This window comes from Aquarana catesbeiana, linkage group LG08 (assembly GCF_042186555.1).
Source record: "Aquarana catesbeiana isolate 2022-GZ linkage group LG08, ASM4218655v1, whole genome shotgun sequence".
In the NCBI taxonomy this organism is placed as follows: domain Eukaryota; kingdom Metazoa; phylum Chordata; class Amphibia; order Anura; family Ranidae; genus Aquarana; species Aquarana catesbeiana.
The window spans coordinates 256,140,866-256,429,223 of record NC_133331.1 but is presented as its reverse complement, the minus strand read 5'-3'; the positions used below and the strand labels follow the sequence as shown (position 1 = coordinate 256,429,223).

The following is a 288,358-nucleotide window of genomic DNA, read 5'->3' as shown; positions in this document are numbered from 1 at the left end:
TGGGGTGGGGTATTTGTGCTGGAATGAGGAGCTGTGCTGGGATAGGGATTTGTGGGGTGGAAGGAGATTTGTGCTGGAAAGGGGGATTTTTTTTTAGGGAGAGGTTTGTGCTAGATGTGGGATTTCTTTTTTTTGTTGGGGGGTGGGAGGAGGAGAAAGATTTATACTACAAGAGAGATTTTTTTGGGGAGGAGGGGAGGCTGGAATGGGAGGCTGTGCTGGAAGGTAGAATTTGGTGGTGGCAGAGGATTTATTCTGAGAGGGGTATTGGGGGAAGGAGGGCTTGTACTGGTTGGGGAAGAGGATTTCTATTAGGAGGGGGAATTGAGGGGGGCAGGGATAAGTGCTGGGATTGGGAAGAAGGGGGGCTAGGACTGGGGATTTTGGGGATAGTGGAGAAGGACTTGTGCTGAGGAAGGGGGAAGAGGATTTGTTTTGAGGGGGGAATTGTTCTGGGACGGGGATAAATTATTTTTGTTGGTGGGGTGGAGAGTGAGCATAAAGATTAGTGCTGGCTTTTTTATTTTTTTTGCAGGAGAGGAAGTTGGGATATTTGATGAAAGGGTAACATGGAGGAGAGTATTGCTTGCGGGGGGAATTTTGCGCTCTTCTTACCCCTACACTGTGTGTTACACACCCCTGACTGTTGTACTCTTTCTGTTTTGTACTCATGACTCCTACTATGCATTCCACACTCCTGTCCCCTGCATTTTGCAGGGGACAAATATTCCAGACCCCTGTATTCCATGCATAACACTCACAATTCGGCCACACCCACTACGTTACACATTACTGTTCTCCTTGAGGCAACCAAGTGTCCCAGGTCTAGTCTTTTTCTTATAGCATATACTAAAAGAAGAGATGTCGTGCACCACTAAAGTGTTTAGGTTTGGCTTTAACAAAAGGTGGCAACCCTAGTTACAAGGTCTCAGGTGTGAATGGGGAGCAGTTGTGTTAAATTTGGTGTTATCGCTCTCACTCTCTCATACTGGTCACTGGACGTTCAGCATGGTACCTCATGGCTAAGAACTCTCTGAGGATCTGAAAAAAAGAATTGTTGCTCTACATAAAGATGGCCTAGGCCAGCGATGGCGAACTTTGTAACCCCAGATGTTTTGGAACTACATTTCCCATGATGCTCATGCACTCTAAAGTTTAGTTGAGCATCATGGGAAATTTAGTTCCAAAACATCTGGGGTGCCAAGGTTCGCCATCACTGGCCTAGGCTATAAGAAGATTGCCAAGACCCTGAAACTGAGCTGCAGCACGATGGCCAAGACCATACAGCGGTTTAACAGGACAGGTTCCACTCAGAACAGGCCTTGCCATGGTCGACCAAAGAGGTTGAGTGCACATGCTTAGCGTCATATCCAGAGGTTGTCTTTGGGAAATAGACGTATGAGTGCTGCCAGCATTGCTGCAGAGTAGGGATGAGCCAGATGTTCGATTCGAACGTAAGTTCAACTTAAACATCGGGTGTTCGCCGGACAGCGAACCATATGCGGTGTTCGTGGCAAATTCGAAAGCCGCCAGAACACCGTTAAAGTCTATGGGACACTAACATGAAAAACCAAAAGTGCTAATTTTAAAGGCTTATATGCAAGTTATTGTCATAAAAAGTGTTTGGGGACCCGGGTCCTGCCCCAGGGGACATGTATCAATGCAAAAAATTTTTTTAAAAACAGCCGTTTTTTCGGGAGCAGTGATTTTTTAATGTTTAAAGTGAAACAATAAAAATGAAATATTCCTTTAAATATCATGCCTGGGGGGTGTCTATAGTATGCCTGTAAAGTGGCGCATTTTTCCCGTGTTTAGAACAGTACCACAGCAAAATGACATTTCTAAAGGAAAAATTGTCATTTAAAACTGATCGCGGTTGTAATGAATTGTCGGGTCTTGGCCATATAGATAAAACTCATTGAAAAAAAGAGCATAGGATCCCCCCCCCCCCCCCCCATTACCAGGCCCTTTGGGTCTGGTATGAATATTAAGGGGAACCCCGAACCAAAATTTTTTTAAAAAATTGCGTGGGGGTCCCCTAGGATCCATACCAGGCCCTTCAGGTCTGATATGGAAATTAAGGGGAACCCTGCGCTGAAATAAAAAAAAAATGGCGTAGGGGTCCCCCCCAAAAGCCATACCAGACCCTTATCCAAGCACGAAACCTGGCAGGCCGCAGGAAAAGAGCGGGGGACGAGAGAGCGCCCCTCCTGAACCGTACCAGGCCACATGCCCTCAACATGGGGAGGGTGCTTTGAGGTCTGACTTCAAAACACCTTGTCCCCATGTTGATGGGGACAAGGGCCTCATCCTCACAACCCTTGCCCGGTGGTTGTGGGGGTATGCGGGCAGGGGGCTCATCGGAATCTGGAAGCCCTCTTTAACAAGGGAACCCCCAGATCCCGGCCTCCCCCCTTGTGTGAATTGGTAATGGGGTACCCAATCGTACCCCTACCATTTCACAAAAAAAGTGCCAAAATGGTAAAAAAGACAAGAGACAGCTTTGGACAAGTCCTTTATTAAAAAAATAAAAAATAAAAATGTCCCACGATGTAAGTTCACCCTGCTCGACGGCTCCCGCCAAGTGATACTTCTTCTCTGTGACAGTCCTTATATAACTGAGGGTGGGGCCACCCGGTGATGTAACCGGGTGACCCCGCCCTCTCTGACGCCACCGGGACTTCCCCATGGCCTCCCCGTGGCGTCAGAGGGGGCGGGGCAACCCAGTGATGTAAACGGGTGACCCTGCCCCCTCTGACGCCATGGGGAAGCCCCTGTGAAGTCAGAGGGGGCGGGGTATCCCGGTTACGTCACCGGGTGGCCCCGCCCTCAGTTATATAAGAACTGTCAGAGAAAACGCATCAGTTGGCGGGAGCCTCCCATGGGGGCAGATCGGTTGCGGATTTTTTTTCGGTCCGTCGGGCGGCATGAACTTGCATCGTGGGACTTTTTTATTTTTTAATAAAGGACTTGTCCCAAGCTGTGTCTTGTCTTTTTTACCATTTTGACACTTTTTTGTGAAATGGTAGGGGTACGATTGGGTACCCCATTACCAATTCACATAGGGGGGAGGTCAGGATCTGGGGGTCCCCTTGTTAAAGGGGGCTTCCAGATTCCGATAAGCCCCCCCACGCACATACCCCCACAACCACCGGGCAAGGGTTGTGGGGATGATGCCCTTGTCCCCATTAACATAGGGACAAGGTGTTTTGGGGTCAGACCAGGTTGCTGCCAGGTTGCGTGCTTGGGTCTGGTATGGATATTGGAGGGGGACCCCCTACGCCATTTTTTTAAAATTTTGGCGCAGGGTTCCCCTTAAAATCCACACCAGATCTGAAGGGTCTGGTATGGATTGGGGGGGCCCTACGCCATTTTTTAAAAAAAATTGGCGCAGGATTCCCCTTTATTTCCATATCAGACTGGAGGGCCTGGTATGGATTTTAGGGGGGCCCCCACGCAATTTTTTTTTTAAATTTTGGTTCGGGGTTTCCCTTAATATTCATACCACACTTAAAAGGCTTGGTAATGGACTGAGGGGGGATCCCATGCTCTTTTTTTCAATGAGTTTTATCTATATTGCCGAAACCAGACAATTCATTACAGCTGCGATCAGTTTTAAATTACAATTTTTCCTTTAGAAATGTAATTTTGCTGTGGTACTGTTCTAAACACGGAAAAAATGTGCCACTTTGCAGGCATACTATAGACACCCCCCAGGCATGATATTTAAAGGAATATTTCATTTTTATTGTTTCACTTTAAGCATTAAAAAAATCACTGCGCCCAAAAAAATGGTCGTATTTAAAAAAAAAAATTTGCATTGATACATGTCCCCTGGGGCAGGACCCAGGTCCCCAAACACTTTTTATGACAATAACTTGCATATAAGCCTTTAAAATTAGCACTTTTGATTTTTCGTGTTCGTGTCCCATAGGCTTTAACAGTGTTCGTGTGTAATGCCAAATTTTTTGCCTGTTCGCATGTTCTGCTGCGAACCGAGCAGGAGGGTGTTCGGCTCATCCTTACTGCAGAGGTTGAAGGGGGGGGGGTCAGCCTGTCAGTGCTCAGTCCATACGTCGCACACTGCATCAAATTAGTCTGCATGGCTGTCGTCCCACAAGGAAGCCTCTTCTAAAGATAATGCACAAGAAAGCCCGCTAAGTTTGCTGAAAACAAGCAGACTAAGGACATGGATTACTGGAACCATGTCCTGTGGCCTGATGAGACCAAGATAAACTTTTTTGGTTCAGACGGTGTCAAGCGTGTGTGGCAGCAACCAGGTGAGGAGTGCAAAGATAAGTGTGTCTTGCCTACAGTCAAGCATGGTGGTGGGAGTGTCATAGTCTGGGGCTGAATGAGTGCTGCCGGCACTGGGGAGCTACAGTTCATTGAGGGAACCATGAATGCCAACATGTACTGTGACATAGTAGAGCATGATCCCCTGCCTTTGGAGACTGGGCTGCAGGGCAGTATTCCAACATGAGAACGACCCCAAACACACATCCAAAATGACCACTGCCTTGCAAAAGAAGCTGAGGGTAAAGGTGATGGACTGGCCAAGCATTTCTCAAGACCTAAACCCTATTGAGCATCTGTGGGGCATCCTCAAATGGAAAGTGAAGGAGCGCAAGGTCTCTAACACCCACCAACTCCGTGATGTCATCATGGAGGAGTGGAAGATGACTCCAGGGGCAACCTGTGAAGCTCTGGTGAACAGGGTTAGGGCAGTGCTGGAAAAAAACGGTGGCCACACAAAATATCAACACTTTGGGCCCAATTTGGACATTTTCACTTAGGGGTGTACTCACTTTTGTTGCCAGCGGTTTAGACATTAATGGCTGTGGGTTGAGTTATTGTGAGGCGACAGCAAATTTACACTGTTATACAAGCTGTACACTCACTACTTTACATTGTAGCAAAGTGTCATTTCTTCAGTGTTGTCACATGAAAAGATGGAATAAAATATTTACAAAAATGTGAGGGGTGTACTCACTTTTGTGAGATACTGTATCTACACACACACACATTTACATATATTGCTCAGCATAAATGGAGTACACCCAGATTTATCAGAAAACCTTTACTTTACTTTTTTTTCAGAATCAACATTTTCAACAAAATACTCCCACAAATGCGGGCCATTGATTGCAACCAAGATTTGGTAATTTGCACACACAAAAAAGTATTTTTCCTAACAAATTCATTCAAGATCATGTTGCTAAAATGAAAACACCCCAATGAAAGTCTTAGGAGCAATTCATTGAAATGAATGGACAGCACCTAAAAAGCACTTTCAAAGCGCCACAAAACGGGTGCTTTTTGTATTTTTTTTAAGGTCACATTGTCACATGACCTTAAAAAAAACCGCCCCGCTAGCACCCTAAAAGCGCCACAAGCGACCCGCTAAAGCACCACAAAAATGCCCTGTGCTTTAGCGGTGCTTCAGTGTGAAACGGGTCTAATAAAGAAAACACCTTCCCATTTCATGCTGTCAGCATGGCACCACATGGAAGAGAAATCTCATAAGGCCTGAGAAAGAAAATTTCTTTACACAAGAAAGGTGAAGGCTACAAGAAGATCAGCAATGCTTTATTTATCAGTCAGAATACTGTAGCAAAAGTGATACAAAAAAATTAACAGAGATGGAACTGCAGCCATCTCACAGAGACATCCAGGCCATCCATGGAAGTTAACACCTCGACAGGAGCTTCTTCTGATGAGAATGTTGAAGAAAAGGTTGAAGAAAAGTTCACTGCAGTTACCTAAAGCAGTGTTTCTCAACTCCAGTCCTCAAGATGCCCCAACAGGTCATATTTTCAGGATCTCCATTATTTTGCACAGATGATTTTATCAGTTGCACTGCCTTAGTAATTACCACAGCCGTTTCATCTGAGAAAAATCCTGAAAACATGACCTGTTGGGTCGCCTTGAGGACTGGAGTTGAGGAACACTGACCTAAAGTAACGCAATACGGCGTACACGGCAGAGGAATGGCATGTATGGGTGTCGTCCATGAAGGAAGCCTCTCCTAAAGCCCATACACAAAAAAGTCTGCCTAGAATTTGGAGAAGACTACTGGGACTCTGTACTCTGGAGTGATGAGACCAAGTTAAATGTTTTTGGAACTAATGGCTTCAAAACTGTATGGCATCACAAAGGTGAGGAGTACAAAGAAAAATGCATGGTGCCTACAGTGAAACATGATGGTGGCAGTGTCCTTCTGTGGGACTGCATGAGTTCTGCTGGTGTCAGGGAGCTGCATTTCATTGATGGTATCATGAATTCACAGATGCACTGCTCTATATTGAAAGAAGATGCTTAGTGGTCGTGCACTTTTCCAACATGGCAATGATCCAAAACACACATCTAAGGCCACTGTTGGATTCCTGAAGAACAGGGTGAAAGTGATTCAGTGGCCAAGTATGTCTCCTGATTTGAACCCAATCGAGCACCTATGAAAAATTCTGAAGAGACAAGGTGAGCATCACTCCCCATCCAGCATCCAGGCTCCAAAAGAGGTTGCTCTTGAAGAATGGAAAAATATACTGTAGATGTTGTAATATGTCGCCAACTTGTTCATTCCATGCCTAGAAAACTTGCTGCTGTCCTTACAAATCATGGAGGACAAACAAAATTCTAGATGTAGTAGTTTTTGTTGTGGGGTGTATTCGTTTTGGCATCAACTAATTTGAATAAAACTGAAGACTTTGTAATCAGTTATATTTTATATATGTATAAGTTATATTATTAACCTTACTTGTAATGAGATAAATAAAATGTTCTATAAAACTCAGTTTTGTCAAAATTTTGGAGATTGTTCTTGTGTTCATTGAGATATTGAGTAAAGTCTTACTTTTCAAAAGGGGTGTACTCATTTATGCTGATCACTGTAAATACCATAGCTTGTAGACCCTATAACTTTCACACAATAATAAACATTGATTTGGGTTATTTTTACCAAAGAAATTTAGCAGACTACATGTTGGTCTAAATTAATAAAGGAATAAAGGAATTTTATAACAGATACTAAGAAAACCTGTTTTTTTTTCTGTATTTTTCCATTCATATAGCAAAAAATAAAAAAACCTAGTGGTGATTAAATACAAACAAAAGAAAGTTCAATTCATGTTTAAAAATTCTATAAATTTAATTTGCATATAGTGATGCACGATTGCGCAATTTCCAGTTAATGTAGCACAGTGCTTCTCATACATAGCTAGGGCAGAGCTGATGCCCTGCTCTCTTACGGTCAAAATATAATGTTCCATCCCACTATCTATTCAGACACCGGCAGCTTGCTCACGCCTTCAGCAGCCAATTTTCTTTATCAGTCAATACAGCTAAAGAGTTCTGATTTAGAGGCCTTCCTTCGCTCAGACTCACTTAACAAACCAGCCTCAACATTGTACTCTCATCTTCTAATGGTGGCACTTACCCAATTTGACTACCCTCAGACATAAGTGGCTACTTGATATTCCAGATATGGATGATGAGAACTGGATGGATATTTGCTATGCTCCATTCAAACAATTGGTCTGACTCAGAGATCGGCTATTACAATGTAGACAAAGAAAGAATTACTCCTGCGCTTGTGATGGCGTTGTTGGTATAGAGTGGTAGTATTTTCAAAAGAAGAAAAATAGAAGATGATCATGCGTGTCCCGCTGCCTAAACTGACCAGGGGTGGTCCGAAGAAGGACAAGTGGAAGAAAAGAGGTGGAAGGTGCGTGATCAAACGCTTGGATCAAGATATTACAATTTATTCATATACAAAAATAGATAAATGCATATAGAAAAAATTCCTACGTATTCATAAAAGCTGGGTTACAAATTTCTAATGTGTATATTTTGTAACCCAGCTTTTATGAATACGTAGGATTTTTTTTCTATATGCATTTATCTATTTTTGTATATGAATAAACTGTATTATCTTGATCCAAGCGTTTGATCACGCGCCTTCCACCTCTTTTCTTCCAATCGGCTAATACAACCCTTGGCAAAAAAGTATGGAATCATCACTCGTGGAAAATGTTCATTCAATTGTTTAATTTTGTAGAAAAAAAACTAATCACATACATGCCTCAAAACTATTTTCATTTAACGTGCCAACCTTCTGGCTTTCAGAAACACTTAAAAAAAAGAAAGAAACTGTAGTCAATTGCAACTGTTTTTTGCAGATCAAGCAGGGGGAAAAAAAATGGAATCACTCAATTCTGAGGAAAATATTATGGAATCACCATGTACTTTGCAGTTCTCAAATAAACATCTGCATAGGGATGAGCCAAACACCCCTCTGTTCGATTGGCAGCAGAACATGCGAACAGGCAAAAAATTTGTGCAAACACCGCTAAAGTCTATGGGACACGAACGTGAAAAATCAAAAGTGCTACTTTTAAAGGCTTATATGCAAGTTATTGCCATTAAAAGTGTTTGGGAACCTGGGTACTGCCCCAGGGGACATGTATCAATGCAAAAAAAAAATTTTTTTAAACGTCCGTTTTTCGGGATCTGTGATTTTAATAATGCTTAAAGTGAAACAATAAAAATTAAATATTCCTTTAAATATCGTGCCTGGGGGGTGTCCTTAGTATGCCTGTAAAGTAGCGGATCTTTCCCATGTTTATAACAGTGCCACAACAAAATGACATTTCTAAAAGGAAAAAATGTAATTTAAAACTGCGGCTGTAATGTATTGTCAGATTGCGGCAATATAGATAAAAAATACCAAAAATAAAATAAAATAATAAAAATAAATAAAATGGCATGGATGTCACCCTCAAATCCATACCAGTCCCTTCAGGTCTGGTATTGATCTTAAGGGGAACCCTGCACCCAATTTTTTTTTTTAAATGGCGTGGGGGTCCCCCAGGCACTATATACTCTGAACAGCAGTAGATATACACATTATACAGCCTGTCCTAAATACTCTGCAGAAAATTGGGCCTTAGGTGTTGGTGGTACCAGAACACTGTAAGCCCTTACAGTTACTCTTGCTGGGCGCAGGAACGGGCCCTGCTGTGAAAACTTTTATTTCAACAATTGTAATTACATGCCTCTGTTAAACAGGGGCAAAAAAATTGGGTCTTAGGTGGTGGTACCCTAAACCAAAAATATTGTTGGAAGCTAGCATCATTCAAGATGAATGTGCGTTCAGAAAGATGCAGGACAGGCCAGTAGCTCAATTGCATATTGAGCAAGTTCTTGCCAGTGGTCCGTCGTCAAGACCCAGTAACCCAGTGGATGGTCTGTTGGAAAGGTCTCCAAGTGTGCTCTGGCCCTAAGATTTTCCTGCACCATGTAATGCAGACGCTGGCGATGGTTGCCTGAACCGATCAGACCTTGGCGCTGAGGACTGAAAAATTGTTTAAAGGCATCGGTCAGCCAGCCACCTTCTCCGCTCTTCCTTCAGCACCAGGAAATTGTAACCTCCCAGGGTCTGGAAATGCGTTGCACAAACCTTTCTTCAAGGCCTCCTAAAGATGTTTCATCCTCTGCTCCCTCTGCGAATTCAGTATGAGTTCTGCAACCTTACACTTGTACCGTGCATCAAGAAGGGTTGCCAGCCAGTAATGATCCCTCTCCTTGCTAACACGAATCCTAGGGTCCTTTTGCAGGCTTTGCAGAACTAGGGAGGCAATGCAGCGTAAGTTTGCAGTCATTCGATTTCGAGTCCTCTTGGTCACTACGGATCACATGATCCGTAACTACCTCCTCCCAACCACATACAACTCCTTGGGTTTCTGGGGACTGAAAACCATCCCTTGAAGACTGCTGCTGAGTATTATCCTCTACATCAATGCTGACACAATCCTCTGTGTGTTTGGCGGGCCCGCAGGAATGCTATCTGGATAAAGGGGGCCTTGAGAAGTAAGGAAGTCCTCCTCTTCCTCCCGCTGTTCTGCCTCAAGTGCCCTGTTCACGATTCCACAAAGCGTGTGCTCCAACAGGAAGACTAGAGGGACAGTGCCACCGATGCATGCATTGTCGCTGCTCACCATTCTTGTGGCCTTCTCAAATGGTGACAGGACAGTGCATGCATCCTTGATCAGTAGCCACTGGCATGGCGAAAAGAAGCCAAGCTCCCCTGACCTTATCCTGGTGCCATCACACAGGTACTCATTGATGGTCCTCTGCTGTGTGTGCAGCTGCTGCAGCATTGCCAACGTTGAGTTCCACCTGGTGGGGATGTCATGAATAATACGGGTGGTGGGCAGGTTGCATTCCCTTTGAATGTCAGCCAGCTGAGCACTGGCATTGTATGACCGGTGGAAATGACCACAGACTTTTCTAGCCTGCCACAGGAGATCCTGTAAGCCCGGGTACCTGCTCAAGAACTGCTGCACCACCAAATTCAGGACGTGTGCCAAACATGGAACATGGGTCAAGTGTTCCTGTCGGAGGGCGGAGAGAAGGTTGGTGCCATTTTCGCATACAACCATTCCTGGCTGAAGCTGGCGTGGCGTCAACCACCTCTGAGCCTGCCCCTGCAGAGCTGACAGAATCCCTGCCCCAGTGTGGCTCCTGTCCCCTAGGCAGACCAACTCAAGCAGCGCATGGCATCTTTTAGCCTGACTGCTTGCGTAGACCCTTGAACGCTTACGGAGCACTGCTGGTTCAGAGGACAAATCTGCAGAAGAGGCCATAGAGGAAGGAGAGGAGGGGGTGGAGGAGAGGGTTGTGACAGAATCACCACTAGCATTTTGGAGGCATGGTGGCGGAACAAGTGCCAACACTGAACCCTGTCCTGCATCCTTCTTTTTTTTTTTTTTTTTTTTTGGATAGAGTAAGGGAGGGTTATAACCCGTCAGATTTTTTTTTTCTTTTTCTGCCAACTCTGTCCCATTGGAGATTTCGCTTCACTTCCTGTCCCATAGCCAATCAGGAAGTGAGAGGAAATCTCTGCAAATTAAAGGAATTTCTTGGGGACCCCCAGGTCATCAGAACTAGTGTCCCCATTGGCAGATTTCCCATCTGTTACTTTTCTGGGGACAACCCAAAATTTGGGGTTTTCTTTTTTACTTTCAATGATAGTGGTAACCGGGACAGATAGGGAGGGTGAATCTCCTTAATGGGGGCACAGACAGTAAAAATTAATAAGTGTTCTAATCCCACTCCACTCTATGCAAAACTAAACAAAAGTTTTGCCTTTAGGTTACACTTTAAGGTAAAGATAGATTCTGTGATTTATACTGGATGGAGTTAACCTTTTTCACTGCCAGAGCCATTTTTTGCACACAATAAAGTAATCATTTTAGGCCTGAGAATTAGTTAAATCCCCCAATGAGTATATACTGTATTTTATGAAAGCAGGAGACCCTGAAGATTTTTGTCACGCGATAACAGATTTATCAAGTGCAAATTTTCATTAACAATACACTAACATTAATTGCAGTGCACACAAATGCAATTTTTGGTAAAATATAAAAGATTAGGTGGTATTGTATAAATAGATACCCAACATGTCATACCTTAAAATTACATGCCCATAAAACAACAAATGTACTTCTGTACCCAAAATTTTCCACACACCATGTTTTAACCACTTCCCACTTTTTTTTTTCTTTAAGCCAGCGATTCCCTCATATGTAAAAGCAATCACAGCGGCTGTTTAGCCACTTGATTGTTTTTACAGGCGGTGGGATGGGATGACCAGATGGTCCCAGGCCATCCCTATGACCCTCGGAGGTCGGAAAGCAATGTCATGAGGCAATTTCCAGCTCTGGCAAATGTAAACACTGCCATTTCTTTTGTTGGAAAGCCTGAGATCGATTTTTATTTTTTTCCCTCAGGCTTTTCCAGCATAGACGAGAGATTAAATTTAAAAAAAAAAAAAAATATGATTTTAAAGTGCCCCCATCCCCTCATGCTCGCACGCAGAAACAAATGCATACGTAGGTAGCGCATAGCATATGTAAACAGAGCTTAAACCACACATGCGAGTTATCGCCGTGAATGGTAGAGCGAGAGAAATAATTCTAGCACAAGACCTCTAACTCTAAACTGGTAACCTGTAAACACTTTTAAAGCGTAGCCTGTGGAGATTTTTAAGTACAGAAGTTTGGCCCCATTTCACGAGTGTGCGCAATTTTAAAGCATGTAATGCTGGGTATCTATTTACTTGCCGTAACATCTTTCACATCGTACAAAAAAAAAAAAAAAATTGGGGTAAATATTTTTTTTTTTTTTTAATTCATGAATGGTTCCCCCCCCCCCCCCCCCAAAAAAAAATTGCATTTGAAAAATTGCTGCGCAAATACGGTGTGACACAAAAAAAAATTGCAACGACCACCATTTTATTACCTATATATAATGTTTCGGGGTCCTGAGTAATTTTCTAGGAAAAAAAAATGATTTTTACAGGAATGCTAGAATTGGCCCAGTAAGGAAGTGGTTAAAAGTTCTTCCAGGTCATCAGTTGCGAGTTAACCATAAATGATGCCCCTAGATTTATTGCTCTCACTACAGTGAGTTTGGCGATATGTAACATTTGTAATGCAATCTATGTTTCCATACATAGGCACCCCCGGAGGTTTTGCTATGAAAGATTTGCTTTAATGAAACATCAGGGATCTTTTTGATGTCTCCCCTGCACGTCACTAAAGCCGATCAGTTTGCACTTCATTATCTTCCTTGACCACAGCGGCCAGGGAAAGTGACAGCAGAAACCAGAAGTGAAAAATTCCTGGTCACTTACAGGTTCTTACTAGCGAAGCTGTAGGCAGCTATATAAAAACACCTTTTAGGTATCAGACTTCCTTGATATCAGTCACCCCTAATCCGCTGCACAGCAGTACCCGGAGTTCAGCTTTAATGGATGTATATACCATGTTTCTTGGCATAGTACAAATGCAAATGGGAATGGGAATCATACTTTATATTTCAAAAAAGCAATCACTAAAAAGGTTTTCCGCTATACACATATTTATCAAGCAACTAAAAGAATCAGTCAGTCAACTCCTGCAGCATTCATGTTAGAATGCTTCATAAAAGCTCCTGTTTATGTTGGCCATGAATGGGTAAATTAAGCCAGATACATATATCCTGGACATTAGGAGACCTCCAACCTCCTACCTTGTGGTATGCTGCAACACATCACTGGCCAGTAATTTATCAAAGTAAGCAGCTATAGAACATCCAGGTTCCAGCCACAGAAGAGGCGGGGACAGTAACAAGGCTGCAGACAAACATCAAACAAGTTCCTGGTATGTAATTCATTGTATATTTCCTTACAGTTTCACTTAGCAAAAAACATACAAACTAAAATGTGCCAGGCGAGGTACTATAATATGGTTTTAAAACATCACAGAACATGGAATTCCGCTTTAGGAGTTCTTCCTCTCCAATGCAGAGAAGTGAAGACTGTGAACCGGTCTTGGATTTATCCGCATCTGTGATCATGATGAGTCAGCATGTGACCATTTTAAGGCTTTTAAAGGATTTAGAGTGCAGTCTATTGAAGTCTCTCTCAGCTGGTAGTAGACATATTTTTTCCTGCAGCCTTTGTAGGTGCCGTCTTTTTCTGTGACAGCTTCTTTCCAGCCTGGGACATCATAAGTGTGTCTCTCTTCTCGATATTCCGTAACTGCTTCTTGCGGGCTCGCTTCAGCTTAGCTGGGTTGCGTATCTGAGTGGTAAGGAAGAAAAATCGATTGAATTTAATAAACATTAGTTAAAAGCAGACAAAAAAACAAAACAAAACAAAACAAAAAAAAAAAAAAAAAAAAAACACAAACACACCTACACACAAACACAAAATGTACCCATGTTCAGTACAACAAAAATGGGATTTGTGGTTTACCTGTAGAATCCTTTTCTTGGAGTACATCACAGGACATCTTTACATCATTATGATAGGTTATGCTGCAACCAGCTAGCACTGGCAAAATTAAAAAGACAGGAAATCCCCACCCAGGCATAACCCCCCCCCAGCTAGGCTTCAGTTTTCGTATCACGCCATGAACACAAGGAAAAGGGGTGGGGTCTTTGGGTCCTGTGATTTATCTGTAAAATCTTCTTTTTTTAAGTACACTATTCTCTTTATCGTACATCCCAGGGCATCTTCATACCTTTATGATGGGGATGTCCCAAATCACTGAATATGAGGGGAGAGCAACTAACCAAAAGACCCTAAACAATCAAAACTAGAACAGGTGTCAAACACAAGGCCTGCAGGGGGGAAGGGGGGGGGTAAGATGTGAACAGCCAGCAAAAGAGCAGATTCCTGCACACTATGCATAGCAAACCCCTAAACCCTGCACTCTGTACGTAGCACCCCTCTGAACTCTGCCCCTAGCGCACCCCTGAGCTCCACACATAATGCACTCCTAGTATTTATTGCCCATTTAGGATCCTCCCACTGTTCGTGCAATTGGGCCATGCCCATCATTCGAAGCAGTTCAGTCTGGGGCGTGGTTGAGCTCCTGCACCTATTTTTCTGAGAAAGAAAGCGCCCTGCATTAATTTAGTCTCTGTACAACCAGCCCTTTGACAACAACCATAATGCTGATGTGGCCTGCAATGAAACGGAATTTACACCTGAGTTAGATTCTCACAGCAGGTTGAAAAACATGCCAAGCAAAGGCTGTGTCTGTAGAGGCCCAAAGGTCAACTTGCCAGCCTTTCAAACTCAAGCTATTGAAGCTTGATGTTGAACAGCCCAGGAGCACCAACACTCCTGGTGGAATGAACCATCACCAAGAACAGTGGAACTTTGCTTTTCAGACTGCATGTTTGAGAAATAAGTTGACTGATCCAATAGAAATGGTAGATTGCGACGCTGCAGGGCTTATTCCATGCCACTTCAGGGAGCAAAAAGATGGGAGTCAGACTGATGAATTGCAGCAGTTGCCTTCAAGGCAAACCTTGACTGCATGAACCTCATCCAGTTCATAAATAGCCCTGTTCCCCTTATGTCTGAGGATTAGGGCAGAAAGAAGTCAACAAAACATCCTGGTTAAGATGAACGAGGAAACCACCTTCGGTAGAGAGGACAGTGGAGTCCACAAGACCACCTTGTCAAGATGGATTACCAGGAACAGTTCCTTACAGGCAAGAGCAGCCAGTCCTGATGAGAGCTGTAGCGGGAACCAGAAACAACCTTCCTTGTCAGGATAGGTTCAAACAGATTTCTGTAATACAGAAAGCACCCAGTTCCCAGGGAGTGAACAGACTCTTGCCTACGGGAACAATTTGCATGACTCCTTGTACAAAAGGCATGCACCAAAGAATGCAAAGCAATGGTCTCCAAGAACCTCCAAGGCCGACATCCGATTCTTGATTGTACTCAAGTCCCTAGTCAACTCCAGATAGGACATATGCCAGGATGTGGCCCACTATATAGTTAAAAGGGATGAAGTCCCCAGGCCTTCAACCAGGCAAAATAATATTTTCAAGTCTGATGGTAAATCTTGTGAATTGGATAGGCCCCTGTTCCTTAAGACCCTAGATTTAAAAACAGTCGTGCTGTTAAAGTCAGCAACTGCAAAAAGGGATAGATGATCCAATGTGGATGACAGAATGACATCCATCTCCTCTTAAGTGGCCCGACTCCTGGTGTCTCTCTGATGAATTATGTACACCATTGTCGTGGCACTGTCTGACTGTACCCATACAGGGAGGCCCTTCAATTGCACCAACCAATACAATGGGGCTAGACGAATCACCCTGAATTCCAGGATGTGGATGGGCAACAACCTCTTCTGCGGTTGGGGGTATATACCAAACTTCACCCATCTTGGAGGGCTAATGCCACTAAGGACCTATATAGGACTCTGCTGGTTTGCAAGGAAAACCCTAGTTAGACTTACCGGTAACGGTATTTCTACGAGTCTTTCAGGACAGCACCTGGAGAGAGCGCAGCTCCACCCACTTTCCCAGGAAACACTGCAGTCAGTTTCTTTAAAGACCGGACACTTCCACCATGGCCTCAGTTGTTCATAGAGTACCTCCAGCCATGCTGAAATTAGATAAGCAGAACACAGCAATAACACATCTTACAACCTCAAAACTTAGGGCGGGTCATCGGCGCTGTCCTGAAAGACTCGTAGAAATACCGTTACCGGTAAGTCTAACTAGGGTTTTCTCCCTTCGTCTTTCAGGACAGCACCTGGAGATGATAAAAGAGTACTTACTCTAGGGTGGGACCACCGCCTGCAGGACCTTCCTGCCAAACGACTGTTCCGCTGCTGATAGCAAGTCCAACCTGTAGTGGCGGGTGAAGGTGGAGAAACTTGTCCACGTGGCCGCTTTACAGATCCGACCCGGGGAAGCCCCTGCCCTCTCTGCCCAGGACGTTGCTACTGCCCTTGTTGAATGGGCTACTACCCCCTTAGGGGGCTCTGCTCCTGAAGCTTTATAAGCTTCGCTGATGGCCATTCTGAGCCATCTACCTATGGTGCTTTTGGATGCTCTATACCCCTTCCGTGGACCAGAGAAGAGAACAAAGAGCGAATCTGATCTTCTAAAATCTTTCGTTATCTCTATATAATGTAATAAACACCTTCTCACGTCCAGGGAATGGAAAGACCTCTCCTTAGCACTGGACGGGTTAGGACAAAAGGTAGGGAGAATTATCTCTTGTTCCCTATGAAATGCTGATGCCACCTTTGGCAAGAAACCCGGGTCAGTTTTTAGCACTACCCGGTCTGGAAAAATATAACAAAAGGGTTCTCTTATGGAAAGAGCTTGTAACTCGCTTACTCTCCTAGCTGAAGTTACTGCTACTAACAGGACTATTTTTAACGACCATAGCCTGATTGACGCTTCCTCTGGAGGTTCAAAAGGCCCTTTGATTAGACCCCGCAGAACCACAGACAGGTCCCATCTAGGAAAAAACTTAAAAGGTATTGGCCTAGCTCTGGCCAATGCCTTGAAAAACCTAATAATAAGCGGCTCCCTTGATAACTGCCTCTCAAGAAAAACCGATAATGCAGCTACCTGCACTTTTAGGGTGCTAGCTGCCAACCCCATCTCCATTCCCTCATGGAGAAACTCTAGCACTGGAGCGATTTCCTGTGGCGAAAGTATCCTAATCGCACACCAGCTATTAAATCGTTTCCACGTTTTGAAGTAGATGGCCCTGGTAACCTCCTTACGACTGTTCAGCAGGGTAGAGACCAGTTTATCTGAAAGGCCCTTATTTTTTAACATCTGCTCCTCAGTAACCAACCTGTCAACCTGAGATGCTGGGTATTTGGGTGATGAAGGGGGCCCTGCGTTAGGAGGTCCTTCCGAAGCGGAAGCTCCCAATAAGGTTCCACCGCCATCCCCTGTATTGTTGCGAACCAAGCCCGTTTGGGCCAGAAAGGAGCCACCAGAATCATAGTCGTGTTCTCTTTCTGTAGCTTTCTTAAGACCAAGGGGATCATCTGAAAGGGGGGAAAGGCGTAGCACAACTGGAATTTCCATGGCTGCGCTAATGCATCCAATCCCTCTGCCTGATCCTGCCTGTTCAGTGAGAAGAAGGCCTCTACTTTTGCATTCTTTTGGGATGCGAAAAGATCTATTTGGGGCATTCCCCATCTTTCTGTTAGTTGTTGGAAAGTCTCTACATTCAGACTCCATTCTGCTTCCAGTACTCTTTCTCTGCTCAGAAAGTCTGCCATAAGGTTTAAATCTCCCTTCAGATGTATCGCTGTTATGGAGTTTAGCCTGTCTTCTGCCCAGGCTAGAATCTGGAGTGCCAAGGATAGCAGAGCCCTGCTCCTTGTTCCTCCCTGCCTTGATATATAGGCCACCGCTGTGGCATTGTCCGATAGGACCTGAACATGATGGCCCCGGACTGTTCTTTCGAAGGCCCATAGACCCAAGAGAATAGCCCTCAGCTCTCTCCAATTGGAGGACTTTCTGGCTTCCCAGTCTGTCCAACTCCCCTGAGCCATCTGCTCGTCCAGGTGGGCGCCCCAACCCCAGGAACTTGCGTCTGTTGTTAATCTTTTCTGCAAAGGAAAACTCCAGAGCAGACCCCTGTTCAGGTTTGAGTGATTTCTCCACCACCAAAGCTTCCTCTGAACCCGCGCAGGTATCCTTATTAATTTTTCTAGGGACTCTCCATAGGACCAACTCGTTAAAATTGTCTGCTGGAGCTCCCTTCCATGTAGACGTGCCCACTGCACCGCTGGAATAGTCGCAGTGAGTAGCCCTAAGACCGACATAGCTGCTCTTATGGAGATTGGCATATTTGTCTGCGTCTTCTTCACTGCCTCCTGAAGCTTCTCCCTCTTCCCTTCGGGGAGAAAAATTTTCTCCTGGATGGAATCTATCGTGTAACCCAAGAATAGTATGGTCTGAGATGGAATCAAGTTTGATTTCTCCTCGTTGATTATCCATCCTAGACCTACCAGGTGTCTCATTGTCTTTTCCAGATCTCTCACTAACAGGTCCCTTGTTTTGGCAAAAATTAGTAGATCGTCCAGATAGGGCAGGACTGATACCCCCTCTACTCTGAGTGGGGCCAAGGCCTCCGCCAGGACTTTTGTAAAAATCCTCGGAGAAGATGACAGCCCGAAAGGGAGAGCTCTGAACTGGAGATGAAGGGTAGATTCCCCCAGTTTTATCGCAAACCTTAGGTGTTTCTGAGATGTTGACGCTACTGGTACATGCAAGTATGCATCTCTCAGGTCTATGGAAGCCATAAAACATCCCGGGGTCAGGAGATTCTTCACTGAGAATATTGTGTCCATCCTGAACTTCTTGTACCTGATAGACTTGTTTAGAATCTTCAGGTTCAGGATGAGCCTGAATTTTCCCGACGGTTTCTTCACAAGAAATATGTGTGAATAGCACCCCTGTTCTAATTCCCCAGGGGGTACGTTCACTATCACCTTTTGTAGCATCAAGTCCTTCAGGATAGCTGTCATTGCTAGTGACTTTTCTGAGTCTCGGGGAGCCTGGGTTATGTAAAAACGCACAGGAGGAGGTTGAGAAAATTCCAGCCTGTAACCCTCCAAGATGGTCTTGAGGATAAACTGGCTGCTTGTTATAGTCTTCCACTGTAAAAAGAAGGTCTGTAACCTTGCTCCCACAGTTGGGTGACCGTCACTGGGTTTTTGGGCTTGTGGTTGGGGGGCGAAAAAGTACTCCTGACTTACCCCTCCCTCTTTGAGACTTCCAAGGCCTTTTGTAGCCTGCCTCTTTGGTATCTGGGGTCTTTCGAAAAGCACGAAAATTTTTGTTGCCTTGCGGAAGTACCTTCTTCTTTATAGGGAAAGCCTTCTTTTTGTCAGCTGTTCTGTCAAGAATAGCTTCCAGCCCAGGGCCAAACACTAGATCACCTTCAAAGGGTAAACCGCATAATTTTGTCTTTGAAGCAGTATCCCCTGTCCATGTCTTGACCCATAACGCCCTGCGAGCTGAGTTTATCAGAGCTGTGGATCTGGCTGACATCCTGATTGACTCCGCTGAGGCATCTGCTATATACCCTACCGCCTTTGATAACACCGGTAGCGTATCTAGCAGATCCTTACGAGGCGTCCCTGCCTCAATGTGGATTTTCAGCTGCTCCAGCCAGTGTTCCAGATTTCTGGCTACCACAGTTGAGGCCATGGCAGGCTTCAAATTTGCTAAAGAAGAATCCCATGCCTTCCTTAATAGGGAGTCTGCCTTTTTGTCCATGGTATCTTTAAGGATACCCATGTCCTCAAAGGCCAGGTCAGTATTCCTAGATACCTGGGAAAAGGCTGCGTCTAGTCTTGGCTTTTTATTCCAAATATGCGAGCTATCCTCATCAAACGGAAACCTTCGCTTGAGGGATTTAGAAAAGAAGGGGGCTCTCTCTGGATCCTTCCACTCCCTCTTAATGGTCTCTGATAGGAATTTATGTACAGGAAAAACCCTGTGTTTTTCCTCCCCGAGGCCTTGGAACATCTTATCGTGTAGGGATAGCTGAGCCTTATCCTCTGTGATGTTAAGGGTAGTATGAATTGTTCTTAGTAGATCATCTACCTCCTCAAGGGATAACTTGTACCTAGAAGAAGGAGAAGAAGCTTCATTTACTTCTTCTGCTTCCTCCTCCGAATTTAGTAAAATGTTACTTTCCTCCTCCTCTGAGTCGCTGCCCCCTCTGGATGCTGAAACAGAGGATTGAGAATGTGGCACCACACTGCTATGCGCCGTTGGACGCCTATCTAGGTAGGACCTGAAGGACTCAAAGGTGTCTGCCAGTTCCTTCCTGAAAGAGCTTAGCAATTCGCTTTGTTGAGCTGCAGGACTAGCAGGAGCTGTCTCCTCCTTAACTATGTCCGTAATGCAAGATTTGCATAATACTTTGGGCCAGGAATCCCTCAGTAACCCCTTACAAGAGGGACACTTCCTTTTAACAATAGGGGAGACATGCTTGGTCTTTTCTTTAGCCTTCTGCAATATCCCAAGGGAAAAAAGACAATAGCTGAACCATATTTCACAAACAACAGCTTACATGCTGTATAAGGAACACAGAAAAAAACACCACCAAGGAAGTTAACCCTTTAACACCTATGATCTGTTCCACAGCCGGTGAATCACCCCACAGATCCACCTTAAAACATAATTAATCACTTATCCCTCCTTTAGTACTCAGGACCAAGTGATCTGCAGGCTCCCCACTTTTTTTTTTTTTTTTTTTAGGGAAGGGATAATATATAAACATTATAAATGCCCATAGAGTAAAGACAGAGACCAGTATCCCTGCTTACCTGAGCCTGGCTGATTGTTGTGGCTCCTGCTCCTGCCACCGCCGTCTGATCGTCCTCCATTATTGACAGGACACACAGCGGCGTTTGTGCTCTTTTATTTGATTTTCCCGGGCCGCTCACCGCTGTGAGGGCCGGAAATGAAATCAGCCATGGAGACCGCCCCCCCCTCCTGCGTTCCAGCGGCCGGAACCGGAAGCCGCGTCGCGCCGCTCGAGGCCCCGCCCCCGGTCGGAAATGACGCGCTTGCCATCCGAACCCGGAAGGCGTGCGGCCCGTGGAATAGACGCCGCTCTACTCCACAGCCCTGCCACCGGTCTGTAGGAGCGGAACCCTCGCAGCCTGGCTCTCGCCGAGCATGAAGAGGAGGAGGCACCGGAGAATCCCCCACACGTCAGGGAGGATGCTGGGCTGTCTTGGAAAAGAAGAAAAACGATCCGGTATGCCCTAACTTTCACCACCTGGAGAAAGCGCAGCACACCCCTGGTTCCCTGCAGCGCTTCCACCATGGCGGAGGAAACACTACAACTGAGGCCATGGTGGAAGTGTCCGGTCTTTAAAGAAACTGACTGCAGTGTTTCCTGGGAAAGTGGGTGGAGCTGCGCTCTCTCCAGGTGCTGTCCTGAAAGACGAAGGGAGAAATATATCATTTCACAGGGTCCCGTTATGCAGAGGCCAGTGCCGAATGGCAATGTTATAGGCGGTTGACGCGTTCCAGAACATGGTCTGGATACCATTCCTCTTGGTGGCTAGCCATAGCCAACAGATCCAGATTAAGCCAGACTCCTACTCACAGATGGAAATCCTAAAGACACTAACTAAACATTTTTTACAGAAACTGCACAGAAATGACCACCACCTAAGACACTAGAAAAAAAAAAAAACAACAAAAAAACACCTGAAGCTATTCCTAGCTGGGAGGGGTCATGCCTGGGCAGTGAATGCTTGTCTTTTTTGTGTCTAATCACCTGAATGTGGCAGCATAATTTATCATATTGTATGGGAAGACACCCTGTGTCCTGGGAAGTATGATAAAGAAAACATAACTAAGTGCTGTTTTCAATCACTCAATTAACCCCATTACCAGAGGTTATTGAAATCTAGAGGACAAGACCCAACTTTAGCATCGTTCAATAATTATGCATTCGCTTTGCCTATTTAAAGTATCTAAATCCAAGGACAAAATCGGAATATATTGCATGTTACCAGTAATTGGATGCGGTAGCTGTATTATAGCTTTTCTTTCAGGCTTTTTTTTGTTCTTTTTCACCTGATGATTCTGCAATGAATACACTTTCTGTCCTGGAGTGACAACACTCTCTTTGTACTTGTCATGGTTATGCAATAGAGTTTTGTTTGTCAGCTTACCTGTCTCCATGTGTTCATCTCTAAAGACCAGCTGACTCTCACCTGACTGCTTTTATTAACTCTCCTCTAGCATGGCTCCACCCCAGCTCCTATCAGAGAACTCTATATTAACCTCTGCACTGCAGGCCAGGCCCTGCTGATCAACCTTTGTGTGTTTTGGCTTCCTGTTGCTGCCTGCCGTGTGCTCTACGTTTGTTTCTGTTACCGACCTTGGCGTGTTCTCTACTATTCCTGTCTGCTCGTGACCCTGACCTTTGGCGTGTCCCCGACCATCCCTGTTTGCTTGTGACTCTGAACCTTGGCGTGAACTCTGTTGTCCTTGTCTGCTTGTGGCCCTGACCTTGGCTTATTCCTTTACTATCCCTATCCTTCTGTTGCCTACTGTGGATGTGAGCAGGGGGACCCTGGGGGGGGGGGGGGGTCGCAACCTGGAGCCAGTTGCAGACCAGTCCATCCTCACCACTAGAGGCTCTGGTGAACAACTGCTGGCTCTTAGACTCCGCGCCCCAGGGAATCTGCCTTCCTTACCACCCGGACTGCCATCCGCAGCAGTCAGCCGTAGGGTCCACTGCCTTGCGGTGCACTACTGATCCCAACGGTGTGCATCTATCACCTAGCCTCAAGGTGACCTGACAGTACTGTATCTTTGGAGGAGCAGCGTTGCCACCCAAGGACAGAAAATGTGTTATGACTACAGAACTTTCCCCTATACTTATTTCCAGAGGAGGGGGTATTCTGCAGAGAACTAGGAACAATGCCAACTTAATGGTCAGCGAGTACAAGATTTTACAAACTAAAAACTTACAAACTTTAAAAACAATGGTGAGCAGTGTTGGGGGTAAAGTGGCACCGAACCAGCTAAGTGCAGCAGACCTGGGGGGCAGGGAGGGTTTTTAAGCTAGTTCATCTTTTAATTTTATTTTATGCGAGGTGAATGTACCCCTTCACATGATTATATCGCTCACGGTAATTAGATGATCAGGAACCATGAGTTGTTAGTTTGAAACCTGTGGCTGTCAAACATTTCAATCTCAGAATGAGGACCCTGAACAAAATGTGTTGACATTTCCCAAATGCAGTACAGGTTAATGGTTTTCCAATATGGGGAACTCTGCCTCGAGAATATTCTTCTAAGTGTTTGAAGTATAAATGGGGTTAAAAAAAAGAAATCCCAGCACATATAATATATTCAGGGGACTGTCAATACTATCCAAATGTTCAAATACAAAAAGATATGACTCTGGTCCCCCCTCCTGAATTACTGGAAACAGTTTTAAACAATCCTCTTCCACCTGCAAAGGCTATCAATGGTAGGCGCAGACACAGTCTGGCAATCTGATAAATATTGTCCTCCCATCTTCAAAAATTAAAGGATAAGTCCACCCTAACGCTAAAATCGCTACATCTACAGACATCCATGATATAAGCCTAACCTATCTAGCCCTGTAAAGAGGAAATCAGTAAACATACCTTTTCTGAAGCCGATCCGATCTCCAGTGGCAGAAGCTCTGCAGAAGACACAGCAAACAACAGCTGTGAAATGAATGGGGAGTGATGTCACCCACAGACTTACTACGGGGCTTCTGTTGTTGGCTGTGTCCTCTGCACCCGCCTCCACAGCTAAGCCGAGGATGACAGCTCAGCGTGGGATTGAGTCGGATTGGCTTCAAAAAAGGTATGTGTACCATTTTCTTCTTTACAGGGTTAGATAGGTTAGTGTTAGATCGTGGATGTCTGTAGATGTAGAGATTTTAGTGTTAGGGTCCACCTATCCTTTAAGACATCTCAGGGAAGAGGTCTTGTTGGACAAAACACGCAGGGTGGAGCTGAGGGGGGTGATCATCACTCCTGTCCTAAGAATCTGTGAGTGTCCATTTTATGCCTTTATCTTGTCTTTGCTTTTGAGTATATATGCCTTAACCATTAATAAATCATATTGGAACATACTTCACTATTGGTATTCCTCTTTTGCTCTTCTCTTTTTGTGAGAGTGACACTGTCCGATAAATGTATGAGGTATTTACTGTGGATCTGAGCAGTGCTATATGGAAGCAGAGTGCTATGCCATTTTTGCTATCCTGGATTCAGTGTGGTTACCATCCATCCAGTTGGGATTTGTCCCTAAAGCGTTGTTAGTCCTCTCTACATTCAAAGTCAGAATTTCTAGTAAGTAGCTGTGTGGATCTGTGGTGGCAGATGGATAACCTCTCTCACAAAAGATTCCTGACAAATTTGGGACTCACACACTTTAATTTTATTGGCACATTATTTGAAAGATTTATTAATTTAAATACGACAGCCCAAAACATTTTGGTTATTCTATTAAGATATATTTTATTGTGTTTGAACCTGGGCGATTGCTGCTGGCAGTTCCAGGTTTTATTGTTTTCTTTTCTGATTTCTGGAGCACTTTAAGGGCGGGATAACATTTGTCTAACTGTTAATAGATAACATTTGAACAGCCAGGCCATTAAAAGCAACAGAAAAAAAGCTTTAGAGTTTGGAGCCATTCCCTAAATTGAATACTTCAGGAGGACTTATTTTGTTGCTGCTCATTTCTGCTATCATGTACACAGGGCCAGCTTCAGTCAATATGAAGACCACAGCCTGAAACCCTCTTATGTTCTGTTTTTGCCCCTTTCTCTATATCATTCTGACTGGGAGAGCAGCTAAAAAGTGTCAAACGATTAAAACTATTTCTTTTTTTGGTTCAGTCCTGCTCAGCCATCACATGCACCTGTTAGCTACAAGAGTGTTATGTAAGTGCAGCTTTCCACCAAAAAGAGAAAAAAAAAAAAAAAAAAAAAAAACTTACCACTTGCACAATTTCCGCTTTGCGCTCATTTTCCTGGCGGCGTCTCAAATTCTCCTCTCGCCTCTTCCTTTTTTCCTGCACACAAACAAGAGAAGTGTCAAAACCATCCAATAACTGAACTCCAGGCAAACCACTAAATACACACGTCAAATACATATATGGGAGCTGTTTAACCTGCCAACAGAATGTATTTTTGTTTATCCAGTTTTCAGATAAACACAGCAAAGCCCTGTCTAGCAGAGAAGAGACTTGATAATTCTCTGCTGCTGTCTCTTCCTGGTTCTTGCAGAACCCCCCCCCACATCCTCAATGAAGCGCATGCGCTGTGTCATTGTGGGCCAACTGCAAGTAACATTTAGAGACAGCCAGACCCTGAAGACATTCATGGGAGCATCCCAGGAGACTGGGATGGCTGGGTGGTGTCTCGTCTGGTAGAGAATAGTGGAAGAGAGGGGCAGCGGACATCAAAAGTATAAAAATAAAGCTACCTATAGAAGAATTAGATGCCGGGATAAAAACATACAACTGCTGTCTTTTAATCTTAAAGTCCCTTGAATTTTCTATGCTAATGCAAGCTTACAAAATGCACCCCCTGTCCCCACAGTACAACACAAGACACCCATTTTTCCCTACAGTATAGCACAGACACCCCAAATACAAAAAACAGACATTTTCTTCTACGTATTAGAACACAGACACCTCACCACAGTTACCCCTTTTATAACAAAGGCACCCCAGATATAATACAGATATTCTCTTCCCTGTATTAGAACACAGACACCCTGTCCACAGTGCTGAAGTCAACCCAAAGAAAGGCAGGAGATGCCTCTTCTCAGGCTTTCATAAAGTCTGTATTTACATAGAAAGTTCAGTGCATGCTTTTCCTCTAAAACCCCAATTTTTCTTGTAAGAAATGTATTAATCAGAAGGGACGGACTTACTTCTTTTTCTTGTTTTTTCTCATCTTTTAACTGTTGGGCAAAACTTTTGAGCAACTTCTTTTCCTGACGATCTTTCATTTTCAGCTCCCAGGATGTGCGGAGCGGGCGGTCTTTTACCATTTCAGAGAACCTAGGTAATAACAAAGAAACGCTTTACAACAAATGACAAAAAAGGAATATAATTGCTTCAGGTTAAAGCTAAAACTTTTTTTTTTTGGGGGGAGGTGGGTGGTAGTATGAGAGTTAACAGCCGCTGATGCCAGTCTGAGGCCGGGTTCACATATGTGCGAATTGGATGCAGTTTTCAAAGCATCCAATTCGCATGACATACAAGTGTGACCAGCTCTCAATTGAGCCATTTTACACATGTACGGGGCAAATTCCAAAAGGGTCCTGTTCAGGTGCGAATTCAGGACCCGAATCACACCTGAACCGGTGAACAGAAATGCACCAGATCCCATGCTGGAAACCGTGGCCACACATATGTGAACCCGGCCTCAGAAGCCGAGCCGCTCGCCTGCCCCTCTGCAAAACTCCATTCTCCCACAATGCAGCACATTCTGTGAATGGGTTGTGGAGATCCCGTTGTTTAAATGCTTCTCCTCCAGTCACATAAAGCAATGCATTGAGGGAGAAAAGTAACACAAGTGGTGTGAATAGTGGAGAGCAAGCAGTACAACTTTTCAGACTAGCAGTGGTGACAGTCAACTCTCACAGCGCTGGTAGATAGCTACTCCAGAGGCTATGATGGAGGCACTGAAATGAAGACTAACAAAAAGCAGCCATCTGCATTTAATGCAGGGCTTGACAAGTTTGCTTTGAGCCCAGGTTCACACTGACAGCGGGATTGAAATCGTGCGAGTTCAGCTGAACTTGTGCGATTTCATACCTGCATATCAGTTCGACTTTGGAGGCGATTTCAGACAGGTTGCTGCACAGATGTCTATACAAATCGCACCCCGAAGTTGCGAAAAGTAGTACAGAAACTACTTTTTGGAATCAGTGCAGCACAGCAAATGCGCCGTCTTACCGATTCGGACGGTACCATTGCCGACAATTGCCGCCGATTTGGCATGTCAAGTCGTATCAACGTGAACCTAGGCTAAATCTAGGAGCCAGCTAAAAAAGTTAGGAGACAGTTTTTAACGAACAAATCTTGTTCTTTAATGACAAAACCCCTTCTCTTATGTAGCCAGAAAGTTGAGGACTGAAAAGGGTCTGCCGATTGGCATTTGATCAGCGCTCTCAGCCAATGGCAGAGACCAAAACCCAAAACCAAAAATGTATTATATTGCAGCTTATCATTCATTAGATGTGGTGGCTGCATTTGTTTTCTTTTCTATGCATTTTTCCCCTCTGTTTTTACCTGGTGATCTGACCACTAACACATCCCCTGTATTAGTGAGACACAACTCTGGATGAAAGAGTACATGAGGTACTGCAAACAGCAGCAATGTCTGGGGGGGGGGGATGTTATATATATTAGTAGATTTAAATACACTAAAACTGAAGCTCACAATTTATAAACAGCAAACACTTTTTTCCCCTTTTAGGATAAAGGGTTTACATTAATAAAAGATGATCATTTTAATCACCCCTGCCAGTGTTAAATGGTTCCCATCCATGTAAACAGATAAATTCTGCTGGAGAGCTTGTGCTTTTGAAAAAAAAAAAAAAAAAAAAGGATTTGATGGATCACTAGATGAAAATAGAAGAAAGCAAGCCTAAAAAAAGAAAACTAATGCAGCCATCACCTGCCACCATCTAAGAATTGGTAAGCCGCAATATACTAAATGTTTTGGGTTTATTACTGCTTTAATTGGAAAGAAGCAATCCATGACAATACTGCAACTATCTGCAGAAAGTCCACTTGATTTACCTTCAGTTTTATAGAATTTAGATGGAACCAAGGTGATAAATCTTCAACCTATGGGCACAGGATTCCATGCTGCACAATCTCTAAAGATTAGGATCACCTTGACTGCATAGCATAAAATTGCAGATGTCAGAACACCGGAACATTGTAACAGAGCAAGCGGATTGGACTGCTCGGCAGGGAATCTGTCCACTGATCCCCGCTGAGCAGGCAGGTGACAGGTCCATGTCTGCTCTGCATATGCAGAGCGGACACAGCCCACTTACTTCTATAGGCGGTCGGATGTAAAGGGACCGCCTGTCCATTTACATCAGACTGCACCCGATCCGACTGACATATGGGAAAAGGATCCCCATCCGTCTGTTTTTAGCAGATTGGATGTCGGCAGGTGTGAGCGGACACGTGTCCGCTCTATAGAGGGCAATGGATGGTCCGATCGAGTCCACCTAAAAAACTGACAGGCAGATCCGATCGCCCCCCCCCCTGTGTGAAAGGGGCCTTATGGATAAAGTTGGTGGCAGTTGTCCACAGAGACTTGAGACATTGTGGCTATAACATCCAGCCAAAATCCCGAATGTATATCTGACCCTAAATTAATCCTATTTAGATTGTTAGAGCACTGTGCATCATAAACAATTGCCATTTTTTTTTCCATAAAATATTGTTTTCATCCTCAGCACTGCTAACCTCCTGTAGTAGCTTCCTATGTAAAAACTCACTCCAGCATCCACTACACATGGTTGCTCTGAACCGGCTTCTTGTTAGTGAAAACGGTGGAACATGCTTGTGCAATGTGTGTCAGTATTGCTGCTTGCAGCCTCCACCAGGGTTGCATGTGACAGGGTGACAAAGGAGCACAACGGAAAAAACAGAGTGCTGTCACCCCATAACAGGAAATGCCTGAACAGAGGCCTTCATGGCAGGCTCATTGGGTTTTTTTTACTGAAAACTGCAGATTTAAAGATGAACTCCATTAATTTAACCACCTCCTGCCTGCTCTATAGCCAAAAGACGGCTACAGCATGGACTTACATTGTTGGGAGAGCGTCTTCCTGTGATCGCACTGCCTGTGTGCCCCCTTTGGCACTCATTGGCAGACATCTGATCACAGATTGGGGTAAAGAGCCTCTGTGATTGGCTCTTTACCATGTGCCCAGCTGTGTCCAATCACAGCTGACTACAGTGTAAACAGTATTTGCTGGTTTTCAGCTGTCCTCTCCTCACGCGCTGTCAGCGAGAGACGATAACCGGCAATTCCACACAAAAGATATCTACACTGATTATCAGTGCAGCCCGTCAGAGTAGGGGAGATGCAGAAGCAAGTACTAGGTTCAGTGCACAGAGGGGGGAGTCAATTGAGCACCCACCAGAAGATGTCACTAACTGCAGGGGTCCCCAACCCCCAGGCTGTGGCCCGGTGCCGTTCCCTCTCTGCAGCCAGACCGCAAAGGCTGTACTGTCAGATGTGCGTCAGGGAGCAGAACGATGACATCTCTCACCGCCTGCCCTGCATCACAATTCTCCTGCCCTCACTTGGAACTCACCACTGCATGGAGGCCTTCCTCTGTGCTCAATGGACCAGTGCTGCCACCAATGCAGTGACCATTCACATCTGGCGGCAGGCAGCGTGGCAAGTGACAAGCTGCATTTAAAGGCAGGTGACAAGGCAAGTGACAAGCTGCATCTGGCGGCAGGCGACGTGGCAAGTGACAAGCTGCATTTAAAGGCAGGTGATGTGACAAGTGACAATCCGCATCTGGTGGTGCTGCTGACACCCCCTTTTCAGGCGCCCAAAAAGGTGAACAGCGGGCGCAATGCTGTGCGGTCACTGTTCACTCAGCTGTGCGTTAGCAAAGCGAAGGAATTCGCTTTGCTAACACTGAACAGCCAATCAGGTGCTCGGGTCTGTTACCTGTCACCTGATTGGCTGAAACGTCAGGCGCTGTGATTGGACACCTGATAGAGAGGAAGGAACAAGACATCGAGGAGTGTGCAGGACACCGCCGCTGAGGGACCTGGAGGGGGACTTAGGCGATTACATCTAGCTTCAAAGGGGGAAAACTCTGAGGATGGGTTAGAGGGAGATAAGCAGGAGGGGGTGGGAAATAATAGTTTTATCCCAGAGTGTGGGTTTAATAATAGCAGACATCGCTCTCACCTCTTCTTGCTTTCCTTCCACACACGGCCAGATTTCGGCTTGCCCCGGGGGATAGGCTTTGCGATACTCTTCTTTTTGGGGGCGCCCTTCTCCTTGTCTTGTCCAGTCTGGACCTGTACTGGTCTCTCTACCTCTCTCTTACCCCCAGTGAGGATTGTGTGACAACAGGACGCCCCCTTCTGGTCATCTGATGTCTTGTCATCTATCCCTTCCTTCAGCTCTTCCTCCATCTCCTCTACATTCTCCACCTTGTCCTTCTTCTCCACTCCCTCCTGAGACTCTTCCCTCATCTTCTCTACCTTGTCCTCCCCTTCTATCCCCTCTGCCCCGCCGTGGTCTTCTGCTTTGTCCTCCTCCTCCTCCTCCTGGGTTCCTCGCCTTCTACTTCTCCTCGAAGGAGTAGCTGTAGCTTTACACGTCCCCTCCATTGCAGTACAGACTTGTCTGCTCACTTGTCCCTCTGCGCTCGCCGTAAACCACAGCAGCTACACGTGGTTAATAGACATGCGCCTCCAGCGGCGCGAAGTGATGACGCCCAGACACGTATTAACGGGACAGAGCGTCGCCTCCTAGGAAACGGCGGACGCTTTCTGAGCGCCATATTGGTACACTTGATGTTCTGTCATAATCTCCAACCTATCAAAAATTCCAATCGCTTGTACTGCGCATGCGCGGGCTCTAGAAGGGCTTTCTTCTGCACGTCGGATTGCGACGTAAAAGACATCAACTGCACCAACTCCTCTTGCTGCCGCACCGCGCCTGCGCGGTCTTCGTGTAACACACGAAAGTTCTCAAACTGTTATGGCAGCAGTGCGCATGAGCGGGAACACTAACATCCCTGTCACATCTTCCGACTGTCTCACACACATAAACCAAAGGAGATGGACGGTTAAGCAAATATACAGAGTTTTATCATACGAGATTCAAAGCAATGAACATGATGAACTGGGAAGATAATGTACTGAACAACTTGCATACATATCCACACATTGTTCATAGTTGCCAACATTGTAAAAAAAAAATTCGGGACACTTTTTTTGGCTGTAGGCGGAGTAACCTTATAATTAGGGGGTGTGGCATAGGGAAAGAGAAAAATGCAGCGTGCGGAGCGTGCCTTGCCAAAAAATGGGCGTGGTTCAGTGAAATAGTGGTTGTGGCTTAAAGGGGCGTGGCTCAAATGGGGCGTGGTTAGAGTCTGAGATAAACAAGGAATGAAGGGAGAAAGAAAGGTATGGAGGGCCAGCAGGCCCAGATCCTATACCACAATAGAAATATGTGTATTTTAGAAAGTTTAACAAGGGAGAAAGAAAGGTATGGAGGGCCAGCAGGCCCAGATCCTACACCCCAATAGAAATATATAGTTTAAGTTTAACAATCAGCAAATAAAGATACACCAAACACCTGGTGCTAGTGCTTCAATCATCCACCATGGTTGTTATGGTGTCAGGGTGATTGAAGCGCATTATTACATTGTAATCAGGGCAGCCATCAGAAATTTTGGGGCCCCTTACACAGCTTTAGACCTCGACCTCCCTGGGCCTGACCACCAACATTCCCCAGGGCCCACCCACTGGCTGTCCCACTGAATCCACCCACTGGCCGCCCCACCAAATCTCATCCTATATCCTCCTCCAGTCCCATCCCCCATCCCATGTCCTAGTCCTCCTCCTCCTCCATCCCATGGCCTTCTACTCTTCCTGTCCCATTTCCCCCATCCCATGTGCTTCTTCTCCTCATTCCCATGTCCTCTTCCTCCTCCAGTCTCATCCCCCATCCCATGTCTTCCTCCTCCTTCTGTCCCATCCCCCATTCCATGTCCTCCTCCTCCTCATCATCATCTTCTGTCTCATCCCCCATCCCATGTCCTCCTCCTCCATCCCATGTCCTCCTCCTCTAGTCTCATCCCATGTCCTCCTCCTCCAGTCCAATCCCATGCCCTCCTCCTCCAGTCCCATCCCATGTTCTCCTCCTCCTCCATCCCATGTCTTCCTCCTCATCCAGTCCTGCCCCATGTCCTCCTCCATCCCATGTCCTCATCTAGTCCCGTCCCATGTCCTCCTCCTCTATCCCATGTCCTCCTCCAGTCCCATCCCATGTCCTACAGCTTTTCCATCCCATGTCCTCCTCCTCCAGTCCCATCCCATGTTTTCCTCCATCCCATGTCCTCCACCTCCTTCATCTCATGTCCTCATTCTCCAGTCCCATCCCATGTTCTCCTCCTTCATCCCATGTCCTCCTCCTCTAGTCCCTTTCCATGTCCTCCTCCATTCCATGTCATCCTCCAGTCCTATCCAATGTTCTCCTCCTCCTCCATCCCATGTCCTCCTCCTCCAGTCCCTACCCATGTCCTCCTCCATCCCACGTCCTCCTCCTCCAGTCACACCCCCCCCCCCCATCCAATGTCCTCCTCCCCCATCCTTGGTGACACCAAGACAGGAAGTGAGGGAAATCTCAGTGGGGACATAGCCAGCAATATACCCTCAATTTCCCCTCAATTCCAGTCTATCCAGTATATTAAATATAATGTATAATATGGACATACTTTTGACATTCGAAGGCAACAATCACTCCCTGCTTGTGGGTCAGCACTGGAGAAGCTCTGCCCAGCACATATCCTGCTGAAAGCGGCCAGCATGATGCCATAGGTGAAGGCGTTCAGCCTACCCTGGGGGCCAGAACAGACCAAAATGATCAGGAAGCAAGGCATCCTTCTCTCAAAGACATCCTCTACTTAGCCAGCTGCTTCTCCCCCACATGCTCGTTATCCTCCCGCGAGACCCCAGCTCTGCACTCTGCTGACAGGAGCTTAGGGGAGGTTGAGAGCACTTTGCTGGGCTGAGCATGCAGCAAGCGTCCCAGAGTGACCAGTTCCGGCTCCTTCCCCTAACATTGCAGAGCCCACACACTCCTGTTGCCTGCAGTTACTTTCCCATCTGGAGCTTCACCGTTATCCTGCAGGGGTCGCCTGTCCAGAGATTAAGGAGGAACAAGAGGGCAGTCTGTCTCCTGCCGGGGATTACGAGCTGCTGTCTGCTGACATGGTCCAGGTTCAGGCACGGTGCACACAGGCGAATGGGCATTTGTACCGCCCCCTCCTGGAGCTGGGCCCCTCAGAACTTCCAGGCCCCTTACATGTGTATGGGCTGTACCCCCCTGATGGCGGCCCTGATTGTAATATAAAATTAAATAGTTCAACTCACCATAATGTAGAACCAGTGGGAGCCCCGAGTCTGTCACTTGTCACGTCGCATGCCACCAGATGCCATCAGGTGTCCCCAATAGAGTCCCTCCTTACATCTCAGGTGTCCCCAGCGGAGTGCCTCCTTACATTTCAGGTCGGTCAGTATGCAGTGTAGGGGTCCCTCTATGATCGGGGGTAGGTGAGTATGGGGGTCCCTCTGACAGGGGGTAGGTCAGTGTGGAGTGTGGGGGTCTCTATGACAGAGGGTAGGTCAGTGTGGAGTGTAGGGGTCCCTCTATGACAGGGGGTAGGTCAGTGTGGAGTGTAGGGGTCCCTCTATGACAGGGGGTAGGTCAGTGTGGAGTGTAGGGGTCCCTCTATGACAGGGGGTAGGTCAGTGTGGAGTGTAGGGGTCTCTCTATGACAGAGGGTAGGTCAGTGTGGAGTGTAGGGGTCCCTCTATGACAGGGGGTAGGTCAGTGTGGAGTGTAGACCCCTACACTCCACACTGACCTACCCCCTCTAATAGAAGGGTCCCTACACTCCACACTGACCTACCCCCTCTAATAGAAGGACCCCTACACTCCACACTGACCTACCCCCTGTCATAGAGGCAGTAGTGAGAGAAAGGGGGGAGGAGGGGAGAGAGGTGAAAGAGGGAGGTCTGACAGAGAGGAGGGGGGGTCTGACAGAGAGGAGGGGGGTCTGGTGCACTCACTCACAGGGCTGCTGTTAGGCTGTACGTGTAAAAAACGTGTAAATAGCAGCCAACACAGCTATAGACCAAAGCAATAAGTATAAATAGTGAAAGTGTAGCGCTATAAATCATAAATTAACCATTAGATTAATAATGGAGTGATATAAGATCACACAAGAGAATTATAAACGTTCCACATTTACCCAATAACGGGGGGGTCTAGGATACAAAAACAATCTTTTTTTAAAGGTAGAATTAAACCCACTGATTTAAAGTGGAAGTAAACCCCCCCTATCGTTTTCAGCCAAGGAAGCTGCCATCATTGCCTCTGTTTAACCGCTTCCGGACCAGGCGCCGCAGTTTTACTGTGGCAGGTTGGCTCCCCTGCGCGAAACCACGTTACTGTCTGGTGTCATAACTGATCACATGTGCAACATCATGGCAGTTCCAGAACAAACAGAGGCGAAGATGGCAGCTTACTTGGCTGAAAACGATAGAAGGGTTTAGTTCCACTTTGAATCAATCAGTTTAGTTCCACTTTTAAAAAAAGATTGTTTTTGTATCCCATACCTTATATATATATATATATATATATATATATATATATATATAGCTATCTATATATATATATATATATATATATAGATATAGATATAGATATAGATATACAAATATATCTATATCTATATCTATATCTATATATATATATATCTATATATATATATATATATATATATATATAGATATATATATACACACACACACACACACACACACACACATAATAAAATACTGTTGAACGTTCTACATGTCTCGGGCCCCTTGTAAAATTCAAAGCTCGCTTTTATCAGCCTGGTCCATCTCCGATCAACTAATCCCAGGATTAGAATTAGGATTCCATGCCGGACATGTAACTGTTTTTTGAAACTGTTAAATTAATGGGTTTACTCATGATTTAAAACAGTTATATTTCTGACATGCCAGGAATATAAGGGCTCATTTACACTTGCTTCGGCTTCAACACACATTAATGGCTAGTTTACAATTGCTTCAAAACAAGGCTTCTGACAGGCTTTATTAAAGCTCTCGGAATGTCAGTCAAAGCTCCTGTCACTAAATAAAATGGTTAGCTTACAGTCCTGTTTACACCTTGCTTTTGCTTTGCTTCGGCTTCTCTTCAAAAATTATACCCCTTGTAAATTCAGTGGTGCTTCAAAGCGTCTTCAAAGCCTCCATAGAAGTCTATGGCAAATCTCGCTTGAAGCCCCACCGAAGCTCCACCAAAGCCTCATCGAAGCACCAAGGAAATGCAAGGTGTAAACAGGACTGTAAGCTAACCATTTTATTTAGTGACAGGAGCTTTGACTGGCATATAGTGTCCGAAGCCACGTTTTGAAGCAAGTGTAAACTAGCCTTAACTGTCACATTGGTTGTGCACTCAACCAAACTGTCAAACCATCAAATGGCTGAAGCCATTACTGCATGTCCTTGGCTGTAAGGATAGGAGGGTTTAATCCTGCACTTAAGGACCAGGCCTATTTTTTACACTCAGTGTTTACAAGTTAAAATAATTTTTTTTTTGCTAGAAAGATACTTAGAACCCCCAAAGATTATATATATTTTTTTCAGACACCCTAGAGAATAAAATGGCAGTCGTTGCAATACTTTATGTCACACCGTATTTGCGCGGCGGTCTTACAAACACATTTTTTTTGGAAATAATACACTTTTTTGAATAAAAAAAAAAGAAAACAGCAAAGTTAGCCCAATTTTTTTTTATATTGTGAAAGATAATGTTACGCCGAGTAAATTGATACCCAACATGTCACGCTTCAAAATTGCACCCGCTCGTGGAATGGCGAAAAACTTTGACACTTAAAAATCTCCATAGGCGACATTTAAAAGTTTTTTGCAGGTTACCAGTTTAGAGTTAAAGAGGAGGTCCAGTGCTAGAATTATTGCTCTCGCTCTAACGATCGCGGTGATACCTAACATGTGTGGTTCGAACACCGTTTACCTATGCGTTCGTTTCTACGCGTGAGCATGGTGGGATGGGGCGCTTTAATTTTTTTTTTTTCTTATTTATTTTACTTTTTATTTTTACACGGTCACAATTGGATCACTTTTATTCCTATTACAAGGAATGTAAACATCCTTGTAATAGAAAACAAGCATGACGGTGTAACGATATCAAGTACGGGACATGACAAGCTGTAGCTAGCTGCCATCTTGTGTGGAAGTAGCCATGACAGTTTTTGCTAACCATGTAACCTCACAGAGAACTCTGAACTCCGTCTTTCCCACCTTAGGAATTCAAAGCTTTTTAAGTTCAACAGAAAAGGTTATCTCAACAGAGAAAACAGTTCAGGCCTGTCGTAAAACTGTCACCCTCCCCATTCAGAGACCTAACAGGCCTCGGTCGTAAAAATGTCTGAATACACCTCAGTGGAATAAGTATGAAATTTCAGCATGTTTCATAACTTCTGACTTAGTAATAGCACAGACATAATCTGGACATATTTAGCTTCCTCAGATAATATGGAACGTTTCAAGTCCAGACACCCCTATGTCAGGTCATATGGGAAACCCCTGGGACCACTTATTCCTCCAAAGCAGGCTATACGTTATAGATATGGCATGTTTAGACTTGTTTTGAAGGAAATCTCAAGTTGAATAATAATATGGATATTTGGAGTCTGTCAACACTACAGATGCAGATATATGAATATGTATTAAAGAAATCTACCTGGGACATGGTCATGAGTGTAGACACCTCCCAGCAACCAACCCCTAAAACCAGCTGGCCAGATGATTGGTTACTGGTCGCTGTCAACACCCCCTTTGATTTGACAGAAAAGAGGAGATGTCAAGACAATGTTGAGTTCTCCTTTTACCATCCAAGAAGAAACATCTGCCAAGTCGAGAACCGATTACCTAGCTCATCGATTGAACTCTGATCAACCCTCGGACATTAATTGCAAGTATTCTCTCTTCCCAATTCTACCTTATTGCTTTGTGGCTGTATATTGTCTTTATATTTTGAAACATCTTTTTTCTGTAAATATTTTATTTGCATCAACCTTGACCTTTTCATAATAAACCCTTATGTTGAAAAGTGTTAACCTTGTCTCTAAAGCTCTTAATGCAAGCTATAAACGAACCTGCCTCTTGAAGGGCGCTACTGTTGTAGAGTAAGACTCTGAGCAGACCTGTCTGTAGTGGCAGTGTGTGTGTGTCAGACGCTTATTCTAAAATTATAATTGGTATTGCAAAATTACGAGTCTCCCCCGGCTCGGTCTTGTAAATGGGGGTGGTGGCAGTTAAAGGGTTAATTGTGTAATTAGCCCAGTGACAATCACTCTCAGGCTGCTCGCACCTAGATTGTGGTCCCGCAAGCTGGAAAATCTTTGTGCTGGGCGCAGCTGAGAGTGGCATTGTTACGTAAGTGACAGCGTGGTGTGAGGTTGGCCGGTCCTTTGTCGCGAGTTAGCGAGGAGGGCAGGGATCTGACACCCGCGTTCGTCACATATTGGCTGGCAGCGTAGCGGGATAGTTTCGCATTAAGAGCATTCAGTGCATTGTTAGGAATTAGCTCTGCACTGAAGGATTGTAACCTTTGTGGAAACAGTCCTTAGAGACAAGCTGGTGCATATTTTTTTTTTATTTTTATTTTTTCAAGAGAGACATACAGCAACAGCTCCTTCCTACACCTTCTTCCTATTTCTTCTTTCTGTTCTATCCTTTCTGCTTGCAACATGTCTGGGTTATCAGCATATAAAAAGATGAGCAAGAATGAACTGACTGCTGAGTGCGCAGAAAGAGGAATTGATGTCGGTGGCAAAAATCGTGAAGGCTTGATACATGCCTTACAGGAGTTTGATATCCGTGCAGACCAGAACCTGGGGGAAACTGGACCAGAAAGGGTTTCCGCTACTCCAGAGCCCAGTGGTTCAGAGGCAGCCTCACCAGATGGGCAAGCAGAGACTGACACTGGAATACCACGGATGGTTACCTCCAAGCCACCACAAGAGCAGGCCAGCATCAGATTGCCTGAAAACATCATAGACTCTCTTCAAATGCAAGAAACTCTACAAAACCTCAGGGAGACAGATCCTGTGGTGTACCTGCAGTTTCTGGAACGCCAGGCTGAGAGAGAGGAACGCAGGGCTGAGCGAGAGGAACGCCAGGCTGAGAGGGAGGCTGATCGTCGGCACGAATTGGAGATGGCTAGGCTCCAGCAGCAGCGACAGGCTCAGAACCTCGGATCCCTAGAGCACAGGGATGCCTCTCTGCCAGTGATCCCGGCAGCCAAATTTCCAGTTATGGAAAAGGACAGTGACATTGACGTGTATCTACTGTCGTTTGAAAAAACTTGCCGTCAGTACCATCTGCCCCCAGCACAATGGGCCCGGTACCTGACGCCAGGGCTACGAGGCAAGGCCCTGGATGCTTATGTCGAACTGTCAGAAGAACAGTGCGACGATTATGCGGCCCTAAAAGCTGCAATCATCCAAAAGTTTCAGCTAACCCCGGAAGTGTACCGGAAGCGTTTTAGGTCCTTGCAAAAGGGGCCTGGGGACTCATACATGGATGTGGTAGGTCGCTTACGTACCACATTCCGGCAGTGGACTAAAGGCTTGGAAGCCGATTCTTTTGAATCCCTGGAAGATCTTATGATTGCAGATCAGCTTTTGCACATCTGTCCTACAGACGTCAGACAGTTTGTGCTGGAGCGAAAGCCAGCCTCTGCCAAAGCAGCAGCAGAACTGGCAGATACCTATATCCACTCTCGGGTATCTGACCATCGCAAGGCTCCTCTGAATGGCTGGAAAGGAGGGAAATCGCACACGGCAACCCCTCCTTTGCTTACCAAACAAGTTCCTCAGCAGCCGGAACCTGCAACTCCTGGAGCCAAGGCCTTCCTAACTGACAAACGCAAATGCTACAACTGTGGGGGAGCCGGACATCTCAGGGCGCAGTGCCCTGAGCAGAAGAAGACGACATCACCTGGCCATCCGGCTAGCAACCCTTCCGCTGTGCTGCTCGTCAGTGGGAAACCTCCCGGAACCAATGCCAACTTGCAGCCAGTCATCGTAGGCCACCGGACTGTAACAGGCTTTCGTGACACCGGAGCCGAAGTCACATTGGTCAGACCAGAGGTTATAGAAGAAACAGACATCATCCCAGAGAAGTTCCTTACCCTCACCGGAGTTGGGGGGACCCGTTCCTGTGTACCCCGTGCCTATGTTTTTATTGATTGGGGTGCCGGAAGTGGGATGAGAGAGGTGGGTGTCTCGGAGGAGATCCCCACTGCAGTGTTGTTGGGTTCTGATTTAGGTACCCTTGTTTCATACTATGCCCCTGCTAAAAGCACCCCAGATGCTCCCACGGATCTCTCTGGACCTCCCAAGGTACTGTTTACAGATGTTGGGGTAATATCTGGGCAACCTGTAGATGGACAGAGGGAGGGGGAGGGTGGAGTGGAAGTGCAAGGTCCTCCTTCTTCAGAGACAGGAGAGGAGGCCCCCTTGCCAGTGAAGGTAACTGATGTATGTTCCAATGATGCTGAACTGATAAAGGTTAAATGTGATGATAATGATGATGAGGATGATGATCATGATGATGATAATGATGATAATGCATTGCCAGTACTGGTGGTCACTCGCAGTGCTGCAAAGGCAGCCGAGGTGCAGGCCCTGGTCGCAGAACAGCAGGAGGAGGTCTCTGGGCCCTCTCCCTGTTCTGACCCAGTGGACTCCACCTCTGTTGAGCCTCAGCAGCCGTCCATGTTTGCCACAGGACTGCTGGCTGGGACCTGTTGTTCCACCTTTGAAACAGCACTGCAGACAGACCAAACACTAGCACAGATCAGGAGTCTAGCTGATCGCCCCCCTGCAGAGAATGACAAACAAAAGGTCTATTGGGACAAAGGTAAACTGTACAGAGAAAATATGCCTGCAGAGGGGAATGAGGCTGACCTAGGTAACAGGCAGCTGGTTGTACCCAGTCAATTTAGGGGACCGCTGCTAAAAGTGGCTCATGAGATTCCCCTCGCAGGGCACTTGGGGATCACTAAGACCCGAGGGCGGTTGATACATAACTTTTATTGGCCTACCATGCTCGCTGACATAGCTGACTACTGTCGGTCCTGTGTTACCTGCCAGCGAGTTGGCAAGGCAGGGGATGTACACAGGGCTCCGCTAAAACCTTTGCCTGTGATTGACGAACCTTTTAAGAGGGTGGCAGTGGATATCATTGGGCCTTTGGCCATCCCTAGCAGTTCAGGCAAACGTTTTATCCTTACAGTTGTCGACTATGCCACGCGTTATCCAGAGGCGGTGGCTCTCTCCTGCGTCCGGGCAGACAAGGTCGCTGATGCTCTGCTGGGAATCTTCACAAGAGTGGGATTCCCGGCTGAGCTCATTAGCGATCAAGGCCCTCAGTTTGTGTCCGACTTGATGCAAGCTCTCTGTCGGAAAATACAGATGACGCATATCATGGCCAGTCCTTATCACCCACAAACGAACGGTTTGTGCGAGCGTTTCAATGGAACTTTGAAACAAATGTTGTGCACCTTTGTGCACTCCCAGGGTAAGGACTGGGAACGATATCTGCCTCATCTGCTGTTTGCTTACCGAGAGGTGCCTCAGGAATCCACAGGCTTTTCGCCATTTGAACTTTTGTACGGACGGAGGGTAAGAGGACCCCTGGACCTAATCCGTGAGACCTGGGAGGGCAAGATTGCCGACTCAAAGGTCTCTGTTGTGGATTATGTCCTAAAATTCAGAGATAAAATGGAGACGCTGGTGGAAATTGTGCGGGAGAACATGACCCAGGCCCAGACTAGGCAGAAAGAGTGGTATGACCGTAATGCTAGGGAGCGGACCTATGACATTGGTCAGAAGGTGTATGTTCTGCTTCCCCTGCGGCAGAACAAACTCCAAGCAGCATGGGAAGGCCCGTACACCATCACCCAGCGTCTGAATGATGTCACCTACTTGGTCAGGTTGGGGGAAGGGCGTAGACGGCAGAAGGCCATTCATGTTAACATGATCAAAGCCCATCATGAGCGCACGGCCTATGTCATGCCGGTCTGCAGCAGGCCAGAGCCCGAGGAGGCTGATCCACTTCTGGACCTGCTAGCAGACACCAGGGAGGTAGACTCAGAACTCCTGGTAAACTCCAATCTTACCCCCACCCAGGTACCTGGACTGAAGCGAGTGCTGGCAGTACATGGTAGCAGGTTTACGGGAAAGCCTGGGAGGACACACCTCGCTATCCACCAGGTGGACACCGGGGCACATCCCCCCATTAAACAGTCGGCCTATCGCGTCTCCCTGGAGGTGCTGGCCGACATGAAAAGGGAAGTGGAGGAAATGCTGCAGCTGGGGGTGATTCAGAAGTCCCACAGTGCCTGGGCGTCCCCAGTAGTCTTGGTCCCCAAAAAGGACCAGACGACCAGGTTCTGTGTGGACTACCGGAAGCTGAATGCCATCACTACTGCAGATGCCTACCCTATGCCCCGGATTGATGAGTTGTTAGATAGGCTGGCGGCCGCCCGTTATATAACAATCATGGATCTGAGCAGGGGGTACTGGCAAATTCCTCTGGCCCCTGAGGCTCGGGAAAAGTCGGCCTTCATCACCCCATTCGGATTGTTCGAGTTTACCGTCATGCCGTTTGGGATGAAGAATGCCCCAGCTACCTTCCAGAGAGTCATGAATGACTTACTGGAGGGGCTGGAAACCTTTGCCGTAGCCTACTTGGATGACATCGCCGTGTTCAGCCCTACCTGGGAAGAACACCTGGTGCACCTGTCACAGGTCCTAGACCAACTGACAGCTGCCAATCTGACTGTAAAACCCAGTAAGTGTCAGATTGGCATGACTGATGTGCAGTACTTGGGACACCAGGTAGGAGGAGGTACCCTGAAACCCGAGACAGGGAAGGTTGAGGCCATCCTGGCCTGGCCTACCCCTCAAACCAAAAAGCAGGTTATGTCTTTCTTGGGGACCGCTGGCTACTATAGGAAATTTGTATGTAACTATAGTAGCCTGGCCAAACCTCTGACTGACCTAACCAAAAAGAAACTGCCCAAGGTGGTGTCTTGGACACCAGAATGTGAGCAGGCATTTCAGGCCTTGAAGGGGGCGCTGGCCAGCGCACCTGTGCTGCAGGCTCCAGACTTCACCCGCCGTTTCCTTGTGCAGACGGATGCCTCTGCCTTTGGATTGGGTGCAGTCCTGAGCCAGGTGGACGAGGCCGGAGAGGAGCATCCCATCCTCTACCTGAGCAGGAAGCTGCTTCCCAGGGAAGTAGCATATGCCACGATCGAAAAGGAGTGTCTTGCGATCGTGTGGGCTCTCCAGAAGTTACAAACGTACCTTTATGGACGGCACTTCACTGTGATCACAGATCACAATCCCTTGAGCTGGCTAAATCGTGTTGCTGGGGAGAATGGCAAACTACTTCGGTGGAGCCTAATTCTTCAGCAATACGATTTCACCATCCAGCATAAGAAAGGCAGCGCCCATGGCAATGCTGATGGGCTGTCACGACAAGCCGAGCCCGCAGGAGTCGGTTGCGTCAGGAGGGAAATTGTAGTTCCCTCCCATGCAACCACCTAAGGGGGGAGGTGTAACGATATCAAGTACGGGACATGACAAGCTGTAGCTAGCTGCCATCTTGTGTGGAAGTAGCCATGACAGTTTTTGCTAACCATGTAACCTCACAGAGAACTCTGAACTCCGTCTTTCCCACCTTAGGAATTCAAAGCTTTTTAAGTTCAACAGAAAAGGTTATCTCAACAGAGAAAACAGTTCAGGCCTGTCGTAAAACTGTCACCCTCCCCATTCAGAGACCTAACAGGCCTCGGTCGTAAAAATGTCTGAATACACCTCAGTGGAATAAGTATGAAATTTCAGCATGTTTCATAACTTCTGACTTAGTAATAGCACAGACATAATCTGGACATATTTAGCTTCCTCAGATAATATGGAACGTTTCAAGTCCAGACACCCCTATGTCAGGTCATATGGGAAACCCCTGGGACCACTTATTCCTCCAAAGCAGGCTATACGTTATAGATATGGCATGTTTAGACTTGTTTTGAAGGAAATCTCAAGTTGAATAATAATATGGATATTTGGAGTCTGTCAACACTACAGATGCAGATATATGAATATGTATTAAAGAAATCTACCTGGGACATGGTCATGAGTGTAGACACCTCCCAGCAACCAACCCCTAAAACCAGCTGGCCAGATGATTGGTTACTGGTCGCTGTCAACACCCCCTTTGATTTGACAGAAAAGAGGAGATGTCAAGACAATGTTGAGTTCTCCTTTTACCATCCAAGAAGAAACATCTGCCAAGTCGAGAACCGATTACCTAGCTCATCGATTGAACTCTGATCAACCCTCGGACATTAATTGCAAGTATTCTCTCTTCCCAATTCTACCTTATTGCTTTGTGGCTGTATATTGTCTTTATATTTTGAAACATCTTTTTTCTGTAAATATTTTATTTGCATCAACCTTGACCTTTTCATAATAAACCCTTATGTTGAAAAGTGTTAACCTTGTCTCTAAAGCTCTTAATGCAAGCTATAAACGAACCTGCCTCTTGAAGGGCGCTACTGTTGTAGAGTAAGACTCTGAGCAGACCTGTCTGTAGTGGCAGTGTGTGTGTGTCAGACGCTTATTCTAAAATTATAATTGGTATTGCAAAATTACGAGTCTCCCCCGGCTCGGTCTTGTAAACGGGGGTGGTGGCAGTTAAAGGGTTAATTGTGTAATTAGCCCAGTGACAATCACTCTCAGGCTGCTCGCACCTAGATTGTGGTCCCGCAAGCTGGAAAATCTTTGTGCTGGGCGCAGCTGAGAGTGGCATTGTTACGTAAGTGACAGCGTGGTGTGAGGTTGGCCGGTCCTTTGTCGCGAGTTAGCGAGGAGGGCAGGGATCTGACACCCGCGTTCGTCACAGACGGGACCTCTTTAATGTGAGATCTGGGGTCAAAAAGATTTCAAGTGAAGTCACACGATTTCAAACCTGCATTCAGTGTGAACCTAGACTTCAGGTCAGTGTCTAGACCTGGATCTGTAGTTTTCCTTCAGCAGTGTCAGTATGCCCCTTCTTGGTGTTGCATGTGCTTGTAAGACCCCTTTCACACTTTCACACTGGGGCGCTTTGCAGGCGCTACAGCGCTAAAAATAGTGCCTGCAAAGCGCCTGAAAAAGCCGCTGCTGTCTCTCCAGTGTGAAAGCCCCGAGGGCTTTCACACTGGAGCGGTGCGCTGGCAGGACAGTAAAAAAAGTCCTGCTAGCAGCATCTTTGGAGAGGAGCGGTGTATACACTTCTCCTTCACCGCTCATTGAAATCAATGGGGCAGCGCGGCTATACCGCCGGCATATCGCTTTGCTGTGTTTTTAACCCTTTCTCGGCCGCTAGCAGGGGGCTAAAACTACGGTAAAGCGGCGCTCAAAATTGCGCCGTTTTACCGCCGACGCTGCCCCCCGCCCCAGTGTGAAAGGGGCCTAAGTATGTTTCAGGTAAACTGCTGTGAAGATATGAAATATATGAACCATATCTTTTTATGTATCCAGAGTTCCTCTTCAACATAAAGTTGTATTTCTGATAATTCTTATTATACTTGTTTTTCTGTAAAATGTTTCTGAATTTTTTTGGTATTGCAACACATGTGGCTGACCAGTTGACATTAAAATGTTCTGCCAATGACCTGACACAATTCTCGGAAGATGTGATATGGAAAGATGTTGACATAGAAAGTCCCCATCTAAATGTCAACATAACTTCTTTCCAAGTAATTATTCCTACAATTATTTCTCCCTTCTGTCAAAACAACTTGTCATATTGAAATATTTTGGGTTAAAGTGACCCCTAAAGTTAGCCAAACCTGTGTTGAAATACTAAGTAAAATGCGTACTTGTGACGTATAATTTTGGGCTTTTGCCCCTCTAATGTAATGTAACAAGTTCCTATAAATATTTTACCCGCATTGTAATCTGGATCACTCTCCTGATGTAAAGGAGAGGGATCCTTCGTATGTACGGAGCATATTCTGAAGTAAACATACATGAGACGAATGCAGCTCTTCTGGCGTTGATGTCTTTTATTCCAAGGCTATATTTCACACTACAGACTATAGATTATTGATTTAAACACTGTTTTCATTGTATGATAATGCGCTGCTTGACTTTTATATGTGCAGATATAGAACTTTTTGGTAAGCTGCAGTTGCTTCACAATGATTATAGTGCACTTAAAGTGATTGTAAAGGCTTGTTTTTTAATTTTTTTTAAAATAACAAACATATCATACTTACCTCCACTGTGTAGCTTGTTTTGCACAGAGTGGCCTGGAACCTCCTCTTCTGGGGTCCCCCGGCGGCTCCTCCCCGCATCACATAACCCCCTAGGAGAAGCGCTCTCCCGGGGGGGGGGGGGGTCATCTTGCGGGCACGCTCCCGAGTCCAGCATTTGCATCAATAGACAGGAATGGCGGACTTGGCCCCGCCCCCCTGGCGCCCACGTCGTTGGATTTGATTGACTGCAGCGGGAGCCAATGGCTGCGCAATCAATCTATCCAAAAATGTATAGGTATCCTGAGTGCTACTCCTCCCTTCAATCAAAAATACCTCCACTGCGCCACCAAATAATGTGAAAAAATATTAATAGTAAGATTAAATATTGGGTTTATCAATCTATCCAATCAAGAGCCAGGACCTGTGGAGAGAGGGAGAGTGCGTCTCCGCTGACAGGAATACGGGGCTCAGGTAAATAAATGGGGGGGGGGCGGTCACTGCCAGGTGTTTTGCACCTTAATGCATAGGATGCATTAAGGTGAAAAAACAATAGACTTGTGCACAATGGGAAATTTCGTTTAGTTTCGGTTTGTTGTCATTCGTAAAATACATAATTTCGTTCTGTTATTTTCGTTACATTACGTTAATTCGTTTTCGGATAATTCGTTATTATTCGTAGAGTGTCGATATTCGTTATACTGAATCTCGAATCATGTCGAATTCATTCATTATATGCGCTATAATTTCGTTCGTATTGGTTGAAATTCGATATTTATGTATGTATATATATATATTCGTGATAATGATTCGTAGTTTGGAAAGTCGTTTGTTTATTGAATCTATTAACACACGCAATGACAATATCTCTTCTCCTCTGCTCAAATACAATACAACACCCTTCTCACTCAGTTCTCAGGAATACACTTTGCCAGTAATCCAACCTCCAGCACAAAATTAATCAGCTGATTGGACTGTAAGATTTACTTTGAGTTGACCTCTTTGTTTCATTAGATCTTTAACGAATTACCGAATCATGTTGAATTCATTCGTTTTATTCGCTATAATTTCTTTCGTATTAGTTGAAATTCGGCATTTTTTTATTCGGATGCATCCGAATGTGCGAAAGATGCAAAATTCGGCCGAATTTTGATTTGTTATAAAACGAATTGCACATATCTAAAAAACAACCCCTTTAAGAGATAGCACAGATTCTAATATAAATGTGAAAAAACTTTCCGCGCTATCCCTGTGTATAAACCATCTATTACTCAACTATTACTCAACTCTATATACTATAGGAAGCAGCTAGCACCACAATGCATCCAGCCACCTGTACAAAATGCAATAAATATATATAGTCACAAAAAAGTGCAGCGCTCTCCTTCAGTAAAGTGCATTCAAATTATAGTGCATGAATAAATATCTGAAAACAATGTAAAAATCATCTATATATAATACATTACCGTGAGTCCATCTTTTCTTTTAAATATATAAACAATCCATCAATAAATGATTCAATGTCCGTGACGAAAAGTGCAGTCCCATAGACCAGAAGCTCTTCAGTAATTGTCTCTGATCATCACAGTGCCCTTCACCCCACCTGCTTGAAAGGACCTCACTAAAGGGGTTGTAAACTCTCAAGGTTTTTCACCTTAATGCATTCTATGCATTAAGGTGAAAAACCTTCTGTAGTGCAGCTGCCCCCCAGAGCCCCCCTTTTTTCTTACCTGAACCCGATCTTTCCAGCAACGAGAACAAGCCCAGCAGTTCCAGACGCTATCTCGGGTCCTTATTGGATAGATTGTCAATCAAATCCAGTGACATGGGAGCCGGGGGGGCGGGGCCGAGTTCTGCTGTCTGTGTCAATGGATGCAGCAGCAGGACTCGGGAGCGCGACCGCACGCTTTTTTTTTTTATTACCACCAGCCGCCACTGATAAAAAGGGGACTGCACTGTAAAGGGGCACTGTAATGTTTACAGTGTCCCTTTACAGTGCAGTCCTCTTTATTTTACAGTCCCGCATTACATTACGGTGCCCGAAACAACCACAGCCCCCCATCAGAGTGCCCATTGCACTCTACAGACACACACACACACATAGTGCCTTGAAAAAGTATTCATACCCCTTGAAATTTTCCACACTTTGTCATTTTACAACCAAAAACGTAAATTATTAGAGCTTACAATTTAAAAAAGGAGGGTCAATTGATACAAAAGTTAATAGCTGTGGGGGATGAGCTGATGGAGGAAGTAAAACAGTGTATTAGTTAGAAGCGGGATAGGCTTCTTTAAAGAGAAGGGTTTTCATAGATCATCTAAAGATGGATAGATTAGGGGACAGTCGGACAGATTGGAGTAGGGAGTTCCAAAGGATGGGAGAAGCTCTGGAGAAATCCTGGAGGCGAGCATGGGAGGAGGTGACAAGGGAGCTAGAGAGCAGGAGGTCTTGGGAGGACCAAAGAGAGTGGTTTGGTTGGTATTTTGGAACTAGGTTAGTGATGTAGCTGGGGGCAGAGTTATGGATGGCTTTGTAAATTATTGTTAGTACTTTGAATTTTATTCATTGGATGAGTAGAAGCCAGTGGAGGAATTGGCAGAGAGGGGTGGAGGACATTGAATGGTTGGTACGGTGGATGAGTCTTGCAGTGGCATTCATTATGGACTGAAGGAGGGATAGTCTATGTTAAGGTAATCCAATGAGGAGGGAGTTGCAGTAGTCGAGGCGAGAGATAACCAGGGAGTGAATTGGAAGCTTGGTGGAAAAAGGGCGTATTCTGGAAATGTTGCGGAGGCATGATTTGGACAGGGATTGGATGTGAGCCTGAAATAACAGTTCAGAGTCTAAGGTTACCCCTAGCACCCTGGCATGTGGGGACAAACTGATAGATGTGCCACTGATCTTGACAGAAATATTAAGAGCTCGGTTTTAGATAGATTCAGTGTGAGGAAGTGGTTTGACATCCAGGCTGATATGTCTGTTAGTAAATCAGTGATGCATGAGGAGATTGATGGGGTGAGCTGAGGGGCAGAGAGATAGATTTGGGTGTCATCAGCATATAAATGGTAGTGGAAGCCATGGGAGGCTGACCAGGGAGGACGTGTAGATCGAGAATAGTAGAGGTCCAAGGACAGAACCTTGGGGGACCCCAACAGTAAGAGGAGTTGGAGAGGAAGTGGAGTTGTAAGTGACACTGAAGGTGCAATGAGATAATTCGATCCAACGGAGAGCGCAGCCATGGAGACCAAGCAAATTGAGTTTTTTGAGGAAGAGGGGGTGGTCAACTGTATCAAAGGCCAAGTCCAAGAGTAAGAGTACGGAATAATGACCGTTTGTTTTGGCTGTTAGTAAGTCGTTTGTGAGTTTTAGGACAGTTTCTGTGGAGTGCGGTGGGCAAAATCCAGATTAAAGGGGATCAAGAAGGTTATTCTCAATGAGGTGGTCGCTCAGTCTGTTGTAGACTAAACGTTCAAGGAGTTTGGAGGCAAAAGGGAGTAAAGAGATGGGTCTTAGGTTGTTAAGATTGGATGGGTCTAGTGAGGCTTTTTTTGGTATGGGAGTGACTAGCGCAGGTTTTAGAGGGTTGGGGAAGATGCCAGTAGAAAGTGAGAGGTTGAAAATATGTGTTAAAGAGTGTAGGATAGAGCCAGATGGTGACCGTATTATTTGAGAGGGAATAGGGTCCAGGAAGCAGGAGGTTAGGTGGGCGTTAGAAAAAAGTTTAGTGACTTGGTAAATGTTTTTCATTGGGATTTTATGTGATAGACCCACACAAAGTGGAACATAATTGTAAAGTGAATGAAAAATGATAAATAGTTTTCCAAATTTTTTTACAAACAAATATCTGAAAAGTGTGGCGTGCATTTGTATTCAGCCCCTTTACTCTGATACCCCTAACTAAATTCTAGTGGAACCAATTGCCTTCAGAAGTCACCTAATTAGTAAATAGTGTCCACCTGTGTCTAATTTAATCTCAGTACAAATACAGCTGTTCTGTGAAGCCCTCAGAGGTTTGTTAGAGAACCTTAGTAAACAAACAGCATCATGAAGGCCAAGGGACACACCAGACAGGTCAGGGATAAAGTTGTGGTGAAGTTTAAAGCAGGGTTAGGTTATAAAAAAATATCCCAAGCTTTAAACATCTCACAGAGCACTGTTCAATCCATCATCCAAAAATGGAAAGCGTATGGCACAACTGCAAACCTACCAAGACATGGCTGTCCACCTAAACTGACAAGCCGGGCAAGGAGAGCATTATTCAGAGAAGCAGCCAAGAGGCCCATGGTAACTCTGGTGGAGCTGCAGCGATCCACAGCTCAGGTGGGAGAATCTGTCCACAGGACAACTATTGCGCACTCCACAAATCTGGGTTTTATGGAAGAGTGGCAAGAAGAAAGCCATTGTTGAAAGTAAGTCATAAGAATCCAGATTGTGAGAAACCATGTGGGGGACACAGCAAACATGTGGAAGAAGGTGCTCTGGTCAGATGAGACCAAAATTGAACTTTTTGGCCTAAAAGCAAAACGCTGTGTGTGACGGTAAACTAACACTGCACATCACCCTGAACACACCATCCCCACCATGAGACATGTTGGTGGCAGCATCATGTTGTGGGGATGCTTTTCTTCAGCAGGGACAGGGAAACTGGTCAGAGTTGATCTATAACACCTTGATGGGAAGAATGGAATATTATGTGCACACAAAGTCTCTGCACTGGTAATAAGGTTGCCAATTGTTTAGGGAGAATATACCAACCTTATGACCTCTTTCCTAACAATGACATAAGCAACAAGTGCCATTTTTACCAGCCAATGCAAGACTGACAAAGTGGAAACCCTAAATGAAAAAAACACAAGAATGTACCTGTGGCGTTATTGAAAGCATGAATAGCGAAAAGTGATATGTGTACAGAATAATAAGCCACAGCAACCAATCAAAATAAACTTTACTGACATCAAACCAGTACAAGATGGCTCCAAATTGGTTGCTCTGGGGTTTGCATTTGGCTTTGTGTGAACAAGCTCTTATTGTACATGGATGGCAATGACATGGATGACACTTTGTGTTTGAATAGCATTTTAAATTAGTAGACAATATACAACTTTGGTATAAGGCCTTTATACAAGATATTTATATAACAAATCCAATGTAAAAGTACAATAATATACATTCATTTCTTCAGTGTAAATGTTCTTACAAATTTACCTAAAGGTTGGTGTGTATAGTGAGCATAATGCTGACGCCAAACAGGAACTTTAACTTCGCTCCTCCACAGTTTAATGTAACTAAAATAGCATCAAAGCCCAGCACCAGCCAAAACTTTTTAATATAGCTTTGGATAGAGTGGGAAAAGGGCAGAGCCATTGAAATGTTTTACCATTTTTTATTACCCTAATTGGGACATTTACCCTTACTTCCTGTCCTGATGACTGTTAGTCAGTGGGACAGGAAGTGATTGTAGATTTCTCCAATAAGAACACAGTAAAAAAAAAATGTTGGTATTTAGCGTGGGGAAGGGTTAGAAGATCTGTCAGCTTTCTTTTTTTGTCTTAACAGTAAACAGGGATAGCCACAGGAATTACACGTGAGGGGAAAATCGGTTCACAGACAGCGATATAAGCTGACAGAACCTCAAACCCTGCCCCACTCTAGGGGTGTTTCTAGATCCCTGCATGTAGAGTATGTGCCCCAGGTCTCAAGATAGGTGCTATGGGTTAGTGACCCCCAGTTTGCTGCCAGTACTGTTCCACAGGCTGTTGTCCCCCCTGACTAATAATGTTAGGGGAGTTCCTCCATCTAGTGACTACTAATGCTGGGGCATTCTTCTACCAACTGCTGAGGAAGTCCCCGCCCACTGGGACGCAACGCGTCCAGAACGTGACGTTGTGACGTCATCCGCGGCTACTGCGCATGCTCCACCGCTCGCATTCACTCTGCTGTGTGCTTTCATTGTCAGCGTCCTGGCACTTGTGAAGTGCCTGCTATGTAAGTGTGTTTTCATATTCTTTCAATAAAGTATGCTATACGGAGAGCACTATGTATGTCCCCTTTTTGTTTATATGAATCACGCTGACCCCCTGCTACGTGGTTATCTGGAGGAGTCTCTTGCCATTGGACCCTACCTTCACTTTGTTGATCCCTATGGGAATGCTCGCTTGACTCTTCTTTGAAGGGTCCTGGTTATCAGGTGAGAGGCCATTCGGTTTATGGTGAAGGGTCCTCCTATCAGTCCCACATCATTGCTGTGAATATCACGTTTGCCTGGTGGATTCATGTTTAATATCTGGACATTTTTTGTGCTCTGCAAAATTCCAAGGACATTACCCTAGTGTTATTTTCCTCATCCCTGGATTATACTATATATTTTTTTGGTTTTTGTTTTAGCTCTGCACCTATTTTATTTATTCTTCTACCAACTGACCAACGCCATAAGGGACATTCTTCCCACTGGTCACCAATGTGAGGGGCAGTACATTAAATACTGCTGCCCACTGTGTTGTGCGATACATACTCCTAACTGCTGCACTCTGTATGCTGTGATGCATATAATCCTGACCCCTCACACTCTGTAAGCTGTTCATTAGGTAACATACTTCTGACCCCTGTACTCTATATAAAGTACTATATTGAATGTTACATGTATCTGACCATATACATATATATATATATATATATTTGCCTCCTTCTGACCCCTGCACTCTATATACTATGTTATAGTGCTTAGATTGTAAGCTCCAACAAGCCCTCTGATTCCTACCGTATTAAATTGTATTATAATTATAATTGTACTGTCTGCTCTTATGCTGTAAAGCACTTCGTAAATTGTTGGCCCTATATAAATGCTATATAATAATGTTACATACTCCTGACCTGTGCACTTTACAGACCAACAGTGCAGGACTCTACATGCAGCATCTAAGGCAGTGAAATCTTTACACTCCTGTGAATTTATCAAAACTGGAGAAGCTGTGCATGGCAACCAATCAGCTTCTATCATTCATTTTTAAAGCTTAACAGAAAAAGCTAAAGATAGAATTCTGATTGGTTGCCATGTGCAGCTGCTCGAAATACTGGCTGCTCCAATTTTAATTAATGTTCACACTGACACACCTGTAGTTCTTACAGCCACTTTCACACATGGGGCCCAGCTTGATATGAAACATATTGTATTCCAATAAAAAAAATATATAGAAAATATTATGTAGAAAGTGATAAAAAAATTGATTGACTTGTATATTAATTTTTTCAAGTTACATATGTCTATCTTGGCATGGTAAGCAATCATGCAAAGTAGTTAGGTATAATTGCATGCTGTTTGCAAAAACACGAGTTAAAGTGAACCTGTCAAGGTAGAAATACAGTGGAACCTTGGATTACGAGCATAATCCGTTCCAGGAGAATGCTTGTAATCCAAAGCATTCGCATATCAAAGCGAGTTTCCCCATAGAAGTCAATGGAAACAAAGATAATTCGTTCCACATTGACTTCTATTGCATGCAATACCGCATGTGGCCAGAGGTGTGTGTGGGGGTGGAGAACCTCGGAAATACTCGGAGACCGCTCTGATGCACTAGGAAACCCTCTGAAAGGCTCAGAAACAGAGTATTTCCGAGTATTTCCGAACGGCTCCGAGTGTCACCGGTGCCCCCGCACCTCTGGCGAAATGCGGTACTGCACACCCCAGAGGCTTGAATCCTGCTAGTTTTGCAAGACAACTCTCGCAAACCGAGTCAGCTCGTATTGCGAAACGCTCGCAATCCAAGGTTCCACTGTATAGGCGATAACACTGCTGAGTTCATTTTAAAAGGGCTGGCCCATCATCCTTATCAAGTCATAGATCTCAAAGCATGTAGCCAGTAAAAGTAGATTCCCACCAACTGTGCATACTTGGTATGGGACAGTGTTTCACTAAGTATGACAAGGTTAAAAAACAAAACAAAAGCATGCCCCCCTTGAAAGCAATGGTAGGTGCCAGAATTCTATCTGCATTCTTAAACTAAAAGTGTGGAAGTCACAGTTTGTTTGGAAGTAATAGGGTGCAAAAGTTGCCTTTATATGTAAGTATAAGCATTGTGACAGGGCCCCCAAAAGAACAACAGTTCACTATGCTTCAGTTATGAATGAACACAATGAGTGATCGATACAGATCTCTCATTGTTTTCGTTCATGAAAGGAAGAGGCTGGTAATTGTGACATTTACCGGACCCTTCGCCCTCTCTTCACCCTGAGGGATCCTACTGTGTGTCTGCAACTGCCAGTGGGAAGGAAAGGACAGAAACCAGCAGCACTGTGGGGGTGGGGGCACACAGGGGGGCATGAGCAGCAGGGGGAAACGTATGGTGCACACGGAGGCAATTACTGGAACTAATCCCCTGTATGGCTCTCTGCAGCAACTGAAAGCCAGCAGGAGGGAGAGGAGAAAAAGGAGAAGAAGTAATACAGGGGATTGGTTCCATTAATTGCTCCCTCGCTGAATGTTAGCTCCCTGGCTGTCAAGCTGGTAACTTTTTCTGAAGTCAATGACCTAGAACAAACATGGAGGTAAGGCATGCCAACACTTTTCTACAAATCATTTAAGGCTAGATTCACATATGTGCATACGTTGCAAGTACAGCAGTCCCAGGAGAGTCCAGGGTCCATCATCCACAGGTAATCGCTGCATATCTGATTACATGCAAAAAAGCTGTACACGGTCAGCCTCAGTGCTTTGTATGGGGCTTCCTGCCCGCAGCTGTTTGCAGGAAACCCCATTGAGTCTCCCACAGGAAATTGTAGTTGGCCCCAAATGCAGTGTGAATGAGGCTTATATAAAAAATATAATGTGGCTTACCAGTCTTTGAATTTGGTGTTTTTTTGTTTTTCCAATTTTACCTTCATTGTTACCTGGTAAGCCTACCAGTAACACCCTTCCTGTGTAGAGTGACAACACTTACTGTACTACAACTATGGAGTCTCGTTGTTGTCACCCTGCAATATGACTGCAGATCGCCTCCCCCTTTTCTTCTACATAACTATATAACATAAAGGGGGGGGGGTAACTGATCGGAATGCAGAAAGCAGGAAGTGGTCAGCTCATTGGGTTTCTGGCAGGAACCACAGACACTTATTTGCACTTATCAAATAGATATAATAAAAATGGTATATTTACAAAAGCAGAAGGGAGAAAATAGGAGAAGTTCATTGTAAGGTTTTACATACATTTTAAGGACAATTGCACACCTCCCAACCTTTTGAGATGGGAGCAAGGGACACCTATTAGCAAAAGTATGTGGGCATAGGACACACCTTCTGCCACGCCCCTTAGAGGAAAATTAAACAAAAAAAAAAGATTAGTTAAACCCACAAGTGTTTTATTTTACCACTATTAATACTTTATACTGGCTTTTGAAATTTACAAATGCAGCAATTTAGACATTGGATGAACGGTTCAACAATGTGACACACTTATAAGATAAGTAGTGCATTTTATATACAACTATTTAGATCAGACCAAAATGAGCGACAAATGAGGAGGAAAGAGGGACAGAGGGACATTGCTCCAAATCAGGAACTGTTGGGAGCTATGCAATTGCAATATTTACAGAACACTCTTTATTGATTGCTTGTCAGGAGCCTCACCTGAAAGCACATTCATGTCTGTTTGGACCCAGCAGCTGCATGGATATAGCCGCAGTGTTCCAATATGACATCTGCGTGGGTGCCGACGCGTTCAGGACTGCAACTTTAAGGGATCACACATTCAAAGCAGCGTCTGTGTATGTGCAGCTACTGCATCCCAATAGTTAGCAATGGGACTGCCAACATGGGGATGCACGGAAAACACCTGCGCATCCCAGTGCCGGAAAACACAGCCATGCGCAAGCCCCGTGTAATTGCTCTGTGCGAACAAGGCCAATCAATGGAGCCAGTGAGTCATTTGACCTTTGAGAATTCACCCATAACACAAATATGTTTTAGAAGACTTATGTCCCGTACACACGATCGGACTTTCCGACAACAAAACCGTGGAATTTTGTTCGAAGGTTGTTGGCTCCAACTTGTCTTGCATACACACGGTCACACAAATGTTGGCCAACACGTACGAACGTAGTGACGTACAAGACGTACCTGATGTCTCCATTACGAACGCTTCCGGTTCGTACTTGATTCCGAGCATGCGTGGACTTTTGTGCGACAGACTTGTGTAGACACGATCGGAAAGTCTGACAACAAAACATTTGTTGGCGGAAAATTTGAGAACCTGCTAGCCAACATTTATTGGCGGAAAGTCCGACAACAAATGTTCGATGGAGCATACACACGGTCAGACTTTCCGCCAACAAGCTCACATCCAACATTTGCTGTCGGAAAATCCGATCGTGTGTATGGGGCATTACTCTTTAAAGAAAAACTTTAAATAAAAAAGGGATTTTGCATTTGGACCCAACAGATTGGGAACGTCTCCTTGTCTAGTTTTTAGAGAGGTAACTCCTCAGTGCAGACACATGTGACAGTAGGGTGAAGTACCATGAATAAGCACTGTGAATCAGCGCATAGAATGTGGTTACAGTGATTGAAATCCAACTCCATCTAAAATTTCCTTGAGTGGGGTTGGGTTAGGACCTCTGTCAGGTTTTTTTATTTTTGGCTGTCTCCGCCATATTGGGGGGATTCCTGCCCCTTTCTTGTTCCAGTAAAACTCTGCCACTCGGAGAGAAAGTGAAGGGAAATAATTGGAAACAGGGGCACAAACAGCAGTAAAACCTGAATTCATTTCTGATCCTGTGTTTCTGTTGCTGTCTATTCAATGAAGGCATTTGCCCTCACTTCCTGTACAAGTGATGATGGGACAGGAAGTAAGAGTAATCTCCCCAATGAGCAGACAGCAGTAATACCTGACAAAGGCTCTAGCCCTTTCCCACTCAAATTAAAATGAAACAAAACAAATTTTGGCTGAGGGTGAGATCTAGTATAAAGGCCAACTGTCCCTGTTTTCGAGGGACTGTCCCTGATTTGGAGCAATGTCCCTCTGTCCATCTTTCCCCCTCATTTGTCCCTCATTTTGATCTGATCTATATAGTTGTATATAAAATGCACTTTTTATCCTTCAAAAAGTGATTCCCAGTGCTAAACCTTTCATCCAAATTCTAACTTGTTGCATTTGTACATTTTAAAAGCCAATATAAAGGAATAGTAGTGGGAAAAAAAAGCCCTTGTGGATTTTATTAACCTTTTTCTTGGGTTAATTCTCCTTTAAGGGGGTGTGTCAGGGGGGCGTGTCCCATGCCTACATATGTTTGCTGGTAGGTGTCCCTCATTCCCATGTCAAAAATGTTGGGAGGTATGTAAAGGTCACATTGAAGCTGAACTCCAAGCAGATATAAAAGAACAAATTATTCTGTTAAGTTTTTATTTTAAAAATAGTAATATATTTTTTAAGGAAACTAGATTTCTTGCCTAGCAGCACTCAGATTGAGAGGAAAGGACAGCGATAGGAGCCGCTCAGGTGTGTTGTGGTATACATGTACTAACAAGGAACATGCTGAATGAGAGAGATGACCTTCACCAGATGAGAGGACAACCAACACCCAGTCAAGCCCAATGGTAAGTCTGGCCCTGACCATAGATGTATGTATTTAGCTGTCTGTGTGGAGTTCAGCTTCAAAGTTAAAGTATAACTAAAGGCATAACTTTTATTTTTAGTTTCGGATAGAGTGGAGAGGGATTAGAATGCTTGTCCATTTTTATTGCTCTCTGTGTCCCCGTTAAGGAGATTCACCCTCTCTATTTGTCCTGTTTACCATTATCATTGAAAGTAAAAGTAAAAGAAAATCCCAAATTTTTGTGTTGTCCCCAGTAAAGTAATAGAGTGGAAATGTTCCTAAGGGGACACTAGTTCTGGTGACCCGGGGGGTCCCCAATGAATGCCTTTAATTTGCAGGGATTTCCTCTCACTTCCTGTTTAGCTATGAGACAGGAAGTGAAGGAAAATCTCCCCAATGGGACATGGTGGGGGGAAAAAAAATGATGGGGGTTATAACCCTCCCTTACTCTATTCAAAATGGAAAAAAAAGTTTTGCCTATAGTTCTCCTTGGACCCTCTGATTTTACCACAATTGCATTATTTCCTGGACAGCATTATCAGTTCAATGAGTGGTTTCACTTGTTTCTGCGAGTTGCTTTTAACATAGAGTGCAGGATAATATGAGTGGCTTCTTTTCAATGTGCTTCCTGGAGTTATTCTTCTATTCCTCATCAGGTGAAATTCATCTCTATGGAGAAACAAACAAAACATTGACATTTATTATAACAATTATGTCTCAAATCCATCTCCTTACAGGTCTAAATTCTGCAGATTGCTTCATTTTTGGGCTGCACCCAACATCAACACATGACGTAAAATTAGATTAGCAAATATTTGCCAATTATGACTTCTCTTCCTCTTTGGGGTCACCGGGTACCGCACAGCCTTCCCACAGAAAGTCTATTGGCTGGTATGCACATACATAATACATTTTCTATTCATTCCTATTGATTGATGAGCTTAAATTTCACATAAGAATGAATAGGAATTGTACTGCACATACTGTATGTGGATTTGCTAGAAGAGTTTCCACAAGGAGAGGGATTAAAAATAAGGAAACGTAAAAATAAAAACAAAAACAACAAAAAAAAAAAGGTATAGCATGCACGCCTCTGGGGCAGTCCATGTATAAAACCTCTTGTTTTTTAGAGAGTGTTAATTATGATTTTTAATTCCTCCTGGTGGAGTCTATTTAACTGGAAGATTTGGATAAACTACATATCGGTATTCATTATTGTTTTATTTTAACACTTTATTGCGTATGTGAAATCATATATAAAAATAATTTCACAAATGTTGCGGAATACATGTAGACACTGTTTTCCCATAAAAGTCTGTCTACTTCCTCTTATGCCGCGTACACACGACCGGTTTTGCCGTCGGAATAAACTCCGAAGGTTTCTCCGACGGAATTCCGCTCAAGCGGTCTTGCCTACACACGGTCACACCAAAGTCCGACCCTCCAGAACGTGGTGACGTACAACACGTACGAAGGGACTAGAAAAAGGAAGTTCAATAGTGAGCAGCCAATAGCTTCCGTCTCGTACTTGCTTCAGAGCATGCATCGTTTTTGGTCCGTCGGAACAGCATACAGACGAGCGGGTTTTCCGATAGGAATTGGTTCCGTTGGAAATATTTAGAACATGTTTCATTTCTAGGTCCGTCAGAATTTTCGAAAAAAAAAAGTCAGATGAGGCCTACACACGATCGGAATAGACGATGAAAAGCTTCCGTCTGACTTTTTCTGTCGGACATTCCGCTTGTGTGTACACGGCAATAGGGCCCATTCACACTATGTGATTGCAGTAACAGCACCTGAACAAAGAACTAACATGAGTTTTAGTGCAATGTTCTGCTAAAAATGCTGCGTTGATTATTTTTGGTCCATGGTTTAAATAAATGGATTGCCTTAATGCAAAGCACATTGATGCATGACACAATGCTTGTTACCACGTGTGCATTTAACACACTGCAGTGGACCAGGCTGCTGTGAATGGACTCTAAAGCCTCGTACACACGATCGGACTTTCTATCAACAAAACCGTGGAATTTTGTTTGAAGGGTGTTGGCTCAAACTTGTCTTGCATACACACGGTAACACAAAAGTTGTCCAACAATTACGAACGTAGTGACTTACTAGAAGTACGACGTGTTTTTTCAACTCTTTAGCACCACACTTTGGGCTCCTTCTGCTAATTTCATGTTAGTAGAAGTTTGGTGAGTGTTGATTCGTGCTTTTCAGTTTGTTTCTGAATGGCCGTTCGTCAACCAGACATGTTGCGGAATCGGAGGAGATAACGTGTTATTTATTATTGGCCTTGGAGTTATTGCTTTGACATTATTTTTTTGGTTGAATAATGATTTTATTTGGTATATTTTTGGATGCATAGAATGCACTTTTTGGTTAAGTTCTATTGGCAGATAGCATGTCTATTTTTTTTGTTTAATTTTTTTAATGCACAATAAAAAAAATTGTGCAGAATAATACTTGGCTATGTGTTTTACTTCAAATGACAGTTTGGGAGTAGGCAGTTACATTTAAAAAAATACAATGTAAAATTGACAAGGGACACCAACATAGTTGTATCTTTGATCTTAAAAACTACGGGATAATGGTGTTGTGGTAACTTGCACAAATAAAAAAAAAAAACAAAAAACATAATATTATTCTTGATATCACTAGAAAGAAAAGCCTTTGAAAATTTGTTTGCAATAACTCCATCAGTATCACCAGCAAAGCAGCTTCATTATTATCCCATTAAAGAAGAAGAGAATTGTGTGCTGCATTTGGAGATTTCATAATTTGCCACGTCACGAATGTTAATTCTCCATTACAAACGCTAGTTTGAAAGACCGACCGCTTCTGCTTCCGAGCAATGATGTTTGTACTTTGGACTTTTGTCCAACGGACTTGTGTACACACGATCGGAAAGTCCGACAACACACATTTGTTGGCAGAAAATTTGAGTGCATGCTAGCCAACATTTGTTGGCGGAAAGTCCGACAACAAAAGTCCAAAGGAGCATACACACGGTCGGACTTACCGCCAACAAGCTCACATCCAACATTTCCCGTCGGAAAATCCGGTCGTGTGTACGGGGCATTACACTTAGATGCACAGCAGTAAAAGGGATCCTGTAGTTTAGTATCCCACTAAAGGCATAGTTTGCTCCCCATCCTGGATATTACCTTTCCTCACTCACTCATCTCCCATTCATTCTCTGGAGCCACAAAAAGAAGCCCAGTCTACGTTTTGGGTTGGAGCTTACACAGGGCCAAGAACTCTCCATATGCAGCCAGGCTCGGGCTTGGTGATTGGTCGCTCAGGTACCAATCACTTTGGAAAAAGGTTAGAGAGAGTCACATGCTCCCCCATACATGGAAGTACTGGGTACCTCACAGAGCTCTGACAGGTTAACAGGGCAGATGAGGGGAGAGATGATCCAGGTAAGCGTTTACTTAGCTCAATTTGCTTTAGGGGATTTGTGCATGGTACTGATGTATTAACATCAAATATTTCTAGCATAAAAAACGTGGGGATGGGCTGCATAGCATATTTGCGCATAGACACGCATAAAAATTCTTCTAGCTTTCTTTAAATCAAAGGAGTGTTGCGTATATGCATGTAGTATACATGTGTAAAAATACTGACCAGCAATGCAGATTTTGTCTTTTTTTTTTTTTTTTTTTTTTACTGATCTATACGCAGTGCAAGTTTATGTGCCTGTGTGTACAGGCCTATTAGGCTAGGTTCACACTGCTGCGAATTTTATTGCGAATTTGAGCCGCTGCGATCGCTCAAATTCGCAAGTCATTTTAATAACATTGTTTTCCATGAGTGCTGTTCACATCAATGCGTTGCGAATTTAACCTGCGTAAAAAAAGGGTCCTGTCCGAGTTTGATCCGTGTGCAATGCGAATTCAGCTCCATAGATTGCAAAATTTGCAGTAGAATCGCAAGAACACACAAAGAATTCGCAATGCAAATTTGCAACGCAATCGGATCAAAATCGCGCTAAATTCGCACTGCAGCAGTGTGAACCTAGCCTTAAAAACAATTAGCTGCATTTAGATTAGTAAGAAAAAACACTTGAATGCCTAAAAACGTGTTGTGCATCCTATAAGCGTATTTAGATGTACAGTAAGAGTTTTATTTTACCAGCAAGCTGTATCCAGTGGATTTCAGCACTTTGTCAGACACTCTTGTCATGAAGCAAGAGAGGACCAGTCCAAGCAGAGAGAAGAGCATTACTATAATGTTCAATGACACCCTCAGTCTCTGTCGACAAAACAGACAAGCATTAAATGGATATTAAAAAGACAAAGATAAAGTAAATCTTAATCAATATTTAGAGGAAAGAGTAGAAGAAAAGGGAAATAGCCAAAAAACAAAAAGGCCAAGGGAAGTGAAATGGCTGAAGAAGACATCCTGGCAATAAACAGGTGGGATGGTAAAATCTTCTATTTACATGAACAGTAAGGCCTCTCTAACATGAGTGGACTGATCAGGTCCGCCTGCCCGTTTTTCAGGTGGACCAGATCAGACCACTCATTGCTCTCTATGGGGAGGCGCCTGCATCCGACCAGCCAAAAAAACCGAATGGGGATCCATCCATTCCCCATCCGTCTGGCGGACCCTTTCTGTTTACATCCGACCACCCCATAGAGAACAGTGGGCTGTGTCCGTGTCTACTCTGCATAGTGTACCGGACATGGACCTGTTATCCACCTGCTCAGCGGGGATCAGAGGACACATACCACGCTGAGCAGGTGGAACTGCTTCACGGAGTCCGTCTTGTGTGAAAGGGGCCTTAGTCCAACCATAAGTGACATTCCCATCAAAGGTGGTGTCCTCTGTCTTCCTATTTCTCTTGGGAACTTCAGATGTGAGATCTAACGGTCTTGTGTAATGGGGATGTTGGGAAAGTTTCATTCAACCAGCAGCTGCGGGTGATCGGCTGCAGAGCTGATTCTGGCAGCAGAGGAGTCCCTGCTGTCAGAATGCAATAACATAGCAGGGAGGATTCTTCCATCCACCTTGCATGTATGAATTGGGAAATCTGCCTTTTGGCTGATAGAAAAAAAATGAATCATCTGTGACCAGCCTAACGCTACCCTCTCCCTAGGCTGAGAATGCTGCTGTCCAAGGCTGTAAGCTTTACTATTCCATTCAGAATGTAGACCGGAAGTGTGTTACTGGCTGAATTACCAGATGAATCAAAGAAAAGAAGGCAAAAAAGAACATTTAAAAATTGGTAAACTACAATATATTACATATTTGTTTTTGGGTTTAGCCTAGGTCCACCCCTATGCGGTGCGGGAAACGCAGCAATCCCTGCGTGTTTCCCACACTGCATTGCAATCGCACTATGTTTGCAATCCGCTGCGGGTGTCAACACAAAGTTAACAACACTCTAAACCCATCGCAAATGCAGAGAGATTTGCCTGCACTGGATCACATGGTAAAAAAAGAACATGTCTTCCGGTTGCGGTGCAGTTCCAAAAAGAAGTGCCTGCAGTTCTTTGGTGCTTTGCGGTGCGATTTGAGCCCATAAAAGAATGGGCTTAAATCACACTGCACTGAATCGCATGTGAATGCAGTGCGGTTCCTGTGCAATTTACATGTGAACTGGAGCTAAATTCTGCTTTAATTCCTCAATATCCACCAGACACTGAGCGGACATTTTTAGTGGACCCGTTTTTAAACATGTTTAAAATCAGAGTGACAGGCATTTTCATTACCTTAAGAACTTCAGGTTACATAGACACAATATTTGCTCATACCTAGCTATAAGGTCCAAAGATCTAAATCAGTGGAGGTTTACTTATGCCTCGTTTCCACTGAGCGGATCGGTTCTGTTCGGTACGGTACGCTATTTTGAGTGTTTCCATTATAAAAGCAGCCCATACAACCGAACCGCACCGCACCATTCTGGGTCCTGCTTCAGATGTGGGGCCATAGAAAATGGTACGGTTCGGTTAGGGCGGAGCTACGATACATTCCACTGATTGGCGGACGTGTGACGCCATGCTAGGCATTTTTTCTAAACCCACGTATGGCCCCTGGCGGTCCCACTTGCAGTGCAAACGCTCACCTGAATAGGCCGAACCATTCTAGGCCTTCCAAACTGTACCGACCCGAACCAATCCGCTCAGTGGAAACGAGGCATAAGTAGCTATGAGGGACCTCAAATAAAGTCCCCGACATCCTATATACAGCATCTCTACAGACTTATAAATAAAAGAAAAAACATTTAAAGCTCACAATACACATTGCAATCTCACTGCACAATTTTTGTTCAATTTCCAAGAGAGTTCCTAAACTATGTAATAAGAGCACCTGACTAAACTATCAAGTCAATTTGTATCCAGTCAGGTATGTCCTTGCACTATAAAGTACATTTTAAAAGCACTTCCTGACACTCACTGGAACTGAGCAAGTGGCTTGAATAAGCTATGAAACATCTTCAACATTACAGAATAAGTTCAGCAGAATGTGACTAACTACGGTATTAGCGATATCCCTGAAAGGCTCCAAAGGAGGTTTCTGAAGAACTGACAGAACCAAGATGTTCCACAGAATCATAGGGGAGTGTACCAGGAAAGCAATGTTAGCAACAACCCCACAAAGGTTTTCACTAATAGTAAGATGCAATTGCACTTGGTCTTGGTCTCTGGATCCACTTGTTACACCTGGTCCGCTTGGTCTCTGGAACAGAATGGCTTGGGCTGAAATTTGACCTTTGAAGGTACTTAAGGCCAGGTGCCGATCCATTGGAATAACTAGGTTCAAGAGACACGTGTCTTTTGGGACCTGGGAGGTAGCCAAGCTGTTCAAGCCAGTGAAAGAGAAACATAACGATGAACTGTCTGCCTGTCAATTTTCCATGCCTGGAAGATACACTGCAGACAAGGCCAAAACATGGGGTTCTGCCCAAGTTAAAATAAGATCTGCTTCTCTTTGAGCTGAGCAATTTGTTGTGACCCTTTGATGGTCATTCTAAACCACAGCCATTGTCTGATTGAATCCTGGAAGAAAGAACCTTTGTGATTCAAGCAATGGACTGGAGTTCCACCAACCATGGTTCTACTGGTCAGGCAAATGGGATGATGCAAAGAATGACCGACTAAGCCAAAATGTTGAATTATAACAGTCTGGAGTGAAACTGGGTGTGTAGTACTAAGCTATCATCAAGCCAAATGCCCTAATGTAAAAGCGAATGGTGGGGCATCTCCTGGACTGTAAGGTTAGAACTTGGGTGTGAACAGTCAAGAACTTGTCCATAAGGATGAAAACCTTGGTCTGGGCTGTGTCTAGAACTAGGCCCAGATACTCCCAGCAGTGGGTCAGTTTTACCTCTGACTTCTTGAGCTTTATGATCCATCCAAACCTTTGAAAAGTCTACAATGCCCAACGCACATTGGCTAAAAAGCCCTGGACAAACTGTTCCTTCATAAGGAGGTCATCCAGGTATCCCATGATAGGGATACCCTGAGAGCATAGCAGAACTAGGACAGGAGTTAACACCTTGTTGAAGATTTGAGGTGCTGTAGACAGGCTGAACAAATGAACCACAAACTGGAAATGTTGTGTGTCCACAGGAAAACCGTTGCGTTGATGCAGAGGAAAAATGGGGGTGTGCAACATGACTTTATGGAGGGCTTCTAACCGTTTATCTATAGGAACCTTCGAACACTGGAACACCCTGAACAGAACCATAAGGGTTTTGTTAAGGCAGGAAATGGCTGAGTTTACAACAGTGTTGGCCAGTTCTTCAGGAACCCCTCCTCAATAGGGAACTACAAAGCAAAGAGTTGTGGAGAGACAAAGATCTTTTCAAGAGCAGGTGAGTCACCATACAAGCAGACTCCAAGAGCTAGTGTACAGGTCATTTCTAAAGAACCTGGACTGGTGACCTTTGGCCAGTTTGATGTAGGCTGCTCCAGGGCAAGACATGAGTGTACTGCATCAATAAAGCTAGCCATATATTTTACAATTTTCTTATTCAATTTCATTTAGATTTACCTTCAACTATGTAGTGAAAGGGCCTGCCTGATTGCATACAAATATAAATTGTTTAGGTTTGACCTCATATTATATGGTTTTGGTAAACCTAAAGGAAAATTGTACAAAAATTGTATATTGTATGGCCAACTTAAGGGCAGAGATAGCATCCTGTCCTTTTTTGATGCAATACACTCATATCAGCGGACTGGGTATCTTTTTTAGCAGTGTCCTCAGAGCCCTCCTCCTCTGCTTAAGGGAGCAGCTGCAAGAAGAAAATCAGAAATGTCCTCTGAAGGAGAGAGACAGAGGAGGCTCACTTAAGGACCTCAAGGAGGCCCCTATGATCTAAGGCATATACTGTACTATAACAGGGCAGAAAGCTGTCCCATAAAATTATACGTGGGCTGAGAATTTCTCTCTGGATAGACAGAAGAAAGGGGGAGAGCCAGAGGGAGCTAAGGAGGCTTCTGAGGAGATTTATCAGATTCATGACCATTGGGGAAGATTCTGCAGACCCCTCTTAGCTATTAGTCAAGCGTGAGCTGGTAAGGTTTGCTAATCCATTCCACCTGCACCTATGATCTGCCACTGAAGTGAGGAAAAAATATCCCAAAGAGATACTCATGATGACAGGAAGAGGATAGGCCTTTTGTGAAAAGTCACTGTAGCAGAGGGAGCTCAAACTGTTCAAAGATCACTGTGTTCTGTCACCAGGGCGAGGCAGGGAGTAGAGGAGAACCTACCCATGTCAGCATGCATGGCAAGAGACTAAAATAGGTACACCTGCAAAGCACCTCTTTTTGCTACATAAATATCGTACTGGTGACCTCACAATAGGGATAAAACTTTTTTGCGGAAGGGAATTTAACAAGACACGTGGCCACTCATTAAAATTAGAAGAAAAGAGGTTTACCTTAAACTACATAGAGGGTTCTTTACTGTAGGAGCGGCAAGGATGTGGAATTCCCTTCCACAGGCGGTGGTCTCAGCGGGGAGCATCGATAGTTTTAAAAAACTATTAGATAAGCACCTGAACAACCACAACATACAGGGATATACAATGTAATACTGACATATAATCAAACACATAGGTTGGACTTGATGGACTTGTGTCTTTTTTCACCTCACCTACTATGTAGCTATGTAACACGCAGCTCCAGCTTCATAAACAAATGCTCATTTGCCCAGCAACAGTACCTGTGTGAATGAGCCCTTAGGGCTCGTTTCTCATGTGAGGTTGGGGGGAGGTAAAAAACCACAGTTGAGCTGCTCTTTTTCTGGCCCCCAACCGCTACCTCTTTTTGCTGCAGCGGCTAGGGGTGTATACATGCCAAGGCCGAAATGCTTTGCCGGTACAGGAATTATATCCCCTGTCGAACATGGCCTATTCAAGTGAATGGCGCTGCTCTGTGGTGAGTTATTGTGGGGTTGAATGGGTTAAAGCAGGCGGTGAGGAGGCAATTCCACACTTCCTCACTGTCAAATACTCTCTGATCCAAACCGTAAATCCCTTTCCGTGCAGTCTTGGCTGCCCTGGAGATGAATGAAGAGGAAGAAGTCTACACATTTTTACTATGTTTCAGTTATGAATGAGCACAGTGAGTGAGTGGTAGCGATTGCACACTGTGTTCATAAAGGAAAGGAAGGGGCCAGTAAATATGACATGCTCCCCCCCATTCACCATTCTGTACCCAATCTTCCTGTGCCCTGCAACTGCTGCAGCAGGTAGAGAGTAGGAGAAGCCGGCAGCCTGCAGGGAAGGGGCACCCAGGGGGATCGGAGCACTAGGAAAGGGGGTGAGGTGTACGGGGCAGTGGAAGTGGTGGGGGGGGGCACAGGTACTTGAAAAGGTCTCCCATGGCTCCCCCTGCAGCAGATCAAAGCTGACGGGAGGGAGAGGTGGGAAAGCTGCAGCGGGAGCCACGGGGCACTGCACAGGCCCAGGCCAGCTTCACAGTGTACTATGGATCATTCCACCTGTCTTACAGCTTCACTGTTCCTGAGCAGCAACTGCAGCAGCAGATACACAGGGATGCTCTGGAGGGGTGGATTCAGACCCCCATAACGCCCCTTATCTACACCCCTACAGCTCCTAGATATGCATTTTGCCAAGTGTGTATGGTTAAATGTTACACTGACAATCAGTGGACCATTTTTTTAACCAGGGATAAATATAACAAGTTATTTAGTTTGAATGAAGCCAGTCACATCTCCATCAGCCACTCTACCATACTTACCACAATAGTATCTGTGGAAGCACCGTAATAATAATTATTGTAATTGTAAGTATTGTAATTCCCATATTCATCTTCTTTGGTGACTTGACATCCATTATATTCTTTTTCATCTGGTCTAAGCCAGCAACCCTGAGACTCGTAGTATGTCTGAATGGCGAATAGAATCAGCCCAACTGCTGCAACCACAATATTGATGATGTTGCAGCTCATGCACACCTTTATCTGCAACAAAAGACAACATTTTGTTATTAAAGCAACTCTGTGTTCAGAATAGGAATGTAAAGAACACCAAAAGAAGAGCATTCATTCTTATCAGGCAGGCAGTGACTCCGCTCTTTTCTCCCTTGAAGAGCTACACTCACTGAAGATTCTTCAGCATCTGACACACTGCAGTTCTGTAATGCCCCATACACACGGTCAGATTTTCCGATGGAAAATGTGTGATAGGACTTGTTGTCGGAAATTCCAACCGTGTGTAGGCTCCATCACACATTTTCCATCGGATTTTCCGACACACAAAGTTTGAGAGCAGGATATAAAATTTTCCGACAACAAAATCCGTTGTCCGAAATTCCGATCGTGTGTACACAAATCCGATGGACAAAGTGCCACGCATGCTCAGAATAAATAAAGAGATGAAAGCTATTGGCCACTGCCCCGTTTATAGTCCTGACCGTGTGTATGAAAGACAAGTTTGAGCCAACATCCGTCGGAAAAAATCCTAGGATTTTGTTGTCGGAATGTCCGAACAAAGTCCGACCGTGTGTACGGGGCATTAGTCATACTAATCTTGTGGGTCACAAGATTGCATTTACTTCTGCTCTCCTGTGACCCAGAAACAGCTTATAGCGGGCTAATACCCTCTATCAGCTGATGCCAAAGTTGCTCCAGGCTCTGGGAAGATCCCAACCATATTGTTGGGATCCACCCAGCAGCCAAACTGAAAGCTGGCTCTAGCTCTCAAATGTGGGATTGAGAGCCGAAGCCAGCTGCCCCTGCCCCCTCCTCAGCCCAGCACTCAGTGAGCCCTGGAGGGGCAAAGCGGAGAGCAGTGACTGACAATCACTGCTCTCTGCTCTAAGCAGACAGATAACTGAGCGATCAGCCTTCATGTGAGTTCTCCGGCTTAGGGTTTATGTGGGACAGCTGCATCAGACCGATGCTGCAGCACAGAGATGAGTAAGAATGTTTGTGTTTTTTTTATAACCCCAAATTTCTCCTTTAATGATTTCTTATTAAAACAGCTGTGAGCTGGTGGTGGAAAGTACAGTGGGAGCCATACCTCTGGGTCCCTGCTGCATAGGAATAGGGTCTATGATATATACCAACTCTGATGTTGTGCCTCTGCACCCTGCCTTTAAAATAGAACTATAGGCAAAACTTTTTTTTCATTTTGGATAGAGAAAGGGAGGGTTATAACCCCTGTAAGGTTTATTTTTGCCATCTTTGTCCAATTGTGGTGACTTACCTTCACTTCCTGTCCCATAGCCAAACAGGAAGTGAGAGGAAATCCCTGCAAATGAAGGGAATCTCTCGTGGACCCCCAGGTCACCAGACCTAATGTCCCCAGTGGTAGATTTCCCCTCTATTACTTTTCTGGGGACAAACTAAAGTTTGGGATTGTCTTTTACTTTTACTTTTAAGGATGTGCGATCCGCAGCACGTTATAGTGTGAACCCGAGCTGAGTCCTTGAAGTCAGTTGGTGAGTACTTGAAAAAAGTCATATTTTTACCGCCAATGGACAGTCTAGCTGCTTTCAGGAATCTGAGGGCTGGCAGATTCCTAAACACAAATCACAGTTTTTTTCTCCAGGGCTGGCACTACAGACACCTCTAATGCCGGCATCAGGAGGAAAACAAGAATAGGAAAACAGGATGATTACAGTAATGCATAGTGCATGATAATTGTATAGTAAGAGGTTAGTAAAGATTGAAGAGACAAAGCACACCAAAGGGTTAATTAACAATGACAGTGGAACCTCGGATTGAAAAAAAAAACACAGTTTACGAGCGTTTCGCAATACGAGTTGTTTTTTTTTTTTTATCCTGACTCGCTTTGCGAGCATTGTCTCGCAAGACGAGCAGGAGTCAAAGCCTCTGGGGTGTGCAGTATCGTATTTGGCCAGAGGTGCGGGGGCGCCAGTGAAGCTCGGAGACATTCGGAGCCGCTTAGAAACACTTCATTCCTGAGTGTCTCCGAGTGGTCTCCAAGCATTTCCTGGTGTCTCCGGCGCCCCTGCACCTCTGGCCACATGCGGTACTGCATAGACAAGCAGTGGCTGTGGAACAGATTATCTCAGTTTCCATTTTTTCCTATGGGGAAACTCGCTTTGATATACGAGTGCTTTGGATTACAACCATTCTTTTGGAACAAATTATGCTTGCAATCCAAGGTATTACTGTATTGTGAAGTTCAGGGTATGGTGTATGCCAACTCTTCAGTAAAATGTAAGTGAACAAAGAAATGTTATTAAGCATGGAGAATACAGTGAGGGGAAAATATATTTTATCCCCTGCTGAATTTGTACGTTTGCTTTGATGGAACATGGCCCCGTCCATCGTCCCTTTGACGCGGGGAAGTTGTCCTGTCCCCATAGCAGAAAAACAGCCCCAAAGCACAATGTTTCCACCTCCATATTTGACGGTGGGGATGGTGTTATTGGGGTCATAGGCAGCATTCCTCCTCCTCCAGACACGGCGAGTTGAGTTTATGCCAAAGAGCTTTATTTTGGTCTCATCTGACCACAACACTTTCACCCAGTTCTCCAGTGAATCATTCAGATGTTCATTAGAAAACTTCAGACAGGCCTGTACATGTGCTTTCTTGAGCAGGGGGACCTTGCGGGTGCTGCAGGATTTCAGTCCTTCACGGCGTAGTGTGTTACCAATTGTTTTCTTGGTGACTATGGTCCCAGCTGCCTTGAGATCAGTGTAGATATGGGCTGATTCCTCACAATTCTCATGATCACTGAAACTTCACAAGGTGAGATCTTGCATGGAGCCCCAGACCGAGGGAGATTGACAGTAATTTTGTGTTTCTTCCATTTGCGAATAATCGCACAAACTGTGGTCACCCTTTCACCAAGCTGCTTGGCTATGGTCTTGTAGCCCATTCCAGCCTTGTGTAGGTCTACAATCTTGTCCCTGACATCCTTGGACAGCTCTTTGGTCTTGGCCATGGTGAAGAGATTGGAATCTGATTGATTGATTGCTTCTGTGGACAGGTGTCTTTTATAGAGGTAACAAGCTGAGATTAGGAGCACTCCCTTTAAGAGAGTGCTTCTAATCTCAGCTCGTTACCTGTATAGAAGACACCTGGGAGCCAGAAATTTTGCTGATTGATAGGGGATCAAAAACTTATTTCACTCATTAAATGCAAATCAATTTATAACTTTTTTTTAATGCTTATTTCTAGATATTTTTGTTGTTATTCTGTCTCTCACTGTTTAAATAAACCTACCATTTAAAATTATAGACTGATCAGAGGGCAAACGTACAAAATCAGCAGGGGTTCAAATACTTTTTCTCCTCACTGTATAAATAAGACTGGTCATAGGTGGATCGTTTTTTCTTAATCAACCAGCTGACTGATAAACGAAAAAACAATGGATTCCCTCATCCACACAGTCAAGGTGGATGAAGGAATCCTCCCCAATGTGCTATTCTATTCTGACAGCAGGCCTCCTCTACTGTCAGAATACACGGATCAGTGCTGCAGCCAATTGGTTGCATGTGTTGATCGAGTGAAAATTTTCCAGCAATCCTGTTCAAGAGAATCTTATCATTAGATTGACTTCTCTTGAGAGGAAACAGCCATAGATGGATCAAAATTTGTCCGACCCCTGCTAAAGAAAAGTAAAAGTAAATGATTGAATATGTAATACAAATTTTATCGGAAAAAGGTAAACTTTGGAATTGATGTTAATACATGAGATAGCCAAGCTAACTTTTGTAGAGTTGCAGCAATAATTCCTTCAATCTGCATTAAACATTTTACTAGAGGCCATTAGGTGGGTTTGTCAGCTGAAATATTGGATTAGGCTCAAGGAAGAGTATTGAACTTGTGTGAGCATTATGACAGTTTGGTGAGGGTACAGCTTACAAGTCTCCCTCGGTAACTCTAAGATCTACATATTTGTATTATAGGTATTATTTTTTGTAGAGTGATTAGAGTTTTTGTGTTTTTTTTTATGCAGCTAACAATGTCATACTTACCATAGGGATTGTGTCCTTTAATATAGCATTTAAACAGGCAGCTCCTGCTACAAACACCTGGAAAGAAAGCAGACGTTACAAGAAATAAATAACATATACTTCGGGATGGCAAAAATGTATCACCACTGTTTGGGTTATGGTCCCTTTAAGGCAGTGTTTCTCAAACTATGTACCGCGGCACACTAATTGCAGGTGTGCCATGGGATATTTCGGGGAGCCGTCAGCAAAGACTGGATATTTCGGGGAGCCGTCAGCATAGATGGCAGTCTGAAAATCTGCAATGGTTGGAGCGCAGTGAGGCACGCAGCGCCCGCTGGAAAGTGGATCACCAGGAGGAAATGATGCCTTTTCAGAGCATGCGCGATAGTAGTCTATACTAGAGAGGCCCCAATGCTCCTTTCCCAAGAGAGAGCAAGTCCTGTACCTGTGTACCAACCTCTGTCTGTACCAACTTCACCAGCACCAACAGCACCACCAAAGCACCTTCTAGAGTATGTATGTCTGTATCTTTAACAAACTGCGCAACATTAGGCCCAAGACAGAATCCTGGCAATAAAATGAATTGACTATTGTAGCAAGATCCCGAGGCCCCAGAGGTTTAATGGTGACCTCCAGGGTTAGGGAGAGTTGACATCCTTCCTTGTAGAGTGGGTTACCAGGCATGGTGGGAGTGATGCAAGAAGAAATGATGGGTGCCAGTCACTTTTGGATTCGAACAAGAGATTTATTGTCTCCTAACAGAACTGTGGGAGAGAGGGTTAGGGCCAGGACACCCTTGAGTAGATGCAATGGTAATTGGCAGACTTCGAGACTTCTATAGGTAAACAGTTATACAGTGGAAGGCCTCCAGACGGATAACACTTCTATATAGGTAGGACTGCTGTCTCCTATGGCAACTAATCTTGTAACAGTCACTAACAGTAGTTGTACATAACTCTTGGTAACACAGAACAGTCCTTTACTTATCTCACAGTATCCCACTGTAGATCTTCACTCACTGTGCCTATGCACACAGACACGTAAACAAGCGCCGTGCATTCTTCAATAGAATTTTTTTTTTCGAAAAATCTGCATTTTTGGTAAGTAATTTACGCCTCATGCACACAAATATCAATTTTCATATTGTGCAGAATGAGAACGCAAGAATAAATTTGCATGAAATTGCGCGAAAGTGTGCATGTGCACGTGGAATTGTGCAAACGCATATACGTGAAAATGCATACCTAAAAACCGCCTGAAATTACGTCTGAAAAAGTAGATACTAAACAGGAGTATCATGTGCAAGAGGTCTTACAATGTTGTGGGGCCTGGGACCCTGATGGGAGAGGACAAAGCAGGTGCAATTGCCAACTTAATGCATCTAAGGCAGTGTTAATTTTGACGGCAAATTTTGATTCAGTTTTAGGCTTTTGACTAAAATGCCATTTTAGTTTTAGTCGTATCTTAGTCATCTGAACTGTTTTAGTCATATTTTAGTTTAGTTAAATTACGACACACGGTCGTAATTTCCGTCAGAAAAAGTCCGATTGGAGCTTTTCATCATATATTACGACCGTGCGCATGCCCCATCTGACTTTTTCCGTCGAAAATTCAGATAGAGAACATGTTCTATATTTTTCCGACGGAACAAATTACTATCAGAAAAACCGCTCGTCTGTATGCTGTTCCGACGAGATTAGCAGAAGGAGCCCAAAGGGTGGCGCACTGGCTATTGAACTTCCTTTTTCTAGTGCTGTCGTATGAGTTGTATGTCACCGCGTTCTTGATGGTCGAAATTTGGTGTGACCATGTGTATGCAAGACAGCTTAAGCGGAATTCCGTCGGCAAAACTGCTCGTGTGTACAGGGCATACGTTTCGTTGAGGAAAATATTTTATTCACTGATCTAGGGGCAGTTTATTTAGGTCTCCTTTTTCCTCTTTATTTTTTTCCTGAAGTATAGGCCCTTTTTAAGGTGACAAACTCCCACTGTGTACAGTCCCAGTGGGCGCTGGCAGAGGCGTGCATGTGCATGCCCTAAACCCGGAAAAAGGCAGCAATGTACTGTATCGCTGTGCCTGTACGAGCCGCTCATCCACAGTACATTGCGGGCGAGTGGTCCACAAGTACTGCATTTATTGGCTTATAACAGGCACCGGCGTATAACATGCACCCCAATTTAAGAGGGAAGTTTCAGGAAAAAAAATGTATTTTTTAAATAAACCACTTTGAAGCAAAATAATGGTCAGTGAGCATCAATGCAGCCTGATTAGTGCCCATCTGCAGCCTCAATGCAGCCTAATCTGTGCCCATCTGCAGCCTGACCTGTGCCCATCTGCAGCCTGACCTGTGCCCATCTGCAGCCTGATCTTTGCGCATCTGCAGCTTCAGTGCAGCCTGATCTGTGTGCATCTGTAGTCCTGATCTGTGCCCATCTGCAGCCTGATCTGTGACCATTTCCCCCATCAATGCAGCTCACAATCTCTCATCTCCCGCAGGAAATCACCGAGCCGTCATCTGTTTACTCGGCAGTCCCATACACAGTCCCGCCTCCGCCATTGGCTTTGGACCAGCTCCTGTGATAGACAGAACACTGGTCCGATGCCGGTGGCAGAGGCGGGACTGCGTGTGTGACGTGCGAGCCAAGTGAGAACCGAGTTAGAGCCGAGTGAGAGCCGAGCGGAGAGCCGAGTGGAGAGAGATGACGGCTTGGTGAATTCCAGTGCCATTTGTCCCCCTCCTTCCCCTCCGAGGTACGCTGTCGGCGTATAACACGCACCCCCAGTTTTCCCCCCATTTTCAGGGGAAAAAAGTGCATGTTATACGCCGATAAATACGGTAGTTAATAAAGAAGTTTATTGTTTAGATTGTCCACAGTTCTTATAGTTACATAGTAGGCGAGGTTGAAAAAAGACACAAGTCCATCAAGTCCAACCCATGTCTGTGATTTTCTTGTTTTGGCAATTCAAGGGATGGCTGCAAGGAGCCTGATATAGTAAAGGCTGCAACACTGGTTCTGAGCTTTTTTTGGTTGGTTGGCTTTTGGTTGAGCGCGATAGTGGGATTGATAAATTATAAAAAAAATTGATTTTTGGGATTATGATTAAACAATGGGTAAACATCCAACCGGGATTGGTTCCACAGAAAATGATGATCCTGATTGTTGTTTAAAATGTTCATTATGCTATTCAAAAAAAAAAAATTCTAAATTCTGAACCATTTGATTTCATTGTGGCCCGCGACCAGTTACCAAATCACTTAAGTGGCCCGCACTCTTCAAAAGGTTGAGCACCCCTGCTTTAAAGTGTATGTCTGGGTAACACAGTATATTTAATTTAAAAAAACATATTCCCTACATCTCTGCAGTACAAACACATTTTTCATGCTTTGCCTCCCTAATAAGACACTGTCACTGTGACAGACCTAGCCGGGAGAGAGACTTTTGGAGGGGACTGTATGCTAGCCTCTTGCCGATCGATCGTGGGCCCTGGCATTTGGGGGAACGGTGCTCTTTGTGAGCTGTATGCCTGGGGACCCTTGAGGCGTTATTACTGTGGATTCGGCTCCTGGTCCCCCAGGACACACAGACTCTGGGGACCCTGGATTTGCCATATTGGAATAGTGACTGATTCATACCGTTGGGACTACTACTGTTAAATGCTAATGTCATCAATTCCAGCTACCTGTCTGTTGTCTGCTAAAATGTGTATTGTAAATAAGTCTCTAGTATGGGATCTAAGAGTCATTAGATCCCCATTGTTGTTTGTTTTTAATTAACTCTGCTATTGTGATAATGTTGATTGGATTTTCTGAACTACAAGACGGCCAGTCTGGCCTAAAGGTCATGTCTGAGTCATCTAGACTGTCTAAAGGGATTAGTTAATTAGCTCATGTTAATTAGGTTAATTAGGTTACAGCTGTATTGTTAGAGTAATATGAGCAGGAGGTCTGCACCTCCTCTTTTAGTGTATAAAAGAGCCTGTATATTGCAATAAAAGAGATTCCTGGTTGAACTTACATACAGCCTGCCTGGTGTTTGTTCTGAGCTATCACAACTGGGTTAGAACGGCACATAGCTGTAGTTCTAATCCCGGAGCATTGGATGACCGAGCAATCAGATGTTGCGATCTGCAGTCTGATTCTATAGCCGCAGAGGAGTGTCGGGAAAGTGGAACCGAGCGAGCAAGGGGCTCATTACAGTCACATTCTCATAGCAACTTCCTCCTCTGGGGCTGACACCGATAACAGCAGTGTCAGCAACCCTGGACAGCGGCAATGCTACTTCCTCAGTCATGTGACAGTGCTTGGGTCTAGTGACTGGCAATCTCGCAGAGGAGCAGGTCACATGTTCCTTCGTACGCTGAAGTGTTGGGTATTCTCACTGGCTGAAGAGGAGGAAAGAGATGTGGGGAAGTGGAGGTAAAGTTTAAATAAAGTAAACAATTTTAACAAAAAACTTACTCCTTTTCATGCAAAAAGTAAAAGCCACTTTTTTTTCAAAAATGAAAAACAATCATCTTGTGCAAATTAAACAAAACAATTTTAATTTTGCTACTGTACTACTGTACCACTACAAGAAAATGAGCGTTAGCACTTACTATTTTGGACTGGCCCAAGATGACGATTGTGCAGAGATCGATGATACAAATTTAAAATGGTAAACATGGGCAAACAATGAGTCAAGAGACGCTTAGCAGTCAGCGGTATAAACAGTGGCAGGGTGTGTTTTCTTTCATTTCTTTTAATGGGAAACCACTGATTGGCGCAAGAGGGAGGGCTGTATAGTGAATGCAAATCTTATTTTTTTATCTGACTCTAACAGACTACTCTGAAACACATCAATGGACCACTTAGGGGTCCATGGGCCCCAGGTTAAGAACCCCTGACACACCTAAAATATCAAGGCCTTCAACTGAGGATTACACAAATGTATATAAAAAAAAAAATATGTATCATGTTCAGCAGTTTTTTTGTCATGATCAGTGTAAATCCCTTAGTATCTTACCACCACTCCTCCCCATATGTAGATTCCAATTTTGAGTGTCAGAGACATTAAATTCGTTTCTGATGCATACAATACAACTCCTATAAGTATCTGCAAAATTCCAATAAGCATCAGCACTGCCTGCAAAAGATAAATAAAAAAAAAAACAGATCAGTAAAGTGTGGTGGCAAATCCACAAGGAACTTTTTCATAAATCTGTGTTATGTAACAGCATTTCAGTTTTAGCTAGTAGTAGTTATTCACATTTAAAAGAGAAATTTGGCCATACTTCTCCCGCCATGGGGGTGCACTTACTTTTGCTCTCCTGTGACCCGTAGTCAGCTGATAGCTGGCTATTGCCCACCATCAGCTGAGGTGGCAGAGCTGCTACTCGCTCTAGCAGTCCCGCCAAAACATCAATTTGTAAGCTCATCTTTGTATCAGAACGTCCCTAAAAATTATTTAAAATGGCCTTTCTACCCAGAATGTAAAGTACAAGTAATTTATGAGTGCCCAGCTGGTAAGTCACCAACCCCCCGGGCACTCGTATCTCTAGGCAACGCAAACAGCAAGATTCTCTCTCTTCCTGGCTGTGGTTCTTTCCTTTTGCATCACTTCATTGCCTGGTAACATGGCTAATTTTGGAGAATTAAACATGTGGACTCTTGGCCTCTACCAAAAGGGGAGATTGTTGTTTTAGGTCCCACACTTGAGTGTTTTGTAGCTTGTAGCGCAAAGCTCAAAAATGCTCAGCAAGCAAAAACCTATTCTTTTCAATAGCCCTTGTTCACATCTGAGCATCCTGATGCTTGTAACAAAACGCCTGTCACTCAAAACAGTACATGAACTACTTTTCAGGCAGAACTGAGTGTTTTTATTCCCATAAAAAACAGCAGCTTTCTGAACCTTTTTCAGCAGCACTCCACACCCTTTATTTAAAAAACGCCTGACAAAAGCTGACAAAACATGCAACCTCTGCTCCAAAAAATGTTAAACACTTGGAAAAAAAAGAAAACATTTGAAAACCTGACGCTTAGATGAATGTAGCCTTAGGCAGAACCAGCCAATCAGCGGATCTGCCTAAACATTCTTTCTGAGGTCCATCCACAATAACTAAATAACTTTTACAGGAAAAGCATGCTTGTTTGGGGTTCCTTAATTCATTTTTTTGTAATGAAATAGGCAATACAAACATACATTGGTATATCCACACCAAAAAAACAAAAAAAAACAAAAAAAAATCTTATAATAACATTTTGCAGACTATCATAACTATAGCATCAAACAAACAAAAGGATGGCCAGGGGGTACAACATGAAGACATCTCCTACGCATACCCCAATTTTTTTTTTAGATTAAGGTTCCATTTGCCCCCTAATTTCCAGGCGATTCCCTAAATGTTCTCCAGGGAGCCCATATCTGACAACATTTTTCATAAGTGTCCAATTCGTGTGACAGGAGGGTCTCCATCCTCTCAATTAGGTCCATTTCTGCTATCCATTCGTTAACTGAAGGGGCTTGTGTAGTTCGCCAATATCGCGGAATAACCAGTCTGGCTGCTATTAACCAATGTCTTAGCAAACCTTGTAATTATTTTTTTATGTGTAACACTGGGTGTTACTGGAAATGCAAAAACTTCATTTGCCTGCAATTTTGCTGTTTTGGTCTGAGCATAGTACTAATACAAGTGCCCAGAGCATTCTGCGAACCGTAGTCCCAAGGGGGAGCCATACAATCAAGCTGGGTCTGCCACTACAAGCCCCATATCGACCATCAATAAAAGGGAGAAGTGAGGGGGATAAAACGAAAACCCCGAGAATAAGCAGGGCAGCGATATGCCAAGAGCTGGGCTGCACTGCTTACAAGAGAGAGAGAGAGAGAGAGAGAGAGAGAGAGAGAGAGAGAGAGAGAGAGAGAGAGAGAGAGAGAGAGAGAGAGAGAGATGCCACCCGTACGGGATTGACCCGGACAGTACGGGTTTGGCAACTTGTGCCCGGGTTTCTGTCCCCTGGAAACCCGGGCACAACTAATATCCAGTGGTATGATCGCAGCGGCAGCCCCCTCCTCTCTGTCAACCCCCCCTCCTCTCTGTCAGCCCCCCCTTCTCTCTGTCAGCCCCCCTCCTCTCTGTCAGCCCCCCCTCCTCTCTGTCAGCCCCCCTCTCCTCTCTGTCAGCCCCCCCTCCTCCCTGTCAGCCCCCCTCCTCTCTGTCAGCCCCCTCCTCTCTGTCAGCCCCCCTCCTCTCTGTCAGCCCCCCCCTCCTCTCTGTCAGCCCCCCCTTCTCTCTGTCAGCCCCCCTCCTCTCTGTCAGCCCCCCCTCCTCTCTATCAGCCCCCCCTCCTCTCTGTCAGCCCCCCCTCCTCCCTGTCAGCCCCCCTCCTCTCTGTCAGCCCCCTCCTCTCTGTCAGCCCCCCTCTCCTCTCTGTCATCCCCCCCTCCTCCCTGTCAGCCCCCCTCTTCCTCTCTGTCAGCCCCCTCCTCTCTGTCAGCCCCCTCCTCTCTGTCAGCCCCCCTCCTCTCTGACAGCCCCCCCTCCTCTCTGTCAGCCCCCCTCCTCTGTCAGCCCCCCTCCTCCCTGTCAGCCCCCCTCTCCTCTCTGTCAGCCCCCCCTCTCCTCTCTGTCAGCCCCCCCTCCTCTCTGTCAGCCCCCATCTCCTCTCTGTCAGCCCCCCTCTCCTATCTGTCAGCCCCCCTCTTCTCTGTCAGCCCCCCTCTCCTCTCTGTCAGCCCCCCTCTCCTATCTGTCAGCCCCCCTCTCCTCTCTGTCAGCCCCCATCTCCTCTCTGTCAGCCCACCCTCTCCTATCTGTCAGCCCCCCCTCTCCTATCTGTCAGCCCCCCCTCTCCTATCTGTCAGCCCCCCTCTCTTCTCTGTCAGCCCCCCTCTCTTCTCTGTCAGCCCCCCTCTCTTCTCTGTCAGCCCCCCTCTCCTCTCTGTCAGCCCCCTCCTCTCTGTCAGCCCCCCCTCTCCTCTCTGTCAGCCCCCCTCCTCCCTGTCAGCCCCCCTCCTCCCTGTCAGCCCCCCTCCTCTCTGTCAGCCCCCCTCCTCCCTGTCAGCCCCCCTCTCCTCTCTGTCAGCCCCCCTCTCCTCTCTGTCAGCCCCCCCTCTCCTCTCTGTCAGCCCCCCTCCTCTCTGTCAGCCCCCCCTCTCCTCTCTGTCAGCCCCCCTCCTCCCTGTCAGCCCCCCTCCTCCTTGTCAGCCCCCCTCCTCTCTGTCAGCCCCCCTCCTTTCTGTCAGCCCCCCTCCTCTCTGTCAGCCCCCCTCCTCTCTGTCAGCCCCCTCTCCTCTCTGTCAGCCCCCCTCTCCTCTCTGTCAGCCCCCCTCTCCTCTCTGTCAGCCCCCCTCTCCTCTCTGTCAGCCCCCCTCTCCTCTCTGTCAACCCCCCCCTCCTCTCTGTCAGCCCCCCCTCTCCTCTCTGTCAGCCCCCCTCCTCTCTGTCAGCCCCCCCTCCTCTCTGTCAGCCCCCCCTCCTCTCTGTCAGCCCCCATCTCCTCTCTGTCAGCCCCCCCTCTCCTATCTGTCAGCCCCCCCTCTCCTATCTGTCAGCCCCCCCTCCTCTCTGTCAGCCCCCCTCTCCTCTCTGTCAGCCCCCCTCTCCTCTCTGTCAGCCCCCCCTCCTCTCTGTCAGCCCCCATCTCCTCTCTGTCAGCCCCCCCTCCTCTCTGTCAGCCCCCCCTCTCCTATCTGTCAGCCCCCCCTCTTCTATCTGTCAGCCCCCCCTCTCTTCTCTGTCAGCCCCCCTCTCTTCTCTGTCAGCCCCCCTCTCTTCTCTGTCAGCCCCCTCTCCTCTCTGTCAGCCCCCCTCCTCTCTGTCAGCCCCCCTCTCCTCTCTGTCAGCCCCCCTCTCCTCTCTGTCAGCCCCCCCTCCTCCCTGTCAGCCCCCCTCCTCCCTGTCAGCCCCCCCTCTCCTCTCTGTCAGCCCCCCCTCCTCTCTGTCAGCCCCCCTCCTCTCTGTCAGCCCCCCCTCTCCTCTCTGTCAGCCCCCCTCTCCTCTCTGTCAGCCCCCCTCCTCCCCCTCTCCTCTCTGTCAGCCCCCCCTCTCCTCTCTGTCAGCCCCCTCTCCTCTCTGTCAGCCCCCCCTCCTCTCTGTCAGCCCCCTCTTCCTCTCTGTCAGCCCCCCTCTTCCCCTCTGTCAGCCCCCCTCTTCCCCTCTGTCAGCCCCCCTCTTCCTCTCTGTCAGCCCCCCTTTCCTCTCTGTCAGCCCCCCTTTCCTCTCTGTCAGCCCCCTCCTCTCTGTCAGCCCCCCCTCCTCTCTGTCAGCCCCCCCTCTCCTATCTGTCAGCCCCCCCTCCTCTCTGTCAGCCCCCCTCCTCCCTGTCAGCCCCCTCTCCTCTCTGTCAGCCCCCCTCCTCCCTGTCAGCCCCCCTCCTCCCTGTCAGCCCCCTCTTCCTCTCTGTCAGCCCCCTCTTCCTCTCTGTCAGCCCCCCTCTTCCCCTCTGTCAGCCCCCCTCTTCCCCTCTGTCAGCCCCCCTCTTCCTCTCTGTCAGCCCCCCTCTTCCTCTCTGTCAGCCCCCCTTTCCTCTCTGTCAGCCCCCCTCCTCTCTGTCAGCCCCCCTCCTCTCTGTCAGCCCCCCCTCCTCCCTGTCAGCCCCCCTCCTCCCTGTCAGCCCCCCTTCTCCCTGTCAGCCCCCTCTCCTCTCTGTCAGCCCCCCCTCTCCTCTCTGTCAGCCCCCCCTCCTCTCTGTCAGCCCCCTCCTCTCTGTCAGCCCCCCCTCTCCTCTCTGTCAGCCCCCCTCCTCCCCCTCTCCTCTCTGTCAGCCCCCCCTCTCCTCTCTGTCAGCCCCCCCTCCTTTCTGTCAGGCCCCTCTTCCTCTCTGTCAGCCCCCTCTTCCTCTCTGTCAGCCCCCCTCTTCCTCTCTGTCAGCCCCCCTCTTCCTCTCTGTCAGCCCCCTCTTCCTCTCTGTCAGCCCCCCTTCCCCTCTGTCAGCCCCCCTTCCCCTCTGTCAGCCCCCCCTTCCCCTCTGTCAGCCCCCCTCCTCCTCTCCCCTGTCCCCCCATACTACACCAGGAGACCTCCCCCACCCCCCAAAATTACACTGGGAGGCTCCCCACCAAACATTACACACTACATATACACTATATTGTACATTACACACGCCTGCACTATATACACTATATTGTACTTTACACACACCTACACTATATTGTACATTACACACGCCTGCACTATATACACTATATTGTACATTACACACGCCTGCACTAAATACACTATATTGTACATTACACACTCTGCACTATATACACTATATTGCACATTACACACGCCTGCACTATATACACACTATATTGTACATTACACACCTGCACTATATACACACTATATTGTACATTACACACCTGCACTATATACACGCTATATTGTACATTACACACCTGCACTATATACACACTATATTGTACATTACACACCTGCACTATATACACTATATTGCACATTACACACGCCTGCACTATATACACACTATATTGTACTTTACACACCTGCACTATATACACACTATATTGTACATTACACACTCTGCACTATATACACACTATATTGTACATTACACACCTGCACTATATACACACTATATTGTACATTACACACCTGCACTATATACACTATATTGCACATTACACACGCCTGCACTATATACACACTATATTGTACATTACACACTCTGCACTATATACACACTATATTGTACATTACACACCTGCACTATATACACTATATTGTACATTACACACGCCTGCACTATATACACACTATATTGTACATTACACACGCCTGCACTAAATACACTATATTGCACATTACACACCTGCACTATATGCAATTGGCTACACCCACTGTTCACCGCTGCGCGTGCCACATTAATACTCCCCTAGGGCACACAGAGGTGTCCCAGGTATTTTACAATCTCATTGTGTATGCTACAAAAAAAATGCCAAGCCCCGCTGAAGTGTTCGGGTTTGGCTCGAAGAAAAGGTGGCAACCCTAGGTCTGGGACTTATTTAACCACTTCAGCCCCGGAAGGATTTACCCCCTTCCTGACCAGAGCACTTTTTACAAATTGGCACTGCGTCGCTTTAACTGCTAATTGCGCGGTCATGCAATGCTGTAACCAAACGAAATTTGCGTCCTTTTCTTCCCACAAATAGAGCTTTCTTTTGATGGTATTTGATCACCTCTGCCATTTTTATTTTTTGCGCTATACACGGAAAAAGACCGAAAATTTTGAAAAAAAATGATATTTTCTACTTTTTGTTCTAAAAAAAATCCAATAAACTCAATTTTAGTCATACATTTAGGCCAAAATGTATTTGGCCACATGTCTTTGGTAAAAAAAATGTCAATAAGTGTATATTTATTGGTTTGCGCAAAAGTTATAGCGCCTACAATCTAGGGTACATTTTCTGGAATTTACACAGCCTTTAATTTATGACTGCCTATGTCGTTTCTTGAGGTGCTAAAATGGCAGGGCAGTACAAAACCCCCACAAATGACCCCATTTTGGAAAGTAGACACCCCAAGGAAATTGCTGATAGGCATGTTGAGCCCATTGAATATTCATTTTTTTTGTCCCAAGTGATTGAATAATGACAAAAAAAAAAAAAAAAAAAAAAAATTACAAAAAGTTGTCACTAAATGATATATTGCTCACACAGGCCATGGGCATATGTGGAATTGCACCCCAAAATACATTTAGCTGCTTCTCCTGAGTATGGGGATACCACATGTGTGGGACTTTTTGGGAGCCTAGCCGCATACGGGGCCCCGAAAACCAATCACCGCCTTCAGGATTTCTAAGGGCGTACATTTTTGATTTTACTCCTCACTACCTATCACAGTTTTGAAGGCCATAAAATGCCCAGATGGCACAAACCCCCCCCAAATGACCCCATTTTGGAAAGTAGACACCCCAAGCTATTTGCTGAGAGGCATGTTGAGTCCATGGAATATTTTATATTTTGACACAAGTTGCGGGAAAGTGACAATTTATTTATTTATTTTTTTTTTTTTGCACAAAGTTGTCACTAAATGATATATTGCTCACACAGGTCATGGGCATATGTGGAATTGCACCCCAAAATACATTCTGCTGCTTCTCCTGAGTACGGGGATACCACATGTGTGGGACTTTTTAGGAGCCTAGCCGCGTACGGGACCCCGAAAACCAATCACCGCCTTCAGGATTTCTAAGGGTGTACATTTTTGATTTCACTCTTCACTGCCTATCACAGTTTCGGAGGTCATGGAATGCCCAGGTGGCAAACCACCCCCCCAAATGACCCCATTTTGGAAAGTAGACACCCCAAGCTATTTGCTGAGAGGCATGGTGAGTATTTTGCAGCTCTCATTTGTTTTTGAAAATGAAGAAAGACAAAAAAAAAAATTTTTTTTTTCTTTTTTTAATTTTCAAAACTTTGTGACAAAAAGTGAGGTCTGCAAAATACTCACTATACCGCTCAGCAAATAGCTTTGGGTGTCTACTTTCCAAAATGGGGTCATTTGGGGGGGGTTTGTGCCACCTGGGCATTCCATGGCCTCCGAGACTGTGATAGGCAGTGAAGAGTGAAATCAAAAATTTACGCCCTTAGAAAGCCTGAAGGTGGTGCTTGGTTTTCGGGGTCCCATACGCGGCTAGGCTCCCAAAAAGTCTCACACATGGGGTATCCCCGTACTCAGGAGAAGCAGCAGAATGTATTTTGGGGTGTAATTTCACATATTCCCATGGCATGTTTGAGCAATATATAATTTAGTGACAACTTTGTGCAAAAAAAAAAAAAAAAAAAAAAAATTTGTCTCTTTCCCGCAACTTGTGTCACAATATAAAATATTCCATGGACTCGACATGCCTCTCAGCAAATAGCTTGGGGTGTCTACTTTCCAAAATGGGGTCATTTGGGGGGGGTTTGAACTGTCCTGGCATTTTATGCACAACATTTAGAAGCTTATGTCACACATCACCCACTCTTCTAACCACTTGAAGACAATGCCCTTTCTGACACTTTTTGATTACATGAAAAAATTATTTTTTTTTGCAAGAAAATTACTTTGAACCCCCACACATTATATATTTTTTTAAAGCAAATGCCCTACAGATTAAAATGGTGGGTGTTTAATTTTTTTTTTTCACACAGTATTTGCGCAGCGATTTTTCAAACGCATTTTTTGGGGAAAAAACACACTTTTTTACATTTTAATGCACTAAAACACACTATATTGCCCAAATGTTTGATGAAATAAAAAAGATGATCTTAGGCCGAGTACATGGATACCAAACATGACATGCTTTACAATTGCGCACAAACGTGCAGTGGCAACAAAATAAATACATTTTTAAAAGCCTTTAAAAGCCTTTACAGGTTACCACTTTAGATTTACAGAGGAGGTCTACTGCTAAAATTACTGCCCTCGATCTAACCGTCGCGGTGATACCTCACATGCATGGTGCAATTGCTGTTTACATTTGACGCCAGACCGACGCTTGCGTTCGCCTTAGCGCGAGAGCAGGGGGGACAGGGGTGCTTTTTTTTTTTTTTTTTTTTTTTCTTTATTATTTTTTTGCTTTTTTATCTTATTTTAAAACTGTTCCTTTCATTTTTTTTTTTTTTAATCATTTTTACTGTTATCTCAGGGAATGTAAATATCCCCTATGATAGCAATAGGTAGTGACAGGTACTCTTTTTTGAAAAAATTGGGGTCTATTAGACCCTAGATTTCTCCTCTGCCCTCAAAGCATCTGACCACACCAAGATCGGTGTGATAAAATGCTTCCCCAATTTCCCAATGGCGCTATTTACATCCGGCGAAATCTAAGTCATAAAATGCTCGTAGCTTCCGGTTTCTTAGGCCATAGAGATGTTTGGAGCCACTCTGGTCTCTGATCAGCTCTATGGTCAGCTGGCTGAATCACCGGCTGCATTCTCAGGTTCCCTGTTGAGACAGGAGAGCCAGAGAAAAACACGGAAGACGATGGGGGGGGGGGGGGGGCATTCTCTCCCACTGCTTGTAAAAGCAGTCTAGAGGCTAATTAGCCGCTAGGATTGCTTTTACATGAAAGCCGACCGCTGGCTGAAAAGAATGATACCAAGATGATACCTAAACCTGCAAGCATCATTTTGGTATAACCACTCAAAGTCGTGAATGCTGTACCTGAAGACAAAAATATGGCTAACAATAAAGCACAGTAAATGGTAAAGTATAAAAAATTGCATACCTGAAAAGCAAACATGATAAAACACAATAACAATAAAACATTGCAGAATAGAATACAGTAAAAAAGAGCAGAACAATAGAGAGAATAGAGAGAGAGAGAATAGAGAGAGAACAATAAAACGACAACTATTACTTTTTATTTTATATTTTTGTTTGTGTTTTTTTTTTTTTTTTTTACACTTTTTTTGTAACTGTAACTTTTATAACTGTAACCGGTTCCAGGTTCGGGTCTCTCAAAATGCGATGGCATCTTGGGAGACCCTGTGAAAGTGTGTCCTAGTCTGTGCAATGCTGTACCCTACGCTAATACTCAGCTAGTGAATGGTAGCGTTCAAAACATTCACCAATGCAAAGACCAGGATTTTCAGGACAGGAGGGACAATAATAGCGGGTGTCACGCCTATATCCGCGCTTACTGCAGACACGACATCTTTTTTGGGGGGGTTCGTTGGGTAGGGGTACTCGGGAGGACATAAAGAAAATGCCTCTCATGCAGCCGACTGCATTTGGTTGGGGATGTGAATGGGGGAAGTACGGGCGCTGCAGAAGCGGTGGGTTCCCAATTAGGATTGGCGAATGCAGCAGGAAGGGCACTATGGGCACGACGGGCCTGTGTTTGTCTTCTTTGTGGCAGCGGGACACTACTTGTGCTTGCCACCTCACCAGCTTGAACTGCACTTATGGGACTCGCCACGTCACCAAGTGTTACTGCAGTGCTGGTTTGACTATGACCGGGGTGTACTAGGCCGCTGGCGCTTGCCAGTTCACCAAAACGCTACCAAAAAAACTGTTAACGATCGCAGGGATCAGGCCTGACTCTGTGAACGCTGCAGTTATGCGTTTAGTGTTTTGTAAGTGACAGTGATCGATCGATACTGCACTTGGGTGGGCTGGGCTGGGCCGGGCGGAGGGGCAAAACGCAGGTGCTAGCAGGTATCTGGGCTGATCCCGCTAACACTGCGTTTTTGGGAATCCTAAACTGTTGGGGACGCTAGTATAGATCTGATCGGATCAGATATTGATGCGTTCAGATACTATACCACTAAGGGAGCTGTACGGTGCATGCGTGGGTGTTAGCGCTACTGGCACTAACCTGACGCTGCCTGGGGCTGGTGCTTGCCATTTCACCAAAACGCTACCAAAAAAACTGTTAGCGATCACAGGGATCAGGCCTGACTCTGCGAACGCTGCAGTTATGCGTTTAGTGTTTTGTAAGTGACCGTGATCGATCGATACTGCACTTGGGTGGGCTGGGCCGAGCCGGGCGGAGGGGCAAAACGCAGGTGCTAGCAGGTATCTGGGCTGATCCCGCTAACACTGTGTTTTTGGGAACCCTAAACTGCTGGGGACGCTAGTATAGATCTGATCAGATCAGATATTGATGCGATCAGATACTATACCACTAAGGGAGGCGTATGCTGCGTGCGTGGGTGTTAGCGGTACTGGCGCTAATCTGACGCTGCCTGGGGCGACGCATATCACCGCCGGGCGATTAGGGGGCTAAATCTTTATTCGGCGGGTGCCCTGACACTATAAAAAATAAACAAACTAACCAGCGTCACCCGTAACAGTTATACGGTGATCAGTGGTGAAAGGGTTAACTAGGGGGCAATCAAGGGGTTAAAACATTTATTAGGTAGTATATGGGGGTCCCTGTCGCTATAAAACGCTGACGGCGAACCTAAATATTTACCTCACTAACTAGCGTCACCAGCGACACTAATACAGCGATCAGAAAAATGATCGCTTAGCGACACTGGTGACAGGGGGTGATCAAGGGGTTAAAACTTTATTAGGGGGGGTTAGGGGGGTACCCTAGACCTAAAGGGGGGTAATACTAACTGTCCCAACACTGTAAATGTCACAAACTGACACCAATACAGTAATCAGAAAAAAAAAAAAAAAAAAAAAAAAAAAACCTGCTGGTGTCAGTTTGTGACAGGGGGGGGGGGGGGTGATTGGGGGGGGATCGGGGGGCGATCGGGGGGGGGGATCGGGGTGTTTTGTGTGCCTGGCATGTTCTACTGTGTGTGTGTGTGTGTTGTGCACTCACATTGATGTCTTCTCTCCTCGGCCCGGAACGGAAAATACCGAGCCGAGGAGAGATGACATCATTTCCTCTGCCTCTGTGTACAATACAGAGGCAGGGAAATGATCCCATTGGCTGAGAGCGATCGCGAGGGGGGGGCCACGAATGGATGGCCTCCCCCTCACCTCCGATCGCCGGGGGAGATTTGCCGACCGCCGCTGGCACCGGGGGGGGGTCCGATCGGACCCCCCACCCGCGGGCAGGCAAGGACGTACATGTAAGTCCTTTTGCCTGCCCGTGCCATTCTGCCGACGTATATAGTCGTGCGGCGGTCGGCAAGTGGTTAACCGCTTTAAGTAGTTAATGACTACTCCTTACTTGCAAATCAAACTTAAAGGTACGTCAACTAGACTTGTGCACAACGGAAAATTTTGTTTAGTTTCGGATCGCTGTCATTCGTAAAATACATAATTTTGTTCTGTTACGTTAATTCATTTCCAGATAATTCGTTATTTCTGTAGAGTGTCGATATTCGTTATACTGAATCTCGAATCATGTCGAATTCATTCGTTATATCCGCTATAATTTCTTTCGTATTCGCTGAAATTCGATATTTATGTATGTATATATATATATTCGTGACAATGATTCGTAGTTTGGAAAGTCGTTTGTTTATTGAATCTATTAACACACACAATGACAATATCTCTTCTCCTCTGCTCAAATACAATACAACACCCTTCTCACTCAGTTCTCAGGAATACACTTTGCCAGTAATCCAACCTCCAGCACAAAATTAATCAGCCGATTGGACTGTAAGATTTACTTTGAGTTGACCTCTTTGTTTCATTAGATCTTTAACGAATTACCGAGTCATGACGAATTCATTCGTTATATTCGCTATAATTTCTTTCGTATTCGATGAAATGTGTTATTTTTTTATTCGGACATTCGGATGTATCCGAAAGGTCAGAAAGATGCAAAATTCGGCCGAATTTCGATTAGTTACGAAATGGATTGCATATGTCTAATGTCAACCTCTACATCGTCTGGTTCCCCTAAACGGAAACAAAGTACTTTGTTGCTGCCCATCCTCACTGACAGCAGGAATACCTCCCCAGGTCAAAGACAATTTCCACAGTAATTATCAGTTTGCTGACTTTGTCTACACAAAGAGGAAAGGAGGGAGGCGCACCTAAGTGTAGCATTAGAATTGTATGTTTAATGCGCAAAGTAATGCACTTACATAAAAGCAGAAATCAAAGGCATATCTGTGTAGTAAACATCCTCCTGGCCAGTAGAAGGAGCTGTATGCTCCGAGCGCATAGCCTTGCTTCCTGTCCTACCTGTCCTCCCTACACCGAGGTCCCCCCTCCGGGTGACGTCATTTCCCACCGTGTGATCCACGCTAGGCTGCCTGGATCCTCTCCGTTTCCTGGTTTGAAAACAGCATCTTATACAGTCATTAATACCATCTGGAAACCAGGTTGCTGGCACCCCTCGAAGAGGATGTTTACTACACAGATATGCCTTTGATCTCTGCTTTTATGTAAGTGTATTACTTTGCGCATTAAACATACAATTCTAATACTACACTTGGGTGCGCGTCCCTCTTTTTGCATTCTCACAGAGTTCTTCTGGATACGCTCTGGGGATGGTTGGCACCTGAACAATTTGTTACACACCCAAGTTGGCATGGACTACTTCCAGCATACTAAGGACTAATATCGCCCATATATACAAATATATATATTTTTTGAACTAACTGTGCAGACCCAGCATTGTTGTGCGCTGGGTGACTTTCTTCTTTTAAATACGCTGACTTTGTCTACACCCCTTCCCCATCCTCTCCACACTGCAAGGGCTGCACAGAGATTTAAACTTAATTTATCTATATCCCCTGTTCACAGTGTGTTACTCTTTTCATGCATGTACCTGCCTCACCTGTCACTCTTATTGGGGTATACTCACTGCTGAGGATCACTTGTCAGCTACATGTCCTTGAATTTTTTGTTCCCCAGAACACCACAGTTTACGCGCACCAATGTTAAAGGGCCCCATCTGAGCCAGCAGAAGTCAACACTTAGAACTGTCCATGTTTTGCTGCTTTCCTGGAGGCAGTAGTGGGTTGAGAGTAGTGTGTCAAATTCTCAAGCCTAGGCCTAGTCCTCCTGCCCTGAGAGTTCTCAAGTGAGACAGTCTGTTTCATAGTGTGTTAGCCTTTCTCTTCACTTGAGGCTTCATCTCTCTGGCAGAGTACTATTGTTTATGCTATGTACTGCAGTACACACGGAGCTCACCCCTAGGGGTACATGGGTTACTGCATGGTACCGGTTATTGCATTGACTCTTTCTGTGTTGATACTGAATCACTTTTTTACTGTTTTGCTTTTCTACTTTGGTTTACCAATACAGAAAGTTTATCTTACAACAACCTGTTCTCACTGTGTGACTGCTGGGAGTTCCTAGCTAAAGTAATTTGGTGGTGTCAGTAAAAGAGAGGTTATGGCCAGGGCCAGAGTACAAGCAGGGGACCCAGTAACAACAGCAGCTTCAGGGGTAGCGCTACACATGATACACAGCCTTAAGTGTTAATAAAATAATGTGTTTATTTTACATTAAAGGCCTATTTTAACGCTGGGAGGTACGAACAGCCATACATGTTGAAAGCTATTTGTACAATCCCTTTATCCAAACTATGTAGTGTGAGGGCCTCGCCAAACAATACATTCAGCTTAGATCCAATCAAGCAGGCCCTTTCCCTACATACAGTATCTCACAAAAGTGAGTACACCCCTCACATTTTTGTAAAAATTTTATTATATCTTTTCATGTGACAACACTGAAGAAATTACACTTTGCTACAATGTAAAGTATTGAGTGTACAGCTTGTATAACAGTGAAAATTTGCTTTCCCCTCAAAATAACTCAACACACAGCCATTAATGTCTAAACCGCTGGCAACAAAAGTGAGTACACCCCTAAGTGAAAATGTCCAAATTGGGCGCAAAGTGTCAATATTTTGTGTGGCCACAAATATTTTCCAGCACTGCCTTAACCCTCTTGGGCATGGAGTTCACCAGAGCTTCACAGGTTGCCACTGAAGTTTTCTTCCACTTTTCCATGACGACATCACGAAGCTGGTGGATGTTAGAGACCTTGCGGTCCTCCACCTTCTGTTTGAGGATGTCCCACAGATGCTCAATAGGGTTTAGGTCTGGAGATATGCTTGGTCAGTCCATCACCTTTACCCTCGGCTTATTTAGCAAGGCAGTGGTCGTCTTGGAGGTGTGTTTGGGGTTGTTATGTTGGAATACTGCGCTGTGGCCCAGTCTCCAAAGGGAGGGGATCATGCTCTGCTTCAATATGTCACAGTACATGTTGGCATTCATGGTTTCCTCAATGAACTGTAGCTCCCCAGTGGCGGCAGAACTCATGCAGCTCCAGACCATGACACTCCCACCACCATGCTTGACTGTAGGCAAGACACACTTGTCTTTGTACTGATCACCTGGTTGCCATCACACAAGTTTGAAACCATCTGAACTAAATAAGTTTATCTTGGCCTCATCAGACCACAGGACATGGTTCCAGTAATCCATGTCCTTAGTCTGCTTGTCTTTGCGGGCTTTCTTGTGCATCATCTTTAGAAGAGGCTTCTTTCTGGGGCGACTGCCATACAGACCAATTTGATGCAGCGTGCGGCGTATTGTCTGAGCGCTGACAGGCTGCCCCCCACCCCTTCAACCTCTGCAGCAATGCTGGCAGCACTCATATGTTTATTTCCCAAAGACAATCTCTGGATATGACGCTGAGCATGTGCACAACTTCTTTGGTCGACCATGACGAAGCCTATTCTGAGTGGAACTTGTCCTGTTAAACTGCTATATGGTCTTGGCCACCGTGCTGCAGCTCAGTTTCAGGGTCTTGGCAACCTTCTTCTAGCCTAGGCCATCTTTATGTAGAGCAACAATTTTTTTTTTCAGATCCTCGGAGAGTTCTTTGCCATGAGGTGCCATGTTGAACTTCCAGGGACCAGTATGAAAGAGTGAGAGCGATAACACCAAATTTAACACACTTGCTCCCCATTCATACCTGAGACCTTGTAATACTAACGAGTCACCTGACATCGGGGAGGGAAAATGGCTAATTGGGCCCAATTTGAACATTTTCACTTAGGGTTGTACTCACTTTTGTTGCCAGCAGTTTAGACATTAATCGCTGTGTGTTGAGTTATTTTGAGGGGACAGCAAATTTACACTGTTATACAAGCTGTACACTCACTACTTTACATTGTAGCAAAGTGTCATTTCTTCAGTGTTGTCACATGAAAAGATATAATAAAATGTTTACAAAAATGTGAGGGATGTACTCACTTTTGTGAGATACTGTAATTATTGGTGGATACAGAGAAGATTTTGATAAAGCAGACTGATGTGTATGGTCAGCTTGAGAAATTAGACAAACTTTTTCTACCTCAAGATATAATCCCCATACAGTCCAATAACTCACACTTAAAGACTTGACAGGTATCTTCTTGAAGTATTTGCTGGTCACAGGAGTCAAAGTGGTGGTGGATGGGAATACATCTGAGCCATGGGGATCTGGAGCAGGAATCACCTGTGTCCGAATAAGAAGGTTCCCAACCTGGGATGTGGTGTAGGACATCTTCTAAGGCTGTAAAGACATAAGAGAAAGATTAGGGGATGGTGTGAGCATATTCAGTCTTTATTTCTTTTAACATTTGAGAGAGTGAGATAGGGTAATTCTTTGCCAAATTTTTACCGTTGTCTGTGAAATTTTGGAAATTTTTGAACATTTCTGTTCCGTTTTTTGATGTTTCAGAGGTTTTAGACAGAACAGAAAGAGGGGGCAAAATCTGTCTATTTGACAGGTCACACCATAGGCGTGCGCACAGGGTGTGCCAGGTGTGCCTGGGCACACCCTAATCGCCTTGTGTGGTGCATATTCCCCCCTGTTTAGACCACTGATATTTCATCCCCAAAAAAAATTTTACAAAATAAAATAATTTTTTTAAAAATAAAATAAAGAAAATGACACTGTCCACTGCCCTACTGACACCATCCGTACATATACACATGCATATGTATTTGAGCTTTGGGGTGCACATCCTAATGCAAGAGGCTGCGCACACCTATGGGTCACACATATAAAAGGAAGTGTGAGACCCCCTTTCCCCCTCCTTCCCCCAACAGCAGCATTGACCACAATCAAAACACAATGTATACTAAAGTATAGAAGGTTAGAACCTCCTTTACGATTAATTGCTGTGTTTGCCCCGTTGAGGAAACATTACATAACAGGGTGGATAAAAATCAATGATTTAAAAAAAAAATCTGATTTTTTTTTATTGAAATCAAATTTGATTTTTATCAAATTTATTTTATTAAAATGTTTTTGGAGTAAAAATCTATCTAAAGATAGTTTTCTATTTAAGATACATTAATAATTTAGTTTATTCAGCATGAAATGGAGCTTAGTTATGTAGCACAAGGCTGTATATTCTGCAATATTTACATTTTTGGTAAACTCCTTCAATGAATCCAAGCTCTGCAAGCTGAGATAACATGCACTGCATTGATGCATTCACACAATTTCACAGTAACCATGAGATAAAACAAACTTCAGGAATATTCCTTTATCCCATTGTTTTGCAAATATAGGTACACTAATATTTTGTATGATTGAATCGGTTCTGATATCGCTGTTTTACTAACCTGACAGCTTATTATTCTAAATAGGAAACCCCTCCCCTGACACGTTTTGTCACACGTCCTGCACACATAGTAGCGCAGGGGATCAGGCACCTTTCTTTTCTACATAAAGTACCTGCCAAAGGAACAGCAACTTGGGAATGTTGTAACCATTAATGTGACACTTAACCCTGATTTAAAAAAATATGTTCTATAGAAATCCCCTCAATTGCTCTCAGCCTCCACCAAGTTCCTTTTTTTGATAAAAAGGAAGGAAGGTGGGACTTTATATGAAGCATACATCCCTGGAGATATCACAATATAAATGAATAATGAATGAATGAACAACAATTGTTGTTTTGCAATGCTGTCATGGAATGTCCATAGTTCTAATATACTTAGTACCACCCATCTTCATTTATATCGTGATATCTCCAGGGGTGTATGCTTGATATAAAGTCCCACCCTCCTTCCTTTTTATCAAATTAATAGGGATGGAGGCGCTTGGCGGTGTTAGCCTTGCGTTCTCATACAAAGTTCCTTTTTTTATTGCTGATTTAAACCTCTAATTGCCATACTACTGTGTCGCAATCATGTGCATTGCACAGCAAACATGGGTTTAAATGACGTGGTGAGGAAGCAACATATCACCTCCTCACCATCTGTCAAACACACTCTAATCGAGTTTAGAGAAGCAGCAGTGCCTGCTGCACTTGTGATAGAGCCCTTATAGTTGCATTCGGCAGAGGCACCTTTAGGGCACGTTCACGTGTAAAGTTGGGGGAGGGTAAAACACTGCGGATGAGTTGGGGTTTTACAGCCCAATATCCCTACCCCATTTAGCTGCTGAGGCAGCAGCCAAAGGTGTACACATGCCGCAGCAGGAATTAAGCCCCCTCTTGCTTTTGGCGGGTGCTACTGTCTGCCAATCATGACACATTCAAGTAAATGGGGCCACTCTGTAAGTGCCCTGAAACTGCATGCTTCTGCAGGGTCCAAGGGGTTAAAGCAGGTGGTGAGAAAGCAACACAATGCTTTAACCCCTTGTTTGCAGTGCTGTACAAGGTTGCAGGGCACTTTCAGAGTGGCCTCATTCACTTGAATGGGTCATGCTTGGCAGCTGCTACACCCACCAACCATGACAGGGTGTATAACTCCTGCTGTGGCTGCGACATGTGTACACCCCTGGCCACTGCAGCTAAAGGGGGTGCGGTTGGGGTGGGATGATAAAAAAACTTCTTAACTATGGTGTTTTACCACCCCCCAAATTGCAAATGTAAATGAACCCTTACTGTTCTGAGCACCCTATAAGGCTTTGCCCATCGACTTCTAGTATATCTTGCGGGTGTGGTGCGCTTTCAGAAAGTGCACCAAACCCACAGGATATAATAGAGATCTTTGGCTAAAAGCAGAAAACCTGCAGGACAGCTGCAGGTACACTGTACTGCACTCGCGGTGTGGGAAAACCGCAGCACTTCAATGTGAAAGTAGCCCCATACCATTATGCCCAGTGTATTTCTTCACACTGACTTGAAGATCTCTTCTTTCCTGCTGCTGGCACCACTCTGGAGACCACTAGCCGGGATAAGAGGTGGAGTGCAGTTGGTATCACTCCGCATGGGACAGGAGCCAGCACTACAGAGGAGGTATCGGCTTATGCGGCTCTTGCTCCCTACTACAGCTCCAACTTTACAAGTAGTCCTGTTGCATTGCACTCTGATGCTCTGGAATGGTGGGTGAGCAAGCCCAGACCGCGATCTACCAGTCACCCGTCAGCGATCAATTGGCAGACCGCAATCTACAGGTTGCTGACCCCCGAGTTAGAGTAACATGGACTTTTACTGGCTTTGCATAATTGTTTTGATATTAATATTGTGGAATTGCTGCATTATATTGAAGGCTGATGTATGGTGGATTAATATATCAATCCTGAATTCCAGGGGCTGAAATCTAGTTTGTTTAGATGTTATCAGCATGGTCTTCCTTTGTTTTAAATTGTTAAATAATTTACACTTTTTCAAAACGTGGCCCAATGCTACATCAGGATATTTCTCTATTTATTTGAAAAAACTTCAAATAACCCAATTGGATCATATAAATACTGTACACAGCTGCAGAGTAATATTGTAACATAAAATGTGTCATGTAATATAAAATAGTTTATTATATGTGTAACTATTTTAAATGTAGTGTCATGCCCCGTACACACGGTCGGACTTTGTTCGGACATTCCGACAACAAAATCCTAGGATTTTTTCCGACGGATGTTGGCTCAAACTTGTCTTGCATACACACGGTCGCACAAAGTTGTCGAAAAATCCGATCGTTCTAAACGCGGTGACATAAAACACGTACGTCGGGACTATAAACGGGGCAGTGGCCAATAGCTTTCATCTCTTTATTTATTCTGAGCATGCGTGGCACTTTGTCCGTCGGATTTGTGTACACACGATCGGAATTTCCGGCAACGGATTTTGTTGTCGGAAAATTTTATAGCCTGCTCTCAAACTTTGTGTGTCGGAAAATCCGATGGAAAATGTGTGATGGAGCCTACACACGGTCGGAATTTCCGACAACAAGGTCCTATCACACATTTTCCGTCGGAAATTCCGACCGTGTGTACGGGGCATAACTGTACATATAATACTATAAACCTTTTCTTAGATTCACATCACCACTGCAACATCAATTGATTATCTAAATGTCTACTCATGTTTTTCACATTGCCGTTTTTCCTTTTTGTTTTGAAACTTCTTTGTAGGGGTCTTTCTAAAGGAAATAAGTAGAAATTTACATATCCGAGAAAGAGAGAGAGTCAGAGAGGAAACATTGATTCCACCCCCTCCCTCTGTATGGCTCTATCCAAGGTTTCAATAAGAAACAGAATGTCGGAAAGCAAACATTTGGTGCTCTATCTTCAGAAAACGCACAGTGCTTTGAGAATCTTTTCTCTTCTATTAAAACCCATGTCTAGACTATTTTTTTCACATTGTCCCCTAGTCAGGTGACTGTGCAACTGAGGGGACCGGCGTTGAAGAAACCATTGATTTGCCCTGATCTCCAGGGTGTTGGTGGGAAGACGAGTTTCCTCTGACTACCAAGTCCCCTGCACCAAGAGGGCTTCCAGGACTCCTCCTCAGCCCGACAGGCTGGCACCCATCATCAGGGAAAGGGTTTCCAGCGATAGATTGAAAACCCATTATACCAGGGAGAGTCTTTCTTTGCATGTCAGACGCATTGGGCAGTCCACGAACTGAGACTTTGTCTATTGTTTGTTCTATACTGCCACTGCCAGAATGTTTAGTTGCAACAGTCTGCAGTGATACTGGGCATACAGCACTGCTTCCTAGGAGACTACCATTATGCCCAACACCCTCCAGCAGGCATAAATTAAAAGCTGTTCTTGGAACCAAAGGACTGAGAGGCGAGGGACAGAAAGATCCTGGACAGGGCTGTATCCAATGTCAGGCCCAGGTACTGCAATCAGTGAGTCGGTTGGAGCAATGACATCCAAAGGTTGAGGATTCAACCAAATCTTTGCAAAGTCTGAACTATCCGCTGGACACTGGCTTCCAGGGAAAGGAGAACTGATCCTTTAGCAGCAGCTTGTTCAGGTAACTTACAACATATGTCCCCTAAGAATAGAGCAGAGCTTGGATTAGGACATACGTCTTGGTGACAACCCAGGGGTCCATGAACAGGCCAAAGGGAAGGGCGAGAAATTGGTAACTGAGTGCCCACAGCAAAATGCAGATAGCTTTGGTGAGGAGGAGAAATGGAAATGTGCAAGTAAGCATCCTGAATATCCACTGAGACTAGCAAATCCTCCAGAAGGAGGGAGGCAGTGATTGACCTGGCCAATTCTAGGCAGAACTTTTGGACCCAGAGGAATAAGTTGAGGGTCCTCAGATACAAAATTCGCCAAAGGCCTCTATTTGGCTTGGGAACTGTGAACCGGTTTGAGTAGAAACTCTGAAGTGCCATTTAGGACTAGGGAAATGACCCAAGAAGATAAGCCCGTCTTATGGGGGGGAGGCAAATTTGAGAGAATGAAGCTGGGAGAGAACAGAGTCCAAAACTCCAGTTTGTAGCCTCTGAAAATGGCACTCTAGTTGCTGGAGGCCTAAGAGGGACCAAAGGACAAAAAGTACCAGCCGAGAGATATACACCACACTGTAAAGCCAATGAAGTTGAGGCTATGCAACAGACTTGCGACAGATGACAAGGGAATAATGGCACCAATTTTAAATGGCCACTGTTCCTACTTCATGCCTGTGACATACCATTTGAAGTGTTGCATCCTGCACACCTCTGCAGCCTAAGGCATAGAAGCGCCAGCACCCTGGGACAGAAAAGGGTAGAAGCCCTGTACTTACTGCGGCAGATGTCTTTGCCTTTCAGACAGGTTTCAAGGCACCCTCCAGAAAGGGCATACCCCGAAAGGGTCTTCAGGGACAGGACTCTACAGCTGGCAGACCAAGGTCATGTAACTGTATAGCACCTTGTAGCTATCCCAATATAATGCACCACATGTCGAGGATCCAGGGCCTGAAGCAGCATTACAGGCCAGCCTCATATCTTCTCCAAGGCTTGGATACGGTACCCCAAGGCTAAGCCAATGAGTCATCCAATCCATAAGCTGCAGAAAGGAGCCCCAGTGCCTATGCTACAGCCAGGAATCTTGATAGAAGAATCTTTTAAAGAAAAAAATCTCCACATAAAGGTAGGTAATCTTCTCTAGGAAAACTTCCATCACCAGCATAAAAATTAGGCTAGCTGGGAGTAGGAGGGGTAATATAGGGGATGACCCTGTAATTGTCATTTTGTTACCAATGTCAAAACACCTGAAGGTAGCTGCATATAACCCATGGTAAAAGAACCTACATCCTGTACCGTATGACTACGTAAATAGGTTTTCCCATTAGTATACAGCCTCTGCACATTCCAGTGAATTAAGGGCATACCCACTGGAGGATTGTTATCAAGCTGTCCTGGACTCATAGGAAAATGTTGCAGAGAACAGTTCCGATATGCAAAAAGGAGGAGACCTACCAAGAAGGTCACATTAGTGGAACACCACAGCTGAAAAATGTTTTTTGTAGAAAAAAGCACCATTAGAATAACACACAACAAGAATTTAGTGAATGACCTTCCAAAACAATATTAAAAGGACAACGTTGTCATGTTTGGGGAAATCGCAGCTGCGTACGCACCAATACATTCAATCAATCACGCTTGTTAACGGTCACCCACACTAGGCTTGATTCTCAGGAGAAAATTACAGATGGACTTCCTCCTGATAATCAAGCCTAGTGTGGGTGACTTCCCCCAGACTGATCTTAGACACAAAATAAGTCTGCAATCAGCCAGCAATTTATCACGCCTCAGTGAGCATAGGCCAGTACATTATAGTTGAGTATCAAATGATGTATTGTGACTAAATACTTTCAATTGGGTTGCTCAAAGAACATCAAACCTGCAAATCAGCGCCCGCAACTAAAAACACGCCCATTTTGGTCTTGAGGGAACTTTGGACTGTTTTGTTATTCATCAAAGCTTAAAGGGTTTGTAAACCCTTGTGTTCCTATGCATTAAGGTGAAAAAACACCTTGCAGTGACCGGCCCCCTAGCCCCCCCCCCCCCGTTTTACTTACCTGAACCCTATAACTTGACCCATGGGGACGCGCTGTCTCTCTGCCTAGGGTTCTTGGCTCCTGATTGGATAGATTGATAGCAGCGCAGCTATTGACTCCCACTGCTGTCAATCAAATCCAATGACCTGGGAGCCGAGGGGCGGGGCTGAGTCCTGCATTCGGCCTCTATGGACGCCGAATGCTGGACTCAGGAGTGTGCCGCAAGGTAACCCACGGGAGAACGCTTCTCCCAGGGGGTTATCTGATGTGGGGAGGAGCCGCGAGAGCTGCCAAAGGGACCCCAAAAGAACAGGTTCGGGGCCACTCTGTGCCAAACGAGCTGCACAGTGGAGGGTAGTATGATATGTTTGTTATTTTTTTTTTTAAACAAACCCTTACAATCACTTTAAGAAGTCCAAATATCTATATTCCTAGATATTAGACCATTAAGAAGCGTGATTGATTGAATGTATAGGTACGTGCGCAGCTGCGATTTCCCCAAACATGACAACGTTGTCTTTTTAATATTGTTTTGGAAGGTCATTCACTGAATTCTTGTTGTGTGTTATTCCAATGGTGCTTTTTTTCTACAATAAACTATTTTTTTCAGCCGTGGTGTCCTTTTTGCATATGCGTGATATGGTCATGTGGACTGCACCATATATGCTTTGACTATATGGTGAATGGTTGAGTTAATTTAATTTATTTCGTGAATTTATACTGCATGCCAGTTTTAAGCAGTGGATCCAGGCTATGCAGCTGCAATTTTTTTTCCAAGAGAACAGTTCTGATGTCATTACATTGCACAATTCCCTGCAGCATACAAAAGGATGAGTGTGTATATCCCACCCACATTCAGGTGCCAGTGTAACAATATAATCCATGTTATTCCCTTTACTTTTCAGTGGTCATATATTGTTATGGGTGATTGGTGTAAAGTGGAACTCCAGGCAAGCAACATATACCATATAAGTAGCAGCCAGCATGCCCAGTATCCATTTTATGCTGAATTTATTTACAACTACATAGTACAGAGCAGGCTACCTAGGGGCAGTGTTCTGACAATGCAAAGACCTTTCTAGCCACTGAGAATCACAAATACGCTTGCAAGTAAACACAAAACTAAGCAATCTACCGTGCACCATGTGCGACGTAGCTTTATAATTCAGCTAATTGGTCAAAACCAGGCAAAAAACAAACAGCTTTAATATAATTTACGGAAAAATGGAATAGCAAATGGTATGGATTCTGGATACAATTACAGCTTATTTGCCGAAATTGTTGAGATTTTTTTCACTGCCTAGAATTGGGACCATGTCTATCCCATCTGCTTGTAATCAGTTAAAAGCTCCATTTTATTTCATTGCATTGCAATTTTGTGTCACTAAACCCACATCATAAAAAACTATCAATAAATGGTGTATTACATGCTGTTCATACTCAGTATGGTATTTATTTTCTGTATTCTGCAAAAAAAACCTGGTTGATCCTGCTGTTCTCTATCTCCACCTTCTGTCCAAGTCCCCCATTCAGCTAGGGATTTTGCAGAGCAGTGTTGGCAACTCTGCACATGCTCAGTTGTCAGTGAGTTTTATGCTGAGCATTTCCTCCCTATCAAATCTGAGCAGCCCATTTGACTGTAGAGTCATACATGTGGGCGTATACATGGTGATAAAGGACAGTCTACTCCCTTCCTCCTCCTCCATGCCCACTAACCGGCTAAACACAATAGGGGCAGGATATTAAATGTAGATTGACAGAGGATTCACCTCCCTCTTATTCTAAGACACAGGCTGGAGGGATGACACAGCCTGTGACTGGCAGAAATCAGCCCACACCATGTTATTGCCACAAAATAATAAAGATTTGATTGCAAATATAGTAAAACATTGGATTGCGGGCATAATTTGTTCCGGAAGCATGCTTGTAATCCAAGGCACCTGTACATCAAAGCAAATTTCCCCATAAGAAATAATGGAAACTCAGATGATTCGTTCCACGACCATTTATTCATAAGTCCTTCAATTTATAGTCCATATAAAAAGATTCTAGCAATGTGATAGGTAGGGATGAGCTTTATGTTCGGGTTGAACATGAGTCCGATTTGAACATTGGCTGTTCGCCCGTTCGCCGAATAGTGAACAATTTAGGGTGTTCTCGGCAAATTCGAAAGCCGCGGAACCCCCTTTAGAAGTCTATGGGAGAAATCAAAAGTGCTAATTTTAAAGGCTTATCTGCATGGTATTGTCATAAAAAGTGTTTGGGGACCTGGCGTCCTGCCCCAGGGGACATGTATCAATGCAAAAAAAAAGTTTTAAAAACGGTCGTTTTTTCGGGAGCAGTGATTTTAATAATGCTTAAAGTGAGACAATAAAAGTGAAATATTCCTTTAAATTTCATACCTGGGGGGTGTCTATAGTATGCCTGTAAAGTGGCGCATGTTTCCCATGTTTAGAACAGTCCGAGAGCAAACTGACATTTCTAAAGGAAAAAAAGTCATTTAAAACTACTCGCCGCTATAATGAATTGTGTCGGTCCCGGCGATACACATAAAAGTTCATTGATAAAAACGGCATGGAATTCGCCCACAGTCCATTACCAGGCCCTTTGGGTCTGGTATGAATATTAAGGGGAACCCCAAACCAAAATTAAAAAAAAAAAAGCGTAGGGGTCCCCCCAAATTCCATACCAGGCCCTTCAGGTCTAGTATGGATATTAAGGGGAACCCCGCACCAAAATTAAAAATAAAATGGTATGGGGGTCCCCCCAAAAATCCATACCAGACCCTTATCCGAGCACGCAACCTGGCAGGCCGCAGGAAAAGAGGGGGGACGAGAGAGCGCCCCCCCTCCTGAACCGTACCAGGCCACATGCCCTCAACATGAGGAGGATGTCCACATGTTGATGGGGACAAGGGCCTCATCCCCACAACCCTTGCCCGGTGGTTGTGGGGGTCTGCAGGTGGGGGGCTTATCGGAATCCGGAAGCCCCCTTTAACAAGGGGACCCCCAGATCCCGCTTCCCCCTGTGTGAATTGGTAACACCCCTACCATTACACAAAAAAAGTGTCAAAAGTGTTAAAAAAGACAATAGCCGGTTTTTGACAATTCGTTTTTTAATGTCTTCTTCTTTTCCTGCTTCTTCTGGTCCTCCTTCAGTTTTCTTCTTCTTCCTCCATCTTGTTCTTCCCCCGCTTCTTCCTCTATCTTCCTCTGCTTTTTCCTCCAGTCTTCTCCTCCGGCATCTTCCTCCGGTCTTCTCCTCCGGCATCTTCCTCCGGCTTCTTCTTCCCCGTTTTGTCCTCCGGACAATCCGCCTCAATGGGAGTCTCCCGCTGTGTGACGCTTCTGTTCTTGTGACAGCTCTTATATAACTGAGGGTGGGATCACCGGGTAAGAGGGGGCGGGGTCAGCCAGTTACGCAAACGGGTGACCCCGCCCCCTCTGACACGGGGGAAGCCATAGGGAAGTCCCCGTGTGTCAGAGGGGGCGGGGTCACCGGGTGGAAGATAGAGGAAGAAGCGGGGTAAGAACAAGATGGAGGAAGAAGAAGAAAACCGAAGGAGGAACAGAAGAAGCGGGGAAAGAAGAAGGCATTAATAAAGGAATTGTCAAAAACCAGCTATTGTCTTTTTTAACATTTTTGACACTTTTTTGTGAAATGGTAGGGGTACTTGTACCCCATTACCAATTCACACAAGGGGGGCGGGATCTGGGGGTCCCCTTGTTAAAGGGGGCTTCCAAATTCCGATAAGCCCCCCGCCCACAGACCTCCACAACTACCAGGCAAGGGTTGTGGGGAGATGGACATCCTCCCCATGTTGAGGGCATGTGGCCTGGTACGGTTCAGGAGGGGGGGCATTCTCTCATCCTCCCTCTTTTCCTGCAGCCTGCCAGGTTGCGTGCTCGGATAAGGGCCTGGTATGGATTTTGAGGGGGACCCCCACGCCATTTTTTTAAAAAATTTTGCCGCGGGGTTCCCCTTAACCACTTCAGCCCCGGAAGAATATACCCCCTTCCTGACCAGAGCACTTTTTGCGATTTGGCACTGTGTCGCTTTAACTGACAATTGCGCGGTCGTGCAACGTGGCTTCCAAACAAAATTGACGTCCTTTTTTTCCCACAAATAGAACTTTCTTTTGGTGGTATTTGATCGCCTCTGCGGTTTTATTTTTTGCGCTATAAACAAAAAAATAGCGACAATTTTGAAAAAACCGCATTTTTTACTTTTTGCTATAATAAATATCCCCCAAAAAAATTTTTAAAAACATTTTTTTTCCTCAGTTTAGGCCGATATGTATTCTTCTACATATTTTTGGGAAAAAAAAAATCGCAATAAGCGTTTATTGATTGGTTTGCGCAAAAGTTATAGCGTTTACAAAATAGGGGATAGTTTTATGGCATTTTTATTATATATTTTTTTTTTTACTAGTAATGGCAGCGATCAGCGATTTTTATCGTGACTGCGACATTATGGCGGACACATTGGACATTTTTTACACATTTTTGGGACCATTGTCATTTATACAGCAATCAGTGCTATACAAATGCAGTGATTCCTGTGTAAATTACCTAGCAGTGAAGGGGTTAACCACTAGGGGGCTAGGGAGGGGTTAAGTATGTCCTGGGGAGTGTTACTAACTGTGGGGGGTGTGGCTACGTGTGATACGTCACTGATCTCTGCTCCCGATCACAGGGAGCAGAGATCAGTGATACTGTCACTAGGCAGAACGGCGAGATGCTTGTTTACATTAGCATTTTCCCGTTCGTCCTCTCCGTGAGGCGATCGCGGGTATCCACGCGGTGATCGAGTCTGCGGGACCCGCGACCCGATTCACGGAGCTCCCGGCCTGTCCGCGCGCATGCCCCTGGCGACATGCACGCAATGGCACAGCGGCAAATTTAAAGGGACATACAGGTACGCCCATTTGCCCAGCCATGCCATTCTGCCCACGTACATCGGTGTGCGCCGGTTGGGAACCGGTTAATAATAATACCAGACCTGAAGGGCCTGGTAATGGACTGTGGGGGAATCCCATACCGTTTTTATCAATTAACTTTTATGTGTATCGCCGGGAGCGACACAATTCATTATAGCGGCGAGTACTTTTAAATGACTTTTTTTCCTTTAGAAATGTCATTTTGCTCTTGAACTGTTGTGAACACGGGAAACATGCGCCACTTTACAGGCATACTATAGACACCCCCCAGGTACGAAATTTAAAGGAATATTTCACTTTTATTGTTTCACTTTAAGCATTATTAAAATCACTGCTCCCGAAAAAACGGCTGTTTTTGAAACTTTTTTTTGCATTGATACATGTCCCCTGGGGCAGGACCCAGGTCCCCAAACCCTTTTTATGACAATAACTTGCATATAAGCCTTTAAAATTAGCACTTTTGATTATTCATGTTCATGTCCCATAGACTTTAACAGTGTTCGCACAAATTTTTTGCCTGTTCGCATGTTCGGGGGGTGTTCGGCTCATCCCTAGTGATAGATTGTATAACCATAAAATGTCCATCCACAAATGGAAGCCTCCACAAGGGGATTAGAAGCAAAATCCAGCAGGAGCTACAGAGTATAAAAGAGAAGAGAGGTGTGTGTAGCAAACGAAGTGTAGCAGTGTAGCAATATGGTTACATTTAATGAAGGTACAACATTTAGCATTTGGTTGATGATTAAAAGAGGCACATCTAAGTATGCAGGCATCCGGGGTAAAGCTGTCCACATAGACCATCCCCCGCACCGCCGGCTCTCACAGCTGTCAGTGGTCAAGCATGACCGGGAAGACTACCCTGCAGTAGAGCAATCTGAAAGCGAGGCTTGAACCGCTCGCGGAGCGCAACGTGGAAGGGACGACGTCAATGGCGTTGTGGAGGACGGTCTATGTGAACAGCTTTACCCCAGATGCCTGCATAATTAGATGTGCCTGTCTTAACCATCAACCATATGAGTTTCTAAATGTTGTACCTTCATTAAATGTAACTGTATTGCTACACTTAGAGGCGCCTCTCTTCTCTTTTATACTCAGTTGTGACATGACGCTACTTGTATATCAAGACATTACTTGTATATAAAGTCAAAATTTATTAAAAAATATTGCTTGTATACCTTAAGGCGGTGCTGGAGGCTTGGGGACTAGGCCCTCATATGCTTAGATGGATCATGGCACTTTACGCGACCCCCAGTGCGAAGGTCAAGGTAAATGGCCACTTATCCCAGGGGTTCCCCATTCGGAATGGCACGAGGCAGGGGTGCCCCCTCTCCCCCCTCTTGTTCGCTCTGGCTATGGAGCCACTGCTTCGAACAATACGGGCGAGTGCTGACATCAGAGGGGTGACGGTGGGGTCAACGGAACACAAACTGTCAGCCTATGCAGATGACGTGCTCTTTCATTTGACCCAGCCCTTGGTGTCGCTGCCAAACCTTATGAGGGAACTAAAAACTTTTGGTCAGGTGTCCAATTTTAAAATAAATTTTTCGAAATCCGAAATCCTGCCCATCACCATCCCTGCGAAGATGGCTAATGACTTACAACAAGCTTTCCCATTTAGTTGGGCTACAACATCGATTAAGTACCTGGGTATACAACTTACCAATAGATTTGATAATATTTACTCGGCTAATTTTCCCACCCTTTTGAGCATGGTGCGTAGAGACTTACAGAATTGGGCCAAGACCTCCTTCACGTGGCTGGGCAAACTTAGCATACTCAAGATGAACATCCTTCCACGGGTGCTCTTTTATTTACAAATGCTGCCGGTCCCTCTCCCCAGGAGCTTCTTTACACAGCTTCAAAGCCTAATGATTAATTTCATCTGGCATGGTAAAAGGCCAAGACTGGCCGCGTCTTTACTACAGAAGGCCAAGGAAATGGGAGGCCTGGGCCTCCCGGATATAAGACGATACTACAGAGCCATTGCGATCCAACATATCCTCAACTGGCGGCATCATGGGGGTTCAAAAATATGGGTCTCCTTGGAAAAGAGCTTGGCAGGTCGTGACTTGTCCTACGCGCCTTGGCTGCCTCGTGAATATAGAGGACTCTCACAGACGTCCTCCCCGCTAACTACCCATACCCTGCGGGTCTGGGATCGCACGAATGCTTTGTACGCTTTGGTGCCCCCGGGCTCCCCACTGGCACCGCTGGGGGGGTTCAGGTGGTTCCCTCCTGGGGAGCAAAGGACCTTTTTTGGTACATGGGTTACAGATGGTAATTATAGCTGTGGCAAATTTGTAGATAAGGGTAGTCTGATACCCCTAGATGCCTTGAGGACTAGCCATGGCAGATTCCCCATGGATTGGTGGAGACACCAGCAACTCCAACACTTCATTGCAACAGAGGGGGCTTCGATGAGAGGGCTAGACACCATTACCACACTAGAAAGATTTTTCATAGAAGAAGAACCAACTCCCCACCTGATCTCTGAGTTATATAGGCTACTGGGTTCAGTTTCCGCTGCTTGCAAGCCGGCTTTCATAAGAGAATGGGAGCGGGACCTAGGGATAGAGTTCTCACCAGAACAGCGCCTACACATGTATAAATTAGCACATTCTAGCTCCATAGAGTCCAGAACGCAGGAAACTAACTACAAGCTCCTAACTCGTTGGTACCGGGTACCAGCCGTCATAACACGTATTTACCCCTCGGTTTCTGACCGCTGCTGGCGTGACTGCGGTCAGAAAGGCACCCTCCTTCATGTGTGGTGGGAATGCCCAGTAATTAGGCCGTTCTGGACGGAGGTACAGGCTACCATTAAAAATGCTCTGCAGATTGAGATCCCGTTCTCCCCAGAGCATTTTCTCTTGCACCTCCCCACCCTCCCTCTGAGCCACTACAAAAAAAGCGCCCTTCCTCATCTATTAAACGCTGCTAAAAGGCTGGTTCCTCTCCACTGGAAGAGTCCACGGATCCCTACCTTAAAAGAATGGTTACAGAAGGTGGAGGATATCAGAGAGGCGGAGGAGTGGGTGGCGAGGTGCAGGAATAGGAGTGAGCGCTTTGATAGTATCTGGGCCCAGTGGCGGAGATTCACCATTGACACAAATCCTGTATCCTCTAGCCTGGAAGTCGCGCTGTTGGAGTTAGCGGAGCCCTCCTTGAAGCTAAGGAGGCCTGTATGTGGTGACGTGCGTACCTGAATGGCATGTCTCACCACCCTATTGATTGCACCGGATGTAGACCTTTTCTTTCCTTATGCATGGTTCACAAGGTCCACAGTTGAAGGCTCATACGAAACGCTAGGCGTCTTTGGAGTTTTTTTTTTTTTTTCCCTTTAAGAAAGGCAAGTTTTGTATCTCCCTTATTAAATGTTATAGAGTTATTACCAGAGCAGACTTATGGGAAAGGGGCTCCGCCTGGCGACACAGGCACCTTTCAAAGGCATTGACCCCAGGGGATGCCCGTGGGGCGCCTCCCTTTCGGTGGAGGTTAGTTGGAGGCTTATGGCCCCCCTCCCGAGGGACCCGCCCGGTGGGCATCTCGGGGACCTTAAAGCAGGGACGAAACCCCCCCTCCAATACAGAATGGAGGGCTTTTGTGACGGGTCCGGCCAAGAAGTTGCCATGGCGGGACCCCCCCCTGGGAATCATTTTGACTGTTCCACAGTGCAATACAGTTAGAAGAAGACTTGATCCCTCATCCCCTTCCCCCTCCTTCCCTCACCCCTCCGGTTTTTACCTTGTCTTGTGATTGGTTTGACAACTTGTTATTGTCTGGAACGTCTATGTTTGCACTGTAAGAATTGCACTGTATTGTGGTAAGAATGACCATAGACTATATGTCTGTATGTTCCTTTTAATACATAAAATAAAAATAAAGATTATATAAAAAAAAAAAAAAATATTGCTTGTCTTGTAAAACGCTCTCAAGCCAAATTTTTACTGTGTATACAGTATCTCACAAAAGTAAGTACACGCCTCACATTTTTGTAAATATTTTATTCTATCTTTTCATGTGACAGCACTGAAGAAATGACACTTTGCTACAATGTAAAGTAGTGAGTGTACAGCTTGTATAACAGTGTAAATTGGCTGTCCCTCAAAATAACTCAACACACAGCCCTTAATGTCTAAACTGCTGGCAACAAAAGTGAGTACACCCTTAAGTGAAAATGTCCAAATTGTCCCAATTAGCCATTTTCTCTCCCCATTGTCAAGTGACTCATTAGTGTTACAAGGTCTCAGGTGTGAATGAGGAGCAGGTGTGTTAAAGTTGGTGTTATCGCTCTCACTCTTTTATACTGGTCACTGGAAGTTCAACATGGCACCTCATGGCAAAAAACTCTCTGAGGATCTGAAAAAAAGAATTGTTGCTCTACATAAAGATGGTCCAGGCTATAAAAAGATTTCCAAGACCCTGAAACTGAGCTGCAGCATGGTGGCCAAGACCATACAGCAGTTTAACAGGATAGGTTCCACTCAGAACAGGCCTCGCCATGGTCGACCAAAGAAGTTGAGTGGACATGCTCAGCGTCATATCCAGAGGTTGTCTTTGGGAAATAGACGTATGAGTGCTGCCAGCATTGCTGCAGAGATTGAAAGGGTGGGGGGTCAGTCTGTCAGTGCTCAGACCATACGCCGCACACTGTATCCAATTGGTCTGCATGGCTGTCGTCCCAGAAGGAAGCCACTTCTAAAGATGATGCACAAGAAAGCCCACAAACAGTTTGCTGAAGACAAGCAGACTAAGGACATGGATTACTGGAACCATGTCCTGTGGTCTGATGAGACCAAGATAAACTTATTGGTTCAGATGGTGTCAAGCGTGTGTGGCGGCAACCAGGTGAGAAGTACAAAGACAAGTGTGTCTTGCCTACAGTCAAGCATGGTGGTGGGAGTGTCATGGTCTGGGGCCGCATGAGTGCTGCACTTGGGAGCTACAGTTCATTGAGGGAACCATGAATGCCAACATGTACTGTGACATACTGAAGCAGAGCATGATCCCCTCCCTTCAGAGACTGGGCCGCAGGGCAGTATTCCAACATGATAACGAAGAAGAAGCTGGGGGTAAATGTGATGGACTGGCCAAGCATGTCTCCAGACCTAAACCCTATTGAGCATCTGTGGGGCATCCTCAAATGGAAAGTGAAGGAGCGCAAGGTCTCTAACATCACAGGGGTACCCCATACTCATTCACATGGGGGGGGATCCGGGAGCCCCCTTTCTTAAAGGGGGCTTCCAGATTCTGATAAGCCACCAGCCAGCAGACCCCCACAACCACTGGCCAGGGTTGTAGGGAAGAGGCCTTTGTCTCCATCAACATGGGAAGCCCCCCTGCCCCAAAGCACCCCCCCATGTTGATGGCATGTGGCCAGTTATGGTTCAGGAGGGGGGGCACTCGCTCGCCTCCTCCCTTTCCTAACCTGCTGCGCTGCATGCTCAGATAAGGGTCTGGTATGAATTTGGGGGACCCCACGTCATTTGTTTTTTATTTTGGCGTGACGGTCCTCTCCAAATCAATTCCAGACCCGAAGAGGCTTGTATGCATTTGGGGGCACCCCACACCATTTTTTTCTCAAATTTTTTAGCTGGCAACTTTTTTTTTACATTCAGCTGTCAGTGGGGAACCCCGCCCCTAGCTGGGCGCCTCTAGGCAGCAGTGCGCCCTAGGCGGTTGCCTAGTGGTAGCACCCGCCCTGCTGGCCACATCACCAGATTAAAATAGAAGAAAGAAAAAAGACTAAAAAAGCAAAAGAATGTAGCCATCACATCTAAGAAAGAGTAAGCTGCAATATAATAAATGTTTGTTTTTTTGTGTTTAATTCGTTTAGTTTTCTAGCGTGATGTCCTTTTTATGGTCTGTTATGGGTCTGAATATCACTACAACCATCCTACTCAGGCGGAAATGTACCACGGCAAAAATACTGCCGGGGAGTGGTCACAGTTTATAGACATATCTGGAGTTCCAGAAATTGTGAAAAGCAAAAAAAAACTTTTTTTTTTTACAGTACAATCCTATCAATAATAAAATGATTGTACGGCTTCTATATTATACTTTAACCACTTGCCGACCGCCTCCTGTACATATACGTCGGCACTTTGAAAATGGATATCTCGGTAACGGCAGCAGCTGCTGCCACAACCAAGGTATCCATCTCTTCAGGAGCCGGTCGCGTTTACAATAATGGTGGTCTCTGTGGCAGATTCGCAGCGAGATCACCATTATCGGCGGTGGGAGAGGGGCCCCCCCTTCCGCGCCCTCTGCCGCTTACCGGAGCCGTCGGCAGCGTCAGAGGTAATCGGGTCCTTGTCGTGGCTGGGTATGGAGATGAGTGAGAGGAAGATGGCCCTCACCTGTCTCCATACCATAGCAGGGCGGAAGCGACGTCAAAACGTCACTTCCACACATTTTTTCAATGTCATTTTTTCAAATGACAAAATTTTTTTTTTTATTGCATTTTAGTCCAGATATGAGATCTGAGGACTTTTTGACCCCAAATCTCATATTTAAGAGGACCTGTCATGCTTTTTCTCTTACAAGGGAGGTTTACATTCCTTATAATAGGAATAAAAGTAACCCAAAGTTTTTTTTTTAAAAAAACAGTGAAAAATAAATAAAATCAAGTAAAATAAATAAGAAAAAATAAAAAAATTTTTGTAAAGCGCCCCGTCCCGACGAGCTCAGAAGCGACCGCATACGTGAGTAGCGCCCGCATATGAAAACGGTGGTCAAACCACACATGTGAGGTATCGCCGCAATCGGTAGAGCGAGAGCAATAATTCTAGCCCTAGACCTCCTCTGTAACTCAAAACATGCAACCTGTAGAATTTTTTCAAACGTCGCCTGTGGAGATTTTTAAGGGTAAAAGTTTGACGCCATTCCACAAGCGGGCGCAATTTTGAAGCGTGACATGTTGGGTATCAATTTACTCAGCGTAACATTATCTTTCACAATATAAAAAAAAAATTGAGCTAACTTTACTGTTGTCTTATTTTTTTTTATTCAAAAAAGTGAATTTTTTCCAAAAAAAGTGCGCTTGTAAGACCGCTGCACAAATACGGTGTGAAAAAAAGTATTGCAATGACCGCCATTTTATTCTCTAGGGTGTTAGAAAAAAAACAATATATAATGTTTGGGGGTTCTAAATAATTTTCTAGCAAAAGAAAACTTGTAAACACCAAAATTTCAAAACGAGGCTGGTCCTTAAGTGGTTAAAGCAACACAAAGGCTATATATATATATACACATGCTGTATGATCAATAGATGAGGGTACGTAAGTAAAAGCTTTAAGGGTGAGGAGGACAAAATGAAACTACATACCTCCTAATGTTCTTTCTGCATAATCTGCTTCTTCCTTTCCTGCGCCACTCTTCTACAAGCATACCAAATATTATGTACACAGCCAGAGGGAGACCATGTGGGTGGGGCTACTGAATAGGCGTAGCAGCCTGTAAACCAAGGGACATCTCCATAAACATTGCACAAGTTTATTTAAAGAGGAACTGCGTCGTTATAGCCCAGGAAATAAAAAAGGAGCAGAAAGGTGTTTTTTTTGTTCAGTTATAAATACAGTTTTGAGCCTGTATAAAAACAATTCACATCGTATTTCCTCCGTAACCCTTTCATTGCCAGAGCTGTTTTTTGTGGGTTGTTCTTTTTTTTTTTGCACACAGGTGAAAATAATAATTTTAAGCTTGAAGATTAGTTATAACCCCCAATTAGTATATATTTTTTTTGAAGGCAGAGACCCTGAAGAATAAAATGGTAGTAGCTCCAATCCTTTATGTCCTTCGATGTTAGCGCAACAATTTATCAAACACACACTTTCATTTCCAAATACACTAAAGTCATACCTCCCAACATTATGAGATGGGAATGAGGGACACCTACTAGCAAACGTATGTAGGCATAGGACATGCCCCCCGGCCACACCCTCTTAAAGGAGAATTAACCAAAAAAAAAAAAAAAAAGGTTAATTAAATCCGCAAGTGCTTTTTTTACCACTACTATTCCTTTATATTGGCTTTTAACGTTTACAAATGCAGCCATTTAGAATTTGAATGAAAGGTTTAGCGCTGGAAAACACTTTTTGAAAGATGAAGGGAAATTGGGTGTGGGTGCGGCGCTGTTTTTTATTTGTGTTGCGGCAAAGTGTGATAGCACTGTGATAACATACTATTATCACCCCTAATAAGTGGGAGAGGGTGTGAAAAATAAAATGACTACATTTCCTAAACACTTTATCCCAAAAGACAGTTTTTAAACAAAAAGTGGTTTTACGTAAAGAGTGATATGTTTGTCATTTTCCTCAGGTAGCTGCTGCATATCACTCATTACCTGCCATATGGTGTTATTATACAGAATATATCCATGCATTCATGACAGGCATTTTTAAAGTGCTAAAGTGAATGGAAGAAGGGGGGGAGGGGAGGTGGAAGGAAAGGGGGAAAGAGAATGGGACTCCAATCAATAGTAAAGTGACTTGTGCTCAAAGTGACGAGTGTTATTCAAGAAAAACAATATTGTTTTCAATAGTCTTATTTGCAAAGCACAGGTGATACTGTGCTTGAAAATTGGTTCTTCTTGGTAAAACAATACTGTTCGGTACAATCTTCCTGTTCCAGTGTTCCTAAGGGCCCTTTCACACTGGGGCGGTGGCAGCGTCGGCGGTAAAACGCCACTATTATTAGCTGCGTTTTACCGTTGGTATTCGGCCACTAGCGGGGCGGTTTTACCCCCTGCTGGCGGCCGAGAAAGGGTTAAATACCACCGCAAAGTGCCTCTGCTGGCGCTTTGCTGGTGGTATAGCCGCGCCGTCCCACTGATTTCAATGGGCAGGAGCGGTGAAGGAGCGGTATATACTCTGCTCCTTCACCGCTCTGAAGATGCTGCTAGCAGAACTTTTTTTCCCGTCCTGCTAGCGCACCGCTCCCGAGGGCTTTCACACTGGATACAAAGCAGCGGCACTTTCGGGTCGGTTTGCAGGCGCTATTATTAGCGCAATTTGCGCCTGCAAACCGCCCCAGTGTGAATGGGCCCTTAGTGGCAGTGCTTTTAATCGTGCTTTTACTGTGAAAACACTCACCGGATACTGTCACCCCTGCAGGGGTATTGCGCGATCACAGTTTGTGCTACTGTTTCTGGCAATTTCGGATCGTGTTATGTTAACACGACTTCACTAATAATCTTAGTATATAAGTATTGCAATAAAAATCTTTTCAGGGGTTTATGAATATATCACATCTGATCTAAATAACATAAGGCAGTACATTTTATAGACGCTTACCATACGTCTTTGGTTTTAAAACTTATACACCACCTAATCATTAAGTTTTACCCTTATAACTCTTTCCTTTTTATTAGAATACCCTACAAAACTCTAACACCACCAGTTAACTCCGGAGATTACTCCAACTGGAATATAAATAGGGGTACATACTATAGAAGTTGGATTGACGATGTTAACAATACATTACATTCGACCCACTTTTATGACAAACTCATTAACATCCAATATCTTCGACCCACCTTATTGATAAATCCATTAACATCAGGTCTTGAATATATACCCTTATTGCGGGGGCCACACATACATATCTTCTATATATTAGGGATTTGGGCAAACAAGTACCCGAGTAATGCCAGCCTAACATCCAAGGACACAACCCCAGCATGCTTTTTGGCTACTCAGAATTTAAAAGACAAACGCCAACACTGGGAGATTCTGTTATACACATAAATACAAAAAAATGTAGCGCTAATGATGATGACCAATGGTGGAAAACACATCAGTGATGGTGGCCATTAGAGAGGGCCCATGAATGAAGCACATATGACGTGATATCAATAAGTATGTGATGGGAAAAATACAGAAAAGTCCCGATATGTAACCATAAACCAGACAATGAAAAAGTCCCAGAATCAACTGTATATGAAATGTTGTACTGGTGCAGGAATCTTCTCCTCTGTATGTCATGGATTATATGATCATATAATGGGAATAGCTGAAATACTCTTACCAGAGGGAGTGGATTCGGATGCCGGTGACACCGAATCGAACAGGCTCCGAGATCCTTAATGGACGATGGTTGGTCCCAGAAACCCCGGATCTCAAGGGGAATCTTTCCTCTGCACTAAGATACAAGTCAAATTTCAGGCGTCTCTTTTTAAGTTCTCTAAGGAGTGATGGCGATAGATTGCAAAAAGGTCTTTCGCAATCTATCGCCATCACTCCTTAGAGAACTTAAAAAGAGACGCCTGAAATCTGACTTGTATCTTAGTGCAGACTTCTGGGAAAATTAGTGAGGCAATCCTACAAGCAGGAAATTATGTTCCTAGGGGGGGCATATTGCATTGCATTTTGAGAAAATGACAGAGCTGCAGATTGAAAAGGAAAGACTCTCCTGTGGCCGTGACCCTTCCTTGGCCCTCTGAACTGGCAGTCGAGACTTGGATTACAGAGGAAAGATTCCCCTTGAGATCCGGGGGTTCCTGGGACCAACCATCGTCCATTAAGGATCTCGGAGCCTGTTCGATTCGGTGTCACCGGCATCCGAATCCACTCCCTCTGGTAAGCGTATTTCAGCTATTCCCATTATATGATCATATAATCCATGACATACAGAGGAGAAGATTCCTGCACCACTGCAACATTTCATATACAGTTGGTTCTGGGACTTTTTCATTGTCTGGTTTATGGTTACATATCGGGACTTTTCTGTATTTTTCCCATCACATACTTATTGATATCACATCATATGTGCTTCATTCATGGGCCCTCTCTAATGGCCACCATCACTGATGTGTTTTCCACCATTGGTCATCATCATTAGTGCTACATTTTTTTGTATTTGTGTTTATAATATTGGTCATATTCTATGTAGCTGCTTTTTGTATATTGGGTTAGCACAGTGTTATTTATATACATCCTTCTGTTATACACATACAAGTTAAAATAACCTTTTTAATTTATTTTATTTTTATCTCTTATTTTTAATTTTATATTTTTTTATTTTCATTTGTATTTTTTCCTATGCGACATCCCCCCCTCTCTCCTGCAGAGAATCCCTATGGATTCCAAATCTCCCAAACCCAGTATTCAATCCCCTATTAGAGGTAATTCATCCACATATCATATAAGCAGTATATACTTTATGCATAAATAACTGTAATACTTCATTTCTAATAATATGAAAATACCCATCAACTAAGGTTTTGTTTTATATGTAAATGTGATTCAAAAAAATGTTTTAATCTGATATTATTTTTTGTGTCTTCTAAACCCGTTTTTTTATATAAAACATTTTTTTTGGTTTCAAATATGATTTTTTATATGTTGTTGTGTTTAACCGTTAAATATAATAGACCCTGGTGATGATATGCGGGATTTTATTTCAATCTGCCTTGCACAAATAATTGTACCACTATATGACCAACTGAAGCACCAAACGAGCGGTGTCGCTAACCCGGATATCAGGAATAAGGTAGCGCTGTTACCAATTCGAACAAAAGCCTAAAACATACAAAGTTGCATAATCAAAGGAGATAGGGAACTGGCACGGACTTCGGTCTGCAACAATCACAGGCAAAATGCCTGCTGCCAAATTAAGTGCGCGAGTGCAGTCCGAATACCGCACACTATATAAGGGTAGGAGGTGTAGCCAGCGGCACGCTCCCGTGGACGTCCAATGACGAAACGCGTAGGGCGTGGCCTGTACAACGTCTTGCATCATCTCCTAACAAAACGAGCACAGGATTTTTTGACGGCTCAAATACAGATCTTTCATGCTTAACTCAAACTTTTATCATGTGAGTACCATTCTGTTTATCTTTGGAATAAAGTTTTAAACGTTTTTACGCTATGGGCACGCCTTCTCTTTTATGTTAACATAACACGATCCGGAATTGCCAGAAACTGCTGCACAGTAGCGCAAACTGTGATCGCGCAATACCCCTGCAGGGGTGACAGTATCCGGTGAGTGTTTGCACAGTAAGAGCACGATTAAAAGCACTGCCATTAAGGAACACTGGAACAGGAAGATTCAGGGACAGTCCCCAAAATTAGGGACAGTTAGGAGCTATGCTAAAGTTACGTTTATTGCACATCAATTGTAATATATTAACAACATTTTTTGGGGGGTAAAATATAAAAGATGAGGTTGTGTCGAGTAAATAGATACCAAACACGCCAAGCCTTAAATTATCGTGTGCCCTTGACAAACTTCGGCACCCAATGTTTTCCATAAGCGACACTCTAAAAGCCCCTACAGGTCATCAGTTTAGCGTTAACTGGGAATAATGGTACAAAAAAGTGGCGAGTGGTAAGTAGCCTTTGCAGCAAGGTGCACATGGAAGGGTATCGCACATCACGAACATACAAAAGATTTCCCAGCACACTTACCAGCTAGCCCGCAAAACAACCAAAGCGACCCTGTCTAACAATTTATGTTAAAAACAGTTTTTCTTTTTTTTTTTCACACATCTGCAAATATATGTGTAAGCTGGTACCTGTCAAAACTAGGTACCTGCCCCCCCCCCCCAAAAAAAAAATGACATGCCAAATGTGGCATGTAAGGAGGTGAGGAATCCTTAAAGCGGAAGTTCTGCTTTTGGGTGGAACTTCACTTTAAAGCCCAATTCACACTTGGCAATCCGGGATTGCAGGTGGAATTACCGTTATTCTACCCACGGTTCCAAATCGCCTGGCAACTGCTGCAGAACGGCCGAGACGCGTTTAACCACTTCCCGCCCACCATATAGCAAAATGACAGCCGGAAAGTGGTTCTGTTATCCTTACTGGGGAGTCATATGACATCCAGCAGGACAAGCCACCATTGCGCGCCCGCGGGGGCATGCAGCGCGGCGATGTGTGATGTGTCAGTCTGACACACCGCATCTTCGATCGAGCTAAAGAGCCTCTGACGGAGGCTCTTTACCACATGATCAGCTGTGTCCAATCACAGCTGATCACAGTGTAAACAGGAAGAGCCGTGTATCGGCTTTTATTCTACAGCCCTCCCAAGGATCCCCACCGAGGACCACCAGGGATGCCCACCCATGGCCACCAGGGATGCCCACCCAGGACCCCAAGGTAAGCCCACTAGAGCCCACCAGGGATGTCAATCATTGCTCATTAGGGGTGGCACTCTGTGCCCATCAGTGATGCCTGCCAGTGCCTCCTGATCAGTGCTGCCTATCAGTGCACATTTGTGCCACCTATCCGTGCCCATCTGTGCCACCTACAAGTGCCCATCAGTGCCACCTATAAGTGCCCATCAGTGCCGCCTATCAGTGCCACCTATCAGTGCCCATCAGTGTTGTTTATCAGTGCCGCCTTTGAGTGTCCATCAGTGCTTTATATCAGTGCCACCTATCAGTGCCCATCAGTGCTGCATATAAGTACATCATAAGTGCCCATCAGTGAAGGAGGAAACTCACTTATTTTATTTACAAAGTTTTGTAACAGAAACAAAGAAAACTTTAATTATTTTTTTCTAAATCTTCGGTATTTTATTATTTGTGGCGCAAAAAATAAAAAGCCCAGTGGTGATCAGATACCACCAAAAGCAAGCTCTATTTGTGGGGAAAAAATTATAAAAATTTTGTTTGGGTACAGCGCCGCAGGACCGCGCAATTGTCATTCAAAGTGTGACAGGACAGCGCTGAAAGCTGAAAACTGGCCTGTGCAGGAAGGGGTATCAGTGCCGGTATTGAAGGGGTTAAGTGCCATTATCCTTCGATGGCACCCCAAACATGGTGCAATTCTCCGCACAATGGCGGCAAACCACTCCTTTACAAATCGTGTGAAGCGCATCGTCCAAAAAAAAAAAGCGTAGGGGTCTCCTTTTCAAATGTGCTGGCCCTCTGCGACACGCAGAATCGCGATTGTCACAATTGTGCTTTGAAAATGGCGTGTTCCCACGGGGTCTGGGATTTGTTTTACCTTCGTCGCGATTGGGTTTACGTTTTGCTTTAAGAATGAATGGCACTCTAATGCATCTGGAAAGGAGCAGCGTGTTTTGCCTGCGGGAAATGCGCTAGGCTAACACGGGTCAGCGTTGCAGAATATAAATTTGGGCGTTCTGGCTTGTTTTGCCTCGGGTAGAGGTTAACCCATTATTTACAGGAACCTTCACCAGAAACCCATCCCCCTCTAACTAAATTGCAGTCCAAGGGAAGTTCCTGGCAGGGGTGCTGTTGGGAGGGGTGAAAATTCTCGTCTCACGCTCCCTAGGAGACACGAACACAACATTTACCTCAGAAGCCTCTTGCCCTCACTAAAGATGGCCGCCCCGACACCTTCACCAGCAGCACGTGCTCGTGACATCACCGCCAGGCGCTTTCTACCCTGCCGTGTCACGTGGTTCGTGCTCTCTCACCTTCGGATAGTCTAATTGGGTTTGGGGGTGCGGAGTTCCTAGAGCAGCGGGGAACTGCCACCAATCACTGAGCGTACACCGGCTGACGTCACAGGGGCTCGTCTTTTCCTACCTCTGCAGCAGTTCTAAAGATCACGTGGGACTGGATATACAGGGTAAGGAGATGGGGCACCTCCAACCCTAGGGGAAGAGTTTGTAACCAGAGAATGGGGCTCATGATTCTGGGTAGGACTGTAAGCAAGGGGGGTAGCCATCGTGTTTTTTGAGCTTTCTGATGACCTGAGCTGGCACACTCTGGTTTATATATGATCATATGAAATTAATTGCAAACACAGGATCAGTCCCTGTAATATGTTTATTTCCTATGATCATTAGCGCCATCTAGTGTCCATAATGTTGTATTTAGCTGATTAAAGTCTTTCAGGAAAATCCCTCAGTGTGGCAACTAAATGGAGAGTATATATAGGGGATCCACTGCCAGCCGGCTCAGCCAGGGATGTCAGGAGCCTCGGGCAATGTGAAAGCCGGTGAATGATGATGTCACACGCCAGGGGGGCAGAGCTTCGTGTTTTGAGGCCGCCCTGCCTCTTTATCAAGCCGATAACTACTGTGGAAATACCAATCTTAAATATTCTATGTCCTATTTAAGTTCGGTATCTGCAAAGCCAATGAATGACGATGTCACATGCTGGGGGGGAGGGGGCGTGGCTACGCGTTTTGAGGCCACCCTGCCTCTTTATCAAGCCAATAACTACTGTGGAAATACCCATCTTAAATATCCTATGTCCTATTTAAGTTCGGTATCTCCAAAGCCAATGAATGACGATGTCACACGCTGGGCGGGAGGGGGGCGTGGCTACGCGTTTTGAGGCCACCCTGCCTTTTTATAGAGCCGATAACTACTCTGGATATACCGGTCTTAAATATCCCATATCCTATTTAAGATTGGTATTTCCAAAGCTGATGAACGATGATGTCACACGTAGGGGGTGTGGCTATTCGTTTTGTGACCTCCTTGCCTTTTTATCAAGCCAATAACTACTGTGGAAATACCAATCTTAAATATCCTATGTCCTATTTAAGTTCGGTATCTCCAAAGCCAATGAATGACAATGTCACACGCTGGGGGGGAGGGGGTGTGGCTACGCGTTTTGAGGCCACCCTGCCTCTTTATAGAGCCGATAACTACTCTGGATATACCGGTCTTAAATATCCCATATCCTATTTAAGATTGGTATTTCCAAAGCTGATGAACGATGATGTCACACATAGGGGGTGTGGCTACTCGTTTTGTGACCGCCCTGCCTCTTTATCAAGCCGATAACTACTGTGGAAATACTGACCTTAATTATGCTGTGTCCTATAAAGGGGAAGCTGGGAAGGAAGTATCACGGTGCTTACAGATAATATGAAAATGATTAAAAACTAAACATAACAGTTTGTTGCGTTTTGTTCAACATTTCCATTATGGTGGTCATGTAAGAAGGGCTCCGGTTGAGCAGAGATCTGATATTCATATGCTATCCCACTTTAAGTTTCAGACCCTTTCTGTAATTCTACAATGTTATGTGTACTCCCTTTCCCTCCTTGTATCTGTTCTTGCAGTGGTTTACTTAGCCAAATCCCCCCCCCCCCATTCTTTCTTTTCCCTCCCCTTTTACTGCATTTTGTAATTTTCCTATTATTATTCATTTTGACAATTACATCATCTTTTGTGTGTTTTTTTATTTATATTGTTCTGGTTCAAAATTTGATTATAAGTAGTGTATTGTTTGCTTATTGTATAAAATCCTGAAGATATTTATATATCTATGTCTACATTGGGAATTCATTTGCCTTGTCCACCACTTCCTGTGGGCTACCGGCAGGGGCGTTGCTAGGTCTACAAAAGATCTGGGGCTAGAGCCCATAGCAGCATAGCAAAGAAAGTTATAAGCTTGGGCGGGCATACACATGTATATACAGTAATATACGTGTGTGTGTGTGTGTGTATATCCCCAGAGAGCCCCCCACTTACATCAGGGTCCCCAGAGAGCCCCCCTTACATCAGGGTCCCTAGAGAGCCCCTCCTTACATCAGAGTCCTCAGAGAGCCTCCCCCTTTCATCAGGGTACCCAGAGGGCCCCCCATTTACATCAGGGTTCCCAGAGAGCCCCCCTTACATTAGGGTCCCCTGAGAGCCTCTCCCTTAAATCTGGGTCCTTAGAGAGCCTCTGCTTTAAAATCAGGGTCCCCAGAGAGCCTCTCCCTTGCATCAGGGTCCCCAGAGAGCCTCCCCTCCCCTTTGGGGACCCCTGCAGAGACTCGGGGCTATTGGCCCTAGATTCGGGGCTATAGCCCCAAAAGCCACCCCCTAGCAACGCCCCTGGCTACCGGTATGTGGTCATCGGTCCCACATTTCTTTCAGGACTGTGCCATCACTTGCCCCCATTTGGTCTCTGCTGTGTGGGACCCTTTGAGGCGGTGGACGCATTTGCGACACCCAGGGTGATGAGGGGGTTCCCCAGTCAGCGCCCGTTCTGCTGCGCCTGTTCCCTCTTTCCCTCGAGATGTTCACATCTCTTGGTGTCCATCTGATCCCCAGCACACCGATTCCTTTTCAATGGTGTTGCTCCTCTCCTCTTGACCAATCAGCCGCCCGGTGGGCTTGTGGGATGGGCGGCCTTCCGGCGTTGTGATTGGTTGAGTCCCCCCCCCCCCCTGCTGCCTACCGCTTGGCCCTCTGGTCAATGTAGTTTGGAGTGTGATCTGAAACCCTCGCGTATGCGCGGTGGTGCTATCACGTTTGGTGACCACGTCGGTGACGTCAGACGCTGACCGAATGGAAGACACATATAAGCCGGATTCTCAGGCAACGCCACTGCCAGAGATTGAGGGCGACCTGTGAAGCACATCTGCTTGTTTGTTAGGTAAGGCCTGCTGTTACATACATTTTTTTTTTTGTTGTAACTCCATGCTTAGCTGATCTAATACTAATTTGGACATTGCTGGTTTAAGCCTATTATGATTTATTTATTTTCATATATGCCCCTCAAACTCTGCTGGACAGTTGAGTGTCTACATTACAAGTCCCAGACCTATTGGCGTATTTATTATTCACCCAATATACCACACTCTTCCCTCTATTATCTCCCAATATATTTTCCACTTTTGGTATCTGTCATATTAGTTTTTTTATAATAGAGACAATAGTCCTGTGTACCATGTGGTACCGACTTATTAAATCTAATTACCAGATGGCTGCTTGTTTAATGAACTTTGTTTACTTTATCATATGTAATATAATTAACTACTATATGATATTCCCTCTATGTCATACAACAAATAATCATAGAGTTCTCATTGAATGATCCCTACCAATTCAAATGTTAGGATCTCAAATCTACTAAAAATTATTATATTTTTTCCATGTCCCTTCTCTTGTTTCTTTTTCCCTATTTCAGCGTCATTTATTTAATCTCTATTGGACACATGATGTTCTACATATAGGCGCCCTTCATTATATGCTCTGAATAAATTTTCTTTTAAGCAAGTAATTTGCTTGGGATCTTTCCCACTGGCAAATAAGGTTTATCCTTCATGCGCCTTTTTGCTATTTTCATTTCGGTGCGATTCTTTCCAAGTGATTTAAATTACACACATTTAGGACTTATTCCTTTTTTTTCTTTGTTAGCCTGGTCGTTGTGTGTTCTCTGTTGCCGCATAATGCCTCCTCCTCTTGGTGGTCCTTCCTCCGGTGGTGACCGTCCTGGGGGCTTTGAGGTGGTAAGCTCTTGCATGGATGGACATTGGCAAATAGATTGTTTCTCTCTTTTTTTGTAATGTGTATCTATGCATTTTTTGGTGTATTTTCTTATGCAGTATTTTTTATTTTCCTTTATAGTTTCTCGTAGTCATTGGTTGATTCATATATCCCCTGATGAAGCCATAAGGAGAAACATGCCGAAGGGATAGCATACGAATATCAGATCTCTGTTCAACCGGAACCCTTCTTACATGACCACCATAATGGAAATGTTAAAACTCAACGAACTGTTATGTTTGTTTTTTTAATCATGTTCATATCAAATTTATATAATTTTATATATGTATGGTTTCCATTATAAGCACCGTGATAATCCCTTCCCGACTTCCCCTTTTCTGAATTTTGAATTTCTTGGGATGAGGTGCTAGATACCAGGTGTCTACCTTAGTTGGATACAACTTTACAAACAATATCCTATGTCCTATTTAAGATCTGTATTTCCAAAGTTGATGAACAATGATATCACATGCCAGGGATGTGTAGGGGTGTGGCTGCTATTTCAGATCAGTAGTTCCACAGTAGTTATCGGCTTGAGAAAGAGGCAAGGCGGCCACGAAGCCTGTAGCCACAGACCCTACGTGTGACGTCATTGTTCACCAACTTTGGAAATACCAATCTTAACTAGGACATGGGATATTTAAGACTAGTATATGCAGAGTAGTTATTGGCCTCAAAACACATAGCCATGCTCCCCGGCATGCAATGAAGACATGGTTGTACAGCCCTGACCCCATCAAGGCATGGACTCGACCAGACCTGGTCCCTAAAGCAGATTCAACAGCACAGTGCTTGTGCTGTGTAATCTGCTTCTCTTTAAACTGTAAAAAAAAGCCTGGCTGAACCTGCCACTTCCCCCCTCTCTGTACTGACCACGAAAATCATAGCTGCTGAGTCCTGACCACCGTGGTCAGTGTACATCCCTTTGTCATCCGCAGCCCTGCTCTCAGCTCTCCTTTCTCCCCCTCACTCCCTCCTCCCTGCCTGTCAGCTCCGTGTCTGTGTCTCTGCCCCCCTCCCCCCCCATCCCCATCCCTGCTGCTATTTGTATAAATAAAATTATATATATGGTCAGTGCCAGCCCCTCTATTATAGTTAGGCATAGCACACTGTATTAGTTTTTTAGTTTTTATGCTTTAGTTTTTTAGTTTTTATGCTTTAGCGCGATCTTTAGGCTGGTCACGTGACTCTCGGCCGGTTTCCAGGGCTACTGCAGGAAGGCCTGAGCGGCCATGTGATCTCCGCAGCTGACGTCAGAGGGAGAACTTGGCCCCTCCTGCAGAAGCCATCCATTGGAGATGTACAGTGGCCACGATCCATGTGACCGGCCTGAAGATCATTCTAAATCTGTATTTACAAGTCTCGTTTTTATAAAAGACATTTTACAGTGTGCTATGCCTGCCTATAATAGAGGGGCCGGCACAGCTTTATACTTTTGGGTTAACAAACACTGTCCTGTAAATTGTGAGGTGGGGCCTCTATAGATCGGACTTGTATTTTCCAGCACATCCCACAGATGCTCGATTGGATTGCGATATGAAGGTCAAGTCAACACCTCAAATTCGTTGTGTTCCTCAAACCATTTTTGAGTTCATCAGACCAGGCTACCTTCTACTCACCCTGCCAGAAGAGAGACAAGGGCAGGACACACCATGTAACCTGAGAGAAGACAACGGGTAAAAATAAAAAAGATATGTATACTAAAAAAAAATTTAAAAATGGAAAATTGGAGGTGGGACTGGGGGAGGCCTGACCAGAAGTTTGGATTTGAAGTCAAATTTCTTGTTTTGGAATGTGTGCATGTGTGTATCCTTTCCACAAATAATCGGAAACAAGAAAAGTTTGACTTTAATGCCAAACTCCTGGTTAGGCTCCCCCCAGTCCTCCCAAATTTAAATTTTTTTTTTTTAGTATACTCATCTTTTTTTTTTTACCCGTTGTCTTCTGTGGTGGTCAACTCTCCTGATATACGGGGGCTCAAGTGTGGCCCCTTTGGTTTTCAATCATTGACATTTTGGTTCCTATCAGATAATTTCACATTTTATATGGATTCTAGAGGATTGTATTTTTTCATTATATAAGACTGATAAAAAAGGAAAAGGTATTCTTGAAATGGATTGAGTTCTCCAATATATGTTACAGTTATGGAAACTTTTATGGTTTGAGGTCATTTTTTCTCATCACTCCTCCAGTGGTGGGCAGTTCTGATGCTGCAGAGAACAGGTTCAGGGAAAGTGAGCTGAATGACTCTGGGCATCATTCAGACTGGAAGATGATTGGTGGAGGGCGTCTGATGTTAAAAAGCAATACATTTCTTTCAAAGTTCAATTCCATTGCCATTTGAACAAACAAATCTCTCAAAATCTTTGTCTAACCATTTAAAGACCGCACGCCCACAATGTGCTTTGGACGGGTGGCCCGTGCAGGCAAAGTGGTGTACTGGTACGTTGCTGCCTGCTTCTGGATTTAGGAGGCTTGCATGTGCACCCCCCCCCCCCCCCCCCTTTGCTGACACCCAATGTGATTGTACACAACGGGAGTCTGTCAGCAAGACCAGGCCAATGATTCATGACCGGGACCTTCTGATCAACTGTGTTCAATCACAGCCCAGAGCTCTGTGTTGACAATCAACACAGGGCTCCCTACAGAGGAAAACATCTCTTTTTCTTATCCCTGCAAAGCAGGGATATGAAACAAAGAGGTCTGTAGTAAAAGCAGCACACATTACACAATGTTAGGCACACATTTAACCCCTTCCCAGCATCATTGGTACAGTGACAGTGTATAGTCATATCACTGTATTAGTGTCACTGGTGATGTCTGTCAATTAGTTAGTCCCCCCAGCATTAGTTAGTTTTAGATTATCCGCTGCACTATCGCAGTCCCATTAGAAGTCGCTGATCACCTTCATTAGTAGTATAAAAAAAAAAAAACAATACATACCACATAGTTTGTAGGCGCCTTAACATTCATACAAACCAATCAATATACACTTATTGGTATTTTTTTTTACCAAAGACATGTAGCAGAATACATTTTGGCCAAAATTATTTGAAGACATTTTTTTATTGGATATGTTTTATAGCAGAAAGTAAAAAATATTGTTTTTTTTCCCAAATTTTTTGTTTATATCACAAAACAAAAAAAAATTCAGAAAGCTCCATTTGTGTGAAAAAAATAATATAAATTTAATTTGGGTACAGTGTTGCATGACCGCGCAATTACTAGTTAAAGTAGTGTAGTGCTGAATAGCAAAAAATGGCCTGGTCATGAAAACAAGGCCAGTTCAAGGTGCGCGTTACTAACTAATTTTCTTTTATTACAGATTCTTGCTACTTCCATGGCCCCATCTGCAGATGAAAATGCCCTTTGTTCTCCATGGTCACTTACTCCAGTCCTTTCACCAGAAGAAGAACAAGAACTTCAGGAGTACGAGTCAGGAAACATCAGTGCGCCACTGTGCCCGTATTTTGCTGCTCAAATTATAGAAAAAAGGCAAATTTCTCGGTTATCCCAGGTTCTTTCTTTGAAATACCCTTTTCCAGATGGCATGAAGCACTTAAAGAGGGTTCGAGCTCATCAGCCTCATCTTGAAATTCTGCTTCGTCCTGTCACAGCTGAGGAGAAAATTAACCTTTCAAAAGATAGAGCTACCAGCTGTGCTGTAAACAGTGCAGTTTTCAGCTCGGAAAATAATGTGAAGGATGGTGACACAACTCAGGTTCCTTTACTCACACAAATTTTCAAAGAAGACCCCATTGACTTAACTGGTTTGGGAGAACCATTTGTGGTTTCAGTCCCATTGCGTGCAGCAAGGAACTGTAAGGAGCAGCAAGTGTGGGCAGGAATTTGGCCTAGCACCTACCATGCCAAGCCTAAGACAGTGAACCTAGAGGAAGCCAGTCATGGAGGAGGAGTGTCTGATGAGGAGAAGTTAAGAATTGGCAGTTACATGTGCAGGGCTGTGGAAGCTGCACAGAAGAACCAGGATAGAGGAGGAAAAGGTATCGGCGCTGTTGTGGTAGACCGAGAAAGTGGGAACGTTTTGGCAGTGGGGACTGATCAAACCGGAGAAAAGGGAGGGCCACTGCTTCATGCTTGTATGGTAGCAATAGACATTGTGGCACGCCAACAAGGAGGAGGTGCATATGCATGCCTCGTTGGACTGGAAACTGAGCAACAACCCAAAAAGCACAGTGTAACCAAAAAGGATGGGGAACAAAAAGGGTTTGAGAGGGAGAGACAGAAACGTACAAAAGAGAACAGTGGACAGTGTACTGGAGAGCTGCCATACCTATGTACTGGGTATGACGTATACGTGACACACGAACCTTGTATCATGTGTTCCATGGCGCTTCTCCATTCCCGTGTGTCCTGTGTGTACTATGGATGTCCCTCACCTGGAGGTGCACTAGGAACTTTCTACAGACTTCACTGCCACCCAGGCCTTAATCACAAGTTCCTCGTATTCCGAGGAGTGATGGAAAAGGAGTGCCAAGCCCTGGTTTCTGGGGCAGAAGTGTGATCCTTATCTTCTCACCATAAGGACCTTTTTAAGGGATTGTCCACTTAGGCGTGGTTCACATTGGTGCGATGCGAGAACCCTGCGAATCCACTGTGGGTTCCCACTGCCATATGCAAACTGCTGGGAGTGTCAATAGAAAGTTAATGACACCCCCAAATCAGTTTGCATATCGCAGTGCGAACTGTCAATTCGGACAGGAATCAGATCTCATGGGTGTGAACATCCATGCGATCGGATTCTGGTGCGGACCAAAAAAAGGGTCCTGTGCGAGTGTGGTCCGAATGCGATGCAAATTCAGCCATACAATCTGTATGGCTGAGTTTGCATCCCACAGAGATCGCATGTCGGACAGCGCACCAGTGTGAACCGAGCGTTAAAACTGGTAGCTCAGTTATGAGTAAATGTATGTGGATTGAACATCCAACTATATTCTTCTATCTTGTGTGAGATGTTCCAATAAGATCTCCTCAACAAAGTTCTGGGTTGCATCTTCTCACAGTGTTAAATCTAATGCCAATTTTTCTTGCTGCTTTCTACATAAAATAACTGCAATGTCATAAGGACTACAGTAGCAGAAGGGTCCTCTGGTACAGAAATGTATGCTGACCGAATCCCAGTGATATACAGGAAGCCCATGGATTATTGACCTAATCACCATCACTATAAACAGCTTTGGGTGGACTAGCCTCAAAGGGCAATTGTCTCAGAGCTGTTTGGTGGGACAATGATAAAGTTGAAGGTATTGTGTATATAACACCTACATACTGTCATAAAAACTTCTGACATGGGCCAGAGAATTTCCATAGACTGATAGACTTATATGTACATCTATCTTACGAACATTACTCATCTTCTAAAGTCCATCAGGCAGCTTCGAGTGGACTTGTCCTGACCTGTTTACAACTTTTAGTACTTGTTCTTTTAAAAAAATTTTATTTTTGTTATTAAACCTCAAATCTTTTACATTGTCTTTAGAGTTTTATTACTGAACACTGATCCCCATCTTCTCTGGTCTCCTGCTGGCACTCCTGGTTCCTCCTCTTCTTGGTGTCGCACAATAGGAAACCACTAGGTGGCTTGGCCCCACCCCCCACATCACAGGATTTGATTGACGGCAGCAGGAGCCAATGGCTCCCACTGCTATCAGTCTGCCCTGTGAAGAGAGAGACAGCCGCTGCTCTTGAGCACCACACTGGATCGAGAATGGGCTCAGGTAAGTATGAGGAGGGGTTGCAGGGACTGCACACAGAAGGTTTTTTTTACCCCAAATGCATAGAATGCATTAAAGTAAAAAACCTTTACAACCACTTTAAACTAGTACTTGCTTGAGTCAGGTTTAGGCCAGGTTCACATTATTGCAGATTTGCAGGCCACATTTGCTCGGGCACGGCACCCCATTCATTTAAATGGACTGCTGTGCCTGCGTTTCACGCAGGAAAAAGGTTCCTGCAGCATTTTGAAAAAGCAATGGCCAAGAAATTGCTTGGAGCTTTTGCCAGACCCGCAAACACACTGCCTTTTTTAGATATGCGGGGGTGCCATCAAGAATGAATGGCAGCCCTACATGTTTTTAAACAGCAGTATGTTTTGGTTGCGGGTACAAGAACAAGTGTGATTCCTGCAGCTGAAACCAAATAGTGTGAACCAGGCCATATAATCTAACCAAAAATTTTCAAGCAGATACACAGGAGTCATTTTATTGTAAACCATTTGACCTAGCAGTGTAAACTGGAAATGTGATAGGAAACTAAGGGATTCAAATGAAAAACCATATACCATAAATATGTAAACAGAAAAACTCCCCTACTGGAACGCTAACTCAGGTTCCTGGAACTTCATAACCACAGAACCTTCAAGCTTCTTATTATTTAGTACAAGCTAATAACTGCTTCCTTATTCTTGTCTCTACTGTCATGTTAAACGGTTTGTCACAAAATGTTAAGGAGCAAAAATAGTGTTTTTCAGAGAGTAAATAGAGTCGGGTATCATGACCACTGCCTAATGATGTTGACCTCAGCATCAAAAAACTGGGAGCTAGAGAAATGACCCTGCGCACACTGGGACATAAGTAACAATGTATATACAGTTAATTGGTCCTACCTTTGTCACATTAAAAATAGTTATAGATGATGGCCACTCACAAGATCTTCGAGTCCTTCTTACACCTGTCAGTCATTATAGTAGTGGTCCCTCTCTGGCTGTATTGGTGTTGATGTTGAGGTCATTTCTACTCTGTAGCTGAATAGAGCGATTATTCCCTGCATATTGTGAGCTGTAGCTATGATCAGGCAGTGAAAAAAATGAGAGAAGGTGCAGTGGCCAGGTATAACTTGAGGTTGGTTTCTAGACCAGCAGTTCTCAACCACTGAACCGTGGCCCTCTGCTGGGGTGCAACCTCCCACCTACCTGATCTTTCATCCTCCCAGAGTACCTCCAAGCTCAAATAGTGCCCCCAAACCTTTCAACATAGACTGCAGTGCCTCTCAACTTCTCACAGTGCCTTCCAGCCTAATGCAAAGCCTCAACCCCCCCCCCATAGTTCTTCCAACAGTGTCCCAGACTGATCCTCAACCTCCCACAGTGTCCCCCTAGCCCCTGCAGTCTCCCACAGTATTCTGCAAAGTCCCAAGCCTCCTGGAGAGGCCCCCTGACCCCTTCAGGAACTCATCCCCTAGGGCCACTAAGTCTGCTACGGAGTCCCTTAACCTTATCCAACAACTGCACCCGGCCTTCACAGGGACACCTAACCCTATCCAGAGCTTTTCAGCAACTCAAGACATATTTTACATTCCTGTACATTTAGAGTATAAACCAGGTTGAGAATCACTGGTCTAAACATAAAGTCATTTTTTACTCACTGTATTTCCCAGGCTCCTATAACATCTATGATCTAGTCCAGGGGTCTCCAAAGCCTGGTCTGCTTGTATGTTTTCTCCGTCCCGCAGCTCACTCAGATACACAGATGTGGGGGAGACTCTGATGGGAACACAGATGTGTGGGGGGCTCTTATGGGGGCATAGATGTGCAAGAAGGCTCTGGTGGAAACCTAGATGTGTGGGGAGGTACATTCATTCATGTATAAATGATTTTTTGGCCTGCGAATATGTGTAAAATTTGCGATGTGGCCCTCCTATTGAAAAGTTTGAAGACCCCTGATTTAGACTAAAGACCAGAGCTACCCTCCCACCAAATGCTAACCCTCTGATGGCTACAATATACCTTTAGCACTGCTTCCCCACCATTCCCATTCTGTACCATGAGCTGTCAACTCTCATGGCAGACACTCATATTTGAGTGTGATATCTCATATCACATCTGAAATTTCAGAGGAATCTGCAAGGGACATACAGTAGATCCCACTGACACCAAAAGGAAGGGGGGGACATTCTTCATTCCAATGACGAAAATGAAGGAGGCATTCTTCACCCCATATACACCTATAGGGGGCATCCTTTATCCACTGACACCAATGAGGAAGGGGGGAGGTCTTTATCCCACCGACACCAATGGAAATCCATTCTCAATCCAACTGATACCAATGAGAAGTTCACTTCATCCCACTGACACCAATGAGGGGGCAATCTTAAGCCCACTAACACCAAGGAAGGGGGCATTCTTCATCCCACTGACAATAAAAAGGGGGACATTCTTCATCCAACTGACAATAAAAAGGGGGAAATTCTTCATCCAACTGACACCAGTGTAGGGGAGTTCTTTTCATAGGCGTTTTTTGGTAAAGGTCTTTAACTACCAGTGGCACACAAAGGACATTGCAACAATGACCACAAATATTTTCTCTACATCAGTTCCCTGATCCCTCCTGTTACTAATGACCCCGAAAGCAGTGTCACTTCTGGGGTCTCATCTTTTATTGCTTGGCTTGTGTAGCCAAGGATGAAACTATTCCAGCATGTTCTTTACTGGAATAGCTGCTTTGGAGGGCAGGTGAGACATAGGCTCCCAGCGTCTCCATAAAGAGGACCTGTCACCTGCTCATGCTATCACATAGAGGGCTTGTTAGCCTACTTGTGATAGCAATAAAATAATACATAAATAAATAAAAAAAAGTGTAAAAAATAAAGAATTTAAAAAACAAATGGGAATAATAGAAAAAAAAAAAAAATATAGCACCACTGTCACCCTGTACACATTCCATATAAAAAGTGCAGCGTAGGGTGAGAATGTGTATGTAAACATCAAGTGTGCCACACATATGAGGTGTAAGAGCAATAACTTTAGGGCCGTCATTCATGGTTAACTCTAAACTGATGGGTACTAGGATTGCACTGATACCTATACCGGTATTGGTGCTGATACAGAGTCTGTTCAAGAAAATGCTCCGATACCCAAAACAGATTGCTTTGTGGTGCAATTTGAGCCCATACAAAATGAATGGGCTCGAATTGCACTGCAAAGATTCGCATGTGATTTGACCAGAAAGGCAGTGTAATTCCTGTCCCAATCGCAAGCAGTTTCCCGCACTGCTCCTATGTAAACCCAGGCTTGTCATAGGTATTGGTTTCCTGCACCGCATCAGTGTGAATCCAGGCTAAATAGGTTCACACCGATGCAGTGCAGGAAACCACGTATGATTTGGACAGGTATCACACCGCATTCCTGTTCAAATCTTATGCAGTTCTGAAGATGTCCCCGTTTAATGACGAAACGCGTTAAGCGATTGTTCCTGTGCCTTACTTCCAGTTGGAATGCACGTCAGGCTATGGGCGGCATCCATCTTTTCTGACTGTAATAGTGGCCATTTTTGGATGAAAAAAGTTGTGGCGCTTTTTAAATAATTTAAAAAACGTATCAAGAGATTTTATACTATGAGAGGCTCCTTCTCCGTTTTTTATTCTTACCCTATTGCCTGTTCATTAATCTCATCGGAGCAATACGAGGATCATACTGAGGAGGAGAAAGGATCTGTACCAGAAAACCACCAGGAATATCGGGACAGGTCTGGCTAATGACATACTGACTTCCCTTGCTGTAAAAGTAAGGGGGTCACCGACATCTGGTGAGTGCGGTGTGTAATATTCAGCACAAGATGGAATATTCACCATAGGGGGCACCCTGGGAATCCGGCATTCAAGCACTCAAGATTGCACAATCTGCAAAGACTTTTGCACTAGTTCACTTTTTCCACATTTATGTATTTGTATTTTTATACTTGCATTGCATTTATATTGACATTCTATAGTTTGGCATCCGTGAAAAATGTATTATGGTACACTTTTGATTTTTTGCACGTTAATGCAAGCGCTGCCTAGGGAAAATTTTACATTCGACTCTTTGCTGTGCGATTTGAGTCCATTAATTTTGTATGGGTTCAAATCTCACCACAAAGGTATCGGTACTCAGTATCGGCGAGTACTTGACCGAAAGTATTGGTATTGGCCGGTAAAAAAAAAACAAAACTATATCAATGCAACCCTATTGGGTACCATTGTTTTTTGGGATTTCATGGCCATTTACAATTTTAATGCAGTAGTAAAGTTTGGAATGTCAAAACAATAAAAATTCCCTCTGCAAGGCAATGTTATAATGTGCTAGTATGCATCGCATACTAGCACATTATGAGAGATTTCCCTTAAAAACGAAGCCCTTCAGCGGCGTGGTGATACCGCTGACAGGGCTTCCAACTTCACCCGTTCTTCCAGGTTGGTGGGCTCCAGGCCCTTGATTGGACGAGCCGCGATGACCTCACTCGCTCCTCACCGGAGCTGCTGTTCACAGCACAGGGCTTTGAGGGAACGGCACGGGTATACCACTCCCGGTGAGTGGTAACGGCGCAAGTTTAGGAGATATTTACTATACCTAGAGGTAAGCGTTATTATAGGCTCACCTATAGGTAAAAATCGTCCATGGAAGTTTACTCCCAACTTTAAGACTTGACATGTTTGGTATCTATTTACTCAACGCAACCCCGTCTTTTTTATATTTTACTAAAAAAATGGTTTATTATGGCATTTGTTTGCACTAAGATTCATTTTAGTGTATTTTTTTCTGAAAATATGTGTTGGATAAATAACTGCACAAATATTGACATAAAAAAACAACTACCAACGATTTATCCACCAGGGTCACTGCTTTCAAAAAATATATACTTTTATGAGGTGTTTAACCACTTGCCGACCGCCGCTAACACATATACTTCGGCAGAATGGCTCGTACAGGCAAATGGGTGTACCTGTACGTCCCTTTGATTTTGCTGCCTTGTAGGTGCGCGTGCGCCCACCGCGGGTCCCGCATACTTGATGTTCGCCAGCCGCCCGCAAATGTGAGTCGGAGAGGCAGAACGGGGAGATGCCTATGTAAACAAGGCATTTCCCTGTTCTGCCTTGTGACATGACAGAGATCTACTGCTCCCTGTCATCGGGAACAGTGATCGCTGTCATGTGAGTTGAAGCCCACCCCCCCACAGTTAGAACCACTCCCTAGGACACACTTAACCGTCTTGATCACCCCCTAGTGTTAACCCCTTCACTGCCAGTGACATTTATACAGTAATCAGTGGCTATTTATAGCACTGATCACTGTATAAATGACAATGGTCCCAAAATAGTGTCAAAAGTGTCCGATGTGTCCGCCATAATGTCGCAGTCCCGATAAAAAATCACAGATCGCCGTCATTATTCGTAAAAAAAAAATTTATAAAAATGCCATAAATCTATCCCCTATTTTGTAGACGCTATAACTTTTGCGCAAACCAATCAATATACACTTATTGGGATTTTTTTTTTACCAAAAATATATAGAATACATATCGGCCTAAACTGAGGAAAAAAATAGTTTTTCTATATATTTTTTGGGGATATTTATTATAGCAAAAAGTACAAAATATGTTTTTTTTCATGATTGTCGCTCTTTTTTTGTTTATAGCGCAAAAAATAAAAACCGCAGAGGTGATCAAATACCACCAAAAGAAAGCTCTATTTGTGGGAAAAAAAGGATGTCAATTTTGTTTTTGGTACAACGTCGCATGACTGCGCAATTGTCAGTTAAAGTAACGCAGTGCCGAATCGCAAAAAATGCTCTGGTCAGGAAAGGGGTAAAGCCTTCCGGGGCTGAAGTGGTTAAAGTAATTTCTAGCAAAAAAAATTTAGATTTTAACATTTGTTCAAAAAAAATAAAAAACAAAAAAGTTTAAAAAAAAAAACACCTGCCCCTATAGACAAGTAGTTGTATTATAAACAGTATAGTGCTTTGTTTCGCTTTGTACAGCTGGCCAAGTCCCTACTTTTGACAACATAGACGTCTTCCCTTACTCAAGATGGCCGCCGTGACCTCAAAACGCCATTCCACAGGAAAGCAAGGGGCATTGTACGTAGGCCACGCCCCGGTGACACGTCATTTAAGCAAGTCGTCAAGCTGCAAGAGTGGAGAACGCCGAGGCCCTCAAGCTGCGGACCCCACTCTTAAAAGGGCGATGCAGGTGAGGTCGGCGCTGGGACTGGAGACATTAGTAAAAGACGCCTCTTTTTATTTCCTGGGCACTGTGAACCCCTGATGGGTGACGTCACTGCCTGGCTTGGAGCAGTCACGTGGTTTAGGCTGGACTTTGGCTCTCCTGAGTATTGGGGGTCTCTGTGTCTCACATGGAGGTCCAGAATGGTTGGGGGGTTCAGCTTCGTGGATGAGATTAGCCCATAGCATGCAGTCTTAGGCTCTGAAGTTTTGGTATCAGGGATTTTTATATCTCTGGTTTTCAATACTGGTATAAAGACTTTGTCTATATCCACATTATCAGTGCCTAGCACATTTTATTGCAAGGGATTGGTAAAAATAAAGCCCTGTCTGTGTTATGGTCACCTGTGTCCCCACTGGGGAGATTTCTCTTTACTTCCTATTCTGTAGACACAACAGGAAGTGAGGGGAAAAAACTACACCGACCAGCCATAACATTATGACCCCTGACAGGTAAAGTGAATAACATGGATTATCTCGCTACAATGGCACCTGAAAGTGGGTGGGATATATTAGGCAGCAAGTGAACATGTTGCCCCTGAAGTTTATGTCAGTAGCGTCGCTATGGGGGTGCAGGGGGTGTGGATCGCACCCAAATGACACCTGCCAGAGGGGCGACACCATCACAGGGGCAGACTCACCATTCGGACACTGCCCGAGGGTTCATGGCCAGTAGGGGGCCCCATGAGAGGCTCCTGTCATAAAGAAGACCAGGGCTCTGTGCCTAGCAGGGGGGGCACTGGCATCTGGCTGAGACAGTGCAGCTCCACCCCACCACCTTCCTGGAAGAATGGAGGAGGAAAGAGATTGAATATGCTCCACCCCCCACCCATATTCCTCTGTGTCCGCCCACATTGCAACCCCCGAGGTACAGCCAGTGCTGTTGTGCCTGTGAAGTGGACCGGGTGCCTGTGAAGTGGACCGGGTGCCTGTGAAGTGGACCGGGTGCCTGTGAAGTGGATCGTGTCCCTGTAAAGGGGATCGTGTGCCTGTGAAGGGTCCGGGTGCCTGTGATGTGGACCGGGTGCCTGTGATGTGGACCGGGTGCCTGTGAAGTGGACCGGGTGCCTGTGAAGGGGATCGTGTGCCTGTGAAGTGGATGGGGTGCCTGTGAAGTGGACCGGGTGCCTGTGAAGTGGATCGGGTGCCTGTGAAGTGGATCGGGTGCCTGTGAAGTGGACCGGGTGCCTGTGAAGTGGATCGTGTGCCTGTGAAGTGGACCGGGTGCCTGTGAAGTGGATCGGGTGCCTGTGAAGTGGATCGGGTGCCTGTGAAGTGGATCGGGTGCCTGTGAAGGGGATCGGGTGCCTGTGAAGTGGACCGGGTGCCTGTGAAGTGGACCGGGTGCCTGTGAAGTGGATCGGGTGCCTGTGAAGTGGACCGGGTGCCTGTGAAGTGGACCGGGTGCCTGTGAAGGGGATCGGGTGCCTGTGAAGTGGATCGGGTGCCTGTGAAGTGGACCGGGTGCCTGTGAAGTGGACCGGGTGCCTGTGAAGTGGACCGGGTGCCTGTGAAGTGGATCGGGTGCCTGTGAAGTGGATCGGGTGCCTGTGAAGTGGACCGGGTGCCTGTGAAGTGGACCGGGTGCCTGTGAAGTGGACCGGGTGCCTGTGAAGTGGACCGGGTGCCTGTGAAGTGGACCGGGTGCCTGTGAAGTGGACCGGGTGCCTGTGAAGTGGATCGGGTGCCTGTGAAGTGGACCGGGTGCCTGTGAAGTGGACCGGGTGCCTGTGAAGTGGATCGGGTGCCTGTGAAGTGGATCGGGTGCCTGTGAAGTGGATCGGGTGCCTGTGAAGGGGATCGGGTGCCTGTGAAGGGGATCGGGTGCCTGTGAAGGGGATCGGGTGCCTGTGAAGTGGATCGGGTGCCTGTGAAGTGGATCGGGTGCCTGTGAAGTGGATCGGGTGCCTGTGAAGTGGACCGGGTGCCTGTGAAGTGGACCGGGTGCCTGTGAAGTGGACCGGGTGCCTGTGAAGTGGATCGGGTGCCTGTGAAGTGGACCGGGTGCCTGTGAAGTGGACCGGGTGCCTGTGAAGGGGACCGGGTGCCTGTGAAGGGGATCGGGTGCCTGTGAAGTGGATCGGGTGCCTGTGAAGTGGACCGGGTGCCTGTGAAGTGGACCGGGTGCCTGTGAAGTGGATCGGGTGCCTGTGAAGTGGACCGGGTGCCTGTGAAGTGGATCGGGTGCCTGTGAAGTGGACCGGGTGCCTGTGAAGTGGACCGGGTGCCTGTGAAGTGGATCGGGTGCCTGTGAAGTGGATCGTGTGCCTGTGAAGTGGACCGGGTGCCTGTGAAGTGGACCGGGTGCCTGTGAAGTGGATCGGGTGCCTGTGAAGTGGATCGGGTGCCTGTGAAGTGGATCGGGTGCCTGTGAAGTGGATCGGGTGCCTGTGAAGTGGATCGGGTGCCTGTGAAGTGGACCGGGTGCCTGTGAAGTGGACCGGGTGCCTGTGAAGTGGACCGGGTGCCTGGTGCCTGTAAAGTGGATCGGGTGCCTGTAAAGTGGATTGATTGCCTGTGAAGGGGATTGGGTGGGCGGGGAATTTGAAACCAGTAGCAGCGTTACATTGAGAACCCAGAGAGCAGTCTTGTGAATGAGAACTAGGTGTGAGGGATGTGGGTGCCGCAGAGTTTAGGACCGCCTTCTGCCTACATGTCATAGTACATAGGGGAGTCCTTATCAGTGCTGGAGGGGAGCACATTACCAAAACTTCACATCACTGTATCTGTATTAGTAAAGGGGGTATTGTGTGTATTTATAGGATAACAGTGCTGGGGATATCTGGAGTGTATGGGGGGGATTTGAGTAGAGGGGTTTGACTGACAGCAGTAGGAGCCTATGGCTCTTCTAACCGTAGTTACTCCTGTGAAAGCAAAAAGGGGAGTGGTGCTGGAGGTGGTGACAGGAACCAGGTAAGTATTTAGGGACAGGGGGGCTAGGAAAGATAGTGGGGTGTTTTTAACCTTAATAGGGAGAATGTATTAAGGTAAAACATTTTTGGACTTTAGAACCCCTTTAAAGCATATCTGTCATGTAGACTAAAGACCAGACCTACCCTCCCACCATTTGCTTGCCCTCTGATTTCTAAAATATACCTTTAGCACTGCTTCCCCACCATTCCCATCCTGTCCCCTGAGCTGTCAACTCTTATGGCAGAAAACTGATATTTCAGAGGAATCTGCAAGGAACATACAGTAAGGAGGGGGTGGACATTCTTTATTCCAATGACACCAATCACGGGGGCTTTCTTCATCCCATCTACACCTATAGGGGGCATTCTTTATCCACTGACACCAGTGGGGAAGGTGGGAGGTCATTATCCCACTGACACCAATGGAAGGCCATTCTTAAATCAACTGATACCAATGAGAGGAAGTTCACTTAATTCTACTGACACCAATGAGGGGGCATTCTCCATCCCACTGATACCAATGAGGGGGCATTCTCCATCCCACTGATACCAATGAGGGGGCATTCTCCATCCCACTGATACCAATGAGGGGGCATTCTCCATCCCACTGATACCAATGGGGGGGCATTCTCCATCCCACTGATACCAATGAGGGGGCATTCTCCATCCCACTGATACCAATGAGGGGGCATTCTCCATCCCACTGATACCAATGAGGGGGCATTCTCCATCCCACTGATACCAATGAGGGGGCATTCTCCATCCCACTGATACCAATGAGGGGGCATTCTCCATCCCACTGATACCAATGAGGGGGCATTCTCCATCCCACTGATACCAATGAGGGTGCATTCTCCATCCCACTGATACCAATGAGGGGGCATTCTCCATCCCACTGATACCAATGAGGGGGCATTCTCCATCCCACTGATACCAATGAGGGGGCATTCTCCATCCCACTGATACCAATGAGGGGGCATTCTCCATCCCATTGATACCAATGAGGGGGCATTTTCCATCCCACTGATACCAATGTGGAGGAATTTTCCATCCCACTGATACCAATGAGGGGGCATTTTCCATCCCACTGATACCAATGAGGGGGCATTTTCCATCCCACTGATACCAATGAGGAGGAATTTTCCATCCCACTGATACCAATGAAGGGGTTATTCTTCATCCCATTGACACCAATGAGGGGGCGTTCTTCATCATGGAGGGTGACACCATGATTTACTGCACCAGGTGACACCAACCCTAGTGACACCACTGGTTGATGTGTTAAAAGCAGAAAAATTGGGCAAGTGTAAGGATTTGAGTGACTTTGACAAGAGCCAAAGTGTATTGGATAGACGACTGGATCAGAGCAACTCCAAAACTGCAGCTCTTGTGGGATAATCCCGGTCTGCAGTAATCAGGACCAACCAAAAGTGGTCCAAGGAAGGTAAACTGGAGAACCCGGCAACAGGGTGATGGGTGGCCAAAGCTCATAGATGTATGTGGGGAGCAAAAGCTGAACCATGTAGTCCGATCCAATAGAAGAGGTACTGTAGATCAAATTGCTGGAAAAAATGAATGCTGGTTCTGATAGAAAAGTGTCAGAACGCACACCGTGCATCGCAGTTTGTTGTGTATGGGGCTGTGTAGCCACAGACCGGTCAGGGTGCCCATGCTGACCCAGTGCCTAAAATAAGCACATGAGCTTAAGAACGACCACAGAGCAATGGAAGAAGGTGGCCTGGGCTGATGAATTCAAGAATGGTTTGAGGAACACAGCAATGAGTTTGAGATGTTGGGGGGGCCTCCAAATTCTCCAGATCTCCATTCAATCGAACATCTGTGGGATGTGCTGTAAAAACAAATTCGATCCATGGAGAGCCCACCTCAAAACTTATAAAGGATCTGCTACTGACGGCTTGGTGCCAGATACTACAGAACACCTTAACAGTCATTGCCTCAACGGGGAATGGTGGGTATTCAGAATGTTATGGCTGATCGGTGTCGAGGGAAACGCCCTCTTGGAGAGTTATGAGTGGTGACAACTGTAAGGTTTTGCATTTCCCCTCAATTTCTGCCCTAAAGACAGTGGTCACCAGGACAAATAGGTGAACTCCACAGCGGGGACAGGGACATGAAAATCCTGACATTCAATAAATATGATTATAGGTGGGGCCATGAATGACTCGGCCCACAGCTGATTGGGCTACAAAAGAGAGTGACTTTCAAGTTCGGACAGAAGTGAATTCAGAGGATGCCTGAGCGTATCTCTGAGGACCACAGATGGCCGCATGCTTGGCACTGCTGCCATTTATAGAATTCTATTTTTTTTTTTCCCAATAAATACAATGTGTACTCTGACAATACGTGGTGGAGATGTGGGGCAGTGACACTTCAATTTTTATCTGTTCCAATCAGAAAATGCAATTTAGCTGCTTATCTACTGGGCCGTTTTTACATTTTTTCACATTCATGTAAAACCAGCATTTTTTTTTTTTGCTTGAAAAGTACCTAGAACTCCACGCACTAATATATTTTCTGAAAGCAGAGGCCCTAGAGAATAAAATGGTGGAATGCTTGGAATTTTTTTTCGATTTGTCACACAATATTCGCACAGACGTTTATCAAATGCATATTTATAGGAAACAATACACCTAAATGATTTTTAATGCACACAAATACAATGTAATACCCAATTTTTTGGAAAAGTATGGTATTGCGTCGAGTAAATAGATACCTAACCATTAAAATTGGGCATATCTTAAAAAAGGTGTTAAACTACGTTACCTAAAATTGTCCATAGGTGACGCTTTAAAAGCCTTTGCAAGTTATCAGTTTAGAGTTATATGTAGACTATGGCACTAGAATTATTGCTCTCACTCCGACGTTCGCAGCGTTACCTCACTTGTGGTGCAATCATTGTTTACATACGCCTGCCGGACCTACATGCGTGTTTGCAGATGCTCCTCCTCTGTTTGCAGCTGACCCGACCGCTTGTAGTGGTCCCAGTCTCCCCGGTGGAACCGAAAAGCCCGGGAAACAGAAAGCCCGGGAAATATGGCGGGAGTGGTACCCCCTTCCAAGCACTGTAAAAGTGATCGGGTGGCTCTATAGCCACTCGGATCGCTTTTACTGGAAAGCTGATCACTGGCATTGCTGCGGCCATAATCCTAGTATAGCCCGCTTTCTGCTGAGCCCGTATATATATATGGCCTGTGGGCAGCAAGTGGTTAAAGGACATGGTGTGAATGAGCCCAAGAAATGGCAGAATCAGAATCAATTGTTGATTTGTTGGTGAAATTTATGTGAATTTTCACTAAAGAAACGACTGCATTGTCAGGCAAAAGGTGTCTGTAAGAGCTGCTTATTTACTAAGGACCCCTAATAACAAAATGCTGTAGTGAGATTAACCCATTCATGATGAGTGTCACAACAAACCTTAACACGGAAGCCCAATTTTTCAACTTTGACGTTTTAGTAATACTGTAAATATATCAAAACAACAGTGATTTAAATACCACCAAAAGAAAGCTCTATTTGTGTGAAGAAAATGATAAAAATTTTATCTGGGTACAGTGTAGCATGACCGCGCAATTGTCATTCAAATTGCGACAGCACTGAAAGCTGAAAAATGGCCTGGGCAGGAAGGGGGTTTACGGTAAGTGCCCTGTAGGCAAGTGGTTAATCAGTCCAGTTTTCGTCCGAAAAAGATCGGAAGCCCAAGACCACACATGCTCAGAAATGAAAGAATACAATACAACATATTACATCACTTCCGAAGTTGTATTTTGTCGTATGAGAATTTTCTTAAGTTTTCATTTTCAGTATGAGTCTAGCATGCAAAAAAAAAACAGACGATCAGTGACAGTTATACTGCCACTAACCGACACTTATACTGTACTACCACTAACTGACACACTGTCGCTAACTGCCACTAAGGCTACTTTCACACTGAGGCGCTTTACAGGCGCTACAGCACTAAAAATAGCGCCTGTAAAGAGCCTCTTCTGTGTTTTCAGTGTGATTTCACACCCGAGGGCTTTCACACTGGAGCGGTGCGCTTGCAGGACAGTCAAAAAAGTCCTGCAAGCCGCATCTTTGCAGCGCTGTAGGAGCTGTGTATTCACCACTCCTGAAGCGCCCCTACTCATTGAAAATGGGGCAGCACCGCCGCTACAGCGGCGATTTGCTGGCGGTTTTAACCCTTTTTCGGCCGCTAGCGGAGGGGGGGTTAAAACCCCCCCCGCTAGCTGCGAATAGCGCCGCTAAAAGGACAGTAAAGTGGCGCTAAAAAAAAGCGCCGCTTTTTTTTTTGAAAGTAGCCTTACACTGACACCTACACTCACTGAGCAGGGTAAAGCATTGAATAATATCGAAAAATTAATTTTGGTGTGGGCAAGAGAGTCCCCAGAAAGCAAAAAGGGAAGGGTCAACCACGGCTTAGGGTACAAAAATGTGTAAATACATTATACATTTTTGTACCCTAAGCCGTGGTTGACTCTTCCCTTTTTGCTTTCTGGGGACTCTCTTGCCCACACCAAAATTTCTTTCTCCATATAGCTCCCTTTGCTACATCGGGCAGGTATCCCATCTCATTATGACGAACCGGCTGGTACTGTACCTACCTGGTGAGGTTGGATTCTTGGACTGTTTTACCCCGCTTTTTTTTGCAAAGCATTGAATTAGAATCCATTCACATAGGGCACTTTAATTTGGGCTCCACTAACTGTCACTTATACTGCCACTCATAGGCGTGCGCACGGGGTGTGCCGGGTGTGCCTGGGCACACCCTAATCACCCCATGCTGTCTCCAGAGATTTGCCCCAAAATGCTGCATCCAAGAGAGTGTGTGGCCCGCGCTGCCTGTGAAACTGTTTCACAGTCAGCAGATCATGAGAATTGCCAGAGCTGATCAGTGTATGAAGCTGACAGATAATGACACTGCATGCAGGAAGTGAGACCAGCTGTCTTAATGTCAGGGTGATGTCGGGGGTGGGCGGGACTGAACGGCCATCAAACACAAGCCAATGGGATGGGGTCTGGGCAGGCCGCTACATTTATGTGGCCCCGCCCCCTCTCTAAAGCAGCTCAAACATTGGCTGGTGTTTATAGCACTTGGTCCCGCCCACCCCCGACATCGCGGTTCAGTTGTAAGTCATCACAACTCAGCCGTGATGTCGGGGGTGGGCGGGACCAAGCGCCACCACCAGCCAATGATTGGGCTGCTTCAGAGAGAGGGCGGAGCCAGAGAAATGTAGTGGCCCGCCCAGACCCATCCTATTGGCTGCTGTTTGGTAACTGTTCAGTCCCGCCCACCACCAACATCACCGCTGACTTTTAACAGCTGGTATCTCTCCATGCATGCAGTGTCATCATCTGATAGTTTCATACACTGAACAGCTCTGGCAATTCTCACAATCTCCTGAATGTGAAACTCCCCCTCTCTCCTATCAGTGCCAACCAATGCTGCCAATCAGTGCCAACCAATGCTGCCAGTGCCAACCAATGCTGCCAATCAGTGCCAACCAGTACTGCCTATCCATGCCAGTGCTGCTTATCAGTGCCAACTAATTCTGCCTATCAGTGCCAACCAGTGCTGTCTATCAGTGCAAACCAGTGCTGCCTATCAGTGCCAACCAATGCTGCCAATCAGTGCCAACCAATGCTGCCAATCAGTGCCAACCAATGCTGCCAATCAGTGCCAACCAGTACTGCCTATCCATGCCAGTGCTGCTTATCAGTGCCAACCAATTCTGCCTTTCAGTGCCAACCAGTGCAAACCAGTGCTGCTTATCAGTGCAAATCAGTGCTGATTATTAGTGCCGACCAATGCTGTCTATTAGTGCCAGTGTTGCTTATCAGTGCCAGTGCCAACCAATGCTGCCTATCAGTGCCAGTGCTGCTTATCAGTGCCAACCAATGCTGCCTATCCGTGCCAACCAGTGCTGCCTATCCGTGCCAGAGCTGCTTATCAGTGCCAACCAATTCTGCCTATCAGTGCCAACCAATGCTGCTTATCAGTGCCAACCAATGCTGCCTATTAGTGCCAACCAATGCTGCCTATCAGTGGCAACCAGTCCCAGTCAGTGCACCCTATCAGTGCCAACCAATGCTGTAAATCAGTGCCAACCAATGCTGCCAATCAGTGCCAAGCAATGCTGCCTATCAGTGCAGCGAATCAGAGCCTATCAGTGCCCATAAGTGCTACCAATCAGTGCCCATCAGTGCCAATCAGTGCTGACAATAAGCGCCCATCAGTGCCGCCCATCATGGCCACCTATCAGTGCTGCCTATCATTGCCACCTATCAGTGCACATCAGTGCTACCAATTAGTGCCCATCAATGCTGCCAATCAGTGCAGCCTATCAGTGCCCATCAGTGCTGCCTTAGCAGGGATGGTGGAAACCCCTCTACAGATAATTGCAAAACAAATTACCTTAAAGTGCAACAACTTTTTAGTTGGGAGGTTCACACCATTATAGGACTTTGGAATTTTTATTTTTTAGAGTGTTACACTTAATTGTATATGTTTTAGTTACGGTTATAATGTGAATGATTGCACTTTAAGTTAATTTTCCACCACCCCTGCTAAGTCCATGTCTTTATGGACCTTGTTTGTGCACTGGTGGGCAGTCATGTTGGAACAGGAAGGGGAGATCCCCAAACTGTTCTCACAAAGTTGGGAGCATGAAATTGTCCAAAATGACTTGGTATGCTGATGACAGAAGAGTTCCCTTTACTGGCACTAAGGTGCCAAGCCCAACCCCTAAATAACAACCCTACACCATAATTCCTCCTCCACCAAATGATTTGGACCAGTGCACAAAGCAAGATCTGTAAAGACATGGATGTGCGAGTTTGGGGTAGAGGAACTTGACTGGCCTGCACAGAGTCCTGACCTCAAAAAATGCCCTTCTGGAAGAATGGTCAAACATTCCCATAGACACACTCCTAAACCTTGTGGACGGCCTTCCCAGAAGAGTTGAAGCTGTTATAGCTGCAAAGGGTGGGCCAACTCAATATTGAACCCTACGGACTAAGACTGGGATGTCATTAAAGGTCATGTGTGCGTAAAGGCAGGCATCCCAATACTTTTGAATATATATACATATATATATATATATATATACACACACACACACGTATGTGTGCTTGAGCTTTCGGTGCACACCCTAATGTAATAGGCTGCGCACGCCTATGCTGCCACTAAGGCCACTTTCACACTGAGGCACTTTTACAGGCGCTATAGCACTAAAAATAGTACCTGTAAAGCGCCTCTCCTGTCACTCCAGTGTTTAAGCACGAGTGCTTTCTCACTGGAGCGGTGAGCTTGCGGGACGTTAAAAAAAAGTCCTGCAAGCAGCATCTTTGAGGCGCTTTAGGAGCGGTGTATACACTCTTTGCAAGAATCCAAAAAAACAAACAAAAGAGGGAGCATCAGCCCAGTGCATTATCCCACACCATTTATTTAAGATCTACAAGAGTAATAGAGTAATACAAACTAGGGTTGAACTGATACCGAGTATTTGCTTGACCCGATACCTGGACATTCAGGGGTGATGGGTGATCGGTGCTGCGGTGGGGGAGTTACAAGCACCGTTCGCCCTGTATAGATTTCAATAAAGCATCTGACAGCCGCTTCTCCTCCTCTCCCTCCCACGGCTTTCAGCTGCTTTATGGAAATCTATACAGGGGGATCGGTGCTTGTAACTCCCCCCCACTGCCGCACCGATCACCCCTGACTGTCCCTGTATCCTCCTCCAGTTCTCCTGTGTCCTCCTCAGTGCTCCTCTGGGCCGCTCCATGCACCTCCGGTCCCCCTCCATGCTCCCCCGCCCCCTTTGTCCTTGATCTGTCAGGATTTGGAGAGCGGAGGAAGGAGTCGGTAAATCTGTCATTTACCGGCTCCTTCCTTTTCCGAATGAATAGAGTCAGTGATCACTGGCTGTCCATTCATAACTGAGCATTGTAAACTGTATTTACGATGCTTCAGTTTATGAATGGAGAATAGCCATTAGGGTTGATTTACTAAAGGCAGGTAGACTGTGCACTCTGCAAGTGCAGTTTCTCTAGAGCTTCGTAAATGAGGTAAAGCTTCACTTTGCAAAGCATACCCAATCATATGCAAGGAAAATAAAAAAAATGCATTTTTACCTGCAGGTGATTGGATGATGGAAGTCATCAGAGCTTCTGCTCATTTACTAAGCTCTGGAGCAACTGCTCCTGCAGAGCGCAACTTTGCAAAGTGCACAGTTTTTTTGCCTTTAGTACACTATCCCCGCTGTCTGTGCATTCATCTTCGGTGCAGATGAGGCTGCAGAGAAAGAGACTGAGGAATCTGTGTCCTCAGTCCCTTTCCCTGTCTCAAAAGGGAGATGTCAGGGGTCTGTTAAGATATCGTAACTGATATCTCACCAAAGCCCCCAACAGGGCTGACTGATAAAAAATAAATAAATAAATAAAGAATTGTAATAAATAAATATTTAAAAGGTTCAATTGTAAAAATAATGAAAAATAAAATAAAAAACACACTTACACCCCCCCCCCCAAAAAAGAAAGTATTGTAAAAAATAAAACAAAAAAAAAATAAATTGCAAAAAAAACAATAAAAAATTGTAAAAAATAGAACTGTTAAAAAAAAAAAAAAAAAAAAAACTACTGACACAGTCACATGACATTGAAAAAAAAAACTATCAGTAATCTGTATCGGCGAGTACTTGAAAAAAAAGTATCAGTACTTGTACTCAGTCTTAAAAAAGTGGTATGGGTGCAACTAGGGTTGCCACCTGTTCGGGATTCACCCGGAGAGTCCGGGTTTTGAATCATGTGTCCTGTTTTCAGGTGGACTGAAGCCTGGACACATGATTCAAAACTTGGACTGCCCTACATTATTCAGACAGGAATGTGACTTGGAGCAGGGCCTGACAGGAGGGTAAGGGGGCACAATGTGCGCCACATTACTATTCTTTTTGGAGCACCCAAAGGTGTCCCAGGTCTGTTACAATCCTATTGTAGAGTGTATACTAAAAAAAAAAAAATAATTGCTGTGCGCCACTAAAGTGTTCAGGTTTGGCTTAAAGAAAAAGTGGCAACCCTAGGTGCAACCCTAATACAAACGTGAATTAAAATCACTCATCGAGCTACTCATCTATAGCCTAGTAGTCCTAAACTTGGCACATTCCAGAGTGCAGGGGAACCTGACCAGGATCCTTTATGGCTAACGTGTTTTGAAAGTAACCCATTCTTCACATGTTTATGAGAGTTATTCTTGTAGATCCTAACCACTAGCCGACTAGCGCATGACGATGTCGTAGGCACAATGGCATGGCTGGGCAAATGGGCGTACAGGTACATCCCCTTTAATTGTGGGCGCGCGCGTGCCCGCAGCGCACTCCAGGCCCGCGGACTCGATGTCCGCCGGGGGCCCGCGATCATATCACGGAGCGGAAGAACGGGGAGATGCCTTTGTAAACAAGGCATTTCCCCGTTCTGCCTAGTGACATGACAGAGATCTACTGCTCCCTGTGATCGGGAGCAGTGATGGCTGTCATGCCAGTGGTAGCCCATCCCCCCACAGTTAGAACACCTCCCTAGGACACACTTAACCCCTATGGTGGCAGTCGCTGCTGAACTCTCAGATGATGGCTTTGCATTAACCTTATATCAGGAGAGAAATTGCAACTAGCCAAATCCAGCTCAGTCAATTGACTTTCACTGCAAGATCAGTCAGCCTGGCTCATCCTGCAGTCACATGATCAGGGCTTTTTTTCTCAGAGAATAGGTGCAGGAACCCCCATCCCCTTCTGAGTCACTCCTTGTCTCCGCCCCCCTAACATTAGACCCACCCCAGCAATAATAAATCCCCCAGCAACAATATACTCCACCAGCAACAATAGATCCCCCAGCAATAATATACCCCACCCCAGCAACAATAGATCCCCCAGCAAAAATATACCCCACCCCAGCAACAATAGATCCCCAGTAACAATAGACCTCCCAGCAACAGTAGATCCCCACACAAAAATAGATTCCTGCCAGCATCAATAGACCCTCCAGCACATCCCAGTACCCCTTGCCATTACTTACATTCCATGCTGGAGATGCCGGAACGGCGCTCCCCCATGTTCCCACTAAAAAAAGCCCTGCACGTGATAATTCCAGAAATGCCATAGTTGCCCAGTCTTTCCATTTTCGGCACCACAAAATGAATTTGTTGAACAATTTTGGCAGTCATAAACCTAGAAGGTTCATCCAATTTATCTTACAACCTATTTTTCTTTTATTTTGGATAGCGTAGGTGGGTTAGATGTCAGATTTTGTATTGCTGTCTGTGTCTCCACATAGAACTGTCTATTCTCTTTTAGGCAACAGCTCGGCGGGAGAAGAGGCGTCTTCTAGATGCACAGCGTGGGAAGTGCCGCGTGCGGCTGGGCTCCCACCTTGATGAGTGGTGTGCACTAAAGGATCATTTGGGTTTTGCACAGCATGCACAGTTGGCCAAATTCCTTCTGGACAGGTAAGAACAAACCAAGAAAATAAGGTTACAATTCTCCCATGCAGCGAGAAAGAACTCGGCTAACGCCGGAACTCAAATGTGCGACAGATTAGCTCCTGTAAAGCAGCATTTTTTATTCTTTTTTTGTAAATGGTATACATTATCTAATTTGTATCTCTCATTTCCTTCCAACAAACTTTGTTGGATTGCATTGGGGTGGGTTTCCAACTATTGAAAGTCAACTCTATAGTGTTCAGTAGATGGTCCGGCTGAGATTCAAATCATCTATGAGCAGATTAACCAGCCTGTCGGATTTTTCATACAATTATTACCAGTGACTATTGCTGTTAATAATAATCACTGTGTTCTCCTGGCAGGGATTGCTCACCCACCGTGCAGAGAACACAATAGCAGAACAATTTTTGTTTAATCGGTACAGTATTCTTCTGTAAAAAATTAAGTGACCAAGACAGACGATCATTCGTCCTATATTCTCATTGTGTGTACAAGGCTTTACATGCTTGTATATTACGCTATGGAACATCATCACACTAAACTGAAAAGGCATGGTACCAGTTTTTCCCAGCAGGTGGTGCTAGAGGTAAAATTAGAAGATACCAATGCCGATGGACATGATGGGGGTTTGATGGTGGAGGGGTTCCCCTCTGTATTCATCTCTACTACAGTCTACTTACCTCCCACCTGGGGTCAGGCTGCGCCCTCATTAGAATTACCTACCTCTGTGGTGCAGGTCCATGTTTTGCTGCAGCTGTCTTCAGTGAATCCTAAAATCACTTGTAGTTCAGGTTTTTCTCAGGACAGCAGTTGTCAAGCAATGAATGCTGAGCAATGTACCACCAATATAATCAATATTTTATACACTCCTTTTATTCACTTGTTTTTGTATTTTCCTTATGTATCCCCACCATTGACATCTGATGTTCTGCCACCAGTGGCATCTACTTATGCCAAGTTATAGCATGTGTGATGGTTCTTGGTAAAGCATTGTTGGCTAAGGCACCATTCGCAAAGTAGGCGTTTTGCCATGATGCAGATCCCAGCAGAAAGAAACGACTGATTCCTGCTGCTGGGATTGACCGCTGTGTGCAGATAGCAGCGTCTATCCGCACACTGTAATGACAGGCTGTTGGTGGTCGCAGTTATTCGCGCCTGTTTGCACAGCCGGCGATTACCTGATTGTGGATTTGGAGTGTGGTAAACCACTCGTGTGAATGGTACCTAAGAATGTGTTACTGAGACTGGCCAAAGGCATTGCATCAAGTGCCTGTAAGGACAAGCGTCATATGTAGTCCCTGGGGGTCCTAGTAGATGACAGGCTCAGGAATGGCATGCAATGCCAAGCTGCTGCAAGCAAAGCCAACAGAATATACAGGGAATATATACAAGATTTTAGTAATGAGAACGGTATTATTAGCAGTAATCAGCATGGATTCATGAAGAATCGTTCTTGCCAAACCAATCTGTTAACCTTCTATGAGGAGATGAGTTACCATCTAGATAAAATAAGGCCCGTAGATGTGGTGTATCTGGATTTTGCAAAAGCATTTGACACAGTTCCCCATAAACGTTTACTGTACAAAATAAGGTCCGTTGGCATGGACCATAGGGTGAGTACATGGATTGAAAACTGGCTACAAGGGCGAGTTCAGAGGGTGGTGATAAATGGGGAGTACTCGGAATGGTCAGGGGTGGGTAGTGGGGTCCCCCAGGGTTCTGTGCTGGGACCAATCCTATTTAATTTGTTCATAAATGACCTGGAGGATGGGATAAACAGTTCAATCCCTGTATTTGCAGACGATACTAAGCTAATCAGGGCAATAACTTCTCCGCAGGATGTGGAAACCTTGCAAAAAGATCTGAACAAATTAATGGGGTGGGCAGCTACATGGCAAATGAGGTTCAATGTAGAAAAATGTAAAATAATGCATTTGGGTGGCAAAAATATGAATGCAATCTATACACTGGGGGGAGAACCTCTGGGGGAATCTAGGATGGAAAAGGACCTGGGGGTCTTAGTAGATGATGCAATGCCAAGCTGCTGCTAACAAAGCAAACAGAATATTGGCAGGCATTAAAAGGGGGATCAACTCCAGAGATAAAACGAGAATTCTCCCGCTCTACAAGACTCTGGTCCAGTCGCACCTAGAGTATGCTGTCCAGTTCTGGGCACCAGTCCTCAGGAAGGATGTACTGGAAATGGAGCGAGTACAAAGAAGGGCAACAAAGCTAATAAAGGGTCTGGAGGATATTAGTTATGAGAAAAGGTTGTGAGCACTGAACTTATTCTCTCTGGAGAAGAGACGCTTGAGAGGGGATATGATTTCAATTTATAAATACCGTACTGGTGACCCCACAATAGGGATAAAACTTTTCCGCGGAAGGGGGTTTAACAAGACTCATGGCCACTCATTAAAATGAGAAGAAAAGATTTTGAACTTTAAACTACGTAAAGGGTTCTTTACTGTAAGAGCGGCAAGGATGTGGGATTCCCTTCCACAGGCGGTGGTCTCAGCGGGGGGCATTGATAGTTTAAAGAAACTATTAGATAAGCACCTGAACGACCACAACATACAGGGATATACAATGTAATACTGACACATAATCACACACATAGGTTGGACTTGATGGACTTGTGTCTTTTTTCAACCTCACCTACTATGTAACTATGTAATATTGGCATGCATTAAAATGGGGATTAACGCTAGAGATAGAACAATAATTCTACCACTCTACAAGACTCTGCTCCGGGTGCACCTGGAGTATGCCGTACAGTTCTGGTCTGGAGGATATTCGTTATAAAGAAAGATTACGAACACTGAACATATTCTTGCTGGAGAAGAGACACTTGAGAGGGGATATGATTTTAATATATAAATACCGTACTGGTGACCCCACAATAGGGATAAAACTTTTTCGCACAAGGGAACATAAAAAGACACACCGCCATTCACTAAAATTAGAAGAAAAGCGGTTTAACCTTAAACTGCGTAGAGGGTTCTTTACGGTAAGAGCGGTAAGGATGTGAAATTCTTTTCCACAGGCGGTGGTTTCAGCGGGGATATACAATGTCATACAGGGATATACAATGTAATATTGGCATAAAACCACACAAGGGTTGGACTTGATGGACTTTGTCTTTTTTTAACCTCACCAACTATAACTATAAACTATATAATTCTGCTGATACATTACTTGTTATATGTACACATTTATTACCAACTAATAATAATCTTTGTTTTGCAGCTATATATCAACTACCAGCTCAGGGCCTTCTGGTAAGGGGCACTCCATTGTTCTCTATCCTATTTAGAACTGGTAAATACTTAAGCTGGCCATTAATGGATCAAAATTTGGTCGGTTCAGAAAGGACCAGACACATTTCGATCTATGGCCCTTCCCCCTAAACAGAAGCCGACCTAACAATCAGCTTCTCTCGAACAGGAATGTTGTAAATTTTCCATTTGATCAGCGCATGCAGCCAATTGGCTGCTATGCTGATCAGTGTATTCTGACAGCAGCAGAATCCCCAGTGTCAGAATACAATAGCGCAGCGTGGAGAATTTCTTCATCATCCACTTTAAATATGTGGATGGGGGAGTCCATTTGTTTTTTTTGATCAGCTGGCTGGCTGATCAATAAAAAAAAAAAAAGATCCATCTATGGCCAGTTTAAGCAGTGTGCACTGTCTGTGTTGCCTATAGTGACCAGCCAGCATGTCTCTTTCATGTTCATATAAAATACCATGTGGTCTTTAAAAACAAAAACAATAGCCTTTGTCTGTATTGTTGTCTAGATGTGCTTGGCCCATAATATTTTTTTTACAAAGTACATTGGAGGGAATAATGAATCAGAGGGGCGTCTGTAGATAAACGGTGCAGTTTTGAAAGTTGATGATTTTTGCTATTGGTGTAGGCCATTTACGTACATCATGAAGCCTGCCTGGAAAACTTCTAAAGTGTTTCTAAGGATATTGCTAAGAGACGCCTACTGTTTACCTTCACCATCACAGAAATGAGCTCTTGAACGCTGAGCTCTGAGCTACTGCATCAGTGGAGAGAATGTGAGGAGGTTTGAATCAGAGCTCAGTCCTGTGATGGTGAAGGTGAACACTTCTAGTAGTTTTCCAGTCAGGCTTCATGAGATACATAAATGGCCTACACCAAGGGCATTATTCAACGTTGGTCAAAGCTGCACAGCTTGCTTTTTATCTACAGACACTTATCTACATAGGTTGTTTTTTTTGGTAAAGGTGAACTCTGCCCTTAAGGGCCCTGTCTGTTGAGATCTAAGAAATGCTTGATTGCTTTATTTTATATAAACATTTTATGAAGCTTGCAGATAGCTTCAGGAGCCACCATATTTTGTTGATCCTTGGGGACAGCAGAAGGTGAAAGATTTTATTTGCAAACTTGCTTGACAGGGCAAATATTTATTTTTGGAGCAACGCTGTGTTAAAATTAACAACGGTTACTTAACCACTTGCTGACCGCGGTACAGCCGTCAGACAGCTACAGCGCAGTCATCCAGTGCTGGGAGGGCGTCTATTGATGTCCTCCCGGAACCCCGCCCCCCGGTGCACAGATTGAGGCCATTCACAGCGGCCTTTACAATGTGACCAGCTGTGTCCAATCACAGCTGATCCCATGTAAACAAATGCCGATTATCAGCATTTCCTTTCCTTAGCGCTGTCACTGTGTGAGAAAAGGAAAGCCGATAACCAGCAATCCTGTGACAGCACACATTTACACTGATAATCAGGGATCTGATCATCAGTGCCCTGGTTATCAGTGCAGCTCCATCAGTGTTAATCAGTGCCCATCAATGCAGCTTGTTAGTGGCCATCAGTGCAGCCTCATCAGTGCCTCCTCATCAGTGTCTCCTCATTAGTGCCCATCAATGCAGCCTCATCAGTGTCTCCTCATCAGTGCCCATCAGTGCAGCCTCATCAGTGCAGCCTCATCAGTGCCCATCAGTGCAGCCTCATTAGTGTCTCCTCATCAGTGCAGCCTCATCAGTGCCTCCTCATCAGTGCCCATCAGTGCAGCCTCATCAGTGTCTCCTCATCAGTGCAGCCTCATCAGTGCCTCCTCATCAGTGCCCATCAGTGCAGCCTCATCAGTGCCTCCTCATCAGTGCAGCCTCATCAGTGCCTCCTCATCAGTGCCCATCAGTGCAGCCTCATCAGTGTCTCCTCATCAGTGCAGCCTCATCAGTGCCTCCTCATCAGTGCCCATCAGTGCAGCCTCATCAGTGTCTCCTCATCAGTGCAGCCTCATCAGTGCCTCCTCATCAGTGCCCATCAGTGCAGCCTCATCAGTGTCTCCTCATCAGTGCCCATCAGTGCAGCCTCATCAGGGCCTCCTCATCAGTAGGGATGGGCAAATGGTTCGGCCCGAGCAAAAGTTCGGGCTGAACTTTGGTTGTTTCGGGATGTTCGGCGAACACCAAACAATATGCGGTGTTTGGGGCAAATTTGAAAGCCGCCGGAACACTGTTAAAGTCTATGGGACACTAACATGAAAAATCAAAAGTGCTCATTTTAAAGGTTTATATGCAAGTTATTGTCATAAAAAGTGTTTGGGGACCTGGGTCCTTCCCCAGGGGACATGTATCAATGCAAAACTTTTTTTTAAAAATGGCCATTTATTCGGGAGCAGTGATTATTTTAATGCTTAAAGTGAAACAATAAAAATGAAATATTCCTTTAGATATTGTGCCTGGGGGTGTCTAAAGTATGCCTGTAAAGTGGCACAGTTTTCCCGTGTTTAGAACAGTACCACAGCAAAATGACATTTCTAAAGGGAAAAATTGTCATTTAAAACTGATCGCGGCTGTAAGTGCTCTCTCGTCCCCCCCCCCTCTTTTCCTGCGGCCTGCCAGGTTGCGTGCTTGGATAAGGGTCTGCTATGGATTTTGGGGGGGACCCCTACATCATTTTTTTTTTTTTGGCACAGGTTTCCCCTTAAAATCCATACTAGGCCTGAAGGGTCTGGTATGGATTTTGGGGGGGAACCCTACGCCATTTTTTCCTTTTTTAATTTTTGGTTTGTGGTTCCCCTTAATATTCATACCAGACCCAAAGGGCCTGGTAGTGGACGGGGGGGGGAACCCATGCCCTTTTTTTAAATGAGTTTAATCTATATTGCTGAGACCCAACAAATATTACAGCCGCGATCAGTTTTAAATGACAATTTTTCCTTTAGAAATGACATTTTGCTGTGGTACTGTTCTAAACATTGGAAAACTGTGCCACTTTACAGGCATACTATAGACACTCCCCAGGCATGATATTTAAAGGAATATTTCATTTTTATTGTTTCACTTTAAGCATTAAAAAAAATCACTGCTCCCGAAAAAACGTCAGTTTAAAAAAAAAAAACATTTCCATTGATACATATCCCATGGGGTAGGACCCAGGTCCTCAAACACTTTTTATGACAATAACTTGCATATAAGTCTTTAAAATGAGCACTTTTGATTTTTCATGTTCGTGTCCCATAGACTTTAACGGTGTTCGTGTGTTCTGCCGAATTTTTTTCCTGTTCGGTTGTTCTGGTGCGAACCGAACCGGGGGGGGGTGTTCGGCTCATCCTTACTCAACAGTGCCCATTAGTGCAGCCTGATCAGTGCCTCCTCATCAATGCCCATTAGTGCAGCCTGATCAGTGCCTCCTCATCAATGCCCATTAGTGCAGCCTCATCAGTGCCTCCTCATCAATGCCCATTAGTGCAGCCTCATCAGTGCCTCCTCATCAATGCCCATTAGTGCAGCCTCATCAGTGCCTCCTCATCAATGCCCATTAGTGCAGCCTCATCAGTACCTCATCATCAATGCCCATTAGTGCAGCCTCATCAGTGCCTCCTCATCAATGCCCATTAGTGCAGCCTCATCAGTGCCTCCTCATCAATGCCCATTAGTGCAGCTTCATCATTGCCTCCTCATCAATGCCCATTAGTGCAGCCTCATCAGTGCCTCCTCATCAATACCCATTAGTGCAGCCTCATCAGTGCCTCCTCATCAATGCCCATTAGTGCAGCTTCATCAGTGCCTCCTCATCAATGCCCATTAGTGCAGCCTCATCAGTGCCTCCTCATCAATACCCATTAGTGCAGCCTCATCAGTGCCTCCTCATCAATGCCCATTAGTGCAGCCTCATCAGTGCCTCCTCATCAATGCCCATTAGTGCAGCCTCATCAGTGCCTCCTCATCAATACCCATTAGTGCAGCCTCATCAGTGCCTATCAGTGCAGCCTCATCAGCACACATCAGTGATGAAGAAACATTTTATAACAGAAACAAAACGTTTTTTTTTTTCAAGATTTCCAGTCTTCTTTTGTTTGTTTAGCACAAAAATAAAAACCCAGTGGTGATTAAATATCACCAAGTTCTATTTGTGTGAAAAAAATGATAAAAATTTCATATGGGTGCACGACCAAGGATCCAAGGATGGATCCCACACATCAATGCAGACCCACTGGTATTGGAATGAATGGCAGTCTCAGCCTGGGCTCCCCCCCAGGCCATCCTTTGCTTTACAGTTGTTTGGAGCCGAGATGAGCTCCTTCCCTGGCCTGACCTCACAGTGGTGGACACAGGATTGCTTTCCCTTGTTGCCTGAGCGGTGCACATATTCCCTTACTAGGTTACACGACTGCATGACTGGCGCAATTGTCATTCAAAGTGCGACAGCACTGAAAGCTGAAAATTACCTGGGTAAGAAGGGGTTGAAAGTGCCCAGTAGGCAAGTGGTTAAAGTGAAAACTAGAAGCTAAGGGCACAGGTCTCACATAGGTTGGTCTTTTTTTGACCTCACCTACTATGTAACTATGTAGGTCTTATTTCATTGACAAAGTTCATTATCTGTGATCTTTATGTATTCCTAATATTCTCCTTTTTTTCCCCAGTTCCAAAAGCAGTCGCACTCCTTTCTGTATCTCTCTCATCACTGAAACGTCTGGCTTTCCTGTGTCACCAACATGGCAGAGACTGTCCAATTCCCCCCACCATCTTGTCACCATCACATTCTACTGAGGCCCCGGAGACGCCGGTTTTACTATGGGGTTGCAATGAGCACCAGTTCCATTGGAATCCAAGTGATGGTTTCAAAGAGATGGAAGCCCACTTAGCTGTTGGCAAAAAGAAACTGAAGACCACAGAAGGCTTGTCCGGAGAGACAGATACACAACAGAAGGATTCTGAGTTAGTTTGTATGCTGGGGAAGCAAACAAGGGAGTCACAAAGGGAAGAAGAGGACCAGTGCGGGTCTGGGACATGCTCTCAGGGAACTGACACCGAGCCCAGCAGTGTAGTGAGTTTATCGGAGAGTGACACTACTTTGGACAGAAGTGAAGAGAATATTGTAGAACAAGCTAATGGTGAGAAAAGACTAGAGGTCCTGGCGGAGAGCGTAGCCAAAGAGCAGGTAACAATTTCAAATGAGAAGGAGCCAAAGACTACTGAAAGAAGGCTGGGGCAGACACCAGGGATAGGTGTGGAAGAAGAGCAAACCACGGTGCCAGCACCTACCATTGAGGAGAGTGAAAAGAGGCAATGTGAGAGGCTAAGATCAGTCACTCAGGACATTGTGGTTCCTGATGTGGCAGAGAACTGTTCCATAAACTCTTCAAGGAAGGGAACCCCAGACACTCCCTCAGGTAAGTGCAATCCTAAATAGGTGTCAGAAATTTAAGGCTACTTTCACTGCTACATGTGAACCCTCCAGTGCTACTTAAATACAACCTATATAGCTGCCAAAACTCCACTTTATATCTCATATATAGGCTTAGAAATTGGGATTTAAAGATATATCTATATAATGGTGTGGCGCTTTAGGTACTACGATACACCCCTTCTTTTTAGTGTTAAAAATTCCTTAAAATGTAAATACATTTAAAAAATATATAATAAATGTGTGTGTATATGTGCAACAATCCTGATTACAGAAAAACTTTAAAGAAGTATGGCCGAAGCTTTTTTGGCTATACTTCTCCTATGGATCACAGGGGGGCAGTTCATTCTGCAATCCTGTGACCTGTTTTCAGCCGACAGCGGGCTAAAGCCCGCTGTCAGCTGATATTACTCAGTCAGTCCAAGCTCAGGAAATATCCCGACCATATGCATTTCTGTGACCTGTTTTCAGCCGACAGCAGGCTAAAGCCCGCTGTCAGCTGATATTACTCAGTCAGTCCAAGGTCAGGAAAGATCCCAACTATATGTTGGGGATCTACTCAGATGTCTGGACCAGAGATCCGCCGACAGCCTGAGCCAGCCCCTCCCACCCCCTCCACAGCCCAGTGCACCAGTAAGTGCTAGAGGGCGAAGCAGAGAGCCGCTGACTGACAGTCAATGATCTCTGGTCAGAGCGGAGGAGAGAACTGAGTGATCAGCGGTGTTTGATCGCTCAGTTCTCGCTGAGATGGTGGGGGATAGATGCAGAGACACTGCCCCTCCTGACAGTGCTCACATTCCTTTCTGGCTATGCTGTCTGGCAGCACTTTCTGGATCACATGACTAGTTGAAGAGAATTGCAAAACCTCTGACAGGTAAGTACAAAATGTTATTATGTAGGTGCAGCTCAGGTACAGCATATGTAATAAAGGGTCACACCAGCAGCTTCTTTTTTTTCTACAAACTTTATTGATAGTTATTAAGTTTATTTATTACACAGTGACAAAAAGGTTCTTCAGTCACTTTTTTCAAATTAAAAATCATCAGCTACAAATACTGTATCTGCTGACTTTTAATAAAGAGACACTTATCAGTCCTGGAATCCAGAGTTGTCCTCATCCGGGCCAGTTCTTTGCCAGTCCTCGGGTCCCTGGCACCACCATGTTGACTGTGGGAAGCTGGCTGTAATTTCCTGCCGCTCCCCGCTGCACATGCATGAGCCACGCTGCACTCTATGACTGGTCCCGTAGCCTCCTGGGACCTGAGACAAGTCCCAGGATGTTGTGGTCAGGGGAGGGGGTCGAATTTCCTCTGGGATCACTTAGGTACCTGCCAGAAACAGGTACACCCCCCCCCCCAAAAAAAAAGTTAATTATTGGCAAAGCAGGGAGGGAAGAGGAGGAAGACTGGAACTTCAGTTTTTCAGTGAATTTCCACTTTAAAGTGGTTGTGAACCTTTACATATACCCAGCGAAGTGACTGGATACATGGATGAAACAAATCCCCCTACATAACTTGTACTTGTTTAGCTGCACTCTTCCTTACATCATTCAAAGTGCAGAATTTACACAGGATCTCCGAGCTGCAGAAAGCGGGGCGGGAAGCTGAAGTTACACTCTACAGAGTTCAGTGGCGGAGCTCTGAGAGCTGATTGGAGGAAAGGGACACACCTCTCTTCACCCACAAGCAGAGCTGAGGCTGTCAATCACAGGCGGTGTGCTGGAGAACCCTCCCTGTCACCTTTTTTCTCTTGGTCAGGCAGTGGAGTGAATCGGCCAGGTAGGAGACGAGGCATTTTGCCTTGTCTTGCATTGGCACTGCTCTGGAATAGCCACCCAACACCGTTCTACCACACCTAGTATGAACGTACACTTAAATAAAAACAGTGTCTTATTTCCTTATTGGATATTCAGTGCTTGTGGTGTTAATAGGTAGAACTAAGCACACTTTTTAGTTCAGGAGTGCATGTGTTCCGGCATTTGCACTTACTAATTTTTCACCTCCCCTTAGGTCGGAGCAGCAAACGTCAGCGTACCAATGTCCAGCAGTCAGAATCCTGCCACAAAGCCACAACTTCTCCGCCACAGGCAGCTTTACCCGTTGTGTGTAGACGATCCCCTCGTGGTAGCAAAGGATTCCACAGGAAAGCAGAAAGCAAGGAGCAGGTATCTCAGTCTGGAGCGCAGTGTACAATGGCCTGCAAGCCTGTTACTGAGGAAAAAGGTAAGATCCAGCACACGTAGTGATAGGCTTATTGAATAAACCAAACTACATTAACCTGGAAGATTTTACCCCCTTCCTGACCAGAGCACTTTTTGCGATTCGGCACTGCGTCGCTTTAACTGACAATTGCACAGTCGTGCGACGTTGCACCCAAACAAAATTGACGTCCTTTTTTTCCCACAAATAGAGATTTCTTTTGGTGGTATTTGATCACCTCTGCGGTTTTTATTTTTTGTGCTATAAACAAAAAAAGAGCGACAATTTTGAAAAAAACGCAATATTATTTTACTTTTTGTAAAAGTAAAACAGTAACTCCTGCGCTGTCAGAAAAAAACTATACTAAAGGACACTGCTGCAACACCTATGTGACTGATCCAGAACAGACAAAATTAGCATAAATGGAAATAGGTGGTGGTTGCGCTGTGACAAAGGGAAAGAGGGGGGGGTGGGAGTGGAAGGGACTAAATAAAGTACATAGACAGGTGAAATGGATGGCTAAAATAAATAAGCCATACTAGATGAATAAAAGTGCTGCCATGAGTGGAAATAGCTGCAACAATGTGACCCAAAGTAAATATATATAACAATAATAAATCAATGAATAAGTCCAAGTGAGTATGGGCTAGTATCGCACTAGCACGAGCTGTGAGTGATATATCCAATGGGTGATAAATCCACAGGGGTAAATAGAAAACAGTCCCACCACCAAATAATAACAAACTCCCAAAAAATAAAAATAAAAAACTCTCAAATAACAATAGTTCCAAAAATAGGGAGACCTCTTTAGTGGGGACACCTCCGTGTTTGCAAGCCGCTTACCTTACTGCTGTAAGGTATACAGATTGTGTTGCGAGTAGCTAGCAGGCACGGAAATCCCATCCAATTATAGATAATGGCGGTGGTGGATATGCAAGGCGGAAAATAAAAGACAAAAATAGACTATATATAGCGTGACTCCGTGACCGCCAGAGAGGAGGGGAAGCTAGACACAGAAGGGGGGGGTGCACTCACTTTTTTAAAATGGGTGTGGGCATCAACCCACGAGCGCCGAGCTTGTATGCCTCAATAGGTGTCTTCAATAGGGGTCTTCAGTCTATCCCCGCTCCCAGCTCCTCAAAGCTCGTCAGGTAGAATGAGTATACAGGATGTATGAGGAGAAAGCGCACAAAGCGTGATCCCATATAAGAAGTCAATTTATTAAATAAAACAATAAAAAACTTACATTTAACACCGGCTATAGTACAAAACATCCACGAGCGCCAAGCTTGTCTCCTGCTGTTAGTCTGTAACAGCTTCCCGTGCTCCAATCCTAACGCGTATCGTCACGTCACGTGACTTCTTTTTGCTATGATAAATATCCCCCAAAAAAAATAAAAAAACGATTTTTTTCCTCAGTTTAGGCCAATATGTATTCTACATATTTTTGGTAAAAAAAAAATCGCAATAAGCGTATATTGATTGGTTTGCGCAAAAGTTATAGCATCTACAAAATAGGGGATAGTTTTTTATGGCATTTTTATTATTAATTTTTTTTTTTACTAGTAATGGCGGCGATCTGCGATTTTTATTGTGACATTATGGCGGACATGTCGGACAATTTTGACACATTTTTGGGACTATTCGCATTTTTACAACGATCAGTGTTATAAAAATTGATTACTGTAAAAATGTCACTGGCAGGGAAAGGGTAGAGGGCGATCAAGGGGTTAATGTGTTCCCTAGTGTGTGTTCTAACTGAAGGGGGGAGGGTACTGTGTAGGGGAGATGACAGAGCACTGTTTATACTCTGTATGAACAGACGATCTGTCACTTCTCCCCTCAGAGAACTGGAAACTGTGTGTTTACACACACAGATCCGGATTCTCCGCATGCCCTGAGCGATCGCGGGAGCCCGGCAGTGATCGCGACAGGCGGGCACTCGCATCGGCTCCGTGGGTGAGCAGGAGCGTGCACGCACCCCTAGTGGCCACAGGGCGAAGCGACGTTACATAACATCGTTTTGCCCAGCCGTGCCATTCTGCCGAAGTACAACTGTGGCGGCTGGTTGGCAAGTGGTTAGAGCAAAACTCTATTGAAAACATTGTCTGGCATGTCAAAACATTAAAAACAAGCTCTTGATGCAATACTCACCTCCTTTATGGTGATGTCCCTCAAAGACTTATTGGTCTGAGGTCCAGTGCAGCTCTTCCTCCTGACTGAATGATGCCCAATACCATTCAACCCATTTCCTGTGAGCCCAGGGCATCAAGAACACCCTGGTGGGGATGCGTCATCAAGTCAACCTGGGCTAACAGGACAATACTATGCAACGCTGCACTACATCATTACAAGGCACCACCCTCTGCAGCATTCAGGACCTGCACGCTGCTAAAGGAAGCTGAAGAAGAAGACTGGACCGAAGACCACAATAGAAAATGTTTTGTATACTGATTTTCTTTAATTTCAGACAGGTGGAGGGGAGGTGCTTTAAAAGGGGGGGGGGTGACAACATCCAGGGGTGAGTGGCCAGCTTGACGTTGAACTTTAATAGATGTAAACCCCAAATTAAGGATATTTTGTCTGCTAAAACACTGTATCATAGACAATTGGCAGTTTTTCTTTTAGTGTTGCTGATCTCCTGCAAACTCTTTGTAGATACTTCATGCCTAAATGCCATCCGGGGATGACTGCATTGCAATTTGTGCCACTGCAGGATAAAAATATATAGAGATGGCTTCCACCCTGGAGGTCCCTCTGAAACTGCTCTGCCACTTGCAGTGATGAAGATGAAAAGAAAACAAGTACCAAGGAAGAGTAGAGTCTTTAAAATAACTTTTGTTCTTTCTTCTACAGAACACACAGTTGGCATAGCTCCTGAGACAGAAGCAAACGAGGAGATGTGTCCTATAGAAGAGTCTATTGTAGAAGAAGTTATTGGACCAAATGTGTCAGCAGATGAATTGGACAGGTAAGATACCCAAGGAAGTAACTTTAAGGGTCTGTCCACCCAAACTACACTACTGTGCAAAAGTTTTAGGCAGGTGTGAAAAATTGCTGTAAATTGAGAATACTTTCAGAAATTGAAGTGCTAATAGTTTATTTTTTATCAATTAACAACATGGAAAGTAAATGAGGAAATCCAAATCAAATCAATATTTGGTGTGACCACCCTTTGCTTTCAAAATAGCATAAGTTCTTCTAAGTACACTTGCACACAGTTTTTTAAAGGAAGGTAGGTTGTTCCAAAATCTTGGAGAACTAACCACAGATCTTCTGTGGATATCCGCTGCCTCAAATCCTTCTGTTTCTTCATGTCATCCCAGACAGACTCGATGTTGAGTTCAAGGTTCTATAGGGGTCAAACCATCACTTTCAGGACTCCTTGTTCGTCTTTACACTGAAGATAGTTCTTAATGACATTGGCTGTATGTTTGGGGTCGTAGTCCTGCTGCAGAATACATTTGAGGCCAATCACATGCCTACCTGATGGTATAATGGATAAGTATCTGCTTGTATTTCTCGCCATTGAGGACATTGCTCCTGACCAAATCTCCAACTCCATTTGCAGAAATGCAGCCCCAAACATGCAAGGAACCTCCATCATGCTTCACAGTTGCCTGCAGACACTCATTATTGTACACTCATCAGGCCTTTGGCAAACAAACTGCCTCCTGATACAACCAAATATGTAAAATTTTCATTCATCAGTCCAGAGCACCTGCTGCCATATTTCTGCACCCCAGGTCCTAGGCTTTTGTGCATAGTTGAGTCACTTAGCCTTGTTTCCTCATTGGATGTATGGCTTTTTGGCCACACTTCTTCCATGAAGAACACTTCTGGTTAGACTTCTGTGGATAGTAGATGGGTGTACCTGAGTTCCACTGGTTTCCACCAGTTCTGTGCTGATGGCACTGCTGGACATCTTCCGATGTCGAAAGGAAGTAAGCACGATGTGTCTTTCATCTGCTGCATTAAAGAGGAGCTCCAGTCGTTTCTATGTTTCTTAAAAGTCAGCAGCTACAAAAATTGTAGCTGCTGACTTTAAATAAATGCACACTCACCTGTTCCACGATCCACCACCTGAACCATCGCTTGTCTCCCTCTTCTCTCCCTGGCGCCGGCATTTCAGCTGTGGGCACCCAGCTGTGGCAACTTGAGGCCTCACAGCTGGGTGCACACTGCGCATGCTCGAGTCACGCAACATGTCCCAGATGGCTGCAGGGAGGGAGGGGGAGATGAGAACTTCTAGCCGATCCGAGCGGAAGTGGGAGTGGGTACCTGTCAGTACTAGGTACCCCCCCCCCCCAAAATAATTACATGCCAGAAGTGGCAGGGGAGGGAGGAGTACTTAAAGCGGTACTTCCCCTTTTGGGTGGAACTTCGCTTTAAGTTTCCTTTGCCGACCACTGCGTTTACAGTCCTTAACCTTGCCCGTTTGTTTGTGCTTCTTCAAAAGAGCTTGAACAGCATATCCTGAAACCCTCGTCTTTTGAAATCGTTGCCTGGGTAGACCTTGATGAAGCAGTATAACTACCTTGTGTCTTGTTGCTGTGCTCAGTCTTGCCATGGTGTATGACCTGTGACATGAAACTGTCTTCCACAACCTCACCTTAGTAGCAGAGTTTGGCCGTTCCTCACCCAGTTTTAGGCTCCTACACAGCTGTTTCTGTTTCAGTCAATGACTGTGCTTCAACCTACATATGAAATTGATGATCATTGGCCTCTGCTTGGTATAATTGGTTAATCATACACCTGACTCTGATCCTACAAAATCCCTGACTTTGTACAAGTGTACAATGTGTGCAGGTGTAAAAATTGATGCTGGCTTGAAGCCAAAGGTTAGTCACACCAAATACTGATTTAATTTAGATTTTCTTTCTGTTCGCTCACTTTGTATTTTGTAAATTGATAAAAATAAACAATTACGATATATATTTTTTAAAGCCTTTTTACTTTACAGCATTTCTTCACAACTGCCTAAAACTTTTGCACAGTTCTGTAAATAATACTAATAATAATACTGTAAAAAAAAAAATAGAAAATGCAGGACCATTTTGTAGTGACTGCAACACTTATGGATATTGAGAAAAACAACTGTAGAGACTTGACTGTCGAAGTCCCCAGGAAACATAAAACCCATTAGGAGATTAAAAGGATAAGTTCACCTATAGGGGAAAAAAATAATAAATGTGCATATTTTTGCAGAAAAAACTGTGCATTTATTATTTTTTCCCCAGGAGCCTGCAAAGTACTGCACCAGCAATCAGTGGATCGACTGTGCAATGTCAGGCTCCTGCCGACGCTTCCTCCATCTTTCTTGCCCATACCCCTCTACGGGCTTTCTGTTTGAAGGCTGGAGGAAATGCCAATGGATTACGAAGGTGCTCATTGGCGCCCTCAGAGTATGTTGAGAACTACAAGCCATCTGCAAGAAGTTTCTTTATTCATCGATTGTTGTGAATGAATGATGTGGCTGTGTGGGCGAAGCCAAGGCTATATACAGTGCCTTGCAAAAGTATTCACCCCCCTTGGTATTTTTTGTGTTTTGTTGCCTCATAACCTGGAATTAACATGGATTGTTTAAGGATTTGAATTATTTAATTTACAGAACATGTCCACAACTTTGAAGATTTTTTTTTTTTTTTATTGTGAAGCAAACAACAAATATGCACATTGATTTTTCTGTTATTTTGTCCTAACTATTTACCTCCCTAAAGTCAATACTTTGTAGAGCCACCTTTTGCGGCTATCACAGCTACAAATCATTTTGGATAAGTCTCTATGAGCTTGCCACATCTTACCACTGGGATTTTTGCCCATTCCTCCTTGCAAAACTGCTCCAGCTCCTTCAAGTTGGATGATTTGCGCTTGTAAACAGCAATCTTTAAGTCTGACCACAGATTTTCTATTGGATTGAGGTCTGGGCTTTGACTAGGCCATTCCAACACATTTACATGTTTCCCCTTAAACCACTCAAGTGTTGCTTTAGCAGTGTTTGGGGTCATTGTCCTGCTGGAAGGTGAACCTCTGTCCTAGCCTCAAATCACACACACAGAGTGGTACAGGTTTTGCACAAGAATATCCCTGTATTTAGCACCATTCATCTTTCCCTCACTCTGACCAGTTTCCCAGTCCCGACTGCTGAAAAACATCCCCACAGCATGATGCTGCCACCACCATGTTTCACGGTGGGGATGGTGTTCTTTGGGTGATGTGATGTGTTGGGTTTGCTCCAGACATAGCGTTTTCTTTGATGGATTACATTTTAGTCTCATCAGACCAGAGCACCTTCCTCCATACATTTTGAGAGTCTCCCACATGCCTTTTCGCAAACTCAAAACGTTCCATTTTGTTTTTTGCTGAAAGTAATGGCTTTTTTATGGCCACTCTGCCATGAAGCCCAACTCTGGAACGTGCGGCTTATTGTCATCCTATGTACAAATACTCCAGTCTCTGCTGTGGAACTCTGCAGCTCCTCCAGGGTTACCTTAGGTCTCTGTGCTCCTCTCTGATTAATGCCCTCCTTGCCCGGTCCGTGAGTTTTGGTGTGCGGCCGTCTCTTGGAAGGTTTGCTGTTGTGCCATGTTCTTTCCATTTGGTTATGATAGATTTGATGGTGCTCCTAGGGATCATCAAAGATTTGGATATTTTTTTATAACCTAACCCTGACTTGTACTTCTCAACAACATTGTCCCTTACTTGTTTGGAGAGTTCCTTGGTCTTCATGGCAGTGTTTGGTTAGTTTAGGTGTTGAAGCCTCTGGGGCCTTTCAAAAAGGTGTGTATATATAATGACAGATCATGTGACACTTGGATTGCACACAGGTGGACATCATTTCACTAATTATGTGACTTCTGAAGGTAATTGGTTGCACCAGAGCTTTTTATGGGCTTCATAACAAAGGGGGTGAATACATACGCACATGCCAATTATCAGTTTTTTATTCCTGAAAAATAGTTTTATGTATATATTTTTTTAAAAATATTGAAATAATGTAACAAAATAGGTAAAAAGCCAAGGAGGGTGAATACTTTTGCAAGGCACTGTAGTTTTACATAACGCAGCGACATCCACACAAGTAAAACACCCATCGTTAGAGGCGATTTATTCCTCCAAAGCAAATACACCTTTGCACACTGGTCCTGACTAGTATTCCTGTGTTTCTCTTTTCTGTTTCTCTCCATCACTCAGCTAACGTGACCCCAGTGCTGATGGATGGGGGCAGGGGAAGGGCAAACAAGGATCCTAGGTATGCAACCAACATCCTCCTTATCAGCTGATGGCATCTTTGTTTGTTAGGATGTCAGTGGCTGGAAGGTTGCAATGGTGAACAATGAAGACCTGTGACTTTGTGTAACTATAAGGCAAGCTTCATCCACCCGCTGGCTTTTATACAATTTTTGGGCAATTTTTAAGGCATTTTCTCAAAGCACCCTTGAAGGAATCTAAAGGCACCCTGGTTGAAAAAGGCTAGTTTTGTACTTGAGGCACCCCATTCTTAAATGTAAAAACAATTCTAATAGTTTTACATAATGCAACTACATTCACACAGGTAGGACCCAATGTTAGAGGCCATTTATTCTTCCAAAGCAAATAGACTTTTGCAAACTGGTACTGACTAGTATTATTATTATTATTATTGTTATATTATTATGCTTGTTAGAACTTACAGTCTAGTATTCCAATGTTTCTCTATCACTCAGCTAATGTGACCCCACAGCTGATGGAGAGGGGCAGGGGAGGGTCAAACAAGGATGCTATGCAGGCAACTGACATCCTACTTATCAACTGATGACACCATTGGTCGGCAACTAGAAGGTTGTAATGGTGCATAATGAAAACCTGTGTCTTAGTGTAACTAAAAGGCGGCCTTCATCCACATACTGGCTTGTATACAATTTTTGGGCGATTTTTAGACATTTTTCCAAGGCACCCCTGAAGAAACCTCAAGGCACCCCGGTTGAAAAAGGCTGCTCTATCCAAACGAAAAAAAAAAGTTTTGGGTTTGGATGTACAGTACCTGAAGTAATGAATATCAGAAAAGGTTAGAACTTCTTGCTGTGCCTTCCTGTCAGGGTGGGCAAATTATGCACCAAAAAAAAAAAATGTGTTGCCGTGGGAAACTGAGCCAGTTCTTTTGTAGAGCCCTTCATTCTTTAACCACTTCAGCTCCGGAAGGTTTTACCCCCTTCATGACCAGGCCATTTTTTGCGATACGGCACTGCGTTACTTTAACTGACAATTGCGCGGTCGTGCGATGCTGTACCAAAATAAAATGTATGTCCTTTTTTCCCACAAACCTCGGTTTTTATTGTTTGCGCGATAAACAAAACTAAAGCGACAATTTTGAAAAAAAACAAACAAACAATATTTTTAACTTTCTGCTATAAAACATATTCAATAAAAAAATAAATAAAAAAAATCTAATTTCTTCATCAGTTTAGGCCAATATGTATTCTGCTACATATTTTTGTCAAAAAAATCCCAATAAGCGTATATTGATAGCGTCTACAAAGTTGGGCATATATTTATGTCATTTTTATTGATTTATTTTATTTTTACTTGAAATGGCAGCAATCAGCTTTTTTTTTTTTCTATTTTTTTTTTTTAGCGGGACTGTGACATTGCAGCATACAAATTGGACACCTAACTGACGATTTTGACACTTTTTTGGCAACCAGTGACATTATTGCATTGATTAGTGCTAAAAATATGCAATGAGACAGTATAAATGACACTGGCAGGGAAGGGGTTAACATCAGGGGCGCTCAAAGGGTTTAGTGTGTTCCTTGTTTGTGCTTTCTTACTGTGGGGGGATGGGCTCACTGCATGGACACAGCAATCCTTGTTCCTGATTAACAGGAATACTAGATCACAGTGTCCATGCCTGACAGAACAACGGTCTGCCTTGTTTACATCGGGAAACAGCCATTCTATCTCTGTGGGGAACGATCGTGGGTGGCCGGCAGGCATCGCTCCTGCTGGACCCACTGATTGGCTCCCCCTGTGGCCAATCAGCATGCGATCGTGGCTCTGGCAGCACGCGCGCACCCCCCCAGTGGCTATTATACAAATTCATGTTCTTTTGCGTGATTTCTCGCAAAAGAGCCAACCTGTCTCAGTAAATATGCGGTAGGCAACTGGTTAAAGTGATTGTAAACGATCGCCTTGTAAAACAACCTATTCAGGTTAAAATAAAAATGAAATGAAATAAAAATGAAATGCAAAACATTTTTGTTTTAGATATAAAAAAAATATATAAATACATTTTTCCCTTTTTTTTTTCTTTTTTTTTAAAGTTATCACATATCTCTGTTCTCAGCTGCATAAGAGCTGGGGGAGTAGAAGCAGCAGCACCTTGAGCTTCCCAGTGAATGGACAAGTCTGGTCATTGGAGGAGAGTACACTGAGTTCCCAGCACAGCTAGAGAACTGACCACAGTGTGCTCTCATGCTCAGTGTGGTCAGTATTTAACAGGAAAGCAAGGGCACTAGCAGGAGCACCAGGGATTTCACACAAAGGAAGCAATACAAAGAGAGTGGGATACTTTCTCTTACAAGTACATGGTACAGCAGGCACGTATCAGGGATATGAAGTGTTGGGGTAAGTGTCATGTTTGGACTTGCTTCTTACAGTTTGGCTACTACTGAGGAGCCGCCGATGCTGGAGGAAGAAGATTCAAGCCCATCAGATAAAATGATATGGAAGGCAGACAATGGGAGTCTGTCAGTGCTGGCGCCTGTAAAAGAACCCCCTTCATCTGAGAGTGGAGATCAGCAGGGCAGCCATAGCAAGACACACAAGGTGACCCGGTGAGTAAACATTTCCACAAGTTCATAATCGACTGTACCAATAGAGCACTTGTAGCTGTGAACCCAAGCTGAATGGCATTCAGTTTATTAAAGCACTGTGTATCATAAACCACTGCCATTTTTGAAAGCCTAATGGCCAGTACATACGATCTGAAAATCGGACGAAAATCGATGCAATCGTACGATAATCGGATCGTTAGTACAGAGCTTTCGAGAGCCGATCACGACAGTTCATCTGATATTATTAGATCGGACAAGCACAAAAATTTTCCTTGTACGATACCAGATCGTACGACTTTCGTTTAGTCAGTACAGTTGTCGTCTGAAAATACAATACAAATACATTACAACACATTACATCACTCCCGATTTTATTTTTTTCTGTCGTATGATAATTTTTGTGCCTTTAGTAACCTATTCAATCTCTACTTGCAACCAGTAAGCGAAAAAAGACGGACAATCCGTCGTGCGATTTTCGGATCGTGTGTACGGGGCATTAGGCTCCATTCACACTTGGTGGCACTGGAAATGCAGACAGATTTGTACGTTTCTGCATGAGTTTTCAGAAACGCTGCAATATGCGCAACACAAGGGCAAAGGCATATTGCAATTGAAAAAAAAAAATGATAGTGGAATGGAAAATACTGCTAGTAAGCATTTAGGATACTTGATTTTCCTGTGCTTTTACCTGCAATTTGTGAAGTCGGTGACGTTTTTTTTAACCTTGTTACTGAGTTTTTTATGTATAATTAAATGTGCTAATTATAAAAGGGATTTTGCAATTAGAATAAATCCTCATGTGTATTTTTGGTGATCTGGAGTGTTTCCTCTTCTGCAGGATTTCCTAAACTTGGAGGCTGCATTTTTAAAATTCCCCCACAACATGGCCTGCTGGTGTAATGCTATAATACAATGTGCATTTAGAAGAAATGGCCGCACACCACTGTAGATCAAAATCAATGGATGACGCATTGATAGGGAGATGTATACATCAATAGTGTGCGATCAGCATAGAAGCGGTCTATGGCTACACATTGTTGATATTTACAGTACATGTTGGTCCTGAGCAGTGGCAGTGGCCAATAGGGTCTATGTATGCTGTATGCATGTAAATATTCACGCAAAAGTTACATGCATACAGTGTCCAGATACATTTTTACACCCACGAGCCCCTTCAGACGGGGTCCTTTCATGTTGCTCTGCTTGTAAAGCCTGCTGGACTGTCTAATATTAAAGCCCTGTAGTAGCTCAGTGGTTGCGTGTTCCTGCAGTTAGAAAATCTATCGTGATCATACAGTATAGGACAGGCTTATGCATACCCCATGTGTTATAGGCTTGTACCTTCAAGTAATTGGACACTGGCAAGCTTTTGAGGACATGTCATAAACCGGTAAGACTGACTGTCTACAGTATTGTGCTGCTATGGCGGAGAGACCAGGCGAAAGAGCAACAACTCTAAACAGCAGGTGAACATTCGCTATGCCGAAGGCCCTCAGAAAACTCAGTCTCAGAGTTATGACATGTTCCCTGCACTAAAATAGGATCCGGCCTTAACACCTGGTTCTAGCTTTATTTCAGGCATGCAATAACAGCCTATTTCACAAAATTAGATATTTCTGCATCTATATCACAATTTCTCAGACAGATTACGACCTTCAATCAGTCATCTTTGTCCAGAGCTCAAAAATGCTCAGCATCTTCTTCTACTTCAGTTTTTCCACCAGAGTCGGACCCTGATATACCGGTCCTAGAGGGCACTGAATTAGAGGGGAATGAAGTGAACATAGAAGCAGCGTTGGAGGAAGATGCACAACATTTCTCCCCCCCACACTGTTGCTTAATTGAGGAGAGAGCTTCCTGCAATATGCTTACTGATGTTGAAAAGCTCATTGCCTCTTTCCAAAAAAGCCTTGGCATTGTACAAGTCCCTTTGGGTACAAAGAGACCTACTAATGCCGCGTACACACAAGCGGACTTTCCGGCGGACTAGGTCCGATAGTGTGTGGGCTAGTCCGATAGCTTTTCGGGATAAAAATCCAACGGACGTAGAAATAGAACATGTTTCAAATCTGTCCGACGGACTCAAAGTCCGACGGACTAAAATTGGGAAAACTGTTCGTCTGTGTGCTGGTCCGACGGACCAAATACAACGCAAGGGAAGCTACTGGCTATTGAACTTCCTTTTTTAGTCCCGTTTACGTCATCACGTTCAAACCGAACTGACTTATGAACGGACCTAGTCCTATCGTGTGTGGCTAAGCCCATTGGTTCGGACGGAAAGTCCGTCGGACCTAGTCAGAAAGTCTGTTGGAAAGACCGTTGGACCTAGTCCGCCGGAAAGTCCGCTCGTGTGTACGCGGCATTAGCCTTACAAAACATTCCCTGTTCATGAATTGGTAGAATGAACAGTTTATGATGATTGGGTCACTCTTGAAAGGATTTTCACTCCCCCAAAGATCTTTTTTGAACTCTATCCAATTGAAAAAGCGTTTACAAAAAGTGGATTGTTCTTGTGGTTGACCCTACCATCTCTGTTCTAAACAAACATTGGTTGACCCTACCATCTCTGTTCTAACCAATCATTTCACTCTTACTGCTATTCTTGAACAATGAACAATCCAACATGACCATGTCTTTTTAGTGTGGTGCACTGAACAACTTCCATCTGCTCTTGTTTGCTGTGTAGATGCCCTGGAACATATCAAAAGACAAATATCCAGTATAGCTGTTATCTCTGTTCATATGTGTAGGATTCTCTGGCTAAAGGCTTGGACAGCAGAAACTTCCTGTGGGGGGCACCATACTCTTATGCTTTTTCAAGGAAGACATCTATTCGGTGAGGCACTCGACCAGTTCATTAACCACTTGCCTACTGGGCACTTTTACCCATTTCCTGCCCAGGCCAATTTTTAGTTTTCAGCGCTATCACAATCTGAATAACATTTGCGCGGTCATGCAACTCTGTACCCATATGAAATTTTTTTTTCACAAAAATACAGCTTTCTTTTGGTAGTTTGCATTCACCACTGTGTTTTTTTTAAACAAAAGATAAAAGACCCTAAATTTTTAGTTTAGTTTGTTATAAATTTTTGCAAACAACTCTCAGGTAATGTCTAAAAGACAATTCAACTGCTTCTGGCCTTTGGCTGGGTGATCAACTTAAAAAAAATCTGTGCTCCAGCATTCCATGCGCCTAGAGCATCTGGGTATAAATCTAGATAAGTCTCAGGCAAAGATCTTTCTTCCAGAAAAGTAAAGTCTTTCTCTAATGCCGCGTACACACGGTCGGAATTTCAGACAACCAGACGTAGATTTATTTCCAATGGCTGTTGGCTCAAACTTGTCTTGCATATACACGGTCGCACAAATGTCGGAAATTCCGAATATCAAGAACGCGGTGACGTACAACACGTACGACGAGCCGAGAAAAATTAAGTTCAATAGCCAGTGCGACTCTTCTGCTTAATCCCAAGCATGGGTGGAATTTTCTGCGTCGGAATTGTCTACACACGCTCGGAATTTCCGACAACGGATTTTGTGTTGTCGGAAAATTTGAGATCCTGCTCTCAAATTTTTGTTGTCGGAAATTCCGACAGCAAATGTCCAAAGAAGCCTACACATGGTCGGAATTTCCGACAACAAGCTCACATCGAACATTTGTTGTCGGAAATTCCGAACATGTGTACCATGTTAGAGTTCATGCTCGACAACTGAGATCCAAAAGTAATCCCATAGTTATGTTCGCCATGTGATTTCTGGGCCTAATGGCTGCCTCCTTTGCACAATTCCATTCAAGAACTCACCATCTAAACATTCTGTCAGCATGCAAAAAAGCAAGCTTTTCCCCTGAATCTACCCATGCTTCTACCCCCAACAACAAAAAATTCCTTGTCCTGGTGGATAACCACTTCAACTCTGACAGTGGGAAAATTCTTCCTTCCTTACAATTGGAAGGTTCTTACAACATATGCAAGTATGTCAGGTTGGGGAGGAGTAGTCCAATCCTTGAAGGTTGAAGGAACAACAGTGGAGGCCAAACTCCACATCAACATTTAGGAGCTTAGAACTGTCCCTCCAGAACAGGAACCCCCTTTCTGAAAGGATACCCAGTCCAAGTGTAGTGTAGTCAGACAATGCCACCACAGTTGCATATATCAACAATCAAGGGGAACCTGGCTGCCTTGAAGGAAGCAAACAAGTTTCTCTCGTGAACAGAAAATTACTGTCCAATAATTTCTGCAATCCACATCCCATGAGTGGACAATTAGGCAGATTATCTCAACATCTGGACCAAGGGGAATGGTCTCTATATCCCAATGTATGTACTCTGATATGCAAAAAATGGGAGACTCTGAATGTGGGTATCCTAGTCTCCAGATACAACAAGATACCTCTGCTTGTATCCTGAATTAGGGTTTTTCTAGCTCTGGCCTCGGAAGCTCTAGTTAGCTGTCAATTCCATATCTTGCAGTACGGGACACAGACAACCTTCCATAACTCTCCTTGTTACTCTGCATTGCTTGCTACAAAACTGGGGACTTACGGAATAAGGTAGGGTTATAGGAGGTGTGCCTTGAGGGGGTGTGTCCTCAAAAGCTTGCCATTATCCAATCACCTGAAGATATGAGCCTATAACCCACAATATATGAATAAGTTGACTGTCTCCTATACTGTACCCCACAATATGGAATTTTACAGGTAAGTTCAAATCCCTCTTTTTTCAATAGAAGAGCTTTTCAAGTCACTAACTACATCCAGTTAATCGTAAACTTTGCAGCGACAGAGCCCCGGCTATGCATACCCAGTTCTGGACGCCCTCACACATTTCGTGTCAATGCCCTGCCCTGTGTTCATTAATAATAATTTTAGCTTGTTCTTTACAGACTCAAGCCTGATGTGGATGAAGAACTGGCTCAGATAAGTAAAAAGAGGATCAGGCAAGTAATCAGTATTGCATTTATCCAATTATTATTACTGTAACAAATACTTAGTAAATATAAGTGTGTGTTCAATACTTCAAATTTTTAGATAGCTACTGTGTATGTTTACATACTGTATTTAATTATTTGGTTGAAGTTTACCTTTGGAGATGCACAATTTCAGAATTGAGGTTCCAACTTTTTGCTAGTGGATTTTTTTCTATTTTTCACCAGTTTTCCCTTCCTTTTTCGACTGACATTTGTATCAAGATCTGGTTGCTTATTGCTTTATGCTTTTTCACTAGCAGTTTCTGGATCAGTTACCGTCGGTGTATTCCTTGGGACACCATGGCTGTAATGTTTGCTTTGGGCATTGTATCCTGCATTTGCCACTTACTTTGGCATGTGGTGGAATGAGTTAGTCATAGGATGATATATACTGTACATAGGTCCAGGACTGTGCTCCATTCCTATGGGACCCAGCCCCTGAGGACCCCTTCTGGGGTGTGCCTACCCTGACAGACAAAGCCTGGACCCTGAACAGGACCACAAGGTAAAACAGGGTTTCCTTGTACATTTACATACTGGTTCTTGGCTATACATGTCCTGCTGGATTATTACTTGAATCGGGGGGGGGGGGTACTATAGTAACATGTTACATGTTACACTCTAAATACGGGTGTAATAGGTTATTAAAGGTGAACTTCGCCTTTAATTACATAGTTAAAAAGGTTGAAAAGAGACACTAGTCAATCCAGTTCAATAGTTCATTTAATAAAGGTAATGTGATCCTATAATAAAAAACAAACAGGTGTTCTGCTTTAGGGTACTGTAAATTGGATGAACTCTATGATTTTAGCACTCTTGCAGTGTTCACTGGATAACACATTAGAAGTTGACTGAATGGTCTCACTTGATGCCTGAAACTGCTCTTTTAAGCGGTATTAAACCCAAAACCAAAAGTGTATTATATTGCAGCTTACCAGTCATAAGATGTTTTCACCTGGTGATCTGACCAGTAACACACCTCCTGTATTAGTGAGACACATCTCTGGAGGAATGAGCACAGAAGGCACAGCAGACAGCAACGTTCTCTGGTGGGAGGGTAGAGTTAAATGTATTAGCAGATTTAGATGCACTAACAAATTGAAGCCAAACTCCAGCTAATACTTTATAATCCGTTACAGCAAACATATTTTCCTTTTGGTATAAAGGTTTTATATGAATAAATAAAAGCTGATCATTTTAACCACTTCCCGCCCGGCCTATAGCAGAATGATGTCCGGGCGGTGGTTCAGTTATCCTGACTGGGCTTCATATGATGTCCAGCAGGATAACATGCCATCCCGCACCCTCTGACACACTGCATTTCCATTCGTAGTAAGGAGCCTCTGACAGAGGCTTCTTACCACGTGATCAGCTGTGACCAATCACAGCATGAACCAGGAAGTGCCGGTAAATGACTTTCTCGGTTCGCACTGACAGGGAAAGCCGATCGGCTACTCTCCCTGTCAGAGGGGGGGTCTGTGCTTATAAACAGCACATTGATTATAAGCACAGCCCCATCAGATGTGCCCATCAGCTGCCAGTCAGAAACGCCTGTCAGTGCCCACAACAGTGCCAATCAGTGCTTGCCACAGTGACGATCAGTGCCCATCACAGTGCCCATCAGGAAAACCTGTCAGTGTCTCATAATCAGTGCTGCCCATCAGTGCCATCTATTAGTGTCCATCAGTGCCCATCAGTTCCGTCTGTCAGTGCCCATCTATTCTGCCTGTCAGTGCCCATCAGTGCCACCTTTCAGTGCCCATCATTCCTACCTATCAGTACCCATCAGTGCCCATTAATTCTACATATCAGTGCCCATCAATTCTACATATCAGTGCCCCCTCATCAGTGCCCATCAATGCCACCTTATCAGTGCCAACTTATCAGTGCTGCCTCATCAGTGCCCATCAATGCCACCTTATCAGTGCCAACTTATCAGTGCTGCCTCATCAGTGCCCATCAGCATCGCCTCATCAGTGCCCGTCAGTGAAGGAGAAAACTAAATTTTATAACAGAAACAAAGAAAAACTTATTTTTTTAGTTTAGCAAAAAAATAAAAACCCCAGTGGTGATCAAATACCACCAAAAGAAAGCTCTATTTGTGGGAAGAAAATGATAAAAATGTAGTTTAGGTACAGTGTTGCATGACTGCGCAATTGTCATTGAGGTCGGGTTCACACTATTGCGAATTGGATGCGGGCAGGAGAATGTGACCGGCTCTCTATGGAGTCGGTTCACATATCTCCGATGCGGCTCTGGTGCAAATTTGCACAGGAGCCCTGTGCGTCTTTTGGTCCATTGCAGGTCTGAATTCAGCCCAAAATTCAGGCTGAAATCGGACCTGAAATGGTGAACCAGGATGCACAGGACCCCTGTGGGGAGCAGCATTGGCACCCATTGTCAACCGAGCCTCAAAGTGCGACAATGCTGAAAGCTGAAAATTGTCCTGGGCAGGAAGGGGGGAAAGTGCCCGATATTGAAGTGGTTAAGCACCCCTGCCATTGGTAAATGGTTTGTCCCATCCAGGTAAATTGATACATTCTGCTGGAGAATTTGTGCCTTTGAAAAACAACAGACTTGCTGGCTGGATCACCAGATGAAAATAGAAGCACGAAAGCCTAAAAAAAAAAAATGAATGCAGCCATCACACCTAAGAATTTGTAAGTTGAATCAAGACATTACGTAATATTATTCCAAGGGGTGTCCTGTTGTTGTTCCACGACCTCTCTCTTAGGTACGGTTTACCCCGTTGGATGCACTTCTGCTACTGCCAGTTGCGTCACGCAGCTCAACCACAGTTTGCTGGCTCTCTCACCCTAGAGACTGAGGATCTTCTCTCCCAAGAGCAGCTCTCTAAACCCCTTTCGACACTTTACCTAGCATTATAAAGTGTAGAGTCTCCTAAGATAGAAAAATTATGGGAGCTGTGGAGACATACCTACTCTAGATAGCGAAATGTGGGGGGGGGGTGCTTTGAAGATAACTCCAGATTGGGTGACTTTTATTCTTATATAGGGAAAGAGACACAGAACAGACTAATAAAAGCAGTTAGAAAACCCATAATGGCTGGAAGGTTCCACACGGAGAGAGCAGGTGGACAAGCGTGAGTCCCTGGATAAGCCACCAGCAGATATCCACAAGAAGCGTCCTGATGGCTGCACCAGAAAAAAAGGTAGTAATGTCTTTCAACAAACTGGTTAAGACAGTCTCATCACAGCAGCAGTGCTAAGCACCGCCGCTACTCTCTCCATGTGGAACCTTCCAGCCATTATGGGTTTTCTCACTGCTTTTATTATAAGGCTTAATGTACACGGGACGTTTTTACAACCTCTCCTGAACGATTTATCTTGACAGATAGTAACCCACGTTTAAAACATCCATTTTGCTGTGTTTATATGCCGCGTTTGCGTTTAGAAGTGTTTAAAAAAAAAAATATTTTATTTTTTTCAAAATAGCCAAAAATGAAAAATGCCTGTAAACAAGAGTTACCACGTTTAGCCGCATTTGGCTTATGAAACGTCGGAAACTTCGGCGTCTGAACTCATTTTTTTTTCAAAGAAAAGCCTATAAACACAACTGCTTAAAAACAACATTAAACGAACATGTGTACATGTACACATAAGATAACATTGGATGAGTTCAGGGGCAGTTGAAAAAAGCAGCCAACAGCCTCTGAACGTCTGTTTACCAGCAGCAGTGTACATGAGGCCTTAGGCCTCATGCATACGAGACGCCGGTGCAAACTCTGCTGAACACGTGATTTTAAAAGCTGAAACCAGCGTTTAGAAACGCCTGTTTTGCCACGTTTGCATGCCGCGTTTAGCCGCGTTTGCGTCTAGAGCAGAAAATGACATTTTGCGACCCAAATTTGGGGCCCCGTATCTCGGGGCCACTTAGTGCTAGGAACCCCAAATTTGGTGTGCTAACACAGTGGAACTAGTACTACAAGATTTTCAAATTTGGGGTTCCTAGCACCAAGTGACCCTGAGATACGTGGCCCTAAATTTGGGTTGCAAAATGTCAAGCACTTCTGCAGCAGAGAATGACATTTTGTGACCCGAATTTGGGGCCCCATATCTCAGGGCCACTTGGTGCTAGGAACCCTAAATTTGGATATGTTATAGTGTTAGACCCACTGTGTTAGCACACCAAATTTGGGGTTCCTAGCACCAAGTCACCCAGAGATATGGGGCCCCAAATTCGGGTTGGAAAATGTCAAGCACTTTTCTGCAGCAGAGAATGACATTTTGTGACCCCGACTTTGGGGCCCCGTATCTCGGGGCCACTTAGTGCTAGGAACCCCAAATTTGGGTATGCTGTAGTGCTAGCTCCACTGTGTTTGCATACCAAATTTGGGGTTCCTAGCACCAAGTCACCCAGAGATATGGGGCCCCAAATTCGGGTTGGAAAATGTCAAGCACTTTTCTGCAGCAGAGAATGACATTTTGTGACCCCGACTTTGGGGCCCCGTATCTAAGTGGCCCTGAGATATGGGGCCCCAAAGTTGGGTCATAAAATGTTACTTTATAACTTTGCAAACGCGGCTAAATGCCGGTACCGGCATTTAGCCGCATTTGGCGTCTGAAACGTGGAAAACTTTTGCGTCTGAACCCATTTTTTTGCTTCTGGAAAAACGAGGTTAAACACAACTGCCTAAAAACGCCAAAAAACGAGACTGTGTACATGGACACATAGGATAACATTGAATGGGTTCAGGGGCAGTTGAAAAAAGTGTCCAACTGCCTCTGAACGCGCGTTTAAAAGCGTCTCGTGTGCATGAGGCCTTAGTCTGTTCTGTGTCTCTTTCCCTATATAAGAATAAAAGTCACCCAAAATGTAAATCTCCCCTGAAGAAGGAATATATACAGACAATTCCAAAACATGTTGGGACACATGCAAGAAATCTCCATGGACTGACCACAGCTTGACTCTGGCAGTACCTGGATAGAATTGCTTTCTTGGGTTTCTGTACATTTACAATTTTGTTTCACGTGTATATTTTGTATATTTTACTATAATTGCCTGTATGGCTATGTTTACATTTTTTTAGTATATTGTATACTCAACAGATAAAAAGTACTGTGCTGCTTTTTATCTACCTCTTCCAACAGATTTTTTTTCTGCCTTAAAAGACCAAGGGGGCTGCCCCTATTGCATTCCGATGCATGTCCTCTTCCTGTATATATGGGATGTTGGCAATTTGATACACTCAATTCCCAATAATATTTTTTTTTCAGTATACCAAACTATTAATTTCCTTTCTATTATATTATTCTAAGAAAAAAAATATTTTGTAAGTAATCCTCTCCCTCTCCCCCAGCTCTAGCCTCATGGGAGTCTGCAATTAACGCGGTGTTACCTATATATAAGCTGACCTATATCAGCAGGAACTGTCCTAAGAAATATTAAAAGATTTGTTGTTATGAGCGTTACCTGTTTATTTACCGTAGGTGATCCGTACTATTATTACATTTTTGGGATCCTCTTATGCTGCTTATGTCTGTCTTGATCTCCGTCTGACATACCTTTGTATGTGCTCTACGCATCCTCTGTACGGTGACATTTTGTTATTATGATGTCTTTTGTCATGTTTTTCCTTTGTTATAATTGTACCACATATCTGTTCAATAAAAGCAATCCTGGTTAAAAAAAAAAAAAAGAATTTGTAAGTTGCAATATAATAAATGTTTGGTTTTGGGTTTAATATCACCCTCCCTCCTAGATTGTAAGCTCTAACGAGCAGGGCCCTCTGATTCCTTCTGTATTGAATTGTATTGTAATTGTACTGTCTGCCCTAATGTTGTAAAGCACTGTCGGCGCTATATAAATCCTGTATAATAATAATAATAATAATATCGCTTCAAATGAGGAATAAGTCCCTTGTTGGATTTGTAAAGACTATACTTTCTTTTTATGTTGGACATGTTGTATTTTGCTGTAGTACATACAAATTGCCCCTAGGTGGTACTTCAGTGCCTGCAAATTTCCCCAGGCACTGCATCTGTAGGCCACTCAATGTAATCATTTTATTTTTTATTATATACCATTGACAAGTTCAGTTGTGCTTTCCAGAGTTCATAGACTATACACGTTGATTGCTGTCCCCACAGGAGTTTACAATCTGTTGTCACTTCAGCGGTCATGCAGACACACACATTAGTTCCAATTTGGGTTATGGAGTAGGTCCCTGATTTCGAGGGACTGTCCCTGATTTGGAGCAATGTCCCTCTGTCCCTCTTTCCTCCTCATTTATCCCTCATTTTGGTCTGATCCAAATAGTTGTATATAAAATGCACTTTTTATCTTTAAAAAAGTGTTTTCCAGTGCTAAACCTTTCATCCAATTTCATAAAATTTGTACATTTTAAGAGCCAATATAAAGGAATAGTAGTGGTAGAAAAAAAGTCCTTGTGGATTTAATTAACCTTTTTTTGTTAATTCTCCTTTAAGGGGGTGTGGCAGGGGGCGTGTCCTATGCCTACATACATTTGTTAGTAGGTGTCCCTCATTCCCATCTCAAAATGTTGGGAGGTATGGAGTAGGGAATAGATAGAACCAATTGTAGGTTTTTTATTGTTTGTGTGCCCAATGCAGAGAGTTGCCCTCTTTGTGTCTTGGTAGAATGAAAACAAGGAAAATACAAAATTCCAAGTCGCTGGGACAGGAAATCTTCCAGCAGAGACGCTTGTTCTGTCGACAAATGTCTAAAAAGGGGTTCTCCCTAAATTGGGAGATTTCCTCTTACTTCCTGTTGTATGTATGGGAAAGGAAGTAAAGTTAATTCTCTCCAACGGGATGCAGACAGTATATAAATTGTGTGCCTCTAATTAAGGTAAGGACAAAGACAGTAAAAAAAAAAAAAAAAAAAACAGGGCTTTTAGCCATTTTGTATTCTATCCAAAAGTAAAATAAAATGCTGGCATTAGTGGGTGAGGGTGGAGAGTATCCTGGGGACATTTTTTGCATTGGATAATGTACGGCTCTGCCCATGTGCACCTTTCCGTTTGTTAGTTATAAATTGAACTGATGAGATGTCATTTTATCTTTGCTGCATGGGCAGGCCCGGACTGGGACAAAAAATAGGCCCGGGCATTTTAGGCGGAGCAGCCCATTTTGTATTTTTTTTAATACAGATCAGGGAAGCATGAAATGTTTGTTATTTAACCAACAATGAATCTATCTATCTATGGTCACCGCTGCCACCCCCTACTCAGGTGCCTAACCCCTTTTCGGGCGCCGGGCACCTAAATTACAGCGGCGGAGGTGTTTTTTGAAAGCACCTGATTAGAGCCATAGGCTCTAATATATTAGAGCCTATTAGAGCCATAGTCTCTAATAGGCGTCCAAAAAGTTGAACAGCGAGGCGCCATGCTGGGCGTTTGCTGTTCACTCAGCGTTGTGTCATTTGATATCCTAACACTGAACCGCTTCTTAGCCAATCAGGTGCTCGGGTCTGTTATCTGTCTGTCACCTGATTGGCTGCCATGACAGGTGCTGTGATTGGACGGCGCCTATCAGGCGTCCAATCATAGCAGAGGATGGGAGAAGACATCATGCGTGGAGGACATCGCCACCGTGACCCGCTGCCCCACCGAGACAGGTAAGTGGCGGGCGGGGGGTGCACACTGGCAGAAATTGGTGGGCACAGTAGCAGCAGTTGATGGGCTCGTAGCAGCAGTTGATGGGCTCGTAGCGGCAGTTGATGGGCACACTGGCAGCAGTTGATGGGCACACTGGCAGCAGTTGATGGGTACAGTGGCTGCGTTTGATGGCACAGTGGCGGCAATTGATGGGCACAGTGGCGGCAATTGATGGGCACAGTGGCGGCAATTGATGGGCACAGTGGCTGTGTTTGATGGGCACAGTGGCTGCGTTTGATGGGCATAGAGGCTGCGTTTGATGGCACAGTGGCGGCGTTGATTTGATGTTTTTTTTTTTCAGTTTGTTTGCGCCCCCCCAAAATTTTGAGCACCAGCTGCCACTGGTTCAGATTAGGATCCAAACACACCTAAGCTCACCCCTGCCAAGGGGAATGCTGCAGCTGGCTTTAAGGCTTCAGCCCGGGTTCACACTACTGCGGTGTGAGACGCCACGTGTAATTCGCACAGGAATCACAGCACGTTCCTGTGTGAATTACATGTGGTGTCTCTGGGGTGTGATTTGAGCCATGGATTTGTATGGCTCAAATTGCACTGCATTCACATCAAACTGGTACAGAACCCTTTATTGTCCACACCAGAATCAGAATGCATGGGTGTTCACACCCATGCGATCTGATTTGGCAAACTGCGCTGCGTTTTGCAAATCGATTGCCGGGTGTTTTTAACTTGACATACACTTTGCAATTGGTTCACATGGACAGGTTGCGATTTTAGATGCAGTGCTGAAACCACAGCAAATTTGCTGTGAATTCGCACCACATCTAGCGTGAACCCAGGCTAAGAGATAACAGTGAATTTTAGGGCACATTAAAAATATATTACCCACAATTCTATATAATATAATCTAAAAGGTGTCCTGAATTTAAAGTGTATGTATGATTTTATCTAACACTGAACTTACCCAGCCAGCTAGTACTAAATATATCACAATTACAAACACAAAAGAAAAAAAAAAGCATATATACACTTTAAATTCAGGACACCTTTTGGGCCCAAGAACTGTCCCTCTCTCACACAATGTTTTACACCTGCATTTACACACAGCATGATGAGAGCATGATTTGGTCTGGTTAGTGGTCTCTTTTACACAGTAAGAGTGATGCTGAACTACCTACTACTACTACATGAGTGCTCTCATCATGCTGTGTGTAAAACAAATTTTTTTTGCAAAGAGGCAGGCTGGCATCACTTACTTTCTAGCAGTCTTGTCCAGGCCCTGATATCTGTGGCTGCAGATACACCTTTCCGACATCAGGCAGAAGGGGATTCCTCCAGGCAGCTCCTCCCCCTTCATGGTCACCTGACCCCTTCATTTCCGCCCCCTGCACTGAATAGTAGGACGGCCGCGGAGCTGACCGTGGTGAGGCCGGGTGAGCGGCTCCGACCCACTGAGCAGCCCAGATGCCTTGGGAGTGGGCGGTGGGGACTGGTGACCCCGGCCAGATAGACATGGATGCGGCCCTCTCCGCGGAGCCGGCCGCGGAGAGGCCGGCAGTGCGTGAGCAGGGCCGGCTCAAGCAGCTGCCCAGGAAGTCAGTCAGGCCCGATATTGACATGTGGCCCGGCAGCCCCGGCCCACCGGGCATATGCCCGGTGTGCCCTATGGCCAGTCCGGGCCTGTGCATGGGAATTGAACCCAGGGCCCCGCTGAATCAAGGCAAAAATACTAGCCACAGATTCGATCTGACTTCTCATTTTTCTTTACTCACTTTACCAATGCTTTCATTTTAAAACAACAGAAGGTGTTGGTACCCGTGGCATAATTTTAATACAGCGGTAGTTGCAGGTGTCCCAGAACTTAGCGTGCTAAAACGTTTGACAAGTATTGATAACGGAGTCTAAGCTATCATTCGAGAAGTTGACTTGATGGGCTCCTGGGCTTCCAATCTTGCTACAGAGTGATCTGTTATGCCGTGTACACACGACCGGACTTTCCAGCAGAAAAGGCCCGACAGAATCATTCCGTCGGACATTCCGATCATGTGTGGGCTTCATCTGACTTTTTATTTCTAAAATTCTGACAGACCTAGAAATAGAACATGTTTCAAATCTTTCCGACGGACTCAATACCTATCGGGAAAACCGTTCATCTGTATGCTAGTCCGACGGACCAAAAACGACGCAAGGGCAAATATTGGCTACTGGCTATTGAACTTCCTTTTTCTAGTCCTGTCATACGCAGTAGTGTATTTAGGTTGTGTGCTGCCCTAGGCCTGACTAAACTCATGCACCCCCTAATTTAAATATGACCCAGCCCTTCCTGTCAAGGCCACACCCCTTGCTGTTTAAGACCTTCCCTGAAAATTTTCGAGTGGGGACACTAGTTCTGAGGGCCTTAATTTGCATAGATTTCCTCTCACTTCCTATTTGGCTATGGGGCAGGAAGTGGAGGGAAATCTCTACAATGGGACAGGGATTGTAAGAAATAAACTGATGGGCTATAACCCTCCCTTACTCTATCCAAAATGAAAAGTAAAAAAAAAAAGTGTTGCCTATAGTTCTACTTTCAGCACAAATTTCTGATAATTTTATGGAGAGGACTAAGAAGATATAACCATGCCAATGGTGCAGCAGAAAACGTATAGCACAGTGAGGAAGGTTTGTGGTCCAGGATGAGAGGACAGTCAAAAGTAGAAGCGGCGCCCCCACAGTTGCGGAATGCCGGCCGCCCACATACCGGAAGCAGTACGGCCGCTTTATGAGGGCGCTAGACTAATTTGCCTCTCAGCCCAATGCACCCCATAAGTCTGGCGCTACACTAACAGTGTGGGCGTAAGCCGGCGGGGACTCTTTCCGTGCTGCCCCCCTGCAAAGTGCTGCCCTAGGCCTGGGCCTTGTCGGCCTAGGCCAGGATACAGCATTGGTCATACGTCATTGCGTTCTAAACCATCGGACTTTGGTGGGATCGTGTGTAGGTAAGTCTGTTTCAGCAGAACTCCGTCGGAAAGACCGGCGGAGTCTATTCTGACGGAGAGTCTGGTCGTGTGTACACGGCATAAGAGGTTCTGAAAGAGAAATGCTGTGAGCTTTGGTGGCTGTACATGAGTGGTTTAGTGTTAATCCAGCTCTGCCCTGTCTTTCCAGGAAAATTGCAAATGGTACCAATCAAGATGGGCTTGTGGCTTCACCACACTGACTGTGGGTGTTGTGGCTGTACAATTTCCTTCCTCCATCAGGGAATTTTAGTTTGCAAGGCAAAAAAAGGGGCATGTCTGCCAAATCCTTTTTTTTTTTTTTTGCAATAAACTTTATTCCACACGCACAGTGCATAACACGATAGCTCCTGCCTGACCCTTCACTCTAAAAGGGAAGGGCTTAATCATAGTGTTTATATTTAAGTGGGTATAATTAAAGGGGTTGTAAAGGCAGAAGATTTTTTTATCTTAATGGATTCTATCCATTAAAGTGGTGTGTTCCGCCCACAAAAAAAAAAAATTAAAAGCCAACAGCTACACATACTGCAGCTGCTGGCTTTTAACAATAGGACACTTACCTGTCCTGGAGTCCAGCGATGTCGGCATCGCAGCTGTTGTTTCCATCAGCTGTCGGGTGCTGCCGCCGCCATTGTGGGTAAGGGTACCCTGCAGTGTAGCCTTACGGCTTCACGCTGGGAACCCTACTGCGCATGCGCGAGGCCCCGCTCCTCTCTCCTACTTGCCCGGCGACAGGGAGAGCAGGAGGAGGAGGGGGGAACCCCGCGGTGATGTCACGGGCAGCGGTCCGGACTCCCAGAAGTGGGAACAGGATACCTGACAAAGAAAGGTATCCTGTCTCCCCTCCCCCCGAAAAGTACCAATTGTGGCACCGGAGGGGGAGAGGAGACAAGTGATCGGAAGTTCCACTTTTGGGTGGAACTCCGCTTTAAGATAAAAAGCCTTCTGTGTGCAGCAGCCCCCCTAATCTTCACCTGAGGTCCCTCTCTGTCGAGCGATGTCCACAAGTGTCTCAGCCGTCCGAGACTCTCCTTCTTGATTGGCTGAGACACAGCAGCAGCACCATTGGCACCCACTGCTGTCAATCAGTCAGCTAGCCAATCAGGGGAGAGAGGGGAACGGGCCAGGCTGGGTCAGGGCTCTGTGTCTGAATGGACACAGGGAGCTGTGACTCAGCTCTGGTGCCCCCATAGCAAACTGGTTCCTGTGGGGGCACTGAACAGGAGGGAGGGGCGAGGAGCACCGAAGAGGGACCTGAGTAGAGGAGGATCTGGGCTGCCCTGTGCAAATCCACTGCAACAGAGCAGATAAGTATAACATGTTTGTTATTTTTATAGGGGAAAAAAAGAGACTTTACAATCACTTTAAGTGGTTTAACAATTAAATGTTTGAAGGGAGGAACAGGGTTTCTGGGAGGTGTCATAGTATTCATTGTACACATGGAATGAAGTTTCTTCAAAGAAAAAGAAGGATTTGGTAGAGGTGCAGCTTTCTTGCAAATCTGCCCTGTACTCCAATGCATCAATCAGTTTTTAGCGTCCTAACAAAATGAACATAGTTTTGCACAAAATTTTAAAATTTGCAGTTATATATGTTGACGGGAGTAACTACATCTGCTTATTACCCATGCATGCTCTGCTTCCTGCTTAATAGCATAGCACATTGACTGAGCTTTCACTACTCCCGTCTCTCAGGGCAAGTGTATTAGTCAGGTCTGGCAGCTGTACGACAATGCACTTTCTGTGTGTCTGAGATTTTATAACAGCAGATTTTAATCATGGAACTTGATCATCTTTGTGTGATATACAGATATCCACAAGAACTACTCAAAAAACTTGCACAATGAAAACAACGTTGTAGCTTCCCTTTTGAGGTGTCTTCTCTTTCCCGTTATATTAGTATGTAACCGAGAGCTTTTGTATTTGCAGAAAGGACACAATGACGGAGCTACTAATGTGTGAATATGAGAACTGCGGGAAGATTTTTTCTAAGCGTCAATATCTGAATGTGAGTATGATCAGGAGCAGCAGCAGAATGGGCACTGTCTGTAGGCAGAAGAACACTGGGTGTTGCTGACAGCAATCAATGACAGCAACCAGCTGCTCCAGCAAAAATCCCAGCATAGCCCTAGCACAGTGAGTATTAGAAATCATGTTGCGGAGTGGCCATTCCCATATTAGGGTTACAGGTCAGGCCTATTAACCCTTAGCAAGCCACAGTGTTACGCAGGCAGAGAGGTTGGGGAAGGATGATGAGCTCTCTCAGGTAGGGGGGACCCTCTGCATAGTGTGCCCCATAATGACTCCACTAGGGGTCAGCTTAGCTCAGAATCCCTGCCCTTATCTGGCATTTTCATTGTTTCAAGCACACAATACACCAGTTCATTTGTGTCTAGGTTGTAATTTTCTGCAGCCATATCTGGTTTGCAGGACCTGCTCATAAGGGCCTCATTGGTTTGAAATGCTTAGAATGCAAACATGAGTGCCCTCCTTCCCCTGCTCCCACTATTAGGAGGGGATGAGTTATTGTAAGAACTTCCTTGGGAAAAGAAGGAGGAAGCCATTGAGGATTGGGAATCTTCTTTGGATGAGTTCTCTCAGGAGGAGGTAAAAAAACGAAAACTAATGACCAAGAGTATGGATTCACACAACCTGCTAAATTTAAAAAAAAACTGTCCGTATTGTATAACAAACCATGAACTGCATAGACAGAGAGAAAAGATTAACAAAAATTACAAGAATGTATTAGTGATATGAAATATGATCCAACACCCAATTAAAACACCATGCTATTGGGCCAGTCATGCTGTTACTCGTTAGTGAAGTCCATGTTGCCAGTGATTCGGCAATGCTTTTTCAGGTTTTGCCTTTGGAATTGTGGGCTATTCTTACAAGCCTTTGAATGGAACCCAGGATCGTTTGGATATACCATTTATTGAATTCATGTTTAAACATCTGTGGAACTTCACTATATACAGTATATACAGCATTGGAGGATTTACCTTGAGATACTGTATATCTTGGACATTTACTTTTTCTGTGTGGAGGGTCTGCCATCTTGAAGCCATCCTTGGCGATCATTGATGCTAGCAGTCATTTGAAGAATTTGTTTTTGGAGTCATTATGAGGATTAGTAATGCTTATACACTTTTACCTTGACTATTGAATGGGATGCTGACCTACTGTATATACAGTATCTCACAAAAGTGAGTACACCCCTCACATTTTTGTAAATATTTTATTATATCTTTTCATGTGACAACACTGAAGAAATGACACTTTGCTACAATGTAAAGTAGCGAGTGTACAACTTGTATAAGGCTCGGTTCACACAGGGGCAACCCGACTTACAGCGTGACTTTGCAAGGCGATTTGGAGGTGACTTCAGCGCAACTTTGCGCAACTTACAATGCGACTTAAAGTTGCCTCCAGGACAGGCGACTTTGACTGTGACCAATCACAGAATAATCAGCTCTGTGGGAGGGAGGGGGTTGCCTGGGTAAACGTGGGAAGTACCTGTGTAAATTATTTTCTTTTTCCTGTAAAGTTGCTTCAATATAGATGGAGATCCGACTTGGAGGCAACTTCCATTGAAATCTATGGTTACAAGTTGCCTAGAAGTCACCTTGAAGTAGTACAGGAATCTTTTCTGAAGTCAGAGCAACTTCAGTAGTGTACATTAAGACGGCTCTCGTTCACTTCAATGGAATTTCTTATGTCCAGCGACTTGGGGCAACTTAAGGTCTGACAAGTTGGATCCCAAGTCATTGTAGTGTGAACCGGCACTAACAGTGTAAATTTGCTGTCCCCTCAAAATAACTCAACACACATCCATTAATGTCTAAACTGCTGGCAACAAAAGTGAGTACACCCCTAAAGTGAAAATGTCCAAATTGGGCCCAATTAGCCATTTTCCCTCCCAGGTGTCATGTGACTCGTTAGTGTTACAAGGTCTCAGGTGTGAATGGGGGGCAGGTGTGCTAAATTTGGTGTTATCGCTCTCACTCTCTCATACTGGTCACTGGAAGTTCAACATGGCAGCTCGTGGCAAAGAACTCTCTGAGGATCTGAAAAAAATAATTGTTGCTCTACATAAAGATCGCCTAGGCTATAAGAAGATTGCCAAAACCCTGAAACTGAGCTGCAGCACAATGGCCAAGACCATACAGCGGCTTTACAGGACAGGTTCCACTCAGAACAGGCCTCGCCATGGTCAACCAAAGAAGTTGATTGCACGTGCACAGCGTCATATCCAGAGGTTGTTTTTGGGAAATGGACGTATGAGTGCTGCAAGCATTGCTGCAGAATTTAAAGGGGTGGGGGGTCAGCCTGTCAGTGCTCAGACCATATGCCGCACACTGCATCAAATTGGATAGTTGGGTTTTGAAGCAGCTATTATAGAGATTAGGTTTAGGAGACTCAAGGTTCAGGACTGTCTCAGACACAGAAGACCACAGTGGGTTTCCTGGCAGACGCAGTGCACACAAATTTGAAGTTGACACCTCCAGAGTCCTCTTTTCACAAAGTCACTGGATTTGGGTTCTGGCAGCTGAATAAAAGTCAGTATGCGGATTAGGTTCACCTGGAGAAGGTGTTCTCTTTACCAAAGCATTTTGCTCAGCAGTGCATCATGCAAGAGGAATTCTACAAGAAGTGGGGTTTGTCAGCCATCGCCCAGTTTTTCCTTACTTGAATAAGACCTTAATGGTCGAGGTGGATGAGGTTCCTTCTCTTTGCTGGGTGTAGATCTGCAGCCTGCACTGGCAATGGCTGGAGCAAGATTTGAAGCATATGCTTTGTTCCAGAAAATCGAACCCCGGGGATCCATTTGGCATTTGCTGGAACATTTTCCAAGAGCCTGATGTTTCTCTGTGGATGCCTTGAAAGATTCCATCTGGCAGCTTTCCAAGTTGGGTGCCATGTCAGTCCATATGAGAAGGGTCCCATGCCTCAAGTGCTGGCCGGTGCAACTTCTCTGCATAAAGTAAACAGGCTGCAATATGAGGGCAAATGGTTGTTTGGATGCTTTCACATAAAGATGACTGTGGGTAAAAGCACACTCTTACTTCTAAAGTAGTAAGTGAAGGTGACAGGTCAGAAACCAGTGCGGTGGTGGCGGGCGTCGTGATTGACAGTGAATCTCCACTAGTGGACATTTTTTTTTTTTTTTTAATAAAGGGATTGTCAAAAACATATTTTTTTCACTTTTTACATTTTTCTGGTGAATAGGTAGGGGTACTATGTACCCCATACTCATTCATATAGGGGAGGGGCCGGCATCTGGTTAAAGGGGGCTTCCAGATTCCGATAAGCTCCCGGCCCGGAGGCTTGTGGGGACAAGTTGCTTTGGGGTGTTAAGGGTATGTGGCCTGGTATGGTTCAGGAGGGAAGGGGGGGGTCGCTCGCTCGTTCCCCCTCCCCTTTCCTGGCTGCATGCTCAGATAAGGGTCTGGTATTGATTTTGGTGGGGACCTCACACCATTTTTTTTCCTTTTGGTGTAGGGTTCCCCTTTAAATCCATACCAGACCCGAAGGCCTGTTTTTTTCAGAATTTTATATTGCCGCCATTCTTTTGTTTACACTTCAGCTCTCAGCGGGGAAGCCTGCTGACAGCTAATGAGTCATCGGCTGTTAAGGATGTGGCGGCCGGACAGCTATTCTTCACACAGAATTCGACCCGGTCGATAGTTTTTCAACCGTTCCAAATTCAAATCGTTCTGAAAATGTGGAAATCGTTATAACACGAATAAACTACATTAAACCAATTTCAACGAAATTCTGTACTATTTCATTTGGAGATTCGGATACAAAATTTGTCTTGAGTTTACATTCGGACCGAAAAAAATTGCCCATGTCAATCAAGGATGAATATTTGCACATCCCGAATTTTCCAGTCTCGCCAATAGTTTCTGCGTAGTGGAAGATCGCCACTGACAGTTTGTGACGTTGCGATTCATTCTTTGCATGACTTCCAGAATGTTTACCAAGGTGTAGTCTCCTATTCTGGGTTTGATGAGGGCTTGAGGTATTCCAATTGTGGGGTACTTGGAAGGCCTGCATATTCAAGAACAATCGGCTCAGCCCTTGACATTGCATTTTCATCAGATGGTACAGGTCCTAGAAAGGTTCTGTTGGGTGCTGAACCTTCATAAGTTATCTCTGGTTCAACACATGTCCTGGAGTTTTTGGGCTTAATCCTAGATATATCAGAAAAAAAGTGTTGCTTTCGCAAGCAAATGCCTGCCTCTTCAATCCATGGTTTAGCCTCTGAGGTGGCTAGAAAATCCCTCGATATGTGTCTGTATGAGGTAGCTGGGAAGATGGTAGCCAACTTTTGATGCTGTCCCAGTTTCACTCCAGTAAAATTGGCAGGCATAATTTTTCAGCCCTTAACAGCTGAACCCAAGGGATTGGACCTGTCATCCAGGGGTGTTTACAGCTATGTGTCTGTGGTAGAGGATCCTAGATGTGGATCTAGGTTCAAAAACAAGTTGTACAGGTTTGTGTCCCAAGCTAAGGATCCTTTGGTTTCTATGGGGGATGCCCTGGTGACTACTTTTCCCTTCCCTGTAATCTTGCTGTCACAGGGTTTGATCCTCAGTCTTGATTTATGGTCGCTGGTTTTGGGGACATGGCTATTCAAGTCCTGGGGGATAGGGGGGTTTCTGACTTTGTGATTCCTACCCCTCTCAGGGCAAAAAAAGTTGACTTTCAAGAAGATGTACCATTGTATATGGAAGGCTTATTTCACCTGGTGCGAGGTTCCCAAGGTTCACAATTTGGCTTTTCTCCAGTCTGGTGTGGAGATGTCTGTTGCCTTAAGTACCATCAAGAGGCAGATCTCGGCCTTGGCAGTTTTGTTTAGAGATCTATTGTGTTTCATTCCTTGGTAAGAGCCCGCTTGCAGGGTGTCACATGGGATTGTTCCACTCACGTGGCCCACTTTGTCTCCAGGGGGGACTTTAATTTGGTGTTGTGGGGCCTTGATTTGGTGTTTTACAGATTGCTCTGTTTGAACCTCTCCGGGAGATTCCTTTGCCACTCCTTGTTTTTTAGGTTGCCATTACTGCAGCTTGGAGGGTCTTAGGGTTATCAGCACTCTCCTGCAAGGAACCTTTCCTGTTTTTTGCCCAGGATAAGGTTTTGTTGAGACCTCAGCACTTTATACCTAAGGTAGTTTCCTCGTTCTACCTGAATAAGGATGTTGCATTGCTGTCCTTTTGTCCTAGTCTTAAGCATCCTAAGAAGAAGGTGTTTCACTCTATAGATGTTGTTCAAACAGTTTTGAATTTATCCAAAGTCTACAGCTTTGTTTCAGCAGTCTGAGTCCCTGTTTGCTCTACCTCAGGTCCTCACAAGGGTCAGGCTGCTTCTTGATCTGCCATTTCCAGGTGGAATCGTCAGCTCATTTCTCAGGCCTATGGTATCAATGACTTGGTTCCTTCTTTCCCAGTCAAGGCCCATTCCACCAGGAGTGACAGTGCCTCCTGGGTGACTCGGCATCAGTATTCTGGTGGGCGGGGATCTGACGTCACACACTGCCCAGAATAGAGAAGAGAGCTCAGTGTCATCTAAGACCTGAATGGAGAAAATCGGCACACCCTCCTCTACATACACCCATAGGGAAACATGGACAGATGATGCTGTCAATAACCTGCTGTGTGCTGGAAGTGGGGCCGTCTCCCGGAGATAGCAGAATAAGGAAACAGCAGAGATAAATGACACTCAATGCTTTAGATAGGAGCAAGTACACAGTATATATACTGCTGCATATGCTCTGTTCATTTTTAATTTAATTTACAGTCAGTTTGTATCTTTTTACCATGGCACTGTGCCAGTGGGAGATATGCCCAACTACTATGTCTAAGATATGCATGTGTTTGAAATGCGAAAAAAAATATATCTTAATTGTGCAGTACAGAACACACATTTTATTCATTAAAGCTTTCCAGATATTAAAAACACAAATAAATGCAGTTATGTATTTAATAAAAAAATCATTACATGTTCTGTAAAGGCCACTAGTTTAAGTACTTAAATTTGACTTGATTTCAACGTCTTGTAATCTTCTGTTTAGCATCACAAAGACTAGGAGAGAGAGTATTTGGCACCAATCAGGTGTCCTGTAATTACATGCACTGATGGGGAGAGAGCAGAGAGATGACCTCATCACTCTGTTGTTGTTCAATGTACAATTATAGGTTGGGAGTGGGGACATGACCTAATAGAGATGCTTACCTGAAGCACAGAAAAGTAATGTCACCAGGCTGGCTGTGCAGTCCTGCAAGACCTTTTTAAAGGTTTGGCCTGGATAGACATACATACAAACCCTTTGGCCGGTAAAACCGTTCCCTTATATGCATTTCATCTGTGTATTTAGCTGTTTGCCTGGAGTTCAGCATTAAACACATGCAAATGGTTTTCCATTAGTTACCTATTTACTCTGCCCTGGTGTTCGTAAACTCTATGATCTATGTTCTGTGATGCTGAGTTGCTTTTCTCCATTGTTTCCTTTCAGTATCACCAGAAGTATCAGCACATGAATCAGCGCACCTTCCGCTGCTCTGTATCTGACTGTGGGAAGAGCTTCAACTTTAAAAAGCACCTTAAAGAGCATGAAAAGAGACACAGTGGTAATCTTGCATTTTCATCATCATGCATGTATGTTATGAAAACTGGACTTACCGTGAGAGCAACATGGAGGCACAATTGCTTACCTGTTCTAAAAATGATATTTGCCTGGCTGTTATGGTGACTGTTATGGCATCAAAGTTTGCAAAGTAGCTGGCCTGGAGCAATTATGCAGATAAGGACTTCAAACTTCTTTCTGAATGTCTTGATCTATACACTTGTTAATGTCAGTGACTCAGAAAGCATCAGCAAAACACCTGCCACTTTTAGAAGGAACTCCGCAATGGCAGTCATTGCTTTTCTCTCATAATTACCCTGGGAAATTATGAAAAATGCATAAGCAGAGGTTAACGCTAACCTCTGTGTTTCCTGTTAGTTTAAATCATTTGTTTGGACCAAGCTGGTCCAAACAAACTATTTTTTTCAGTAAGTGCTGCATTGGCTCTAAGCACTGTATGTAACTTCCCATCTCACACCTGGAACAAAATAAGACTTCGACTCGAGCGGCGCTCAGCCATTCATAGGCAGCTTTGTATTCTGTGAATGAATACAAAGCCTCCTCTGATTGGCCGAGTCTGAAAGCGTGATATCATCAGCCCGCCTCTCTGCCCCAGAGGGCAAAACATTTAGCAGCGCTACTGATGTAGGCAGCTGGGAGAGACTCATGCACAAAGCTGTTACGTTGTAGTTTACACAAAGCTATGGACCCCCAGTGTGACTTTGCTGAATGGCCTTGCAATGTTACATGCCATAATCAGAAATACCACATATTTCCTTCAACTGTCAGAGCTGAACAGAGCAGTGGGGGAGTTAAGGAAAAGTTAATTGGAATGTGCTGCTGGGAAGAAGAGAACTAAAGCAGCACAACAGTGAGGAATGTTAATTCTTCTTTTTGAAATAATGTGCATTTAAAAGCCCTTTAAAGGCTAACACCTTTAAGACAATGTTACACCAATTTTTAGGGTGTAACATTGGGCCTCGCCCTACTGGGGGGTTCGTCAGGTTTGAAATCGGCGCAGCTGCACACAGATCTATGAATAACTAAATTACAACTCCCATCTGCGACCGTGGCAGAGAGACTTGTAGTTCTTAATGGAACACAAATGTGGTACTCATTGTACTCATAGTCCATTGACATTTCCTCCAGCTCTCTAACTAAAAGTCCATACCTCGGTATGGACAAGAAGCTGATGGAAAAGTATGCAGGGGCCTAGCACTGCACCTGGGATACCCTGATCAGGGTTGCAACGCTTATCAGGTTCCTATGCAAAAAAAAAAAAAATAACAAATGCACAGTTTTTTTTAAAAAACATTATTACCTACAAGAATATATATAATAGAGATAAAAAGTAGAGCTAAGGAATCATAAAAATACTCAAAAAGAGAGAAAAGACCCCTCAGTAAAAGGGTGCAAAGAGATGCAAATAAATAATTGCTAGTCCATTAATAGTCCATAATTAACTTCACATTCAGACTTTATGTTGTCGAGTATCCAGCTGTCACCACACCGTGTGAATGTATGTGGTCCCACTTCCCCAGTCAGATGTACACTCACCAGCTAGTATTGCCTCACGCTCTCGTGTTTTGGCAAAAAGAGCAGTCAGCAAATCAAATTACAGCGATATCCCCATAGATGATAATCCAAAGATAATCTTAATATGCACAGAAGATAAACTCCAAATAGTGTGATACCGTTTAAAAAGTTTTATTACACAAACATATCTTACATCACCGGCCTAATGGTTGTGCACTTACCAGAAGGTGGTGAATAGATTGCATTGGTATCATGTAGGATGCCAGAGATATCAAAGATTAGCCACGAGCATATCAAATTTTAAAATTCCGCTTGTATTTCCTTATACAAACACTCGGAACGTCACTTCCGGTGCTCCATGATCCTCACTTCCGGTTGCCATACAGCCAGGTCCCGACGCGTTTCGTTATACCGACTTCTTCGAGAGATTGGACAACATTTTTTTTGTTGCATAAATGTTTTATTCAACATTTAAAGAAATGCAGAAAGAGAATTCCAAGTTCTAATTTTGGTACACAGTCCTGTAAATAGACAATGACAAAGAAAGGAAAACATGTTGTAACATCAACAATTCCTACAAAGAAGTAGAGGTAACTAACTGTAAACCCCCAAAAGAGGGTACAACAAAACAAAAAACTATTATCATTAATGACCCATGAAGCTGGAAGTACATCATGAGATAACCATTTTAGTAACCAACATTTGAATATGGAGAGCATAAAGGTCATTTATAGAGGGGTTGGTAAGTAGGTTGTAAATATTATAAGAATAGCAGGCAGCTATCTCAAGGCACTCCCAGCCCTTCTATCCACATCAACCCATAATAGCCTGAGGGTATGTAGACTTCCCTGACGTCAGAAGCCTCAAAGAGAAAATATGGAGGAAAAAAAAGGGGGGGAATACGGGGGGGAGGGAGGATCAACACAGGGTGAAGTAAGAAGAGGGGGTGTGAGTACCACCAACTGGCATCTCCATTCCTCTGATAAATATGTTTAAAGGCATCATGCTAATGGCATGATATGAGTTTGTCATCTGAGATCGAAAATCATTTTCTTCCTACAAGATTTCAACTTGCATCCTGCAAGAGCTCCTGATATAACCGAGAGCCTTAATAGGTTGTCCAGGCCTCCCATGTGTCACAAAATTTGGAGATTTTTTCTAGAGTGGTATAAATCGGCTCCTCCATCTCTGCTATGCAATTGATATGACAAAACCATTCTTTCATCGAGGGGGGGAGAGGTAGACTCGATGAAAGAATGGTTATGTACGGCACGCACGGCCTAGCAGTGTTGCAAATGCACTTTTTTTCTGCACATATATGTACATTTAGGATTTTTTGCAAAAGGTGGATATGGCTTTCAATAGCAAAGTACTATATTAGGTGCAGCATAATAAAGTGTCATAATAAGATTTAAAAATGCTAATACAGTCTACAAACAATTCATTTGGACATAATCTAAAAAATGTCTGACAGTCACGAGCATTTGTTTATATGATTTCCTTTACTGGGTTACAACTGGAAATAGGCCAACCATTATTTGTGTTGTAGTGGTTTACGGGCCAGATTTAAGGTCATAGAATTTCAAGCAGCTGGAGGCTGTAGCTCACTCCTTTTCTAGCAACTTAGTTTTTGCTTTCATTGTATTTATTTTCTAAGATGTATTTTTTCTCCATAACAGAACTATGGGAGCCAGGATTTTACTATATATTAACACATATAAATATGTCCTTATCCTAAATATTGGATGAGTCCCTTATGAGTTGGACTAATGGTTCAACTGCTAGGGAAAACAAGAGCGGAGATAACAGACAACCCTGTCCAGTGCCTTGCAAGATTGAGCATGATTGATTTAAAGCCTACATACTTCACAAAAGCTAATGGGGAATAATAAAGATTTTGGATCCAAAAGAAAAATTTAGGACAGAAGCCCCATTTTTCTAAAACATAAAAGAGAGGGCCAGGATACAGAGTTGAAGGTTTTTGTATGTCCGATGAGAGAAGCATTGGCAAGTTATTTTGTCTTTTGAAGGAGTCAGTGAGTAGGGCCAGTTTGCATATGTTGTCACTAGCTTGTCTGGTGGACATCAAGCCATCCTGGTTTTGATTAATTAGTCCCCCCTTTGTTTAATCTACTTTCACCCATTTTTGATGAAATCTATGAGAGGCAGTTCTGGAGGATCCTGAAACCTTAAAGAATCCCCAATGCTCAAGCAACTAATCATTAAAGGCTTTGGTTCTCCTTTTTTCCAGGGTTTTTCTTCTATTTTGGCTATGCAGTATGGCAGGCATGCCCAATTAACAGGACCAGTTGAACAGAATTACAAATCATTTGGTAGGTAAAATAGTTTAGGAAAACCCTTGCTGTTCATGTAATACAAAGCCTATGAAACAAGACAAACTTAGTTGTTACTTTCCAGGTGAGATGCTGATTGCTCTACCTGACTTACAGACATACATTAGGTTAAGCAGCTAAATTGTGCCAATAATATGGAAATATGCATAAGCAAGCTTGAAAATGTAAAAGTCACAAAAGACATTACTTCCAAGTAAATGTTACAATAGCAGCATATAAACAGTGAACTAAAAATACTTAGTAGGTTCCTTGCTTGTGTCTTCATGTCAGATCGGAGAGATTTCATCTGTGAATTCTGCGCCCGGGCCTTCCGCAGCAGCAGTAACCTCATCATCCACCGGCGTATTCATACTGGGGAAAAACCACTTCAGTGAGTATTTACTATTTCTTTATTACCAGCAGACCACCATACACACAGGCAGAACGTCGGCTGCTTTTTTTTGAACCGGCAAACGTCTCCCGAAATTCTCACAGCACAGGTACATTTTTAGATATAAGAGGGTGTCCTACATTGTAATTGCAGATATAATTTGGAAGAGAGAGCATGTAAATGCTGCCAGAGCAATTCTTCTTTAACCACTAGAGTCCCAGCTGCCATTTTAAAAGTGGCTTTGAAATAGCGACTACTAATCCCAGTGCCGTTTTAAAACAATGCCAGGATTCCATTTCTTCTATGGGTCCTGTTGGGGGTTCCATCTGGAACTGCCAACTGGCTGCTGAAATGATCAACTTCTGGGTTTCCAATACGTCTACAGATCACTTCCTAGGAGCACAATGTAGAAGGGCATGTAAATGCTGTGCTTACATCAGGCGTGTAGTGATGTCATGAGTGATGGCACCACACTTCCTGTCAGTACGGAGGATTGAAAAGAGCTGTTTCAGCCCTGTCTGACCTCTCTGTACAGCTATAGATCACTGCTAGTGATCTATTTGCTGCAGTTTGGGGGATTGGATCTGATTTTGATCCCTCATGAATAAAGTTGTGAAGTAAAAAAAAAGTGTAAGAACGGCTTTCAAGCCTTTTATTACAGAGATTGAAAACACCCAAACAAGAGGATCATTCCTTCTAAGTACTTTTTAGCCTTGCACCCATTTGAGGACTTTATTTTTTTTTTTTTTTAATGGTCTGCCCCCTCTGTGGACTCGGGAGTGTCTCACAACCACCATCCTGATGGAAGGTGCACCTGTCTTCATAAACTCCACCAATGATTGGTTGGAGGGCCCTCTCTAGAGCTCTGTTACCACTTGGGGCTCATACTCTTCACTCTCTTCTAGCTGTGACCTTGATTTGCTAAACACTGACTGACTAGTCTAATTATTGCAGCTGATCCCTTGATCATAGAATGTGTGGAACAAATGGCTGTAGCCCTTAGTTGAATGTTTCTGTTATCATTTAGTCTCCACATATGGAGGACACTATGTTCAAAGAATTGGAGTGTGGAACCTGCATCCAAGAAATGCTTACTTTGCATGGCCTTCAGGAGACAATGTCTATTGGGCGCTACCTTGGATGCCATAGATTGGAAGAGCACCCATCCTCAGCCAAATTAGCCTAGTGCTCCATATGAGATGGTTCACCCCTCACTGGAGGTTTAAAAAAGTCCTTTTTGTTACTCCAAGTTTGCAAACTCCAAGTCTATACCCAAGCCTGACACCCAGTCTACCTGCAATGCTTTGAAAGTCAAGTCTACTGAGCCCTCAAGCAAATTTTCGTTGGTATGAAGGTGTGCCCCTACTTTCCAAAGTGGGGAGACATCTGTTAGCCTTTGTGGACACTTGATCATAGCCACCTTTTGAGACAGTCCCATTTGCTTAGTTTACCTCCAGACCCATATAACACAATATTCTGCTTTCATGGGACAAGTTAGTCCAGTCCTTGGACAGACCAAATCATCTGTTATGAAGGAGCTTGGTGGTTCCAAAATCTAGCTCTGGAATCTGGGAAATCCTTCCTTCACGTCTTTTTTGGCGAAGATCCTTACAATAGATGCCAGCCTGTTGGAACTGGGGAGGAGTCCTGGGCACCTTATCATGTCCCGATCAAACTCCTAGAACTTTGTTCACTTTGGCTGCTCCTGCTGCTCTGGACCACCCAGCTGGAGGATCATCTAATTTGGATTCAGTCAAACAACTCCTCAGCAGTGGCATACATCAACAATCAAGGGGGAACCAGAAGTCTTGCTGTGGCAATAGAGGTAGAATGGATCCTGTCAGGAATAGAAATTCATGTTCCAGCCTTGTCCACCTTTTACATGTGGCGTGGACAATTAGCATTTGGGCCTAGGGGAGTTGTCCCTACCCCATAGATGTTACAGGTGGGGGACATCTAATGTCAAAATCCTAGCCTCCAGGTTCAATCACAAGCTGGACAAGTGTAAGTTCAGGTACTGAGATCTTCTCGTGAATGCAGTGTCTTCTTGGGGTCAGTAAAACCTAATCGATGTATTTCCGCCCCCGAAACTCTGTCCTTGTCTGCTATTGCAGGTTCGAGATGGAGGGCATTCTGTTGATCCTATTAGATCTGTATTGGCCCAGGTAGAGTTTGTACTCTGACCTGATAAGACTCCTGGCAGATGCTTAATGGGCTTTTCCAGATCATCTAGAGCTTCTGTCTCAGGACTGATTTACCATCCTGCTTTGCGGGCACTGGCTTTAACTGTTGAAGCCCAGGTTCTAATGGACAGGAGCAGCTCTGAATTCTGTCCTTCCCATAATAGTAAGAGCTAGAAAATCTACCTTTTGCAATGTCTATCTCATACATAGAAAATTGAGTACTGTTCGTGATACTTTTATTATTTGCACTAACATACAATTTTTCAGGACAAGCTTTCGGGGTATGTCCCCTTCTACAAGGTCCAAGCAGTACTGATTCACAATTTTTTAAGCAGAATGTTAAAGAAAAAAAAAAAGAAAGAAAAACAAACACATACAAATCAATGGTAATAAAGATAGCAGCAGAGTTAGTGAGATAAGACAGAGGGAGAGTTATAGAATGGAGGGGGGGGGGGATACTGGTCACAGAGGGGGTCGTGAGACTTTAGCATAATGTGTAAGGAAACCAATATCTAAATTCAGGCCATTATTTTTCGTGTCAAAAAGAAGTATCATTCTTAGTTCAAACGTTTTCCTTTCCTGGATAGTTCTGAAATTCCCTTTAAGAACTAAAACATTGAGGTCTTCTATAGTGTGGTCGGGTTGTGAGAAATGATGTCCCACAGGTGTGCATAAACTGTCTTCTTTATGTTCTTTGATGGTATGTCTGTGCAAATTCATCCTCGCTTGCAACTTCTGTCCTGTTTCACCAACATAAGATCCTTTGCTGCACCTTTTGCATTGGATGAGGTACACAACATTACTGGAGGTACAGTTGTAAGATCCCATGATATTGAAGATCCCATTTGTGTGTGTAATACCTTTTGGATAGATTGATCTGGTTGCATAGTTTGCAGCGTTTTTTATTGCAGGGTTTGCTTCCATTATTTGTGACTTCATAATCAGAGTGAAGTTTCCTGCTGATTAGTTTGTGTCTGAGGTTGGGTGGTTGTCTGAAAGCCAATAATGGGGGTTGTTGGAATATTTCTTTCATACATAGAAGGCATACTTTGCTTGGTGTGAGGCTTTGACGCCATAAATTACCTAGTGAGACAAATTCTCTCCTTTCTACAAGGTTGGTTTGGACCAGCATTTGGTCTTTAGCACTATTAAGAGTCTGGTCTATGCTTTTGCTACTTTGTTCCAAAGACCATTATTTTCCCATTAGTCCTACTAATATACAGTATCTCAGAAACGTGAGTACACCCCTCACATTTTTGTAAATATTTTATTATATCTTTTCATGTGACAACACTAAAGAAATGACACTTTGCTATAATGTAAAGTAGTGAGTGTACCACTTGTATAACAGTGTAAATTTGCTGTCCCCTCAAAATAACTCAACACACAACCATTAGTGTCTAAACCTCTGGCAACAAAAGTGAGTACACCCCTAAGTGAAAATGTCCAAATTGGGCCCAAAGTGTCAAAATTTTGTGTGGCCACCATTATTTTCCAGCACTGCCTTAACCCTCTTGAGCATGGAGTTCACCAGAGCTTCACAGGTTGCCACTGGAGTCCTCCTTCCCCTCCTCTCTGACGACATCATGGATCTGGTGGATGTTAGAGACCTTGTGCTCCTCCACCTTCCGTTTGAGGATGCCCCACAGATGCTCAATAGGTTTTAGGTCTAGAGACATACTTGGCCAGTCCATCACCTTTACCCTCAGCTTCTTTAGCAAGGCAGTGGTCGTCTTGGAGGTGTGTTTGGGGTCGTTATTATGTTGGAATACTGTCCTGGAGGGGATCATGCTCTGCTTCAGTATGTCACAGTACATGTTGGCATTCATGGTTCCCTCAATGAACTGTAGCTCCCCAGTGCCAGCAGCACCCATGCAGCCCCAGACCATGACACTCCCACCACCATGCTTGACTGTAGGCAAGACAAGACACACTTGTCTTTGTACTCCTCACCTGGTTGCTGCCACACACGCTTGACACCATCTGAACCAAATAGGTTTATCTTGGTCTCATCAGACCACAGGACATGGTTCCAGTAATCCATGTCCTTAGTCTGCTTGTCTTCAGAAAACTGTTTGCAGGCTTTCTTGTGCATCATCTTTAGAAGAGGCTTCCTACTGGGACGGCAGCCATGCAGACCAATTTGATGCAGTGTGCGGTGTAGGGTTTGAGCACTGACAGGCTGACCCCCCCACCCCTTTAACCTCTGCAGAAATGCTGGCAGCACTCATATGTCTATTTCCCAAAGACAACCTCTGGATATGACGCTGAGCAGGTGCACTCAAACACACCTGCTCCCCATTCACACCTGAGACCTTGTAACACTAATGAGTCACATGACACAGGGGAGGGAAAATGGCTAATAGGGCCCAATTTTGACATTTTCACTTAGGGGTGTACTCACTTTTGTTGCTAGCGGTTTGGACGTTAATGGCTGTGTGTTGAGTAATTTTGAGGGGACAGGAAACTTACACTGTTATACAAGCTGTACACTCACTACTTTACATTGAAGTAAAGTGACATTTCTTCAGTGTTGTCACATGAAAAGATATAATAAAATATTTACAAAAATGTAAGGGATGTACTCAATTTTGTGAGATACTGTATATACAGATGTGTAAACTTTCACCCATTGGCCTTCTTTTCTATTAATTAATGAATTCCCCTTGATAACAAATGTTGAGGTAATGGTGTTGATTAACTAAAGACAAGGGAGGATACACTTTGCATGGAAATTTTCATCATAACCTAGCAAATAAGGTGAAGCTCTGCTGGCTTCCATAATCCACTCATGCAAGTAAAAATGCTATTTGGTTTTTTGAAATTCCTTGCAAGTGATTGGGTATTCTTTGCAAAGTGAAACTTCACATTTACTAAGCTCTGGGGAAGATTCCCATGCAAATTGAACAGTCTATTTGCCTTTAGTAAATCAACCCCAAAATCTCAGACTCAAGGATATTAGTCCATCATGAATGCTGCTGCCAGACTCATCCACCTTGCAAACAGCTCAGTGTCTGCTACCCCTCTCTGCCAATCCCTCCATTGGCTGCCACTCACCCAACAAATTTAATTCAAAATACTAACAATAAGTTACAAAGCCATCCACAACTCTGCCCCCAGCTATATCACTAGCCTAGACTCAAAATACCAACCTAATCGCCTTCTTTGTTCCTCCCAAGTCCTCCTGCTCTCTAGCTCCCTCATCACCTCCTCCCATATCCGCCTCTAGGACTTCTCCCGAGCCTCGCCCATTCTCTGGAATTCCCTACCCCAATCTGTCAGACTGTCTCCAAATGTATCCACTTTAAGGCGATCCCTGAAAACTTTCCTCTTCAGAGAAGCCTATCCTGCCTCCATTCAACAACTGCACTATTTTCTCCATTAGCTCATCCTCCACAGCTATTACCCTTTTGTAAGGGCAGCACAGTGGTGTAGTGGTTAGCACTTTCACCTAGCAGAAATAGGGTCACTGGTTCAAATCCCGATCACGACACCATCTGCCTGGAGTTTGCATGTTCTCCCTGTACCTGCGTGGGATTTCTCCAGGTACTCCGGTTTCCTCCCACACTCCAAAGACATGCTGGTAGGTTAATTAGATCCTGTCGAAAAAATTGGCCAAATATGTGCATGTTGTATGTGTTTGTAAGCGCGTCGGGACCCCACGGGGTAAAAGGACTGCGCTATACCGCAGACGGACACCGGCGGCAAAAGCGCCCTGAGGCGATTTAGTTCACATAGGTAGCGCTATACAAGTCATTCATTCATTCATTGATGTATAACTTGACCCTCCCTCCTAGATTGTAAGCTCTAACGAGCAGGGCTCTCTGATTCCCCCCTGTATTGAATTGTATTGTAACTGTACTGTCTGCCCTAATGTTGTAAAGCGCTGCACAAACTGTCGCTATATAAATCCTGTATAATAATAATATTAGAGACTGTATAGTTTTCAGAATGGTAAACTTACTTTGAAAGGGGAACAGGCTGAACTATCGTGCAGCACTACTAAGAAATGGAAACCTTTATATGTAATGAGCAAACATGGCCATTTGTGCATATATTATTAAAACTGTACATAGAAACATGTTTTTTTTATTACATTAACACAAATTGATGAGTATATTTTTGTGTTTAGTTGATCACTTTCAAATGTGTTTTTTAATACAAAAAAAGACACTTTTAGACATTCCTTTGACCGGCTGTTAAAGTCCATCTTATGATGGCAAAAGCACTCAGTCTTGCCATACTGTACGTACAGGTAGAGTTCCCACCTCATCCCTTTAAACCCAAACACGTATGAATTACACAGGTTCCATGGCTAACTGAATGCAGGTAAGGCACTAAGTGAGTTTAATTACCACCTTAATCAGCCACTGAACCTGTGTAATATATATGTGTTTGGGTTTAAAGGGATGAGGTGGCAACCCTACGTAAATGTGATATAAAGAGGTCCTGTACTGTAATACCTATACCAAGTAAATTGTGGCTCCAGGCTCCTAGAGTAGCTAGTCATTCTGCATTTGGTCACATGATCCCATCTAGAACTCATTTATATGTTCTCAGAGCCAGCCAAATAGCATCTCTGTCTGAATCCTGCTCTTCTCTTTGTGTTCATAATCCCTCTCTAAATAAATGTTCCTCCTCCTGTCTTCAAGGTGTGAGTTCTGTGGGTTCACCTGCAGACAGAAGGCCTCCCTGAACTGGCACATGAAGAAGCATGATGCTGCCGCTTTGTACCAACATCCCTGTGACATCTGCGGGCAGCGCTTTGAGAAGAAAGACAATCTTGCTGCTCACAAGAGTCGTAAGCATCCTGAACCACGTGAAGGCGCCTCACAGCCCTCCTTCGAGGGTGACGCTACCTCTGCTGAATATTCCAATCAGACTGAACTGGCCTTTAAAGCGGATTGCCAGGAGACTCTGACCGAGCTGACAGCTGTCTCTGAGGAGAGCATAAAAGAGACCGTCTTCCCTGAGTACCTAGAACTAACAGAGAGTGTACAGGAAGCCCAAGTGACAACGCAGGCTGCAGGCAGCACTGAAGTATCAATGGTGATTGTCTTATAAGGGCTTCTGCACCCTGTATTGTCCATAGTAACTAATCATGATGCATAGAAGAAAGGTATATTGAATAAGCTAACCACACCTGCCAATCAGATTTTAGCAGTTTTTACCCTGCATATGATGGAAAGTAGTCCATTACTTCCACTCTTGGTTTATCCAATTATATGGAGTCTCGAATAGAACTGGGTTGCCCAACATATTTTCATATTAACAATGTTCTTTAAAAATGCAGCTTTCTTTTTCTGAGAAAATAGTACATACGGAAACTTTACATGCAAGATCATATTAAAACTGCTTCCACATAATGTAATCATAAATGTGTGTATGATTGCCTTCAGATGATAAAAAAAAGCCATGTGAAAAGATTATTCTGACAGCTTAAAGCGGAACTTTACCCGTAACAACTTGATTTAAATAATGTTCTTTAACTGCTTCAGCCCCTTCCTGACTAGAGCACTTTTTGCGATTTGGCACTACGTCGCTTTAACTGACAATTGCGCAGTCGTGCGACATTGCACCCAAACAAAATTGACGTCCTTTTTTTCCCCACAAATAGAGTTTCTTTTGGTGGTATTTGAGCACCTCTGCAGTGTTTATTTTTTGCGCTATAAACAAAAAAAGAGTGTCAATTTTGAAAAAGAAAGCAATATTTTTTACTTTTTCATATATAATAAATATCCCCCAAAAATATATAAAAAAAACAATTTTTTCCTGAGTTTAGGCTGATACGTATTCTTCTACGTATTTTTGGTAAAAAAAATTGCAATAAGCGTATATTGATTGGTTTGCGCAAAAGTTATAGTGTCTACAAAATAGGGGATAGTTTTATGGCATTTTTATTATTAATGGGTTTTTTTTATTAGTAATGGCGGCGATCTGCGATTTTTATCGTGACTGTGACATTATGGCGGACACATCGGACACTTTTGACACTATTTTGTGACCCTTGTCATTTACACAGCGATTAGCGCTATAAAAATGCACTGATTACTGTGTAAATGACATTGGCAGGGAAGGGGTTAAACACTAGGGGGCGATGAAGGGGTTAAGTATGTCCTAGGGAGTGATTCTAACTGGGGGGGGGCTACCACTCACATGACAGCAATCACTACTCCTGATGACAGAGAGCAGTGATCTCTGTCATGTCACAAGGCAGAACGGGGAAATCCCTTGTTTACAAAGGCATCTCCCCGTTCTGCGGCTCCGGTCAGCGTGCGCCCGCTAGCCCCCCGCCAAATAAAGGTACACCCATTTGCCCACCGCTGCCATTGTGCCGACGTATATATTGGCGTGCAGCGGTCAGCAAGTGGTAAGCAAGGAACATATATTCCACATTAATAATTATGCTACCAAAATTAGTGGGTGCTGTAAATTGCCTCCAGTATTGTTCCTGTTTCTTCTTGCCAGACGCTGCCATTTTGCTGAAGCCCAGAGCTCCTGAACAGCAGTAAATCATAAAGCAGAACTAAACCCATTGATTTAATGGTTTCACAAAACAGTTACATTCCTGGAATGCTGGGAATGTAATTGTCACATTTCCTTGTGTCCTTAACCAAACTGTCAAACCATAAAATGGCTGGAGTCATAACTGATCATATGTGCAGCACCATGATAGTTGCAGATCAAACAGAAGCAGCTTCCAAGTAAAAAATAGGAGGGTTTAATTCCACTTTAAGGCTGTCAGCAGATTGGCCTCTACAAATTAGTCACAATGACTAAAAATAGAGAGCAACTGGGCATGTGCAGAGCAGGGTGAGACAGTGTATTACTGGATTTTAAACAGTACAGACAGTCAGACACTTATTTTTTAATGTTTTCCATAGCTATACCTGCAAAAGCGGCCAGCCTAAAGTGATCTGGCAGGACTTAAAGTGGTGTTCCGGCCGAAATTATACTTTTTAAATAAAAATACCCATATAATACACAAGCTTAATGTATTCTAGTAAAGTTAGTCCCTAAACTAAGGTCTGTTTTGTTAGTTTATAGCAGTAGTTTGTTATTTTATAAACTTACAGCAGGCCGTGGCCATCTTAAGTTTGGGCATCTGAAGCCAGACTGTATTTCTTCCTGGATCTCATCCTTGCAGATCTCGCACATGCTCAGTGCAGCACAAGCAGTGTAATAGGTTTCAAGTTAGGTTTCCATAGCAACAGCAGTGTCAGAGGAAGTTGCCGCCCCTTCCCAGAAGGCATTGCAAACAGGAAATGATGCGATGGGCCACGGCCAGGGAGGAGGAAGTGAAAAATGAATACAGTAGGTGCTGAGAAAAAAAAAAAATAAATATCCAATTAGTTTACAGTGCACAGTTTATTGAGGGATGCTGAAGAGTTGTAAAAGTGGGTGGAACTCCACTTTAATTTTCTGACTAATGTTCCACTTTAAAATAACAGCTTTCGATGCACTTAAAGCGTAACTAAACCCATCGATTCAACAATTTAAAAAAAACAGTTACATTCCCTGTTCTCAACCAAACTGTCAAACCATCAAATAGCTGGTGTCATAACTGATCATCATGGCAGTTGAATATCAGAGGCAACAGATGGCAACCTCCTTGGCTGAAAATGATAGAAGGGCCAGTTCAAATCATAGAAACGCAGTCCGGATGCATTCCGGATGCTTTTCTGCAAGTGTGTTTTTGGTGCGTTCCAGTGCATTTTTTCCCCCTCTTTTTTTCTTCTGTCTAAGGATGTGTGTGTGTTGCAGTGCATTTTTGTTGCGCTTTTGATGCGTTTTACCACGTTCCAGTACAGTTCAGTGCAGAAAAAATGCAGCATGTTCTACTTTTTTTTCTGGAACTGACCGCACTAGTGTGATCTATGCCATTGAAAACCATAAAACCTACAATCCATGCATTTTTGATGCCGAAAAAAACGCACAGGACTGCATGTGATGTCAACTGGCCCGAAGTGTTTAGTTAAGCTTTAAATTTTGTAAGATTTTTCCCAGACAGACTAACTGTGACTTTAAATTACAAGTTTCTTAAACCCCACATTCACCTTTTATTAAAATATGTTAAACATGTCCCCCCCTGTGTGAGAACGACGTCCAGTGTCATTGAACTACTTTCTGTAAACTGGGGGTGTCATAACGCTGACTTGGGCATTAAAGAAGGAATTGTGTTTTTTGACAAGACAAGATTATAAATGAGTGTAGATGTAATTTTTGTATTTATTTGTATAAAGTCTTTATTTTTGAAATAACATTGTAGAGTGCATCGATGACCCTGTATAAAAGGCATAGTGGGTTATTTAATAAGAAATGAAACATGTACAGTGGTTTTGCATGTAATTTCTTTTATAATTGCCAAGACTAAAATAACATTTTAGAAAATATTTTTTTGTCTGATAAATGTGAAGTATGGCATAGGAGTACATTCTGTTTATATGTGCATCCAGCAGATAGAGATTAACTAACTTATACTAGGCTTTCCTTATCGGCTTTGTTGATTAAAAGCCTGTTGTGTATAGACCTCAATAACTCAAGATAAAAATGTATACACAGACCTAAATGTGCCAATGGGGTTGATTTTACTTAAAGCGGTAGTAAAGCGCTGAACCCCCCCCAATCAGTACTGTTAATCAGTGACACCTATCAGTGACACCTATCAGTGCCCATCAGGGCAGCCTCACATCAGTAAAGGAGAAAAATTACCTGTTTGCAAAATTTTATAACAAACAATAAAAACATTTTTGTTTTTTCAAAATTTTCTGTCTTTTTTTTGTTTGTTTAGCAAAGAATAAATTAAATACCACCAAAAGAATACTCTATTTGTGTGGAAAAAGTGATAAACATATATAGTTACAAATAGTAGGCGAGGTTGAAAAAAGAAACAAGTCCATCAAGTCCAACCTATGTGTGTGATTATATGTCAGTATTACATTGTATATCCCTGTATGTTGTGGTCGTTCGGGTGCTTATCTAATAGTTTCTTGAAACTATCAATGCTCCCCGCTGAGACCACCACCTGTGGAAGGGAATTACACATCCTTGCCGCTCTTACAGTAAAGAACCCTCTACGTAGTTTAAGGTTAAACCTCTTTTCTTCCAATTTTAATGAGTGGCCATGAGTCTTGTTAAACTCCCTTCTGCGAAAAAGTTTTATCCCTATTGTGGGGTCACCAGTACGGTATTTGTATATTGAAATCATATCCCCTCTCAAGCGTCTCTTCTGCAGAGAGAATAAGTTCAGTGCTTGCAACCTTTCTTCATAACTAATATCCTCCAGACCCTTTATTAGTTTTGTTGCCGTTCTTTGTATTCGCTCCATTTCCAGTACATCCCTCCTGAGGACTGGTGCCCAGAACTGAACAGCATACTCTAGGTGCGGCCGGACCAGAGTCTTGTAGAGCGGGAGAATTATCGTTTTATCTCTGGAGTTGATCCCCTTTTTGATGCATGCCAATATTCTGTTTGCTTTGTTAGCAGCAGCTTGGCATTGCATGCCATTGCTGAGCCTATCATCCACTAGGACCCCCAGGTCCTTTTCCATCCTACATTCCATCAAACATTTCATTTGAGTACAGTATTGGATGACCGCGCAATTGTCATTCAATCTTTACAGCGCTGAAAACTGAAAATTGTCCTGTGCAGTAGGCAAATGGTAAAAGTATTTTTATTACTTTCTCAGTCCTCATTTCAGAGATTTCCTCCTGCTCCCTATCTCTGACACCTTGTTATCCAGAAAATAAGCAAAGGAAAATTTTGCCAACAGGAACAAAGTCAGCAATAAAAACCTGACAGATCTCTCTCTCTCTACAACGTATATAAAAAACAGAGTTTTGGCTAGAGTTGGGCTTTAACGCCACAGCATCTACCAAATAATGAAATATCCGTTTTAGCTGGAGGAACCTTTTAACGGTATGTTACAGGTCAGAGCAGTGTAATGTGAAGGACAGTGAGATGTTAGACCCCCCCTCTCCAGTAGGGTACAGCTTGATATAGATCCATAAAAGATGGATTAAGATAGAATGAGGCCAGAGGCAGGCAACAAAAATGGGATAGAGTTCTGAGGGATAAAACATGTCAGGAGAGACTTCAGGAAGTCTGGAGGAAAGAAGGGATTCTGGAGGGGTTCTGCCCTCCAGAACCCCTGAGGTTCTTGGAGGGCAGATCACGATCAACAACACATGGACATGACCTCAAACCAGCTGGAGGAAAGTGCACAATTAATCTCAGAAAGTACTGTTTTCCTTAAAGAGTAGTTGATGCATGGAATAGGTTTCCAGCAGAGATTGCGAGTCAGACAACAGTAAGTGGATCTAAACTTGCTTGGGACAAACATAGATCTATACTAAAGCTAAAAAAAAAACAGCAAAAATGGCAATAAAAAAAACCCAAAAACATACATAAATAAAAAAGTGGAGCAGACTCGATTGACCACTTGGTCTTTTTTCTGCTGTCACTCTTCTATGTTTCTAGCTAAAATTGGGATATATGAGCACAAGAAACATCTACTGTAGATGCTCATTCGAATCCCAGCTGGTGATATAACATCTTCCATCCTGTTCAGCTGCATATGTCCAGATTTTCTTTCCCTATCTACCACTAAGCCTGGCAGGACACTGTTTACTGTACACTGTCAGCACATGGAAGGACACTATAAACAACCCCTAAGAGTCATGATCATGGAAGACAGATGGACTTCCCACTGGGATACCACACTGACCTCAATGACCAACCACAATCCACAAAACATAAATAAACACAGGAAGAAAAGATAGCAAGACGCAGCTGGGGGGGATAATGGGTTTGTTCTCCCTGGAGGAGAAAGTTCTGGTGCAAGGGACTTCATTGTCTCTGAAGCTGGCCATAGACTAGTGATTGACAACTCAACTGCACCTAATTGACATCACAAAATGGTCACACATAATGTTCAGTATATATAATGCTAGAGCATAATATCAGAGAGTAGAAACATACTAGAAAAAAGGATGGCCAAAGACTGTGGACATTGCACAGGTTCTACAGATTTGTTGAACATGTGAAACACGCTGCAGAAAATGGTGAGACTGGGGACATGTTACATGAGGCTAGTAGAGATCGTTTACTGTATAAAAACAAAAAAGAAGAGGCCGCAAACACCTTGTGCTTTAGCCCAACACTTTATTAAAGGGTGACAGACAACATATTATACTCACCAGTGGGGGCTGGTGCTCAAAATTTTTGGGGGGATGCAAATGAACTGAAAAATTCTGAGATATACTGAAACAAGTACATCAATTGCAGCCACTGTGCCATCAAATGCAGCTGCTGTGCCCATCATATGCAGCCAACTGTGCCCATCATATGCAGCCACTGTGCCCATCATATGCAGCCAACTGTGCCCATCATATGCAGCCACTGTGCCTATCATATGCAGCCAACTGTGCCTATCATATGCAGCCAACTCTTCCCATCATATGCAGCCACTGTGCCCAGCAAATGCAGCACACTGTGCCCATAATATACAGCCAACTGTGCCCATCATATGCAGCCAACTGTGCCCATCATATGTAGCCTCTGTCCCCATCAAATGCAGCCAACTGTGTCCCATCCGATGCAGCCTCGGTGCCCATAATATGCAGTCACTATGCCCAGCAAATGCAGCCAACTGTGCTCCATCAATTGCAGCCTCTGTGCCCCCCGCCCGCCCAATCGCTTTCTGCCCAGCACTTACCCCATCGTGGTGGCGGGTCAGGCGGCGAGCTGTGAGACGGTTAGAGCGGCGATGGCCCCTGTGTCCTCTCTGCTCGGCTTCCTGTTCTGCTGGGCAGCCAATGGGATCGCCTCTACCTTCAGCCAATCAGGTGACCGGTATTACATCCGCGCCTCCTGATTGGCTGAGAGGCGGTTCTGTGTTAGAAAAGCACATATTCATTTGCTTTGCTAACAAACCTGGGTGGACTGCGAGCGCAATGGTTTGCTCTTGCAGTTCACCTTTTTTGAAGCCTATTAGAGCCTATGGCTCTAATCAGATGCCTCAAAAACACCCCCTGCTGCTGTAATTTAGGCGCCCAGCATCCGAAAAGGGGCTGGACGCCTGAATAGGGGGTGGCTACAGTGCCCATGGATAGATTCATGCAATGCATGAATCTATTCATTATACACAGAGGGGGTAGCTGGAGAGAGGGGGCGGCTCCCGTGTGCCCTTAATGGATCCACTGATACTCACCAACCAAAAGTCCAGTATATATACTGTAGAAGAGAACAGGGCGGTAATGCTATGCAGTTATGGTGCCACATCCAGTATTAGAAGCAAAAGAAAGTCCCCTATGGTGGACTTTAAAGGCACACTAAATTAAAATTGAAAAGTATTGAGAGTATTATAGTACAAAAATGATTTATTCATAATTAGACATAGTAGCTAAAATATGCATATGAATATAGAATGTATAAACAGTTCAAGACATTGTCACTATATTCTGAAAAGACACATATGAAATCCTTCTGCACCCAACGCGTTTCAAAGTACAGTTTTCTCCTTCTTCAGGTTCTTCTGATGCCTATGCTATTGAAGTAGAGAGTCAACAAACACAGTTCTTACTGATATATGTATCTTTCCTGTTTTTAAATGTAATATGATGGAATGTTGAATTCACCCTGTCACCAAAAAACATATGTAAGTGTACTTGTTAATTATTTTCACAACCGTTATTTTCATTGCAGTTTTATATTGTCAGACATTTATTGTTTTTCAACTATGTTATAGATATATTTTCCTCTTCATACATCCCTGAAGAAGGAGAAAACTGTACTCCGAAACGTGTTGGGTGCAAGAGGATTTCATATGTCTTTTCAGAATATATTGACAATGTTATGAACTGTTTATACATTCTATATTCATATGCATATTTTAGCTATGTCCAACTATGAATAAATAATTTTTGTACTATAATACTCTCAATACTTTTCAATTTTAATTTAGTGTGCCTTTAAAGTCCACCATAGGGGATTTTATTTTGCAGTATATATACTGTATACCATAGTTTGTAGATCTTATAACTGTCACGCAAACCAATCAATATACACCTATTGGAATTTTTTTTGTATCAAAGATATGTAGCAGAATACATTTTGGCCAAAATTCATGATGGAATTTGATTTTTTTTTCATGTGTTTATTAGATATTTTTATAGCAGAAAGTAAAGAAAATTAAAAATAAATATATAATTGTATATAATTTTTTTTTTTGTCTTTTTTTATATCGCAAAAAATGTAAAAACCCAGTGGTGATCAAATACCACCTAAAGGAAGCTCTATTTGTGTGAAAAAAAATATATATACATTTTGTTTGGGTACAGCATTGCATGACTATACAATTACAAGTTAAAGTAGTGCAGTGTTAAATAACGGACTGGTCATGAAGGGGGTAAAATATTCCGAGGCTGAAGTGGTTAAAAGTAAAGGCTTTTTTATTTTCCCTTACTTTGTATTAACAAAAAAAAATAAAAGTGTTTAGGCACACAAGGAGTGTTAAGGGGCTTTTAAAGTAGAGTAGAAGGATGGTGTTTGTAGTTCTCTCCTAGTATAGCCATGCTTCCTCTCCATAGATTTTACTATGGTGAATTTGCATTGTCACCCTAGAACAGGAATCGTGTTTATGGCAGAATCACCAGGTTAAAATAAATGGGGTAAAAAAGGAGACTAACGCAGGCATCATACAGTGCCTTGAAAAAGTATTCACACCCCTTGAAATTTTCCACATTTTGTCATGTTACAACCAAAAACATTAATGTATTTTATTGGGATTTTATTTGATAGACCAACACAAAGTGGCACATATTTGTGAAGTGGAAACAAAATGATAAGTGGCTTTCATAATTTTTTACAAATAAATATGTAAAAAGTGTGGCGTGCATTTGTATTCAGCCCCCCTGAGTTAATACTTTGTAGAATCACCTTTCGCTGAATTACAGCTGCAAGTCTTTTAGGGATGTCTCTACCAGCTTTACACATTTAGAGAGTGACATTTTTGCCCATACTTCTTTGCCAAAAAGCTCAAGCTCTGTCAGATTGGATGGAGAGCATCTGTGAACAGCAATTTTCAAGTCTTGCCACATATTCTCAATTAGATTTAGTTTTGGGGGGGCGTGGCCAGGCAGCGCATGTAGCAGGACACACTTCTCCTCAGCTCCGCCGAAAATCCTGGTAATCATCCTCCAGATCACTCATCCAGCCCGCTGACACCTCCGATCGGAACCGCACGCTATCCGGGCCACAGCAGACCCATCCACCCGACCGATCTGCAGCAGAAAAGCATGCCAAAACGGGACAAGACTGGTGGCGGCCCGCCCGCAGCACAGGCCCAAGATGGCGCTCTGCCACAGCGATCTCAAAAGGAAAAATATAAGGAAGCAGCCCAGAAACTCCTGTTTGGTCATAAATCATCAAAAGAAATACCATCACCCACATCTGACCTCAGTGAGGAAGAAGCAAACCAGCTGGAGATGGATAATACTATCCCACTGGAGGATGGCGCTGGATCCCCATCTGACTGGGCCACAGTGAGTACAGTATCACATCCCTATCAGGGCACTCAGACACCAAGTATCCCCCTGGATGGCCCTGAACCCACTCTCAGAGATATCCTCTCTGCAGTGATTATATGCAACAGATCCATCTCAACCCTGACTGATGAAGTGAAGGGTGTTAAAGCTGAAATATCCTTTGTGAGACAGGACATGCAAAAGCTGAGAGAGCGCACAGCTGCAGTGGAGAGTAGGGTCAGTGTTATTGAAGATGACTTAGTACCCATGCAGAGAGATTTAAAGTATAACTGCCATCTTGCAGATCAGCATGCTGCGCGTTTAGATGATTTGGAAAATCGCATGCGCCGCAACAATGTCCGCGCCTTAGGATTCCCAGAAAGGATGGAGGGTAAAGACCCTGTCGCTTTCATCGAACAATGGCTCCTCACTACATTTGGGAAAGAAGCATTCTCTCCGCTATTTGCGGTGGAGAGAGCGCATAGAGTGCCATCTCGCCCACTACCCCCTGGCAATCACCCGCGTGCTTTTCTGTTTAAGCTTTTAAACTACAAGGACAGAGATGCCATCCTTGCTAAAGCCAGAACCATGGGCAGTAAGTTATCCATTGAAAACTCCAAAATCTCCCTGTTTCCGGATTTTTCAGCTGAACTCCAGAAGCAGCGAGCAAAGTTTATGGATGTCAAACGAAGATTAAGGGACCTTAACTTTCCATATGCGATGCTATATCCTGCCCGCCTTAGAGTAGTCGCACTCGGAGAAACCCGCTTCTTTGAACGCCCGGACATGGCGGCTCAATGGCTAGATCGTGAGGATAGGGCCCTTAAAGCTGCCAGACCACAAAGAGATGTCCCTGCTTAAGAGATAAGTCCTGGATATGCAATGACCTGGCAAGACCAGGTCTATTTTTGTTGGGATAAATCCCTGGGCCGTGAAGAGGCCTTAAGATTCAAAATAATTGTTGTCTATGGAGGACAGTTCTTACTCTCACATCCGATGTTCAGGCGGCCGAGGAGAACTGTTTGTTTGTATTACCCTCCTCCCCACAGGATTTTCTTTTCCCCTTTTACTTTCTATTTTTTATCCTTTTGCTCCCTTTTTTGTCCACATTTTTGCCTACAAATAATGAAGCAATACGTGCCTACCGTAGCTGTGAAACCCCTACGGAAACTAACCTACTGGTTAACTAGGAGTTTTCAAGGCTTTTACCCCCCCCCACACCTGTTGTGTGGGAAAAGTTAACGCTGCAGCCAAGTGGCTGTGTAAACTGTTGACCTTTAGATTCTTGCCATGCAGAGTAACATGCATCAACCCAATAATTTACTGTCTTCTGTACTTATGTACTAACCTAATAATGTATTTCTCCCTGCCTTGCAACATGATTTCATGTCTACAAATGCCTACATGTTCTCTGAAAGGAGAAAACAAGCATAATTTGGAGAAAAGGGGCCTATCCCCCCTTCCAGATAACATGTTACGGTATAACCCGGGAGTCTTGTCGAGAATTATGCCGGCCTGGTCAATGATCCTGAAACAAAATGGGGATGACTAAATTGTCCATTGTGACTTGGAATGTCAGAGGACTGGGAAATCCAGTTAAAAGGGGGGCGGTCCTTAGACATCTCAAGTCGCTGAATGCGGGGGTAGTCTGCCTACAGGAGACCCATTTCTCTGCAGACCCTCCTCCAAGCCTCTGTCCACGACTGTATACTAACCAGTTTCATGCAACCCACTCCACTTACTCAAGGGGAGCAAGTATACTGTTCAGAAAAGATATTCAGTTCAATTGCATTAGAAAACGCATTGACCCGGCTGGCAGATATGTCTTTCTTTTATGCTCAATTACAGGCCTCAAATGTATTCTTGCTAGCATCTATATACCCCCACCGTATAACTCAGAGGTTATCCGACACCTAACAGGTTTTATGGCCCAATACCCAGAAGTACCCTTACTGGCAATGGGGGACTACAATAATCTCTTAAATCCTCTCAAAGATAAATTTCCTGTACCTACTGCTGGCACATCTCAGATGAAAAGTGGTACCCCCTTTGCCAGATTACTTGAAGAAACAGGGCTGATAGATGTCTGGAGATCCAAACACCCAAATGATAAAAAATACTCCTGCCACTCAGCTTCACATGACGGGTTATCCAGAATAGATTTGGGCCTTGGGAATGACAAGATGCTACATTTAATAGTGGAATCTGACTATGCAGACAGGCATATATCTGATCACTCTGCACTTTGTGTAACCATTTCATTACCAAGTAGGTACAAACGGCCAATGTGGAAACTTAATCCCTTTTGGCTCTCGTTGTTTGCCGAGCCAGATCCTATAGCCAGAGCACTTACACTGTTTCTGAGAGAAAACATTGGCACGGCTGGGGTGGGGCTGGTTTGGGATACAGCGAAGGCCTTTTTGAGAGGACAACTTATCAAAACAATATCACAGATTAAAACTGACACCAAGGCTTGGGAACTATTGATAAGAAATAGAGTCACCGAGACTGAAAACGATTATATTAACAACCCCACAGGAGACAATAAGAGGGCATGGTTGAGTGCACAGACAATGTCTGGACAACTGGCGTTGCAGCTGGCGGAGAACAAACGCTTTTTTCTCCAACAATCACATTTTGAGAAGGGAGAGACGACTGGTCATATGCTTGCAGTACTGGCGCGGTCTCAACAATCGACCTGCTCTGCTCTGAAATGCTCTACTCCTGATATTCTGAAGGTCTTTGATGATTTCTATGCTGATCTCTATACGTCTAAAGTTACGCCCACTGATAGTGCAATAACACACTTCTTAGATAGCTGTGAACTCCCCAGTCTCCCACTAGAGGACAGGGTCATGCTCAATGCCCCTTTAACTGCAGAAGAACTGGATATTGCCCTATCTCAAACTAAAAACAATAAAGCACCAGGTATAGATGGCCTCCCTGCAGAGATATACAAACGCTATGCAGACTCTATGCTCCCCACACTGCTGAAAGTATACAATGAGGCATTAAAGGAGGGTTCATTGCCAAGTTCAATGAATGAGGCAATCATTATTGTTATATTAAAACCGGGTAAAGATGCGAATTCACCGGGATCTTATAGACCCATCTCACTGCTCACATCCGATATCAAGCTGCTGGCCCGGATGTTAGCAAACAGATTGGCCAAGGTAATTCATAAAATAGTGCATAGAGACCAATCCGGGTTTATCCCCACGAGATCCACGGCCCAAAATATAAGAAGACTGTTCCTGAACTTACAGCTCCCAGTGGACAACACAGGCAATAGAGCAATTTTTTCGCTGGACGCAGCTAAGGCCTTCGACAGTGTCGAGTGGCCTTATCTGTGGAAAACATTACAAAATATGGGATTGGGAGATACCTTTATTCGATGGATACAGCTTTTGTATGCTGCGCCCACGGCCAGAATACGGATTAATGGGGAACTTTCAGAACCCTTTCCTTTGTTTAGAGGCACCAGACAGGGGTGCCCATTGTCGCCCCTGCTGTTTGCCTTGGCCCTGGAACCTCTGGGAGCAAAAATCAGAGGAGACTCTAGAATAGCGGGATTCCAAAGAGGTATGAATAAAGATGTAGTGTCCATGTACGCAGATGATACCCTGCTCTACCTAGGAGACACAAAAGACTCATTAGAAACGGTTATGTCCCTCATCAAGGACTTCGGGGAGCTATCGGGCTTCTCCATTAACTGGGACAAGTCAGTGCTGATGCCGCTTGACCCCCTGAACACTCCATTACCACTAGGTGCAGAGATAATACAACAAGTAGGCTCATTCCGCTACCTAGGGATCCAGGTGACCCCTAACCCAGCCACTTATGTTGAACAGAACTTAACACCCTTATTAACCAAATTCCGCGAAAAAAGCAGGGCCTGGTGTAAACTGCCCCTGTCTGTTGTTGGTAGAATTAACCTCATTAAAATGGTCTGGGCACCACAACTGCTTTATATTTTTAACAATTCCCCGGTTTGGATACCTAAAAAATGGTTCGATAGATTAGAGACCCAATTCAGAGAGCTCATATGGAGAAAAAAAATAGCGAGGATAAAACTATCAACGTTACAATACGGCAAAGAGGAGGGAGGACTTGCAGTCCCTCATCCTAGGATGTATTATCTCGCCTCCCAACTACAACAACTAGGAGGATGGGGCCTGCTGGACCCGAAAGACCCGATCCGTAAACTTGTAATGCTAGAAGACAATAACTATTCAGCACTGACAAATTTGGAGGCGGGATTCTTACACTTAGACCCGGAAGCTCCTACAGTTAAATTATTAAACTCACTTTGGGCCTATGTCAAAAAACTAACGGGCATCACGGGCTTTCTGTCCAGCACGCCTCTCTGGCGAAATAGACAACTGAAAGAAATACAAAAACTAAAAGACTTCAAGGGCTGGGAGGACGCAGGCATCAAATATATATCACAGTTAGGCCCCATTCACACTAGCGCGTTTTTTGATGCATTTTGCATTTTGCAGAAATGCACGGGAATTTTTTAACATGGGTTCCTATGGAACATGTTCACATCAATGCTTTTTTGTATCTCAGCGTTTTTGGAAAGGGTCGGGGACTTTTTTTCATGCAAAAAGCAGCGTTTTGCATGTAATGGTTTTCAATGGACAAGCATCAAAAACGCAAGTGCTGCGTTTTTGCAGCGTTTTTGATGCGTTTTTGATGCGTTTTTGGTGCGTTTTTGCCGTTTTTTTTTGTTTTTTTTTATTTTTTTTTTTTTTGTAATTTTTTTTTAAGACTGTAAAAAAAAATGAAAAAAAAAAAAAAAAAAAAAAAAAAACGCAAAACGCAAATCGCGGCAAAAACGCGGCAAAAACGCGGCAAAAACGCCGCAAAAACGCGGCTCAAAAACGTGGCAAGCATGAAAAAAAAACCTCCAAAAACGCTCAAAAGCAACATGCATAGGTGTGAATCGAGCCTTATACCAGGGCAACACTCTCAAATCATTCCAACAGATCCACACAGAGTTTGGAATCCCACATAATAATTTTTATAAGTACCTCCAATTGCGACATGCCTTACAAACCCAGAATAGAAATGCTAGAATCCAACCGACAGAACATCCGGTTATACAGGATGTATTTATGGATGAAGTTAAAAAGGGCATGATATCTAGATGTTATAATACACTTATAGCACGAATACAAGACCCCTCTAGACTACCATGCAGACAGCGGTGGGAGGAAGATATAGGAGTAATAGATGGAGACACCTGGGAGATATGCCTTATGAGTGCCCCCTTGGTATCACTTTCTGCATCACAGAAACTTTCACATCTTTACCTTCTACATAGGGCGTACAGAACCCCTCTTCAACTCTATAAGTGGGGAATTAGAGATTCACCCCTGTGCCCAAAATGTGAACGGGATCATGGAAATCTACTCCACATGATCTGGAAATGCCCCAAGTTATTCAGATATTGGAAGGAAGTACTGGACACGATTTCAGAAGTATATATGGTACCTCTTGAGAGAACTCCGGTGGTCTGTGTACTGGGGGGAATAGACGAAGAGTTTGCACCCCCACCTACACGTATAGCGCTTCTTCGTTTACTATACATAGCAAAGAAATTAATTGCCCAGTGGTGGATTACCCCGCGAGTTCCCACCAGGGGGCAATGGATAGACAGCGTGAATAGGATCCTAATAAGAGAAAAAATAACCTACCAACGTAGGAAGGCTCCACAAAAATTCCTCTCCATATGGCAGGCGTGGTTGGACGTTCCTGGTTTGGCCCCGCATCAATTAATTAGGGATAGGTTACTCTTGGGTTGATGTAGACTTGACTACTGTATAGTAACTATGCGCATGCAAGGGAACGTGAAATTTTTAAAAAGAGACAGCCCCTGGGGAACATGAAACAGTATGTATGATGAGATACTGCATGGCAAGGCTTTACTCTGCTTTGTTCCTATCTTTCTTTTTCTCTTTCTCCTTTTCTCTATTTCTTCTGTTTTTCCCTTCTATTTTATTTCCTTACTTTAAAGATGAATATTATATTGAACTAAACATAACGAATCAAGTTAAGGTTGTCGGAATTATAATACAGTAAGAGTTGATTCTGATATTGCTGTTGAATGAACAACAGGTTCGCTATTTTTATACTCTAATATGATTAGAAATCATTAGAGCGCTCAGCATATAAGGGTAATATTATTATAGCTGGTATTTGCTTAAATCTGTACCTTGTGTGGAGTCATACTCCCTGCGAAATATATTACGTGTTAGACCTATTATAATTAAAAGATATGAGTACGACAGGTGATACTCCTGATAGCATATCATCGGAACAGTCTACAATAATCTAAGGTAGCTGATAATTGTTCCCATAACATGCTTTATGAGAATTCCGAAATTTGTACATGTCATATACGAGTATCTGTATGCTACCTGTATTTGTTTCTTTATGCAAAATAAAAACCTTTCTGATTAAAAAAAAAAGATTTAGTTTTGGACTTTGGCTGGGCCATTCTAACACATGAATATGCTTTGATCTAAACCATTCCATTGTAGCTCTGGCTGTGTGTTTAGGGTCCTTGTCCTGCTGGAAGGTGAACCTCTCCCCCTGTCTCTTTTTTCAGACTCTAACAGATTTTCTTTAAGGCCCCATACACACTATTAGATTTTCTGCAGATTTTTGTCTTCAGATTTACTAAAACCATGTAGTGCAAGGGCCTGCCAGATTGCATACAAATTGAAACTCTTGAGGTTTGACCTCATATTATATTTTTTTGGTAAATCTGAAGACAAAAATCTGCAGAAAATCTAATAGTGTGTATGGGGTCTAAGACTGCTCTGTATTTGGTTCCATCCATCTTACTATCAACTCTGACCAGCTTCCCTGTCCCTGCTGAAAAAAAGCATCCCCACAACATGATGCTGCCACTACCATGTTTCATGGTGGGGATGGTGTGTTCAGGGTGATGTTCAGTGTTAGTTTTCCATAGCGCTTTGCTTTTAGGCCAAAAAGTTCAATTTTGGTCTCATCTGACCAGAGCAACTTCTTCCACATGTTTGCTGTGTCCTTCACATGGCTTCTCACAAACTGCAAACGGGATTTCTTATGGCTTTCTTCTTGCCACTCTTCCATAAAGACCAGATTTGTAGAGTGCACGACTAATAGTTGTCCTGTGGACAGATTCTCCCACCTGAGCTGTGGATCTCTGCAGCTCCTCCAGAGTTACCATGGGCCTCTTGGCTGCTTCTCTGATTAATGCTCTCCTTGCCTGCCCTGTCAGTTTAGGTGGACGGCCATGTCTTGGTAAGTTTGCAGTTGTACCATATTCTTCATTTTCAGATGATGGATTGAACAGTGCTCTGTGAGATGTTCAAAGCTCAGGATATTCTTTTATAACCTAACTTTAAACTTCTCCATAACTTTATCCCTGACCTGTCTGGTGTGTTCCTTGGCCTCCACAATGCTGTTTGTTCATTAAGGTTCTTGTCAGAGACCTAGCCGGGACAGAGGCTGTTGGAGAGGACTGTATGCAAGCCTGTTGCCTTTTGATTATGGGCCCTGGATTTTCAATGGATTCATTCTGTTGGGACACATCCTGTGAGGAGATGCTGGTGTCATCAACCTGTGTTTATGTTAATTGAATGAGCTAATGACATTGTCCTCTATACAATGTAGGAGATGGGACGACTGCCATTGTGTTGATATAACTGTGTGAAGCTCGGTGACCACAAGTCTGGGCGAAAGGTCATGTCTCAGTCACCTAGGCTGTATAAAGGATTAGATAATTAGCTCATGTTAATTAGGTTACTGTTAGGTTCAACTTTTAAATAAGTTGCTTATAGTTTATATTGCTTTGTCTAATTATTGCTTCATATAGGAATTAAGACACAGAGTCAGGTATGTCTGTATCAAAGTTCTGAGCATCCCAAAAAAGGACTGCTCCCTTTACTTCTTTTATAGGCAGTTCCAAAAGCAGTAATCTTATCGGCATTACCAAATGAGGTTAAGGTAAAAAGAGTTTCTCATCAGCGAACATGTAATGATTATTCAGCAGTTCCAAATTCCATCTAGATACAGATTGATAGAACAATTGATACGTACACAGGTAAGAAAGGAGCACAAACAATTTAAATAGAACAATTGATACGTACACAGGTAAGAAAAAACAGAAGCAATTAAAGTGGAACTCTAAGTCATTATTTCAACCCTATCAATTTCCCCCTTTGACATCATCCTCTCCTTCCCCCTGGGTCCTCATGAATAAGTTCTAGTCAGTTTTTCCCCAGAGTCCTTTCCCTGACCGCGAGTTGTCAGAGGGGTAGAACCCATCCCCCTAGGTATTACCAACATCTTAAAATTCAAGAAGAGGAGTTTTATAGGAGTAGGGTGATGTCAATACACATTTATCAGTATACCCTGTCTATTCTCCTAATTTTCCTATTTATTTTCCTGTATACACATATATTCGTGATTGTAAGTGATATTAATATTAGAATAATAATTACCATTGGACTTAACAACCAGTGAAAGGTATTGGTTGCTGTAGAAGACATTCCACTAAATATATCCCACCAATGTGGTGCAGTATCCTGTTGTATCTGTGAGGAAAGATGTACTAGTCTACCTTTGTCAATAATAATTTGCTACTTTAGGATCATCTATAGCCCATTCGAAAGTTGTTGTTTCCTCTACTTCAAGTACATTAATACCAGGAGTCCATGCATATATTTGTAAAACAACAATCTTCAACAAAAAATATGTAAGTAGATATTTCATCATGTTGTTTTCTCGGGTTGTTTCTTGCAATGTGATGCGTGTATCCAGGTAGGTTTTCCTTCCAGCTTTACTGAGGTGGCTGTGGTCAAGAGTACTTGGTAAGGACCTTCAAACCTGGGTTCCAATGTCTTTCTGGTGTGTTTCTTCACATATACATAATCCCCTGGTAGCAGAGTATGTGTACCTGTTATTGAATTAGGGTCTGGAAGAGAAGAATACACACTTTTGTGGATCTTAGTTAGACGTTGTTGTAATTGTATCACATATGCAGTCAAACTATCATATTGCAATTGCATACTCTGTGGAAAGTATAAACCCAATCTAGGTGCATTCCCAAAAAGTATCTCATATGGGGATAATCCTGTCTTTCCTGTTGGAGGGTACCTTATAGAGAACAAAGCCAAAGGCAGGCATTCTGGCCAAGGCTTGTTTAACTCTTGCATGGCTTTTTGTATTTTTAACTTTATTGTCCCATTTACTCTCTCCACTGATCCTGAACTCTGTGGGTGGTAAGGGGTGTGAAAACTTTGTTGAACCCCTAACATGGTCATCACATTCTGCATGATTTCTCCTGTAAAGTGTGTCCCCCTATCTGATTCTATGGTTTCAGGAAGACCAAACCTAGGTATTAACTCAGTGATCAGTTTCTTAGCTGTGGCTTTAGCTGTAGCCGATTTTACTGGATAACTTTCGGGCCAACCTGAGAATAAATCGATACACACGAGGACAAATTCAAAAGGGCCGCTCTTAGGCATTTGTATGTAATCAATTTGCAGTCTCTGGAAGGGGTATTGGGTCCGGACCTGGTGTTTTCGTGGGGTTTTTACTCTCTGTCCTGGGTTATTCAGGAGACAGATTTGGCAGGCTGCACAGTAGTTTCTTGCAGTGCTACTGAATCCAGGGGCGAGCCATCCTTGGTTCACAATCCTATACATGGAATTGGAACTGACGTGTGTGGGTAGGTGAACTGCCGCTGCCATTTCTGGGTACAGAGAGGCAGGCAGGCATATTTTGCCTCCTTCCCTCCATACATTGTCAAGGTCTGGTGCTGCTCCCATCCTGACCCACTTATCTTTCTCGCTCTCCCCTGCTTGCTCCTGTAATTTACTCAGCTGCTGCCATGTTGGTTCTGGGATACTCACCTCTACCGCTGCTAAGGTCTCAGGGCTTCCTTCCCCTAGAGCTGCCTGTTTTGCAGTCAAATCTGCAAATGCATTTCCTTTTGCCTCAATTGTTTTTGCGCTCGTGTGTGCCGCTATCTTCATAATGGCTACTCGTTTAACCTTTTGAAGATTGTTCAGGACTCTCTTAATCCCTTCTCCATGTTTTACAGGTGTACCTGCTGCTGTCAGATAACCTCTAGCCCTCCATATGTGGCCATAATCGTGCGCTACACCATAAGCGTAGGCAGAGTCAGTGTAAATATTCCCTTCTCGTTCTTTTAAGTATTCTAGGGCTTGTTCTAAAGCTTTTAATTCTTCTTCCTGTGCTGACATGTGGGCTGGTAAGGCCTGTGCTTCAATTACCTGCGTATCAGTCACTACAGCATACCCTGTGTGATATTTACCCTTGTCATCAGCAAACCTACTACCATCTATATACAAGGTGTGCTCAGCATTTAAAATCGGTGTATCTGTAACATGTGGGAATCCCATTGTCTCCTGTTCCATGAGCTGAAAACAATCGTGCTCATCTACTTGTTTAAACAAAAGAGTGTCAGGTACCTCATTTCCTTTCTCACTAGTACTATTATTCCCCCTTGCCAAATCTGGTGACTGAAGAGGCAAAAAGGTGGCCAAATTTAAGGTTGTACAGCGCTGAAAAGTAACATTTGGAGGTAAGAGTAAAGTACACTGTAACCTTAATTGCCTAGCCATGGAAATGTGTTTGGGCTGTACCTGAGACAAGATTGCATGTATGTCATGTGTGGTATGCACTACGACTGGATTGTCTAGAACAATCTCTGATGACTTATCTATGATAATTGACACTGCTGTTACCACCCGTACACAAGACGGTGAACCTCTAGATACTGGATCTAATGCTGCTGAAAAGTAAGCGACTGGTCTTTGTTTTACATGTGCCTGTGTCAGAACACCTGTGGCGTGTCCAGTGATCTCAGCAATGTACAGATTAAATATCTTGGTGTAATCTGGTATACCAATAGCCGGGGCAGAAATCAACAACTTTTTCAAAGTGATAAACGACTCATAAGCTACTTCTGTAAGCACATACGGTACAATTTTCAAACAATCGTATAATGGCTGCATCAAAGCGCTAGCATGTGGTGTCCACTGTCTACAATATGACACGATACCTAAAAACATACGCAATTGTTTGAAATTCCGTGGGGGTAACATTCCCTTTATCACTTGAACCCTCTCCTCAGTGAGATGTCTCGTACCCTGTGATATACAATGTCCCAAAAAGATAACTTTTTCCTGACACACTTGTAACTTTTTCTTATTAACCTTGCAACCTTTTTCTGCCAAAAATCGCAACAAATTAAGGGTGGTGGCCAAACAAGTTTCTTTGTCAGGGCAGCATAACAATAAATCATCCACATATTGTAACAATACACAGGAATCTGGTGGTACCCATTCTCCCAACACCGTTTGCAATGCTTGCGAATACAAGGTAGGTGAATGCGCCATACCCTGAGGTAGGCGTGTCCAGGTTAGTTGCCGATTTTTTATTGAAAATGCGAACCAAAGTTGGCATTCTTCAGCAAGCGGGACGGAAAAGAAAGCATTCGCTAAATCTATAACCGTAAAGTACATACTGGTTGATGGTATTTGTGACAGTAATGTATGTGGATTGGGTACTAAAGGTGTCATCGGGGCTAGTATTTTGTTGACCGCTCTAAGGTCTTGGACCATTCTATACTTAACCGGACTACCGGCTACTGATTTCTTTTTAACCGGGTACAAGGGAGTGTTTGCCGGTGATTTTACCTCTTTTAGAACTCCACTTTTTAAGAAAGATTGGACCTGCATTTCTATGGCCGTCTCTTGGGGTGCACTAAGTGGATACTGCTTTTGTTGGGGAAGCACTGCTCCTGGAATCAGCTGTAGGGTAACCGGAGGTATGGGCAAAAGTCCAACATCAGCTGGATGTTTTTCCCATAGTTCTCCTGGAAGGGACGACAAAATCTGATCTAAGTCTGAAGGAGGTGTGCCGGACAATTCCGATTCCTCCTCTAGGTATTGTATCAGGTTACACATCTCCATGTGTTCTTGATTATCCCCTATAGCTAAGGTGACAGTGCCATCTGGGTGATAGGTAATGTTAGCTCCTATTTTCTGCAAAATGTCAGCTCCTAACAAATTAGTGGGGGCTCCTCTGGATACCAGAAAGCGTGAAAGGAACATGTGGTTTCCTACTTTAACTTTCAGAGGTTTTGTAAGCGGGGCGTCGGCTAAAATGCCATCATATCCAGTTATTAGTAAAGTGTCAGGTGATTTTTGGCCAGGGAGTAGTTCAGAGTCAGAAAGTAACGAGCGTGAAGCTCCTGTATCGACTAAACAAGAGATTTTCTTATTACCAACCGTTATATTTGTCTTAAGCATTGTTGTTTTGGATTTTTCTAAAACCGGGGTGAGTCATGCTCGTGGACCATCTCCCTGCTGCCTGATATGACTATTTTTGTTGTCCCTGGGCTGGTTCCTTCTCTGATTAACTGGAGAATCAACACCTTCCTCTCCTTCATCCCTTATTCTTTTCTTACAGTTGCGTCTGATGTGACCAATCTTGTTACAGTAGTGACAGGTAAGGGGTTTGCGAAAGGAACCTCTACCTTGCTCTTGGGGACCCCCGAGTGCGTTGATAGCATGAGATTTCCTCCCTTTGGTTTCTGCTAAGTCCGCCTCTATGCCTTGCGCTTTTTGTAACAACGTCCCTCTATCTCTAGTTGCCCTCCACTCTGGTGTGCAGGCTTTCAGTCTCTCACTTATCTGTGGAATTAATCCCTCCATAAATTGTCTATTGAAGGCTCGGATTGTGACTGGCAGGGCCAAGTCCAATCCCTCATCTGCCATCATACTTTCCATAGATAAGTAAAATTCCGATACAGTCTGTCCTGGCATTTGCTTCATGGGTGATATGGACCCCCTCTCCTGTTGTTTTGCCTGACAAAAAGCTTCTAATCTAGCAATAAAAGGGGCCCTTGAGTCTATATGTCTGACATGTCCTGTCTCTAAATTGCCATCCCCATCAACTTGTCCTGCAGGTCTGTGTGGACCTATTTCTGTCATAAACTGGTTAAACAGGGTCAGAGTCATTTTGTGTCTGCATAGATCCTCCCCATCCTGCCAGGTCGCTTCATGTGTATTCATTAACTGTGTCACAAATCTACAAAAAGCAGCTGGCTTTGCTACCGGGTCTGGGGCGCTCTGTATTAATGCCATAAGGGTGTCTGCCGACCATGGTGCCCAAGTCCTTATTTGCATTCTACGAGTGACAGTAGGCGGGGCATTTGGATGGGCTGCTTGTCCAAATTCTGGATTGTTTACCTGAACAATGCGTGTATCAGTGCGTACGGGAGCTACAGTTTCTGGATGAGGTTTTTGTGCCCCACAATGCACACATTCTACTGCCCATTCTGGGTTTTGTGCTCCACAATCCTGACAAACCCATCCTCTCCCCTCAAGTACCAGATATATCTTGTGTGGTTTGCGTTCTACGTCAGTGTATGGGGGTGGGATGGCTGAGCTGGGAGCCTCGACATTTTTTGTTCTTCTATCTTTCATATCCCAACCATCACAATCTGGATTATACTTCCACCCCTCTTCTTTCGCTCTATTTGAGACCTTAATTAAGCATTGAACCTGACGCATCCATTGCTTCTCTAACACCTCTCCTTGTCTGTCCCTTTTTATTTCACTCCATACATCCGGGTCTAAGCCCGCTGCTCCTTTCACCTTAAATTTACGAAGGACATCCTTTAAGTCCTGTGCTTCGGTTTTCCCATAAATGTTCTTAATTATCTGTGGCACCGTATAGTGCGCCACAATTCCCTGACGGGGTTTTGTGTTCCTCTGGCCCATTCTAACAGTCCTGCCTAGGTAGCGTGTGGGACACTTAGTGTACAATATAATGCGGCTACAACATATACAAGAATGAATAATTACTTTATATGCTAGCCCAATAGCAAACCAGCTAAGTTACACTAGTTCCTCGTTGCCTTCCTCCTAGGGTGCTAGAATTCTAGAAACCTCTCCGGAATGAGATTTCTGAAACCGAATTACTTTATATGCTAGCCCAATAATAAATAATTACTTTATATGCTAGCCCAATAACAAACCAGAATGCGGCTACAACATATACAAAAATGCGGCTACAACATATACAAGCATTCCTTTAAGTGGCCAGGTATCCGACTAGATCTCGGGACTTTGTTGAGACCTTATTCCCTCCCCGTATCTGGGAATCCCTCTCATACACTCTTATCCCTGCTTTATGGAGCAGACAGGGCTTATACTCTCAACCCGTCTATGGTTTATGAGTTAGATGTGAGGTTAAGCATAAGCGTCAGACCCCCAAGCTCACAAGCCCTCAGGTTCCCAATCGTGTGAGGTAAGGCGCATTCCGTTGCTTAGTTCGGCAATCCCCTTCTAACTCATACCATCCTTGACAAGGCTCATTCACTTTCTCAACAAGACAGACAAGACAGACAAGACAGACAAAACAAACAAATAATTCCAGCAATATAAACTAAAATATCCAGTAATTCTAGACTCACCACTACAGAGGCTGGTGTTTTAAAACCAGGAGAACCGTAACTGACAGAACGGATAGGCACAAATCAGGGGAGCACAGAATATAAGAAAAATAAAGCTTTTTCTTACCTGCGCAGGTTTTTTTTTTGATCTGTGGTTCCCGGAATGCCTGTCTTTTTGTTCCGTCAACCGCGTTCGTCCACCTCTTGTAGTATCATCGGTGAGTCCCTGTTTCGGGCGCCAAAATGTTAGGTTCAACTTTTAAATAAGTTGCTTATAGTTTATATTGCTTTGTCTAATTATTGCTTCATATAGGAATTAAGACACAGAGTCAGGTATGTCTGTATCAAAGTTCTGAGCATCCCAAAAAAGGACTGCTCCCTTTACTTCTTTTATAGGCAGTTCCAAAAGCAGTAATCTTATCGGCATTACCAAATGAGGTTAAGGTACAAAGAGTTTCTCATCAGCGAACATGTAATGATTATTCAGCAGTTCCAAATTCCATCTAGATACAGATTGATAGAACAATTGATACGTACACAGGTAAGAAAGGAGCACAAACAATTTAAATAGAACAATTGATACGTACACAGGTAAGAAAAAACAGAAACAATTACAGTGGAACTCTAAGTCATTATTTCAACCCTATCATTACGTTTGTATTATTAGAGTAATCTTCTCCTGTGTATATAAGACTGTATTCTGGTTCTGAATAAAGTCAGTTCTTGGTAGCAACAAGCAAGTGTCGCCTTGTGTTGTGCTCAGAGAGGTTGGGATATCTGTATACAGACTGGGAGGAAGTGGTATATGACGGAAGCACTCGAGCGGAGTGTGGGACGTTCCGTGACAGTTCTCTAACAAACCTCTGAGGGCATCACAAAACAGCTGTATTTAAACTGAGGTTAAATTACGCACAGGTGGACTCTATTTACTAATTAGGTTACTTCTGAAAGCAATTGGTTCCACTAGATTTTAGTTGGAGGTATCAGACTAAAGGGGGCTGAATACAAATGCACGCCACACTTTTCACATATTTATTTGTAAAAATGTTTGAAAACCATTTATCATTTTCCTTCCACTTCACAATTATGTGCCACTTTGTGTTGGTCTATCACATAAAATCTCAATAAAATACATTTATGTTTTTGGTTGTAACATGACAAATTGTGGAAAATTTCAAGGGGTATGAATACTTTTTCAAGGCACTGTATCTGAGGACTGGTAAATGGCAATCTATTACATTTTTGTTCTTTTCGTCCTTATTTCAATAACGTTTAAGCTGATCAAATTTACTTATCTATCTGGAAATATGTAAGAAAACTCAATATTGTTTTTATGACTCAACTCTGCACAGATACCACCTTGTTTTTGTAAGAAAAAACTGTTTATGGCCACCCTAATGGGGTAGATGTAATGAGACCATACTCATCATCATCTATAAATCACAGCAATGAGACAGGTCCCGGCTGGATTCCCCTCTCAGTGATTGCAGGGCACCATGAATGGTTGTTCTATTACTCAGCAGCAGAGTCTGGGGGGTCAGCCTATGTGTGTGAAGGGCAAAATGTTGTCTTGTTTGGACACAAAACAGAGCCCACCTCTTCAGTCTCATTCTAGACAGCTCAGCATGCCCCATGCTGAGATGCTAATTCTTTTCACACTTCCTAAAAACACAAACTTCCTCCCTTTTGCCAGCAAGGCCTGCAAAATGTATCAAACACTAGACAGCAATGATCAATCAAAAGGTAAATACTTTCCTAATTACTAGACACTGTTATATGTGTTCCATCACTGTTCTGCTTCAATTGCAATGTTTTTTTCAGGGTAAGCTTGGTCACTTGTTAGAATTTGTAGGTCCTAGGCTCCTCATTAGCACCTTGCCATAACAGCAGGCCTTATTTGTGCACCTACAACACTGCCAAACTTGAATGTTCTTGTTGCAAAGCTGTCTATTTGAGGATAGTAAAGTCCCAAGCACACATTTCATTGGATGGGTACATTCATTTTAATGGACCAAATAAAGGTGCCTGACCATCTTTTTTCGTTTTTGATGGGCAACGGGAGCACACTCCAAACCACATACAGTATACTACACACCCAAGTGTGAATGCGTCCTAAGGGCTGAGTCACATTTGGCCATTTTTCTTTTACATGGGCTTTCCAATCAGGTCTGCCTGTCAGTTTTTTCCTGATTGGAAGTTCCAAGTCATTGGATCTCCAAACGCTTCTGCTAAAACCCATTGTCCTGTCTCATGTAATTTTTTTTCTAGTGTATATTGCCTGTTTAGTAGGGGAACAATTGATATTATTCTCTACCTGCGCAGCTGGATAAAGAAGTGTAAAAAAAGGTGTAATAAAATTTTAATCCAATGGAGCTGCCGTTCCAAAGTTGTGATAAACTAGTAAGTGAAAGTATGTGTGTGATGAACCACACTCCCTATGGGTTAATGCCCTAATATAAAGTGCATACAGTGCAAAATAAAATTGTACAACCACCGGATTCACTCCAATGGAAAGTTGATCAAACACTAAATAATAAACATAAGTGTACATAAAACTGTGATCAAACATATAAATTCCATCAACTTGATAAGAATCACAAAAAGATAATGTCCAAATAACCATGATAAAGAAAAGAGTTTAAGTCTAAAGAAGCTCATCAGATATTTTCCAGTGAATGGGTGACTGTAGGAATCCTCCACCAACACCAAGCACTCAGCCTACTCACCAGATGAAGATGATCCCTATTACAGAGATCATAACAGCTTTGGAAAATGGGTTATTTCTGGAGATCCATCTCAACAAGCCCAGTGATACCTCCGATCAATTGTGGTACTAAAGAGGGAAGAGTATGATAAGGAGCTAAATAGATTGGTTGGAGATGTTAATACGTATAAAAAGCTCAGAGGTAATCCGACGAATAAACTTAGAGCCCTACTCAAAAGGTCTATTAAGCAAGCCCAAGAGAAAGGTATTCTCACAAAAAAAGAAGCCAGGTACTTTGTTCCTGACGCTCCAAGGCTGCCCGTAATATATCAACTTCCAAAGATCCATAAGAATAAAGACTGCCCACCAGGGAGACCCATCATAAGTGGCATAAATTCTGTTTTCTCCCGTGTAGGCGAATATGTGGACTGTTTTTTGCAGCCTATTGTGCAAACATATCTGGCCTATTTGAGGGATAGCAAACATCTGATAAACTTTCTAAAGGGGATCTCCACCAATGACCATACGTTATTGTTACTATAGACATTGAGTCCTTGTATACTAATCTAAAACAGAATGATGTAGTTTCAACTACAAAGGTGGCACTAGATAGCAAATCCAATTTGAATAGGGAACAAAAAAATTAGATATATTTAAATCTTTTAGTACCGGCAGGGAATTCGGTATCAAGAAGTTCTTCACCTGTAAATCCACACATGTCACATATGTAGTGGCATGTCATTGTGGGTTACAGTATATTGGGCAGACTACGAGGCATTTGAGTACAAGAATAAATGAACTCCTCAATAATGTTAAAAAGGGATTCCCCAAACGCAGTCTTTCAAACCATTTCAGAATGTACCACAACAGAGACCTAAGTTTAGCAACTTTTTTTTGGTATAATTAAGTTAGAACCCCACTGGAGAGGGGGGAACATGACCCAGAGGATTTCAAAAAATGAAACTGAGTGGATGTTTAGATTGAATACACTGAATCCAGCGGGTATTAATGTCGATATAGATCTGCCATATGAGCTGTAGATTGTGATGAGTATTACCGTTGGCCGACACATGATGGTGACATTTGTGAATCAATACCCATTTTGGGTTTGACCACTTACTCTTCGCTACTACAAGGTGTCGCATGTGAAGCCAAAATATTAAAATTTCCAATTTCTCTATAAAATTTTTATTTTAGATTTTCTAGTTAATATAACTCTTTATCCACTACTAAACATGTACACTTACCAGTACATAGTTTATTTTTAATCAATTCAATGCCAATTGGAAGGATTGGATTGGATATCCTTGAGTGGGCGGCAGTATCAATAATGAAGGTGATGTATCCGGTCATGTGACCCCTGATGATGTCAGACGTGCTGATGAAACGTGTTGGGTGTGGTCGAGCTAGATACGTCACTTCTGCCCACAGTGGAACGCAGGTGGAGTGCAAAACGGGGTCCCTGTGTCCATTTGTATGCTTTTTACTTTTGTTTTTTGCTGGATGGCTTTAAGAGCCACTTTTATCAAATAAACCTTTTTATGATATACTTCACCATGGGAGATTGTTCCTTATTTCATGTCTGACCCGGATACGTGTGGCCATCTCTCCTTTAAAAATGATTGATCGGAGGTATCACTGGGCTTGCTGAGATGGATCTCCAAAAAATATCCCATTTTACAAAGCTGTTATGATCTCTGTAATAGGGATCATCTTCATATGGTGAGTAGGCTGAGTGCTTGGTGTTGGTGGAGGATTCCTACAGTCACCCATTCATTGGATTAATCAAATCACCTACTCACTGGAAAATATCTGATGAGCTTCTTTGGACTTAAACAATTTTCTTTATCTTGGTTATTTGGACATTATCATTTTGTGATTCTTATCAAGTTAATGGAATTTATATGTTTGATCACAGTTTTATGTACACTTATATTTATTATTTGATCAACTTTCGATTATAGTGAATCCGGTGGTTGTACAATTTTATTTTGCACTGTATGCACTTTATATTAAGGTATATTGCCTGTTGCATTACCAATGCCATTATGTAGCTCCAGCACGAATGAGCAAGGTTTACATCACTAGTGGCTACACAACGGCTGAAGAAGAGCAATGAAAAACACAGATATATGACGCAATCCCAGGCAAGAAATAACAAAAACTTCCCATTTAGTACATGTATTACAATAAGGGCTTAATCAGTCCATAATAATGGGTACAGTCTACAATGGAACTAGTCACAGTACAGACAGAAGATAGGCAGCTCCACTGAGAGACAGGAATGAATCTATGGAATACAACTTTATTAAGGCAGCCAAATGTACACGTTAAGACCGCTTGTCAATATGGCTGCATTTATGGTTCTAGGCAATGGACCGTCTCCTGGCTGACGTCTCTTCTGGTTTCACGTTCCACGGTGGTTTCCAATTACTATCTGTACCAGCTGATGTGCTGCTCTCTGGCTCCTCGATCATTGCTGCTGATCATGTACTCTGTGTATGGACAATCCCTTGTAGATGCAACCATATTGACAAGCGCCCCTATTGTGAAATTACAGTGACTTAAAAAAGTATTCGTACCCCTTGAAATTTTCCACATTTTGTCATGTTACAACCAAAAAACTTAAATGTATTTTATTGGGATTTTATGTGATAGACCAACACAAAGTGGCACATAACTGTGAAGTAGAAGGAAAATGATAAATGTTTTTCAATTTTTTTTACAAATAAATATCTGAAAAGTGTGGAGTACACCGGTATCTTTTTTTTCAGGCGACGATGCTCTACAACGTAAAGGTGATCCGAGTGGCTGAACAGCCTCTGGATAGATTTTATAAGGGGGGGAAGGGGTCCCCCCAGGGGCGGACTGACCATTCGGGCACTCGGGCACTGCCCGAGGGCCCCATGCCACTAGGGGCCACATCAGGGTTGCCAGCCTCAATAAAACCAGGGACAGTATGTAAAAACCTGTGTTTTTTAAAAAATCCCAAGATTATAGCTGCCCCGCCTCTCCAGTACCTTTTCAGTGTGTGTATGTGTATTCTGTGTGTGTATACTGTGTGTGTATATTGTGTGTCTGTGTGTGTATACTGTATGTGTGTGTGTGTGTATACTGTGTGGCCCCATAATCTATTGCCTGGGGGCCCCATAATCTCCTATTGCCCAGGGGCCCTATAATCTCCTATTGCCCGGGGGCCCCATAATCTCCTATTGCCCGGGGGCCCCATGAGTTGGCAGTCTGCCCCTGGGTCCCCCATTCCACCAGGAAGCCCGGGACTGAAGCTGGCGGTTCCACTGGCTCACCATAGAGATTATCGAGGAGCAGAACTTCCCCCGATCTTCTCTGTGGTCTAAGAAACCGAAAGCAATGAGTATTTTGTCACTTCCAGTTTCGCTGCAATGTAAAAAAGTTGTTACCGGCTTGTGAAAGCATCTCGTTTGATCAGTTGCTTTGCAGGGCAGAGGAGAGATCTGGGATCTAGTAGACCCCAGATGTCTCAATAAGGAGAACCTGTCACCGCCTATGCTATCACAAGGGATATTGTTCATCCCTTGTGATAGCAATAAAAGTGCTAGAAAAAATAAAATTAAAGAGACAAGTGCAAAAAAAATTAAAATAAATAATATGTGCTCACGTAAAAAAGGTGAACGCATACATAGGTACCACACACATTTGTAAACAGTATTCGCACCACACATGTAAGTTATTGCCGCAAATGTTATGGCGAGAGCAACCATTCTAGCACCAGACCTCCTATGTACCTAAACTTTGTCCTGTAGTGTAGAGGCTTTAAAAGCCATGAAAGATTTTTAAATACCGTAGTTTGGTGTATGCAATTTTATAGCGTGACATGTTAGGTATCTATTTATTTGGCATAACATCATCTTTTATATTTTACCAAACAATTAGGTATTATATTTTGTTTGGGTGCACAAACATTTATATGAAGTGTATTTTTTTTTTAAATTGCGTTTCAAAAACTGCTGCACATATACGTGTGACATAAAAAATTTCAACACCCATAAATTCTATTCTCTAGGGCCTTTGCTTAAAAAATATATATATTGTTCGGAGGTTCTAAGTAATTTTCGAGCAAAAAAAAATGCAGATGTTTAGAAAAAGGCTTTATGTGTTTTATGTGTGTGGGATGGTGTGAATAAAGTCTAATGCCGTGTACACACGGGCGGACTTTTCGGCATCAAAGGTCCAACGGTCTTTCTGACGGATTTTCGACTGACTTTTGACAGACTTCCGACAGACTTTCAAATGAACGGCCTTGCCTAGATCACACCAAAGTCCAACGGATTTGTACGTGATGACGTACACCGGACTAAAATAAGGACGTTGATAGCCAGTAGCCAATATCTGCCCTAGCATCGGTTTTCGTCCGTCGGACTAGCATACAGACGAGCGGATTTTTCGACCGGACTCGAGTCCGTCGGAAAGCTTTGAAACATGTTCCAAATCTAAAGTCCGTCTGATTTTCACCCGAAAAAGTCCGCTGCAGGTCCGATGAAGCCCACACAGGGTCAGATTGTCCAACAGATTCGTCCCGTCGGACCAGTCAGGTCGAAAAGTCTGCCCGTGTGTACACGGCATAAAGCTTCACTTACTGAAAAGCAGGTAGTTTCACACAGCTGTACCCCACCTTTAATTTACTGTGGAGGCAACTGGGACCCCCAAAACCAAGGACACACTGTAATGCAAGCACCTGTGATCACTAGCTGTGAACTGCTTTCTCATCTCAGGTGCCTTGGTTTAGTGAGGGTGTCAATGGGTTAATAATGAAGCACATGTGGTAGGCAGTGGTGGCCCAGAACCAGCAACCATAGAAGCTAGTTAGTATTCACATGATACCCTACCCTGTTCACATTTCAGCCAACTCTTGGTGAACTGGCTGAAACTTACACAGTGGGTGACCCTGTCACCTGCCTATCGAAGGGCTGGGCATAAACTTGTCCATCCACACTGTGTAGCGTGGCTGGAGGAATCTGTAGGTAGTCTTCTCTTGAATGCATAAAATCTATATATGTATGGTCAACTTTAGGGGGTTCCAAGGAGCTTCACATGGGGATCAGCGATGGTGTGCAGGCACCTAGAATTTCTCACTATTAGAGAAAGTGGTACTTTATTTTTTTTTTCACAGGTTTGCACCATACCGGTGAAAGAGGCAATAGACTTACCTCTCTGGCTTCTTGTGTGTTGAAACACTGCAGCTTTGCTGCTCCTGGCTGCTGCGAGTAAGCCACACTTTTGGGTGTGAAATACCTATTTCCCTGCTACACACAGTTGTTTCTCTCACTAGCTCGTACATCACTAAACGACAGACAATTTGAAGAGAGGAGCCACAGCGTGTGACTGGGGTAGCAAGTATTTTGCCCACTTGTTGGGTTGAATAATTACAGTGGTCGGGGAGCAGCAAAGCAACATTATTTTAATACACAGCCTGCTAGAAAGGTAAGCATATTGTCTCCTGATTTTCATTTTTCCGGCTCAACAGCTTCTGCTCCTAGACAACCAGGCTGTCTTTTTTTTCTACTGCCCCTAAACGCTTATGCCTCCAAACTCCTCTGACAGTTTGTGTGCATGGACACATAGGCTAACATGGAAGGGCATTTAGAGGCAGTTAAAAAAACATCAGACGCCCCTAGCAGCAGCTGTAAAAACGTCCTGTGTGCACGAGCCCTAAAGTCTCGTTTGTTTTTTCGTTTAAAATAACAAACATATTATACTTACCTGCTCTGTGCAGTGGTTTTGCACAGAGCAGCCTGTTGTGGAAATGTTTATTAATGTATGTTGTCAGATGTCCCCCAGTGTCAGTTTTGCTGTAATACGCTCATACGAGTGTGTTCGCACATACAGACATTGGTGGAAGACCATTGGCTGCGGAAACCTTCCCTTGGACACGGCAGATCTGTTTGCTCTTTTAGGGATGATTGTTTATGCTTCGCCAAGGGACTGGCCACCTCATGGCGACTCCATTAACACTTCAAGCAGGCAGATCTGCATACATGGGAACCAAAGCTTAACCATACAAAATTGTGGCCTGACAGAGTACGGCTCGCGTCATTGGTAGCAGTGGAAGTGTCAACACGATCGTGTTCAGAGCCATGTAAGTAGTGTTCAAATTGTGAGACACTTTTTGTCTCACAGGATGCTTGCCACATGGCTCTGCACACGACCATCTGCACACGTCACTACTGTAATTCTGAATTTGAATATATACATGTGTGTGATTGGTTCTTTTGAAAGAATACAAGTGTCTGGCTGATTCTGAAGCCACCACCTTCCTTTATTTACAGTATAAATAAAAGCAGTAAAGCATTCTATGGCAGGATTCTGCTAAGCTCAACGTGATACCAGCATCTGTGTCTGTGTTACTTGGAGATATACAAGCTCGCTTGCATTATACAAGAGAGCTGTATTTGTGCTTTAAAGCGCTAAGAAATTATTTGCTTATAAGGAGAAGCTTAAAATTCCCAGGACAAGCCCAGATCCTCCTCTTCTCTGGTCCCTTGCCGGCACTCCTGGCCCCTCCCTCCTGCCGAATGCCCCCACAGCAAGCAGCTTACTATGGGGCACCCGAGTCAAGCCGCTGCTCTGTGTGTCCATTCAGACACTGAGCCACAGCCCGGCCCTGCCCCCTCTCTCTCCTCATTGGCTTGCTGACACCCGCTGCTGTCTCAGCCAATGAGGAGGGGGAGTCCCAGACAGCCGAGCCTCTTGTGAAACATCGCTGGATTGAGATAGGCTCAGGTAAGTATTAGGGGGGCTGAGGGGGGGCTTCTGCACACAGAAGGTTTTTTAAAAACTTTCTGACTTTAGAACCACAATCTCTTGTGAACTTCCCCATTGACTTTCAGTGGAGGACATAGTAACCAAAGAGCCCCTATATGACAGCAATTCCCAACACTGAAAAAAAAAACAAAAAGAGGGTGCACTAACCTGGCACATTACCTTTACACACTATATATTCATAAAAACAAATATACTCACAAAAAATGAGTTCACAAGTGCATCAAGATTTGGAGTTTGTGACTTTGAACTTATTGATGCGCTGTTGAACTCAATTGTTTGTGAGTATAATATGTGTTTTTATAAATGAATAAGTAGTGTATTAAGGTAATGTGCCAACTACAAACACTGGGCAGCACAGTGGCTAAGTGGTTAGCAGTTTTTCCTGGCAGCACTAAGGTCATCAATTCAAATCCCACCTACAACACTACCTACCTAGAGTTTGTATGTTCTCTCTGTGCTTGCATGGGTTTCCTCCGGGTACTCTGGTTTCCTCCTACACTCCAAAGACATGCTGGTAGGTTAATTGACTCATGTCTAAATTGGCCCTAGTATGTGTAAGTATGAATGTGAGTTAGGGACCTTAGATTGTAAGCTCCTTGAGGTCAAGGATATGAATGTACAATATACTGTATATATAAAGTGCTATTTAAATTGTAGGCGCTATATACAATGCTGTGAATAAGTATTTGCCCTCTTTCAGATTTCTTATTTTTTTGCATATTTGTCACACTTAAATGACTCAGATCATCAAAAAAAATTATTATTACACAAAGATAACCTGAGTAAATACAAAAATGCAGTTTTTAAATGATGGTTTAATTTATTAAGGCAAAAAAGCTGTCCAAACCTGCCTGGCTTTATGTGAGAAAAGTAATTGCCCCCTAAACCTAATAACTGGTGGTGCCACCCCTGGTGACAACAACTGCAATCAAGCATTTGAGATAACTGGCAATGAGTCTTTCACATTGCTGTGGAGCAATTTTGGCCCACTCTTGTTTGCAGGATTGTTTTAATTCAGCCACATTGGAGGGTTTTCCAGCATGAACGGCCTGTGTAAGGTCATGATGCAGCATCTCAATTGGATTTAAGTCCAGGCTTTGACTAAGCCACTCCAAAACCTAAATTTTGCTTCGTTTGAACCATTTGGAGGTGGACTTGCTGTTGTGCTTCGGATCATTGTTCTGCTGCATAACCCAAGTGCACTTGAGCTTGAGGTGGCAAGAGATGCGCACATCTCCTGCCACCTCAAGAGATCTGATGGCGAGAGATTCTCCTTTAGGATTTTCTGGTAGAGCTCAGCATTCATGGTTCCATCAATTATGTCCTCCAGGTCCTGAAGCTGCAAAGCAGCCCCAGACCATCACGCTGCCCCCACCATGTCTGACTGTTGGTATGATGTTCTTGTTATGAAAGGCTGTATTAGTTTTATGCCAGATGTAATGAGACGCACACCTTCCACAAAGTTACATTTTTGTCCAATCAGTTCACAGAATATTTGCCTAAAAGTCTTGGAGATAATCAAGATGTTTTTTGGTAAATGTGAGATAAATCTTTGTGTTCTTTTTGGTAAGCAGTGGCGTTGGCCTTGGAACTCTCCCATGGATGCCATTTTTGCCCAGTCTCTTTCTTATTGTTGAATCATGAACATGAACGTACATGAGGCAAGTGAAGCATGCAGTTCTTTAGGTGTTGTTCTGTTTTTTTTTATGACCTCCTGGATGAGTCATCCTCATGCTCTTGAAGTAATTTTTGTAGGCCAGCCACTCCTGGGAAGGTTCACCACTGTTCCAAGTTATCTCCATTTGTGGATAATGGCTCTCCCCGTGGTTCACTGGAGTTCCAAAGCCTTAGAGATGGCTTTGAACCCCTTCCTAGACCGATACATGTACATTACTTTGTTTTTAACCTGTTCTTGAATTTTTTTAGATTGTGGTATGATGTGTGGCTTTTTGTGATCTATTAGCGTTCTTCACTTTGTCAGACAGCTTCTATTTATGTGATTTCTTGATTCAACAGGTCTGGCAGTAATCAGGCCTGGGTGTGGCAAGTGAAATTTAACTCAGCTTTGCAAAAAATTGTGGTTAATCACAGTTCATTCATGATTCAGCATGGGAGGGGGCAATTACTTTTTCACATAGGGCCAGGCAGGTTTGAAAAGCTTTTTTTCCCTTGATAAATGAAATAATAATTTTAAAACTGCATCTTGGATTTACTTGGATTATCTTTGTGTAATATTAAAATTTGTTTGATGATCTGAATCATTTAAGTGTGAGAAATATGCAAAAAAAGAAAAAATCAGGAAGGGGCAAAATACTTTTTCACAGCACTGCAAGTATCTACAATAAATAAATAATGTTCATAGATAGACAAAAAGATACCCAAATCATTCTTTTACTTCCAATCCAAATGGTGTCAAGAGGAAAGGGGGCAGGCATTCTGTATGTCCCAGTGCCAGTTAGGAATAGAATCCACACTAGGAATGTGGTAAGTGCATAACTAAGAACATACCTTCTCACCTACCCTAGAAGTCAGTAGTGTTCAGGTGTATGTGACAACAGGAGAAAGTCCCAGCACTCGCCCAACCTACTTCTAGTATAAATAGATCCTTAAGTCCCAGAGGACCCTTATGGGCCTTTGCAGTCTGCACCAGATCTACCCCTGTAGACATATGATCACCATAAATTTTATTTCCATCCAGTTTGATCACCATAAACTTTATTTCCATCCAGTTGCCATATGCATTACAAAGCTAAACAATGATATCATGTTCTCCATGGTGTAGAACAAAAAGATGATGAGACCGGCGGAAGGTATAACCACCATTGTGGCATTGTTGGAGGGGCAGTGACAGAAACTATGCCAGCAAAAGTATGGGTATTCCCACAGCAAAACACAATTAATGCATAAACAATGCTCATTTTATTGCAGCCTATCCACAGAATATGCTGCACATCTTTAAAAATTCCTATTTACTCTAATATGACCTAGGACTTGCTGACCCCCGGGAAATACTCCACCCCTCCTCCCTCCCCATAATTGCTATCTTGCTTTTTTCCTTTCCCTCCAACTATTTAACTTTTCTCTACCACCGAACACCTAAACCAAGAAAAGAACCATATTCCGTGCTCCTATGTCCCTAACTTGAGAGTACTGTTCCTAATTGAAGTCATTATTGATCTTTATTGAAAAGTTAACTGTTTCAATCTATTCAGTCTGCATTTTTGGAATGCATTTTTTTTATACCTGACATGTACTTTCCAATAATACCTTCTTTACTTATTATATATGACTTTATATTCTGACTCTTCTTGTGCACACTAAACAGTCGATTTCAAATGAATAGTAATGCACAAAAAGTATGTGCCATTACTATCTGTGCATTTTCACTGCCACAGTACCATTAAAACTGTCAATCAGCTGACTGGTGGAGAGGGTGGCACAAGACCCTTGGCCTTTGTGGTAAAAAGTATAAACTTGTCCTTGTCTTGGAGAGAATGGGAGAATTTCCTGGATATGCTTCTAGGTTATCCTAAGTAAAAAAAACTCTGCAGTGTACTTGAGCATCATGTGAAATGCAGTTCCAAAACATCTGGGGTGCCAAGGTTTGCCATCACTGGTCTATCCTATATCATTTTTTTTCAGGCAGTTGCAGGACTACACTTCTACAACGACTGGTCTTAATATATATATATATATATATATATATATATATATATATATATACCAGAGATTTACCCCATCTTTCTACCAACAATCTTTTAAAATCACTACATTTGTCATGGGACACGATGAAAGCTACAATGTACTGTGAAATGATGCTTAGGCTTTCCCACCATCCTTATATTTCGCCACATCGTTCTTACCTTATGGTTCTAAGCTCCTCCTCTTGCTGCCTGAAATGTGGCCATCCAGACGCAGATTTGCTCCATGCTTTCTGGTTGTGCCCTGGGATTTAATTAGACACTTTTCTGCCTAATTGATATTCCAGGTACTAATATCTCAAGAGCTTGTAAACAACTCCTCCTAATTATATCCCTTGCAGCACAGAAACCCAACCATCAAAAAGTGGATATACCCAGAACACCCTACCACTTCTTTGTTTTTAACTAAACTATCTTAAGTTTTTTGCATGGACTGGGTTGAGGCCTCCTTAAGCAAAGAATCACAGGTCCAAAAAATTCTTAGATATCTGGGAATCCTTTATACAAACTCTACCGGTAGTCACCCAACAAGCTATAGTGCAATGTTTCCAATATACCCAATGGTGCCAAACTAGATTGCAAACCAATGACCCCCCAATTGATGCTTTATCCTCTACTTGAGACCGGGTTCACACATGCAAATGGATGCAGGTTTCCCTACATTCAATTCGTATGACAGAAGAGTGTGACTGGTTCTCAATGGAGCTCTTGGGTGGCCAGGGTCCGCATTGAAGAAGGGTCCTGTGCGTCTTTTGGTCCGATTCGGGTGCAAATTCAGGCAAAAATTCAGACCTGATTCGCACCTGAATCGGTGAACAGGGGCGCACCGGACACCATGCTGTGAGCCGCAGCTGCAGCATATGTGAACAGAGCCTAACTCGAAATATGCTTTAAAACCCAGTAATTGAGGCCTCCCCCCTCATTTGTAGACCCTTCTTTACTAGTTAATTTTTAAACTATATTAACAAAGTGTACATTGTCATTCTCAATTGCTTCTTTGGCCAAATGTTGCGGCCACTATTATTGTCAAATGCAATAAGGATTCACGCCAATGGTAAAAACAGAAGTCTTTGAGTGCGTTATGGTCTGGGACAGCGTTCATGATTTCAAGGCCAGCCATATGGCTTTCTTTGTCTTACTGGAGAGCATGGCTTACAGGTACAGGGGCCGGTAAATCATGCACACTGCCCCTGCATAGACGCGCCCATACACTACCCTAGTCATTGTTCATTGGTTGAGATTTGTATAACTCCTCCTGTTTGAAGGAATGCCTGTGCTTGAGTGGCAGATTGTGAAGCTACCAAGCTCTATTGTTAAGTACTATGAATAAACAACACAGGCTCTTCAGAGACAAGTATGCCTGTGGAGCTAAGGATGTGAGGACAGTGGTTATGTCTGTTTTACTTGGGAAACAGGGGTGTACATAGATGCATTATACCAAAAGTCTGAAAGGGCACTTATTTAGCGCAGGAGACATGGATTACACATAGCGTATAGAGAAATGTTCCACGTCAATTCTCATATAAATACAGTGCCATCTGAACAAATTAATGGGGTGGGCAACTACATGGCAAATGAGGTTTAATGTAGAAAAATGTAAAATAATGCATTTGGGTGGCAAAAATATGAATGCAATCTACTCACTGGGGGGGGGGGGGGAACTAGGATGGAAAAGGACGTGGGGGTCCTAGTAGATGATAGGCTCAGCAATGGCATGCAATGCCAAGCTGCTGCTAACAAAGCAAACAGAATATTGTCATGCATTAAAAAGGGGATCAACTCCAGAGATAAAACGATAATTCTCTTACTCTACAAGACTCTGGTCTGGCCGCACCTAGAGTACGCTGTCCACTTCTGGGCACCAGTCCTCAGGAAGGATGTACTGGAAATGGAGCGAGTACAAAGAAGGGCAACTAAGCTAATAAAGGGTCTGGAGGATATTAGTTATGAGGAAAGGTTGCAAGCACTGAACTTATTCTCTCTGGAGAAGAGACGCTTGAGAGGGGATATGATTTCAAATTATAAATACTGTACTGTGACCCCTTTACTCTGATAACCCTAACTAAAATCTAGTTGAACCAATTGTCTTCAGAAGTCACCTAATTAGTAAATAGAGTCCACCTATGTGTAATTTAATCTGAGTATAAATACAGTCATTCTGTGAAGCCCTCAGAGGTTTGTTAGAGAACCTTAGTGAACAAACAGCATCATGAAAGCCAAGGAACGCAACAGACATGTCAGGGATAAAGTTGTGGACAAGTTTAAATCAGGGTTAGGTTATAAAAAAATATCCCAAGCTTTGAACATTTCACAGAACACTGTTCAATCCATCATCCAAAAATGGAAAGAGTATGGCATAACTACAAACCTACCAAGACATGGCCGTCCACCTAAACTGACAGGCCAGGAGAGCATTAATCAGAGAAGCAACCAAGAGGCCGACCATAATTTTGGAGGAGCTGCAGAGATCCACAGTTCAGGTGGAAGAATCTGTCCACAGGACAACCTTTAGTCATGCACTCCACAAATCAACAAAGAAGAAAGCCATGGTTGAAAGAAAGCCATAATAAGTCCAGTTTGCGAGAAGCCATTTGGGGGACACAGCAAACATGCGGAAGAAGGTGCTCTGGTCAATTGAGACCAAAATTTAACTTTTTGGCCCCGAAGAAAAATGCTATGGCAGAAAACTAACAATGCACATCACCCTGAAAACACCATCCCCACTGTGAAGCATGGTGGTGGCAGCGTCATGTTGTGAGAATGCTTTTCTTCAGCAGGGACAGGGAAGCTGGTTAGAGTTGATGGGAAGATGGATGGAGCCAAATACAGGGCAATCTTAGAAGAAAACCTGTTAGTCTGCAAAAGACTTGAGACTGGGGCGGAGGTTCACCTTCCAGCAGGACAACGACCCTAAACATACAGCCAGAGCTACAATGGAATGGTTTAGATCAAAGCATATTCATGTGTTAGAATGGCCCAGTCAATGTCCAGGCCTAAATCCAATTGTGAATCTTTGACAAGACTTGAAAATTGCTGTCACTCTCTAGATGTGCAAAGCTGGTAGAGACATCCCCAAAAAGACTTGCAGCTGTAATTGCAGTGAAAGGAGGTTCTACAAAGTATTGACTCAGGGGGGGCTGAATACAAATACACGCCACACTTTTTACATATTTATTTGTAAAGAATTGTAAAGAATTTTGAAAACTATTTATCATTTTCCTTCCACTTCACAATTATGTGCCACGTTCTATTGGTCTATCACATAAAATCCCAATAAAATACATTTACGTTTTTTGGTTCTAACATGACAAAATGTGGAAAATTTCAAGGGGTGTGAATACTTTTTCAAGGCACTGTAAATAAATGTAAAAAAACATGCCCCTGTCTGCAAGCTAAGCATGGGATTTGCATGCTGAACATGTGCTGTGGTATGGTAATCTATGTTGCACCTTCATGCTGGAAAATTCTTGTATTTAAAACAATCAATGCATTTGAAACTGTTCAAATTCAATCTTCATTGATGACGTCATCACAAAGAAACTCAATGGGCGGAGCTCACTGGTCCAGGAGAGAGCTGAAGACACTGCAGGCTGCCTGAGTGAGCCATCCTTGAGTGACACTTTTCATCTAGCTGCAGCAGTGGCAGCAGTTGCTTGACAGATGAGGCAGCAGCAGTTCTCTGTTTATTGAAGGGCATATCTTTCAATTTAAAACGTGAGTCCAAATATTTTTATTTAATAAAGGAAGCATTATCAGTGAGCACTATGGAGTTTCATCTTTTTTATTGAGCTGGAGGTTAAGGGTTTATGTGAACCACTAATTGTAAAGAGAAGCTGCTGGGTAGCAAATTCCTGACCAGTATGCTTTTAACTGATTGAATCCATCTGGCAGAATTGGGAATTCTGAATCCTTCATACGAGTTTGTCTGTTGTAGTCAGGGTCAATCCACCGGGTGAAGGTACACTTTTGGGGGATTCGGTGGAGGATTTGCGTCACCCATCCTGTGTTTAATTGGTTTTTCACCTTGAGCACTGTTTACATTATGGACTTTGAGCACATTATTTTTTTTACAGTTTCTCACTGTTTATTGTGTACCTGATTACTTGTGTTACCCTCACATCTTTGGCACTGGATTTTTATATTTGTTACAATACTTATATTTGCTATAATATTGATTTTTGCAATTCGTTGGATAATATTTATAAGCGCAGCACCCAAGTAATCATTTATTTAATTTTTTTATTATGCATACTATCTCAGGTGTCTCTATCCACTACCAAGAACCGCATGACTGCTAATATTAAATATAAACACAAGTAAAAATATGGAGCCAATATTAACCCTGCTAGAGGAAAAAAATGACCACCCCACTGATACTGATGCAAAGAATGACTCCCTTATTCTTTAAGAACTAGCTTATTCCACCTTGTGCCGATTCTTTACTAACCCAGAAAAACAACATTCACAACACATATTTTCTATCATAAATAGATCTTTTTATGGATGCTCGAAAAGGACACATGGTAACCATGGCAACAAATGTTAATTAGTATATCAATTTAAAAGTGAAATAAGATGCTAAATATCAAAATGTAAAATTGGCCTTTTACAACTTTTCAAGACAGCTGTAAGGAGAAACAATTCTTTATGAAGACATACAACCTCCAGACCGGGAAGGAAATAAGAGTTTATCAGGAAGAGCCCCTTCCTATAGATATCCCGGAGGTAATTCACTGCCATTCCTTTTCTAGAAATACAAGTCTACAAGACAAACATTACTTTGTATCCTGTTTGAGAGGTTTTTTTTTTGTGTGTGTGCATGCAGCACAAGAATATGTTTAATCACTATACAGAATAAAATATTTGCTGTTATCTCCCAATTGTCTCCCAATCTTTTGAGGGGATAGTCCCTATTTTGGAAACTTTTCTCACAAAAGTATCTCTTTTAGGTCTGGAGTATAGATCTGTATAGATGTACAATTTAGGTTTGATGTACTGTATGTTCCTCAAGAGACCCAACTATGGATGAATTAGTCAAAGCATTGCATGTTTACACTGTGGAGGTGGAAAAAGGCTTTGAGAGGAGACACCTCTTGAACTGGACCATTGGAACTATTTTTTTCCCCCAGAGCGTGGTCAGCAAGAGGTTGGAGATGCCAGATATGTGAGACACTTTTAGCGGTCATTTAATAAGGTCTGTAAATGCCTAAATATCACCCAAGTATATGAGTAAGGTGACAAAAAATTGCCAACAGGGTGAACTCCCAAAGTGGTAGGCCTTTGTAGACAACCCCAAACTGTCACTCCTACCCCTACGCAGGTGGTCAGACATTATAGCTGGCTTCTGTGTTCTTCACCTATATCAGCCCCCTTTCCCATAAGGCAAGCATTCGGTTGCCCTCAGGACCTATACACAATGCTATAGTGCCTGGTTACCATGCTGGGGCAGCTGCAAACTGAGCAGAGCAAACAGGTACTTGCATTTGGCAGACAGGCAGAGTGGGTCAATGACAGTCCAGGTACAAGGCAGGCAAGGTTCAGAGTAGTCAGGGTTCAATCAGTAGTCCAAAGGCAGGCAGAGTTCAAAGAGTAGTCGATATCCGATCTGAGGTCGTCAGCGAGGGAAACCAATCTAACAGAGCAGATTATAGGGGTCCCAGTTGTTTCACGATTAAGAATGCCTATCCGATTCCGTTGATTATGGAGTTATTTGACCGCCTCAAGGGAGCAACGGTTTTCACGAAGCTTGATTTGAGAGGGGCATACAATCTTGTGAGGATTCAGGAGGGCGATGAGTGGAAAACTGCATTTAATACCAGCACAGGCCATTATGAGTACCTCGTAATGCCTTTTGGCCTTTGTAACGCCCTGACAGTTTTCCAGGAATTTATTAACGATGTCCTCCAAGAGTTGCTGCAGTTATGTGTGGTGGTTTATCTCGATGATATCCTCATATTTTCCAAGTCCCTGGAGAACCACCACACAGATGTCTGTCTGGTGCTTCAGAAACTAAGAGAGAACAATCTCTATTGTAAACTGGAGAAGTGCGAGTTCCATCGTGAACAGGTTAAATTCCTGGGCTATGTCATTTCCACTGCTGGTTTTTCGATGGACCCAAAGAAACTTTTGAACTGTCCTACAGTGGCCCCAACCCGTGGGTTTACGTCCTCTGCAGCTTTACCTGGGCTTTGCCAACTATTATCAGAAGTTTATTCGTAACTTCTCGTCTCTGGTCAAATCCCTGGCTGATATGACCAGAAAGGACGGTAACCCACAGAGTTGGTCTCCAGAGTTCGTTAAGGCCTTTGAGAGTCTCAAGGCTGGCGTTGTTTCTGCTCCTGTGTTGGCACATCCTGATCCTATGTTACCTTTTATCCTTGAGGTTGATGCTTCTAAGACTGGTGTTGGCACCCTTGTGTCTCAACGTCCTACCTCTGAGAGCGCTATGCATCCTTGTGGCTACTTTTCCAAGAAATTGTCACCTGCGGAGTGCAATTATGAGATTGGTGACAAAGAGCTGTTGGTGATCATTTTTAGCCCTGAAAGAATGGAAAAATCTCCTCGAAGGTACCACTGTGCCAGTTCTCATTCTTATTGACCATAAGAATCTTACATTCTTGTCTGAGGCTAGACACCTCTCTCCCAGAAGGGTGCGATGGGCTTTTTTCTTGTCAAGTTTCAATTACATTGTCTCATTCTTATCCAGTGCTAACCATGAAAAAATACCCCCTAGATGGGACCTTGAAAAACCACCAACACTAAATGTATGTAAAATAAGTTTATTACAAATATTGACAAAATAGACAGGTGAACAAGTATAATGCCGCGTACACACGGTCGGACTTTTCGTCTACAAAAGTCCGACAGCCTGTCCGACAGACTTCCGGCGGACTTTCGGCGGACTTGCAGCAGACTTTCTAACGAACGGACTTGCCTACACACGACCACACAAAAGTCCGACGGATTCGTACGTGATGACGTACACCGGACTAAAATAAGGAAGTTCATAGCCAGTAGCCAATAGCTGCCCTAGCATGGGTTTTTGTCCGTCGGACTAGCACACAGACGAGCGGATTTCGGGTCCGTCGTAGTTACGACGTAAAGATTTGAAGCATGTTTCAAATCTAAAGTCCGTCGGATTTGAGGCTGAAAAAGTCTGCTGAAAGTCCGGAGAAGCCCACACACGAACGGATTACCAGCCAGCTTTAGTCCGTCGGCGTCCGTTGGACTTTTGTAGACGAAAAGTCCGACCGTGTGTACACGGCATAAAAAGACGTGTACCGTCTAAATGTGCATACAATAATACATAGCAGAACACAAAAATCACACGGAATATAAAATGACACTAATACTCTCCGATGGGTGAATACCCTAATATCCGACGCATTTCCAGTTTTTTACACCTTCGTCAGGGGTACAGGTTGGAGAAGGGTCACATATATTAGCTCAATTGAAGCGATTCCATATCAGGAGCATGAAGAATCAGATGTCAGGGAAGGCACAGGAAGCCGTTCAAAAAACATTGTTGGCTTAAGGAAATCGGTTCTCACATCGGTGTAATAACAGGTGTGTGACAGGCACAGTTGCACAGGGGCGACGCTTCAAACATGGATACCACTTTTATAGGGCATACGGAGTCAGGGACCATTGATTAGTACTTGCTAACCTAGCAGCTCTATTTGAGGCTCTGGTCTGCCCCCGTCCTCACTGCCCTTTAAAGCACTTACCGTTCATAGCCGAAACCCATTCGCTGTCACACACCTGTTATTACACCGATGTGAGAACTGATTTACTTAAGCCAACAATGTTTTTTAATGGCTTCCTGTGCCTTCCCTGACATCTGATTCTTCATGCTCCTGATATGGAATCACTTCAGTTGAGCTAATATATGTGACCCTTCTCCAACCTGTACCCCTGACAAGGTGTAAAAAAACAGAAACCCGTCGGGTATTAGGGTATTCAACCATCGGAGAGTATTAGTGTCATTTTATATTCCGTGTGAATTTTGTGTTCTGCTATGTATTGTTGTATGCACATTTAGACGGTACACGTCTTTTTATACTTGTTCACCTGTCTATTTTGTCAATATTTGTAATAAACTTTTTTACATACATTTAGTGTAAGTGGTCTTTCAAAGTCCCATCTAGGGGGTATTTTTTCATGGTTTGTTCAAGCAGGGATGGGTCCACCACACTTTTTTCCTGACATGGTGGAAGCCTCTCTTTTTTCTTATTCGGTACTAAGAATGTAAGGGCTGATGCTTTGTCACGACAATTTTCCTCCACTTCCAAGATGGAGTCGGTTCCAGTACCTGTGATCCCTCCTGATCGTATTCTGGCTACGGTTCGCACCAGTCTCACTTCTCCTTTGGGTGACAGAATTCTTGCTGCTTAAGTCCATGCTCCTCCTGAGAAACCTTGTGACTGCTGCTTTGTCCCAGAGAGTCTCCATACTGCTGTGCTCCAGACTTTCCATTCTCCCAAGGCTGCTGGCCACCCTGAGAAGAATCAACTCTTTTGGGCCATTTCCCAACAATTCTGGTAGCCTAGTCTGCGTGCTTATGTAACCGCCTTTGTAGCTGCCTGTTCCGTGTGTGCTCAGAGTAAGACTCCACAACATCTTCCAGTGGGCCTCCTACAACCCATACCCAATAGAGAGAGGCCCTGGACCCACCTGTCTATGGATTTCATTCTGGAGTTACCCAACTCCCAGGGCAACACAGTTATCCTTATGGTGGTTGACTGGTTCTCAAAAATATCTCATTGTATTCCACTTAAGAAGTTGCCCACTTCTAAGGAACTGGCTTCCATTTTTGCTTGGGAGATCTTTCACTTACATGGGCTACCCAAGGTGATTGTCTCGGACAGGGGTAGTCAGTTTGTGTCCCGGTTCTGGTGAGCCTTTTGTGCACAGTTGGGAATTCAGCTTGCTTTTTCCTCTGCGTATCACCCGCAGTCTAATGGGGCCGCAGAACGAGCCAATCAGGCCGTGGAGCAATTCCTACGTTGCTATATTTGCTATATTTCTGACCATCATAACTGGTCAGACCTAGTTACCCACGTGGCCCCCCCATTGTGTTCGGAACCAAGTTTTTGAGCCCCTTTACCCCCCTTTTTTCTACAATATTATTCACTATATTTAGTGGGTATTTTTGAGACTGTTTTTTCTGCTTACCTCTCCCCCATACCTCTTTTCTTTTCTTTTGCCATTCTTTCTTCTGTTTCCTTAAGAAAAATCGCAGAACTATATAGTCAATCATGGGATAATTTTGTAACCAATCTTCAGCAGGACTATGGCCAGAACGAATCTCGTGAATCAGAACTAAGCTTTTTGTTCTCCAGCCTAACTAAATGGCTGGAGAAGAAATCGCTAAATACTGGCACATCCAAAGCTTTAAAGATTACATTAAAGATGACCTAAACCCTTTAGGACTACGAGTCCAAATTTTTCCATCATTCGACAACATAAGTGCTATATTTAAAACTGCTTGGGAACAAAACCTTAAAGCATGCTCTGTGGGAATGATGAAACTATTAATGGAGGAATATCAAAGACACATGACGGAAATAGATGTAACCATAGATCAAATATACTCCAAAATCAAACCTCTAGGGGCCCACCCCTCCTTCCCAAAACTAAATGAAAAACTAAAAATCCGCATCGAACTCTTCAACAAAAACATTCTTTTGAAAAAAGAGAGCAAATTCCTTAGAGATAAACAAGCGTTTGAGGAAGGAAAGGCTTATAGATGGGCCCAAATACCAGGGAATAGAAGTACCAAACGAAACCCAAGACCTTATTCCAAAAACATAGATACATCCGATTCGTCCTACACGTCATTTAATTCCCAATTCACATACAGACAGCCCGGACGAAACAGGAAACCTAAAAGACGCCAGGAAGGTGATCATCCCATAGGCAATGACATGAAAAAAACATTTTCTAAATCACAACCTCGGGCTCCCCGAGGAGGTGAACAAAACTCCATGACGAATCTGCCACCGTCTGCTAATGATCCTAGTATACCCCTCCCAGTGGAAACCTCCACAGTAACATCCTCGGGTAGGATCCCATCAATATTTTTCCCAAAAAACCAGGGCAACCCCCAAATATCTCCAAACCTATGACCACTACATCTGCACCAATGACTTTGGATGTGGTGAATTTATCTTCACATATTCCTACTCCAGAAGAAATTTCAGTGCTTTCAAAAGGTCTCACTTTCTGTCCCAACAAGAAACTAGACAAATTTACAGCCATCAAAGATCTACATTTATATACGTGTAAATTATTACTAAAAAACATGTTTGACAAGCATAAACATGACTATGAAGGCTGCCGCACCTTTAGTGAGCGACAAGCTCTCGATAATCTTAAATCCTTATTACAAGAAAGTGAGACCCCAGATCTAATAGACACCTTAGACTTGGAAGCTCTCTTGGAAGAAAATGGGGCTACACCCATCACAACCAAAAAATCTTCTTTGAAGAAAGCTTCCTCGATATATCCAGCTCCCAGCTCAAACCATGGAGTAGCAACATTTTTGAAAATGACATCTCAGGAGATAAAATCGTTCCAACCCACATCCTTCCATACCCCTAACTTGACCAAAAAGGAAAGAATAGCCTTACACAATCTCTCCATGAACTACAATATCACTATCAAACCAAGTGATAAAGGGGGAAATATTGTCCTGATGGACAACGATTTCTATAAAAAAATGTGTCTCAAAATTCTTAGAAACCGGGGCTGGTACCGCCCAGTAGGCATTGACATTGTTGTAGCTTTCAACAAGAAATTCTATACATTTGTAGATGAGGCCTTCCAGAATAATATTATTTCCAAACAGACTTGGGAGTTTATTCGAACCCCTTACCCCCGCGTACCAACATTTTATGCACTCCCGAAATTACACAAAAATTTAAATGACCCCCCAGGGAGACCAATTCTCTCTGGGAATGGTTCAATCACGGAAAATTTATCCAGACTCATAGACGAACACATCAGACCATTCGTCTTGACTATTCCCTTCTACATTAGGGATACGATCCACCTTCTTCAGATTCTGTAGGACGTTCAAATCCCAAGTCAGTGCACTCTGGTAACCATCGATGTAGAAGCCCTTTACAGTTCGATCCCCCACTGTGAGGGGCTGGCATGCATCCGGAGGGTCTTATCACAAACCAGTCACCACGAGACTCCATTTAACGAATTTATACTTGAGTCCCTAGATTTCATCCTTAACCACAACATTTTTGCTTTCGATGGTGGACTCTTCCTCCAGGTGCAGGGCATAGCCATGGGTACTTGCTGTGCCCCTGGCTACGCCAATCTGTACCTGGGGGAATGGGAAAAAACTATATTCAGCAACGAGGATCTCTCTATGTACCTGTGCCACGTCCTCATGTGGCACGGGTACATAGATGACATCTTCGTCGTATGGGATGGGACCCAATCGCTCCTTAATGAGTTTTTACGAGCACTCAATAAAAATTTGTTTAATCTCAAATTTACCATGACCTCTGACCAAAATACCATTACGTTTTTAGATATTGAAATTTCAATTGACGAATCTAATGTATTATCTTCGAAACTATTTAGAAAACCCACTGCTGGCAACACAGTACTCCACTCTTCCAGCTTTCACCCCAAACCCCTAATTCATTCAATCCCGTATGGGGAATACTTGAGGATTAAACGGAACTGTTCAAATCAATCAGACTTCAAACAGGAAGCCAACAAACTAAAACGTCGACTATTACAACGTGGATATAGCCACAAATGTTTGAAAAGAGCCTTTAAACGTGCCAACCAAAAAGAGAGATGCCAATTACTAATTCCCAAACCCAAATCCACTAGTGAGGTCCCTGCCAGAATAATTACAACCTACACAAACGACCACGAAAGAATTAGGCAGATTTGCCAAAAATACTGGCACTTATTAACTTCAGATCCGACTATAGGCCCTTTGGTACTCCCCAGACCCCCAATAACATACAGACGCGCCACCTCTGTAGGTGATTTATTAATCAAAAGTGAGTATAAAGGACAAGACAGAGGTAATCCCTGCACTACGCTGGGCACATTCCAATGCGGCTCATGTGCCTACTGTAGGTGCATGGACACACGCAAAAATATATGCTTACCAAACGGCAAACGCTTTGTGCCAAAACACTTTGCAAACTGTCAAACAACAGGAGTGGTGTATCTACTAACCTGTCACTGCAACTGCTTTTATGTGGGGAAAACCTTACAAAAATTATAGCAACGCATTTATCGTCACCTCAGAGCGATGCAATCTGCTGACCCTGATGTCCCCCTAGGCAGACATGTAGCCCAGGTACATGGCGGCACATGTCCCAAAATCTCAGTATTGATTTTGGATCGCCTACATCCAAGTCCCCGGGGAGGGGATCTCAATAAGATCCTCCTACAGCGTGAACTCCGCTGGATATCCAACCTTAATGCGACAATGCCACCGGGCCTGAATGAGGCTTTTAATCTAAAACCCTTTCTTCCTGGCTTCTCCACAGGTGGTTATGACAAGGAACTATAGGATAATGGCCTGTCACATTAAGTTATTTTGTCCTATCTTGTTTTCAACCCAAGTATCTAATTTCCTGTATCTTTTGTGTTTATTTATTTATTAAGTAATTTTTTGTTTTTTTATCGTAATATTCCTTTGCCTAATGCAGGCTACATGTGCCGGACTGATGCACTGTTTCCCCATTTTTGTCATTTTATTTTTTTCCCAACTCTTCTCTATTATTCCTATCATGTTTCTTATTAGTCTCTATACTAGGCCCATATTGATGTGTCTTCAAGCTAATCAATTGTCACTATGGTCAAAAACAAAATGTACTCACTAAATCAACTAATCACAAAAACCTTGTTGTCCAGCCTATATGAATATCTGTACTGTAATACTCAGAAAATTTACATATGTTTGTGTTTTTTCAGGGTGGTATTGTAAAGATGGAACTCCTGCTTTTGAACAGTCCAGCACAAGCTAAACTAATTTTTCTTAAAAACAATCACACCAATGAAACTACTGTATTCACAAATGTGGCTTTGAATTATGTACCCGTGGGGATGGCTCGTTGGTGCTCCCCGACACGGAAAGGCCTCTGTTTCCCGTACCTGGGGACAGAGGCATTTCTTTAGCAGCGCTGACGCGCACGCGCCTGACGCGCACGCGCCTGACTTTCTGTCTCGCGCCTGCGCACTGGGGATCCTCCACTCTTACTCCATCAGGCTGCTCCCCTTCCGTGTCGGCGGCCTCCGTCGACGAGTGACGTCACCGCGCCCTCTGACGCGGCGGCGTCGACCGTCGCTCAGGCCGAGGAGCTACAGTGGGCGGACGTCACAGCTTGTCTGCACACAGCTGATGTCTCCTCCGGACAATACGTTCTGGTCTGGTTGACAATCAGCTGTATTGCTGCCATCCTAGTCTACCCCGCCCTACAAATCAATGATTGGCCTGCAAAGCGCCACACCCCACTCTAGAGTACTTAGCACTAGCCTGTCACACACTCTCCTCTGCTACACAGCCGAGAGGAGCGAGTTTTCCCTGCAGGATAGGTGTATACTGAAAAATATTAGAGACCAGGTATGTTAATCCTAACTATGTCTGTCACACACATGCTTCAGCTTTCCACACACTTTGCTGTGTGATGACACATACTGTTAAGGCAAAATTTCTTTGCATACAACAATCTCACTAGCTCAATGTCTCCAATATGAGATATATACTTCTCAAAACCCCCCCCTTCCTTGTCTCTGACTTTGTAGATGTGTGTGCAGTCCGCCCAGCAGTGGTGGCTCTTGTGAGCCCTGGCTTGCCGTCTCTGCCGGGATCATTATCAAGGCCAGAATCTGCAAATCATCTTACACTCTCCTTTCCGGGTTTTCATCCATCAAACCATATCCAGTATTTGGATTCTTAAACAAATTGATGTAATCCTCTGGACTCTAGGAAGTGGGAGTCCTTCTCTTGGTATACTTGTGTACAGTATATATGCTAAAGAGTCGCATGCTCTGTGAGTACATTTGTACATATATGTTTGCTCAGTCTGAGATTTTGTTCTGTCCTCATGCCTTGTTTGTAATTTAACAGTCTCTTATACTTCTAGACATAATGATTTTATACCCTATGTTGGTGCTGAATACATTGACTGATCTACACCTTTATATATATATATCCCTTTTTCTTTTTTCTAGAAAAATATCAAAACTGCTCCCCCGAAACTCCTGAAGAAGGAAATACATTATATAGAGGGAACACAATCTCTCTATATTCCGAAACATGTAGAGTATCATGTGCTGCCGTATTCTCACCCCAGCAGGTCATCCTTGAATTTGCTGGGAGGACATACCAATGCACCTCAGCAGTGTGATTACTATTGTTCATTGTCTCTTCCACTCACGTGATTTTATATCATAGATGTTTTGTATATTTTGTATTCAATAAACTTTTGTTATAAATTTTTAACATTTGTGTATTTGACGTTTGCACCATCCATCCATTTCCCGGTGACAGACTGCCCATATTATCCCCCTTAGGGCACATTTTCCTTTTGGTTTCTTTCTTTATTTGGGATGTGGCAGTGATCCCCGGGTAAGCTCTAATACTGGTTCCCTTCCGAATTCTTGTCTCCAGACCTATTACTGTGGGCAGAGTTTGCTCACAATAGTGCCTTGAATTCTGCTTCCCGATTGTCCCCGTTTATGGTGAACTATGGTTTCCAACCTTCCATGTTGCCTGACTCATTTGTTCCGCAGAGTATTCCTGCATTAGAGGAGCATCTCCGTGGTCTTTGTTCTACTTGGGCAGAAGTCCGGGAGGCTTTGCAACATGCTAATGATAGGTACAGACTCCATGCTGACTCATCATCTGCGGGCTCACCACTCTGACACCGGCTGCCTCTCCATGTGCTTGCAATGAATGATATGCCATGCCCCCCCTTGCTAGTATTGACCAAACGAAGGAGATAGGGGAGGGTCATCTAGTGTCAGTGCCCAAAGTCCTGATATCCGTGACGGAGCCTGATTTTCGGGATTTTTCCCAGGACAGGCTTAGCCTGGGACATCGGTCTTTTTTCCGGGAATGTCATGGGCAAATCAAGACTGTTGTCAACTATGTTATTGTACCACTCTCCAGCTCTTCGGCAAACAAAATGCCTCATAATATAGCCAAATATTTAAAATTTTGACTCTTCAGTCCAGAGCACCTACTGCCATTTTTCTGCACCCCGGTTCCTATGTTTTCATGGATAGTTGGGTTGCTTAGCCTTGTTTCCACGTCCTATGCATGAAAACATAGGAACTTTTGTTTGTTTAATAAAAACTATTAAAAGAAAAATTTAAAGCTCAATCTTGTAAAAATGTGAAAGTCACATTATTTTAAGGTACCGTATTTATCAGCGTATAACACGCACAGGAGTATAACACGCACATTCATTTTAGGAGGGAAGTTTCAGGAAAAAAACTTAAATTTTAAATAGGGAACTTTGAAGCAAAATAAGGGTCAGTGCCCATCTGCATCCTCACCATTGCCATCAATGCAGCCTGATCAATGCCCATCTGCAGCCTCCCAAGTGCCATCAATGCAGCAACCTCACCATTGCCATCAATGTAGCAGCCTCACCATTGCCATCAATGCAGCAGCCTCACCATTGCCATCAATGCAGCAGCCTCACCATTGCCATCAATGCAGCAGCCTCACCATTACCTTCAATGCAGCAGCCTCGCCAATGCCATCAGTGCAGACTGATCGATGCCCATCTGCAGCCTAGAGGTGACAGGGAGGGGGGCGGGACGAGCGCCGACAGATTACATACAGTGAGAATCTCCTATGATAGACAGAACAGTAGTCCAATGGCGGCCCAGGAGATGGGACTTCTTATTACAGAGGCCGCCAAGAAAACAGAGGATTCTCACTGTATGTAACCTGACGGCGCTCGTCCCACCCCCTCCCTGTCCCCTTCGAGGCAGCTAAAATTGAAGTATTGGCGTATAACACGCACACGCTATTTGCACCCGATTTTCATGGTGAAAAAGTGAGTGTTATACGCCAATAAATACAGTAAATAGTGCAATTTTAAAAAAGAATTCCAGGTAGGGTTATTTTTACATAGTTACATTGGCCCAGCTTGGACCAATGTATCTTTGCATATACCATACTTGTGGGATCCCTCTAGAAGCTGGGCACCACTCAGAGCATGCCTTGCATTTTCTCAATGAATGCAAAGGATTCTCAGATTGGATGAAGTGAAGAGGTAGGGTGGTGATGTCACGCTCTTCACTTGGCTCATCATTGAGAAAATGCAAAGAATTCTCTGAATTGCGCCCTTGCGCAGCGGCTTACCTCCTGTGTTCAGAATGCAGCAGGGCAGCCCCTTAGCACGGGACCTGGGTGTAGGCAGGTTGCCTACTGTATATATAGTTAGCATCTGGCTGCCCAAGTCAGGGGGAAGGGGTTAATGTTTTTGCTGCCTCTGCCCAGTAGGTTTGCAAGCTTTTGCTTGGGTCCAGCCTTCTTCCCGTGTTCTATAAAAGGTAAGAGGCCCGGATCCTACGGGGGGATGGGGGCTCCAGGGAACACTTGGGAAATGCATGGGGAACCTACGCTAAATGCTGGGACCTATAGTCCACTCTGGAACACTGATTCCCTGGAAGAAACCTGGACCTCTCTGTTAGAGCACTGCCAAGTTTGGACTTTCCTTTAAGAGACTCCACCTGTGCAGGTAACCTGGGGCAGCCACAGTTACTTTCAGTTAGGAATGGAATGTTAATGCATGTTGCCAAGTTTACAGTAAACGTTGATTCAACTGCTCCGGGCCTGGTCTGAAGTTTTTCAAAGGGGTGCATGTGAGGTCTAGGCATGGTATTACAGAAATTGGGTCTGCAAGCACGATAAAGGGTATGTGTAACATCGCTACAGCAAAGGTTCATGAGCGACTACAAATAGAAACAGCAACCAGTCATTGGCGTGATACCTGATAGGTGACAGGTTCTTCAGTAGCAACGGGGTCAGTGTTTGGTCTCCCTCCCTAGCTGTCCGTCTCCGTTGGTCACCGGGAGTAGACTAACGTTACAATGATCTAGGCCTAGTCATTTAGTACGGAAAGAGAAGAGTTAAGTGAGAGCACGCATGAGTGGGCAGTGGCTCAGTCTGTCCCTCTAAATGCAACATATACATCACTGTGACCCTGAAGAATGCCCTGACTTGAAAAATTATTGGATGCTTCTAAGAACATTGCTAAGAATTGCCTAGTGGTTACTGTTCACCTTCACCATCACAGTAGTGAGCTCAGAGGTGCTGCATCAGGGGAGAGAAAGTGCATGTGAGGAGGTCTGAATCAGAAAATAAGCTCACTGGGCTTTTCTTAGAAATGTCCCTAGCAATATCCTAGAAGCTTTTCAGTCAGGCTTCATGAAGTACAAAAATGTCCTACACCTAATGCAAGGGCATTATTCAATTTTAAAGGCTAAACATTTCTTACCTTAATGCATTCCCTGCGCTAAGGTAAAAAATGTCCCAGTGTATGTATCCCCCCCACTTCACTCAGTGAGAGCCATTTGGTCCTCCTGCTGTCAAACAAATCCTGTGAGCAGAGAGCGGAAGGCGGGCCTGGCGAGCCTCAAGCCTGACTCTGGAACAAGCCCACAGATGTGCCCTCATAGGAAGTATTTTTCTATGGTGGAGCACAGATAAGAGGACCTGCTGAGAGCACTGGTGGGAGCAGGGCTACTGTTAGAAAGCATGGGGTTCTATACAGCCTTCATGACAGTATTCCTCCAACCCCACCCATCCCCCCTGTGGTGCAGTGGAACAGCAGCACTGACTTTAACCGTCTACACCCCAAAAATAACAAAAGTCTCTTCTATGCTCCCACCTTTTGGGCCCTTCTGTTGACCTGATGGAAATGATATTTAGGCCCTGGTAAGCAAGTAGGAGTGAGGGTGTGATCTAGTAAAATCCATTTAGTCAGAAATGAACATTAAAGCTTCCCCTGGCCCCCCTATTTAGCTGCTGGGGCCCAGGCCCAGTACAACAGGACCGGTTGTACTGTCTTATCAGTGACCCTGGGCAGGAGAGCCAAGAAGAAGAGGAGCCATGAGCTCCGGCAGGGGGCCCCAGAAGAGGAGGTTCAGGCCGATCTGTGCACAACTTTTCCACAGAGCAGGAAAGTATAACATGTTTGTTGTTTTAAAAATATAAACCTTACAAACTCTTTAAAAGGAGAAGTATAGCCAAAGCTCGTTTGGCTGGGCTTCTCCTGTGAATCACAGGAGTGCAGTTTGTTTGGCACTCCTGTGACCCGTTTTCAGCAGAGAGCGGGCTCAAGTCCGCTCTCTGCTGACGTCACGGATATCAGTCCAGGCACCGCGTCATCACAACAATAAAGTCTGGATCTACCAGGTGCCTGTACTGACACCCGTCTCAGCCTCTCAGCGAGCCTCTGAGAGGCTGAGACGACCCGCTCCGCCCTGTCCACAGCTCAGCGCTCCAGTGAGCAAGGATTGAGAAGAGCAAAGAGCTGTGACTGACAGCCTCCAGCTCTCTGCTCACAGAGCTCTGAAAACTGAGTGATCGGCAGTGTTCGATCGCTCGGTTCTCAGTGTAGAGGCACCAGGGGACAGATGCAGCATCAGACCGATGCTGCACCCACTGAAGTAAGTATGAATCTCAAAAAAAAAAAATTCCTTGAGGGGTTCCTTGAATCCTTGGGAGAAAGAAGAAACTTTCAGGTTGTTTTACCTTTCCAGCATTCAAATAACACCAAAATATCAAGTCTGGGTGATCTTACCTTTTATGGCTAAACACACAGCTTGGACAGCACTAAGCTTGGTTATGATTAGGAGAACGGAAGACCTGGAGCTGCCAAAATATAACAATGCTGACAAGGAAGACCTTGTGACACGGGAGAAAAGATTGGGAGCCATGCATACTGCTGTGACGGGAAGAGGAAAGATGGAGAGGAGAGTTAGATGAAGGAACAGGATGAGGCCGACAGTTTCTTATGACATGTTTAAGACAAGCGGCGAGTGCTAGGAAGTGGCACAGGATGGGGAGAGAAGCAGAGGAAACATTTCACTTAGGTGACAAGGGGACAGGAAGCAACAAAGGCCACTGTGAACAGTTCATTCAAGAGAGTCCTGATGAATATCTGATAATGGCTATAGTAAGCTGGGTAAAGCTGCCCATCTAGACATAACAATGGGCAAATCTGACAGATATAGGCAGTAAAAGTGAATGGCAGCCATCCTTCCCTTCCAATTTTTCAGCAGGCAACGGGAGTCATCAGAATATTAGAAGAGCTGATATAGTTCTTGACTGCGTGCATCTTCCATCCATTGGATTTTTCTCCAAACATATTAGCAGTTAGAATTTCGCTTGTTGGAGAAAAATTTTCTATCTTGCTCCTTTGAATTTTCCTTGTTGCTACGGTTGAAAAAGACTGTCGATTCAAGCCCGCTAACCATTACAAAATCAGATGAACATTCTGTAGGGACCAACTAAATTTGAATCAGTGCATATAAGCTCTTTATTTGACTTTATTTGGAAAATGTTCCATCAATCAGCAGCTGCAGCTGGTGTTTGGTGTATAAAATGTTCCAGGTTTTATCGGCATTTCCTCCATCCACCTTGTTTGTGAGGATGGGGGAATCTGTTAGTATTTTCTTCACACCATGTATGGGCAGGCTGAATGTACCCAAGTTGATTAACCACTTTCCTACCAGCCTATAGCGAATTGACATCCGCAAGGTGGCTCTGTTATCCTGACTGGGCATCATCATATGACGTCCAGCAGGATAAGCTGTGTGGCGATCGGTGGTGCTGTGCGTCACTCCGACACACTGACCTCCTATCGTGGTAAAGAGCCTATGACGTAGGCTCTTAAAGTGGTGTTCCACCCAAAAAATAAAAAATACATGAAAATTCCTAAAAAAAAAATAAAAAAAAAACATTTGGAATTTTTTTTTTAAACTCACCTCTAAATGCCTGTTGCTAGGTGGTCCCTCGTAGTCTGCCTCTTTCAGTGCCTGGGCTGGTGACATCACTTCCCCCTCGGCACAGGAAGGACTCGGCTCTGCTCCCTCCCTCTTGTCAATCACCTGGGACCTGTAATGGGTGAGCGGCCAATCACGCCGCGCGGCGCCACTCGCGCATGCGCAGTGGGTGCCCGGCTGTGAAGCCACAGCCCGGCGCCCACAGTTGCAATGCCGGCGCCGCCGAACGGAGGGGGAGGCGAGCGGGGCTTCGATACCCCGCATCGCTGGACCCTGGGACAGGTAAGTGTCCAATTAAAAATCAGCAGCTGCAGTATTTGTAGCTGCTGACTTTTAATTTTTTTTTTTTTAATGGGCACTCCTCTTTAATCACGTGATCAGCTGTGACCAATCACAGCGGTACCAGGAAGTGCTGGCAATCGACTTTCCTCAGTTCACGCTGACAGGGAGAGCCAATTAGTGGCTCTCCTGACGGGGGGGGGGTCTGCGCTGATAATCAGCGCATTGATTATCAGCGCAGCCCGCCCCCATCAGAGGTGCACACCACAGATGCCAATCAGTGCCCTTCAGTAACGCCTGTCAGTGCCCTTCATAGACGCCAATCAGTGCCCATCAGTAATGACCGTCAGTGCCTCCTCATCAGTGCCATCTATTGATGCCCATCAGTGCCACCTATCAGTGCCCATCAGTCCTGCATATTAGTTCCTCCTCATAAGTGCCCATAAGTTCCACCTCATCAGTGCCCATCAGTGAAGGAGAAAACAACATTTTATAACAGAAACAGAGAAAAACTTTTTTTTTTTTAATTTGTTTAGCAAAAAAAAAAAAAACCCCAGTGGTGATCAAATACCACGAAAAGAAAGCTCTATTTGTGAGAAGAAGATGATAAAAACTTTGTTTGGGTACAGCATTGAATGACTGCGCAATTGTTATTTAAAGTGTGACAGCACTAAAAGTTGAAAATTGGCCTGGGCAGGAAGGGCGTGAAAGTGTCCTGTATTGAAGTGGTTAATTGATCAAATTGGGTACAACCAGCCTGCCAGATTTGATATGCGATTATTGCGAGCGGCTGTTATAGCCACTAGCAATAATCACTCTGTTCTCCGGAGAGGGAGAACACAATTGCTCTGCGTGGTTGCAGGAATGAAAATCGCTCCATCTATAGCCGGCTTTAGTTACAACCACAAAAGATATTCAAGCTGCTTCACCTGATTCCAGGAGCAGAGTAAAGCTGGCCATAGGTGGATCGTAATTCGGCCGGGGCAGCAGGGACTGCGTGTGGCCATCCCACTCAACAGAAGTTCCATGACCTAAGGCCCCTTTCACACGGGGCAGACTCTCTTAGATCTGTCCACTGATCCCCTGCTGAGTAGAGCAGAGCGGGTGGATGACAGGTCTGTGTCCGCTCAGTTTCTGAAGAGCAGACATGGACCGAACCCAATCGGGTGTAAACTCTGGACTCCGCTGTTCGTTTTCCCCCTGACTGCCCTGTGATCCGATCTGCCTAGACGGAGGGGGGCAGAACCCCTTCTGTTTTTTTTTAGCAGACCGGATCAGATTGGAGGAAGGTAGGTATAAAGTCTGTTTACACGCAGCGGTCCAAAGGGGTGAATTGAGGGTCCAATTAGGTTCGACTGAAAAACTGACAGGCAGACCTGATCAGACCCTTCATGTTTAAGGGGCCTAAAGTGCTCTAGGCCATGGTGGTACACCTAGAGTTGCCACCTCATCCCTTTAAACCCGAACACATATTAGTTGCTTAGGTTCTGAGGCTAATTTAATGCAGATAAGGCACCAAGTCAGTTTAATTACCACCTCAATCAGCCACAGAACCTGTGTAATTCATATGTGTTTGGGTTCAAAGGGACGAGGTGGCAACCCTAGGTACACCTGCCTTTTCCACATGTACATGATGACACTGAGGGATCACCCACCGACTGGAGCTTCAAGGAGAAAAGGAGAGCACCCGAGCCAGCGGGAGTGAGGGTTAAGATAAGTAGTAGAGCCGCTTCATCTCCACCCTAAACTTAATGAGCATTTAACCCTTGCAGTGGAGGCCCTTCGCAAGGTAGACGTTGTCTAATTTCTGGAGTTGGGTTTTGCATTAAAGTTTTTTATGCCCAGAGTTTAGCTTTGAGGCTGCATTTACACCTCAGCGTTTTGAATCGCAGATTTGTCACGATTCTGCCCGTGGTTTCAAGGCACTGAGGTGTGAATTATAAAATCACAGAATGCACATTTGAAATGGCATTCATTTGAATGGCACCTAAAGTCACCTAGAGTTGCCACCTCATCCCTTTAAACCTGAACACATATGAATTACACAGGTTCTGAAGGCTAATTAAATGCAGATAAGGCACCAAGTGAGTTTAATTACCACCCTAATCAGCCACAGAACCTGTGCAATTAATATGTGTTCGGGTTTAAAGGAATGAGGTGGCAACCATAAAGTCACCGCGCAGTTCTGCTGCAATTGTAGCGCGATAAATCATGCTGCAATCGCTGCAACCCGCATCGTATGAAGCTTGTCCTCCCAAAAAAGTTCAGAAGCTACTTTGGGCGACATGCTTCACACGATGTAGGTTGCCACGATTTATCACGAGACAATCACAGCAGAACCGCAAATGAATGGCATCTCAAATGTGCGTTTGGCGCTCTGTCATTCACACCTCGGCGCTTTGAAATCAGGGGCAGAATTGCGGCAAATCTGCCCGCGTTTCAAAACGCGAGGTGTGAATGCAGCAGTCTAAGCCCTCGTTTACACTAAAGGCGGGTTTGAAATTGTGCGAGTTCAGCTGAACTTGCACGTTTTCAAACCTGCATTTCAGTGGGAGTTCAGGGGGCAAATTGAAAGACATCTGCACGGGTTCATGCACAGATGTCTATTGAAATCGCCCCCAATAGGGTTGCCACCTCATCCCTTTAAACCCAAACACATATTAATTACACAGGTTCTGAGGCTGATTAAGGTGGTAATTAACCACTTCCCGCCTGGCCTATAACAGATTGACGGCCGGGAAGTGGTTCTGTTATCCTGACTGGGCGTCATATGACGTCCAGCAGGATAACATACTGGCACGCAGTGCGGTCACCGCGAGTGCGGCGTGTCACTCTGACACGCTGCATCTCCGATCGTGATAAGAAGCCTCTGACAGAGGCTTCTTACCATGTGATCAGCTGTGACCAATCACAGCTGATCATCGCGTGAACCAGGAAGTGCCGGTAAACGGCATTTCTCGGTTCACGCTGACAGGAATCGGCTGTCCCTGTGTCGGGGGGGGGGGGGGGTCTGTGCTGATAATCAGCACATTGATTATCAGCACAGCCTCCATCAAATGTACCTATAAGCTGCCAATCGGTGCCCAGTCAGTGCCCCATCATAACCCCCTGCCAGTGCCAAATAAAGTGCCAATCAGTGCCCACCACAGTGCAAATCAGTGCCCACCATAGTACCAGTGTCTATCACAGTGCCAATCAGTGCCCAGCATTAACACCTGTCAGTACCTGCCCAATCAGTGCCATCTATTAGTGTCCATCAGTGTCGCCTGTCAGTGCCCATCAGTGGCACCTTTCAGTGCCCATCAGTACTGCATATCAGTGCCACCTATCGGTGCCCATCAGTGCTGCATATCAGTGCCGCCTATCAGTGCCCATCAGTTCTACATATCAGTGCCTCCTCATCAGTGCCCATCAGTGCCCGTCAGTAAAGGAGAAAACAAAATTTTATAGAAGAAACAAAGAAAAACTTTTTTTTTTTCAAAAATGTCGTCTTTTTTAGTTTGGCAAAAAATATAAACCCCAGAGGTGATCAAATACACCAAAAGAAAGCTCTATTTGTGGGAAGAAAATGATAAAGATTTCATTTGGGTACAGTGTTGTATGACCGCGCAATTGTCATTCAAAGTGTGACAGCGCTGAAAGCTCAAAATTGTCCTGGGCTGGGCAGGAAGGGCGAACGTGCCCGGTATTGAAGTAGTTAAACTCATTTAGTGCGTTACCTGCATTCAATTAGCCACAGAATCTGTGTAATTAATATGTGTTCGGGTTTAAAGGGAGGAGGTGGCAACCCTAGCCCCCAAAGCCACCAAAAGTAGTGAAGGAACTACTTTTGGAAATCAGTGCGGCACCGCAAAGTCGGCGTCGTATCGATTAGGACATTGCCTTTGCCGGCAATAGGCTGCGATTTGGCATGTCAAATCGCACCGATGTGAATGGGGGCTAAAAGCGGTAGTTAACTTCAGCAGCAACAAAAAAAAAATTGGGCCCCGGGCAGTTTAAGTCATAATGTGCTAGCATGCACCACATACTAGCATGTTACGACAAACTTACCTAAAAACGAAGCCCTCCAGCAATGCGCTGTCACCGCTGTAGGTGCTTCCATCTTCACCCCGGTCTTCCTTTCCGGGTTTGCAGGCTTCAGCAGTACAAATGGTTGAGCCGCAATGATGTCATTGTTTACGGCGCAGGGCTCTGAAGGAACGGCACTGGCATGTAAAAATCAATCAAGAGAGCTTACTCCCACTTTAGGCCACTTTCACACTGAACACAGCCCCGCCCTAGCGGTAAAGTGCTGCTTGTTTTAGCTGCGCTTTACCGGCGCTGTGTGGGCGGTAGCGGGGCACTTTTAATCCCAAAGAAGGGGTCAACAAGGGGTTAAAAGCGCCCACAAAGCGCCACTGCCAAAGTGCTTTGCAGACGCTTCAGCAACGCTGCCCATTGATTTTAATGGGCAGGGCGTTTTGGGAGTGGTATATACACCGCTCTCGCACCGCCCCAAAGATGCTGCTTGCAGGACTTTTTTTTTCCCATCCTGCAAGCGCACCGCCCCAGTGTAAGGCTCTATTCACACTAATGCGTTTTTTGATGCATTTTGCAGAAATGCATGGGAATTTTTTAATATGGGTTCCTATGGAAAGGGTTGGGGTCTTTTTTTCATGCAAAATGAAGCGTTTTGCATGTGAGGCTCGATTCACATCTATGCACGTTGCTTTTGAGCGTTTCTTCAGGCCTGATTCACACCTATGCATTTTTAGTGCTTTTTGCATTTTGCAGATTTGCACTAAAGTCCATTTAACATGGTTTCCTATGGAACACATTCTGTAGTGCAAATCTACAAAATGCAAAAAGCACTAAAAATGCATAGGTGTGAATCAGGCCTCAGTGCTTTTTGCGGTGCTTGCCACGTTTTTGAACATGCGTTTTTACCGCGTTTTTGCAGCGTTTTGCTTTTTTTGTAATACTGTATACAGTGTAAAAAAAAAAAAGAAAGAAAAAAAAAAAACGCAAAACGCAGCAAAAACGTGGTACTTGCGTTTTGGATGCGGGTCCATTGAATTCTATTACATGCAAAACGCTGCATTTTGCATGAAAAAAAGTCCCCGACCCTTTCCAAAAACGCAGAGGCACAAAAATGCATTGATGTGAACATGTTCCATAGGAACCCATGTTAAAAAATTCCCTGCATTTCTGCAAAATGCAAAATGCATCAAAAAACGCATTAGTGTGAATATAGCCTAATAGAATTCAATGGACCCGCATCCAAAACGCAAGTACCGCGTTTTTGCCGCGTTTTAACCCCGTTTTGGGTTTTTTTTCTTTCTTTTTTTTTTTTACACTGTATACAGTATACAAAAAACACTGTAAAAAAAAAACCCGGCAAAAACGCATGTTCAAAAACGCGGGAAGCACCACAAAAAGCACTGCAGAAACGCTCAAAAGCAACATGCATAGATGTGAATCAAGCCTTAAAGCACATAGGCTTTCACAGTGGGGTGGCTTGAGAGGCGCTTTACAGGCGCTATTTGCCTGAAAAGAGCCTCAGTGTGAAAGTGGCCCTAAAGAATTATAACACAATCTGCACATATTGTGTGTGCGACCGTTTGATTGTTTTTAGGTGAATACCAGACATAAAAAGAGATCAATCATCCAGTTCTACAGATCGATTTTAATGATGGCGTTTGTCTAAAGCAGCCCTAACATTGGGATTATACAATCTCCTTTACATCTATCAAATAGCCTGCTTTTTTGGATACAAAAGCCCTCATATTTCGTAGATTTGGTAAATCTGATTGTAGATTGATTGTACAATCAGATTGTGAAGTGTATGAGCCCAGCTTAAAAAAAATATTTGGTACAAAAGGTCTTTCTGAAAGGAATTACATTTTGCATGTTATTATGGGTCTATAGGTAGTGTAAAAGGAAACTATAAACACATTAATTTACCTTTTTTACTGGTTAAATATAGGGATGAGCTCCCAGTTTGGACCGATCGTTTCTTGTCCAGGCGTTTGTCAGAATGTTGGACTACAGATTGGACTCAGTTTAGTAGCGAGTTTTTCTCCTATCAATATATGTGACTAGGGCTGCAACTAACGATTATTTTCATAATCGATTAGTTGGCCGATTATTGTTTCGATTAATCGATTAATCGGTTATAACCTTAAAAAAAAAAAGTGTGGCTATAATTTAGTCAATATGTAAAGTTTTTAAAAAAGGCAATTTATTCTGAAATATCTCTATGCAGTGGTAAATATAAATAACCAACCATATGGTTAGGGAGCAAAATATCTAATCCACTCTGAGGATAACAGACAGAAGAGATATACTGTATATACTGTTAGAGGAGATATACTGTTAGAGAAGAGATATACTGTACATACTATTAAAGGGTGAATCTGATAAATATTTTCAGACTCAGGGATCAAATGTCTTCCTTCAAAAAAAAATTTCATTTTAAGAACGTTCGTTCGATTTTCTAATCGTTAGTGGGGTCAAGTCGAGGTTCATTTTCAACCACAGTGACGGGAACATTTGGAAATAGAAAACTTCTTGGTCAAAGGAATTTTCAGACAGTGGATGTGATTTTCGTTCAGAAATTACATTCATTTTAAAAACAGAATGTTAAAAACAAGTGAAAATTTCAAACAACATTCTTTCATTCAGCAAATGTACAAAGATTTTTTGTCTGAATATTCTCGTCTGAAAATTGATCCATGTGGACAGCATAAGGCTCAGTACACACCTTTTGATCTGTTTCTGCTGTGCTTTTTGCTGTGCGTTTTGATTTTTGCACACGTGATTTTGCGGCGATTTGCGTTTTTTTGGCCAATTTGTTGTTGGGCAGATTAAAAAACACAAATTGCTGCAAAAATGCATTAAATGCTTTTCTGCAGCTTCTCCATTGAAGTATATTGAACCAAAAGAGCACCGTTTTTGCGTTAAAAAAAAAAGTCCCTGACCCTTTCCAAATACGCAGCAGCTGAAAAAAGCATAGATGTGAACGTGTCCCATAGGAAACCATGTAAATGAAGTGTAGTGCGCTTCTGCAAAAAAGCACCAAAAAACACATAGTTGTGAACGAGGTCTAAGACGTTTAGTAACATAATGGGGTTAAAAAAACAAAAATTAGCCCTTTATAGTAAAAAAGAAAAAAAAAGCAGATAATTACTACTGTAAGGGGTTCATTTTTTACTGTAGAACTGTGAAAGTAACATCTACAGTAGCGATTATTTGCTCTTTTTGTACTATAAAGGGCTCGTTTTAGTTTTTTTTAACCCCATTATGTCACTGGCCGATTAACCGATTATGAAAATAGTAATCGATTAATTTCATAATCGATTAGTTGTCGATTAATCGATTAGTTGTTTCAGCCCTATATGTGACGGCCTCCTACTTCCGCTGTCAAGGTTGTTAAAGAAGTGGCGGGTGCAGGCACCCTGGTGACATTACTTGGCCCCATTCATTTGTTGGCCAGGAATCCCTGTCCCCGTAAAGGAAGCAACAGGGATTAAAAATACAGAAAAAATACAGAGGGTTCCTCCAGTAATTTTTACCAGGCCATGTCTTCTAACTTTCATGTCTGGTATGGATTTTGGGAGAGGACCCCAAACAAAAATCAAGAAAAAGAAAGCATGGACCCCCCTCCCCCAAAAAATCGACACCACACCATTATCAAAGCATTCATCCTTTGCAGGCCAGGAGAAGGATGGAGGACAAGGCTGATGCCCCCACCCCACTCCTGAACTATACCAGCCCACATGCCCTTAAACATTGGGGGGAATCTTGCCAATGGGGACACCCCCTGGCAAAGCACCTTGTCCTCATGTTGATGAGAACAAGGGCCTCTTCCCCACAACCCTGGATTGGTGGTTGCGGGGGTCTGTGGGTGGGGGCAAAATGGGAAACCCCATTTAACAATAAGGGGGCACCTAGATACTGGAAGCCCCCCACATGTGAATGAGTACATACCCTTGCTCAGTCACAAAAAAAAAATAAATATAAAAACACAATTTTTGACAAAGTCCTTTGGACCCCATTCACATCTGGGCAACGTATTTTTTGTAAGTGTCTTTTGTGTGAAAGTGTAAGGCAGTCCAATCACTTGAATAAGCTGCCCTTCGCACAAAAAACCTGACAAAGTAGATCCTGCACCCATTTCCTAATCAACATGTGGACAAGGTGCTTTGCCGGGGGATGGGCTAGTATGAAATTTGGGGGACCCCACTTTTTTAAAATTCTTTTTCCATGGGGCCCCCCTTAAAATGTTAAATTATAGGGCAAAAACTCCACGCCATGTTTTTTTCTTTATTTTTGCATGGGGTCCCCAATTAACATCTTTATGAGACCCTTATCTAGGATTTTTGCATTTTAGATTTTTGCATTCGCTTGCCGCCTGCCCATGTCAAATGACGGAGGGGTGGTGCGGCTCTCATTTTGGGTTGACGTCATATGACAGCATGCCTGCAGGGGCGCGGCCATCGTCGCAGCGCCGTGTTGCTAGGACACGGCGTGACCCCGATCTCTGTAACCATGTGATCGGCAGTGTCCAATTACAGTCGGTCAAATACAAACACGGAAAATGCCGGTGATTGTCTCTTATCGCCTTACATGACAGAGTGTGTGTTGCGAGGAGAGCCGATCAGCGGCATCTCCTCGCAGGGGACATTCAGACATGTAATCAGGGCACTGATTATCAGTACCCTGATTACAATACAGCGCCACCAGTGCCAGCATTCAGTGCCCACCAGTGCCAGCATTCAGTGCCCACAAGTGCCACCAATCAGTGCCCATTAGTGATGCCAGTTAATGCTGGCTATCAGTGCTGCCCATAAGTGGCCATTAGTGCTGCCCATAAGTGGCCATCATTGCTGCCGATCAATGCCCATCATTGCCGCCCATCAATGCCCATCAGTGCCGCCTATCCGTGCCACCTATTAGTGCCCATAAGTGCTGCCTCATCAGTGCCCATCAGTGAAGGAGAAAAGTTACTAATTTACTGACAGAAACTAAGAAAAACTTTTTTATTTTTTTTATTTTCAGGTTTCTTTTTGTAAAAAAAAAAAAAAAAACCCAGCAGTGATTGAATACCGCCAAAAGAAAGCTCTATTTATGTGAAGAAAATGATAAAAATGTCACATGGTTAGTGTAGCATGACCGCGCAATTGTCATTCAAAGTGTGACATCGCTGAATGCTGAAAATTGGCCTGGGCAGGAAGGGGGGGAAAGTGCCCTGTAGGCAAGTGGTTAAAGTATCACTATAAGCTTTATTAAAATTGCTCCTCCCTAGTAAACCCATATGTCATTTGTGACAATCCCTTGCTTATCCGCTTAGAACTGATTTTTAACATTAGGCTCCCATTGACTTCAAAGGGGTTCTGGAGGGCCACCCTAAAAAAAAAAAAAAATTGCACCAAAAATCCTAAAAAACAAAAAAAACAAAAAAAAAACATTTGAAAAAAAAAAAAAAAAAATGTAAACTTACCTGAACCCTTGTTGCTAGGCAGTCTTCCTAATCTGCCTCTTCCTATTCCGCGGCGTGTCCTGCTCCTCGGTGAGCGGCCCTGTTGCCTTCTGGGAACTGTGTGTGTTCCCAGAAAACCACGGGGCCATTCACAGTGCGCCGCGCCTCTCGCGCGTGCGCAGTAAGAAACTGGCAGTGAAGCTCCACTGCCTGTTTCCCTTAGTTAGGATGGCGGTGTCGGGAGCCGAGGGACGGGTCGGCCTCGGGCGGCCGACATCGCGGGCACCCAGGACAGGTAAGTCTACTTATTTAAAGTCAGCAGCTACAGTGTTTGTAGCTGCTGACTTTAAAAAAAATTTTTCGCTGGCCGGAATCCCGCTTTAAGTACCCGAACTTCTATAATGTTCACCAAATCTGCCTCAAACCAAGACCAGGTACGTTCAGCACATCCATACTTACATTTTATATATTTGTTCTAATTCTATAAAATCTTGGCCACAGAGCACTATGGGTTCTCTAAAATGAGAGATCAGCAGAGCTGTTTCTTTTCAGATGTAATCTTGGCCACATGTGTTCCAATCTGGTTGTACAATCAATTCAGTTGTGTATGTAGGCTCAGAGAGACTCTAGTGTAATCATAAATATTGGATGGGGTCATTTGAAAGACTGCTAGAAGTGAACACTTCATTAGATTCACATTAATTATATAGCTGGCCACACATACACTACATTGTCAAAAGTATTGGGACACCTGCCTTTACACGCACATGAACTTTAATGGCACCCCAGTCTTGGTCTGTAGGGTTCAATATTGAGTTGGCCCACCCTTTGCAGCTTTAACAGCATCAACTCTTCTGGGAAGGCTGTCCACAAGGTTTAGGAGTGTGTCTATGGGAATGTTTGGCCATTCTTCCAGAAGTGCATTTCTGAGGTCAGGCACTGATGTTGGACAAGAAGGCCAGACTCCGCTCTAATACCTTTTAAAGGTGTTCTATCGGGTTGAGGTCAGGACTCTGTGCAGGCCAGTCAAGTTCCTTCACCCCAAACTCGCTCATCCATGTCTTTATGGACCTTGCTTTGTGCACTGGTGCGCAGTCATATTGGAACAGGAAGGGGGCATCCCCAAACTGTTCCCACAAAGTTGGGAGCAGGAAATTGTTCAAAATGTCTTGGTATGCTGACTCCTTAAGAGTTCCCTTAATTGGAACTAAAGGGCCAGGCCCAACCTCTGAAAATCAACCCCACATCGTAATCCCCCCTCCACCAAATGATTTGGACCAGTACACAAAACAAGATCCATAAAGACATGGATGAGCGAGTTTAGGGTGGAGGAACTTTACTGGCCTGACCTGACCTTAATCCAATAGAACACCTTTCGGACTAATTAGAGCAGAGACTGCGAACCAGACCTTCTCGTCCAACATCAGTGCCTGACCTCACAAAAGTGCTTTGGAAAGAATAGTCAAACATTCCCATAGACACACTCCTAAACCTTGTGGCAGCCTTCCGAGAAGAGTTGAAGCTGTTATAGCTTCAAAAGAGGGACCAACTCAATATTGAACCCTACGGACTAAGACTGGGATGCCATTAAAGTTCATGTGCGTGAAAAAGGCAGGCATCCCAATCCCAAAACGGATTCAAATTGCAGGCTTAGAAAGGTATGAACACCCTGGTGGAGAATTACTATAACATTCACATAACTAAAACCTGAACTAAGAGAAAAAGTAAATGTGTTGCTGACCTTCTTCTAAAAATGCTATTGTCTTGCCATCTCTGGATTCAACAGTTGCAGAGACATTGACCCAGAACAACATGCAGATCAGGACAGTCAAGGTGTAGACCATAACTGTTAACCTGTCTACTCATTATGGGACATTGACTCAAATCAGTGAAGCCATTGGATCAGCATGACAGTCAGGGGATTAGAAGTTTCAGAAAGAAAGGTCAGTAGTTTGGTTTCCATATTTGCTTAATATTGGTTTCCATAAAGTACACCGGCGAGAAATATCAAGGCTGCATTTGCTGGCCTTCTTCTGAAGATGCTGGTTGCCTGGCCGTGGCCTTCTTCAATTCTCTTGAACTAAAAACAAGAAGCAAATACTTTTGTTCTGGATCAGTGATTTACGTGCTGAAAGCCAGGCAAGAATCATTTTCAGAAGGAAGGGGCCAGCAATGGGAACCTTTGTGATTCCTTAATGAAAGATTTCCTTTATTACCGAACGAATAGTCTTTAAAGGAGACCTGTCATGAGAAATATACAAGGGAGTCCATTGCTGACCTTTTTCTAATCCACTTTGCCATCACTGCAAGCGCATCATACTAGGACCTTCAGTTTTATAAAGCAATACAAAGCAAAGCAGGTCAAAGGGAGCCTCAGAACTGTCATCCACACATTGAGGAATGCACACATCAACCACAATACAACACAAGATCTAACTGTCATTCCGCAAATTTATAATCTATCCCAGTGCAACTTCTCCTCAAATCTTTTTCCTAAAAAAAGTTTTTTTATTATAAAAGTATATACAAAAGCAAAGAATAAAACCTCTGTATCCCCAAACCCCATCATTCTGTAAGTGCTCTAGTCTTTTGGGGAAACAGTTCTTTAACCCTGAATTCTGTCAATGTTCTCAAATTGCAAAGTGGGTAACTTCCAACTGGGGTTGTAAAAAAAAAAAAATCAAAAACCAAAAAAAAAAACATTAAGTCACTGCACCCCTAAGATGGAATTGAAACTGCAACATCCAAAAATGCAGCAGAACAAATATAAATGAAAAAGTTTTAGGACTTGTTACCCCAATGTCTAATCTTTCATTCCATCAATGTCCTCCTCCTCTGTGGAAACCTTAATGGTCTTACAACCCGCTTCTGCACAATCCCCAGAAGAGCTGCCAACATGGATTTTTTGACCCTTCTGCTCGGTTTGTCCTTCTGTATTCTTCAGGAGAACTCCACACCCCAGCACCCGGCGACAATGTCCTCTGAACCTGGGATCCAGAAAAGCATACAGGACGGGGTTTAGGCAGCTGTTGGCATACCCTAAGCAGGTGGCATAGGGATGCAGATTACTGAGGAAGACATGAAGACTGCAACTCAGTGGTAAAACCTCTGCATTCATCAGGACATAGATGCTCTTAACCAGGTGAAATGGGGCCCAGCATGCCCCAAAGGTGACCACTAGCCCAACCATTATTGCCAACAGCCTCCTTTTCCTACTTGCCACTAGTGGCAGGTGGAAGTGTCCTGAGACCCGGCGGCCGATGCCCACATAGCAGAAGAGGATGACACAAAATGGTGCCACAAAGGCCAACAACGTTGAGGAAAATCCCAAGCCAGCTTCCCACAGGTGAGTTTGCCCACTGCTGTCCACTGCTGAGTAGTCCATGTAGCACATTGTCCTGTTGTCAAAGAGCTCATCTGCTTGTCCTGTGTTCCGGAAAATGATGGCAGGAAGAGCCAGCAGACCTGCACTTGCCCAAGTAATTGCAATGGCTATTGGGCTGGAAAGTGGAGACCGTGGATGCCCCGGCCCTGGCGATAGCACAATAACGATGTACCGGTCCAGACTCAGTCCTGTTAAGCAGAAGGCGCTGGCATACATGTTGAGAAGCACCATGTATCCGCTGACTTTGCAGGCCACTTTGCCAAAGGGCCAGTGATATCCCAGTGATACATAGACAGCCCACAGTGGTAGGGTCACCACGAAAGCCAGGTCAGCAATTGCCAGCTGGACGATGAAAGTGTCTGCCGCCCGTGGATGGTCCCTGCGGTGGTGGCTGGCCCACAGCACCAGACCATTGCCAGTGATGCCCAAGAAAAAGATGAGAAAGTAAGTGGTGGGTATAAGTCCAACCGATGGTTCCCACTCATCATACTCGCAGTCGGGCATTCCAAGAAAGAGGGTTGAGTTGTCGGGCATTCCCATGAAGAGGGTTGAGTTGTCGGGCATTCCCATGAAGAGGGTTGAGTTCTCATTCTCCTCACCCATCTCTGGTGAGGTGCTCATCACTGTCTGCTCTCTGTCTGCAAATTTACTCCTTATCAGACCCCACACTCTATTTTATAGCCCTCTCCTCCCAGCCCAGGACACCCCCTCCTCTTCCAAGTGTGCAGGGGGCATTTAACTCCTTCATGGATGCCTTTTGCTTGTGTGTGTGCTGCTCTGCAATGTGATATGGTAACTCAATTATCACCCCCCCTCATTATAGCCTGAAGATGAGAAAAAGGGGAGGGGGGCAGACTGCTCCTCAGCAGACATCCTGTGAAGGGAGCTCACAAGTTATCTGTGGATCCTACACTTCCATTCTATAAACAACATAGCATGACATAATAATCTGCACAATTGCTCCTCTGACCATGTTGTCCGTCCCTTGAGTCTAGCGGCTAACAAAAGAGGCACACGCCAAATCTCTGCTCAAACACATAAAACACATGCAAACAACCAATGCACAAAAACACACTCACTTTAACCAATGTCCATGATTTAAAATGGCCAGAAAAATAATAGCTTTAGAAACAATCAATAAAAAAAGATAATATTTTTTCACAATCCTAATGTAATCTTAATGGATAAGTTCACCTAACTCTGATATTTCATTGATTGTTGGATCCTGGCAGTGCCAAGGTCATCTAGAGCTCGGGGCGAACATGCCATACTGAAACCACCCCCACTACAAGATGTGCATGTGTCAGCAAAAAATGCCCCCCCCCCCCCGGCCAAAGAAAAAAAATTGGGCACTAATCTGCATACTTACCCCCAAGCATAAATGCCCCCTCTGCTCAGTACAAATCTGCCCTCCTGCTAAAATCCCCTCTCCCCGCACAAATCTTTGTCCTGCCATCCCCCAAATCCCCCTAGCACAAATGCCCCTCCCCCCCAAAAAATCACCCCCTCCTAGCACAGATCCTCTACCCCTCAAATTTCCCATCCTAGCACAACCCTCCAATTCCCCCTCCTAGCACAAATACCCCCCAATCATCCCTACTAGCATAACCCCCCCCCCACCCAAAAAAGAAAATCCCCTTCCATCACAAATCTTTGTCCCACCATCCCCCAAAACCCCCCAGCACAAATGCCCCCCCCCCCCCCAATTCCCCCTCCTAGCACAAATACCCCCAATCATCCCTACTAGCATAACCCCCCCCCAAACAAAAAAAAAAAATTGCCCTCCTGCTAAAATCCCCCCTCCCAGCACAAATCTTTGTCCCACCATCCCCAAAATACCCCCAGCACAAATGCCCCCTCCCAAAAATCACCCCTCCTAGCACAGATCCTCTCCCCCCCAAATTTCCCATCCTAGCACAACCCTCCAGTTCCCCCTCCTAGCACAAATACCCCCCAATCATCCCTACTAGCATAACCCCCCCCCAAAAAAATGTCCCTCCCAGCACAAATCTTTGTCCTGCCATCCCCCAAATCCCCGCAGCACAAATGCACCCCCCCTAGGAAAAATCACCCAAATCCTCTACCTCTCAAATTTCCCCTCCTAGCACAAATACCCCCCCCCCCAATCATCCCTACTAGCATAGCCCCACCCCTCCAAAAAAAACTTCCTCTTCTGGCACAACCCCCCAATTTCCCCTCCTAGCACAAATACCCCCCAATCATCCCTACTAGCATAACCCCCCCCCCCACCCACCCAAACAAAAAAAATCCCCTCCCAGCACAAATCTTTGTCCCGCCACCCCCAAAATACTCCCAGCACAAATGCCCCCCCCTCCAAAAAAATCACCCCTTCTAGCACAGATCCTCTACCCCTCAAATTTCCCCTCCTAGCATAACCCCCCCCCCCCCCCAAACAAAAGAAAATGTCCCTCCCAGCACAAATCTTTGTCCTGCCATCCCCCAAATCCCCCCAGCACAAATGCACCCCCCCTAGGAAAAATCACCCCTTCTAGCACAAATCCTCTACCTCTCAAATTTCCCCTCCTAGCACAAATACCCCCGCAATCATCCCTACTAGCATAGCCCCACCCCTCAAAAAAACTTCCTCTCCTAGCACAACCCCCCAATTTCTCTTCCTAGCACAAATACCCCCCAATCATCCCTACCAGCATAACACCCCGCCCCACCCAAACAAAAAAAATCCCCTCCCAGCACAACCCCCCAATTCCCCCTCCTAGCACAAATACCCCACAATCATCCCTACTAGCATAACCCCCCCCCAAACAAAAAACAAATTTGCCCTCCTGCTAAAATCCCCCCTCCCAGCACAAATCTTTGTCCCACCATCCCCAAAATCCCCCCAGCACAAATGCACCCCCCCAAAAAAAATCACCCCTCCTAGCACAGATCCTCTACCCCTCAAATTTCCCCTCCTAGCATAACCCCCCCCCCCCCCCCCAAACAAAAGAAAATGTCCCTCCCAGCACAAATCTTTGTCCTGCCATCCCCCAAATCCCCCCAGCACAAATGCACCCCCCCTAGGAAAAATCACCCCTCCTAGCACAAATCCTGTACCTCTCAAATTTCCCCTCCTAGCACAAATACACCCGCAATCATCCCTACTAGCATAGCCCCACCCCTCAAAAAAACTTCCTCTCCTAGCACAACCCCCCAATTCCCCCTCCTAGCACAAATACCCCACAATCATCCCTACTAGCATACCCCCCCCCCCCAAACAAAAAACAAATTTGCCCTCCTGCTAAAATCCCCCCTCCCAGCACAAATCTTTGTCCCACCATCCCCAAAATCCCCCCAGCACAAATGCACCCCCCCCTAAAAAAAATCACCCCTCCTAGCACAGATCCTCTACCCCTCAAATTTCCCCTCCTAGCACAACCCCCCAATTCCCCCTCCTAGCACAAATACCCCCCAATCATGCCTACTAGAATAAACCCCCCCAAAACAAAAAAAAAAAAGTCCTTCCCAGCACAAATCTTTGTCCTGCCATCCCCCAAATCCCCGCAGCACAAATGCACCCCCCCTAGGAAAAATCACCCAAATCCTCTACCTCTCAAATTTCCCCTCCTAGCACAAATACCCCCCCCCCCCCCAATCATCCCTACTAGCATAACCCCACCCCTCCAAAAAAAACTTCCTCTTCTAGCGCAACCCCCCAATTTCCCCTCCTAGCACAAATACCCCCCAATCATCCCTACTAGCATAACCCCCCCCCCCCACCCACCCAAACAAAAAAAATCCCCTCCCAGCACAAATCTTTGTCCCGCCACCCCCAAAATACTCCCAGCACAAATGCCCCCCCCCTCCAAAAAAAATCACCCCTTCTAGCACAGATCCTCTACCCCTCAAATTTCCCCTCCTAGCATAACCCCCCCCCCCCCCCCAAACAAAAGAAAATGTCCCTCCCAGCACAAATCTTTGTCCTGCCATCCCCCAAATCCCCCCAGCATAAATGCACCCCCCCTAGGAAAAATCACCCCTCCTAGCACAAATCCTCTACCTCTCAAATTTCCCCTCCTAGCACAAATACCCCCGCAATCATCCCTACTAGCATAGCCCCACCCCTCAAAAAAACTTCCTCTCCTAGCACAACCCCCCAATTTCTCTTCCTAGCACAAATACCCCCCAATCATCCCTACCAGCATAACCCCCCGCCCCACCCAAACAAAAAAAAATCCCCTCCCAGCACAACCCCCCAATTCCCCCTCCTAGCACAAATACCCCACAATCATCCCTACTAGCATAACCCCCCCCCCCAAACAAAAAACAAATTTGCCCTCCTGCTAAAATCCCCCCTCCCAGCACAAATCTTTGTCCCACCATCCCCAAAATCCCCCCAGCACAAATGCACCCCCCCCAAAAAAAATCACCCCTCCTAGCACAGATCCTCTACCCCTCAAATTTCCCCTCCTAGCACAACCTCCCAATTCCCCCTCCTAGCACAAATACCCCCCAATCATGCCTACTAGAATAAACCCCCCCAAAACAAAAAAAAAAAGTCCCTCCCAACACAAATCTTTGTCCCGCCATCCCCCAAATCCCCCCATCACAAATGCACCCCCCCCCAGGAAAAAATACCCCTCCTAGCACAAATCCTCTACCTATCAAATTTCCCCTCCTAGCACAAATACCCCCCCAATCATCCCTACTAGCATAGCCCCACCCCCCCAAAAAGACTTCCTCTCCTAGCACAACCCCCCAATTTCCCCTCCTAGCACAAATAACCCCCAATCATCCCTACTAGCATAACCCCCCCCCCCGCCCCACCCAAACAAAAAAAAATCCCCTCCCAGCACAAATCTTTGTCCCACCATCCCCAAAATACCCCCAGCACAAATGCCCCCCCTCCAAAAAAAATCACCCCTCCTAGCATAGATCCTCTACCCCTCAAATTTCCCCTCCTAGCACAACCCCCCAATTCCCCCTCCTAGCACAAATACCCCACAATCATCCCTACTAGCATAACCCCCCCCCAACAAAAGAAAATGTCCCTCCCAGCACAAATCTTTGTCCCGCCATCCCCCAAATCCCCACTAGCACAAATGCACCCCCCCAGGAAAAATCACCCCTCCAGGCACAAATCCTCTACCTCTCAAATTTAGCTAGCATAGCCCCCCCAAAAAAACTTCCTCTCCTAGCACAACCCCCCAATTTCCCCTCCTAGCACAAATACCCTCCAATCATCCCTACTAGCATAACCCCCCACACCCAAAAAAAAAAAATCCCCTCCCAGCACAAATCTTTGTCCCGCCATCCCCAAAATACTCCCAGCACAAATGCCCCCCCCCCCAAAAAAAAAATCACCCCTCCTAGCACAGATCCTCTACCCCTCAAATTCCCCCTTCTAGCACAAATACCCTCCAATTATCCCTACTAGCATAACCCCCGCACCCCAAAAAAAATGTCCCTCCCAGCACAAATCTTTGTCCCGCCATCCCCCAAATCCCCCCAGCACAAATGCACCCTCCCAAGAAAAATCACCCCTTCTAGCACAAATCTTTCTACCTCTCAAATTTCCCCTCCTAGCACAAATACCCCCCCCAATTATCCCTACTAGCATAGCCCCCCCCCAAAAAAACTTCCTCTCCTAGTGAAATTCTCCTCCCCCCTCTACCATATCATCTCTTAGCATAGACCCCCAAATACCCCCTCTGAGCACAAATCCTCTTCCCCCACCCTCCTTTCCAACACAAATCCCCCTAAAATCACCACCCACCCACATATTTCTCCTCCTAGAACAATTTTTACTCCCTGCCGCCCCCCAAATTCCCCCTCCCAACACAAATCTCACCCCTCAATCCCCTTGCGGTGCCCCCCACCTCATGATACCACAGTGCCCAGGGCAGCCGTCCCTCCTGACCACCCCTTGTCCCGGTCCTGGATGCTGAAGATTTCATACCTAACAAGGCAAACACCTAGTACATACGGGAAGTTTCTTATTCGCTGAACCCAAAAAAAAAAAAAAAAAAACGTACAGATTGTCATACTAACACATCCGATGTTAGTGCAGTGTTCTCCCCGCTGAGCTATTGTGTTTTACCAGGGGGACTACGACCCTACCCCCCCCCCCAAAAAAAACCTCAGTGATCAGTGCAGTGCTCACAGCCATTGGCTGCGAACGCTGGTTTTCCTGCCGAAGTGACCGTTTTCAGGCGATTTTCGGCCTGTGTGTACCCAGCTTTAGGCTGGCCATACAATATACAATTTTCTGGTACAATATTCCTTTATTTACCAAAACCATATACTGTAATATGAGGTCAAACCTAAGCACTTTCAATTTGCATGCAATCAGGCAGGCCCTTGCACCACATAGTTGAAGATAAATCTAAAGGAAATTGAATAAGAAAATTGTACAATGTATGGCCAGCTCTGTTCACATCATGCAGGTGCGACGGAGCGCACATGTGTTTCTTCGCATTTTCCAGGCATTCCCATGTGTCACATGTAGGGCAGCCCATTATTTCAATGGGCTGCTCTAACGCGTTTGAAGTTCTCAAAAGAAGTCCCTGGCCCTTTTGCAAAATCGCGCTTCACTGAGCTGCAAAGTGCTGCAGCATAATGCATTTTGGCGTGCATAAAAACGCCCACATTAGCAGATGTGTAGGGGGTGCCATTAAGTATTAACGTGGTTGTAAAGGCAGATGGTGTTTTATCTTAATGCATTCTGCAATACTTACCTGAGCCCATCTCGTACCAGCGATGTTGCACGTGAGACCTGGCTGGTCGGGACTCTCCCTCCTGATTGGCTGAGACAGAAGTGGAGCGCCATTGGCTCCCGCTGTTGTCAATCAAATTTGGTGAGGAAATGAGGAGAGAGAGGGGCGGAGCCAGGCCGCGGCTGCATGTCTGAATGAACACAGGGAGTTGTGGCCCTGCTCGGGTGCCCCCATAGCAGGCTGCTTGCTGTGGAGGTACTGAACATGAGGGAGGGACCAGGAGCGTCGGAAGAGGGACCCAAGAAGAGGAGGATCTGGGCTGCTCTGTGCAAATCCACTGCACAGAGCAGGTAAGTATAACGTTCACTATTTTTAACAACAAAAAAAGGAGACTTTAGTATCACTTTAATTTATTAAGAATTAATGGCATTACTGCATGTCTGTTAAAGGACATCACCTTTTTGAGTTTGTGCATTTCGGGAATGTTGTGTGAGTGTTAACATAGCCTAATGCTGGCCATACATTGATCAAAATTTGGTCAGTTCAGCAGGCACAGGTTGAATTTTGATCCATGTACAGTATGGGCACCCTGGTTGTCCAGAAGTCGATCTACCGATCGACTTCTGGACAACCACCCTGTCAGGTTTTTCCCAGTCGATCAGAGTATTCTGATGGCAAGGAAATCTCCCTGCTGTCAGAATACAAAAGCTCAGTGGGAAGGATTCCCCCATCCACCTCCAGTGTGTGGATGGGCGAATTGGATAGTTTTTTTTTTTTTTGTTAAACCATTTCGTTTGGTTAAATGAAAAAGAAATGACTACTATATGGACTGTCTTAGGCTCCATGCACAAAGAAGCTCATAAACTGAGTTTTGGTGTTTTTTTTAACAGCCCATAAACTCCCCTCTATGTTATTCTATGTGTCCATGCACACATGGACGTTTTTAGATGTTTGTCAGCAGGAGCGTTTATGGGCTGTTGTCGGAACGCCCTAAAATCGTGTTTAAGAGCAGTCCTAAAAATACCAGGCGCTGGTAAAAGCTGTTAAACGAGGGTTAACGCTGTAAACAGAACTTTAAGCCTCGTTAAGCGTTTCTCTGCCTCTATTCAAAATCAATGGTTCCCTATGGGAGCACATTGATTTGAATAGAAGTCGCACCAGAAGTCGAATCATGATGATCCGACTTGCGGTTGGCGTGGGGTTCATCCCCTCGGATTATACCCAAACCAATCGGTCTGGTATGGTTTTTGAGGGGAACCCCACGCCAAAAAAAATGGCGGGGGTCTTCCCAAAATCCATACCAAACCCTTATCTGAGCACGAGCCCGGCAGGTCAGGATAGGGGGGGGACGAGCGAGCGCCCCCTCCTGGACCATACCAGGCCACATGCCCTCAACATGGGGGATGGTGTTGATGAGGATAAGGGCCTCTTCTCAAAAACCCTGGCCGGTGGTTGTTGGGGTCTGCAGGCAGGGGCTTATCGGAATCTGGAAGCCCCCTTTAAGAAGGGGGCCCCAGATCGCGGCCCCCCACCCTAAGTGAATGAGTAGGGGTACATCTAACCCCTACTCATTCACCTCAAAAAAGTGTAAAAAATAAACAGTACACAGGGTTTTAAAGTATTTTATTATGGCAGCTCTGGTGTCTCTTCCGATTTCTTTTCCCCTCTCCGGTTCTTCTCCCTCCTTCGGCTCTTCTCCCTCCTCCGGTTCTTCTCCTCTTTGCGCTGTCTTCTCACTCTTTTGCCTGCTCTTTTGCCATTGTCTTCTCCGCTGTCTTCTCCCTCTGTTCTTCTCCCGATGTTGACTCAACGTAATCTCCCGGTGTAATGCTGGGTCTGCCGTGTGCAATGACTTATATTGGCATGGGGCAGGGCCACTTGCTGACATCATCTGAAGGCCCCGGGTGGTCAATGTATGTGGTGATCAATGTATGTGGTGATCAATGTATGTGCTGCTCAACTCTTTTTTTTCTTTCTTTTTTTTCACGATGGTGAGCAAAAACAAAAACCCCTAAGTGTACAAAAAATGCGCAAACATACACACAAAAAGGGCACTTAAAGCAGAGTTCCACCCAAAAGTCTCTTTAAGTACTCGTGACCCCCTGACATGCCACATTTGGCATGTCATTTTTTTGGGGGGGAAGGAGGGGGTTCCTAGCTTTGACAGGTACCCAGCCCCCACTTCCTCTCCTCGGCGCTGAGCAGAATTTCTCCTTTCCCCCCTCCCTCCCTGCAATCTTCTGGGACACGTCACAGGTCTCAGAAGATTGCTTGCCCATTCATAATGCAGTGTGTACCCGGCTATGAAGCCACAGCTGGGCACCCACACTTGCAATGCCGGTGCCGCGGAGAGGAGAAGAGGGGGAGAGAAGCGAGGCTTCCAGCGGGCGCATCGCTGGACCGTGGGACAGGTGAGTGTCTGTTTTGTAAAAGTCAGCAGCTACACTTTTTGTAGCTGCTGACTTTTTAATGGGTGGAACTTCACTTTAAGAGTGTGCCTTTTGTCCACTTCCTGAAGGGGTACTACTTTACCCTGAACCCCAGGGGCGCAAGGATCCTGACATGGACGAGGTTTTGAATTTGCCAACCTCTCCTCGTGGTCCGCTGAAGCGGACCAACGAGTACTAGGTTGGGGGGCTCTCCCGAAGAGAGACCCCCAAGTTCAGGGGAGGAAAGAAACTTAATGGCCACACATCCTCCCCCTAGACTTCAGCTTAGGCAGGGTAGGTAGTGAAGAACATCTTGATATTTGTCCATATTTAACATGGATTGGCTTTAACGAACAATGAGGTGCATCAAAGTGTGATGATTAATGAGCAATCATTTTTGACAACCAAGAATAGCACAAACATATACCACAGCTGTGCCTTCTTCCCAGAATCCAGTTCCCAGAGGAGTAGCATCACAACACTGGGGGAGGCTCATGCAGATAGAGACGACTGAGTAGAATCTCACAAACAGGGCACTTCAAATTTAAAATAACAGGAAGAAGAAGAAGACTAAAATATCCTTCAACACACATTGCAAATGTTATCACATCCCCTCTATCACACAATCAGCACACTGTCATATCCTCGGCAACTGTCCCTCTGTTTTTTGTTTGTTTTTTCACATCAATTGTCTTTCTTTATTGTGATGTTATTCATTAATATACCACCATTTCCCATATCGTCCACATCATTAAATAATAAGAATAATAATTATTCTTCCAATGTTGGAACAGTTTGCGTTCAAGCTAAAGCTGGCCAAACACTGGTAGATATTCATAAGGAAAATCTCATCGGTGCATTTGATAATGCCTGCAGAGACTTGACAAATGACATTCAAAATTATTTCTGCTTTTAACATTTGATTTTGGAATAAATGCAATTTCCCCTAATTAAAACTTTTTGCCAATTTTCATTTAACTCAGTAAGGTCCCTTGCCCCAATGTGTCCCTCCTGGTGGTGCCTTCTACGTTCCAGGCAGTCGTTCCTATAGGGTCCTAAATGCAGATACCACTTGGTACAGTGCTCAGCCTCTTCCAGCTGCAGCCTACCATAGACTTTGACAGGTTTCAGGCAGTGAGACTGAATGCTGCACCTGCAGCTCCCATGCGCTCTAAAATTCCCGGGAGGGACAAGCGACAGCTAGACGGCCCTGAGCTCAAGGGGCTTCAATGGGGTGAAAGTATACTTTGCAGAAAATCCCCAAAGAGAAATAAAAAAAACAGGATTTTGATTGGATTATTTAATTCAGCAGAGCTTCAAAGCATTCACTAAGCTAAGGAAAATTTATTTTCCAAGTCAAAATTCACTTTGCTAATTGTTTTAGTGCCTTAAAGCTGGCCATCAAAATACAGCAAGGTTCAATTTCCCGGTCATCAATTCTGATGGCAGGGAAGTCTCCATGCTGTCAGAATGCATTAGCTCATCGGGGAGATTCCCCCATCTACATTGAGTGTGTAGATGGGGGAATCAGGTCATTTTTTTTCTGTTTAGCTGGCTAATTGAATACAAAATAAATAAATAAAAACTACTGTATGGGCTGCCTTGCTCCTTAAAGTTGGCCATAGATGGATCAAAATTTGGCTGGTTCACAAGGGACCAGCCAAATTTTGTTCCATCTATGGCCGTTCCCTTTCATCAGAAACCGATCTAATGCTAGATTTATGACGAACAGGCTTGGTAAAAAATCTGTGTTTGATCAGCGCTTCAGCATTAATCAGTGTATTTTGAGAGCAAAGGGCTTCCGGCTGTCCGAATACAATAGCACAGTGGGGAGGATTCCCCTATCCACCTTGTTTGTGTGGATGGGGAATCTATTCAGTTTTTCTGATCAAAAAACTGTTGAAATTAATGTATGGACAGCTTTAGTAGATCAACCCCAGGTATTACATTTTTGACTTGTGGACCACATACTAGTATGACACCTGTGAAACTATAACTATCGGAAGGGGTGTCACTTCTCTAGAAGCAGTAAGCAGCTTCCATCTGAAGTTTGTCTAGTGACAGGCTCACTTTAATACAATTTTAGGCATGAGCTTTTCCATAGTTAAGGAGTCGATTACTGAGAGATTTATAGGAATCAGGCCTAAATGGTGAAAAATTGTTGATGGACAGAAGGATATTAATGCAGAATGATGGACATCTGGGATCTGTGATGGGCAGTGAGTCACATTAGATAAAGATGTTCGATAAAGCTTCTCCATAGACTGCAAGAAGTCGTCTCATCATTAATATACAACACATCCTCCAGATGGTTTCCCTGCTGACTATATGACTATATATTGTACAGCTGCTACCACAGCTATACATCACAGTGTATGGCTGTGGGGTCCTCCTCTGTACACAGGCAATTATCATGAATTTCTCTCTGTGACTCAGAATCTGAATTTGATATGAGCAAATCAGGATAAAACCAAAATGAAGGGATGTTGATTGCTCAGTGAACTTCAGTGCTCCCTACTAAGGTGGACCCTAATACCCCAAACTCCCAAGTAGTTAAGACAAGGAGATCTCACTGTTGAAGTATCTAAGACATAAAGCAGGGTTTCTCAACCAGGGCTCCATGGAATGCTAGGGTTCCTCCAGAGGTTACAAGGGGTTCCTTGGGTAATGAGAAATTTCTGCCTCTCAGATAAGTTCCCACTGACACCATTAATCTTTTTAGCTATCTGTAAGAGGGCAATTCTTTCCAATATCCACAAGTGTAAGGAGCATTCTTCCCATTGACCATCACACTAATGTATCATGAGTTGTAGATATAGTAATTTTTAGTAGGGGTTCCCTGAAACCAGAAAGTTATTTCTAGGGTACCTCTGTGTTAAAGAGGTTGAGAAAGGCTGACATAAAGTGAGTCAAGGGCTAAATGGGCCCTCCAAGCCCCACGTCTAACTAAGATATCTCTTGTAGGTAAACCAACCCTTTAAAAATTTTTTCCTTTTACTGATTTTTTTTTAATTTTATGTACTGGAACACTGCCATATTTTTTCACAGTACATAGGGCTATTAGTACATAGGATATAACACACAGGACAATCTATCCTGCCCTAAAAACAGCGTATAGTCTAATATCCCTGCCAAACTCATGGTTAAATCACCATTTTTGTTTGGGTGGAAGAAGAAGACAGACAAACACTGAGAACATACAAACCCCATGTAGATAGTGTAGGAGGGGAAGATTAAACCCAGGAGCCCTGCAATGCAAGAGAAATAGTGCTAACCACTTACTAAAGAAACCAGCCCATATTTGTATGCCCATGACCGTTGGGTTAATGTTTCAAGTGGAAGGGACTCCAAAAAAACAAAGTATTGGACAAAACCCCAGGCTGGAGTTAAATATTGCTCCAGCAGGCTCTCCTTTGCTGTCCTCGGAAATTACAGGAATCTAAAGCTGACCAACAGCTACTAAACTCCTGTCAGCTAATACAAATTCTAGTCACACCAGTAAGGCTCTTAACTTTATTTAGTTGAGGGGGCATGTAATAGACAGTATTACTTGCTTTATTCTGAGCTCCTCCAGGTTCCTTCCCTTCCAGACGACCGGTCCAACAAAGCCGCTCCTTTCCTCCGGTCGTGTGGCCAAACCTTTACCAATGTCCTCACATACAGTGCAAGATCAATAGTCCTTAGTATGCAAGGACTTCGGGGGGGAAGGCCACATTCTGAGACTGGATTTTTAATAACTGACTAGAGTTCAGCTTTGTGCTTTTGGTGTGGACAGGTAAGTTGGCTGGAAAAGGGAAGGATATTTGCGCTAACCACAAAGATACTATCCAAAGTGAGAAATGTATAAATATACAGGTAGTATGGCTACGTGTACGGGTGATGTGATTAAATGCTGCACTTCTATAAGTTAAATACTGAAAACCTAAAACAAATTGGAAAAAGAGAGAAAAATGCGCAAATAAATCACTCAAATGGTTGTAAATATTGGTGCAAAACAAAAACAAACCTCAACACAACATATGAAGGTCTTTATTTCCGAACAGATCATACAGATGAAAAATCCATAAAATCAAAGCAGGCAAGAAAGGTTGTTTGAACTAGCCGCGGTGTATATCAGCTGTTCACAGGACCATGCTCCACCCGACGCGTTTTCCCATAAAAGGCATCCACTAAAAGGCATCCAACCTTTCTTGCCTGCTATGATTTTATGGATTTTTCATCTGTATGATCTGTTCGGAAATAAAGACCTTTAGTTGTAATATACTGCACCATGAAGTCTTCTTCTGTTCCTCCTTACATGAGAATTTCCAGATCCTTGCTCTTATAAAGAGTATCCCGGGAGTGAAGCTTTCTTTCGCTGGTTCCTTGGTAACAGGTGGATATCTCCCTGTCGTTTGACCATCGCAAGCTGACCTGCCGGCAGGCTACTGCACAGGCGCTTCTGATCTCTACTCTATCATTTGAGATCCAACTTATCTGAATTTCCAGATCCTTGCTCTCATAAAGAGTATCCCAGGAGTGAAGCTTTCTTTCGCTGGTTCCTTGGTAACAGGTGGATATCTCCCTGTTGTTTGACCATCGCAAGCTGACCTGCCCGCAGGCTAATGCACAGGTGCTTCTGATCTCTATCATTTGAGATCCAACTTATCTGGTAAGCAGTTTGTATTTTTACATCGTGCACGGCATCTCAGATGGTTGGATTGAGAAATATGTGCCCTAGTTTCTGGAGATTTATTTAAGGACTTTTGTTTTAGTTTTCTGGAGTTTTATTTAAGGACTTTTGTTTTCTTTTTACATTGGCTTTCGTTCACAATATTTTTGTGTGTTGTGATACACATATTTACTTATATTTTTTCATATGTTGTGTTGAGGTTTGTTTAGGTAATTTGGCTACCTCCAAAACCCAGAGGAGCTATCACAAAGTTGGGTTAAAAATCAAGGCTTAACATATACAACAATCAGTCATAGCATTATGACCATAACCCATCGAGGCATGGACTCCACTAGACCTCAGAAGGTATGCTGTGGTATCTGGCACCAAGCTGTCAGTAGCAGATCCTTTAAGTCCTGTAAGTTGTGAGGTGGGGCCACCATGGATCGGATTTCCAGCACATCCCACGGATGCTCAGTTGGACTGAGATCTGGACAGGAGGAGAACATGTCAATTTGTTCTGAATGAATAAAGTGACAGATTCCCCTTAAATAGACATAGGTCAGAGCTATCCTTATTCCTCTATAGCAATCATTCTCAAACAGGGTTCCTTAAAACCCTAGTGTTCCTCCAGGGGTGGCTGGGGGTTCCTTGAGCTGTGGCTAACTGACCTCCCAACTGAAGGTACCTGCATAGTTTTAAATTCCAATGTCACTTGGCAGAGCCAGCAGCATGGCTACAAGGGTGTCTGCCCATCCCTGTAAAGGAGGCATTCTTCTCACTTACCACCATCAAT

The 288,358-nt window shown here is 44.3% G+C and overlaps 5 protein-coding genes across 12 annotated transcripts; 2 read left to right on the top strand and 3 right to left on the bottom strand.

The window, feature by feature from the left end:
- Positions 1–13,187: 13,187 nt before the first annotated feature.
- On the bottom strand, positions 13,188–30,364 carry CCDC86 (coiled-coil domain containing 86). Its single transcript, XM_073597052.1, has 4 exons — positions 29,825–30,364; positions 25,791–25,920; positions 24,850–24,924; positions 13,188–13,624 (listed from the first exon to the last, which is right to left on the bottom strand). The coding sequence occupies exons 1-4, from the start codon at positions 30,250–30,252 to the stop codon at positions 13,466–13,468; spliced, it is 792 nt and encodes a 263-aa protein (XP_073453153.1). The 5' UTR covers positions 30,253–30,364; the 3' UTR covers positions 13,188–13,465.
- A 19,761-nt stretch (positions 30,365–50,125) lies between these two features.
- LOC141106346 (uncharacterized) lies at positions 50,126–113,710 on the bottom strand. Of its 2 annotated transcripts, none has more exons than XM_073597051.1 (7): positions 113,560–113,710; positions 91,760–91,924; positions 76,030–76,149; positions 71,047–71,103; positions 66,832–67,053; positions 60,746–60,865; positions 50,126–57,274 (listed from the first exon to the last, which is right to left on the bottom strand). In XM_073597051.1, exons 2-7 carry the CDS (start codon positions 91,913–91,915, stop codon positions 57,269–57,271), a joined length of 681 nt encoding a protein of 226 aa, XP_073453152.1. In that variant the 5' UTR covers positions 91,916–91,924; positions 113,560–113,710; the 3' UTR covers positions 50,126–57,268. The 2 variants fall into 2 exon arrangements, with proteins under 2 accessions (XP_073453152.1, XP_073453151.1); XM_073597050.1 differs by lacking the exon at positions 113,560–113,710 and adding an exon at positions 110,861–111,009.
- Positions 113,711–113,966: 256 nt separating this feature from the next.
- Positions 113,967–127,208, top strand: ADAT3 (adenosine deaminase tRNA specific 3). Of its 7 annotated transcripts, none has more exons than XM_073597045.1 (3): positions 121,427–121,683; positions 121,802–121,952; positions 125,046–127,208. In XM_073597045.1, the coding sequence occupies exon 3, from the start codon at positions 125,061–125,063 to the stop codon at positions 126,243–126,245; it is 1,185 nt and encodes a 394-aa protein (XP_073453146.1). In that variant the 5' UTR covers positions 121,427–121,683; positions 121,802–121,952; positions 125,046–125,060; the 3' UTR covers positions 126,246–127,208. The 7 variants fall into 7 exon arrangements, with proteins under 7 accessions (XP_073453149.1, XP_073453144.1, XP_073453145.1 ...); XM_073597046.1 differs by having other exon boundaries at positions 121,802–121,957; XM_073597048.1 differs by lacking the exons at positions 121,427–121,683; positions 121,802–121,952 and adding an exon at positions 113,967–114,110.
- Positions 127,209–133,282: 6,074 nt separating this feature from the next.
- Positions 133,283–207,213, top strand: LOC141106344 (zinc finger protein 692-like). Its single transcript, XM_073597041.1, has 12 exons — positions 133,283–133,680; positions 146,986–147,137; positions 150,381–150,412; positions 155,042–155,791; positions 157,815–158,027; positions 160,860–160,974; positions 167,642–167,818; positions 172,702–172,755; positions 185,307–185,385; positions 191,896–192,010; positions 196,167–196,266; positions 203,102–207,213. The coding sequence occupies exons 1-12, from the start codon at positions 133,519–133,521 to the stop codon at positions 203,511–203,513; spliced, it is 2,361 nt and encodes a 786-aa protein (XP_073453142.1). The 5' UTR covers positions 133,283–133,518; the 3' UTR covers positions 203,514–207,213.
- Positions 207,214–273,090: 65,877 nt separating this feature from the next.
- On the bottom strand, positions 273,091–274,620 carry LOC141105356 (apelin receptor B-like). Its single transcript, XM_073595220.1, has one exon. The coding sequence runs from the start codon at positions 274,427–274,429 to the stop codon at positions 273,227–273,229; it is 1,203 nt and encodes a 400-aa protein (XP_073451321.1). The 5' UTR covers positions 274,430–274,620; the 3' UTR covers positions 273,091–273,226.
- Positions 274,621–288,358: the final 13,738 nt, after the last annotated feature.

Bases quoted from the DNA above. Each gene is read 5' to 3' on its own strand.
- LOC141106346 (XM_073597051.1), bottom strand. From the start codon at position 91,915: ATGTCCTACACCACATCCCAGGTTGGGAACCTTCTTATTCGGACACAG. The intron at 76,150-91,759 runs GTGAGTTATTGG...TATCTTTTGCAG, and splicing joins TACCTGTCAAGTCTTTAAGT to GCAGTGCTGATGCTTATTGG. The intron at 60,866-66,831 runs GTAAGTATGGTA...TTTTGTCGACAG, and splicing joins CTTCCACAGATACTATTGTG to AGACTGAGGGTGTCATTGAA.
- CCDC86 (XM_073597052.1), bottom strand. From the start codon at position 30,252: ATGGAGGGGACGTGTAAAGCTACAGCTACTCCTTCGAGGAGAAGTAGA. The intron at 24,925-25,790 runs GTAAGTCCGTCC...GTTTGTGTGCAG, and splicing joins AGAAAAAACAAGAAAAAGAA to GAAAAAAGGAAGAGGCGAGA. The intron at 13,625-24,849 runs GTAAGTTTTTTT...CTTACCACTCAG, and splicing joins AAGCGGAAATTGTGCAAGTG to ATACGCAACCCAGCTAAGCT.
- ADAT3 (XM_073597042.1), top strand. From the start codon at position 121,498: ATGCGCCTTTTTGCTATTTTCATTTCGGTGCGATTCTTTCCAAGTGAT. The intron at 121,684-125,045 runs GTAAGCTCTTGC...CTTTTATTACAG, and splicing joins GTCCTGGGGGCTTTGAGGTG to ATTCTTGCTACTTCCATGGC.
- LOC141106344 (XM_073597041.1), top strand. From the start codon at position 133,519: ATGGCCGCCGTGACCTCAAAACGCCATTCCACAGGAAAGCAAGGGGCA. The intron at 150,413-155,041 runs GTAAGGGGCACT...TTTTTTCCCCAG, and splicing joins TACCAGCTCAGGGCCTTCTG to TTCCAAAAGCAGTCGCACTC. The intron at 196,267-203,101 runs GTGAGTATTTAC...CCTGTCTTCAAG, and splicing joins ACTGGGGAAAAACCACTTCA to GTGTGAGTTCTGTGGGTTCA.
- LOC141105356 (XM_073595220.1), bottom strand. From the start codon at position 274,429: ATGAGCACCTCACCAGAGATGGGTGAGGAGAATGAGAACTCAACCCTC.